Source organism: Prinia subflava, chromosome Z (assembly GCF_021018805.1).
Source record: "Prinia subflava isolate CZ2003 ecotype Zambia chromosome Z, Cam_Psub_1.2, whole genome shotgun sequence".
Classification (NCBI taxonomy): Eukaryota; Metazoa; Chordata; class Aves; order Passeriformes; family Cisticolidae; genus Prinia; species Prinia subflava.
In genome coordinates, this window is record NC_086283.1 from 62,761,398 (window position 1) to 62,976,985 (window position 215,588).

The window sequence follows — 215,588 nt, forward strand, 5'->3', positions numbered from 1 at the left end:
TAACAATTATACAAGGCTGTAAAACTGGTATTACAAATTCACTTTAGCTTTGGGGTTTGGTTTCTTAGCGTTTACCTTGTGGGACTTGGAAAGCGGAAGATGGGACTGAGAGCACGTGGCCATGGTGGCCATGCGGTCACAGCGCAGCACGTGGTGTTAGCTGTGCCGTGCCGGGTTTAGCAGGAAAGGGTTAACTCTCGGGGGTTTGTTAAGGGAAAGGGGGTTAGGGAGAAGGAGCAGCGAGGGGAGGAGGGGGTAAGGAAGGAGGTTACACAATTTACAAAACCGAGTTTTGGAAGGTGCGGGGCTTGGGCACAACTGAAGACTGCTTTTTCCTTCTCTGATGGCTGTCTGGCTGAGTTCCTTTCGCTGCTGTCCAGGGTTGCTTGTCCGCGCGGCTTCTCCCGCTGCTGGGGCCCGCGCGCGCTGCGGCGGGGCCGGGACCACGTGTCGGCTCCGCCGGGACTGCCCCGCGCCGCGGCCGCGCCGGGCCGGGGCCGCTCCTCCGCCGGGGCTGTGCCGGGCCGGGGCCGCTCCTCCGCCGGGGCCGTGCCGGGCCGGGGCCGCTCCACCGCCGGTTCGCCGCCCGCGCCGCGGCAGCCGCGGGCCAGAGGGTGCCGCGCCGCTGCCGCGCAGCCCGCGCCGCCGAGCCGAGGCGGGCCGGGGCCGCGCCGGTGCCGCGCAGCCCGCGCCGCCGAGCCGAGGCGGGCCGGGGCCGCGCCGCAGCTACGCGCCGCTGCAGCGGTCCCGCCGCGCCGGGGCTCACGCCGGAGCCTCGCCGTGGCGGAGCCGCGCCGCCCGGGCCGCGCCGCCCGGCGGGGCTGCGCAGCCCGCGCAGCGCCGAGGCGGGCCGGGGCCCCAAAGGACTGGGACCCGGGCCCGCGCCGGGCTGGTCGGCGGTGGTGGGACGGCCGCGTGGTGGCTCACGAGGTCTCTGCGCGGTGGGGGAGGGGCCGCCCCGGGCCGCGATGGCCCAGAACGGCCGCTCCACCGGAGACGGCACCGAAACGGAGTTACCATGGTCCATCTTTTCTCAGGGTCGCTGATGCTGTTGCCCGACGTTGGTGCGTCATCTGTTGTTGTTTAAATTTATGGGGGGTCCCCGGGGAGTGCTCCCCGGAGACCCCCGGGGTCTCTTGGGGTCGTGGTGTTCCCGTGCTGGCAGGCAAGGAGACTTCAGATGCCGGTGGGATGCTGATGAGGTGAGGGTTTATTCACTGAGGGAGAGGGGAAGGGGGGAGGGGGGGGGGAGAGGAGAGAGGAGCGTCCGGACGCCTCCAGGGGTAGAGGGGCAAGAGGGGCAGAGCCTTCTGCCTTAGCATTCTTATCACAGAGGTTCAAAGGGGCGCGGTAACATTCTCCAGCCAATGAGGTTACAGATACAGGATACTGCGGGGAGGGTACAGACTGGGGATAAATCATACATTTTCCAAGGGTGAGCCAGAGCAAACCATTTCCATAAAATGCAATCCCACATATATGGATATGAAAAAAATAGGCAGAATCTCAAGTTTCCTTTGTCTCTAGGCCCTGAGTCTCAAAGCCAGGGAAAAATAGCAAAGATGCAGAAGCAACTGTTCCTTGTGTTCCCTGACTTTCTGAACTGCTGTTTGCACATGGACAAGGACAGGCGAGGGTCTGCCAATGATCTTCTGGAGGCAAAATACAAAGCGGCTGCAACTAAAACAACTGTCTAATATAACAGGTTACTCATCCACTAAACTCGAAAGAATCAGATGGCCCCCACTCATATTAATCTCCAATTGCAGAGCTTTTCAAATGAAAATTAAGTAGACTATTACAATGGTATAGCTGGAAGCTACTTTAAAGGTCACAAACTCCAACCGTCCCTACAGTGATCAGGGAAATTTTCAAGTAGACCAGGTTGCTCAGAGCCCCATCCAACCTGACCTTGAATGTTGCCAGGGGTGGGGCACCTGCCAGCTCTCTGGGCAGCCTGTGCCCCTGTTTCAGCACTCCCCTGGAAAACAGTTTCCACCTTCAGAGCCAATCTGAATCCACTCTCTTTGAGTTAAAAGCAGTCCCCTTTCTCCTCTTCCAATTGGCCCTGCTAATAGATGTGTCCCTATCTTTCTTCTAAGCCCTTTCCGAGATTGAAAGGTCTCCTTGGGGCTTGCCCTTCTGCAGGCTAAACAAGCCCAAGTGTCTTAGGTAATCCTCAGAGGAGAGCTCGCAACTTGTGGTCATTTCTGAGGCCCCCTTTTGCTCTTGGCTGCTGTATTCAGGTTTAGCTGCTAGCCAAGGCAGTGAACTATTGCAGTGCTGGGGGTGGAGGCCTGCAGTGGGGCTTGAAGAACTCAAGGAAAGCAGTCCCTGCCAAGCGGTTCTACACTGGTCTGTGGCAAGGCAAGGGCTGTGTGGAGCTGCCTGTGAGCCTCAGAGCGCACCCAGCTTGTCCCTCCTGGCCCACTCTTAGAGGTTCCTGCCAGCCAAACAGGGACAGCTGAGCAGGATTTGTGCCAGCCCCATGTGCTGCCTGGCCCGGTCAAGTAGATGAGAACCTCTGCGGCGGCTTTGCTGCCAGGTTTTGTGGCAGACAAGGAGCTGGTGAGCGGGCCACTTCCTTGGCTGTCCCAGCTGTGAAGGAAGATGCCAGCCAGCACAGGAGGGAAAGGGCATGCCAAGGAAGACATTGCTCTGCCTGCAAGCCAGAGCTGAGTCCATCTGCGCTCTGCCGTTTGTGTCTGTCTGTGTTTCTGGGTGCTAGAGGAATCCAGCTTGACCCTGGTAGAAGCTCAGTTTGAAAAAGGACAGTTTCCTTTCCCCTTTGACTCTTTACCTTCAATTTCTTTTGTTTTTTCCCTTTGGACAGCATCCATTTCTCCAATTAGCGGAGCCTCTCTTCAGCCTCTTCTGGCAGCCTAATTGCTGTCATCCCTGCAGCAAAGTAGTGCAGGCAGCACAAGGACACTTCAGCAGTTGGAGAAAAGAGCCTCTGAGAACAGGTAGAAATCTTGAGGAGAGAGGGGCCAGGAAACAGGCAGCCATCAGAGCGGGAAAGGAAAGGTGGCATCTCCTTTTCTCCCACCTGCTCATCCTCCTTCTAAATTTCTGCTTAGGACAGCATTGCTGGGGGTCACAAAGTCACTACTAAGGTCACTACTTTGGTCTCACACAGACATTTTGGACTCCCTACAGAAGCCGTTGTTGTGCAGCCAGGGAGCTCCTGGAGCTATTCCTGTTGCCTCTGAGGGCAGCTGGGAGTGGGTGGGCTTTGCCTGAGCTTTCCTGTGCAGGAAAGGCAAAAGCAGGGCTTATTTCCCAAGCATCAGAAGGCTGTGAACTAGCAAATGACCCAGTGAACACAGTGTGTGTGCTAGTGTGGCCAAAGTGATCAGCACAGTTGGCTTCCTGGATCCCCTTTCAAATTCTCCAGCCATTGGAGACAAAATCCTTCAGAGAAATTGGCTGTGGGGCTGTTTTCGTACTGGTGTTGTTTTTATGACTGGTAGTACTTCTACTATTCCTTCTACAGATCACATGGGCCCCTGCCATGTAAGTCTCCACTCCAGGTGCTTTTCAAATTAAAACAAAGGAAACTTGCAGTGAAGCAATTGAGGAAGCGGAGGAGATGACCAGGAGCAGTTCGGGATTTCTTTCTCCAATGCCAGCTTGGAGCTGGACTCAGAATAAAAATCCTAGAAACCCCCAAGCCTGTTGGAAGATTCCCTTGCTTGTCACCCAGGGAATACGGCTCCACGTTCACTTCTGAATTGTCCATTCATTCTTAAAGATGGAAAGCCTCTCCTGTGGGCGTTCTGGTGTGGTTTGGCATCAGGAACGCTCTCCTTCCTTTATCAATTTCAACCTACACTGCCTCTGCAATACTGCCCACTGGACAGTTTTTTCCCAGCTGTGGACTTCTGGATGAGGAAGAAAGTGCAATTGCATTTCCAAGCAAAAGGGCAATGAAGAGCAGCGCAGCCAAATCATCCTGTGGAGATTCAGGCTTTCAGCTGTGCACAGAGAGGCTTTTGGTACCTGCCCGGTTGAGCCGGCATCTCCTCTGCGACTGCTCCCGCTTCCCAGGTGGCCATGGCTAATGGGTAGCAGGCTCTGCAAGTGGAACCAAAGAAGGTGGGCACATCTGCTGGCAGTACAGGAGAGGGGAGAGCAAAAAGCCTGCGAGGTCCCTGGCCAACGAGGCAAGGCACCTGCTGGACCTGCTCTTTGTCAACAGACACGGGCTGGTGGGTGATGCCACACCTGGGGGCTTCGTGGGGCTCAGGAATCACAAAAAGTCTCCGTGCTTGACTGGGTGTGACCCCCTTTCTGTGCCTTCTGTTGTCCCTGTGCTCTGCAGAGTCTAGCCAGGGCTGCGTAGCTGGCACATCTCAAGTGCAGGAGAGCCTCATTTGTCTGCCCTTGGAGGTGGCTGCTCATGGTAGCCTTTTCTGTCTGAAAGCTTCATCTGGAGACCGAGTTCCCCTCTGTGTTCTGTCCAGGAGGCCAGGGCCTGTCATCTGCAGTCCCAGGTGGCACTGAGGGCTGCCACAGGCACGTGTGACCCTACTGCAAGCAACAGGAGACAATGGCAGGTGGTTGTTTCCAAAGTCACGTCCTTCAGGAGCAGTGTGCCATGGGTGTCTTTTGTCCAGCCCAGCCCCAGACTTAGGGATCAGATGCAGGCACTGCTGCTGCTGCTGTAGTCAGCGAGGATTTGGTGGCTGGCTTCCATTGCAGCAGAACTGGTCACTTGCAAAGCCAAGTGCTGATGGTGCCCTGCACATCTCTGGGCTGCTGCATGGGTGTGATGGAGATGTCCCTTGCTGTTACTCTCCATCAAGGAAAGCTGTGCTGGCCAGGAGTACATCAACACAGCAAACAGGGACTGCAATGCGCAAGTCTCCTCCATCTGTGTGTGCTGAGCTTTGACCTTGGCAATTAGGTGGCACAAAGTAATTTTGTTCTAAGTGCCCCTCTATATCTCCATGTTAGGTAATGCTGCTAAATCTGCCTGTAGCATAGCAGTAGGCAAAAAGCCTCTCAGCTCTGCAGGTGTGATAAGCTGCCAGAAATGCACAGAGAAACTGCATTTTGTCTTTATGAGGGAGAGAAAAACTGGTTTAGCAGCGAGAAAATATGATGCTCGTGAACTTTGCTTCTTTGCTTCTGTCAGTTACAGGCAACTCTCTGTAGCTCCTAGGTGTGCCCATGACTGGCAGCAAAAAGGGCAATCTCTGGTGCCACCCCCAGCTTGGGCCATGAGAGGTTGGGCCGTGAGATGCCAGGACCGAGAGCATAGCGCTGGGTGAGCTCACCTGCAAATTGTGTGTAGACTTGGAGGTAGGTGCCACAGTCAAAGTCAATCAGTTTTGCCTGTCCAGTGGCCAGGTCAAGGAGGATGTTGCCAGGTTTGATGCCCTGGTGCAGGAGCCCGCAGTGGCTGCAGTGCCACCGCCGCTGCTGCCGCTGAAGCGCTGGGATTGTTTGTCTGCACGTCCGTTTGTCGGTGCCACGTTTGTCCGATCCCCTTTCGGCCCGCGCTCCCCACGGCCGAGCCCCGCGCCCCGGGGCAGCACTGGCCACTTTGCTCTGGGGCCGAGCTGGGCTGGGCAGGAGTCATGGAGCAGCTCTCGCTTCCTTCCGCGCTGGCACCCAAGCCGGCGTCTGGTTTAGCTGCTTCTTTGCTACCGTAGAACTTTCCTTGCCGGCAACCCTGCCACTTTCCCCTGGTGCTCGCATGGCCTGGGCCTCATGCTGCCCACTTGGCCCACACTGCCATCTCCTCCTCACAGGCAAAGCGCTGTCCGGACTTTCCCCGGGAGCACAAGGAAGTGCTGAATGAGGAGCCTGCTGCTGCCAGGCAGAGCCAGCTGCATAGGAGGGCAGAGCAGAGGCTGAGGAGGAGAAACCCAGCCCCTGCGGGGCAGCGCTGCTCCCCAGACCGCTTGGGTGGGGAGGCAGGGCCGCGCCCGGCGCCGTGCTCTCGTCATCAGGGCTGTTGGTGTTGTCTTGTCCGGTTGCAGGTGAAAATCAGAGACTGCGGATAGGATTAAAAGAAAAGCATTCAACTGCTACTTTTGCCGCACTTTGCATGCCAGAACAATATAGCGGCTCAGCTCTCAGCCCTGTTCCTCCTCCCTTGCCAATCCAGCACTGTCACACTGGAGCAAAGGTCCTCTCTGCAAAGAAACTGCTGGCTGGTTTCTTTCTGCTGCTCTTTATTGACACAGGTACAAAACCAAAACAGGTTGGATCCCGAGTCCGTTTAAACATGGCGACTTTGCCACCTTAATCCAAGACAAAACCTCTGCACAATGCCACACAAATCACGTTTGTTGCTGCTGTGTATTGTCCCTGCTGAGGGTCAAATGCTATCAGGCCCTATTCCCTATCTCTAGAACTCACACTCAACCAAAGCACTGCACTCTCTTCCATTTGCATGTTTCTGGTCTTTCCAGCATTGCTTTCAAAGAAAAACAAGGGAAGGCCAACTGTGTGTAGCTAATGATAGCAGAGTGTCTAAAACTTGCTTACTCAAGGGTCTTTGCGGTGAGATCAGTTTGGAATTAATGTGATGGAGAACTTGTGCAACACGGAAAAGGGGTTGCGTATAAATCAAGGAATTGCTACATGTCAACATCTTGGATTCTTTCTTTCCATTTTCACTTCCCATTGGCGAAGCGGTTTTAGTTTTCCAAGGATCTTTTCCACAGTCATGTTTGCTCTTTTTGAGCTCCTTTCTTCCTTGGAGAGCGAGGTTGAGCTTCTGTCACAAGATGTGCCACCAACTGCAGCTTCTCTTGGCTTGCAAGACTCTGTGAGCAGCAAGACCCTTGCAGCTAATCAGGACAAATGTTTTGAGAACTTTACAACTTGTCCTTTATCTTCCTTGTGGACTTGAGAGTTGTGCCATTGGCTAGGTTTTCATTTAGACTATTGTGCCCCAAGAGCACAGGAGGTTGTACCAGGAGCTGTTGGGGAATACAAGCCTGGGTGAACTCAGAGAAAGGAACTCCAGAGCCTGCAGCCAGAAAGGCAGAGTTGTGCAATAATCATTCAAACTCCTCAAGCTACCTCTTGAAAGTGATCTAGAACGTGCAGATGGTCTGACACAGGTACCTTGTTTCTGTGTTCAGTTTCCATGATTTCACCTGTTGTGCTTTGGTACAAATCAAGAGTACAAGCAGTTCAGTGGAAGCACCAGAAGAAGCATGACCTAGCAGAGTAGAGGAGTGAAAGAATTTGAGATGGAGAAAGGCAGGGAATGACTTGGTTATCGTTGTCTGTAAGAAGGGTGACTTTTTCTAAGAATTTCTATCACATTTCCTGTGCTTTTGACCTTCTTAACAAGGCCCTTTGCATCAGAGATTGATCAAGAAGTGAGAACCCTGAGCTTCTGTAACTGCACGAAAGATGACGTGTTTCTCTGCAGTGACACTCAGGTGGAAAGAGGAGCAGGGGGCCTGAGCGCTCTCTGCATGTGGAAGTTCAGATCCCATTTTCCACCTGTCAGTGGACGGGCTGAAGAGCCAGGTCATGGCAGCACTCCAGCCCTCAGCATCTTCAGCCACAAAGGGCAAGTGCTGCCTGATCACAGACTTGCAGCTCTGCGCTGCACCAAAGCTTGGCACTGTACCAACCAAAGCTGCCACTTACTGGTTCTGGATGCTCCAGCCCTGGACTGACAACACGTGCAGGTTTGTTGTTCTTTGCCTCCCCTTTAGCCTCTGGAGGAAGAGAGCGAGCCAGAGGAGGTTCTGCTGGTGCTGTGGTGCTCTGCAGACAGACAGCAGCGTGAGGGACAGGGAAGAACCTGGCGTTTAGAACCTTCTTTGTCCTGAGCTCTATCCCCAGCTGTGGTAAGGAGAAGGGATAAATTTTGAAAGAAATGGAAATCTAAGTCTTTAAAGGAAACTTCAGATGGGTAATGAGACCCCCCATTAGACAGTACTAGATATGTTTCTGAATGAGATGTTCCACCCTGACTGCAATAAGCAAGCAATCTTCTGTCTGAAGATGTCAGCTTTTCTTGGATCCAAGGAAATGGAAAATGTGAAAATGGACCACGATCCCTTTACTCCTACTGATGCGGACACTGAAATTGTACTGAGGCTTCTGGCTTCCCAGGTGAAGCCAAGGCAAGCTCTGCTGCTGCTGCTGTGCCAGAGAGCCCCGTCTGGGCAGGGATGGTACCACTGTGCCACGGGCTGGTTCTCCGTTCAGAGCTGGGCGGTGCCACCTTCAGGGCAGAGTTCTGGCCCGCACAAAGTAAAGCAGAGGCACACGGTTGGGAAACGCTTCCTTTCTTCGCCCGTGGAAAAGAAGGGAGCCAAGCGAGAGGACGAGCAGCAGGGCCCCACCCCTCCTCCGTGCCTGCAGCGAGCGGCGGCAGCCGCCGGGGGCGCCTGGGGCGGGGCGGGCCCCGCTGTGAGGGAGGAGAGCCTCGGGCAGCGGCGAAGCGGCGCCAAGGCCGCGCCGGGAGTGTCCGTGCGCAGGCACAGCGCCGGGCACTGCACAGCTTCAGCGCGGGCTGACGAGGAAGGCAATCTTCCCATGGAGTGCAGGATTTCGGGGTTCTGATTGCCGCTCCTGCGCTCGGCTGCCAGCGCATAAAGCCTCCTCGAGCACCGGTGCCTCCTCCCCAGGCTTCCTGCAGTGCCTTTGCTGACTGGGTGCAGTCAGCCAGGCTGGAGGCAGGCTCAGCTGATGTTACAAAGCAATGCTGTCCAAAAGAGAAAAGAAAGACAAAGGCCAAAGCAGAAAGGAAGTATTAGTTCCCAGGCTGAGTTCTTCACAGGTGGAGGCAGGATTCCTCTGGTTCTCAGAAGGATGCAGAAACAGGACACAGGGACACTATGTGCCCCTTCACCTGCATCTCCAGGACCTTGCTATTGCAGGCCAACGTGGCACACAATTGTATTCAACCCTTTATCCAGGTGTCTTCAGCTTGTTGTGATTTTTCCTGTGCAGCAGCCAGGGTATGCTACTTGCTGTCAAAGGGCTTTGTTCCTTCCAGGAAGCTCCAAAGACTCAGTTGGGTTCCTCCTTTCCAAAACATGGCCTGGTTAATTGCCAAAAAAATGAGCAGTGTAAGCCATTCCTCGGCACATGCCAATCCCTCCAAGACATTCTGATTCCAGTGGGATTCAGGCCCAAGGGTTGTTTTCAAGAGCACAAAAGTTCTGGGTTTCAGCAGCAAGACAAGAGCAGACAGCTTGGCAGGCCTCTGCCATCTCAAGCACTCACTTGCCTTCCAGATTCCTCTGCTTCCTCTAGCCATGGGCGTAAGTCCTGTTCTTGACCTGCTGCCTTCTCCTGTTCCCTGTGAGACTGGCACCTGTCTGCTCCTTCCTGTAGCACATTGTGGGGAGCTCTAGAATGGAATGATGGAGGAGAATTTCACAGAACCTGCACTTGGTATCGTTTGCCCCCTTTGGTGCTTGCAACTGTCCACAGCAGACGTGGAGTTTGCAGTTGTGTGAGCTATGTGCTCCAGAAAAGACAAGACTAAGTTAGCTCAGGAAAACCAGGATCAATTCACTCAGCTCCTGCAAGCCAGAAATGAGAGTGCAGCAAATGACTGAAAAATGCAGTGCTATGCAGCACGTCGTATCCACCATGGGCAGGATAGAGATTTCCAACCCACATGCATGGAGGAATCTGACTTTGCAGGTTTCCCCCAAGCCAAAGGCAGTGGGTTTTGGCAAAGGCACTGGGACCTTAGTGTTGGACAGAGAACATTTTCAAGAGAAGGGCTGACTTGGGAGCTGAGGGAAGCAGAGAGAATGGGCAAATGTGCCCATGGATGCATCCACACTGTGAAGGTCTCTCCAAGGGCAGTCCCTACCATGGACAGAACATGGGCACTGCTCCCTGCAGAGGACATGTCCCTGCCATATTGACCACACAAACGCTGTTCAGTGTCATACAAACACATATGGGTGGTTTGTTGCTCAGCTTTTTTTCCCCACTAAGGTATCCTTCTTCCTTCAGCACGCCTTACAGTGTGCTAGTTGGTGTTAGCCATGCAGTGAATGGATAGGAATGACAGGCATTCCAATTTAGGGAACTTTCCAGGATATTATTAAAGCACAGTTTCCCTTTGAGAATTTAAGCAAGTGTTCTTGAATTTAGTCAGAAGCAGTGGTGGCCAAAGGGCACGTTTTCTTGGGTTTCCTCACATCCCGGTTCTTTTTCAGTGTTCAGCTTGGTATACAGGGGGTATGGGCTCGGTGTCTGTTTTGTGTTACTTTTGATCCTCTGTCACCGCGAGCCTAGCTAGATAAGGACACTCAGGAGACAGAGGTCTGGGTTCAAACAGAGCAGCAGGCAGGAGAGCCCACCCTTAGTTCATTCTTCCTATTACATACCTCTCACAAGGTGACCATGGATTGGAGGGTGGTTATTCCACCTCTCACCCACATTGGTCAAGGAGGCTGTCATTCAACCTCCCCTTCTCTTGGAGAAGGAATCCATAACAAGGGCAGTATTTACAAAACACGATCTTGTGTTTACATTTACGAGTGTGAGAAGCTGCACACTTCCACTTTAATATGTACGCTCAGCAAATTAGGAAATCTCAGGGCAACAATCCTCTGAGCTATGGGTGACGGACTGCAAGGGGGTTTTGTGCTGCTTTGGGACAGAGGAGAACTTTCTGGGCTTTCTTTTGCATCAGCTGTAGAGGAGGTTTGGTTGCTATGCATAAATTCACAGAGCAACCCATAGAAGCTGCTATTGTGATGTCAGTGGAGGGCTGCCACATCACAGTGCTGTCAAGACGAGGTTGCCCTGGTGCACGCAAGGCGTCAGCGCCCAGAGCAGCTCTTGGCGTGCTCGTTGCAGGAGGATTGCCTTGACGGAGCTGTTCTCAGGCAACAGTTTGTGCCCTGACAAGGGAGTCTGTTTCTTTTGCCTGCTGTTGCACAAGTCTGTGGACTTGTGTAGGCATTGTTTTTTTTTTTTCCCCTGCGGTTGTAGGGTGTACGGACACGTGCCGGTGTCCTTTTTTATTTTCGTTGTTTTTTGAACAGTCTGGGGACTTGGGAAGGTGTCTTTTGTTTTCACCTGTTTCTTGGACAGTCCGTGGATTACAACGGGTGTCCTTTTGTGTCCCTTTTTCCTTGCACAGTCCGTGGACTCAAGCAAGTGTCTTTTTTCCCTCCTTTTTCCTTGCGCAGTCTGGGGACTTGTGCAAGTGGGTTTTTTTTTCCGTTTTTGTTTTCTGACCCACGGACTGGAGCAGCCCTGCTGAAACGATGGAGCGAGTCCGTAGAGCAGTCAGCAGGGCTTTTTCATCAGTGTCATCCCGCAAATTTTTGAATGGTCTGAGACGTAAGTCGAAGTTTATCCCTTGGGGCAGCACATTGAGAGCAAAGTGCCATAAAGGTGCCATTGTGTTGGTAGAGCTTCTGCCAACAGCTTCGGCTAAAAAGAGGGTGTCTCTTGCCCAGCAGGCTGTGGACAACTTCCAGAATTCAGGCTAGGAGAGCTTTGCAGGTGTCCTTCTAAAAACTGTGCGGTTCTCTCCAGAACTGAGGGAAAGCAGCTTTTTTCTGTGCTCCATCCTTAAAGGATGCGCCTGTTGAACTGGACCCTCTCTGTGTGCTACAAGAGCCATTGGCTTTGGGCTGAAGGGCCGAGTGCCAAGCCGTCTGTGTGTGCGCCTGAAGCCCACAGCTGGGCTTGTGCTGTGTCTGAACAGAACTGCAAGCACTAAGAGGCATTTGGAGAAAGCTTTTGTGGGGAATTGTTCACAGCAACCACAAGGGACATGCTGCATGCAATTTACAAAAAGAAAATTAAAGCCCAGGAAAGAGAGGAGAAACAAGCCACTTTAGCTGTAGCGTGGACAATGAGCTACAATGTAGGCCCTGAGTGCTGAGGAACAATTTGCATTTTCCCGGCCAAATTTCTTAACAGAAACTTGGCCGGCAAGAGGTTGACACAGCCTAGGGTATTGGCCTGCAGTCTTGCTTGCTGTGCTAAAGAAGTGTTGCTCTGGGAGGGATGCTGTGAAAGGAAAATGCCCTCTGCTTGGGTGATCTTATTCTGTGGGCTTCCTCAGCACAGACAGTTTTGTAACATCACCTGGTTCATTTTCCCTTCCACCTGCAGGTCGCCTCAGAGGTGGAAGGAGTCAAGGCCGTGGTTCGGTGAGTGGGATGGGCACCCTTGACATTCCTGGTGTCTGAGGATTGTGGAGCAAGCTGTGGGCTTGGTCTGTTGTAGGTGAGAGCCAGCCTGGCAGGTTGAAAGGAAGCACGCGTCAATGTCTGCATGAGCACTACCAAAAGCATTCCATCAGTTTCCTCCTTTTCCGCTGAAGAGCTTTTAACTAATGACAGTCAAGTTTTGCAGACAGGAGGCTGCACGTTGATTGTAGCCAGGCTGAAATATCTCCTTCGGAAGCATATGCAGTCCAATCCAAACATAAGTGTCATCAGCCCCCTTGAATTCAGTTTTAATGACTGAGGACCCCACTTGTATCCAAATCCATGACTTGTCCTTACCACAGCTGGGGATAGAGCTCAGGACAAAGAAGGTTCTAAACGCCAGGTTATTCTCTGTCCCTCACGCTGCTGTCTGTCTGCAGAGCACCACAGCACCAGCAGAACCTCCTCTGGCTCGCTCTCTTCCTCCAGAGGCTAAAGAGGAGGCAAAGGACAACTTACCTGCACGTGTTGTCAGTCCAGGGCTGGAGCATCTGGAACCAGTAAGTGGCAGCTTTGGTTGGTACAGTGCCAAGCTTTGGTGCAGCGCAGAGCTGCAGGTCTGTGATCAGGCAGCACTTGCCCTTTGTGGCTGAAGATGCTGAGGGCTGGAGTGCTGCCATGACCTGGCTCTTCAGCCCGTCCACTGACAGGTGGGAAACGGGATCTGAACTTCCACACGCAGGCATCATTTTCCTGGCATTGTGACAGGCACTGTGAACTTCCCTTGGTGTCAGATAAGCGGCAGCAGGATGTCCTTTAGTGCTACTGGTGTGAAAGTGAGCCCCTTTGTGCACAGTGTCTGTGCAGGCTCCTGTTGTCAGCGCACAGAGTGGTCCCAAGGCGCAGTTCACAGCCTTGTGGGGTAGGGAGGAGGCACCGTTGCCTGCAGGGACCTGCCCCTCTCCCTGCCCTAGCTAGGCAGCCACAGTCACTGCTTCCAGGACAGCCTTAACCTTGACATGACCCAAGTTTGCTGAGAAGAATCCTGAGCAGCTGTGCATGGCAGAGACAAGGTCTGTCTCTGAAGGTCTGCAATGCAGTTCCTCTTGGCTGCTCTGTAAGGCCTGAAATCCTGAGGGGAAGCCAGTTGACCACAGGCAAGCAGGGAAATGTTCCTTGCTTCTCTTCAGACGCTTACAGAGCAAGCCAAGGCTTAGTCGCTTACCCACATCAACACCCCCACACACCAGCTTTTGTCTTCACGTGAGCTGTGTCTCTGCTTCTCAAAGCTCTCAGGAGCCAACATCCCTACTCCCTACTGTTTGTTTGTGCTTTTTCCCTGCCCATTCCTTGCAGGCCCCAGCAGGAGAGATTCTTGCCAGTCAGGACTGCTGGGCCCAGGCAGGAGAGGCGGAGCAGCAGGAGAGCATGGATAGAGTGTGCGAAGCCCGGGATTTCAGGTGTGTGCTAAGCTTTCTCACTATCTCTGGGCAGGGGTGGGCATTGCTGGGCTTTAGGAGTCCCCGTGTCAAAGAACAAATTGGCTTCTCATCATTTGACTTGCTCAGCACAGTCGGGGTAGGGCAGCCCGTGGGCAGGTCCGGCTGCTGAGCCAGCTAGAGCATTGCTGCCTCCTGGGACTGGCTCCTGGAACCTTGACAAAAAGCATTGAGAACTGGACCAGAGTAAAAGCAGGGGAGGTCCAGGCTGGGCTTGAGGGCAGCAAAGGCAATTGAACTGCAAAGGCAATCGTGCAGCAGAAGAAGCACCTCAGAGAGCTTGTGCAGATCCCAGCCCTGGAAATTTGGAAGCCCCAGCTGGATAGAGCCTTGAGCAGCCTGTCCAGATGCCATAGCTGACACCAAGTGCTTGGAGCTGAAGACTGGGCTAGAGGCTTCCTGGGGTCCCTGCCGGCCTAAACCATCTTGGGATCTCTTCATTATTGGATTGCAAATGTGTACCCATCTCCTCCTCAAGCTGTAGCTTGCAGGCTCTTTCCTTGTTCCCCTAGTGAAAGCAAGAGTAGTTGTGAGAGCACTCATCTGGACTTGCCAAGCGTGTCTTAGCCAAAGACAACTTTTACAAGTCCAGTATCAGTCCACTGTATCAGAGAGCAGCATAAGACCTAGCAGGCAGGAAGCTGTTAAGCTTTCTGGGAGTACCTGAGCTTTCTGGAAATGGCTTTTGGCTTCTGGAAGCTGGTTTTACTTTCTCATTGCTACAGACTCTTTCACCTGCACAAATGACAAAGAGACATGCTGGTCTAGGGAGGGCATTGCAGCATTCTCTTGAGGTGGAACTAGAGGGCTGTTGGAAGCCCCTGAGCCTGCCCTATGTGGGACATGGTATGAAGCTGTGGTTTTTGCAAGGAGACTGTGTTGCTATTAAAGGCTTATTTGTCTGTCCCTTGGCGTAGATGGGAGCAGTTGTCTGCCCTTGAGAGAAAGCACCACTCCTCGCTAGCCCGGGCCTTTGAAACGTCAGCAGAGACAGCAGAGGAATTGCAGCCTCACAGGGATCTGCTGAAGGAAGAGGTTCCTCTGGCGGTGCCAAAGGTACGCTCACCTTATTCCTAGGCAGCACTTGTGGGAGAGGGGACTGCCGCCCTAGCAAAACCACCCCAAATGCTGCTGCTGGCAGCAAGCTAAGACCGAGACTGTGTTGTTGTTGTTGTTGTTCCTCTTGGAAAATGGTGCCCCCCTTGCTTCCAGGTTTGCCGCCCACAGGGGCCGTCCCCCAGGGTTCTGGAGAGGCTGCTCCAGGAGTCCTCTCGCCAAGGGGACACGCTGTCCCAGGTGTGCAGAGAGGAAACGGTGCTGGCACAAGAGAAGGCTGCCCTGGAAGCCCAGCTGCCAGGCACGGAGCGGAAGCTACGAGGCCTTTCCAAGCAGCTGGTAGAGACCAGGTAAAGGCAGGGAGGAGAATCTGGATGAGGCATTATTGAAGGTCTGTAATTACAAAGGTGGTAAGTGTTCTATCAGGATTGATTGCCTCCTGTGTGCTCTCCGGATGTTTCTCTGACAGAGACGTGGAGAGACATGAGAAAAATGAAATAATGAGAAAAATACCTGAATGTTATTTTTCTGACAGCTCAAGCTCTCAAAGCTCTTCTTGGGAGCCTTTGCACATTCCTATGGCAAATGCAACTTGGCACTGAATTGAATACCAGGGAAACCATGCAGATGTTTGCTGAAATGGAAGTTTCTATCTGGTTTTGGTTTCTCCTTCAGTGCACGTGAACATCAATCTTTCCTTGCCAAGTAGTTTACATGGTATTTTCAGAATTCAATGCTCTTACATGTGATTGCTGTGAGTAGGGTGCTGACCCTTTGGTGAAGCTGGAGGGTCATGCTGAAAATCTTGAGAGTCTTCTGAGCTAACTCTGGTGAAGTATGGTGCAGGACCTAGAGCTGCTTACTAGCAGCAGCAGCAGGGAAAGGTCTTGTGAATCTTGACAGTGTCTGGGGATTCTTGCTGAGCACTGATGCTTGCGCCCTTGTCCACCCATCGCTGTAACCCGTCAAGGTGCCTTTGTCTGGTCCCACTTCCTTTTTAAAAAGTGCGCAGACATTTGTGCACTGCTGGCTTAGTTAGCCCTAAATCAAGGTAGCAAGTGCTCTTGTTCATGAACTTCCAGTAACTGAAATGGCAAGATATCTGTCCCTCCTCCCAAGCAGTTCTTGTTCAGATGAAAGCCTTGTTCTGGTTTCCTACTCATGCTGCCAGAAGCCGGAGTTTTCATGCATAGTTCAGTGCATTCCTTTAGTCCCTTTTACTTAGACAGCGTCTGGAAAACAAAGAACCTCTAGGTAGACAATGAATAGCTTTAAACTTTGACAAGTCACCAAGGAACTCACTGTGTTCTGTTGCCCTGCTAAGTGACTTGGAAGTTCTTGATGAACTCAGGGCTGGGAGCAGAGGCTGGGCTTTTGCTCATTGGCCGAGACTTTGTGGGCACAGCCACCCATGTGGTGGATACGTCCCATGTGGGATACGTCACGCAACAGCAATTTGAGCTTTGGCTGCTGAGATCAAACTCAGCTGGGCTTTCTGTCCTGGGCAAGGTCATGAGGAAAGGCTACCCAATCACCTGGTGGCGCCTGCTTTGCTATTTTGAGTGGCAGAAATAGTCTTGCTGTATCTGAGTTTCCATGTAAGCCATTTTCCATCATCAGGTATAGGGATCTGAAGGTACATCTTACTGGAAAAAGTGCCCCTGGGCGTCAGGAACAATTTCTCTTCATCTTCACAACTTGTAGGTCAGTGAAGGAGAGCCTGCAAAGCAGCCTGCAGGCGGCTCAGCGGCGCATCTCGGAGCTGGAGATGGCCAGGAGCTGTCTGGAAGGCCAAGTTCGCACAGCCACGCAGGCCAAGGAGGTGATACTTGGTGAGAGCCTCGTGCGCTTTGTTTCTGGTGATTGCCCTGCCTAGAGCAATTGCTTTGTAGCCAGCTCTGTCTGCAGCGCTTCTGAGGAGTGAAGGAGCAGGGCGCAGGTCCCTCCTTGCCTGAAACTGAAAGGGCTTAAGGTCAGTAGAGTGCTCTGCTTGGGGAGTCTCTGACTTGCCCTTTGCCATCTTTGCAGAGGATGTGAGGGGCCTTGGTCGTGAGCTGCAAGCTGTAAGATCTCTCAGCAAGCAGCAATGTGAAGAAATGGCCCAACAGCTCCGCAGGATGGAAGAGCAGTACATCAAGGCTCTCAGACTCTGGCAATCTGCTCAGGAAGAGGAAAAAAGGAAGCTCCAGGAAAACTTGGTAAGAAACAATACGCACCTGAAGTTTTCAGGCTAGCTGGGTGGGCAGGCTTAGCAGAAGAGCAGCCTGAGGATGGGACATGGCTGCAAGCATGTGCTGTAGGCTACATGTTGCTGGGCCAGGCAGCAGAGGGCTTCAAGGAATCATACCTGAAGGCCTGTGAAGACGTAGAGGATGGTGCTGGGACAGTAAATGCAGCTACAGCTTCAGGATGGGCAAAAGTCAAGTTCCCCAGGAGGCTGGGTGGTCACCACCCAAGGCATGGCAGCAAAGGAGCAGGATCTTCCCCACAGCCTCGTGCCATGCAGCCAACTGCTGCTGACCTCGCTGCCAACTGCGGTCCCAGCAGCGGGGTTCCCTGCTTTCTGTCCTTCCACAGTGGACGCACATCTTCCCTTTGGGCTTGAAACATATGCCACAGGTCCCTGTTGCTGGCCTGTCTTGTGACTAGGGCGTTGGGGTGCTGGCCCCCTCCTTGTCCTGCAGTCCACCTGCAGCTTTTCCTTGATCAAAAGGCAGAGGAACTTTGAGAAGAGAGGCTCAGAAAATAGGCCGAAATGCTGAGGAGAGAGGGGCCAGGAAACAGGCAGCCATCAGAACAGGGAAGGAAGGTGGCATCTCCTTTCCTTTCACTTGCTGACCCTCCTGCTAAGTTTCTGGTTAAGACAGGAGTGCTGGAGGGCACAAAGACAGTACTGTGAACTCTTCAGGTCGGGGGTTGTGGAAGGGATGAGGCTTCCATTTTTTTCTTTGGAGAGCATAGCTGGGACTTCATCTGGATATGTCTCTTCCCCTCGGCAGGAGAGACAGCTGGAACAACAGCGTTTGGAGGCGCAGCAGCAGCTGGAGGAACAGGCAAACCTCGTGGCAGAGGTACAGGGGGAGCAGGAGAAAAGGCTGCTTGACATGAAGCAGGAAGCTGTCATCATAGAAGCAGAATAAGCAATCATACGAAACAGAGCCAGTCAAAAGGCAAAGAGTGTGAAAAGAGAGTTTGTGTGTTGTATTGGACTCCTGTGAGCTCCTTAATGGCTCTGCTTCTCTGCACAATGTCTGTCTGGGTGGGATTGTGTCTTAGCTAGGCCTTGGTAAACTCAAGAATGAGAACAGAATACTCTTGGAGAGCATGAGCACATCAATGTTGCTTGCCACACAAGTGGTGTGTGGGAAGTTTAACGCGGTCTTCTCTTCCTTTCTGTGCAGCTCCAGCATCAGAAGGCTGCTGTCTTAACCAGAATGCACCAGATGGAGAGAAAGCTAATCCGAAGCCAGCAGCAAGTCAAGCAGCTGAGGCTGGAGCTGAGTAAGGAGCGGGAGAATGGGCAGGTGAGCCTGACCAGCCAGGTAGCAGAGGGAAGGGCAGGAATGGCGCCATGGACTATAGATCTCAGGCGAGGGAAGGCAAGGACTACTGCAGGCACTGGATGCACAGAGGCAGGTGCTAGTAAGATTTTTCCTGACACAATATCAAGGACAAGCTACAGCAAGCTCAGAGGGAGATGAAGGCAATGGAGAAGAGACACAAAGAAGAAATGGAAAGGATGCGCAGGATCCAGCTGCAGTACAGGCTGTGTGAACAAAAGCAGGTGAGTGGAAGAGCAGTAGGCACTGCACTCATGCAACAAGGGGTCTCTCCTCTTCTCACCTTTCCCCTGCACAGCAGCAGGTAGATGGAGGCAATACTCTGTGTTCTCCACGGCAGCTGGTCACAAGGACTCTTACTGGGCCACTGAATCTCAGCGGCTGCCGTGGGCAGCAGGGCTAATGCTTTGGCCAGTGGGCCGGCAATGCTGTGAATGTATTTCTGCTGTCCACAAAGTGCTGGCTTTGTATTTTGAGAGGTCTGTTCAGGTGAACGTGGTGACCCACACAGATTCCGAACAAGTTGTCCCTGTCCATGGTGAATGCAGTGCTGAGAAGAGGGTGAAATTTCAAGTTGCTTTTTCCCTTTCACAGTCTCTACTATGGCTGGCTGTGCCAAGCTGTAGTCTCTGACTGCTTGTTTGGGTTGGATTTGAGGTGGAAGAGTTGACAGCTCAGCTTGCAGCCTTACACCAGTGTTGTTCCAAAGGGCTTCCCTTTGAAATGGGCTGTCTGGGGAATCTCTGCCAGCCACCTTTCTGACACAAATGAATTTCTTGTCCCAGATGGACACAGGCTCTGCAGCAGCGTCCTCCAAAGAAGGAGTCTCCCCTCTGCAGCCTGAAAACTCGAGCATGGACAGTTCATGCTGGTCAAGCCAGGAGAGAGAGAAGCAATGCCTGAAGATGCTGAGTACGTCCTGTGGATTTCCTGTGCAATGGAGCAGTGTGTTGTGTGTGTGCCTCAGCATCAGCTGTACCACATCTTCCTCCTCACCCCAGTGTCACATCGACATTCTGGACTCCCTACAGAAGCCATTGTTGTGCTTGGATGCAGCCGGGGAGCTCGTGGGGCATTCCTTTTGCCTCTGAGGGCAGCTGGGAATGGGTGGGCTTTGCCTGAGCTTCCCTGTGCGGGAAAGGCAAAAGCAGGGATTGTTTCCCAAACCACAGAAGGCTGTGACCTAGCAAATGACCCAGTGAACACAGTGTGTGTGCTAGTGTGGCCAAAGTGATCAGCACAGTTGGCTTCCTGGATTCCCTTTAGACTCCTGACTTGTCACTGGTCCTTGGAGACCAAATCCTTCTGAGAAGTTGATTGGCTGTGGGGCTGGTTTCATACTGGGGTTGTTTTTAGGACTGGTATTACTTCTACGATTCCTTCTTGGTTGTGATGAGAATTCTACAGTTTGGTTAACCCAACCTCCTTGAAAAGAACATCAGGTACATCTTGAAAAGTCACATCAATGTGGCACGGTCAGACAAAACTGCCCTGCAGGCAATTCTCAGGAGGAAGCCTGCAGCCCCTCTGCAGCACATTCCTCCAGTACGGGGCACTTTGTCACGGTTAATGCCCAGCCAGTGAATACTCTTGGAATACTAAGCATCGGCCTCAATACTCTAGGAAAGCACACCAAGGCCTTGGCGACTCTGCAGTAAAACTCAGCTGGTTCTTTTAACTGGCAAGGGCTGGCAGTGCAGGGCTGTCAGAGAATAACCGGTGAGGTAAAGAGAGCCTGCTTTACTCAGTGTCTGCCATCAACTCTTGGGACAGAGGGTGGATTGATCTACTCCTCCGTGGGTCTGAACTCTGAGACAACCATCTTCTGTCTCGAGTGGTGTCAACAAGCTTGTGATGGAGCTCGGTCTGGCTGTGGCTTCTTCACAGTGGTTGTCAGTGGCCATTCATGGGCTTTGCCAAGCTTTTAGTCATACCTGCCCTGCCGCTGACGGCTGATGTGTCTGCAGAGGCTGGAGCCTTCCTTAGCTGGGAGGTTTCAGCTGCCGCCACGGTGCTGCAGCTTTGCCTGGACTCGTGAAAGGATCAGCACCTCCTTTGGGCAGCTGTGTGTGTCACGGCAGCGCCTGAGGAGCGGCGCTGTCCTTGTGACCCGTCTCGGCCGTGCCCGTTTGGGAAGATGGGGCACGTGGGCCGTGTTCAGGAGGCCGAGCCCAGTGCTGGTGCCTGCTGCCTCCCAGGCTGAAGACAAGGAGTTGTAGTTCTTCACTAAATGGGAATGGGCAAAGTCATCTTTGGAACTTAGGCTGCTCATAAAGGAAGAGAGTCCTAATTCTTACAGCCATTGTTCTTGGTGATGGCATGAGCTGCTGTTCTCTAAAACTGGCAAGGCATTCTTTAGGCAAACTGCTGAGAGGTAGAGAAGTGCCCTCCTCTCCTGGAATTCACTTTGCAATATTCTTTCTGCTCTGCAAAAAGCAGCTGTTGATAAAAATTCACCCCAGATCCCAGGGGGCATTTAAACTCTGAAAGTATGAAACCTTTTGTGGAATCTCACAAGAGAGTGTTTCTCCCCAAGAAAAGGAAGGGTCATGATTTTTCAGCCCTCCTTCCCTTTGTAGATTGCAATCACTTGCCTTGGTGCCTGTTCCTTTCTGATCTCTGTGTGCTCTGAAGGTTTCTCCCTGGGCTTAGTTTGCTCTCAAGGTAAACCTGCAAAGGAGTATGGAGAATCAGACTGTGTGCAGGCCGTGTGTGTTTCAGAGCTGCCTGGCTTGCTGGGGCTGCTGCTGTTGTTGTTCTTGTTGATGTCACTGTAAGGCAACCGACCGTGAATTGCTCAGAGCCTCACAGAGTGGAGCTGAGTTTCAGAGCTCCTAGAAGTCAGTATCTCTCTTTTGAAGTTTGCTTCTTGCATTTTGTTTCTTTCAGGGAGCATTGTGAGCATGGCAGATCCAGCAGAGAAATACACTGGCTGGCAACATATTGGCAGTGGGTGAGTGCAGCCACACTTCCTTCTACACAACTATGGGCCAGGTATTTTGGTGGTGCAGTATCAAGTGGGAAGTCAGGCAAGCTGCAAGCATCTTCAGAGCCCGGCTTTAGATTGTCCCTGTCTCAGTACTGATCACATGGCATCATCAAAGATAACTGGATGCTGCCAAAGTCTTGCCTGCTTTAGGGAGCAGCACCTGGAAGCCCTCCTGTCCCTCAAGCGTGTGGCACCAGTTTGCTTGTTTTCCTAGGAAACTTGGTTTTGTATGAGTCAAAGTAAGACGGCCACACTAAGGAAGGAAGCAAAACCTGAGAGAGAGCTTCCCTCCTGATAGCTGTCAGATAACAGCTGTTTTCTTTCCAAAATCTTGCTGAAAACAATATTCAGTGGTCAGGACACTAAGAAGGGCTGTGTGGTGTTGCCTGAGTTTAACGGATAGAATCAAGAGAGAGGTGAGAAGGCCCAACAGGCCTACGTGTTTCATTGCCTGGAAAGGCACGCCACACGCACAGACACAGAAAGGAAAAGGCAAAGAAAACCCCCACATCCATATTCTAGTGTGTCCTTTGGAGATTTGTAGCAGCCCTTTTTTTTCCTGTTGGACGCCTCTTTTCTCTTGCACACGCTGCACGGCAGAGGGCTGCTGGGCTGCTGTGCCATTGGCTGAAGAGTAGATGACCTCTGGTGTTTTAGAGATGCTTCAGGCAGCAGAGAGCTCCCTCCTGGGCTGCCTTTTGCTTCTCAGCACTGAACAGCTTCTCTGTTCTCACCGCTGTCCTTTTTGTAGGGCTTTTGGCACCGTTTCTAAGGCCTTGGATGCTGCCAGGGGACAAGAGGTAAGTGCCAACAGCCCATGCAGATTTTGCATCTCATTTCCCCTGGGATGGGATCTGTGGCCAGAGCTTTGGGCCACCTGTCTATGCTACAAAGGCTGTCCCGCAGAAGCAGGCTGCAAAATGCATCTTGGACAGGCTTTGTCCTTCTTACCTAGCTGAATGGATGCAAGGACAGCAGTGGTGTTTTTCTGAGGACACACTGGCTTGGACTTACTGGCTAAATATGCATAGATTAGCTGATGGCAACAGCCCTCATTTTTGGACCAATTCCTCTTAAGCCCAGGTTCAGACACAGATAGGATTTCCCATTGTTTTCCATCACGTGGTGCAGTTTGAAAATATAATGCAAGACCTAAAGAAGGAAAGATCTCGTCTGGAGTGCAGTTTGGCATTTCAGTCCTAGGTAACCTGGTACACACACCCACACATATACATACACACACACACAGACAAAGACATCAGTGTGAAGAAGTTGATGAAGAGCTTTGAATAATACAACCTTGTGTTGGTCCTGTGTCAGTGACATGCCATTACAGAGCTGCTGCTTGTACTGAACAGACACGATGGTGTCTTGGAGAGTCCCACTGTTCTTTGGGGCTAAAAGTTCAGAGTCCTGAATTCTCATTGGTGGCTCTCAGCAAATACTACTCCATTGTCCTGGAGTAGTTCCTGATCCACCTGCAGTGCTGCGCTCAAGAACTGCACTTGGAGGCACTGCACTACAAGGCATTCTGTAAGCCCTAAAGCCCATTTCAACCTGGTGTGTATCCATAATGTACCACAGAAAGGATTCTTCATTTTTAAACCCACTACATAATTACAAGTCTAGAGCGTGGTGAAGAACGTTCTTCAGAGATGCAAAATCCAAACTGAAGAAGTTGGGATGTGCTAGAATTGCAACTTTGCTTTGAGTCGCCTTGGAGTTCTTTTCTGGACAGCATTTTCTCCCTCATGTCTGTCTGTATTTACTTTGGCGCACAATCAAGAATGGCAGCAGTTTCTGAAGTGCTGGTCAAAGCCCCTAGAAATGCTAACGTGTTATCTGCGGTTTCAATTTCTTTTCACAGCAGCAACATTGCTTTTGGCTAGCAAAAGGTGTGTAAGCGATAAACAAAGTCTATTTGAGAAGTCTGTGGGTGCAGAGAGTGTTGTTAGCATTTTGTGGTTGATGGTTTGGATTCCCTTTTTACCCAGGTGACAAGGCGTCCAGGCTCATGAGCGCACGGGAGAAAGAGGCTCATGTAATGTGTGCTCCTAACAGCTTTCAACATCATTGTAGGTGGCCATAAAAGAACTTAATCTCCAGCACCAGGGTGTCGAGGAAGTGTTAAAAGAAATCCTGGTCTTGAAAGAAAAAAGAAACCCCAATATTGTCACCTACCTACAAAGGTAAATAGTTCTGGTGTTGTTCTGGGAATGTTCGTTTGCATACATGCAAGGCACAGATTGCAAAGCTCTTTCCTCACTGGCTCAAAAGCGATCTTTCTATTGCAGCAATCCACTCCTGTAAGAGACGTGGGAGGAGATTGCATTTTGTCCCCAGGAATGGTTCCTGGCATAAAGAGCTTGGAGACTGTTCTTAGAAATCTGGCTCTCTTACTAAGCCAGCAGCCTGTATGTTCACTGGCTGCATGTTCTTTTGCTGTTTTGGGGCATGAATTTTTCCAAGTGTCAGAGGAGAAGTGCTGACAAAGCATCACAGCAATGATTTGCCTTGCCATGTTCCCACTCTTTTCCATTGCTATGCATGCCAAAAGACTAGACTAGGAGACACAGAATTTGCCAGGTTTGAAATTGGTTTTCCTGTTTTTGACTGTCCTTTATTCAAGAATTCCCAAAGGGTGTCCACAGTGCTGCACACCCACTTGCCCAAGGCAAAAGCTCTGAACACTTGTGTCTCCTTGTTGCTGGAATTAAGGGTGCAATTTGTGTATGAAGATGATGAAGCAGCTGCTGGGATGTGTCTGCTTCCAGATTTATCTTTGCCTCCCAAAACAGCCTTTTTTGCCTGCTTGCCACCTGAACCGTCTCCTTTTTTGTGGACGTGTCTTCCCCATTTAGACAGCACAGATTGCAAGCACTGGATAGCCTAGGTGGAGCGTGTCTTCATTTCATTCCATCTTCATTTAGCAGTGACCTGGAAGCAAAACTCAACTGTAGGCTTTTCTTCCGTACGGCAATTTAGCTTTGCACATTCAGCTCCACGCTGTTGTTTTCCTCTTCCAGCTACCTTGTCAATGGGGCTGTCCTGCTGGTGCTGGAGTACATGGACGGAGGCTCTTTAGCTGAGGTTGTCAGAAAGAAAAGGATGGATGTAGGACACATAGCAACAGTCTGTCGCGAGGTAAGGAATCCTGCTTGTGCTTGGGATGGCTTGGATGGGCTTGTCCTTTGAAAGCTCTGCTGAGTGATTCCATGTTCAGAGCTTTCTTTCTGTCTTGCTCTTATGCTTCAGAGAAGCAAGAGCATCTGGATGGAACTGTCTGCCAGTGTCCCTGCCCTTACTATAGTCTGTTCTTTACGCTTCTCTACCATTGTTGAACTCTCTGTCTCCTTTTCCTTTGTATTTTCTCTTCTGTGCTTTGCCTCTCCAAGCCTTTGCCCACAATCTTTCTGCACTGACTTCTTTGCCTGTAAATGCAAAGGTGTCCGAGTTTGAGACCAACGGCAAAGCCAAAGGGAGACTCATCTCTCACAGGTCTCAGCTTCAAGGGATGGCATGGCACCCCCATGGTGCTTGCTGCTGAAAACTGACTCATCAGCTACTTCCAAATCTGCTGTGGAGGCAGCCATCAAACGCTTGTCCTCCAGTCTCCCGCCCGACAGTGATCCCCTTGGTACCTAAGGCAGGGACTTTTCCTCTTTTGGAAAACCCTCCTTTGTCCTTGGGATGGGGAGAACATATCCACCGGAGCAGCGGTATTCTGACTGGCTTTGCAGGGGACAGACTCCTGCAACGACTGATGTTTGCCCCTCAGAAACAAAGATGCCTTCCCTTGGAAAGATCCTGCTCTCCTGGGGTTGCAGCAGCAAGCTCTTCCTCTTGCCAGCACTCAGTGTTCCTGTGGGATCTGTGAATCTTCATGAGCAGTTTCCTTTTGTGTGTGATGAATTCAGATCAGGCTAACTTTTGGCCTCCTCTTTCTTTTTTCTCTCTCAGTGCCTGCAAGGCCTGGCTTTCCTTCATGCCAACCAGGTGATCCACAGGGACATCAAAAGTGACAACATCCTTCTGAGCCGGGATGGCGCCGTCAAGTTGGGTGAGTGTTCTTGGTCAGGCGCAGCACTCCGGGGAGGAGCTGGGCTGGGGCTGCTTTTGTTTGGCTGCCAGGTGCCAGCAGTGGAGCTGCTGAGAGTGCACGGAGCACTGCTGCGAGCTCAGGGTGCGGCTGGAAGGTGCTGAGTGGGGCTGAGAGGAACAAGGTGTCCAGAGTAACTTTGGTTTGTGTGTGCTCCTTCCAAAGGGAGAGAGTTACAGTGTAAACCTTCATGTGAACGAGGAAAAGCCAAGGTGGGAATCGTGGCAGGTTTGTTAAGGGGACAACTCTCAATTTTCTTGGCTGCAGTCCTGAGGAAAGAGAGCACAGCTGCTTTTCCAGCAAGATTGAGCACTGCATTGTGAGACTTGGAGTGAGAAACCCTTTTCCTTGGTTTCCTCTTTGAAGCAGTGTTTGTTTTTCTCCTCAGCTGATTTTGGCCTCTGTACTTGGCTCACCCCTGAGCACAGTAAACGGAAGTCCGTGGTCGGCACCCCTCGCTGGATGGCACCCGAGGTGGTGAGAGGAGAGCCATACGGCCCCAAAGTGGACATCTGGTCCCTTGGCATCGTAGGAATACACATGGCCAAAAGAGAGACTCCTTACATTCGTCTAAACAGTGCCAGGGTAAGGTGCAAGTACGCTCAGGTACCGGTGTCCTTCTGGTCTGTCTCCATTAGACAAAATCCCATGCCCACAGCTTCAACTGGTTCCACCAAGGCCCACTTTGAAAAAAGGTCCCTGGGGCTCTCATGAGCTGTCAAGGCAAGGCCTCTTGCAGGTTGCAATAACTGGGGCTGCACCAGAGCCTTTTGTCTTTTGGGAGAGCAGGCTCATCTCTAATGGTCTGCTAGGCAAAAAATTGCCACTGCAGACTGGAGCTTGAAATACGGCGTCTAGGTGAGCACTTAAGGATATGGAAGAAACAGGAAGGCTCTCATGTTTCCTTTCCTTCAGGCTATGTATCTGATAAGCACGCAGGGGGCACCAGATGTGCACACGCTCAGGCTGCCCGCTGCCTTGCGTGACTTTCTGGGCTGCTGCCTGCAGATGGATGTGGACAGGCGAGGCTCTGCCGAGGAACTTCTGCAGGTACGATGCAAAGAGGCTGCAGGCCCACCAGCTCTTCCCTTGCACAAACTCCAGGACATCAGATGGGCCCCCTGTAGTGATCTCTGCTCTGGGTGCTTTTCAAATGGAAACCAAGTGGGATCCAAGACTGACTGAGGTTAGATGGGACCAGTGAAGGTCATCTAGTCCAAACTGCCTGCCACTGGCAAGGACATGCTCAAGGAGATCAGGTTGCTCAGAGCCCCATCCAACCTGACCTTGAATGTTGCCAGGGGTGGAGCACCTGCAAGCTCTCTGGGCAGCCTGTGCCCCTGTTTCAGCACTCCCCTGGAAAACAGTTTCCACCTTCAGAGCCAATCTGAATCCACTCTCTTTGAGCTTAAAAGCAGTCCCCTTTGTCCTCTTGCAATTGGCCCTGCTAATAGATGTGTCCCTATCTTTCTTCTAAGCCCCTTCCAAGACTGAAAGGTCTCCTTGGGGCTTGCCCTTCTGCAGGCTAAACAAGCCCAAGTGTCTTAGGTAATCCTCAGAGGAGAGCTCGCAACTTGTGGTCATTTCTGAGGCCCCCTTTTGCTCTTGGCTGCTGTATTCAGGTTTAGCTGCTAGCCAAGGCAGTGAACTATTGCAGTGCTGGGGGTGGAGGCCTGCAGTGGGGCTTGAAGAACTCAAGGAAAGCAGTCCCTGCCAAGCGGTTCTACTCTGGTCTGTGGCAAGGCAAGGGCTGTGTGGAGCTGCCTGTGAGCCTCAGAGTGCACCCAGCTTGTCCCTCCTGGCCCACTCTTAGAGGTTCCTGCCAGCCAAACAGGGACAGCTGAGCAGGATTTGTGCCAGCCCCATGTGCTGCCTGGCCCGGTCAAGTAGATGAGAACCTCTGCGGCGGCTTTGCTGCCAGGTTTTGTGGCAGACAAGGAGCTGGTGAGCGGGCCACTTCCTTGGCTGTCCCAGCTGTGAAGGAAGATGCCAGCCAGCACAGGAGGGGAAGGGCATGCCAAGGAAGACATTGCTCTGCCTGCAAGCCAGAGCTGAGTCCATCTGCGCTCTGCCGTTTGTGTCTGTCTGTGTTTCTGGGTGCTAGAGGAATCCAGCTTGACCCTGATAGAAGCTCAGTTTGGAAAAGGATGCTTTCCTTTCTCCTTTGGCTCTTTACTTTCAATTTCTTTTGTTTTTTCCCTTTGGACAGCATCCATTTCTCAAATTGGCGGAGCCTCTCTTCAGCCTCTTCTGGCAGCCTGATTGCTGTCATCCCTGCAGCAAAGTAGTGCAGGCAGCACAAGGACACCTCATGAGTTGGAGAAAAGAGCCTCTGAGGAGAGGAAGAAATCTTGAGGAGAGAGGGGCCAGGAAACAGGCAGCCATCAGAGCGGGAAAGGAAAGGTGGCATCTCCTTTTCTCCCACTTGCTCATCCTCCTTCTAAATTTCTGCTTAGGACAGCATTGCTGGGGGTCACAAAGTCACTATTAATGTCACTACTGTGGTCTCACACAGACATTCTGGACTCCCTACAGAAGCCGTTGTTGTGCAGCCGGGGAGCTCGTGGGGCATTCCTTTTGCCTCTGAGGGCAGCTGGGAGTGGGTGGGCTTTGCCTGAGCTTCCCTGTGCAGGAAAGGCAAAAGCAGGGATTATTTCCCAAACCACAGAAGGCTGTGACCTAGCAAATGACCCAGTGAACACAGTGTGTGTGCTAGTGTGGCCAAAGTGATCAGCACAGTTGGCTTCCTGGATCCCCTTTCAAATTCTCCAACCAGTGGAGACAAAATCTTTCATAGAAATTGGCTGTGGGGCTGCTTTCATACTGGTGTTGTTTTTATGATTGGTAGTACTTGTACTATTCCTTCTACAGATCACATGGACCCCTGCCATGTAAGTCTCCACTCCAGGTGCTTTTCAAATTAAAACAAAGGAAAGCTGCAGTGAAGCAACTGAGGAAGAGGAGATGACCAGGAGCAGTTCGGGATTTCCTTCTCCAATGCCAGCTTGGAGATGGACTCAGAATAAAAATCCTAGAAACCCCCAAGCTCTGTTGGAGGGGTTTGGATTGCCCCCTTGGTCACCTTATCTGTTGCGGTGTGCGTTTCCCAGGATGCGCTGCCAGCATTGGGGTGCGTCACATTCCCCCCGGGGAGACTCTTTCTCCCCGCTCAGGAACTCCGACGGTCTCAGCGGTTGCTTTTGGGGTGCAGAGATGAAGCAGAGGCGAGACGGGTCTTGGGGTAAACTGAGGAGATTTATTAAAGGTACAACTGAAGAATAAAAACTAAAAGCTGAACCCCAAGGACCGGGAGCACATGTCTTGCCGTGGATTTTATAGACAGGGCAATACAAAGCAAACAACCAATGAGAATGCACTCAGGGAGGAGTCCAAGGCAGGGATACAGAACTAAATCCAATGGGAATAGCAAAAGCAGTGTAACGATACAAAACAGCAAATGATATATTGAGCGAGGGAAGATTGGCAAGGAAAATACTAGCAACAGAGGCAGGGATACAGAGAATTGACACACAATGGCATGTATAATTTAAATCATAACACACAAATGAAATAGAAAGCTAGCCTGAAAACTCAAAGCAAAAACCCACACCACAACACATCATTGCAGCATGTTTTGCCTAACAAACTAGAACAAGCTAAACTGAGTCACTCCTTTTTCACCAAAATGCTGGGGCCTTGGTAAGACTTTTCAGATTAACTCCAGCACAAGCCTCTAATATCATTTCTATATGCCCTGACTGCCAGTATTGCTCCCTTCCTAATGTGAACACAGGGGTCATTCCAAGAGGTCTACAAAGCCTACAGATTTGGCAAACAGATGTGACACACATTCCTGAATCTGGCCGCTTGAAATTTGTGCATGCTTCTATTGATGCCTTTTCAGGTGCTCTGTTTGCCTCAGCTCCCACGGGAGAGACAGGGAGAGACACTTGATGTCATTTTGCTGCTGCCTTTGCCACCTTAGGAATTCCACAACAGATTAAGACAGATAATGGCCCACATACATTTCCTGTAGAACTGCAAACTTCTTCTCCTTATGGGCTATCACTCACCAAAGGGGCATACCTCACTCACCCACAGGACAATCAATTATAGAACGGACCCGGCGCCCATGGCGTTCTCAAACGTCTTCTGGTACAACAAAAGGGGGGAGCTGGGGACACTCCTGCTGAAAGATTATGCAAAGACCTGTATGTTTTTAATGTCTTGAATTGTTCAGTGGCAGACTTAAATCCCCTCAAGTTATTGAACTTGCTACTGTTGTCAGAGCTTTTCAAAATTTTTCTGTTCTTTTTAATCTAGTAAGAGATTCAGTTTATGTTGCAAAATTGTGAGGCCTCAGCCCTGAAAAAAAGTGTAAAAAACCTGGAAACAGATGATAGATTTGAATTGCTGAATAAACGCCTAAGAAGCTAAAGACTCCATAAATAGATTAGAAATTTAGTTAAAACAAGCTTATATGTATTAAGCATTATATTATGTATTGTTATAATTATTCCGTATATTTTACTGTGTATTTAAACTAAAAGTAAAATTTGGATCTTGGCTAGATAACCTGTTTAGTGGCTAAGGTCTGACATCTTGGCTAAAAGACTTTCTTAGGATAGGAATGCATGTAATGATTGTAATAATAATTGTATTAGTTATGATACCTTGCTTGCTTCAATGTGTGCAGAGATTAATTAATAAAGCCATCAAGGGGGTGTTCTTGGTTGATACAGAAGGGGGAGATCTAGGAATACACAAGACAGAGAGTCAAACAGACTTGATTAGCATAGCTGGTTTGATAACCAAGGTGCCATGGCAGGAACCAACAGAACTGTGAAAATTACAGGAGATGGGATTACACCTGCTTACGGGAAGAGAGAAGATTTAATCAACTTCTGCAAGCAAAGGATTGTTGTAAAATGCGTGAGTTTTCTGTGTGTGATTTTAAATCTGATTATTGTAGTAAAAATTATTAACCTGTTTGAAATAGTATATAAGCTTTTGGGAAACCTGAGTAAAATCGAACTCTGATCACCGAATCAGTCTTCCTGTCTCTCAGTCATCCCCAATAATTAGCAGAGTAAAGTAACATTTCACTGAGCACAACTAGAGAAGTGAACTGAGAGAAGGGAACTGAGACACTTTTATGTATCAGGATTTTTATTCTGTAATACTCTGCATCACTTACATGTGTAAGAGAGAAGCACGGTACCGACCAGTAAAACTGGTCCTAGAGAAAAAGGTCCCTTTTAACTTTTTCTTTCAGATGAACTGCTTGTCCTCAGTTTTCCCAGGGAACATCCTACAGACTTTCTGCAGTGCATGATGCTGGCTTACAGTTTGCTTCCAGGGAATAAGGAAAACCACTCTGGCAATTCTTGACAGCAGGGACATATCTTTTTGTTTGGTGGGACCTATAGATATGTCGTTTCCAACCTTTTTGATTTGCTATCCCTTCCTTATGTTGCTAAAAAAAGCCCGCAGAAGGGTTTACATTAGATCTTCCAGCAACTTTGGACAAAATAATATTATTTTGGATATGAGCAGTTATGAGAGCCCAGAGGACAGATTACATATTTCCTGCTGGTCTGGTGGGGCAAGAGCCTTCTGGTGTCTCAATCTATTTGTGTTAACCCCTTTCAACATGCTGACTGCCACCAGCAGCAAGCCCATTTGTGCTAAGGAACAGACAGAAAAGACTTGAAGGGGAACTGCCAATATTTTGTCAGCATGACCATCCATTTTGCCATCCTTTAAAGTCTTCAAAAGGCATATGCCAACTTTTCTCCTGTTGTGATTATTGCAATGCCAGAGACTATGACAGTGGCAACATCAGCTACCTGAAAGGCGGTTGTAGCCAGCTGGAGCTTGGCCTCTTCTCCGAGGCAGTGACAGGACAAGTGCACACAGCCTCAAGCTGCACCTGCAGACATTCAGGTTTGGATGGCAGGAAGAATTTCTTCCTCAGAAGGGTTGTCAAGCATTGCAATGGGCTTCCCAGGGCACTGGTGGAGTCACCATCCCTGGAAGTGTTCAAGAAACAACTGGATGTGGCTGTGGTTTAGTTGACAAGTTGGTGATCAGTCAAAGGTTGGACTCAACAATCTTGGAGATCTTTTCCAAACTTAATGCTTCTCTGGTTTTCTAATTCTTTGATTCCAGAAGTAGGTTTCTCTGTGTCTGGACTATCAAAACCTAATCCACCGCACCAAGTGCAGTTATTTTCAGCTTGTACAATATCCCTGTGCATGTGGGGTGTGTGCTTAAAAAGAAAACATTCCTCTCTCACTCACTTTGAGTAAGGAATTTGTTTCCATTCCTTGTGCATTCCTACAGAGGCATGAAATCCAAAGTGCACCTGACCCTTTTTTGATTCCAACAATCCATTTTATATTCTGAACTTGCTAATTCATTTAGTCAGTACACTTTCCCTATCACATCCTTTTTGCTCTTACTGCTATCAGTGCTGTTCTGTCAAGTGATGAATCTTTCTCTGCTGTCCAGGAAGTCAGAATGAATTCCAGAGACCCAAACAGGGTATTAGTTTGTCATGACTTCAGTAAGCCCTCTTAGCTGCCTGTGGCATTAGGTCTCTTCACCAGATCGAAGCTGTGGTGCTTCAGAATGCTTTCATGAAGGACTGAGGTGAAATGGTGAGAAATATTCTTTTTGCGATGCGCTGTGGCTGTGTCTTTCCACGTTTATGTTTGTATGTGTGCATGGGCAAAGGTGGCACAACAACCCTGGGAATTTTTTGGCATGTGGACATTCTGGTCCTGGACTATCAATTGCCTGCTCATTTTGTCCTGTCTGATTTGAGACTTGCACACAAAATGTCACTTTTTAATTTAAGTAGTAAGTTAGTGCAAGTATTTTCCTTTTGTTTCTTAAATTACCTTTTCAGTAGAATAAAAGTATTACAGACCAAGCAATACAGTCTGAGGAGCACAAAAATAATTTGCAAATGGAATCTCAGATGGGTTGAAGAAAGCTGTTAGAAAAGTAGCTGCCTAACTGAATAAACAAAATTAAATCAGAAAAGATTTTGGCTTGCATGTTGGGTTGGGCCTTAATGACAGATTCTCCACACAGAGAGTTAAGTTGAACTCTGGTTGTTTTCATTTTGGCAGATATTGGCCTATTTCCGTTCTTTCCCAGCCACTTTTAAGCCACTGAATTCCTCCCGCACCTTGGCTTCCCACTCCAGCTGCTGGTGATGGGAGCAGTAGGGAGGGATAGCACAGCTGCACGAGCTGCAGGGCCACATGTGCCAGGAAAAGGCCAGACAGCAGTGCTGGGGAACTGCAGCCCTGCTCCGGGCTGCTGCATGTTTGTACACACATGGCAGACATAGGAGTGAGGTTTAGCTGGAACAATGAACCAAGAAGCAAATATTACTGTATGCCATCTCTCAAACCATTGATTGCTATCTCAGCTGGGTGCTCATACCAAGCTTTCCTTTTACCTTATCTCATAAAAAGCACCAAGCTTGCTTGGCACGTGGGATTTTGACATGGAAAATTTTACGTCTGTGGGAATAGAAATTCAGCATGCAAAACCCCTCATAGATCTGCTCTGCAGCAAGGAGCTGACACTGTTAATCCCACTGGAACACATGTGGTGTACTAAATTTTTACGGTTGATGTTGGTGTTTGGTGTGACAACTAGCATTGATGAGTGAAAATAGAGCACTAGTGATGAAAAAAGTGGCTGGGGAAACCACGGTAACCTACTCCTCACACACAAAATCTGTCGTGACGGGACTGTCCGTGCGTGAGGCACAGCGCCGGGGCATGTAGAAGAATTTTTAGAAGAGCGAGGTCATGATTTATTGATAGGGGGTTTGAACAATCCCTGCTACCAGGGAACAGTATGAGAGTCTGTACTGTTCCTGTGCTGGTCTCGTAAACCTTGAATTAGTAAGAAAGTAGCAATTGTAATAATTTAGTGTGCCTTTGCACGGATGCTTCCTCACGGATGCTGAATACGTGTAACAACTTGCTAGGCCTTCTCATGGATGTAGAAAACAGAATGCTATTCATAAGGTAGAACAAAAGGTAAACTAGATGCCAAAAAACATGGACCAATGAACAATCATTTAATGTATATGTATATGTACTTTTAGCCAATCACCAACTGTTTAGCTGTGCTTGCTTTCCTCTCTGTAACCTGATAAAAGGAGTATACCAGGAATAAACAGCAGAGATCAAAGCTAATCATATTGATGCCTGTTTGAAAGGATGCTCTGCTCCTTTCTCGCAACAGGGGCACTGTTGCCATGAGGTTTTTTCCTGTATGTCAAGTGCTCATATTGAAAGAGCATGTGCAGCTTCTCTCACGCTTGTTAATGTAAACACTGGCTATGTTTAGCTAACTGTCTCCCATTGTTTACATATTACTAGATGGGAGGAGAAAGGTGATGGACAGTTTGACCAGTGGTGATTAGGAGGTGGGAAATGTCCTCCAATGGATGGACATTATAGAAGATGTATATAAGTTACTTTGTAAATAAACTGCAGGGGTTCCTGCCTCCTGCTCGGATCTGCTCACAACCCAGAAAATGTCTCCTGAGTCCCTCTCTTATCGTCAGGATCAGCTGCAGCAGGGGCACTGCACAGCTTCAGCGCGGGCTGACGAGGAAGGCAATCTTCCCATGGAGTGCAGGATTTCGGGGTTCTGATTGCCGCTCCTGCGCTGGGCTGCCAGCGCACAAAGCCTCCTCGAGCACCGGTGCCTCCTCCCCAGGCTTCCTGCAGTGCCTTTGCTGACTGGGTGCAGTCAGCCAGGCTGGAGGCAGGCTCAGCTGGTGTTACAAAGCAATCCTGTCCAAAAGAAAGAAAAAAGACAAAGGCCAAAGCAGAAAGGAAGTATTAGTTCCCAGGCTGAGTTCCTCACAGGTGGAGGCAGGATTCCTCTGGTTCCCAGAAGGATGCAGAAACAGGACACAGGGACACTATGTGCCCCTTCACCTGCATCTCCAGGACCTTGCTATTGCAGGCCAAAGTAGCACAAATTGTCTTCAGCCTTTTATCCAGGTGTCTTCGGCTTGTTGGGATTTTTCCTGTGACAATAGCCAGGGAATGCTGCTTGCTGTCAAAGGGCTTTGTTCCTTCCAGGAAGCTCCGAAGACTCACTTGGGTTCCTCCTTTCTAAAACATGGCCTGGTTAATTGCCAAAAAAATGAGCAGTGTAAGCCATTCCTCGGCACATGCCAATCCCTCCAAGACATTCTGATTCCAGTGGGGTTCAGGCCCAAGGGTTGTTCTCAAGAGCACAAAAGTTCTCGGTTTCAGCAGCAAGACAAGAGCAGGCAGCTTGGCAGGCCTCTGCCATCTCAAGCACTCACTTGCCTTCCAAATTCCTCTGCTTCCTCTAGCCATGGGCGTAAGTCCTGTTCTTGGCCTGCTGCCTTCTCCTGTTCCCCGTGAGACTGGCACCTGTCTGCTCCTTCCCGTGGCACGTTGTGGGGAGGTATGGAATGAAATGACAGAGGAGAATTTCACAGAACCTGCACTTGGTATCGTTTGCCCCGTTTGGTGCTTGCAACTATCCGCAGCAGACATGGAGTTTGCAGTTGTGTGAGCTATGTGCTCCAGAAAAGACAAGACTAAGTTAGCTCAGGAAAACCAGGATCAATTCACTCAGCTCCTGCAAGCCAGAAATGAGAGTGCAGCAAATGACTGAAAAATGCAGTGCTATGCAGCACGTCGTATCCACCATGGGCAGGATAGAGATTTCCAACCCACATGCATGGAGGAATCTGACTTTGCAGGTTTCCCCCAAGCCAAAGGCAGTGGGTTTTGGCAAAGGCACTGGGACCTTAGTGTTGGACAGAGAACATTTTCAAGAGAAGGGCTGACTTGGGAGCTGAGGGAAGCAGAGAGAATGGGCAAATGTGCCCATGGATGCATCCACACTGTGAAGGTCTCTCCAAGGGCAGTCCCTACCATGGACAGAACATGGGCACTGCTCCCTGCAGAGGACATGTCCCTGCCATATTGACCACACAAACGCTGTTCAGTGTCATACAAACACATATGGGTGGTTTGTTGCTCAGCTTTTTTTCCCCACTAAGGTATCCTTCTTCCTTCAGCACGCCTTACAGTGTGCTAGTTGGTGTTAGCCATGCAGTGAATGGATAGGAATGACAGGCATTCCGATTTAGGGAACTTTCCATTATTAAAGCACAGTTTCCCTTTGAGAATTTAAGCAAGTGTTCTTGAATTTAGTCAGAAGCAGTGGTGGCCAAAGGGCACGTTTTCTTGGGTTTCCTCACATCCCGGTTCTTTTTCAGTGTTCAGCTTGGTATACAGGGGGTGTGGGCTCGGTGTCTGTTTTGTGTTACTTTTGATCCTCTGTCACCGTGAGCCTAGCTAGATAAGGACACTCAGGAGACAGAGGTCTGGGTTCAAACAGAGCAGCAGGCAGGAGAGCCCACCCTTAGTTTATTCTTCCTATTATATACCTCTCACAAGGTGACCATGGATTGGAGGGTGGTTATTCCACCTCTCACCCACATTGGTCAAGGAGGCTGTCATTCAACCTCCCCTTCTCTTGGAGAAGGAATCCATAACAAGGGCAGTATTTACAAAACACGATCTTGCATTTACATTTACGAGTGTGAGAAGCTGCACACTTCTACTGTAATATGTACGCTCAGCAAATTAGGAAATCTCAGGGCAACAATCCTCTGAGCTATGGGTGACGGACTGCAAGGGGGTTTTGTGCTGCTTTGGGACAGAGGAGAACTTTCTGGGCTTTCTTTTGCATCAGCTGTAGAGGAGGTTTGGTTGCTATGCATAAATTCACAGAGCAACCCATAGAAGCTGCTATTGTGATGTCAGTGGAGGGCTGCCACATCACAGTTCTGTCAAGAGGACGTTGCCCTGGTGCACGCAAGGCATCAGCACCCAGAGCAGCTCTTGGTGTGCTCGTTGCAGGAGGATTGCCTTGACGGAGCTGTTCTCAGGCAACAGTTTGTGCCCTGACAAGGGAGTCTGTTTCTTTTGCCTGCTGTTGCACAAGTCTGTGGACTTGTGTAGGCATTGTTTTTTTTTTTTCCCCTGCCGTTGTAGGGTGTACGGACACGTGCCGGTGTCCTTTTTTATTTTTGGTTTTTTTTGAACAGTCTGGGGACTTGGGAAGGTGTCTTTTGTTTTCACCTCTTTCTTGGACAGTCCGTGGATTACAACGGGTGTCCTTTTGTGTCCCTTTTTCCTTGCACAGTCCGTGGACTCGAGCAAGTGTCTTTTTTCCCCCCGTTTCCCTTGCGCAGTCTGGGGACTTGTGCAAGTGGGTTTTTTTTTCCGTTTTTGTTTTCTGACCCACGGACTGGAGCAGCCCTGCTGAAACGATGGAGCGAGTCCGTAGAGCAGTCAGCAGGGCTTTTTCATCAGTGTCATCCCGCAAATTTTTGAATGGTCTGAGACGTAAGTCGAAGTTTTTTCCTTGGGGCAGCACATTGAGAGCAAAGTGCCATAAAGGTGCCATCGTGTTGGTAGAGCTTCTGCCAACAGCTTCGGCTAAAAAGAGGGTGTCTCTTGCCCAGCAGGCTGTGGACAACTTCCAAAATGCAAACTAGGAGGGCTTTGCAGGCGTCCTTCTAAAAACTGTGCGGTTCTCTCCACAACTGTCCCTGTGCTCTGCAGAGTCTAGCCAGGGCTGCGTAGCTGGCACATCTCAAGTGCAGGAGAGCCTCATTTGTCTGCCCTTGGAGGTGGCTGCTCATGGTAGCCTTTTCTGTCTGGAAGCTTCATTTGGAGACTGAGTTCCCCTCTGTGTTCTGTCCAGGAGGCCAGGGCCTGTCATCTGCAGTCCCAGGTGGCACTGAGGGCTGCCACAGGCACGTGTGACCCTACTGCAAGCAACAGGAGACAATGGCAGGTGGTTGTTTCCAAAGTCACGTCCTTCAGGAGCAGTGTGCCATGGGTGTCTTTTGTCCAGCCCAGCCCCAGACTTAGGGATCAGATGCAGGCACTGCTGCTGCTGCTGCTGCTGAAGTCAGCGAGGATTTGGTGGCTGGCTTCCATTGCAGCAGAACTGGTCACTTGCAAAGCCAAGTGCTGATGGTGCCCTGCACATCTCTGGGCTGCTGCATGGGTGCTGTTATTCTCCATCAGGGAAAGCTGTGCTGGCCAGGTGTGCTTTTACACAGTAAACAGGGCATACAATGTGTGAGTCTCTTCCGTCTGTGTCTGCTGAGATTGGTGACCTTGGAGATGAAGTGGCACAGATTCAATTGATTTTGGTCTCCTTTGTATGTCTGTGTTAAATAATACTGCTAGATCGGCCTGTAGCACAGCAGTAGGAGAAAAAGCATCTCAGCTCTGCAGGTGTGATATGTTGCCATTGATCTTGAGCATGTCTTTTTACAAAGAAGTAAAAATGTCTTTAAAAAGTGAAGCAACAGGGAATGATTGTCCAAATATTGGAACAGGTATGGTTTATCTGTTTTCCTAAGCCCAGTTTCCTGTAGCCTGTCCAGGTGGTCTCTGCATCATAGCTCCCTTCTCTGATGATCTTGTCCATTTTGAATGAATGGTTTCCTAGCACCACCATCCTCTAAGTTCTAAATTCCACATTCTCTTTAAACGGTTATTTTTGCTTTCTTTACATCCATTACAGCCATCTCTCTACGGCTCACAGATGTGTCCAGGGAAGAAATCTAGAAAATTCTTATGTGCTACATAACAAAAGAATATAAGAAGAATATTTTTAAGGAGATCTAATTGTTCTTCAGGTAAATTTACAATGAGACTTAAGCATTTAAAATGCAGACAGTATTAAGTGTTATTGAGTTGATGAAGACTTTCTGATGCTTTAGTTATTTGTCATAATGGTCCAGGTAAAAATTTGCCACAGAAGGGGAGGTTCACATCAAGCAGCAGAAGAGTCATTTGTGTCTGCTTGTTAAAAATGTATGAGAGTACAAAGAACCTCTTTGTACTTGTGAAAAATTCTGTGTAGAAAACGGAGCAATTCCAGCAGATGTTGTTAGCAAGTTTTCCTGGAAGTCTAGAAAACACCCTTGAAAGTATATTCTTATTCACCTCACTGACTGGTAAGAATGTAGTACAAATTGAACTGCAAATGGCAATGCTAATGCTTCAAAACCCATTAGCCAAGTAGACTCTTTTGAAAAATGTGGTGGAACTTGTTTCATTGTTTTGTTTCTTTGAGCTGTCCTTTGGTCCAGTGAATCTATGTGCTCTTTGTAACCATGAAAGAAGAGATCAGACCATGGGTTCTAAGGCAGAGTCGGTTTATTTCAGTTTGAGCTGGGTGCCACCTGAGAGGGACCCTGACCAAAGAAATCCCTGGGCCTTTATACCCTTACAGTCTGCACCTGACCCTCATGCACTCATCCTGTGTCCTGCATGAGCCTCTTAGTTCTATGGTGATTTATGGTCTGGCGTCTACTAAAACCTCATTGGATTCTCCATGTTTATGTGCCATTAACTGCTCTTATCTTCCAGCTTGGGGCAGTCTTGGGGCCCTCCAGGGTCTCAGCCCTTATCTGATGATAACCAATCTTTCTCTGTTTTCTCCCCTGCATAGCCACTGTGGTAATAGGGTTCATTTAAAGTTTATCTACGCTAAGTTTTGAGCAGGGCCCTCTCATGCTAAGGTGAAAGCAAGTTACAATTAAACTTAGACCTACACAGATAATTTCTAATATTCTATAAGTAAACATTTTAATCCCCAACAATAAACTCCTAGTTTACATCTAGCACCTGGTTTACAATGCAAGTTCTGCCTATCTCAAGGCCACACAATTCATCTCAGCACCCTTGTTTGTTGACTTATTCCTTTTTAATAGGGCTATTGGTGCTTTTATTTGAGTTAGTCTAGTGTATGTCATTAATGTTACTCTGTATTTTTGTGATACCCCCACCTTGTAACGAATCACATACCCATCCACAAAGTAAGAATCAGAAGGGGAAATCTTCAAGCGTCTTTCTCCAAGTCTTAGGGGATGACCTGTTGCACTCAACTGGGAAGTCACTGTGATCTGATAGACAGTTATGAGCTGGTAAGTCAAGGGCAAAAGGGGAACATATGTGCAAAACATGAAGTTGGCTAATATGTGAAATTTGGATAGGGTAAATCCACCAAATCCCTTGTACTTGGCTTGACACCAGAAGTTCAAGCCAATCATGTCTCTATTTGTCTTCTTTAAGTACTAGGGACCTTCCTGGCAGGTGAAATATCACTGTTTTGAAGCATTTGAGTATGATATTTTTAAGAGGCCATACCACACTACATACAGAATGAGAGGGTAAAATAAACAAAAGTAAGTAAGCCCTGCTTGAATATAATAGGTAGTAATTTATAATTATGCGGTGAAATTATTAAATGAAATACAAATTGAATAAGTCTCATGTATATCCAGGCAAGTTGTAAAAATGTGGTTTACAATATGTAGTATGCTCCTCAACACTACGCTTCATGAATATTGCTGTATGGCTGCCTCTGATAGCATTGAACACTTCAAAATATATGTATATTTTGCATATGGGCAAAAACTGACAGTCTCACTAGGCAATGAAAGAGCAATAGCATGCCTTATATCTTACTAGTGTCAACAGACCTTTTGACTACATTATTTCTACTAGCTGACTTTTGTATTCAAACAGGAATCTGTCTTAATTATCCTTGTTGAGCACACCATGCAACTTCCATTGTTGCACGGCAACTGCTCAGCATTTTTGTTTCAAACACAAAGAAATGTATATGGAATACTGCAATAAGTTACCACTTTGCTATGAGTAGCTCTTGGAAAATATAAAAGAAACCTCTAAGATGGCAACACCTAATGCATTACAATATGTATGTAGACATTGTATCTACATGACTAGGAAAAAAATAAAACCCTGCGTATGAAAAAACAGATTTCATGACTTCAGTCTATACCTGCTTTGGTCAGTATATACACTTTTACAGCTTGTGAAGGCAGAAGTTACTGTGTGATGTACACATACATAACTGTGGTAAAACAGTATTGCTGTATTCTATAGAGTTAGAGCTAGAAACGGTCCTACACAGCACATCACATTTTGGGCTCCAGCAGATTGAATTTTGGTTGTCTGTAATACATCATTGATGAATGAAGATTTTTCCTGTCTTAAGCAGCTTCTTCAGCGGAGCAATCAATGCCTGCATAAGTAAATTTCTCATATAGGGTAGTATTCACATAGGTCTGGAAAGGAAATAAACAGAGAAGGTGTGATGCAAGGTGCATTACCTCAAGAACCCTAAATAATATTGAAATTATGCATAGCCCAATTATTTATATAATTAAAATTATATATATATTTATATAGAACAGAGTTTTATTCTTACCTTCCTGTCTTCTAACATCCTGTTCAGTGACACCAGTATCTGAGCAAATGATGGTCTTTCATATGGTTTCTCTTTCCAGCACTGTCTCATTAAGTCATACCTTTAAAAATCCAACACCAGCATTTGATAGTTTAGATGCATAGGTTAAAGTTGCAAATTTTTGATAATTTAAAGATTGTGCACATTCCACTTTTCAGAGGGAAATGGATTTCTACATAGGTGAAGTTACATTTTCCATAGTTGGTTGCTGTCGGAAAAGACTTTCTTTTACTCTGGAATAGCCAAAAGAGTTTTGTTTGAGCTAAAACCTTGGCATGTTGTGTAAAGAACAGGATAACTGGCTGCAACAGAGAGCCTGGGAAAGTATTAATGACATGTTAATAGTGTATGCTGTGTACAAAAGGACTTTTAATTTTTTTTAATCTAGTTTTTATATTTTACACACCTTTTTAAATTTTGATGTAGTTTTTATATTTTCCAGTTTAAAAAAAGAATGGGGTTTAGTTTCTTGTAGAAATCATCTATTTTCTATAGCTGAGGTTGTGTTATTTTGTTTTTTGGTTTTTTTGGATTTTTTTTCTGAGCCAATACTCACACTTCATCGTCACAGTTGAGCGGCTTTTCCAGTCGGTACCCTTGAGGGAGTTTTTCATATAGTTCTGCACATGTCATTCCACAATATGGTGTTCCACCTAAAATTTAGCCGTTGTCATGAACAGAAGCAGGTTTTAATAAAAGAAAGTTTCATTTCATAGTAGAAATGGAAAGGTATGACTGACATAATAACAGCTAAATTAATCCAAAATTAGGGGATTTTTGCAGCTACATTTTTATTGTTAATGCTTCCTTACTGCTTGATGTGCAATATGGAAGAGAAAAAATAAAACTGAGTGTCAGTTTTCTCATCTGTGGGGCTGGCCTAATTTTCTCTACAAGTCTGAGGACCAGGATGGGATGATATTCGGAATGTTTTTTCTGTAGCAGTGATGTCATTCCTTCATTAGCATCATTATAATAATATCTGGTAAGGACTCATGGAGCTCTTACTGTCAGCTGGTTTTCCCCTTTCTGCAGGTATTTGTTGGCTTAGACTCTTGATTTTCCACACTGCATCCATATCTAGTGCAAACCCTTTTAGTAAGGAAAGCCAGGAACAAATCAAAAATCCAGAGTCTGTTTAGCAATGTGCACCTCAGTCAGTAGCATCTCCTGGCCAGCAGACCATGGGTACATCTCCAGGGCAAATCACAAGAGAGGTGTAACACAATGATTCTGAGTGGTGCAAGGTGGTATCACAGTCATAACGGGTGGTGTTGTTTGCAGAAATGAACTCTAAACTTTATTTGAAGGTTAATGTTCAAAAATTTTCTCCATGAATATTTAGAGTAGGAGGTGATTACTCCCTCACTCAGCAATATTATTAAAATACAAGTCTTGATTTAAAATGCAGGAAAGCTGAGGAAAAGCCACCCACCAAACTCAAAACATGTTGTATTAAGGCTATGTATCGTATGATACACTGGAATTTATATTTAGGTGTGGCCTGGGTTTTATAATATAATGAAAACATGGTCATCATGGTTTTTTCTCATTTAAAATGGTCCCTGAATTGAAAATTTGACAATTGCATTTCCAAGCATACTGAACCTAAATAAAATGTAGTAGAATGAAACAGAAAGAAAATGGAAATCTATTGTGAAACAATATTTTTTAGAAGACTTAATTAATAGAACTGCCTTGGTGCAGATTTTTTATTTGTGCAATAAAATTCAGATACTTACCTAAACTAACAATTTCCCATAAGAGGACGCCATATGACCATCTGCAACAGAGGGATATTATGAAGTACAACAAGAATGCAACAAGAATTAGTATTTTAAAATGGTAGGTAGTTTTGCTAGTATTCAGTGAACACAGAGAAATGCGATATGTTTATCTGTATTTTTAATAAAGTTTTGTAGAATGATGGGGCTTATAGAATCAGAAAGAAGGAAAATTTGCAAAATTCATTTTCTCTCAGTCAACCAAAGGCCTTTATCAGATTGTGAGCTTTCAGCAAATACTGTAATTAGAGAATTGCTTTTTGAAATACAGTTTCTAGTTTCCTAAATAAAATACAAATTTCCTCTAGGTTTCCCAAATATTCCTCAGGTCTCCAATTTTGCATGTGAAGTACAGCTAAAGTAGTGAGGCACATTCAAGTAGGTACACAGAATTTGATCAGACCCTGATAAAGAAATAAAAGTAACTTTTTTGTTATGGGTTTTATTTTTTTCTTCCATTGTTCATTCATGCTGACACTGACTACGTATTTTGAGTTGAGTGGATGTCTCATGCTAGCTGTCAAACTTTCCTTGATATGGAAAAATATTTATTTGTTTCAAATTGCCACTTGAACACATACTTACACATCACTATTTGTGGTGTAAACACTGTAATTCAAAGATTCAATTGCCATCCATCGAACCGGAAGACGTCCCTGGAAATTATTTAATGAAAGTTTATTTTTCAGTTCTTGATATAGCAATATTGCACTTTGTATGCCAACAGTCATTCTGTGTTACCTTGATGAAAACTGACTTTATGCATGTAAATAAATTGACTAAACTTGTACGCTTAAAAAAAATTTTGTTATTGTGAGAGTGGTGAGACACTGGAACAGGTTGCTCAGAGAAGTTGTGGATGTGGGAGTGTTCAAGGCCAAGTTGGATGGTGCTCTGAGCAACCTGGTGTAGTGAAAGGTAAGGTTGTAACTAGATGGTCTTTAAGGAACTTTTCCAAATAAATCATTCCATGATCCTATGATTATATGGTTTGCTTCCCAGAGGAACAGTTCACATGAAAGCTAATTAAAAAAATGCCCAATCAGCATCAAGGTGAAATGTAAATAAAACCTCAGATGATGCCTCTGACCATCCTGTTGCCTTGACAACACAGTGCTATTGACAAAACAGATCTATAGCTACATGACACTTACTGCATATCTGCCTCTTTTAGATCTTCCACAGCATTAGCTTTGGATGCATTGTGATGTGTATCTGGTTACCTTCTTGCTAACTGTGGCCTTGTTCAGTAGAATTAGATCAGCTTGACTCATCTACTTACTGTCATCCATATTCATATAAATAATTTTAAATTACATTTTCTATTATAGACATGGTATAGAATTTATTTACAAGTAGATATATTTATGTGTATATTAATAAACATGTGTATTTTACATGATAATTAATAAAATTTAAATAATTAGTTCTGTAATACCCCTAAGTTTGCATTTTTGTTCATATGAGAACACAGATTAAGAAATAAGAAAGCGAAAATAAGAAAACAGACTGCATCAATTTGTTTTGATCCTTACCATGGTCTTCTTAACGTAAACTTCTTGACCTCTTGATAAGCCAAAGTCAGCTATTTTTGCAACATAATTTTCTCCAACCAAGATATTTCTTGCTGCCAAATCTCGATGAATAAACTAAAATAATAATAATAATAATAATAATAATAATAATAATAATAATAATAATAATAATAATGTAAAAATAAGGAAATCAGTATAATTGCATTTTATGTGTATTACTTTACTGCTATATTGAAAATTGCAAATATTTGGAATAAGAACATAAAATAAAGAAATTGGCTTGGTACCAATGTCACTATCAAGAACATTTTAAACTTTATCTGATAATGAAAGCAGTTAACCACCATGTTGTTTTAAGTTTTAATGCCTCTTCCATAATTCTCCATGACAGTCTTTGATAGATTTAAGTGGAGACAACAAAATAAATCTCATTCAGTGTGTCCTACAGAAGCTAAAATTAAAAATTAATTTAATTAAAGGGTATATTCCCCAAAAAGTATTTGCCATGCTTTCAGTGGGTAGAGAGTTGAAGACTGACCTGTTTCTGGCTCAAGTAGTCCATCCCTCTGGCAACATCTGCTGCAAAATGCAGCAGTTGTTGAGACGAAAGTGTAGATGCAGTACTGTTGGCAATAGCAAATGCTGGGTCTGTCTCCAGTACTCTGCTTTTCCGAAGGAAGTCCAGTAAATTTCCATGGGGGGCATATTCAATAGCAAGGTAAAGATATCCTAACAAAATATCAGATAGTGAGCAGATCACAAACTAGGAGATGGTCAGTAATAGTCTTTGGAAATTTACACTGCCTTGAGTGAAAAAAGGAAATAAGCATGAAAAAGACTGGAGGGAAATGTTAGGCTAATTTCTAAGAGTAGAGGGGAGTTTAGAGCTAGTGTCGAACATCATTTCTGGAGCATTAATGTGGGCTTGTAGATCCAAACACAAGTTTATCTGACATTTTAACAGATCCTGTACACAGATCTACTAGTGTTTCTCTGGACTGTGTGGGCTATATTGTGAGAGGGGTTTTTTAAACTAATTTTTAAAGTACATGCATTCAGTAGTATCTTACCCCTATGTTCACATGCTCCCAAAAGATTTATGATGTTGGGATGATGACCAAGTTTACAAAGAACTTCAAGTTCTCCAGCAAAATCTCTGTGATCATCTTTTGAGGCATACTCTGAAAAATCAAAAAAGCACACATTCACGTTTTACTTTGAACTGAATTCATTTTTATTTTTTTTTTTAATTATGAGGACTCTTAAGTTGCTTGGGCCACTACTGTTTCAACCCCAGTAGAAAGAGAAAAACTGTACGGTACATTAGCATTTACAGAAAAAGGTAGGATTTTTTAATCAGAGGAAAAAATGTGAGAAATGAGTGCAGAGAAAGGAAGCATTTTAACACACCCTGTCACTCTCCTTCTTACCTGAGAGTGTAAAATGTTGTAACAGCTACTATGAAAAATAGCTGCTTAAAAATTCTTCCATGTGTGTGCTGTTGGTTATTTCTGCCTGTATGCAGACCTTGGCTATTTTTAAATTAATCACATTTAAAAGTGTTTTTAGTGTTTTTCAATTTGCCTAGATAATGATCTAATAAATTACAATAGAACGTGTAAATTCTTGCAGTATTGTACGTATTGTAGCTCTCTCTGGAACGTAGCTGTCATACTCAATGAATAAAAGGAAAATTAATGATCCCCATGGTATGTGTATATGTAGATGCATAGTTGCAGTTGTCTCTGAATAGCTAAAGTGAACAAGATGAGCAAATGCTGTGGCCCAAGACTAGCTCTCTGCTCCTACACATCCAGTGCATCTTGCCTTGCAGATGAACTCACATGAAGCTCATACTGATCTATGAATTGTAAAATACACAGTAGTTAATCATATCAACCACTAAGGAGAAATAGAAGCCAACTTTACCCAGCCGAAAGGCAGTCATTGACAAATATTGGCCTAGTGATACAATTTTATTAGCAATTTTGAATACTAATTTTAGCTTTAGAAGAGGGCTACTAAGCATTTTTTATGACAGAGAAACATTTGAAATACACAAGAAAGCTCTTTAGTCACAGAATCCCTGGTCTTTATTACCTTTCATCCTTTTTATTGCAGCATCCATGCGTAAGCCATCTTTCTTAATGCGTGCTTTCAGGACTTGCCCAAAGTTACCTTCCCCAATCACATCTTGAAATTTTATGTCATTCCATTCAAGAACTGGATAAATAGTAGGATCTTGACTGTTTTTGGCTTTCCTGCTCAGAGTGAGAGTACCTGAGTTAAACTGCAGAGCTGGCTCTTCCCTCTGCAACAGAGTTAAGCAAATGACATTAACTGATTTCTTCTGACTGACTTCACTGAACTTAACTGACTTCACTGAACCATGCCCTGATTACATTTCCCAAATACCTGTGCTCATTCATCTACACACACATGCACACATGCACACATACATACACACGGAGCTCAATCTATCTCTTACATACACAAGAGGGAGTACGTGTGTGGAGAGTCTTTCTGATGCGTGGCTGCGTAGCAAAGGCCATGATACTGTTGAGCTAGTCAAGATTTAACTGTGTGTACGTGCTAGACGTGAAGAAGCAGCAGGGTAGACGTGAGGAAGAAGCAGGGACATAAGCATAAATTTATGCAAGTATAGAGAAAATTGTAACCATATTGTAAACTGCTAGGCCTTCTGAACAAAGAATATGCGTCAAGATGTTGTAAACCAATCATGAGCTGTAATTTTGCAATATGCATAAGCTAATTAACAATACTATATAAGTGCAAATAGATCTAAATAAAGCGGAGACTTGCTGACCATGATAGCATGAGGCTTGTCTTCCTCTGTTTTCTAACATACGTGAGACAGTTATAGCTACTTGAATTGCAACAAGCAGTTCTGCCCAGATCCACAAAATTAATCAGGCTTCTAATTTGTGTGTGAGTACCTTTTAGACCTGGGTCTCCTGAACAATTTTATAAACATTTTGAAAATGAGGGACATGGGCAAAAATAATGTGATAAAACTGATCCCAAAACCAGTTATAAGTCTCAGGTTTGAGATTTCCCATATTACAGTTACTTAAATCTTGTGTTGGTCAGGCTCGGCAGGAAAGGTGAGACAAGAAGAAGCAAGGAATTAAAAGGAGAGAGGAAATTATCTTCCTCCACACTTAAAGAGACATCTCCTCTTCAGTTGCACATTCTCATATGGGAATAGTTTTACAATAATAGTTACAAATACTGATGTAGGAAAAGTTTTAGGACTAGGAGACAAAGCTATTCTGTGTGGTCTGCAGATCATATCATTGGGTGAGCCCCCCAACCCTGTTTATGGAACAACCTATTTAGATACATATGAAAGAGCTCTTTGGGCAAGCTTCACTATGCTCCACAGGTTCCCATCTGAAGGCTGAGAGAAACACCAGAAAGCAGGGTGATTAAGAGACTGCAGCAGGATACAAATACATACATGTGTATGGAGAGATATCTCCATGTGATAAATGATAAGGTTAAAACCTTCAGCAATTTCCTCACAGCTAAAACTATGATATTGCTGTTGATAGATCCCTGGTGTACTGTCCCCAGGTTGAAAATGGATGAGCATGTATCAGCACCATATGCTCAAAAGCAATGTTAAATATTCAGTAGTTTTCAAAATCAGGCAGAACTTCATAGAGGGAGAACAGGCTCTTCTATTCTGTCTGGCTTGGTACTTGTCATGCACAAGTGTTACAAGGCAGAAGAGGGAGCACAGCAAACGGTCTGCAAACTCTTTTTCAGGTCACGTTTTCTAGCTCCTAGGCTGTAACTGGGATGGCTTTAGCTTCAGGGTCACTAGTAGAGAAGCTTTACAACAGTACTAATTGCACACAGAAAGAGAAGACAGGGTTTGGGAAAGCCAGGAAAAACAAACTGGAAGAAAAAACAGGAAAAGATGAGCTGAAGTTAATAACCAAAGTGACACAGGAAAGGTGGAAACTCACCACCACATTTTGGAAAGCCTGAGCCATTCGGCGCTGGAAGTTGGCTCGCTTTAGCTGCAGCATGATGAGAAAGGCCAGGAGAATTGTTACACAGGTCATCCCTGCAGAGCCAAGGATAGCAATAAGCAGCATTTTGCCTCCTTTTGATTCATAGGGAGCTGTTGAGGAAGGACATAAGAATTCATCATAATTTTCAGCTTATTCTGAATTTAGCAATACATTAGCATTGTGTAACTGAATATTCCTTGTAAACTGTTTAAAGACCCACGGATACATCCCTTTATTTTCCAAAAATATCAGAAACACTGGGTGCTCTGAATTTCAGATGTATGAGAACCTGCATATTCTGTTGCAGCAGAGATGAGTTCACAATCGGTGATCTAATGGTCTTGCTATATGCAGCTCCTTTAATTTTTGAGTCACTGGGCACTTTTTAATGGATATGCACAAATGGTGCATGTTGTCACTTCATCAGTACCATGCACTGAATTAATAATTAAATTCTGGTGGTGCTGTGTTATGTGTCAAAATAAGGAGCAAAAGAAAACTCGGATTAAAAAATTAGTATTATGATGGTGTCTTAGCTAACTAGTTTATACAACCAGTCCTGGTTTGTAAAAATCCAGTGTGGAGGATTAACTAACCTTTAGTCTCTGGAAGGGTCTTCAGTTCAAACGATGTATTCGGGTTGCTCAAGCCAATGTTGTTCTGAGCATTAATCTGAATCTGGTACACAGTGTCTGGCTCGAGGCCCTTGAGGTGATATTGAGTAATGCTGGTGTTCTTTATGATAATATCAATGTGGTTGTACTCAGCCTTGCCATAGATTTTGTAGCTGATGATGATGGAGGAGATGGAATGGCCCTCAGCAGCTGTCCAAGAGATGACTGAGGATGTGTCTGTAGTGTTAGAAAACCTGATGTTGTTTGGTGCGGGAGGAATTCCTGAGAACAAACACAAACACACAAGGCATTGGCATCCACCTCTTTCTCCTTTCCACAGAGAACAAAACAATTTCCTCAATGCTTTTGCTGTGCTAAACAGAATTTGTTGATGAACTATGGTAACTGAATGCAATAATTTTATGATCTTGATGTGCTGTCATCCTCGTAGCAGTATTCCATACTTCCAGCAGAGGTTGGAGTGGCATTCATTATTCTGTCTTGGATGAAGATACACATCCTCTGAGCTGTATGCAAGCACACCATATTTGCTTTCAAATTCATGCAAAAAGGATTAATTTCCTTCTATACTGAATCATCATTCCCTTGTAATTCCCACGTCCTGTACTTTCACTGCTTCAGAGAGCAATTACCTGTCATGCTGTTAGAGAGAAAGGAAATTGATAACGGCACTTCCAAAAATCTAACCAGAAAACCACCAGCAGGGGTGAGTGCTACATGTGCAGATGAATACTAAGTACCATGAATACTAAGTACCTTCTCCAGCAAAACACTACTTTTATGTGTTTCTCAGTGCAGTTTGGTGTCAGAGCTCAGGAAAGTGGAGAGTCCCATGACAGCCATTCATACTTCCACTAACACATGTAGGATTGCAGTGAGGGCCTCCTTACATGACCTATAAGGAGGAAGAAGCCCACCTTTCCAGTGTGTGGTAAGGGCAGTGTCACCCATCAGCCATTCAGATGGACAGCTATTCAGATGGTGCTTCATTCAGACAGGGCATTTGTTGTGGTGTTGTGAAAGCACACTGCTCAAACTCAGTGAATTCAAGGGCGGTCTTCAGTAGCACACTTAACTACTCTTTGGGTAGTTTTACCCAGGGGTTTTACCTTGCATTGTATCTTCTCTTCTTTAAGTGCTGACTATTTCTGTATTGTCATAGCCGAATTGAGTAACAAAAGAGCTTGGAGTAGTGAACTCTGATGGCTCATCATTCTGAGGAGGAAAAAAACGCTACTTGTGTCAGAAGCACGAGTCGCACTGAAATGAAGATGTGGATTCGCAAGCTTGTTTTTCTCCATTAAAAAAAAAACCGCATTAATAACTCCTGACAATTTCCAGCAGAATTCCTTTGGATGCTGAGTTTTCCAAATAATAGCAATAACAACCACAAGCGATCATCAGGAACTAAGTGTTACTGAAATAAAGGATTACATTTAATGTAGTCATCAAGTGACAATTAGTCTGTTCACTGGGGGTAACATGAAGAATTAGACAGAAGGATGTGAATCAGCACTTACTGTCACTGAAAGTCCATGCATACAGATAGTTGCTCCATTCTCCTTGGGACCTGGTGTTCACCCGTACCCTGCACATGTATTGCTGTCTAGGCTCAAGATCTTTAATGATCAGGGTGGACATATTTCCTGGCACTTGAGTAATAACACTGCTCTTGTCACCGTTGTCATTCACGCTCTTCCTTTCCACTTCAACACGAATATCATCCTCTGTCCTCAGTGTTAAAGGATGCCATGACAAATTCAGTGATGTCATACTTTTTGGAAAGAGAGTGATACCTTCTGGTGGAGGAAGACCTTGGAAAAGCCACAGTGAAACAGGGAACAACATTTCATGTCTGGAATCTAAGCTAAAATAGGGGTACCTTATTCCCAACCACTTGCCCCAGTTTGGGGTGACATAAGGTAATTCTCTCAGCCATCCCACATAATTTGGCAGAGGTTACATCTAAGAGGTGTTGATAGTCCCACAGTATCTTATCAACAGATGATGTACCAGTGAAATGGTATCTTCAATGAGCTGGCGTTGCAGATGCACTTTTTAGATGTAAGAAGCCAACAGTTGTCTTGCTAGATAGGTCCTGGTACAATCCTCATTTAGTCTGTGTCTCTGTATTCAGTTTGGGATCTATCCTAAATGGACTAAAAACTTTCTGGCTTGTTAAATATCTTCATTTTTAAAGTAAATTGATCTAACACTAAGAGGAAGGACTGCAAAAAAGTGATTCTTATCTCCAACTCTGCTGTGTAGCCAGCCAAAATATATAAATTTTCCTTTCCCAGATCCCTCAGCTCTAAATCAAAGAAAATAATAGCTCTGCTTTTTTTCTGGTTTTCTTCACCTCTGTTTTTTGATTTGTTTTTTCCTTTCCCTTCCCTTTTTATTTTTTTTTTTAATATCCCTTTGCCTGAGATTCTTTTGAAAGAGTCTACAAAGTTTTCAAGTGCAAACTTCCTTGCTCAAGTGAAAGTGTTATGGCAGAGATCAGGGAACAGACTGCAAAGAAAAAGAGCTGAAATACCCCATTGGTGAAAAGCCATGGTGATGCCTTACCAAGTGCAGCCGTTGTGAAGCTGGCCTGTGGTCCAGGGTGGCCTTCCCCACCTTCCCCTTGCCGACTCAGCTGAACACAGAACTGATACTCAGTTTTGGGTTCCAGATTGTCCAGTCTTTTAGTTGTGCCTTTTACTGACAACAAAAGTCAAAAGAAAATAAAGCCATGGCCCATGTTGAAATATGTTATGGAAGAAAATGTTTGCAAAACACAAGGTAAGATACTCAGGCTCCTTTTTCTGTTGTTCTTGATTCAGTAGGATAAACTAATTATTTTTAAGTTGAGCACCAACCCAGTCCAAAGATTGCTTTATCTGCCCTTCTTTCAGGATGAAACAATACTGGTTGGTTAGTCAGTGTTCTTTCTGTACACACATCATAGATTATACTGATTTAGTAATAGCTGTTGTTAAAGTTTCTGTAATGTTTTCTGTAGTATTTTAGGCCATGCATAAAATTTGAAAGCATAGCTAGAGGAGGTCATCTAAGTCATAAGCAGGTTTCAGTTTGCTTATACCATTACTGATAAATATTTTGGTAAGTTATTTATCTCACTAGGGCCATAATGAACACAACACAAGATGGTAGATGCGCCAGCATGTCTCCATACTGCCCACTGCTTTTGAAAACCTTCTTAAACCATGTTTACATGGGAGTTTAAAACAGCTGGGCCCAACACTGAGTACATTTCATCCTAAGGAAGGAGGGGAAAACCTTTTGTTCCTGAAGTGAATAGACACTTTTGACAACTATTGGTGTAACACATCCACATGAACATTACGGGTAGTGATAAACAGTCACACATCCAGTCACAAAAGGTTTCATTTCTATGCATTGCAGAGTGTTTTGAGGCTAATCAAGAACAGGAATACATGATGTTTCAGCTGGTAGGTGAAGTTTATCTTTAAGGGATTTAAAGAACATCCTCTTACCTTCCACAGACATCCAGGACTGATAGCGTTTTGCTGGCTTGTACAGAAGTTTTGTTGACACAACAGGTCCATCTCCATTGTGTAACTCAGCATTGATATCAATTATGAGAAAATTATGTCCTCTGTCTGTCAGCCTCGGGGCATACTGTGGCACAGGAGGAACTGAACAAGAATGCAAGTATTAAACTAATCTTTTAGCTCCCTATATCAGTAAGACTCTTGTTATTCCTATGTCTGTAAGAAGATGAAAGATGCTCTTCAAAACTCTCATAAAATAGATGGGGCTGTAAAGCTGACAGTCAGGATATTTAAAAAAAAACCTTGGGCGTTCTTCTAAGCTTTATCATCACTATTATTCTTTCAACATACATAACTAGGTACTTATAATTGGTTTCTGTTCATATTCCAACTGTAAATATTTATTCAGGCATTTTCTAGCAGTGCAGAGAACAGAAATACTCAGCCATGCTAGAGTATAAAGCTGTGCTAAAAGTTAGAGAGACAAAGACACTTGAAGAAATTAATAATTTTACCTTTGACTGTAACTTGAAATGGTTTCTCTGCCATTCCTGCTACTGTCTGCACACTGCAAACCCAAGTCCCTGTATCACCGGGCAGGATTCGATTAATTCTAAACATGGCTTCAGAATGATTACTGGTAGAAATTTCATCAGGCTGAAATGACAAAAGATGTACGGGACCTGAAAAATTTGGTCATTTTGGAGTATTCCAATGATATTTTGAGTTTAGAGATATCTATAAAAAGCATCTGAAATGGTCAACTCCATATTTTCATGTGTGCTGAAAAGTTCATGGGGTATCCCAGAATACCAAAATTTCATATGATGCTTGAAAACCATAGTATGCATTAACTACGGATAAAATAAAACATTAGAAATAGCAGAAAGCAATTGATCAGCAACCTACCCTTAGGACAGTTCCATCTTGCTTCAAGAGTTTGAATTCTTCGGATTTAGGAAGTGGCATCCCAGTTGCTATACAAAATGGCTTGAACTCGACACCAGAATTGAGTTCCACAGGTTCTAGTAGGTTTACTATCTGAGGCGAAAGATCTGCTGAACCTACAGAGGATATATTGTACCATGTCACCCTTCCAACAGACATTTAAAAAGACAGGTTTAGGTGTGCAGGCAGTGTAGGTGTCTGGTTCTGCCTTCCCTCATGTGGGCATGTGCAACAATCATGCTTCACAAAGTCAACATTTTTATATAATTTTATATATAATGTGAGAAGAAACAAGGCGTGTTCGCTCTTCTTTCTTTTTCTGATCCCTCTCCTCTCTTTCTTGTTGACATTTTAAGCACAAACAGTCTAGCCATGGCAAAATCATGCACACATTTTGTCCTGAATGTACAATACCTACTTGTTGTCTATTTTGTCTCTTTGTAAGACCAGATAGATCACACTGGTATAATTTGGCTTGTCGGATCACAGTCCTATTTCTCTATTTGTTTTTGTTCTTTAAAGGTTTCACAAATCAGTCGTGGATTTGTCACTTTATTTATCCAGGTAAAATAATAAATGCTGAGTACATCTTGCAGAATACCTTGCCTGAATCCAATGAGACAAGGCATGTTGAGCTTTGTAAACTTAATTTTCTCCCAGAGAGACAGAGCAGTTTTAAACTCTAGTGTTGCCTTAATGTCTCAGTCATCACTTTCAGATCATGAAGCTCATGGTATAGGAATGTATGCAGCCAACTAAGAGGTAATGGTAAAATACCATGAGTTTATACAAAAAGCTGGATGTGCAGCTTCTCTCAGGGATTGATGTTAAGATCAGTCAAGTCGTAGGGAGTAAATCTTGAAAATCTAACGACATCATCCTGATAAATGCAATATAGGTCAGAGGCCTAAAAATACTGTGTTGCAATGAGGCTGTACAGAAGTGTCTGTGCCCCTAGAAAGTAGTGGTTGGAGAAGAATACCAGCCTAGAGTGGCAGTGCTGTACCAGCATTAAGATCTGCTTTGGTTACACTGGGAACAACCATTTACTACCTTAGTTTACCTTTTTTTTCACATTGCAGACCATGCCATCCGAAGGAGCAGATGCAGCCCTTAAATCTGTCACATGTTCCTCGATTGTGGCAGTTACATTTGAGTTTGCAATCTGACCCATAAAACCCAGGTTTGCATTCTGCAAGTACATATGTTGCAGTTAGTGCAAAGGTACTAGAAGATGTCTTCCATTATTTTTCAGCCTCATTAAAGAGAAAAAGCTTTTTACGTGACTAAAATATATAATCTATTACTCTCCTCTGTTGGTTCCCTTCTGTATTTCCTGTGTGCATAATATTAAGCATCCCCTCATTCTTTTTACTATACCTTTGTCACATTCCAATCCCATCCATCCAGTGGCACAAGAACAGCCATATGGATCTGGTAGACAGAACATAAAGTTTTTGCAGCCATAATTTTCTTTACAGGTCTCTTCACATGTTTTGCCAAACATGTTGGCTCCACAAGCTGTTGAAGGGAGAGAGGGAAAGAATAAGCCAACTGCAATGTCCATGAAAGAGCTAGTGCTTCTAATGATTCTGCATTAGACAAGAGAATGAAAGAATATAAATTAAAAAAAAAAACCCTCTGATCATTCAAATACTAGATATATTAACAACCACAGCAACTTAAGCCACAGCTATTCTAATAGTCCAGTACAGGCAGCAGAAACAATTATCTCTCTGTGAGGATCTGTTAGACAAGCACCCTTGCTTTAGATCTATGCAGACACAGATTCAGCAATAAACTGTGTTTATACACCTTTCTAATGTAAAATGGACAATCAGTGCTATGAAACCCAAACAGTCTTCTTAGCAGTGAATGCATGCAAAACTGCTGATGGCAAGGTTTTGTTTCTATGGTAAGAGCAGCGCTATGCTGGAGTGCTTCAGGTGTCAGCTATTCCAACAACTTAGATCTAGTATTTGCAGCACTGCACATCAGGCAAATAAAAGAATACATATTTAGTGATGAACCCCAAAGATGCCTGAAGAAGTCAAAGCAATGTGATGCCAGCTCTAATTTTTCCATAATCCAAACTGCTTGCCACAGACATGTATTTGTACAAGCAGACATACACTATTGATGTCCCTACAGACACAAAGCACCCTGTGAGCACATTAGCAGGTTCTTCAGAAGCAGCCAGAGAATCTCTAGCATATTTCCTAGTGCCAATGTATCCCTAAGATGTCCTGTACTACTAACTACTAAATAAATTTAAGTTAGTCAGTAGCATTGAGCATATTCATTTCAAGGGAATCATAGGATGGCCCAGACTGGAGGCGACCTCAAAAGATCATCTGGTCCAATCTTTTGTGAGAAAAGGAGCCTGGAAGATATTGGGTAGCGTACTGCCCAAGTGCATATTGATCAAGAAGTGCTGGAAACATTTTTCTTCCCCAGCAACATAATCTCTACTAGGAGAAGAGAGAAAGAGAGACATTCAATCACAAGTGCAAGAACAGCATTCAGGGTTCAGCTCACCCAATTCTGTCCTGTGTCTAGCACCAGCTGTAAATGCTGCAGCTTTCAAGTGTAAAACCAGGTACTCCATATGATGCTTCCCTCAATAATATGCCAATTTCTGTTACTGGGAACAAATTAATAAGCAATCACTAAAAATATTATTTACCTACCTTTCTCACATGTTTTTCCCATAAAACCTGGAGGACAGATGCATTCCCCAGTATCTTCATGACAAATGCCATTGTTTGTGCAGGAAGGGCAGTGGAAGCTACATGAAGGGCCCCATTTCTCAGCTTCACATCCTTATATGGAAAAATAAAATGACATATTTGTTGTCTTCATATTCAGTAACCCTTCAAGTTATAATATTCTTTTTAGAGCAAACAGTAAAATACATAAAAGTACAATCTATATGGACCCTCACACTCCAGCCAACTGGACCACTGTAGTTAGTAAGGTAGCAAGTAGCTTCAAAATCCAACTTTGGGGCATTACATTGATTCATTCACAACTCCTGGAAGTATCGTGTGGATATTCATGAATGAAATGTGTGTTACCATCATAAATTTTTTCTCTACAATAGGAGATATTTGAACAGCTATCTATTTTTTCACATCAATTTTATATTTCTGTCCAAGTTAACAGGATATAATTCTCTTTATATCTGATGGACACAGTAGCATGAGCAGCCAAGTATATAAAGTACCTGTTGGAAAATATCCCAACTCATTCTTTCATCCATTAGGAAGTGAACCTTAAGAGCTAACTAAACCTAAGGTACTTTGAGAAGTTACAATAATGTATGTTAAAGATGATGAACCTGAGGATAAATGATGTTTGGATATAACCCACCACAGAGAACAGGGAGACTCAGTGAAGAATTACCTCCTTCATTAATTCTTGGTGTTTGAAATGCTGAGATGCTTACAAAAGAGCTAACTGTCCTGGCAATAGCTAAGATAAGCTGAACTTAGATCTGATGGGGAGTTTTTTTCTCTCTCAGCTGTTGACATCAATATCAGCTTGTACCAAAGACCCTCGGGTAAAACTTTCGTCTGAAATAATCTGATGGCAGCATACGTCAAGCAAGACTGTGGCCCTTATTTGGGCACAATATATTTCATTTGAGATTCATTTTGACTTTTAACTATTAATCATTACCACACATTAATGGTACTTACGTCTTACAATAAGCCTCGTGTAAGCAGAAGTAAAAAGGTTTCCTCCTATATATCTGGCAGAGTAAACCCCTGCATCCTGTGGTTGAACTTGAGGATAGGAGACTTCCAGTTCTCCTGGCACTTCATGCCTGGGCACAGAGTGGATGAAGGAGCCTGAGGAAGGAGCACACAGATACCACAGACAGATGTCATTCACCCTCTAAATAAAGAAATGAGCTTGCATTGGTCACTGAAGGATAGTTGGGGCAAGCTAAGCAGCAGAATTAATGTATTAATTATGGATTTTCTGACGACTCTAGCTGTATTAGTTTTCCATAATTGGAGAGGTGCAAATAAAAAGGAATATAGATCTTGAGGAGATTTAGTAGATAAACAGGAAAAATGACTTCACACTCAGCTTTGCTAAGAGCTTAGTGGTTAAAAGTGTTCATTTTGTTTCTTGGTCTTTTCTGAACTAAGGGATAATAATCCATAAGGATTCTAGAGTGGCTGGGGTTGAAAAGCAAATGTCAGCCAGGTCCAATTCAGTCCGACTAGCACAAAGATTTACTTAGGACACCAAAGCAGGAAGAACTCAACATTATCTTTTCTTCCTAGATTTAACACATTTCTGTCTCCTCTAGGTTTTTTCACCTAAGAGGTTATTTATTTTATTCTAAGTTTGCTGTGCTTGGTCATTCATGTTTGCTAAATAAGGCAATAGTATTTGGTCTTCTTCCATCCCTCTAGATCACCAAGTAACAACATTTGAACACTGATTGCTGTAAAAGAGAAGCTGCAACCAGTGGACTTCAGGACCCCCAGGAGTCTTTCCACTACAGTCTGTTAGGGCAAGGGTGTTGCAGTAGGTTAATGCCAGATCCAGCTAGCTTGCACTAAAATATTTGTGCACGTGTTCATCCATACTGTACCAAGAAAGTCATCCACCAATATATCCACACAGCACAACTGTGATTTTGTGACCACTGCCTGTCTGTGTGGGACTTACTGAAATAGCTTGGATGGAACAAACCTGAAAGGTCATCCAGTTTTGAAACCCCTGCCATGGGCAGGGACACCTTGCACTGGATCAGGTTGTCTTGGGCCCCATCCAACCTGGCCTTGAACACTTCCAAGGATGGAAGGCTCAACCGTTATGGCATGTTTTCCAAGATGTTATGCCAATGTCTTAAAGCCGCCCTGGTTAGCAGAACGATTTCATTGTCTAGACAGCCATTCTGAGATTCTGTAAGGGGGAAGTAGTGCTTGAAACAACTGACTTGAAAGACCGCAACAGCTAAACACAGCAGGAGAAGCCTTTTCTCTTCTTTTCCAGCTGCTTCCAACTATAAAGACTTCTCAGAAATGTTATTTCAACACCAACCTCATCCATAAAACTTGACCTACTATCCAGAGGCAATCTGAGATTTTTTGCAGAACTTCCAGATGGTATTGCAGCTAAGGTACCATGATGTAAACAGTTCTGCTCCAGCATCTCATGCTGGTTCTTTTTTGAGAAACTGGTGACAGGAGATCACAAAATTTTCCTAAGGACCCTGAAATGACAAGTGACAGCAAACTTTCCTGCTGTGCCCCCACATAGCTGAATCTCTGAAATGCAAAGAAACAGGTATTTGTGAAAGTCTGCTTTGCCTATTGCTTCTTTAAAAGACATTTTTAATCTATTTAACTCTTCCAGCCTGTTGAAGTGCTCCAGGCAATCAGTAATTGGGATTGAGGCTGACTCACTGCAAGAGTTCTTTGGCAGTGTATTGACACTTCCTTACCTTGTCCTGCTCTATTTACTCCATTTTTTGGTGGCTCACTGTAAGCTAGACTGTCAAAGATGGAGCAGAACCTGTACTTCCCGCAATCATAATTTGTTACAGTTTAACAGTCTGATTATGAAGGCACTCTGAGTTTTAGTGACCTCTATTTTTGTATGTTTCTTTAGGAGGTTGATAACAACCTGCACATATTTCTAAGTGTCAAAGAGGAGCAACACACAGCTGAACAGTGATTACATGCAATTTAGGTGCCTTGCTAGATAGAAGAGTTGGTGGTACAAAATTTACAATCTGACTAATTATTGTAGTTGAATGAGAATGAGTTGAATGAGAATAGATTTTGTTTACATTTTTTTCTAATAGTAGAGTACTATTGATTAATTTCTTAGCTTGAAGGGCATCATAGAGGGTAAATGGCCTCAAAAAGCCTTTTAAAGAATGAAAAGTATGACTTGAAAACTGTAGAAATGCAATGAAAGATACACTGACTGGGCCTTCACAGTGGCCCAGAAAGAAAAACAAACAAATAAATGATCTACCTAAAAACAACCAGGCAAATATATGAAGAGATGTATAAGGAAATCAAAAATCAAAACCAAAAATGAAGCATATAAACAGAGAATTGGGCATTTTAGTGGGAGAGAAACAGGTCAGATCAACATATTGGATATGGCTACAACTGCACAGCATGGGCATCAGCAGCAGTATATTTAAAAGACATACTTGGCAGTCATCTAAGACAATGATGGTAGAAAGAGAAAAGACAAGAAAGATTTAATACCATTCTTGTAGATCACAGCATCTTCCTCTTTTGATGCCATTCTGATGAAGGAGATGTTCACATGCTCTCCCTTATTTGCTGTAACAGTTAATGCCACTGGGTGGAATGAAGCTGAAAACAGAAGTATGTGATAAATAGCAATTACTGTCTCTATCTGGCCTCTGGCCTGATAGCTGAGAATGGTTTATAGCATGAGCCTCACTCAGATTTTGACACCTCAATTTCTGTAGAGCATTAAGTGATTCTTTACCATCAGCAGCCTCACCCTATGTTTTGGCAAAGACAGAGGACTTGCCTATACCCTGAAACAACAGACTGCCACTAGAACCTGAGGCATGAAAAAAAATAATTGGCTTCTGGCTGAGTAACTGGAAACAGTTTCTAGCTAGGAACTCCAAATGGCTGTAAAACACTTCCCCGAGTTTCTTTATCCCTTAAGACATATTTAAAGCAGACTGGAAAAAGTACTGGAAATTTAATTTTAATGAACAAGCTGTCAGTGGCAAACAAATACCTACAGTGATTTCAGTTCTCTTCTACGTAAACTTTATAATGGCAGAACTGCTGAGGAGACCATAATCATGCAGGGCTGGGAGAAGAGGAGTAGGTCTGTGCTTGTGTTAGCTGGAAATACAGTGAGTGTTGGATTGCATTAAGTACCAAAGGAAAAAAAATCATATTCACAAGCTGTGGTACTTTTGCCAAAATATTCTCACCTGAAAATATGGCTTAGTGAAAACAAAAATTCTGTGTGAGGGACTGGTGTAGATCAGCTAGTTTTCCAGAAGGGAAATAGAAATTAATTTTCCCTCTTAAACAGAAAGGTACTTTTATACATTTGTTTGTAGATCTTGATTTAAACAACAAAGAAAGGAGTGGATAACAGGATTTTCCCAACATTTCTGCCTATTCCCTATCAGTACTAGTGGAAAAATGTCATCAGAAGATAACTAGGGAAGGGACAGAAAAACCTTAATAAATAGCTCTTTCTGAAACCAGTGAAACAGTAAATTTAATTACCACATTACTTTGAAACAAGTTACAAGTTAAGGATGCTTCCTTTCATTTACTTGGAAGATTGGAAGGGAAAGTTGTGAAGTGTTTTGAGGACAAATTCAGGTTTTCAAGCCATTTTTAGCTCTGAGGGTTTATGCCATACTGTCATTTACATGTTATATGGGGAAAAAAACCTCTTCTAACTATTCAAATTGACTTCCTAACTATTAAGCTCCTTGCCTGATGGAGAATTTGATTATGTCGTTATGATTTTGGGACGGCATGGAACCTCTGTACTTCCAGAGCACTCAGGGGAGCAGTGTATTGATTTAAACCAATCCCTTTGCTCTTTCTAAATTTGAAGTTTTTTAGCCTTAAGGATTCCTCCTATGCAAGTTCCTCCATATGAGTCCATCCATCTTTGTTTTTCCTTCTGCTGCCACCTGCCTTCCCAGCAGGGTGAGTGGGACAGTTCTGACATAAGACCCACCCGAGTTTCCGCTGAAAGGAATCCTTGAAGAGCTATTCATGCTCCTAGACAGATATGCATTTTCAGAGGTTCCATTTCTATTAAAGTTACATTTATTTCACAGCAAATATTTTTTAAGGAACATATATACAAGTTAATATAAGCTGTTTGACAATTTATTCATTAAAATTGCCTTTTATCTAGAATCATGACTCCTTTCTTAGTTCGTTTTTACAAAACTGTTGATAAAATATCCTTTGGTTCATACCAAGAGTTCGAGAAAAAGAATTTGGAGCTTGTGGCTGGCTAAAATTTGGTGGGAAAGAAATAAAAAGAAATAGGATCAGAAAGCAGAGAAAAAAAATCATTAGAAAAAAAATGACAGTAACTTTCTGTCATATTTTATATGTAACAAAGTTGTAAAGAAATGAGCTGACAGATACTATATCAAAGTTTGTATGAGGCTGATATTCTGTCTGTACCTCCACAACATTATTTTACGAAATCTGAGGGAGTAAAAAAGGATAATATTCTTGCAATAAAAGAATAAACATTTTGATATTTTCATTAAAAAGTAAATTTTTAAGTTAAAAATCAAAATGTTTGTATTACATGATGTAAAATTAAAGAAAAAAATCTGAGCAAGAATGAAGACATTTTTATCAATCCAAGCCAACATCTCTCCTAGGATATTATTTCCTTGAATATGTTGACATTTTAATGTTTTATTTATTCTTGTTGGAAACAAGATAACTATTGAAAATTCACTCTTCTTTGCAGGATGAAATTTCCATCCCCTGTGCAGTTCTAGTGGTTATGCTCTGAGACTCTGCCACATGTTTTCATTCCTTTGTAAGTTATATACAATTGGTTTCAGCAGGAGTCTTCCTGCTTCACATTAAGTACATGCATTTGTCATTTTACCTAAACACCAGTATCTACACTTACATCTTAGAGAAACAGAAAATTATGATATAAAATAATGAAACAAGTTTTCATTAGAAGCAGGCAACAAAAACTGAAAGCAATCCCATTTTACTGTCAGCTCCCAAATTAGAAGTTATTCATTAGTAACAAACTCATAGTCAAAATCTATATCTATTTAAGAAAAAAATAATTCAACAGCTTTTGCAAGAAATTATTAACTACAAATGATCCTAAGGGGTTTAGTGCTTATTGGACCAAATTTAGTGAGACAATACTAATTGTTTTACAAGACATTAAACTTTTGTATTCCCATCTACTTTACTTTGCATGTTAGGCTAAACCACAAGACTTTTCTACAGGGTATTGTTGCAATGGAAAGGAATGCACACTCCCTGTTGGGCTCAGGTCCAACATATTTTTAGATTGTGACTTGTATTACATGATTTCACATCTCAAGTGTGCCAATTCCTTATAGAGACATAATGAACTGAGCTGCAGGACAAGTGCCATAATGCTCTACTGCTAGCACATTTCCATTATTGTCCATTTGACAGCCCTGTGGTTGAGTTTCTGTGGAGAAAACCCGATCACATATGTGAAAATAAACATTTATTGTGTAGAGAAATTGAATAAAATGTATTTCACTAGAAAGAGAATACTCTGTGGTGTTTCATTCCAGAGATGTGTACTTAGACAGGATAAGGATCACTCTCCATAAGACGATAAAGCGCAAACTGTTCCCTTTCATTGCATGTAACTAAAATCTTTCAGTATAAAGAATTCAGGGGAATGGAGAACTTTAGGGAGATGGAGAATTGATTTATTATATTCTGAAAGGAATAGCAGATGGTAAAATAAATTAGGAAAATGAACCTGTTATCTTTCCATGCTACACAGCAAAATTCTTCACTCTTTGTTCATATTTGATAATAGGTATATAATCAGGGAGATGGCAGTTCCCACTAAGTCAGTGGGGCTACCCAAATGATTAATGCTTAATGAGTGTTTCACAAGATTCTTGCCAGAAAGATGAAAAACAGTGGCTAAGTTCCCAGAAGTGTTGTTTCTTCCCTTGACTTTGGTGTCTCTGATGGGGAAACTGCACATTTACATTCAGTTTTTGCTGTTGAAAAACATATTCTGCCTTTAAAAATTATGAAGACAACAACAGTAAAGTGGCTATGAGAATTTCTGATGCACCTCCCTCTCACCTGTTTTGTCTGATATGTTTTCACTGAGGACTTGCTCGTTTGAATTTTATTATTGAAAACTTTTCAGAGAAAATCTGAGAAAGAGATTCAAAACCAGAAATTAATCGAAGAAACCTACCAGCTGCTGGTATGAGTGCTACTTCTGTTTAGAACAACATCTGTCACATAAGAAGCCTTCAAAATTTGATTACTTAAAATCCTTTGCTCCTAGGCCCACAGGTACCAAATGGAAAGAACTGATCAATTCAGAAGACATTCTTCCACCCATGCATGGTGCTGTGCAACAGAACAGCTAGCTGGCAGATTGCCACAGGCAGGGTCACATTGACCTTCCATGGACTATTATCTTATCTCCTCCTCATTGCAGCCTCCTTTGAAACAATGGAGTTGTCAGTCTGCATCTGCAGAGCTTTCTTGTTCACCAGTCCAATCCTTCAAAGACCACATTTGGTCACAGAAAACCTAAGCCAAAGAAAAATGTACTTGTCCTACTCAGCTTGCTTTCAACCTACCCATGTTCAAAGAAATAATAATAGGCACTGGCTGCAGCTCTTACAAATGAAAATATATCCTTTTATAAATTTGTTACGTAATTTCAGGAGATAACAACAACAAAAAAATGTGCTCTTACTAAAATCTTATAAAAAAGATTAAAATTGTCAACTGTCCTTACAGACCAGTTGCCATGACACAAAATATTAGCAGTACAGTAAAATCTATTTAAAATCATCTTCAGTTTTGAGAATGTGATTTGCTGTAGCAAATGACTCAAAATTTCTTGTGCCTTTCTGTAGCTGATGATGATCTCTGCCTTGGAAATTGTCCCAGAAGTCTCATGGTGTCCAGAAACAAGGGAAATTTTGAACATATGGAAATACAATTTAATGGACCTTAGAAATCTCACCTTCTTTTCCCACTATATCCCTGCACATTTGCTTTTACTACTATGCATAGCCTAAAACCAAAATCAAATGAATAGTGAAATCTGCAGCGGATTTTTGTAAATAACCTCCTCAGATTTCAGAAAAATCTGGATTTTTCTGGATTTCCTTTCCAGTGCTGAGAGGGATCCCTTTTTTTTTTTTTTTTCCCACACTGGCACAGACTATGCAGGTCCAGTGTTGCTGATCTGCAGTTTCACTAAAACTTAGGCAAGGCAATTATTTCCTAGGCTCCGGTTGCCCATTTACTTAAGAAGGATAGAATAGTGATGTTTAGCTATCTACATCTCAGACCTGTCAAACTTTTAAAATGGAAACCTGTTTGAAATCAAGTGTCTGGAATGTGAGAAACCCAGGGCAGGGACTGCCATGTATGTTGTTCCATGGGGTCAGTGAGGCCATCTTAATTGCTGACTGACTTTGTGTTCCTGGCAGTAGCCAGATGCAGGCAGAATACTTACAGTTGTCTGACTAACTTCCACAAGGAAATGACTAGCATCTAGTACCAACCAGTTTCTCTGCAGTGCAGGAAAAAAAAAATTTTAAAAGGCCTTGAATCAAGTCTATTTTTATTGACTCAGAACTGCCTTGCCTCATCTGGGGCCAAGTTTGTGCCCACTCATGTCAGCCAGGGGTAGCTGCCAGTCTGCAAGCAGTGCCATGGCAAATTCAGATCTGATCACAGTACTGTACCTCCCAGTGGCATCTTCATGGTATGTATCCTTGTCACCTCATCCTTGAGCTTCCCTTCACAGTAATATGCTCCAATAGTTTCACTGGCTTGTTCCCTCTTCCACACCACTGTTTTGGCTGCTGCTCTCTTGGAATCTTCATTAACTTCCAGTGGTTCTCGGTGCTGGTTTGCTACATCGTCCTGATCCCGGCCTATCGTGATAGATTCGCGGGAACGCCATTTGGAAGTGACACATATAAGCGATGTCTCGGAGTTGCCCACCAGAGGGAAGGAATTGATCAGTATGAGGTCCAGTGCTGCTTCTACTTTACCTTAAAAAAAAAAAAAAATAGGCATCAAATGAAAAAATTTTACAGCAGAATTTGATGCGGCCAATCAAATCACCAGGCACGTGGCTGGTGTCATGCACAGCTTTCGTGCAAAATCGGATGAACACAGGTTAAGTATTCTGCAACAATGACTCGAGGATTTATTTTTATGGCACAAACAGATGGAATTTGGTTTTCTCAGAAAAAGTAGTAAGTCTTGAAAAAGTGTTGAGTTTCTTTCAAGAGCTATTGTAGAAGCCCAAGAAAAATCATAGGTTGCCAAAGCAGATAGATGCGTATATAGTTAGACATGCACATAAATGCCTCAAGTGTGGTGCTTTTCTGGTAACAGAGTTGGTGGATGGATAAGGTTGTCCATTTAATAGTCTTTCCTCAATCTCCTTTACATGGATTTAGTACATATGAACTGATGTAAAGCAATCATGGCTTTCAGTTACAGGAGATGGTAGAACTTTGAACACCTGGGGTATTTTTTTGCAGCTGTTTAATGAATTTGGACTAATGATTTCATAGTCAATCACATTAAATATTTGCAGCCCTAACAGATACTGGCCAGACCAATGGCACAAAGCAAACTTTGCAAAAATAATAAGCAAATTGGCACCACTAATTAAGTGAGGTCAGGTTTAAATCATTCAAAATTGTTTCTTTTGATCAATAAGACTCCCAGAAACACAGAGGTGAAAGTTTCTTTGAAAATGAGAGACACAAGCTTAATTAAAATATCCTCTAGCAGAGTGCCACAGTTTTAGTTGTTCAAATGTGCATAGCTGGAGGGAAATTCAGCTCTCCTATAATGAACAATTGGCAAATAACAGGCGTTTCCCTTTATTTTTTAAGTTCAGGGTAAGGAGAAGGGAAACACTAACATTTTTTCCAGCTGAAACAGGAAGAAAAATTGATTTCTTTTATTCATCACATCTATTTTCCTGATTTGGATACAAGTGTATTTTGTATTTACATAGAGAGACCTAATATTTTGTGCCAGTCAGCTTCCAAATGTTCTTGGATGGGAAGGAAGGGGTATAGTGTTAGATAAGGAAGGTCAAAAGGTCTTAGTGCTGAATGCAGTCTTTGCGTGTGTCTCTGCAGTGCTCGGGCCAAGGGAGGAGGTCCTCCTCTGCTTTCAATGCAAGCGACCACTCTGGGGACTGAAGTATCTTGACAGCACATTGATGCTCACCACACCCAACCAGTCTTCCACAGCCACCACCCTTTGATGTGCCAGCCCAGATAACTTGCAGTTACATAATGGAGAAATGAAACTTTCTGTAAATATTGCATAGTCGTGCAGGTCAGCAAAGTCAGTTCATCCTGCTGTACATTGCAAACGTTAATCCTTTGAACAAAGTTAAAGAGGTATGTGATAAAAATGAGGTCAACTCACACATTCATTTTATAGAGCATTCATCTCAAGGCTCTTAGTTTTATATGAGAAAGATTTGTGGTTTTACTATGGCTCTGATGCATCGGCCAAAGGCAGATACAGCTCAAGAATCACACCAGCACTGACAGCAGCTTCAGTCTAGATCAGCAAGGACCACATGGCAGATAGAGATAGATATTCTTTAATCACGAACTGCAAGATCCTGGTTTCTGCAAACTTCTGTGAAACTCAGAATCGAATCTGGATTCAAATTCTGTGACTTGACATGACTTTCTGCATAGCCCAGTGTTAGAGAGCAGAAGTGAAATATTTTGATATTGCTGCCTGGCATCCACAGGACACAGAGCTACAACTGCCTTTCCAATACAGAGGTGTGGGCCCGAGGGGCTGGTGTCCTTCAGAGGACAGCTGGTCATCCAGGGCTCCAGTTCCATTTTCGCTAGGATTTCTCTATTCCTCTGACTTCCACCAAAGATTGAAAGGTGAAAATAATATCTTTTTCCACCATCTCAAACTTTTAATACTCTGAAAAAAAGCCATTTAAGAAGTCTGAATTTTGAGGAGTAGCTTTCATGCTGTCTTTGATGCATATGCAAAGCAATATTCTAACCAATTTGGGGCATGTGCTGCATATTTTGTTCCTCATAGTAATAAAATTCATGCAATAAAAGTGTAGAAGATGTAGACATATTGCTTTTTTAAACTTGAGAATATTCTGGGTGAATGAAAATCTAGCCACCAATGAATGGATAGTGTTCTGATTCATTGTCTGTAGACAGGTGGCTTTTCATCATATTAAACACTGGAGCGTAGCCCAGACACTTCAGTAAGGCAGTTGAAACACAAAGTTTCTCCGCAGAGAAACACACAAAAAAATTCTGCCTCTAAAAGAAATTTACCTCTATGTGTGTCTCGGTTTGAGGGGGAGGTGAATTTTTCAGGGAGTTGTGGGTAAACCAATCAATGGTCAGGTTTGAATGTTGGCATTTTTTAGTGGCCACTGAGGGGTTGGACACGCCTCCGAGGACACAAGGGGTTAAAAGCAAGGACTCCCAGAGGGTCTGTCTCTTTGGATTCTGGCTTCAGGAGGGAAACATCTTCTCCCCTGCCTGGCTTTCAAGGCTGGGTGGGGGAGGGGAGCCACGTGGCCGGCGGAGGAGAACCACGCGGCTGAGCTGAGGTGAGCTGGAGCCCCAGGGGGAAGTTTTGAGCTGAGCTGGCCCCATCCAGGATGGAGGGGTGGAAAACTGTGGAGGTGCTTTCCTTCCTCCCCCCTCCCCCCGTGCCCCCCCCTCCCACCCCCGGAGAAGGTGCCCAGCTGCCTGTGAGAGCTGCCGAGCCTGGGAGTGCCTGAGCCTGCAGCCCTGCCGGGAGCCAGGAACTGTTAACCCTTGCTTGGCAGAAGGAAAATTTTCCCAGACATTAACTCTCATGGCTAGTGGCTTCAGAAGAGAGAGAGAAACAGCCTGGGACTGAGATGATAAAGTCAGAAGATTAAGAGAATCCTGGATGGGCAAAGAATGAGAGGAGTAGCTTTTTGGGCTGGACTTTTCTTGCATAATGTTAGCCATGGACTGAACTTGAGTCTCTTTTGAACATAAACTGCATTTTGGGGTGGATGTGGCCAGCTCGACTTGCTGCAGTGGAGCGAACAGAGAAGAGAGGAAAAGGGTGTGGTGGTGCCCTCTGCCCTCAGAGAAGAAACCCCAGGGGAAAAATGGGGAGAGCCCGGCATGCAAGCATCCTTGAAAAGAGCCTGATATGCAGCTTTGGCCCATGGACAGTGGTGAGAACACTGGACACGGAGAAGAGAGTGTCACCATGGCAGCCAGGTGGTGCCAGGAGTGACACAAACACACATAAAGGGTGGACCTGTGTTTTTCTGAGGAGGAGTCTGTGGTGTGAGAAAGACTCCTCTCTCCCTTGCTGAATTGAAGATTAGTTTTTTGAGTGGTGATTGTTTGATTTAAAACCCAAGGTTTTGGTCTATGGAGGGTAATGTGTAGGGGGTGGAAACTGGGGGAGGAGAAGAAATGTTCTGGGAAGGTTTCATTTCTGGTTTTGTGTGTGTTTAGAGTTTTCCTTTCTATTTCTGTTCCTATGTAATGTAATAAAGTTTTGTTCTCTGTTTTCAAGTTTTAAGCCTGCTCTGCTTTGCTCTTGACCACATCTCACAGTAGCTCATTAGGAAAAACATACACTCATGGGTGCATTAACATCTGGCCAGTGCTAACCCATGACAATGTGTAAGTATGGAATTATATGCCAAGCATGATTTTGCAGCTAAGGTTTCACAGCTGGAATATATTGCAAACAGAAATTAAAATAGTGAAAGTTTTGCACTTTAAAAAGGTATGCTTTAGATATAATTTGCGAAATAAAAAAAAAGGCATATTTGTAATCTAAGACCTTTGAGGTGATAGTAATGTTTTCTTTGACTCCACTGGATGGGGATTCCTACAACATCTCTTTATGGTAATGCAATTTCAAAAAAACTTTGCTAGAAAGGAACTTACTTAGTCTGGCAAAATTTGCGTAAATCATATTCTGCATGGTAATGAAGGCTTTGAATAAGAACTAAATAAGGACAAGAGAATTTAGCTCTTACAAAAACACAAAGAATAGAGACAGAAAGCAGCCTGTCTCAACAGCAGGGACAATCCTCTGTGCTGCCTTGAAAACATCCTTTCACTCCTGCCCTGGTCCTTGAAGAACAGACCTTATCAGGAAGGAAATTTGCTGTGTGTACAAATAGATTTTGAGAAGAGAAAGCACTTGCAGAAGGCTAATGCTGTAAGTGGGAAATGCTATGCAAGGAAGACCCATTGCCAAGTATTTATACATCACTCACAGTAATGCAGTGCTTTGAGTCTTTCCAGTACAGTGAAAATGGCATCCTCTAAAGAAGTTTAAATAACAGCACATTGACTATAGCCCAGACAGCAAAATGAATGGAGGGAAACACTTGCAGTTCCTCTTGGACCACTCCAAATTACAGGATTGTTCTCTCTCTTGCTGGGTGATACTCAGCTGTATCTTTCACAGCTTTTCTGTTACAGATTTTTGCAGCTCAGAGACTTAATAGTATCTTGTGTTGCAGCCAAAGCAGTGCAGCCAGCAGGGCAAGGGAGGGGATTGTGCCCCTCTGCTCTGGTGAGACCCCACCTGAAACCCTGCATCCAGCTCTGGGGTACTGGCATGGGAAGGACATGGACCTGTAGAAACAGGTCCAGAAGAGGCTACACAGATAATGGAGTGGTGGAGCACCTCTCCTATGAGAAAAGGCTGTAAGAGTTGGGACTGTTTAGCATGGAGATGACTCCAGGGAGACCTCATAGCACCTTCCAGTTCCTAAAGGGGTTGCAAGAAAGCTGGAGAGGGACTTTTGTCAAGGGCATGCAGTGATAGAATAAGGGGTAATGGCTTAAAACAACAGGAGGGTCAATTTAGATTAGATATAAGGGAGGAATTTTTTACAATGAGGGAGGTGAACCACTGGAACAGAGTTGTGGATACCTCCTGTGGAAGTTCAAGGCCAGGCTGGATGGAACAGTCTGGTCTAAACAAAGATGTCCCTGTCCATAGCAATGAGATTGGAAGTAGACGACCTTAAAAAGGTCCCTTCCAGCTCATATTATTTTATGATTCTATGATATTCATCTGGGGAAGTTGTGCTAAACAGAGAATAAATTTTTCATGCTGTGTCTATAGTTTCTGTTCTTATTCCTTACCAAAATGCTACTCATACTGGCACAGCCATCATGTTTTCTGTGCTACATTGCACTAGCAAAACTCAGCTAGGATCAGCTGAAAGAAACAGTTCTCAGAAATTCCCCGGAACACATCCCAGACATAGTTCTACTCAAAGAGCAAGCAAGTCTCTGATAAAGATTAAAATATCACTGTTCTAGATCATTACTGCTGCTAGACACTAGGGTTCATGAGTAAATGTGGCAATCTTGAGCTGAGATAGGTTAATGCCATAGTTGAAAACACATAGCAACTTTAGGAGTAAAGTGTTGATATGTCCTTTCCTCTGACAGTCCCTGCCCATATACATCCAGATTTCTTTTGTTAACCCTTGTCTTGTCTCCAGGAAAACATGGGAAAATTCTAGGCATTTTCTACCTAGTGTGAGGCCTTTGCAAAGTTGTCTGTTATTTGGAAAACATGTTCAGCACAATGGCTTATGCTCCTCTTCCACAGCAAGCAGTCAGAGTTGTCAGCTCCATCACAGGATAGCCACACCTCACTGTCCTTCAAAGTGCATATAATACGGACACAGGTCATATTTGCAAGGGGTATTGAATATTCAGAGTTCTGAGGAAAGCTTTAGTTGTTAATACTGATTGGTAGTGGAAGCAAAGAAATTGTTTAGATGTTACACGCACAAAGATATATTTATTTCCTTGTATTTGTAGAGCTTTATTACTGATTGCTTCAAGTGACTATAAGGAGGAAGTCCTCCTCCTGGCTTTTGAGTGTAACGGAAGAAGGTGATCTGTTGTAAGAGGCAAGCAGAAAGATTTATACTTTTAAAGTATTAATTATTTATGAGAAGATGAAAAGGCAGAAAATTCCAGTAAATTCCACTCCATTTTTCACCAGGTGAAGCAGAGAATAGATGTAATATGTGATGGTTATGTAATTCTTTTTCTTTTACTGTTATTGCTTGAAACACAAATTATTCCTGCTATTAAGCATCTGAGAGCAGGAACATAAAACATATAGATCTATATTGGCAGGGAAAAAGTAGAATCTGTGGTTAGTTTTGGTGCTATGCTGAAAGTGAAACAGTCAGTTGCATATGACATTCACTGCAGGATTTAAAAATAATTTAGAGACTGGTAAAAACATATGTCCCAAACTTTTAAGTCATCAATCCTCCTTCATGCAAGTTTCTTAAAGTATAACCATGAGCACTCCCTCTGCTTGAAATGGTAAGGTTTTGATTTAGAACAAACCCAACTTGCTAAACAGCTTAAACCTCAGTATTTCTCATTGTATCTTGTTTTGTAGTTATAACTTCAGCTGTACTGTTTTATTTTTTGGTATAAAACAGTGTACCAGATTAAAAGAATTAAACTAATCTATCTAGAAATACAAATGGCAACCATACAAGCAATTTTGCTGAGGAAGTATAGCATTTGATTAATTCTTGGGGAAGTGCTGAATAAACAATGATTTTTAAAAAATTAATTAATTAGCCAATGTGGAAGATAATCAGGCTGGAAATAATGCAAATTAAATATGAAGAAATAAATAAAATAGAGACCAAATCAACATTTCTCCTCTTTCAAAAAGAAAAAAAATAAAGTACTCCTTACTTAATATTAAAGCCAATCAGAAACTTGTGGGAATACACAAGACACAGAGTCAAACAGACTTGATTAGCATATCTGGTTTGATAACCAAGGTGCCATGGCAGGAACAAATAGAACTTTGAAGATTACAGAAGATGGGATTAAATCTTCTTATGGGAAGAGAGAAGATTCAATCAACTTCTGCAAGCAAAGAGTTGTAAATGCATGAGTTTTCTGTGTGATTTTTAACCTGATTATTGTAGTAGAAATTATTGACCTGTCTGAAATAGTATATAAGCTTTTGGGAAACCTGAGTAAAACTGAATTATGATCACCAAATCAGTCTTCCCATCTCTCAATCAATCGCCAATAGAAACTAACCCAAAACATTAACTTTTTAGGCATATTTTTCACAGGGAGAGTAGAACACACATCAAATCAGAATCTGGTGGTTTTTTTTTCTTTCCTGGACTCTCAAGACTCACATTATTTTTGAGTCATTCTCCAGAAAAAGAAATAATCTGGGGGGCTTTGAAACCATGTATTCACTTTATGGGCTCAGTGATTTTTAAGTGTCTTGGAAATTTTATCTGGAATACAAAGATAGCAGAAGCTCAGGTAATTTCTTCCAGTGAGTCAGATTCTCTTCTTACTGCTCACTCCTCCACAAGAAAACAAGACTGAAGTTTTTATTGTCCAAAGAGAGTAAGATTCTCTAACATGCAACTGGAAAAGCAGGATGAAAAAAAGACAGAAGAGCTCCTGGAAAACATCTGATAAATGAGCCAACAACCACCTTTCCCAATAAAACTTTTTTTGTTGTTTGTTTATGTAAAGAATCTTGCTGCTGTATTTTACATGATGCTACTGAGCAGCTGTGGGATGCTTCATCATTCCAGTACCAAGACCACTTGCCCTTAGAAGTAGGGCACTACTTGTGGGAATCGTAAAACTAATAAGAGATGAAAAATTACTGACAGGCTATCACTACACTACTTAGCAGTAGTGGGAAGACCAGAGTACATGTGTGAAAAACAATATAGGTTTTCAAAACTGTGAGGGCTGCCTATCTCAGTATCTGCTCATCTGCCTTTGGGTACCTCTGGTGCAGCTGAAGGAAACGCCACTGCCTTCTTGTTTTCTCTGCACGTCAGTTGTTTCACAACCCGTGAAAACAGTCTTTTAAGATGAAAAAGCTGGAAGAGAAACAGTGCTGCAGCTTGGTTGGGGTTTCTAAGGGGGAAGCCATGCCTAAATGTGTCTTTTGTATGTGCATGTGTATGTGTTGTGAGTAACCAAAACACAAAAAAGAAACCAAAACGGGGTTTGTTATGATTTCTCCTTAGGCCTGATTGACTACAAGTGAGTAAAATGGAAAACAATGTATCAGTAGCAATGGCTATTTGAATAGCTAGCTGACAATATGCCAGGAAATGCTGAAAATGCTGAAAGAGAGTAAAGAATGTGGGAAAGGTCCAGTAGGACAGGCTTGTGGTTCAGGTGCATCTGGTTGGATTTGCAGCCAGCAAAATACGGGTATCATACCATCAGGAGTGTATATGCACATCAAAATAAAGATAACAAGGCTGCTCCTTGTCAGTTGCACTATGAAGCTTGTATTTGTACTGCAAGTGTTTACTGTTTGTTGTATGTAGACGTGTGTCAAGCTGAAGTAGGTAAAATAACACAGGTAGACAATTATTCAATGCATACAATAAGAATAAGGTTGGCTGTTTGTGAGCACTGACTACTGAGAGAACACATTCTAATATGCTCTTGTACAGAAGGACACCCTTACTTTGCCACATACTGATTTTTCTGACTGAAGTAGCTGGGAGGTGTTTCTGGTGCTAAGCACACTTTGTGACTACAGAGGCCAAGGCCCCTGACCAGTGGCTTGTCTGTGATGAACAGCCAGGAAATAACATAAGGGAAAATCATCAGCGCAATCAGAAGTGCAGTTGGAACTGCATTGTCAAGGAAGGCTTGTTACACTCCAAAGGAGAAATTAACTAAGCCACTTCATTAGTCACACTGACGGTGAAAAAAAAAAAAACAAACAACCAAACAAAAAACGCCACAGAACAACAACAACAAAATCAACAAAAAACAACACAACAAACCACAAACAAAAAACACCCCAAAAAACCAGCCTTGAAGTAAAATGTTGGCATTTCTGAAAAGAGAAATGTCATTTGTTAATATATCTTTCAAAAATCCTTCAGAACTTAGAAAATGCCTAATATTTGTACACCCTAAAGGGGTTAATAGTTCCAAGTGATGAATTACAAAATGCATTTTGATAGCTTTTAAACTTCTTTAAGATATGACCCTTGTTTAACAGTTGAAGAACAGTTATCAAATCTGTAATATAAACAATCAGCATTTTAAAGTCCACATAAGAAATTCTCTATCTTACACATGGGTTGCTCTTTGCTGTGTGCCTCCACTGAAACCACAGTGGAACAGCTCCTAAATATGATCTACCAGCACAGGATAGAGACTGTCTTTGGAGGGCAGTTCTTTGCTGCAGATTTTCTAAGCTTTTCATCCCTCCACTCCGAGAAAGATCTTACAGAGGGACCTGCTCATGAAAATAAATCAGTTTCACACAAATAGTAGGTGCATCCGGTTTTGGTTCATTGCTCCTGTGCCTACCCAACACCCTTCATGGGTGCCTACCCACCACCAAGACTTCTTGGTCTTCCAAGACAGCTGAACAGGGCTCTTTGTTTAAGAGATGGGTCTAGGCCAGGCATGTGACTGTGTAGCTTGTGTATGTGACTGATGTAGAGCCAGTTTCCAGCCCAGGTAATTCTCACTGTGAGCACAGGAAGGACCAACTGCATCACCCCTGCCCTAGAGACAGCTGCTCAGTGACAGTCAGTATCTATGACTTCTATTCTCCCTCTTGCACAGTAAAGCCTTCCAGATAAAAATCTTGTGGGCATCAGAGAATCTGTGCAAAAAATGTATAACTTCAGTTTTCCCTTAAATGAAAATTCAGCAAAAAATAATCTACCCATCTTAATTATGACTAAGTATGAAAACCATATAATACAAGTGTGTTCATGTATCTATATATGAAAATTGCATTGAAAACAACAGCATATGTTAATATTTACAAATGTAGTGTGGTTTCATTTCACCCTTTCAGAGCTGATTCCTTTGGTCCTGATGTAATGCCTTTTCACTCCTGACTACTCACAGCTGTTGAAATGACCTTTGGGAACACAAGCTTCCTGAGAGCTAGTCCATCTCAGTAGGTGTGAATCTGGCACTGTTTGCAGGCAGATGCAATTTCAGGGTTTCACAAATCAAATATACTTCAGGAACAAAAGCTGAATTTGTTTTAGAGTTCTCTAATTCACATTAGTAGTTTGATAATTTAAGTGTCAGAAAGGTTGTGCATCAGTGTAATGTCTGTTCATGTGACAAATACCTGATATTAAAACCTCACAGTTGCAGTTATGAAATACCTGAGATTAAAAAGGTCAGAAATGGTTTTCCTCCATTTCCTTGTGGAAAGTTCAAAACAAGGTGCTCGGCCATACGACATACTGAAGTTCAGGTGCCACTTTGATTTGACAACAGCCTACTTGAAAATGGTCACAGAGGCCTAGCTCCTTTAATTATGGGAAGAATGACATCTCTATTCACTGTCACAGGCATGAGTTAGCCTCTGGTAAAGACAGGTTTTCTTTTGGTTAAGTTAAGCTTCAAAAGAGAAATAAAAGTCTTGAAACAGATTTGTTAGAACTTTCCAATTGAACTAAAAATTTTGACTCATCATTTTGAAAAGCCTACAGTATTATAAAGGTGCTTGTGTGTCTGGTAATGTATGTTAAAAGCTGTTCAACTTTCCAAATATAAAAATGAGTCACATAATAATGATAATTTAGATTTTTTTCATAACACCTACTGATCTCAAAGAAAATGCAGCCTCAACATAGATGATAGAGAGCTATTGAATGCTACTGCACTGGTTTACTCTGCTGTTACCTTTTTCTACAAAGGCTATTATAATATTCTGAGTCTTTTACTATATATGGATCCAACAGCTAAATCAGAAAAAAAAAAATCTAAAAAAAAAAAGATTTTTAGAAAGCCCCTGGATCTAAGATTATTAGCAGAGCAAAGCTGTAGAACAGAAAATTCTGTCTTGGAGAATGGAGACATTTGACGATGTCTGTTTCCTGACAGAAATAGTCAAAGAAATGTTCTTGAAGCTAATTGTAATTGTTGCTGGTTTTCACCACTCCTTTACTGATGGTGATCATCTTGCTAAAATAAGGTTCACACTTGATCATTTCTGAGAGTTAGCTCAGTGTGAGAAATGGCAAGCATATTTCTATACCATCTGAGGATAACTGAGGATGACAGAGGTGTTTCTGAGGAAAAATGTAAGCTGTGACACTGATTCCCTGCCTTTAGAGGAATAAGTAAATCTGAAGCTCTTCTTTGGTCAGAACTCAGCAGACTGAACCTAGCCACAAGCTAGGCATTTGAATCCATACTTCAGAATAGATGTCAGCATAATTTTGCTAGTCTGAAATGTCAGGGACATAAATAACCAAAAGAAAAAATATGTGGTGATACTCAGTCTAGTTTGAAGAATCCCAGAAGGATTAAATTCAACTCCTTATAAGTTTAATTGAACATTTGCTATGGAATGCATAGAGCGCAAAAGTGAGCATTTGTGTGTACCTTGAATGCCACCTTCCAAACTGGATCATTAGATCTAGCTGCTAATGGAGTACTGCTACTAAAAATAAAAATATATCAAAGCATAGGCCATTTCTCCTAATGGGAGCCAAGTCAGTGGTTTTCACCTTGGAGAAGGGTGGAGTGGATTTTGTGCCTACCCAGCCACACACCCAGAGAAGCACACAATCATCAGGGACAAGGTTAAGCCAGTTCAGTGTCTGTGCTGAGGGTAGACCCTCCCCTGCTCAGGGAATGTCATTCCTGCTTTCCTGAACTCCGCCTGCAGTATCTAGAGGAAGGCAGGCTAGCATTGTCTTCCACTGCTCGCCCCAGGAAACATGATATCATTCTCAAACAAAAGCGGGAAAGCTGACAGATCTATTGAGATGGGTGTGACTGGAGCACACACCTCGCTAGTCAGCCCCTGTGGAAAATGTAGTGACTGGCAGCTCATCGGTGCTGGGCCGCCTGTGCTCTCCACATTTTTATAGCTATAATCTCTGCAAACGACTTGTTTCTCCTGTACTTGTGACCTAATGAACATAATTGCTGTCTATGTCAAATAGCTATATGACACCATGCAGAGAAACAGGAGGCACAAGGAAAAAATGTTGGAATAAGTGGACTTTCTTTTCTTCTCCATAATGCTTACAGCACCAGATATTTCCAAAAAGTGTAAATCTGGAAATGATCTGAGGACTAAATAGGTTGAATCCATGTGCAGCTAACCAATCAAGAAAATGAAGGCACAGATGAGGAATTGATAATTACAATATGCAGCCTATTACAGCAATTGCTAGATAAGAATATTTCCAAACATGATTTCAACAGATTAAAAACTTTTTTTGTCTGCATTAACGTTTAGCCTTTTATAGATGCCAATAGTAAGGTCTCAAACTTGCAATTTTATTGTTAACAGCTGTTAGTATGCTGCTAATCAGGAAGATCTGTGCAAAGCAATTGTGAAGAAAGTTGCGTGGAAATAAGGACTTCTGCTTTTTCTTGCTACTTTCTGGTTTTCATTGCAGGACAATTTGCAGTTCTACAGCACATTATATTTTTACTGTGAGGTGGACTGGAATAACCTCTACATATATCTCAATACAATGATCAAGGGTGAGTTAAGAATCTAAGATTATCATGTGACTTGTATTTTTCTTTTACAGATTTTTACTGAAGAAACTGACTAGAAAATCAAAATGAGGATTTTAAAAGTGATACTCAAATGTGGAGCAAGTTTGAAGCTGATGGCAGGAGGACAGTCTTCCTCAGGACTCTGCATGTGATAGGTTCAGCAATGTGTCTCTAACATTAACGCTGAAATTACTGTAAACCAAATTTGAATTAGTATAATATTTCTGTATACCTTTCTACAGATATCTCTTATGATAACTTCTGACTTGCTGAACTAATGACATTTGCTGATAATACTATATAACAATATTTGAGGTGTTTTTAATTCATCTTGTATTTTTTCTCCTTTTTTTGTTCACTGACTTTCATCGAAATTCCACTTGTGGACGCTTGACTAAAATCAGATACAGGAATACTACACACATCAAGTGTACTGGTAGTTCATAAAGTCAGTCACAGAAGAAATTGACTTTTAATCTGTATTTAGAATAGATTTCTTAGGGAAAGACATCAATGGTTTCAAAATTATTAGCTGTATGAAAAAAGTAGTACCATTAGACAGAAAAAAAACCTGCTGCAACATGTGTCAACAAACAACTTCAACACTAAAAAGCTGCAGCAGTGGATCTTACATGTAGTTAAATCACTCCCAGTTGCCTGACCCCGGTCCTGCCCTCACTCGCTGTAACAACTCTGCACGGAGAAATAGACTCACTGAAACAAACATGAGTACTTAAATCAGTAAAGGTAAACTCTGAAGTGAAGGGTAAACAGCCAAAGGGGAGGTGAATACCCTGTAAAAAAACAAAGAAAGGCACGAGAGGTCCTTAATTACAGCTATTAAAGCTAAAGTTTACCTGAAATCAACAGGCTGAATCCATAGAGAACTAGGTGTGCTAGAGGGTCCATGCTTTCCAAAGTATATCCATCCAGTTCTTACAGTTGCTCATGGAGTATCCTTTCCCTGGGGTAGACCTTTAGCAGTTTCTCTTGTCCTGCATGGTACACTGTTTACAAGTCACAGGCAAGAAATCAGAGCACTGGTGCAGGCTGGAACAGTCTCATTGCTGTCTGAGTACAGGGAGTTTAAGTTCCTTTTTCCTGTTTCCTTTGTAGATTAGGATGGGAAAGGCAGGATCTTAAAGGCATTTTTGTATCAGCAGGACTGCAGGGCAGTACAAATCCCGTCCATCCAGCAATACATCAAAACAATTATCTGGAGCTGCTGGAGAAGCAGGGGACTGCTGTTGTTCACAGTCAGCAGAATAGGAACAATGATGGCATCCTCCAGTAGGCGGGAGAGTGCAAGTAAAACATCCTCCACCTAGGTACAGTAGGTGGAAAGTGTTGTTATCTCCTTCTTGGAGTCCAGGTCTGCTAACTTCTCAGGGTGCTATTGTGTTTGCCCTTATTTATTTAATCCACATGTAAGCTGCTGGCTGCAATGCATTTTTGCACACAATAATGAAAATATGAAGTAAACAGTAACAAAACAACTAGCTGAATCCAGTATAGAGCAAAGCCATCCACAATCCAGCAAACTACTCCCTTAGTTCATGTGTTTTACTGGAAACAATTTTTCTTTACATTTGACAATTGGAAACATACTGAAAACTTGCTGCAATAATAAATCTCACACAGAGTTATTATGACTTCAGTGGGATTAAAATGCCCGCATCACTCAGGGAGGTCTTGAAACTAGGAAGCCAAAACAAAACACAAAGAAAAATACAAAGAAAAAAGAGAGAGAAAAAATTAATTAAATAAAGGGAAAGGCAGCACTCAAATATTGAAAATAAAGAGCAATCTTATTTACCAGTTGACTAAACATGATCCATGGCAATATAACATTTGGAAGTTCTGTAGTCCTGCCAAGATCCAACAGCTAGAATTACGTTTATGAAAGTACAGAAAAAGGAATGTTCAGCATAATTTTGGAAATGGGGTATGGTTTTATATCCTACTTTGATTAATTTCCTCTTAGCCTTTGCTTGTAGTGTAGATTTCACAGATCATTCACACCTAAAATCTATTGCCAAGTGGATAGAAGGGTTACAGCTACAGCAAATGGGAAGGCAGCATCCCAGAGTTCCTTATGTGTGTCTCTCCTGTCCCTCCATATAACTGAAAGCCAAACCAAGTAGAAATTTATACTGAAAATACTCTTTGGGTGAAAAAACAGTATGAGGTACAAATTCTACTAAAATTCCTTTTTGAAGGAGGTAGAATATAAGATAAGTATGTGGTTTGGTTTCAGACTAAAAGAAACTCACATGTATTTTGTCCATTATAGATTTTGGAGAATATCTACTCTTTTTCTACTCCTAGATGTGAAGCAGCAGTGATTACCCCTTTGCAATTGCATCTTAGCTTTTATAAGCCTGCAAGTGGAGATGCCTCCAGTATCAGAATATTTACTGTATTAGTAGATGCTAAGTATTATCATATTTCCTACCTAGTGGATAATTCTGTTTTGTTGTTCATTTAACCTGTTTATAAGTTGTCCAATCCTTGATTATTTTTAATGTCTTTTTATTTGTTAAGGGATGGGAAGCAGGGAAGAAGGAGAGGGGAATTAAGCAAATGCAGTCAAGGCTGTGGTTCTTCAGATTGCTATTGTAAGCTTAGAGGGGTTTTTAAAGTTTTCACTTAAATCTCACTTTCCTGCTGTAAAAAGGTCACTGAGGAGAAATCCATCATGTCTCCATTTTAAATACACCTAAATACAAAGCAGTGTTCCTGATACTAATTTTGCAATATGAAAAATAGGCCAAGTGAGCTGTTTACTCTTTTTTGAAGAACCAACTTTTGCTTACTGATCATTTCATCTGCCATGATGACAAGGTAGTTATTTATCTCCAGGACAGAGTGGACAGCCTGAACATGCAGCATTCCACAAATACAAGAAGTTTGCAAAGGCCTGCTGTTAAGCCAGAAGAAAGGAGATACACACTAACCCAAGTCAGAATTTGTTTCGGGTACGAGCATCAGCAGGACTGTATGTTTGATTTCTGTTTCATTACAAAATTTCATTTTCGAAGAAATAAAGGATAGCATCTATAATTCAGCAAACAATAAAGTACTCCACCTAGATCTGTTTGTATTTGGAAAGCTTTTAAGTGCCACAGTTTAAATACTGCTCCCACTGAATTAAAAATTTAATTACATGATAAACTTTTTCTACAGCAGAATTTAAAGGATTTCAATATTCTGGCTTACTGTCACTGAACATTAAGTGTCTGCTAGGTCTACCTTTCATATTTTCATCCTTATATTTGATGAGACTAGAACGTAAGTATTTTTTAAGGTAGGTCATATCAATTTTGTGCCCTGTGAACTAAGAACTGTATGATCTGATTACCCTCTGATTAGTGAATGACACAGAAGTGCAGTAGAATTGTCTGTCCCCACCACCAAACTAGTCCTTAGCTAACAGGGATACTTAGTCTCAGCCTGCATTCACTATTAATGACCTGAAGAATCCCAAACAGCGTTTGGCAAAACCAGACTGCCAGTAAAAGAAACTGGCCTAAAGTAAGGGTGGCATAAAAAATAAAATATGGTACTGGGTTACTCTAACTTTTGTTGCATGTGGGGCTGTTGACTATCAGCTTGTCCAATGAACATCCTTGCCACATCCTCAGGTAGGTATGTGGCTATATTTTGGCTCCATAGGCCACACTCTTCTTTTCTAAAGGTACTTGGAAAGACTCCAAAAGTTTCAAAGATCTCCCCTCAGAAACATCAGCTTTATTGGTTGTAAACTTCTGATTCAAACATATTCACATCCTAACACCCAACACAATGGCATGCATGAATTCAAATTAGTTGCAGCAGGGAAAAATTGTCTTCCAAGGTGTAAATATAACCCTAGCATTAAACATGGCTTTTCTTAACTCTCTTTGCTGAAGGCTAATTTTATGATATGTCAAGTGCCCTGAACTCCTGACACCAGGCTTTCCTCCTTAGATAAGCAGCATACTTGTCTCAAGGACAACCCATTCATACATGCTCTACCACATGGAAATATGTGAAGAGGAAAAAGAACAATGCCACTGCACTTCTTTAGTCAGGTAGATGTGTTAGCAGAAATCATATATCCTCTTGCAGTATCTGGTTGTATTATATATTTTGGAACCAAGCCATTACTTTGGCCTTGACATGATGGTAATACGTGTTAGTAGGAGGCAGTAAAGGAACTTTAGGAATTAGTACTCATCACAGTCAGCTAATGTGAAACAAAGCTTCACAAATGATGGGGTTCTTTCCTCAAACAGATCCTGCTCCTCTACAAGGCCTATACCACTGAGGCCAGCTGTAGCCCCTATGTCATCTATCTGGGACCACCTGGGAGTGAGAGATAGCAGCCAGGAGGCCAGAGAGAGGACATGTGCAGCTGTGGGTGTAAGCACTCAGGATGAGCACTGTCCCTACCCCTTCAGTAGCAGTGGTAAATGGAGGGAGGTAAAGGTTTCTGGGGTACAGATGATGCAAATGTGGATAGGACAGTATGGAGGAGTGGTGCTATTGAAATGGGTGGTTCATTGGAGAAATGGTGGAGAAACTTCAAGGTGAGGTAGAAAAGGTAACTGTTTTTTGCTGCACCTCATTCTGAGGAGGTGCAGTTTATTTATGCTTTTTCTAGTACTTCTCCCATATGTGCATACTTAGAAGGCAGTTGAGGGTTGCAAACACAGCTATGATCCATTTCTTTTGCTCAGCAGTTTTGTTTTCTTTTCTAAAAGGAGTTTCTCTTGGAGAACATAGCCTTGAAAATGGCTGACTATTGAGTAATCTACAGAACAGCCTTAGCCAAAGGGAGCCTGTCTTCCTTGATGCTGAAATAAAAGGGAATTTACTGAATGGAATTAAACTTATTAAAACTGTATAGAGCTGTATCAGTAAAGTCATTGTGAAGGACATTAGACCATTTGTCTAACATGTATGCTCTGAAAACTTCTACTTTGCAAGTCACTTGTACTCCTCTGAAAAATGCTCCATGTATGTTTTAGAATGGCCTGCCTGTTGTCAGCAGGACACAAAATATTGTTTCTCTGTTCTGCTACTTCCATTGTAATTTTTTACAATATATTTTGAAGGACAAATGAGTCTGTGTATTTATGTTTAATGGCAACAATTGTATATCCAAATATCTTTAAGATATTGATATTAAATCTTCCCAAATGATGCACAGAAATAATACTATCACTGCTTAAGTAAAAGGGCATGAACAAGGCCAATTTCATATTTTTAAAGCCTTCAGAGATAAAGGTTAATTTCATAAGCCTCTTAATGAATGTGATCTTTGTCGATCTGACTATTCTTTCCAAGGGCCAGGAAATGGGTCATGTCAACTAGATCTCAGGAGTAGTCTCCTAGCCATTAGGGTTACAAAATTTCATTCTTAATATCCTCTTTGCAGGACCTACTATCTTCCACAGACTTATTATCACACTGCCAATATGATTTAATGGCACTTTTAAAGGGTGATTTTAAACAAGTACAAGTTAGTGATAAATTTGCTGTTCACCTGCCTCTTCTTCCAAATTTGGGATTGGCAGTCTTGCAGAAGTCTTGGAAATCTGAAGGCTTTATTTACAATTTTGTCTCTCATGCATAACTGCTAAAGTCGCCGATACAACTGGCCATTTCTGCTATAGTCACTATTTTCTTTTTCTTCCTAATTTTAAGAGGTGCTGAGCCTGCCTTATATTACAACTATTCATGGGCAAATGAGTTATATGTTGGAGACAGAGGTCTTGCAACTTACTCGTTCTTTGCTCACAGCAGAAATCTTGGGGGTGATAGAAAAATACTAGAGCTCAGTGAATCAAGCTCAGTCACTTTAAACGAATACAGCTTTCAAGGAATTAGCTCTACAAGAGGAAACAAGAGTGGATAATTTTACATTTCTGGCTTGCCTTTTTTTTTTCTTTCAATGTGGAGCATTTCCTCCCATTTCACACATTTTGCATATGGTCCAGTGAGTCCTCCCTCCTGAAAAGAGGACATCTAAGTGTTGAGCAAGAGAAGAGTCCGGGCAAGAACAGTTCTTCTTCTGTTCCAAGATTCTGTCAATCCCAACAAATGATTGATCAAAGCTGGGATTTGAATTCAGATCATCTCTGTAGCAGTGAATGCTTAAAGGCTTCCTTCCTTTTGACTCAAAAAGACAAAGATGACAACTATTTTGTTTGGGAGTAATCCAGTTTCCTTCTGAGTGACTGAGCTGCACTTCAAAGCCTTGCTCTGCACATACAAGACAAGTATCATTTGTTGTTCAGCTGCCATTCATACTATATAGGTATTCAAGCAAGCTCCAAGTTTAGGACCATTTTCAGAATCTCAAGGTTTTCTCTCCAATTGCTACATCCACCACACCCATTATCACCATGATACATACATGTTTCCAAGGAGCTCACTCAAAGCAGAAACTTTAAGAACAGTTACAAAACAAGCTTTTAATTTCTTTCTCCTCAAACTAAGACATTGTAAAGGCTAGCACCTCTTCATAAGGCCTGTATTATGCCTTCTATTTTTGTTTTATGCTTGCAGCAGGAAAATAGAAGTGTTCTTACAAAGAACTTACAAACACTTCACCTTGGAAACATGTCCCTAAAATTGTGAAACAGCACATACAAGCACTAAAAGCCATTAACTAATATTGTCAGGCAGAAAGAACTCTCAGTGTTCTGCCTGTCTGGAATTGCTCACCAGGAATATTGCATTGTTGTCTTCTAAGCTCACTAAGAGAAATTAAAAAATAAATTTATTTTGAAGAAAAGCAAGCTTTTGAAAATCACCATGAAAAGTAATGAAGGCAAGATGAAGCAGGAAGGCCAACAAGATGATTAACCTTTGCTTGCAGCAAAAATACAGTTTGCCTGGAGATACAATGATATCTCTGAATATTTGGGAACAAGTTTGGTGTACTGTCATGCCATCATGAGCTGGGAACAACAGCAGTCATTCCTGCACTTGTCCTCAAGCAAAAATGATGTGGCAGCAACAGACTGTTTGATGAAAAGCTTTGAAATTGAAATGCTTCTTTTCGTACAGTGTGCCATTGAAGTCGGGTGTCAAAGTGACAGTAATTGTCAAACTTGGTATCCTAATGCCTCAGTGTTATGTTACTGCAGGGTGACTAGGTAAAGGAGCTTGTAACAAACCGCATACATGTAATTCCACAGAGCTTGTTGAGATGCACACAAACCCAAAAAGGTTGCTGACTTAAGACATTGCAAGGTCATTTGAGTCTACTTTTTTTTATGGTGGTAAGGGAGAAGCTTCTGAGTACTGAAAACTAGAATATGCCACTCCTACTTTCAGGAGAGCAAGAAGAGTGATCTATCCAATGACAGACTGGTCAGCCTCATTTCAATCCCTGAAAAAGTTGTGGAGAAACTAAAACTGGATATGATTTCCAGACACATGAAGGATGGGAAGTTGATCATGAGCAGGGAGCACAGATTTATGAAGCAGAAATTATACTTAACCAACTTGATAGCCATCCACAATGAGGCAACTAACACAACAAGGAGAGAAGTGTGGATGTTGTTCACCTCAACATAAGCACGGTGTTTGCCGGAGTTTTCCGTTAAATCCACACAGATAAGCTGACAAAATATGGTTAGATAAGCAGGCTTGGGCTGTGTGGTCTGTGGCCTGTAGTCCAGCTGGAGGCCAGACAGTAGTGGAATACCACAGCCATGGGTATGAGGGAAATACCATTTAACATTTTCACTGATGACCTGGACAATGGGTCAGAAGCCTCAGGAAGCTTGCAGATGACACAAAGTTGGGAGGAGTGGCTGATACACTGTATGGGTGTAGTGCTGTTCAGAGGGATCTGAACAGGTGAAGTGGGCAGCCAAGAATGTAATGAAGTTCCACACAAATACATGCACAGTCCTGCCCCTGTGGAGGAACAATTCAGGCACCATGCATACTGAGGGCTGAACCTGCTCATTTACTGGCTGTAAACCTGCCTTATTGAGAAGGACCTTGGGGCCCTTCCTGGTGTACACCAAGCTGAACAAGAGCCAACAATGTACAGCAAACCAGGCCAGGAGTATTCTGTGGCAAGTTAAGAAGAGCATTGCCAGGCAGGTTGAGGGAGGTGATACGTAGCCCTGCTGGGAGGTGAGCAGAAGAGACTTCAAATATCTCCACTCTGCAGATGCTGCCTGTTAATTCATGTCCTCTCAGTCTGAAGTCATAGCATAAAATAGAAAAAAAGATTGCCTGGGTAGAGAGAGACTTGTGTTACTGAATTAGTCTCCTGATGTACACACAAGAGCTTCAGTGAAAAGATATTGTCTGGTACTTAAACCGTATTGAATAAAAAAAAAAAAGAGTTAAAGTAAAGGTGATTTTCACTGACACTTGAGGAACTACATAAAGGGTAGTGAGTCCACTCACTACTAGGACTCAGTTAATAATCTTCCAGAAGGAAATGAAACACTTGCTGCATAGCTTGTCACTCAGAATCCATACAGTTCTTTTCAGCCATGGGTACTACCTGTTACCGAGGACCATAAGGGTGAATTGTTAAGAGAAAGAATGACAATCTGACACTAATCAGAGGGTAATCAGATTCTTACACAGAAACAGGTTATCTGAAGATCCTTCAGTATAACCATGAAAAGAACAGCATGCTGGAGAAAGGGGTTTCATGACAGGCATCTCCTGGGAACACAGCAAACACCTGTAAACTTTACCATGCTATCTTGCAGGAACACTACCAAGGAATAAAAGCTTCCCCTGACCTGAGAGAAAGCAAAGTCTGTTTATTCAGTCTGCAGCTTTTTTCCATTGTTCATTACAATATGTTATTCCAGCACAAGTAGAATTCAGAGGCGATCTCTCTGGCTGATGATTTGGTTGGTGAGAATAGTAAGCTTCATCTCTGCAAATAATGGGCTTTCTCTGGAATAGCTGAAACTCTGACAGGAAGGAAGAGACTTTAGTGGGAATTTCCCCTAGATAACAGTCCTTAGTTTATACAAATCCTGTTCCAGTATCTCTAAATATTCTAAATATATAGAGCAACACCATTCAGTGTGCTGAATTAGCAAACACAGTGCTTTCTGCACAAATCTTCAATATTTTTAGCTTACAGATTTATTTATACTCAAAATGACAATCACAGATTTGAGGAAATTTAGTGACAGAAATACAGGACTATTTTAATGGACTCAGAACATTTCCTAATAATTTCTCTACTCCAGTTTCATGAAGCAAGATGCATAGTCTACCTATTTTCTGGAAAACTTTTCTCAGAGAGCAGAACAACTATAAATCCAGATCCCACTGCTTTTTAGTAGTTTCTTTCTACAAGGCTGGATTACTGTTCAGCTAAAATGTCTATCTGTAGTCAACTGTGCTTTTTCTATTTGATTAGGACTAGCATACAATATACCAGGTGAAAGAAACTATCAATAAGCAGTTTATAACTACACTACATGTAGAATGTGAGACAAATGGAAATTCTTTTTTATCTAAACATTTTCTGAAATTTCTGTACCATAAAGCACATTGTTACTTTCTATATTCCTTTTTTTTTTTCTATCTTGAAACTCCTTCTTGTGGATTTTTGTCAGAGGTTACATATGAAACTGCTGCTTGAAACTGAAGGGAAAAAACCATTGCAGAAAATACAAATAATTTTCTCTGCTATTCCTTTACTAGTGAGTACTACAGCAGTAAAATGCTCCACACAAAATCAGTAAAAGTAGTGTTAGCTATGTTTCACTACTTTTTATCAGAGTTTGCTCTTCATAATTACATCTTAAAAAATAAGGAAGTTAACTGTCCATTAGGAAATGCAAATTTGCTGGCATTTGCTTTTATTGTAAGATTTTACACTATGAAGCAATTTTGACTTTAAAAGATGCTTGTCATCCTTAGACGCTTTCCCTACTTGGCATAAATTGCTATCTGTATAGGTATGGTATGCTGATATTACCATTTATCTTATTATTAATTTAAGATCATGCATATGACAGACTGTCAAGCAGTCCTGTTCTGTTTGGCAGGAGTGGGATTACAATGCAATTAGAAATTCAGAGTGTAAAGCAGACTAAAATTTCACATTTGAGATGCAATTCAGCAATGCGTCTCAGTAACTCATTGGACTATTTTCCCTTTTGTTTCTAAAATTCAGATGTTTATTTCCAAAAAATTTGAACAGTGTAAAAGGAGGGATCGTATTAAAAACTGTAACTTGTAAAAACCTGGAAAAACAATTTTAAGAATATCTGTCACCCTAGTGGTGAATGAATGATCTCGGCCTTCCACGGGGCCTTTGCACATCTCTCATTGTTGGTCCACTTGGGCAGGAAGGAAATGCCTAGGCTCAGTTCTTGGTGTTCTGTAAAGCTTCTATGAGAGCTTTGTTGTATTCTTTGACCAGCTTTCTTGAATTCTTCATTATTGGCTGGTAGTCACTCTCTTGAATTTTTGCTGCTATGACTGATTAAAACAATTAAGGAAACAAACTGCTAGTATAAATATGCATAATCACAGATCACAAGGGAACCACAACATCATACATTTCCGTCTGTGAAAACTATCAAGGGATGAAAATAGTGGAAAAAACTCAGACCAGGGATAAAAGATTTATACTTATTTACTAGCTGCCATCTCATCACAAGCACTATAGAAAAAGGAAGTGATTACATGCCTGAATCACAGGCACTCAGTTATGTACAGCCATAGTCTGGCTACAAAAGTCCCAGTCCAAGAAAGCAGCCCCTCTCCAGTAGCCCAAGCAGACATAAATACTCGGCATAAGGGTCTGCACTTGGATAGGCAATATATCACACTAAGTTAGGAGATACTTTAATATCCTGATCAACTTTTCTCTTGGTTTGTCTTGAAGTATTTTCTGTTAGGAAAAATTGTGTTCAAGAGTATTGCCTTAATAAAATATTTCTGTAGAGCCTTCTTCAAAGAGGAGGTAGCTCCAACTATATTACAAGTCTTATTTCAACTTATTCCAAAACCTTTTTCAGCTATTTTTCTAAGAATTAGAGCACTAACCAGGTTTGAGAAATGAGATATTTGGTATTTGCAGAGTAAACCATTATATGTATACATAAACATATAGCTATATGTATATGCATTAATTACTAAATAATTATCATCATCAGAATTATTTCTGTGATGGCTGGGTATCACAGAATCACCTAAAATATATCCCTGTGCCATTTTCTGAGACATGAAGGAATGTTCATTGTCCAACACACTACAGTAGATGGTGGGGCCTAGTTTTGATGTTACCTTTACTGATTACATTTCTACTCTAATGATTTTGTGCATCTTACAGATTTTTTTAAAAATAAAAATTTATTTCTTAAATAAGTTTTAAAAAAATAATTTTATTGCAGTGAATTCACTGTCCCTAGAATATAATATAAAATAAAAGCACAGCCCGGTCCAATTCAGATCTTTATCATAAGTAAGGAGAAGAATACAAAAATAGTAACAGAAGAGAAGAACCATCAATTCCAATTAAAACAAACTTCAGTGCTTTTCCTGATTTCAAAAACTATCTTAGGAAATCCATTTGCTAATCAGCAACTAACCATTTTGCTGACATGATTATTGGAATACAACTTGTTAATTTGAATCCCATAAAGAGAGAGCTACAAGACAGTTCCCCTACTCCAGTATGTTTCCAAATAAGCCTACACTGACAGATTAATCTCAGGTAAGACCAGAGAGATGTGAAGATGAACTTTGTATGAAATCTAGTAGCAAACCTGAGAAGGAAGGAAAAATTCCAGACCGCAAGGCAAAGCTTATGCTTTAGGGCCCTGTAAGCCTGGTTCAGGCAACACATAAAAGTTTTGCTATATATATCTATCATCTCACCAGATATTTGCCAAGGATTGCCTTTCCCCTCCTCCCCTGTCTTCTGCAATCCATTCCATCCTGTCTTATTCTACTGGAGGAAACAGACTTCTTCCTCAATTAATACAGTGTGTGAATTAGACTCTTACTTCTTAAAGAAAAGGATACACTCCTTCATCATAAAGTTATTTTGCTCAAGGTGCTGCCACTTCCTCTCCAAATTTGTAAGCTGAAAACAAAAAACACAAAAAGAGCCAAAAATGAAAACGGTAATAATTACACGCATATTTTACACAAATAATTTTGTATCAGTACCTTGTACTCTTATCAACTGATAAAATCAAAGTTATTTCACATAAAACCCACAGAAATTAGAAACAATGGCAAAACGTTTTTAAAGCTGCTGATGATTAACCTGCATATATACTTTAGCACTTCATAATCCATCTGTATAAAATGCATCTGTCATTGCAGTGACAGATGAAAAAATCAGATGAGAATTCAAGACTTGTCATATAAGAAAGTTAACAGGCATGTCAGAAGAAAAAAGGTGAACAATTCAGGGACATACTAATTCTCATTATGTTTCATATCATTTAGATAGATCTCTTCTTAGAATCAGTAAGATCTAAACTCACCAAAGATACAATATTTCCTGACACTGTCTTGGACTTTGCACTACACAGAAGAAACTTCCTTACTTCCATAGTTAGGTTTCCTGTCTGATGCCAGAAGTTCTGATAAGAACAGAGCTGCAGCAAGAAGATTGTAGGAGTGTGGGTTCAGCGCTGGCACCTCTTCAATACTTTCAGCATCAACAGGAAACTAATGTGGACATTATATTGATGGCTGCTTCCTTACAATACAATTTTATATTTGTTTTTTTGATGCTACTGTTCAAGGTTCTGCATTTCAAGATATGAAGATGTTATTTTTAAAAGTAAAACCGAAAATCATTCTGAGGCTAAACTTTAAGTGGAAACTAAGGTAATAAATCAGGAAAATATCGCAGTCTTTTACTTTAAAGCTTAATCTTAAACTGGAAGAGATGAAAATAGTTTCTGTATAACTCAAGCCTTAACAGTAAAGAATAAGTTATCTAGTGTACTAGTTTGCAGCAAACAAGGCAATAATTTGTTTTCAAGACCAGGTAGTTCTGACCAATTAGAATTTTTATTGTCTTGGTAGACATTGCTGAACACAACACAGCCAGTAAAGGAGCCTGGAACTGAAATACTTACTATCTTGCACACAGAAAAGAAAAGATTCAATGTAGTTTTGTAGTAACTGCTTGAAGACCAGTTGACCTCTTGCAAAACTGCCCCCGTTGTCCACATTTATGAACACTATTTGTACTTCAAAATGCTTGATGAATGTCAAATAATCCGTTATTATAAGACATACCTTAATTCACTCTCATTTTTTGCACTCAAGACATAAAAAGTAAAGAAACAAATCATTTTCACACACATAAAAATAGAACTGCCCCAGTTTAATAAACTGAAAAAATGTCGTGCACCTACTATTTTATACAAAATGTTAAGCCTCATTATACAAGTATCTTAACACTGTTTGGATATGCATTTCTAATTTACCTAAACTCTAGAATTTGATCTTGGAAGAAAAGATTCACAGTATCTGAAGTCTTGCATACTTTGGGATGTAGCTTTGAGGATTTTTATTATCACCTTAGAATGATTATAATAATCCTATGCTACAAATGGACACATATGCCTCAGTCAGAGCGATGCCTTCTTATCTGCTCCACTACAATCATTTCAGAAGAAAGTCAGCTTACACATGTAAAATATGACCTCCAGCTTTTAATTGTATTAGAAAAAAATAATGGTTCTAAAGGAGAAACATCTCAACAACCTCAACCAATAAAAAACAGTGCAATGTATTAAAAAAATCAGTCTCCCTTTCCAGCTTATTTCACGGTTATCTATTTTTCTTCTGTGCATTCAAACGTATATGCCAGTAAGGTTCTGCTGCCAAATGAGAGCAATTTATGTGTGTTTATAATGAAAGAATAGAAGCTGCTCAAGAGGTTATAAACATCTTCTTTCCTGATTCACTTTCGATATGTAAACGTTTTGATATGCCAAAATTGTTTAAATGTGAACAGACCCTAAAACTTCAGTGGCCTGCAAAGAGCAGAAGAAATTGGAAAAGGGAAAATGGAATTAATAGCACAGATTTAAAGAAAAGAATTATCACCATGGCTTTAAAAGCAAGAGGGATCTTAGCTCATTAGTAGTGACTTTTTTCCCTCTGCAGTTTCTTTCTAAGTTTGTCCTCAAACTACTTAACCAGAGGAAGGGCAAAAGGTAGAGAGTTCTGAGCAAGATTAACACAAACATTTAAACAAAGGATTCATATAACTTTTAGCTCAGAAAGACCTCTGCTAGTAATCCAAAACTTACAAGCCATTTGTTGGCACAGTATTAACTTTTGTTTGAAAACAGCAAACACAGCTACACACTTACCACACAACTTAGAAAACTCACTGAGAAGCAACAAACAGATTCTGTCTGTACAATGCATCATGTATGAGAAAACCAAAATCAAGAAACAACTGAAGGGATAATATGTAACTTGACCTATACCTGAGAATGGGTCTCATTTTCTTGCAGCTCTTTCTTTAGTGTTTCATACTCTGTATTCAAATGCTCCATTATTTTCTTAAAAGCATGGCAGTGTTTTGTTAGTTTTTCTTTGTCATTCTGGAGTTTCTAGTTAGAAAAAAACAACCAACACTGATTAATGGAGGAGTTGCTGTAGGCTTCAGGCACATTACTTCAATTTACCTTTCAAGATGCTACTATTTTTCCTTTTAGAACAAGACCACATTCATAAAGAACTCATAGGCTTATCTCTAGCATCGCATGCTCTATCCCAAAAATAATAATCAATGATTATGACCAAGTTGTATGCTTAGATAATACTGTATGAACACCAGTGAGAATGCTGTTATTAAGAATTTGTAGAAAATTTTCTTTTGCTTGTGTTCTGTGTTAGACTGCTAAATTCAAAACTATGGGTAGTCATAAATTATGTAAAAATTTAGCTGAATCGCTAAAACAGAATGGGGAGATTCTCTGGAAGGAGGCTTTCAAAAGATATCCAGCTGAATACTTGCTACATGTACCCAGTTAATAAGTCACACATATAAGCAAAATAGTATTTGGATTCATTTGCACTGATGTGCAACCCTGTTTTTCAGCTGTCATGAATGACTGTCCACCAGAAAACTGGATTCCCTTCCACTAGCTGTTCAAAAGCACACACTTTGTTTCATCCCTTTGATTACCTTTTTCTTTTCTTCTCCTGATGCTTTCAGAGCTGGCAAATTATTGTAGATCTCCAACTCTGCTTTTGTCTGTTCAATTTTGTCTTTAAGAGAAGCCAGTTCACCAACCATCTTGCCCTCCAATAGTTCCATCTTCTGTAGATCCATCTGCAGTTTTTGACTCTCTAGATCACCAGACACACAATCTCTAGTTACCGGTGCATTTTGTTTCAAAATACATGGCCCATTACATAAAAATTTATGCCATTTTTAACCAACATAAACAGCTCCTAAATATACTTCTGAGTTTTTATGTTTATGGGATCTATTAATGTGAAGAAAATAAAAAAACTGATCTTTACAACCATGCCACAAGTCTGGCTCATACACTACAATTACTGTATTATAATCCATAAGTGAAGAGTAATGAAAATGTGATGATCTTCTGTATCACAGTGTTTCTATTTTTAATGTTTATAGCACCACAAATTAATTATAGCATCACAATCTTAAAGCAGTGGTGATAACTTACAAAACGTTTATTGCAATGATGCAGATAAATTGAAGAATTATTTTTATTAGTTTTTTAGCATCATGTTATTTTTATTTGTGCTGCTTGAATATGGATAAGGTTTAGTTTTAGGACAACAAATAACCAAACTTGCTTTAAACAAGTTTGTATTTAAACAATGTGCTTTGTACAGGAAAACACTTCCATACATCCACAGAAAAGAAGTATCACAAATGCCAATCATCAACATAGGCTACAATATCTACCATTTACTTCTGAGACTCCATTAAAAGCATAATAGAGTTACAGGTAATTAAAGGAATTATAACTGTGGGTGGATTCTGACCTAAAGAAGACTGTAGAGACTGAAACTGTTCAGACACGAGACATGCGAGGGAAGAAAGAATACAGATACAAAAAGTAATAAAAATACTTTGACCCAGTCTTGGGATAAGTTACCTACCCAAAGTGGGGAAGGACTAGATGTTGGCTAGACTTAGTTTGGATAGTTTTGCAGCTTGATCTGTCATTGTATTTAATTCATGTTCTTCAACATTAAACGCATGACTACATCTCCTTATGTTTCACATCTGTGCCTAACTCAGAAGAGTGATATAGATAATGCAGTTTTCTTACTACATTCCAAAGTATCAGGCAACATGGGCTGTTGGAAGGGATTGGACTACACAAAACCCCCCTTTTTTGGCCTAAGTTTGCATTTTGAGATTTGTGCTAATCTGCTGAAAAACGGACAGAAAATTTCTTCCTCAACCAAGGTAGTATAAATCTTAAGAGGCATAAAAAACCAGATCTGTCCATGTGACAGAAGGAGAGTTCACCTTTCCAAAAACTGTGGGTATAGTTTTGTCAGTGGACTTACATGGGAAATTCTCACCTGCTCAAAACACTTGGAGCCAGATTTTGCTACTCATGTCTCTGCTTGTGTATTTATGCCACATATTTCTATTTTAGAGTGAAACACTTGCTTTTATCAACATTTCTGGCTTATTACAGAGCACTTTTATGATTTGTTTAGAAACCTCAAAATAAAAAAAAGACAAACCAACATTTTTGTGTACTATTTGCAGTTATCCTGAGGAAAGCTTATCCACAAGGTAAGATCAAAGATGTCCTCTATGTGCAAGGAGCACTTTAATATAAATATGAAAAATTCCCATTCAAATTAAAAGAAGGATTTAACAATAAAATATTTTTTCATTGTTTTGCATGTAAGTGATTCAAAGTCTGCCTTCCATTGCAAAGGACTTAACACTTGCACTGTGTCGACAATATTTCATAACTGCTCAGAGTTTCACAATGAAGTTTCTGGTACTGGTCAATGACAGATTGTAAACCACAACTGAACAGATCACAGCTTTACTTCTCTTGTTCCTAGAGCACTGTGATTTAAAGACAAATGCTTAAGGACATCAATAAGTGAGAGTTTTAGATCAGAAACAGTAAAAAATGAAATTATAAAATAATTCAGATTGGAGAGAAATAGCAGAAAACAACTACAGATGTTCCTGAGGATTTACTTAGGTCTTATCATAGCATTTTCAGTTTTTTTAGTTGTTCTAATTTGTTATTTTGAAATTATACAGTTGACCAATTTGGATTTATTTTATCTGTAAAGAGTAGTACCAACCTAAATGACAAAAAAAATTCTTGGACTGTTTTGTCTAATACAACTACAATGAGATTGCAATGTATATTCCTACCCATTCACACTCTCTGGAGAAAAGAGAAAAAACTGGAACAGGCAAATTTTATCCTTATCCAGCAGCAGACTCAATGAAAAAACCTCAAAACTGAAAAAACCCTCAAAATTCCTCTATGGGAAGAGACAGGAAGAGGATGCAGCCCAGTTCCTTCTGATAGCCCATGAAGTTGCAGCATCTAGCATGCAGTGTGTACACAGTGACAAATTCTCAGAACAAATTACAGTGACCCAGGGAAATGTTTTGGGGAAACTATGCCATCAGCACTTGTGTTTACCCTTCGTGGTTTCCTTTTCTTTTTTATTTTTTTAACGGTTCTTCTGGTGGACTTTTTATATCTTTGTTATGGCAAGAAAATATGGAAATCCAGATTTTAATCATAACAAAAGAATCCTGAGGATGACTGTGCTATAACTCAAAGGTTAGAAGGAACTTTAACTGTGCAAACTGAGCATTCACTATATTTCTGTAAGAATCTTAAGTTGTTGTTATACTATCTGTGAATCCCAGCTGACACTCATTTACTTAGGAATCATTTAAATTGTCTGCTGAAAATTATGTATTTAACCTCCTCCTCTTCCCTTGCAGAGAAAGAAATTTTTCTTTCAATAATGCCTCTGTAGCACTACACACTTCCATATGTTGTAAAACAGTCAGAAATGATGTGTATATGGAAGAACAAAAAATCATATTTGAACTTTTAATATAAGGCCCAGAAATTTAAACTACACTACAACTGCAAAACGAGTATTTGCAAACAAGCAAACACTAAGTGTTCAAATACACAACAGAAAATCGATTTCTCTAACATTTTGTGCCAAACAACTTCTTATTTGCTTACAACTACTTCAAAGTCATAATAATGGCTCCTATTTTGAAGATTACTATGAAGGACAACATGAAACAGCCTTCTAACAAAATGATTTACCATCCTTAATTCCTGCCCCCTCCTTTCAGCCATACAAACAAGGAAAGGTTTGCTGAACCAATAATGATATTGGCAAAGACACAGAATTGTGAGGACAATTCTACCATAAACAGTGCAAATAAAGCACTAAAGAGATATTTGTTATGGGAATGAAAGAAAACCACTGTTTGCTTTTTGAAAATACAGAGAACATTCTCAAGACGTTAATAAATATTGAGCATTTTGAAAATAAGATCAAAATAAGTACTCTGCAGAACTGAAGCTTGGGATTTGAGAGCTATTCACTGTTGTTGTCAATTAATTGCCTGTGTTACAAATCCCTTTGGAAAAGCATAAGTAAGTGACACTAAGAACTACATTTACAAATAATACATGGTTAGATAACTGTGGAAGAGTCTGTTACAGTTCATTAAACACTCTATCAAGATCATGAAAGATCTTGAGGTACGTATCAGTAAAATCAAATTCTAGCTCAATTCAACCCCTCTATTGAAATACACTTGTTTAACATATATCTGTGCAAGGAAGATGATCATTTAGTGATAATAGCAAGGTAAAAATAGATAAGTAGACATACTTATTATAAATACATATTAGACAATATCTAATTGATATAAACAAATATAACAAATAGAAATAAAGTGAGGAAAAGAAATAACTTTTATTTATTTATAGTTATTTATAATAACTTTCATGTATAAACAAGCATTTCAATTTGTGAACTTACCACTGTATTTTAATATTTGGAGATCACTTGATATCTAATATTTGGAAATCTACATGATATCAGTGTAACAAGGCAGGTAGTCTTTATTATTTTAAGGAATTAATTAGAAAATCTGCTGCTGATCTCACCTGTAATCAAATTCTTGGCAGTGCTCTGTGATTTCTGCATTTCATTTGATTTGAAAGTGAGGTCTTCCTGCATAATCTTCAGCTCTTGATTGGTAACAGATGAAATTTGTTTCATATGATTCAGATTCTGTGTTACCAACAACAATGATAAGAACGTGCTGTATTTCTGAAACCACAAGTGGTAACTGGACAAGTAAGAAACTCTCCTGACCACGACTTTCTTTCTGCCAACCTCTGATGTACTGACAAAATGACAAAATTGTCAAAATATGTTTTGACAGGCCAGCACAGATGAAATAAAAATGCAGCAAATATAAGCTGTGCTGTCTTATAGGTCTGCTGTAAACCAAGTGACAGTGCCTAAAATATCCCTTATGGTATACTATATTGAAAGAGGTAGGAGACAATTAAAATAATCATAGAATCAAAATATTACTCAGATGAAAGTTTTCTATAACATAAAAAAAAATCCATGGGAATCAAAAACATTAAAAGAATACAAGTTTTGAAAATGAAAAAAATTGGCAGACTGCAAATGGGAACAGTTTGTGAACTGTTACATTATTAATTTATAATATTTACATTAAATATGACGCATCATGGTATTTCAGACATACCTTTAGTAGATCAGAGGGACAACTGAAAAATTTTTTGTTCAGCAACATTAGTGACAGAATACCCATAAACTGAGATTTGCAAACTTTGAATTAAAATCAATATTGCAGTAGTTTTATTTGCAGTATTTGGAAATATTTGTCATTATTAATGTTGGTTGTAGCAGAGATGAAGAGTTATAGAAATTATGAAAATATTTACTTTTTCTGGTCACAATATTACATACTGTTCAAAATTCTTCCCCCAGAAAAAGAGAGAAATTAAACAAATCCTTTTTTTAACTACAGCTGTACATGTTTTATTGTTTAATCATTTTAAGAAATTATTATGTAGATAAATATAATTATATAAAATCTATCATCCTTCTTTATCCAGCTACTCCTGTTCTTTGTGCCTAAAGTCCTAGCTTGCCAAAGAGGAGGATGCTACATGCTTACCCTGCTCAGATGCTCCAGGAGTGCAACAATGTTGGCTTCTATTTGGGCCTTTCGTTCCAATTCCTGATTCTTTACATCTTCAAAAGTCTCTAGGAAATCTAGAGATTAACAAACATGAAAAATAAGGCTCTTACTTATATGGTTGCAATGTTGCTTCCAGTCAAAAGTCGGTATTACATAGCTAAGCAGTACAGTTTCAGATAGGTTACTTTAATTGTTTATTTAAAAGCCAGGTGGTAGAGACCTTGAAATTTGTCAGCTTATGGGTTGGAATGAAAATGAGAAGAATTCTTCCAGTGACACATACCAGACATGAGGCCACCATCTTTTTGTGCAGTGTTTAGGTGAGGGTCACCACACAGTGGGAAAGAAATTTCATCCCTGCTATTTCTGATGCTTTTCTAAATGCTTCTTCCAGCAGTTTTTGGTCTTTATATTTCTGAAAGCTATCAAAACAGGCTACTAAACAAACGAAACAGGTAACTTTATTATCTCTAGTGGCCTGGACTAAATGCCAAACACTGTGAAAGACTTTAGAGCTGGTATCACCTCTTTCCTTCTGTGTGACGTCCCTTAGCTACATGTCTAATTTATGTTCACTTTAGTAGTTGTCCAACTGAATCTGACAACACAGTTGTAATGGTGGTAGGTACTCTGTATCTGTGTTCTAGGAATACAACACCGTATTTCTGGTGACAGAGATATTCTAAAATATCTTGGACATCTTGGACACATCACATGGAAGTTAGAAACTCAGCAAGATGCCACCCAGAGCTCTAAGTTCCAATCATTTCTTTCCTGCTGGGTCTCTCCTCCTGAAACATGGTTTATACACACAGGAGCACTCAAGAACGGTAAGAGTTGGCACACTTTCTGGATAGAAACTGGAGAAGTCCTTGTTTGGGCAAAAAGGATTCAACAATGATAGAAAAGCATTTCCACACATTTACAACAATGAAAGCAACACACATAACATCCACAGATATGTATGTAATTCTATAAAACTGAGCCTGCAATGGTAAAACTAGGACCTCAGAAAAGCAGCTGTATGATTTGACTAGTGTTTTTCTCCTTTGGCATTCAAGACTTTTTTTTTTTTTCAAAACATTAGAATTTATTTAGAAACACTAAGCAAGGTCTGTATTTACATCTCATTGCACTGCTTTTTTGCAAGCAACTTTCTTTTTACCACACTGGTTTGATTGACCTTGTTTCATTTGAATGCTGTGTATTTCACAGATAGATAAAAAAATTCTTGACTGCAAGAGAGTGCAAGAGCTCATCTAATTAATTCACTTCCTCCGCAAAAAACCAGTTCTATGTCAGTAATTCAGATGTTTGTCTATATTCTTCACACACACAGCTCCTGAGAGATACTCTACAATTCTCCTGGACAATCTTTTTCAATGCTTCCTAAGTTTAACTGTTAGGAAGTTTTTACTAATATCCAAACTGAAATCCTTCTGCAGCTAGTGGTATGTTACACCTTTTCTATCTTCCATATATATGCAGAAATAAATTATTTTGTTATAATTTGAAACAGCCTTTTTACACATCTGACAACTGTCATAAATTTTCTAAAATAAAAGACTCATTCCTTTGTATCTCCTTGCAGGTCATGCATTCTGCATATCCCCATTAATTTTCTTCAGGACTGATGGCCCCCTTCTTTATGGGCCGAAGTAGAGACAATACTCCTATCTGAAGGATTTGATGCACGGTGAAAAAGATGACTTCAGATGTTTAAAAAATCACACTCCAATGTATACTTACTGCTGTGGTATTTTCCTTGTTAGTCTGATATTGCTCAGCCACGTTCACTTTGTTTTTCACTCTCTGAGCCACACCACAGAGCTGCACCTAATGAACCACTGCCTACTCTGTATTTTTATTGTTGATTAGTCAAGTGTAGAAACTTACACTTGGCCATTCCAAAATTTTTTGTAATTGATTTTTAACATAACAGAAGTATACTAAATTCTAACCACATCCTCCAACGTGATTTCAGCTTTTCTGATTGACCATTTTTTGTAACTGTTTTGTCAGATGCTCTCTCTCATCATCCAACTGATTAAGAAAATACTGACTAACCCAAACATCTGACACACTGCAAAATTCCACGCAGTATATCCTTTCATTTTGGCATTGAATCTTCAGAAAAAGTTGCTTGTATTTGACAAATCTATACTAGTGTTATTCATATTCCCATTCCTGTAACATTTACATATTGTTTGCATATAGTTTTCCCAAGTTATGTCTGGAAACTGATACTAATCTGACTGGCCTGTATTTCCCTGTCCTCTCCTCTTCTACATAGGCACCATATTTGCTCTTTCCCCATCCTTACGACTCCTGGCATGTTCCCCCTACTCTCTCAGCTCTCAGGTCCCACAGATCACTAACTGGTCTGGAACTGTATCAATAACCTTTAATGAAGGGTAGAAGCAGCAGCAAAACCCAAAAACTGCAGACACCACCTGTACTAATATGGAAAATCCGGAACAAGTGAGCTTCTATCTTTTTGCTTCTCTGGAAACCCGGTAATTTGAAAACACAGAAACTCACTGTGTTCTGTTTTACTCATCTTCTTCTATTTTCAGTTGAGACTTCTTTTTCAGTATCATGCTAGCCGTAAGTTATATAGAACGTTTTTAGAGAACATTTAAAAAAGGTATTATATCCCTTGAACCTCCATGGCATGTTTACTGACCGTTTTCCCTTTGCTGAGTAACAGACCAACTTTTTTGTAAGCTATCTCCTGCAGTACACAAGGAATAAGGTATACTTAAAGCCAGTTATTTTTATTCTCTATTAGTTGCTACTAAAATCTCTATAACATTAAAACTTTTTGACGTATAACAAAGCTTTAGGAAAATTCATCTTGAGTAAATAGATACGAGAAGCCCTAATTTTAAGGAATTTCATTATATCTACAGTATTCTATTTTGAAGTTCTGCTTTTAATCATTCAATCCATTAATTACAGCTTTGCTTTCATAAAGTGAAGTTGTGCTCCTAAGACATTTAATGGTTGATGAGAAGCCTTGAAAGATGCTCTGAATATTTGTGACTGTCCTGTAAGATACCAATTATCTTGTCCACAGAAGAAGACCACAGAACTTTATGCAAAGATCAGCACATGAATTCTTTGCAGCTGTAAATTAACTCTTTTAACAATAAGACAAAACCTGTAATTTAGTGAAATTCGGCCTAATAATACTGATATAGTTATATAAAGTATTAGGCTAAATAACATTAGAAAACTTACTGTCCATGTTTTCTTCCTTCTTCTTCAACTCCTTGTATTTCCAATTTTCTTCTCCTACAAGAGATGTAACATTGATTTAACTTTAGATTGTTTCAGGCCTGGATTCCTTCAAGAAGGCAAAATGTCTGTTTCAAAAATAAAATTTCAACATGACTAGGAACTACAGGATTCATCCCATTTCATTTAATGTAGACAGTTCAACTAACTATGTCATATACATCTTTATATTAAAAAGAAGGTAGTTTAATAAATCAGCCTCAATGCAGTTTTGACAACCTTTAAGGGGTTACAACTTCTGAGAGACAGGAGTGGGATAAACACTCAGTTTGGACAAAGGAAGTTCACAGAGTTTTTCTGAAGTCAAGTGAACTTCAAAAATAGAGAACAATTGCTTCTGTATATTTGGGCATCATGATTAGTTAAAACTTTCTGCAGCCCTGTTTAATATAAGAGCCACTTCAACTGCGCTTTCACCTATTACAATGGACTTTCATAAGGATATGCAGCTTGCAAGTGATATCTCAGGGAAATAAACAGGAAAACTCTACAAGCAATGGTCTAGGAAAATAAAATGCACAGAAAGCTTTCTACCATTGAGTTTGAAACAACATTTCCATACACCTTCAATATACTGGTATTAGAAGTAAGGAATAACACACGTATTCACCCTATTTTTAAATTCAATTATTGATTCTACATAACTCATAATTTATATGTATTAGTAAGGTGAGACATCTGATATATATGTCACAAGAACATGAGACAATTCACTCCTAGAAATAATTTTAGTTTTCAAACATTTATATTTTTAATCGAGTTTTTATTTTAAATATTTTTTTTAATTTTAAAGGATACAAAGCAAAAGAATCAAACAGGTACAGATAGAACTGAGCAAGCAAATTTCTCTAGGACTTTTTATTTGTGCACGCGCATGCTTTCCTTTTTATCTAATGTATACAAACAATAAGAACACCTGAGGGGCCCTAATGGACTTTGATTCTGTTTCAGCTTCCTTGCAGTTGTGGCTTTGTTCCTTGCTGGACTCGCTTTCATTTTGCAAGGCAAGGCTCCAACAGTTAATAACTTAGCCTGCTCAGCTCTTAAAAATTCTAGTAATAGTGAGCCATGAAACAGAGTTACATGATCTATCAAGCATTTATAGAAAAAATTTTAATATTACAACTTTGAGATGTCTTTTCATTAAGTTTTCCTTAAAATATGCCATTATATACACAAATATCTTAACATCTCCTTCAATGTATCAAGGGTTAAGTCTGTTACATTATGAGCTGATGCTGACTTTGACTAATCATTAAAGTTTACTGCTGGTATATAGAACATGTAATGAGTGAGTGAATTATTTACTTATTTAGATTTTTTCTGGCAAAACCTAAAAGTAGCTATTTCAACATGGTCTGTTTAGTCTTTTTCCTGCTCAGAAATATTTTTAACACTGAAATATTTATCCTAAAATATTAAAAAAAATCCTTAGTTAAATCTTTTGGTTTTTTCCTGGCTGTTTCACCTGATATTTATATAAAAAACTTCAGAGCTGAATTTTGGGAATGCTATGTAATAATGTTTAAATACTGATCCAGAAGTAAAGTCACTGGGAAGGGAGAGAGCACAAGAACTTCAAGGACACACCAAGATGCTGATTTAGAGCAGAAATATGAATGGTTCTCTGTGATTTTTGCTCCATTCACTAGAGAAGGCAGCATTAGGGGCTTCCATTTCCGTGGTTTCAACGTACTCTTTATGAGTATTTTTATTCCCCCAGTGTTACACAAAGAGGTGTAATTCCCTCTGCATTATACCACAAAGTAACTTGACTCTGACTGGTTCTGATATGCTGACAGAGCATGTGCTTTCTCCTACATATGATTCAAACTCTCTTCTTCAACAGACTTCTTTTTCTAAAACAGTGAAAGACACAGTCCAGCAATGAATAATTGTGTGTGTACACTGAGCTACAAAATGTGAAAAGCATCTCACTTCTTACCTTCTGTATTTCTCCAAAGTTAAAATAAAAAATGGTTGCAAGCCAAACAAAAAGGAAAAATTAAAGAACAATAAAGTTTGCAATGATATTATCTGGAAACACAAAAGCTAATATAGCAGTCTTGATAAATTAATTGCAAAAAAACCTGTAGAAATATGAAATATTTTGCCATGCAAAAGATGATAAATAGATGCATGTACAAATCTGAAAGATTTTGTCATGCAAAAGATGACAAACAGATATCTGAAAAATTTGTTTAGAGGCCGATTTTTAGCTATTTATTCACCTGGAAGGCACTTACAGCTAGATTGTACCCAGATTGCACTAGAAAAGGCTAAAAGTAAGAAGGATAACAACGCCTTAATCCTAGAGTTAAATAACTGTTATGAAGACGTTCAGAACGCAAGCAAGTTCCAATCTGAATAAGATTTCTTATAATCAAAACAAGGTTTTCCATTGCATGAATCTTCATTTTGTGGAGAACCATTTACAGCTTTTTAAGGGCCCATGCTCAAACTGAAGTTACTTCCTCCAGAACAATACTTCCAGTGCTAGGACAAATTCCAAACTAACCCAGCCTAAGCACTAGCAGCATGTGTTTGCTGGAGGTAAGTATAAGCCAAGCATTATTGGGCAGCTTCAAAGTCTTCTTGAAAAGATCAACACAAGAAGTTTGAAAGACAGATAAAAATAATACTGAATTCAGCCTGCTTTACACATAGCTATTATATATTCTCAATTCCACATTCTCTGACAGTGTAACAGATCATGTAAAAGGTAAAAATAATGAAAGCATTTCTAAGTATGGCCTTATTTTGCAGTGCTTCCATTAAGATAAACTTCTATTCCTCAAGCAATATTAAATTTGGACAGAAAACTAGACAGCTGACCTATTATTTTACATGGTAATGTTCAATATGAAGTTGCTGAATGTATCACTAAAGGTGGGTACTCCCCACTTATTATGTCTGAAAAGAAAAGGCTGTACCTGTAGGCAGAGAATTTCTCATGCTCATGAGCACTGGATGTTTGCATAAACCTAAAAGTTTTAAGCAACTCCTAGGTATAACAGTTTTTTATAGAACAGATGCAGCTCTGTGTAGTCTGCTACAATGCAAATCATATTACCTTGATGGTTCTCCAGATCCGTATCAAGTCGTTGAATGACCTTCCTTAAATAATCTGTTTTTTCTTTTACTTCTGCCAACCTAACAAATAAATAATGAAAGTCAAGGTTAAAACTGTGTTGTAAAATAGTTAACTTTATTTTAGGCAAAACTGAAGAGAGAAGTCAAGAATAAAAATAGAAAATATGGATTTATCAAACCAAAAGAATATCAAGATGACCTTGTTATTATAAAAGGTATATGTAAATCATCTGTCACTTTAATCCTCTGTTTATTGAATAGAAGTTCTGTAGCTCCTTCTCACTAAAAAACAATTTTTGTTGAGTCATCAGTAATCCTCAACTTACTCAACTAGTCCCTCTGCTGGTTGCTCTTCAGCTTTAGAGAGGTACAACATAACTGTTAAACTGCAATAAGTGTATTCCTTAAACTGTATTTAGTAAAATTCACTAAGAAATTTCCACATAAAATGCTCTACTACATAATCAATGAAAGCGTGAAATGAAACTACCTTTAACACATTTCTACATAAAATCTCAAATATAATTCTTTGTTATTGTTATCTATTAAAAAAAATCTGTTAAGCAACCTATTATTCAATTAAAATGCATTACTAATTAACCAATAATTATAGTTGGGAATATCACTTAGAATAATTTAAAATTGTTTCTAGGAGATTTTATGAATTTTCTCGATTTTTCTTTCAAGAAAGAGAAATCAAAAGGCTCAAAACCAGGAAATATTGTACGGTTTTATTTACCCCTCAGTACATTGTTCCATACATTACTTGACTTTCTGAGCAGTCTTTGGAAAAGCCTAGCACCTAAGAATCAAGAAGCAATGCCCTTCAACTCTTTCGAATGGAACTTTTGTAACTCTTAGGTTTTAAGAACACATAAACAAACTTAAAAATGTGACTGCAGTGTAATGAAGGTTCAATTTCATAGCTGTCCTAGAGGAGCAATCAATGTTTTTTTCAGCCTTAAACAAGTTTAAGTCAGTGCTACTACCCGTTTACATTCTCAAGGTGTGTTCCTAAGGGATGGAAGTATATTATTATGCACATCTAAATGTCTTATCACTACAAAATTTGTTTACCCGAAACAGAAGAACATATTCTACTCTCTGTGGAAGGTTAAGACTAGTACAGGTATGAAGACATGGTGATGTTCTAAAAGTCTCTAGAAATAGACTTTGGAAGGAACACAACTATGCATCTTTAGGGTATATGCATAATTTATAGCAACAGTATGATGGGGTTACTCACTGTCTTTCCATGCTTGCAATTTTTTGACTATCGTCTTTAACCTATAAAAAAGTTCAACAACTTTAACAAATGAAATTAAATCTACAAATTAAAAAAGGAAAATATAAAAAAAAAGTCTGAATTCAAAATACAGGGAATAGAAACTTAGCATTTGAAATCACAAATTTGTGACATAGTCCAACAAGAAGTGATATGATTTAAGAGTTATATCTTCCAAATGTTTAAAAATCATACTTCAAAAAATCAAATACACTTTCCGTTGGTCATTCAGACTAATAATCTATAAAGTATAAATGGCTGGTTACAGCATAGGCTCTTGTAAACTGATCCAATTACTCCTAAACTAGTATACCTGTTCCATACCCCACAAGGATACTCTCTGGAGTTAGGTTAAAAGAGCTGTTCAACTGGATCAATCTTCCCAACCAACATGTCTCATGAATAGGAGGAGCAAGTGAACCAGCTGAAAACCTCACTGTGCCAATTTTGTTTTCTTAAAATAATAGAATTATTTGGGTTAGAAGGGAATTTAAAGATCATCTGTTTCCAAGTCACCCTTTCCTCTACTCCCCAGCCCCATGACAGGCAGGAATGCCATCCACTTGATCAGGTTGCTCAGGTCCCCCGTCCAGCCTGACCTTGAACACTTCCAGGGATGGGGCATCCACATTTTCCACTGCCTCATCACCCTTACAGTAAAGAATTTCTTCCTAACATCTAGTCTAAATCTTCCATCTTTTAGTTTAAAACAGTTTTCCCCATCTTACCATTTTCTGCCTGTGTAAAAAAGTCACTCGCCCTTTTTTTAGCCTCTTTAAGTACTTTGCTATAGGGTCTTCCAGAGTTTCTCTTCTCCGGGATGAACAGTTCCAACTCTCTCATCCTGACATCACAGAAGAAGTGCTCCAGCCCTGGGATTATCCTCACAGCCCTCCTCTGAACCCACTACAACAGGTCTCCAGGTTTTGGCTGAACCTGAAATATCCCAGCCTTCCAATTCATTAACTATTTTGAATATCAGACTATTTGCACTGCCTAGAACACAAAGGCAAAGTACAAACTTAAGCATTTTCAAGTATTATCACCCCTAATAATACTGACTTGGAGAATCTTTTACGTAACAACATTTTCTATTCTTGCCTGCTTTAGCAATCTCTCTCTTTCCTCCTGTGGAGACTCCATGTTCTTATCCTCAGCAATCATCCGATCTCGACGTTCCTTGAGCTCATGGAGCCTTTCATACAACTCCACAGCTTTCTGTTTCACCCCAGAGTGTGCTATTTCCTGTGGGGAAAAGCAAACACGTACTAGCTATTCTCAGATGGGAGGAGAGCATTGTGGCAATCACACTTTAGCTAACCAACACTTACCTATACATTGCAAATGAAGCTTATTTTTTACAAAAAGCACAGAGACAGTAAAAAGCACTTCATAAAGTACCTGATAAAAACTAAAATTTATAATCCATATTGTCAATATTGCATTTTCTGGAATAGACTATCCCAATCAGTTACTTCTTGATTGACAAGTTCTTCCTTGGGCTGATTTTCTGAGGAGATTTATTACTTTACAGTTTCTAGGGGATTTCAAACTATATACAACATTCAAAAGGACTGAAAAATATTTAGCAGTATTTTAAAATTATACTTTCTGACTGTATGCTTCAGCTTATAGATCCTTTTATTCATGAAAGATCCAATATGAAAAAATTCTCCTCAATAGGATATTTTTACCCAAAACTGATTAGAAATTATTAGTGGAAACTAGAGAGGCAGATTTGCCTTCATATACTAGAGAATGATCCTGCAGTATCTAAAAATTTAGGGAAAAGAAATTATAATTATTTTTTATACTGTATTACTCTCCACACTAGCGTTCAGGGAAGAGGAGTATAGAGATCACTTATTATCATACATACAGCTCTGAGACTCTCTTCCTTTACATTTAGTGCATCCAATTCCTGCTGTTGAACAGCCAATTCCTAAAGAAGCAAAATGCAAAATTCAGATAAAAATTACTACTTAACTCCTTTTTACTCCAAACCTTAGTATGTACCAAATGCTATAAACCATCCCAATGCTGCTCTTAAAAGTTTGAAAGACAAGAATCTGTCCAGCTCCTTCTCATAACTCAGATATAGTAAACAGTTGCTTTCAGCATTCAACTTTTCTATTACTCTTATAATTTTCTGCAGTCCAGCTACTAGCAAAAAAATGTTTGCCCTTTTTCTATTATGTTTTTCTTAAAATCAATACCATGGGCAGAACGTACTGTATGTACTTCAGAAGTTTAGAGTCAAATTTTAAAACCTGAACCAGTCATGACAGTTTCTTCATAGTCCAGAAAGAGGCAGATAAGCCCTGACTACTGATTCAGCTCATTCTAAGACAGACGGGAAATACTGAACTTAGCTCTGTACAGACTATACAGAGAAACTTTTAAGACCATACGGCTTAAACTAGATCATCCCAGAGAGCCCAGAAATGTTACTTGTGTTGTTAACATAAGGATTAGTGAAGTAACAAATATTTTATAAAGCCCAGTTCATTTTTTATGATACATTCAGACATACAATAATAAAAATAATAATAATAATAATAATAGAAAAAAGCTAGTCAGATTCACTTTTGTACACAAGAAGAAAACTTTCTATTTAAGTCAACTACAAAAATTTCTGGAGTTATTTTTCCTTTTTGCTTGCTTTTTACACATGATGAAACATCTAAGTATTGCAGTGGCTTTTTAAAAATGCATGTCAAACCCTAAATTCAAACAGAAAATTGCGAACATTATTTCTTCTTAAAGTATAAAATATAAGAAGGCAAAGAATTTGGTCTTAGTCAATTGCTGTATAGTCAGGTACTTCTACAATTGATTAGGACACCAGCAAGTTTTTTTATTGTATTACTCTGTTGTCAAGCTTCTTAGTACTTAAATTTTATCTAAATCCCATGAAGCCAGTTTAAAAAAATCTCTTAGTGAGCATAATGAAACAAGCTAACCTGGGAGAGTTTCTCATTAGCAGCTTTCATCTCCATATATTTAGCTTGATTTTCCTGTGTCATGTATTTTATCATGTCATCTGCCACAACCTTTTGATGCTGAATATCTTCTACTGTAGCTTGAATTAGCTTTTCTGTGCTGTAAAAACATAATGTTTTTGAAACTTTTACTGGTTAATAAATATTGTAGCCACTCATTTCAAACTCCAGTATTCATTCATCCTCACTGCAGTGTTCAGTGTAACACAAAAAGCCTAGACTCTATAAAAAGGAGTTACCAACTTGTATCTAATCTTCTTGGAGCTGAATTAGCTATATAAACATTCACAAAATGTAAAGAAAATGAAGAATTCTCTGTCTTTATAATATCCACGTGGTGTTTTTCAACCCTCCCACACTGTCTATCTGTATTGGTTTCAACACTGGCAAAAGCATAGTATTCCCTCTCAATCGGTGAATTTCTGAAGTAACGGGCAGTTTGAAATATCGAAGCTGGTATGCAATTTGTGAATGTACATTAAGAAAATATAATACAGATATCTAGACTTGACAGAACCAGATGATGAGGAACAGATTACTTTTCACAAAGAATTGTTAATTACTTTAGAATAGAGAGCGGTTTCAAAGGTCTGAGCAGTGTAGCTTTTTAACTATGCAATAACTAAGAAATTAGGTATTTCTTACGTTCTTGATTCAGCACTTTAATCTTTTTAAGAAATGGATAGTTCGCGAATATAAAAACTTTGCCATTCCAGTTATAGTGAGCTATAAGCAACTGTCTTGCCAGACTTAAAGAATGCATAAAGAACTGTTCTCACTCTTTTATTATAAGTCTAGTAATTTCTATGTAATTCCTAAAACCTAGAGAGTCAACTTTAGAACATACTTAAAGGAAATAAAAAAAAACCAACAAACATTCCTGAAATCCTGAGGAGTATAGCTTAATTCCCTTCATTGTTCGTGAAAGGTTGCTTAAATGGTTTGCTTGTTTCCAGAGTGATTTCTCACTCTGGAAACAAGCAAAGAATGACAAAACCAGCCAAATACCTTCCTTCAGGATTTTTTTTTCTTCTCTTTTTCATTAACTTTTCCTGAGCTGCAAGATGATAAATTGTAAATTGTGTAACTGACACTGCGGGATCAAAGATTGCAGACAAGAATGCCCTCAAGTTTAAGAGGAGATCCAAATAGTGGAACTGCACAATGATGATTTCAGGTTAAGGAAATAATGAAAATATTGTAGAAGCAGAGTACTGTTAACATTGGAATGGACTCTGAAGGTTGTCCAGTCCAACCTGTGCACTACTTGAAGCACGGTCACCTAGAGCAGGACGTGTCTTATTTAAATGGACCTTCCAGTTCTCCAATACGTGGTCATTGTCTTTTGTCCTGTCCTTAGGCATCACTGAGAGCAGCTCCATTTTCTTAACCCCTGCTCATGAGGTATTCACTTTGATAAAATACCCACTAAGCCTTCTCATCTGGATATTAAACAATGCCAGTTCCCTCAGCATTTTCCCACAGTTTTCATTACTTAGGAATTCTCAAAAGAGTTTCAAAAGCGTAACCACTTCCAACTAGCTTCCAAGAAATATCTATAATATCCAGGAAACTGAGAATAATATGTAGAACTTCTGTCAGGTTAACAGGCCATGCTGCAAAAATGCTTTGGACCTCCCACTTAGTATGGCACTTAGTATGGCAAATTTGGAGTGCACTGGGTCTGCATAAAAATACTGGATGGTTGTAACATGACATTAAACTTAATGGGCTCTTGAGACTAAAACTGATTTATTCAGACCCAGTCCAAATATGAGGCTCCCATTGCATGTGCACCAGTTTATAAATGATTAATTGTGTTACATGTGGTAGTGGAAAGGAGCTATTTTTTAAGCTACAAGAGTAGTTTGATTCAAGACTTTTTGGAAGGCATGGAACTAGGAGCTGTCAGGAAATTTTCATGTTACTTCTTTATTAAGTACTCCTCATGCCTCAATGTGGACCTATGAAAGCTGTTGCAAATGTCTCAGCATTTACAGTTTCTCTCAAATCATGTGATCTTTCTTCACATGGAAGAAAGAAAATAGAGAAAATGCAGTAAAATTTCAAAAAAATGCTCAGGGTGCTGATTTTCAGAAGAAATCTCCACTCGAGATGTAATTCTCCTGGATGCACCGCAGTACAGCTTAGAGGGAGCTTGTATTTAAATATAAACACAATGCCCTTCCTGGAGATCACTGAAATCTTCAAAAGACTGAGAATACAGCTTGTTACATGTACAGCAATACCACTCTTGAGGGCAGTGGTGTCTCCAAGCTCTGTGGGATTTCTCTCATCTTTGCCTGAGATTTGAAGCGTGTAAGGCAGGACAAGGAAAGAAACCTACTTTTCCAGCCCCCTCTATTTAAAATGCATGTGGACTCATTACAGAGTAGCCTCTTTACATGAGCCGATTCTCCTTTTCTTATATGATATGGACTCCTGGCTAAATACTTCAAGATGATCTCAGATGTCCTTGAGACTAGAAATGTATGACTTACTGTGATGCATCTTCTCTGGCAGAAACCTTCTGAGGGGAGGCTGCAACTTAGTGATTTTTCAAGAGGCAATAAAAAAAAATCAGCAATGGCTGTCACAGAAACACAATTCATTACCACAAGTAATTTGAACACTATTCATGAAGCTGAATCAGAAATGAGGCTTGGAAAAATTGTAGAATGTTTTGAGATATCATGCAAAACAAAAGTGCCAGTAACAACAAAGACATAGTGAAATAAAACAATTCATACAGCCACATATTGGAGAGGAAAGAAGATGGAAAGGAGATGAACTGTTCTGTAGTTTGGTGGTATGCACTGGACAGAATGAGCACTAATGCAAGTAAAAATTTATAGGACATAGCATTTGTGTATCAATATAAACCCTTTTTTCCAGCCTGTACATAGACATTTACTCCACAGCAAGTATGATTTGTTTTTAGAACTTCTTCCTGAAATACAGCCCTTATTACAGACATCATTGCAGTGCATGTAATTCTTCGTAAATAATGACCTTATATATCACCCTGCAGATCCTTTGATGATGATGTTTCCAAAACACAAGCACTAACACCGAGTTAACTAGCTCTTAGGAAGCTTTACTTCGGTATGCAAATATGCTGACATTTTCTTCATTTGATGAATGATCAATTTAGAAATGCAAGGTTTTTTCTGTCTCCAGTATTTCTTTAACTGGATATAACTCAACTTGCTTGTAAATCACCCATGGCATTTAAACTCACTGCTTCCTCTAGGATCTGGAACTTGACACTTCAACATACTACAATTAGACTTTCCTATTGGCTGCTAATCCAATTAAATCCAAGATGATTATAAGTTGTTGCTCAACTTAGTCAATCTTTTGCTAAGGATTTTCTAGGTTTATTATTTTTTTACACTGCCTGGTTATTCATCAGGTACAAAGGTTGAAGAAAAACAAAGTGCTGTTTCACCATGTTATTTCTTGTCAGTGCACTGAAAAATCTACACATGTGTACATATGATACCTCTAAGAAGCAACCAAAAGGTAAGACACTTGGCATGTCTAATTCAAATGCAGGCAAAGATTTAGTACTGTAACTTTGTTGCTAGACTGGAAACAAACACATCTCAAGATACATTAAAATTTCAGAAATTAGTATGAACCTTGGACATGCTGAGTCGTTAAGTAAATTCTATTTCATTAGAAAGCTGGGGAACAGACTCTGAAAACCAGACTGATTCTATAAACTCAATGACCTCCCCAGAAAAAGAAAAATCATTACCTTATTTTTAAATTATATAATTTTCAAAGTTCTAGGGTGGAAATTTTTAAGAAAGCACTTCTAATTACAAAGAAATATCAAAGTACTACCAGCTTATTGCTAGTGTATTGCCAGGCTAAGTCTCTTTTCAAAGCAGTTAGTTTAAATAGCAGCTCATAAAACCTGGTTCTAGTAAAATGCTAAACTGCAACTAAAATTACAGATGCTTTCCTGTTCTTTTACTAATTATACAGGTTCATATACACAAAATGCAGGTAGTCACATTTGTAAGAAATCCCTACGTTTTCAGCAGAAACTAAAGTAAGAGCTAGGAGTTATGTTTTGGGCTTAGACACATGTACGACTTGAACTTTCAACTTGGTTGTTATTAACTTACAGATTAACATAGAAAACAGTATTTAATACATTTTCCCATTCTATTTAAAACAGCTCATCTTGTAATCTGAAACATACAATAATACTACTAATCCTTACTTTTTAATTACCAGGTAAAGATCTGATCTGTTTCTGAACATCTAGGAAGCTGTATTTTTAAAGTCCAAATAGACTGCAAGATCCAGATGCTAAAATGGTCATTTTGGGAGTTCTCAAAGTGCATTACGTCTTCTACTAACAATACACAAACTGGCTAAAAAATATGCATGCCACCAGTACCACCACTGACAAGTGCAAAACCTAATACAGAACACAATTCCACAGGACCTGCTGCTGCTAGCACTCAGTGTCCTTGCCACTGATAATGGCTAAATGGCAAAAGGTTTATGAACTCTTTTATTCAATGTAAGTTTCCGACAGAGGTAGAAATACACAATGGATCAGAGCATTGTAAGTGGTATTTATCTTCCTCTTCTTTCCAAGAAGTTATGAAATTTCCAGGTGGATTCAGTTAGGTGAATGAGGTCAGTCCTCCGATGTACAAATATAGAGGAGTTATCAAACAGACTTGATCAGTTTGTTCTATGACCTCATTTATTTCACTACAATCAGCAAAGGCCTCCCAGCATTCATTTTAAGGACTGGTGGAAGTTTTGTAAATCTGTCAGGCTGCCTATATTTAGCAATGTTTGTGCAATTAAGCTTCCTCTTTTAATTTCCCTCACTCTTTCCTGTTAATTTCAGTGAATGCTCTGTACAGATCACTTTAAACAAATATCTCACACTTTACCTTCTGGGTTTCTATTAGTTTGGAAGACGGAAATCTGGCAAGGACATACCAAGATTAACTTGACACTCTATCTTTTCAGATGCTTAAGAAAAACTGGGAAAAATAAAGGTTCATTACCTTTTACATAACATTTTCATTCAAGTGTACATAAACAAGGAGTAACTTAACATCTCACAGACATGGTGTAACATTTCTGCTCAAAATTAATAGATACTGCAAATAGTGTCTGATTCAAAAGCAATGACTGAGACACCCTTTTTTTTGAGAGATGTTAATTTCACAGTAAATACCATTCATAGGACCTTTCTGAACTTTCAAAAAATAAGGCTTGAATCTGTACAAAAACTCCACACTAGAGACTGAATCATGTTTACTTAGTTCCAAAGATCAGAGCAACAACTATACCTTCATAATAGACAAGTCCAGATGTTTGTCATATTATAGGTTATATTATGGACAAGATTATAAAGTATTGATCTTCTAATTAAAAATTCACAAAAATGCTCAGTAACTTGCATAAGAACATAAAAGAAATGTGACTGAACAAACTAACAATTGTCTAGTAGAGTACTCTGCCTCTCTTGTCAGAGCAACAAGAGAAATTGTATAGGGAGAGCATTTAAGCATCAATACTTTCTGCAGTTTTCTCCGATAGTCTTTCGATACTCATAATTGCTTTAACAGGGATATTAATGAGTACAGCCCTATCTATTTGTTTTATACATTTATGATACATTTCTCTATTAACTTGTCTAACCAATCCCTTTCCTATTTGCTGATACAGTCTGCACACTGGGTTTTAGGTTTGGCTCAATAAAATGAAAGCTGAATTCATTAATTCTGATAACCTCTGTGTTTTCATTTAATTTTACACTACAAAGTATTTATGTAGAACAACATTTATTAAACTATCACTGAAATAACTGCTGTATCGAGTAATTTGTTAAATTACCATTACAGAAGACACCAGTAATTCTGGTCTTGATATGCAAAAGTGTTGTTTTTTTCTAGCCTCCAAACATGAAACTGTGTTGGCTTGTGATCTGGACTGGAACACTGTTTTTGAATCCAGTCACTGCTGACTGCAACATTACTTCCCAGACTGTAAGTTTTACACTGATCTGAACTATCCTTATTTTTGAAAGATACACTTGAAGCAGAAGGCATTTTAAAAACTGTTTCATAAACATAAAAGAAATACAAAAACACAAGTAAGAAGTAGTTTTTAGTGTAACAAACAATTAGCTGATAGTAGACATTGTAAGTGGGTGAATAACGCTGAAACATATTTGAGATGATTTTGTATCTCAAATTCTTCCAGACAATAGGAATGCCTTTTTACCTATATAAATAAATGTACTCTTTTCATAAATCAAAAATATTTCAAGGTATTGAGAGTAAACACTCAAATCAGAAAAGACTCTAGCTATGCTAACCTTTAACACAGAAAACCTAAATGAAGTGCTATAGCAAATACATATATAATAAATGTTTTGTTGAAGGTCTGCTCTAAAGATGTTATTTTAAATTAAGAATAAACATATATATTTTTAAAAAAATACATTTTAGGAAGCATATTTAATTTGCGGTTTGAATGAACTTCCTGTATGACACTTTCTTTCCAGATTATGTAGGAAAGTAATTCTTTTTTTACCCAACAAATAATTCATTTCAAATGTTAATTCCAAAATGGTATGCCAAACTGGTTACATTTTGGATGACCATCACATAAAGACCTACGCATCGAAGCACAGAGCTCAGCACAAAGTGCTCTGAACATCAGGTCTCTAGACACTAGGAGGATTCATTTCACTGTATCACCAGACCATGAGGTAATTAAGAAATATGTAAATAAAACTTCATGAAAAGAAATACAACTTTTCCTTTAAAGTGACAGCATTAAAAAAATAGAAGATAGTTTTCTCTTGCCTTTAACAGTCCTCACAGAGACACCTTCATTAGTAGACTCTTCTATAGTATTTAATTATTGTCACTCTCTTTTTTTCAACAGGTTGCTTGTGAGGAGTCTGGAAAGAACCTCTTTAATATCTCCCTCAACCTTTTCCAAAACATTACTAAATTAAGCCTCAAAAACAATAAAATCACTTTAGAAGATCATGACAAAGAGATTCTTGGACATTTTATTAACCTCGCCGAACTTCATCTGAATGAAAACAACATTACTGTACTGAACAGTAACAGCTTCTACAATCTGAAAAATCTCATAATTCTGGATATTAGCAACAACTGTATTAGCACAGTTCATAAAGCAGCATTTGCAGGATTAAATCAACTCTCAGTGTTGAATCTATCCTATAACATGATTACTCAACTGGATTCAGATACATTTACTTCTCTACAAAATCTGACCGTTTTAAATCTACAGTATAATTTTCTAAAATATTTTCATATAAAATCATCTTTCAGACTTATTAAAATTGTTTTAGCTGGAAACCCATGGATCTGCTCCTGTGACCTCCTTGACCTACAGATATGGCTAACTGCCTCCAATGTGACATTGGGTAAGTTTTGGTAAGAGCAGCATTTAATTTTTTTTTACATCAAATAACTTCACAGTGCATCTTTTTCTGATGTGGATAAAATCCACCAACAATTTACCCATATTATGCAGTAATACAATAGTTATCCATGAGGTTTTTTTTTAGAGTGCCAAAAAATTACCACCATCTCATAGCCCTTTCACTGCTCACATTCACAGAAAATGAAAGCAACACTACGTGTACATTACCAAACATGGAAAAAATCTCCATCAAGATGGCAGCTATCCAACCAGCAGACTGCAAAATTGAAAAAACTCCTTTAGAAAACACTGTAATTTCCACTCCTGCTGCTAATCTTAGAAGCAGTACCTTAACAGCTCCAACTCCAAGCAACATCACTGGAAACAACAGAACTCGTGCAGGTAATTCACAGATATTTTACTTTACTGCTTATGAGCTGTTTGATTTGCTGTTCCATGACTTCACACCGTTTTGCATTCCCAGTACACTCTGACTCTTCCATAAAGGCCAGGGCTACAGAACAAGCATATTTCTATGTTCTGGTAGACAGTCACACATATACAGTGACTGTTAAGGTCTACTGAGTAAGTGTTCAAAACATATAAACCCCACAATTCTCAAATGATACTAAAAATGATGATGAAATTTCAAAGCCCTAAAATTCAAATAATTGTCTAGATCTCTGCCTAACAGCAATAGGGAAGCAACTTTAAAAAAAAATTGTTTTTTCCAAACCAATTGCTTTCTAATGTAGTTGTCTTCCTAAAATATGATAGCATGAACTTACAGATTTTACTCCCATCCTAACTGTGTTCAGTATTAAGAATGTGAATGTGCCCATTGCACATTCTTTGGAAATTTCAGTGATAGTCTCCTCACCTTTCCTCACCTTTCCACGTTAATCTTACATGCCAGTTATCTCTTCCATTCTTAAATACTTTACTTCTTTCTTCTAGTTAAAGCAGAAAAATTATCTACAGATATATACACAAATTATAAGATACCACTGTGACATGTCCCTGTAGATGTACCAGTTTCTAATTTATTTTAGGATAGTGGCCAGCACGCAAAACCAGCTTGTAGATAGACTACTGGTAACTACAGTTTACTGAAATTTTTATTATAAAAGAAGCACAACTGAAGGATACGCCAAACAAAAGACATCATATTTTAGGGTTCAGACATTATCATCATATAAAAAGTAAAGCCTAGGAAATAGAATTTGAAGCCAGCTACTGATTATTTTTTTCCAAAGGCTAATCTTGGAATTTAACTTTTGAAAAAAAAATTATATGTATTTATTATTTTTATCTTTTATATGCCCCCAGAGCTTTGTCTTTGAAATAGACTTTGAAACAATTATTTTTTATAAATATGCAAAGCAGATTTATACTCCTAGGAAATATGAGATGCACATACATTATTAGTCTCTGTGATGTTACTGACTCTCTAACAACACAGCAATATTCTAATAAAGCTCTGAAGACACTCCGTAATTCTGTCATCAATGTTTACTTTGTGAGTTCTCAATTTAACTATTAAAAAAAAATCATACTTGAGTTCTTGCTAGTATTCCTCATGAAGATTACTCTTCTTTTTTTTACCTTTTTTTAAAAAAACCCTCTTTTTTTAAAGAGTTACCACTTGTTGGCAAAAGCTGGACCTTCCTAGCGGGTGTCCTAGGGTTTGTCCTAGGCACTACACTCCTGATTCTTACTGCTGTAAAATGCCCAGCATGGTATCACTACTTGATCAGCTACCGTCATCATCGTCTGGAAGAAAATAACTCAGAGATGTTTGAACAGGAGTTCTCAGCTGACATGAGTCCTTCTCCTTCAGTATCGGACACAAGCAGTGAAGAACCCATTGTAATATTTAAGAAAGTTCATGCACGTGGAGATGAAGAAGATGGATTTATTGAGGATAAATACATAGATATTTATGTAAACGAGGAGCGTTAAAGTCTTAAACAATGGATGCTGAACTGACATTTCAAAAATGTAGTATATTTGTACTTCCACTTTATGCTTTATTACATACAAGACAGAATGAAGTTATGCAGTCTATCTCCTTCCATCTTGCCAAATCCGTAACAAGATTTTGCTACACCAATCATGAAGTTAAAAAATGGAGTCATATGCATGCATTACTGGCACAACAAATGCTGCAAAACATGCAAAAAATACTCATAATCCACTTTTTATAAAAATGTGTTTGGCTACATATACTGGGGCCTTATTGTATATTGTTTAACATCAACAAAGTAGCAGGTAAAGTTGGCATAATCATTAACGCTTTTATTGTGAAGAGATCTAGAAAGGAAAAATAATTACTGTAAAATGTTGAAGCAGACAACAGCCAGACAGAGGGCTGGCTCCAAATCAATGGTAACAATACTAATCAATAACAATCAATAACAGCTCTGCAGTCTATTAAGCAAAACTAACACAATCAGAAAATGGAGCATTTGGGTATTTTTTTACTCAAATTGCAGAGCAAGAAAGATCAACTGTTGTATTCGCAAAAATGTGTTTGTACAGTGCAATGATAATTTACCCTTACTGCATTGCTACTGAACCAAGTATTTTCTCTTCATATTTTCTTAACACTTAAAAAATGCATTCAGGGTGGAACAGACACATTTGCCAACTGTTGAAAACTACAGTATTAATAAAACGTGACATTATTAATTGGTAAATTTGTTGCTTTGGAGTGCTTATTGATACACAGAATCTCATTGCTGAGATTGCTTTCACTGGCAAAAAGCAGGATCATTGAGCTTTCTCCCACACCTCTATCGTGCCTAAATTAACTATCTCAAAAAGTCACCCTCTCAGCCTATCACTACAGAGAATCACAGAATCACCAGTTTGGAAGAGACCTCCAGGATTATCAAGTCCAACTCAACCATAATCTCACCTAAACCATGGCACTGAGTGCCACATCCAGTCTTTTCTTGAACACATCCAGAGATGGTGAATCCACCACCTCCCCAGGTAAACCATTTCAATACTTAATTACCCTTTTTGTAAAAAACTTTTTCCTAATATCCAGCCTATATTTCCCTTGGCACAGCTTAAGACAATATCTTCTCATTCTGTTAGTTGCTGCCTGAAGAAAAAGACCAACCCCCACCTCACTACAGCCACCTTTCAGGGAATTACAGAGAGTGATATGGTCATCTCAGAGTCTCCTTTCCTCCAGGCTAAACACCCCCAGCTCCCTCAGCCATTCCTCACAGGGTTTGTGTTCCCAGCCCCTCACCAGCCTCGCTGCCTCTTCTGGATGTGCTCAAGTGTCCCAATGTCCTTCCTGAACTGAGGGGCCAGAACTGGACACAGCACTCGAGGTGTGGCCTCACCAGTGCCCAGGACAGGGGAGGAATGACCTCACTGCTCCTGCTGGACACACCATTCCTGATCCAGGCCAGGATGCCTTGGCCTTCTTGGCCACCAGGGCACTCTGCTGGCTCATGTTCAGTCAATTATCAACCAGAACCCCCAGGTCCCTTTTTGCCTGGCCACTGTCCAGCCACACCATCCCCAGCCTATAACATTGCAGGGGTTATTGTGGCCAAAATGCAGGATTCAGCACTTGGACTTATTAAACTTCATCCCATTGGACTCTGCCCATCCATCTAATTTTTTCAGATCTCTCTACAGAGCCTTCCTACCTTCCAACAGTGTGACACATGCTCCCAGCTTAGTGTTGTCTGCAAATTTACTAGTGAAAGCCTCAATACCCTCATCCATGTCATCAATAAAAATATTGAACAGAGCTGGCCCCAGCACAGACCCCTGGGGGACACCACTGGTCAGTGGCTGCCAGCTGGATGCAGCACTGTTCACCAGCACTCTCTGGGCCCGGCCATCCAGCCAGTTCCTGACCCAGCAAAGAGCAAAGAGTGCTCCTGTCCAAGGGTGGGCTACCAGCTTTTCCAGGAGTGTGCTGTGGGAGACAGTGTCAAAGGCCTTGCTGAAGTCCAGGTACACAACATCCACAGCCTTTCCCACATCCACCAGGCAGGTCACTTGGTCATAAAAGGAGCCCAGGTTGATAAAACACGACCTTCCCCTCCTAAACCCATGGGTCTGGGATGGCTGGGTCTGATACCCTGGCCATCCTGTAAGTGCTCCGTGATGACACTCAGAATAAACTGCTCCATAACCTTACTGGGTACTGAGGTCAGGCTGATTGGTGTATAATTACCAGGATCCTCCTTCCCACCCTTTTTGTGAATGGGAGTCACATTGGCCAGCTTCCATTCATCTGGAACCTCACCAGTGAGCCAGGACTGTTGGTCTCCATCATTTGATGGAGAGCGGCTTCACAAGCTCATCTGCCAGCTCCCTCATCACCCTGGGATGGATCCCATCTGGTCCCAAAGATTTACAGACATTCAAGCAGCTCAACACTTCTATGTTTGCCTCCTCCTGGATAACAGCAGAACCATTCTGCTCCCTGACACCATTCACCAACCCAGTATGACACAAGCCATTCTCATAGCTTACAAATTCCTTTTGCAAGCATCTCACCATGCTCATCTTTTGCTCCACACAACCGCACCTTACCATCCAGGTGAAGGTCTACTTTCGAATCCTGCTTGCTTTCTTCACTCTGCTACACCGCAACGAAACTCCCAAAACCTGACAGCAGATTGCCAAAAGACAGGAGTCTCCACTGCCACCTGACTCTTCCTGGATGGCATGGTAATTATTTTCAGAAGAGTAACTAGAGCTTAACACTAGGAACCCCAGCTGCCATCTGGTACTAACGTATCATCTTGAAATTGTTCAGGTATCACTTGGGATATGCATTGCACTATTCGGGTAACACGTAACACCTCAATTTTCCCAAGCTGAGTTATGAGAAGCTGAGTTATTCGAAGATGAAAAACATACACTTAATGTACTTACGCTTGTCTTTTTGTGAAAATTTGATCTATACACTGAGCATCTCGGTCATTCTGAACCTTTAACTTAAAAGAAAAAAAATTGAAATACAATCAAGTTTGTAATAAATCACGGAATCATACAAAACAGGAAAGGAAAACAACTCTTACGATCATCAAGTCCAACCCCTAACTCAGCACTGAGAAGTCCACCATTAAATCGCATCCCTAAATAAAACATGAACACATCTTGTGAATAATTCCAGAGAAATTGATTCACTTACTATTTCTGTGGGATCTATTCCTGAAACACTTAGTAATATACTGTTTAAAACTAGACAGATGGGATGAAAAGCATCCTTCTCTTTATGACACAGACATTGTATCTTTCTTATTTAATCAAATGCAAGCAAAAAAAAGTTATTTTGACCAAGAAATATTCAGGTCATTTTTCATGTTACCAAAACAACCTTTACTGAAACTGGTTTCTTTTGTTTATGGACAAATTGATCATAAGAAATAAAATATGCATTATGCCATTCATGCCTTAATACTTACAGTATACGCTACAAAATGATTAAGGAAAGCAAAGGAAGAACAAAACTCTTCAATTTTGTGTTGGCTATGTCAGAGACCTATTTAATATTTTTTACACTGGAGACATTTAAAAGGCTGAAGACAAAAGACAACTTAATGTCCAGAAGACCAGGCAGCTTTACAAGGCAGTGCAGTCTGCTTAAATCTGCCTCCCTAAGACTAGTGTTCTGTGCTCCCAAAAATAATAATAATGATTAAAAAAATATATTAACACTCATATTTTGGGTTGGGATAACATCCTTCTCAAATGTACATCACAGAAAACTATCATAGGGCTGTTAACACAAGACTTCAGACAATTATCTTACTGCTAACATGTTGCCAACATTATGAATAATTTAACTGAAAAAAGGCTAAGTTTTAAGTCAGCACTATACTATCTTAGATACGTCACACATTCAAAGCACCAAGAAAGAAAGATAACATTTCACTGTTAAAGCATAGCAAATATCCTAATTCTTACCATATTGTAATTATGGATCACTTCTGCCATATCTGTACTGGTGTTAAGTATATCCACAACCTGAAACAAGACAGAATTCCAACCTGTTACTGCTCTCCTTTTCTTTAAAAAAAAAAAAAAATCAGATAAAGCGTTCATGAAAACACAGCAAATTTTGGTTATTGCAATTGGAAAATGCACGATTTGGGAATCTGAATAGATTACATGCCATTTTCAGAAACAATCATCATTATATGTAGCTATTCTAAGCACTGAAATATTACCCAGCACCAATTTCTTAAATCCATATGCAGACACTTCTCCTAATGTATAGTACACGTTTTGTTTTCCTCTGTTTCCATCTCTTTCCTTTCCAACAACTGAATAAAGACAGCATAAATCAATACGTTTTTACACAGAAATGTTAAAAAATGAATCTGAATAAAGCAAAAGTAGTATAAAGTAAGCAAATACATGGGAGCATTTAGTATCAAAATTTGACAGCAGCATACCATGTTGTAGTCTGCTAGTTGACCTTGAAAATCTTTGATTTCACCAGCTAAAGCCTCTGCCCTAAATACGAAACAAAAAGTCAAACTTCAAATGGTAAGATTTGCATACGTAAAAATAAAATAATGAAAACAATAATTATTCTTTGATTCCTTGAAGCCTGCCCAACACTTGAAAATAGTCTTATGACTTAGCAAGTTAGGACTGCATTAGCTGCAATACATCTCACCGTTTTTCATAGGACAAATAGACAGATTTGTCTTGCTTGTACATATCTACTTCTTCCTGCAGCTTGTTAATTTCTGCTGTAAGTTCGTTTGTTTTATTTCTGAAAAAATAAAGAAAAAAGAATTATTAACATTTAGATGTACAACTAAAGCATAGCTAGAACAGTAAACATATTTTATGAGAGGTGATTTGCAATTAGTACTTCTCACACTGCACTTTGTTTCAACTGAGCATTTCTGAGAAGAGGTACGTGCAGGAAAAAGCAAAATGGTTGTATCAGATAAAGTCCTAAGTAGTTGCTGGAAAACCTTGGAATTGCTGGAAGTAGTTGCTGGAATACCTTTTTATCTCTGCTGGTAAAATAGATGTGGAAAGTAAAAAAAGCCACAGTGTAATTTCACAGAATGCGGGTATCACCCATATTTAAAATGACATCTTTTAGGACTAATTATTCAAAAGTGTAATATGAGCAAGTGATATAAAGTCCTGCATGCAATAGTTTGCACAAGGTCTTAGCTTTGTCATTGCTAGCTAAACGCATAATCCAAGCAAACCATCTGAAACGCACAATAAAAAAAAGTTAAGTTTGCAATGCTACTTCTTACAAATGGAGCCATTGGACCTAATAAACATTGGAGCTGGAAGCTCAGAATCACTGACCCTCTCCTTACTAATGCTGTGAGAGAGCATTTAACAACAAAACCTCAAGGTTTTGTTGTTAGGCTTGCTAGGTGTAAAGTGTACTACTTCCTTTCTTCCTACAGATTATCTATATGCAAAATAACCTTCACTCTTACAGCAGCAGTCTTATAAAAGTTCATTTTAAGTTAACACCACTTATTGCACGCTATTGTCAAGCTTCCACTTTGAGTCTGAAAGGGAAGAGATGATTAAATGTATGTTGTTAAGACATACCTCAGCATGCCAAGGTAGTACGTTTTATCCATTATCTGTCTCTGAGGACCTGATAAAAGAAAGCAATATGATATTTTGTTTAAAATCCCCCTAATTTAGATGAACTTTAAATTAGGAAAACAATCTGCAAAATTAGCATTAAAAATTACAACTAATATATTTTAGTGTTCTTATATAGTTATTATCTAATTAAAAAAGAAGACATTTTTAGCCTTCACTGCTGTGAAGATAAATATTGCTAATAAAAATACATGAATAGTTACTCCATAATAGAGTATTCTAAGTATTCTGTAGTGATGGAAGAAGACAAAATAACTTTGTTCTATTCTTTTCAATTATTTTTAAAGACAACTGAGTTATACAAAAATGCTTATCTTCTTTTGCTGCCAATGACAGATAAAAAGATGCTTTAATTTTCTCTTTCCACTCTTTTTAATCACAGCTCTTCATTCTGCAGTTTATACAATGATGAAAGGCTTTCCTTTAAAAACCTAAATATTCTTTCAAAATGTTTACAGATGTCTTGAGGGCTATTTTCAGTATAAAATACCTTTCATTGCAGTTTTTATTCCACTTAATCCCTGCTGAGTCACTGGACGGTCTGCAACTTTAATCTGAGATGACAAGACTCCCCCAGGAGTCAAAGACCCACCACGAGAACCAGGCCTTGCTGTACTAGGAGGCATCTATTAAAAAAAAAATCAAATGAAAAATCTACCACATCTGAATTCTTACTCTATTACCCTTAAGCAATTGCCAAAGCAGTTAAAAACTTCTGATAGTCTCTGTACTCTTACAAAGATTCAGCTGAACATCTTAGGTATCCCAGGTGAAGTCTGGATGCTGGACGTCCCTGACCCCCTCCAGACAAGGTCAGAAAAACTTTATACAAAACTGAAATATTAAATTGCTAATGAAAAAGAACTTCTCCTCACTCCAGTCTTGGTACTTAAAAAAATTAGGAAAAAAAAAAAGAGAGACAAAAATCGAAATACATCAAAATTAATGACATATTAATTATTAATATTTTCTAACATACCGCTGTTCCTATTCTGCCTCCTGACGGAGTCCTTGATGAAGAGGCAGGCCTTGATGAAGAGGTCAGTCCTATTCCTGCTCTTGAAGCAGAACGAGCTGTGGGAGGTCTGTTACTGCTGGCCATACTTGTTTCCTTTTCAACTTCTCTCTGGTAAGAAAAGAAATCATCCTTTGATTTGCGTAAAATCCTTAAAAGTATGAGAAACCGACTCTTTAAAGCATAACTCTTATTAGAATGTTGAGGGGCATTTGTTTTGGTTTTGCTTTTTTGTTTTTTAGTAATCTGCAAAGTACTTCCTTACGGTACCGGACAGCGGCACGGCTCAGGAAGGACCACGTAAAGTCCAGGAGTAGATTGAGGCAGCATTCTCTTTCCACTGCTTAGTGAGCCCTCAGCTTATTCTTGTGGCATTTATTGTTTCAGTATCTGAATGCAAATCTTTAATGAAACAAACTGGAAGAGAGCAACTGCTGGAAATACTCTTTCGGGTTTTACAAAGTGCCCGTAATCAATCACCCGCCACTACGGCGGTCCCAAACTGCGCCACCCCTGACAAACCCTGGCACCTTTCGCCACCCCCGAAGTAGCCCATCCCAGCCGCACAGCAGCGCAGAGCCAGCGCCCCGATCGCCCCGACCGCCCGGGGGGCCCCGTCCCCCTCACCGGGCCCCTCAGCCGCCATCACCCGCGGGCAGCGCCGCCGTATCGCGGCAACCACCGGCACGGATATCGCGATGGCCACAGATCTCGCTCCAGCCCGCCGTGGCTCCCGAAGACTACGATTCCCAGAGGGCCTGGCGAGAGGACAGCGGCGGCACCACCGTCAGCGGGAGCGCGGTGCTTGCCGGGATAGGAAGCCTCGCTTTGGCCCGGTGGCGCGTCCTGTGACGATACTTCCGGGACGACTTCCGGCGCGGCGCGGCCCGTGCTGTGTCAGGCCGGCGGTGCCGCCATGGCGGGTGAGGGCAGCACGTTCCGGCTGCGCTGCTCCCTGCTGGGGCACGGGCAGGACGTGCGGGGCCTCACCCGCGGCCTTTTTCCGGAAGGCGGCTTCGTGTCCGTCTCGCGGGACAGAACCGCCCGTCTCTGGGCCCCTGACGGGTGAGTGCTGGGCCGCGGCGCTGGGCGGGCCGTGCCGGGCGGGCCGTGCCGGGCGGGCCGTGCCGGGCGGGCCGTGCCGGGCGGGCCGTGCCGGGCGGGCCGTGCCGGGCGGGCCGTGCCGGGCGGGCCGTGCCGGGCGGGCCGTGCCGGGCGGGCCGTGCCGGGCGGGCCGTGCCGGGCGGGCCGTGCCGGGCGCTCCAGCCGGTGCTCCGCAGGAGGGAGAGCGTGGAGGTGCTGCTGCAGGGGCTCGGCCCGTGCCCCGCCGAGTTCATCTCTGCAGTCGAGTCCTCCTTAGGGGCTGCTGGCAGAGCCGGCGGGGTCGAGGGAGGTGGCGGTGGGAGGGTGTTCGCAGGAGGCGTTCGTGACTGGCATTCCATAGGATCACATTACGGGTTTAGAAGGTGCCCAAGTTGTACCCTAAAGACCTTCTCATAAATATCTACTTTTTTCTCTAGCTCTGTCTAGTCTGTGTTTCAGGTCAGCCTTCCCGAGGCATCATGACAGTAAGGTGGAATGCTTTAAGTGTTTAAAAAAGCCCCATCCTTTCGCACCCTTGCTAGGCAAACTTCTTGAAACGTAAAATGGAATATGAATAAAAAGCTGTACAAAAAAAAATACACAAAGACATTGAAAAAGAAAAAAATACCCCAAAATTATTTTTTCAGCATATTACCCTGACCAGAAGCAGTACTGGTAAGCAGTGTGTATAGGAGATGTGGGGTATTGCTGGAAGCTACAGGGTGTACCTCCTCCCTGGACTACAGTTTATATTGTGATCTGTATTCTGAAGTTACTAGGCGTGAATATTCTTCCCATTGCCTTCCTGTGAAATAGAAATAATTGGCATATTTGCTGAATGCTTACATGTCTTTATATTGATTTCTGGAGCTTTGCAACTGAGGTGAAGAAAAACTACTCTTATTAAGTGGATCTTATTAAGTCTTCGCAAGGGAAAGAACTTGCTAAATTGCACAGAAATTTGCAGCAGGGGAGGAATTCTGGTTCTAACCCACAGTTTTTGAGAACTCGGTGAGGAAGAAGGCATAACTGACTTGTATAAACTTATAATGCTGATATTGATTATCCTTCTCTGCTTTGAAGGCTCACGGATTACAGTAGTCAGGGTTCAGTGGGTGAGCACGCTGCTGTGTGCTGTACAGGTTTAGCTTTTCCAAGATGTTGCCTTCATTTGTTCTGTGCTTTAAGGGGAGATGTTCTAGAACTTAGAAGAGTATTGTGATATCCTTACATATTTCAAGCTTACCAAGCATTGGTGTTTGAGGGATAATACTATGATATCATCTGCTAGGTTGTGGTTTTGAGGGTGGAGGAACAAACACAGGAAAACAAAACAAGCACACAGCACCCCAACCTTCATATTTATTCTATGGGAATAAGTAGCTTTTTCCAGTGCTGCAACATTGAGGTTGTCTCAGGGTGAAGAAATGAGAGTACTGGTCGAGTCAGTTATGATCTATTTAACTTTTATTGCTCTGTAGTGCTCCTAATGAAGAGCCAGTGAATACATTGGACAGGCAGTAAACTTCATTTGTGTACTCTTACTTTAGCATGAACTCAAACATATATTTGAGTTTTCAAACAGAAAAAGATGCCATAAAGACGAACTGTAGCTGTTTCTGATCAAATTTGGCATAATGTTTGCCAATGAGCAAGAAAAAACAAAAGTCCTTCCAGGCCTATCATTGCATTGCATCCACATAAGTAGAAACCTTTAGTATTGTGTACTGAGGAGGAATACTGGGAATGTAATTTTTGTCTTAAATTTCATTCTTTCTAGGCCATCCGTAGTACTTAACTCAGCACAAGACAAGCAGAGTTATTAATTCAAGAACTGTAATTTACTCAAATAAAGTACTGTTTCTGTCATGATTCTAAACTATCACCTATGTTTAAGTCTTAACAGGGGTTTTACTGAGATGCACTGTATGAGTGGCCACTCAAATTTTGTGTCTTGTGTGTGCATCATACCTCCAAGTGACCTCTATCCTCGTGGGCTGATTGCAACTGGTGGCAATGATCATAATATTTGCATTTTCACAGTTGACAACCCAGCTCCTCTTTACATCCTTAAGGGTCATAAAAACACAGGTATGTGGGAATTGTATTTTGGAGTTTTTTACATAAAAGTTAATGTGATTTATTAGAGAGGAAATTGAATTTATAAAATTTAATTTTGATTTATTTGGTATATAATATAACAAACTGTTTAATTATAGCTTCTGCAAATAGGATTTTATACTCTTAATTCATGGGGTGACCATTCATTGCAAGGACTTCCAAGTTTATCGTGATCAGTATTTGAACTTTCACTGTCTCTCTGAATTCCTGGCAATTCACAGAGTGATTACCCTTTTGTCAAGAGTCGCACTTTTAGGAAGCAGTTAGTTCTTCATGTATTTTTTTTTTTTTTTGTCAAAGCTGATACAAGTAGAAAAAATCAGCTTCCTAGATAAACTTCCTCTGTCCATTTTGTTACTTAGCTGGGTATTTAATATTGGTGCTCTAAATACAGTGCTTTATACTGGAGCATTTGCAGATTATCTTTCTACAAAATCTTTGAATGTCACCACAGTTTCTTGGTGGTAGTAGTTTGCCTTCCAAGAAGGTGAGCTCTTTTTCATACTCATATGAGTATTTTTCATATGAAATAACTTGAAGACATAAATTAATACCTGTAGACAAAACTTTTCTTTCTCTTAAAAGCTACACATTTACATTAATTGTGGGTCATAACTACTTATCTAACAGGCTTGTCATCATATTCTAGTCCGAGAAGCTCTAAAATACGAGTGGCAAAAATATTTCAATTTTTTCAGTCTAAAATTAAGAGAATTGTTAGCAGCTTCTTTCTAGCTTGCAATACAACTACAGTTCACCTCATTCTTCTCTAGACTCCTCAACACTAAATATGCTACTAATACCAAATAAATCCTCTTAAATGAATCTCTTGAAATTGCTGGCTTAAGATGTGTGGCAGGGCAGGGTACATGTCAGTTCTGACTTGACTGTTCATTCCAGTTTGCAGCCTTTCATCTGGGAAATTTGGCACATTATTAAGTGGATCATGGGATACAACAGCAAAAGTCTGGTTGAATGACAGATGTATGATGACATTACAGGTACGAAGTTCTACATGAATGTGAAATAAATGCTCCGTATTTGATTCTGACCAGTCCTAACAATGTCGAGTTTTTTGCAGGGTCACACCGCTGCAATATGGGCAGTGAAGATACTTCCTGAACAGGGATTAATGTTGACCGGTTCAGCTGACAAAACTATAAAACTGTGGAAGGCAGGCAGATGTGAAAGAACATTCACTGGTAAATGTTGCTGCAGTTGATAATTTCATTGGTGTGATCTCTTCTTGTCAAAGCAGAACAAACATTAAAATCTTACAAAAGTATGGATAAACTGAACAATATTTAGGCAGGATTTTTAAAGTCTTGAAGTAGCTGTATGCCCAGAAGCCACATGACTTCTATAAAAAATGGTATTTTTCAGAGACTTGTGAGCAATTAATTTTTTTTCCAACTGCTCCCACAAAGATTCGTTGCCTGGATTTAGATGTGAGCTATACAGAAGCGCTATACAGCTGCTAATGGAAACAATAACTGCATTAAAATTTTCTCTTCCTTTTGTAAAGGACATGAAGATTGCGTGAGAGGTTTAGCTATTCTCAGTGAAATGGAGTTCCTTTCTTGTGCTAATGATGCTAGTGTTCGAAGATGGCAGATCTCTGGCGAGTGTCTGCAGGTGTATTATGGACATACAAATTACATATATAGCATCTCTGTCTTCCCTCGATGTAAAGGTAGGATTCCTTTCTGACTGTTACACAACATTCTTCAAAATGAAATGGCAAGGTGTGTATTCTGATGTTCTGCAGCACTGACACAACTAAAGAACACTAGTAGCATTTTAATTTTTTTTCTTACACCTAGTGTAAATAGATAAAAAAACCCATTGAAATTGACTCCAAGTTGCATTGCTGTCAAAATAGCTGTGGCAGTATGTGGGATAAAAGGTCCTGGGTAGGGCTAATTGAAGGCTTAAGTGAAACTTAGGTGAAGCAGTAGGCAAAACCATTGTCTTAGCTCCCACCTGTATTTCAGTACTGTTGCAGAGTAGTAAAATAGTAATGTGTGGTGTGCCAGTTTGAGTTAATGTAAGTTTAGGTACTTCCACAAGTATTATGTGTAGTTTAGGTTAAGAATTTTATATATGAGGCTTAATTACATTTGTTTTCAGAGTTAGAGATCTAGAGGTTCAGAACTAAGTGTTGAGCCAGTTGCAGAAGAAATTCCAAGTCAGTGACCTTTGTGTGGTGTATGGGACACTTGCACATTTGCTCAACAAGTAAAGTTCACGTATATGGATTGAGGCATATATTGTAGACCTCGTCTGCCTTAAAATTTCTCATTGAGAAGTTTGTAGACTTTTGCAAATGCTTTATGTGTGTTTTCTGATAAAGCAGGCCTGCCTTTCAAAACTCAATTTGAAACAAATGCAAACCTATGTGTGCAAGTGCAAGATGAAACTGTGATGATTGCAAAATTGTTCAAGCCTTTAAAGGATGAAGGGATCTTTCTTTGTAGTGAGCACCGTTTCATTCACTGTTTCATTTGCTGCTTAATCTGCAATTTGTGCACTTTGGATTTTTTGAGAAGACAAGTGAACAGTGGTTAACTTTGTGCTCTCTGCTTGTAATTGAGAGAAGTACTAAATGGTGGAACGGTTCTTCTACTGTTGTGATTTTTAGATAGCCTGTTTCAGAATGGCTTCTCGTATCACAGTATGCTAAAAATCTACTTAAAAAGTTATTTATATCTTTTTATTTTCAGATTTTGTAACTACTGGAGAGGATAGATCTCTTAGAATCTGGAAACAAGGGGAGTGTGCTCAAACAATCAGACTCCCAGCTCAGTCTGTATGGTGCTGCTGTGTGTTAGATAATGGTGACATCGTAGTTGGTGCAAGGTATCCAAGTTTAAATTTAATATATTTGTAGATCCAAATCTGACAATCCTTGAAGAAATAGCCAGCATCACTTTGAATGTCAATTTCATTTATATTTAAAAATACAGCCATCAAAGTTTGTGTGTGTGTTAAATTTAAACATGTATACTTCGTCTATATATATCTATATATATAAACATCTGTACTTCATCTAAGAAATATTTTTTATGTCATTCACAGAGGGAGAGTGAGTTCTTTGGAAATGTGATAAATCATGAATAGACTTCAGAATAAATTTCGTAAACACAGTATAAAGAACCCTTTTGATAGGCACATTGTATCTCTATTTTAAAATTATACTAAAGACAGGGTTACCTACTTGATTTCTTCTCTGTATGGTTTTAGTATGAGAGTGAATTCCTTTCATAATAATTGGGAAGGGTAGTTAGAAATAGTGATGGTTTCTTGACATAGAAGTCATCATTAGAATTTATGCAGTCATTTTGGTATTTAAATAGTATTTCTATTTCAATGTTTTCTCTCCATTCAGTGATGGAATTATAAGGGTGTTTACAGAGTCCTTGGAACGTACAGCAAGTGCTGAGGAGATTCAGGCTTTTGAAAATGAGCTTGCCCAAGCATCCATTGACCCTAAAACTGGTGATTTAGGAGATATCAATGCTGATGACCTTCCTGGAAGAGAACACCTTAGGGATCCTGGTAAGTTATTGTACTTCTGTCACGTTAGAGGTGCCTCCAAATCTTGGTTTGAGATGTTGAAACTTCTGATGGTTTCCAAACTTAAGGCTTTAATCCCTTTGAGTAAGGTTACTGAAGGAAATGGCTTAATTTTACTCTACTATTATTTCATTGATTCTTTTGGAAACAGGACTTAAGGTTTTTTGGTTTTGGAGGTTTTTTTATTCTCCTATGAGATAATTCAGAAAAAGGTGGATTTGATGCTTGTGATGTTTTCTGTCTATTCTGCCAACTGTACCAAGAGTATGTCAAACAGATAATTTATAAAAGGAGTACTGAATGTGTAGGTTTTTTTCCTAATAAAAGTAGTAAATGCAAATTTTCTGCTTTAGCTTTTGACTTGAAGGATAGTCTTGATGGCCTTGGTTCACACCTTGTAAGTACTTGAGAGGGTCTTGAGAATGCAGTTGAAGCAGTAGTAAACATTATTCTTAAACAGAGAAATAGTTTTTCCAAAGGTGAAGTAGCCAGTGACTTCAGCCCTTGGCTATGCTCAGGAAGTGGCATAGATCTTACATCCATATGAAACTTCGCATCTTATTAGACTATGGGAGAATGTCACCTTTCTTAATTGTCAACTCACTGAGAGGATAAACTTCTGACATACTTGACATAAGTATTGTTTTGGCCACTTAGTCTGCTGGTAGATACCATTACCATAATTGTAAAATGCTCACTAAGATCGCTGCTATTCTTGTGAGATGTAGTATTTTGTCTGGTTTTTACTGGGATAGAGGTGATTTTCTCCATAGTAGCTATTATAGGGCTGTGTTTTGTATTATTGCTGAAAATGGGGTGGATAACACAGGGATGTTTTGTTTTTCTGAGCAGGGCTTACACAGAGCCAGGGCCTTTGCTGCTCCTCACCCACCTCACCAGTGAGGAGGCTGGGGGTGTGCAGGGAGCTGGGAGGCGACACGGCTGGGACAGCTGACGCCAGCTGACCCAAGGGATATCCCATACCATTCAGCATTATGCTCAGCATATAGACTAGGGGGAAGAAGAGGAAGGAAGGAGGGGATGTTTGGAGTGTTGGCGTTTGTGTTTCCAAGGAACTGTTTAGCCCAATGAAGCCTTGCTTCCCTGGAGACAACTGAACACCTGTCTGCCCATGGGAAGTGGTGTGTGAATTCCTTGTTTTGCTTTGCTTGTGCATGTGGTTTTTGGTTTACCTTTTTAACTGTATCTCAATCCCCAAATTTTTCACTTCTATTTATCTGATTCTTTCCTGCATTCCTACCATGAGGCCAGTGAGTGTACCTGTGGGGTGCTTAGTTGCCATCTGGGGTTAAGCCAAGACATGTATCTACTTAATTCCTGTGCTGTTTCTTGAAGTGTTGTTGAACTATTTTTAAATTTTTAATGCTGAGCGCCATTTGAATATTTTTCTCTTCTAAAGTAAATCATATCCTTAAAATCGTTTGAATTCCTGCCTACAGGAACAAGAGATGGACAGACACGGCTTATTAAAGATAACGGGAAAGTAGAAGCATATCAATGGAGCGTTAGTGAAGGAAGATGGATAAAGATTGGCGATGTGGTTGGTTCTTCTGGAGCCACACAACAAACGTCTGGAAAAGTCTTATTTGAAGGAAAGGTATATGCAAACTTTGTTTCATTCTTTGCTAAGTAACTGGTCTTTGTTCGGATAAAATATTATTAGAAAACAGATACTTTCTTGTTACCTTTGATCTCAGAGGTAGAAGTAGAAGTACAGTTTATTACTTACAAAACACATTTTGTAAAATGAGCAAGCCAGTGGACACAAATTATTTCAGAGAAAGGTAAACCATTAGTAGAGATATTGTCAAGTTCTATTGTGTTTATTGTTAATACCTTGAGAAGTTAGTTTTAGTATCCTTCCTAAAGGAAATGAACTTTAAAATTTATAATGCAAGGCTTACTTGAAATAGTAGGTACCAGGCCTTCTGTACTGCTTCTTTATAGTAACTATTGAATCTAAAGACATGTAAGCTGATCTAAAGACATATAAACTGAAAAATGTTTCCTTTACTGGAATATACACAGAAAAGCTTGTCAGAGTCCACCATAGAAGAAATGCCTTCAAGATACTGATTTTCACTCTCAGAGATTTTAAAGAAATACTAGGAAATAATTTGCTAGCATTAGAAGTGTGCTTTTAATACTGAAATTTCTTGAGGCATCTGATTGCTTTATAGCTCTGGAGGGAAACAGAGGTGTCCATGAGAGTGACCTGATGCATCTTTATTTTGTAGTGTATCTGTACACACATTATGATGATACATGGTTTTGGCTGAGACAGAGTTTGTATTCTTCTTAGCAGCTGGTACAGTGCTGGTTTTGGATATAGTATATATATAACACTGTTATAACACACTGATGTTTTGGCTGTTGCTAAGTAGTATTTAGTGTTTACCCTAAATCAGAAAATGCTTACTTGCAGTCTCTCAGGAGAGTATTATTGATATGTTCTGTAAGTAGCAGTGTTCTAAGTTTTTAGGCTTAGGTCTGGGCCAGTGTTAGACTGCGTTTAATACATCGTTATGTAAAAAGTGCTGGAAGACTTCTAATGTGTTTTTATTTTTACTCCGCTTAAAGGAATATGACTATGTTTTCACCATTGATGTTAATGAAAATGGGCCTTCCTACAAACTGCCGTATAACATCACTGATGATCCTTGGCTGACTGCATACAACTTCCTGCAAAAGAATGATCTAAATCCTATGTTTCTGGATCAGGTGGCCAAATTTATTATGGACAACACTAAGGGGCAAACACTGTTGAGTACAAGTAATCAATTTTCAGATCCGTTTACAGGTAAATATTTTAAACGTAAGTGATGACATTAGATACTCCTCTGAGTTTTGTGTCTTCAGCACACTTGCTGAGGATGCACTCTGACTGATCTTCTACACCATCATTAGTGAAGATGTGGAGCAGGACTGGATGCAGTACTGACCCCTGGGGTATAGCACCAGTAGATGTTGTTGCACTGAATAACCATCCTCTGATCATGGTTGTTCAGTCAGTTTTCAATCCATCTTATTATCATAGAATCATTAAGATTGGAAAAGACCTCTAAGAATATTGAGTTAGTTAACTGACCACCTCCTAGTTCACCCCTGAATCATATCCCCAGGTGCCATATCCACATAGTTTTTTGGATACTTCAGGGATGATGATTCAGACAGTTCCCTGGGCAGCCTATTCCAATGCCTGACCACCCTTCTGGTACAGAACTTTTTCCTAATATCTAATATAAATCTCTCCTAGTGCAGCTTGAGACCATTTCTTCACATCCTGTCACTTGTTACTGGGAGAAGAGACTGACCCGCACCTTGATACCTTTCAAATAGTTACAGAGAGCAGTAATGTCTACCTGCAGCTTCCTCCAGGAGCTTAAACACTCCCAGTTCTTTCAGCTGCTTCTCATAAGACCTGTACTCCAGATGCTTCATCAGCTCCATTGCCCTTCTCTGGACTTGCTCCAGCACCTCAATGTGTTCCTTGTCATGAGGGGCCCAGAACTGATCACAGGATTTGAGGTGTGGCCTCACCAGGGCCAAGCACAGAAGGGTAGTCACTGCCCTGATCCTGCTAGGATAAAAGCCAAGATACCATTGTCGTTCTTGGCCACATAGGTACAGTCCTGGCTCATGGTTAGATGATTAGCACTGCCAGGTCCTCTTCTGCTGGGCATCTTTCCAGCCACTCTGCCTCCAGCCCATATCTCTGCAAGGGGTTGTTGTGACCCAAGGGCAGGACCCAATACTTGGCTTTGTTGAACCTCATAGAATTGTCTGCCCAGGCAGGCTTCAGTATTGTAGCTCTTCTATAGGTGCTTTCATATCCTTAAATGATTTAGGGCAAATGATTCCGGGGGAAAGAAAAAAAGAAAAATCTTTAGCAAAATTCTAATCAAGGCAGTTGTATTTTTCAGTCTAGTCTTTTTTTTTCCAGTGAAAGAAAGGTCCAGTTTTCATACAAGAAGTGCCAGATGCTGTTAAGGCAATTACTAAAATAAAATAAAAAAATAGCCAGAGAATTAATCAAAACTTAGAGAAATACATAAATGACCTTTTTTTTGGCAGGAAATGGAACTAGAACAAGTTGATTACTGATAAGCTAAACCATGTTAATCAATTACATCCTGCTTATCACATTTACAAAAAAACCAAATTCAATTAATTTCACAAAGATGAATGTAAGAAGAAAATAGCATTAAAATAATTGAGCTAAATCTTTTTCTTGCAAGGGACTGGAAATGAGAATACATGCTTGTCAGGTTATATGTAACTCTGAGAGCTGCAATTATCACAGAGGTAATTAGGTTGGAAAAGACCTCTGAGATTGAGTGTAACATATGACTGAATACCACCATGTCAGCTAGACCATGGTACTAAGTGCCACACATCCGTCTTCCCTTAAACACCTCCACCACCTCCCTGGTCAGCTCATTACAATATCTAATCATGCCTTCTGTGAAGTAATTCTTCTTCATGGCCAGCCTAAACCTCCCTGGTGCAATTTAAGGCTGTGCTGTTTCCTCTTGTCACTGGCTGCGTGGGAGAGGAGACCAATCCCCAGCTGGCTGCAGCCGCCTTGCAGGGATTGGTAGAGTGATGTAAGGTGTTCCCTGAGCCTTCTCTCCTCCAGACTAAACAACCCCAGCTGCCTCAGCTGCTGCTTATGGATAGGCACTCCAGGACTTTCACCAGCTTTGTTACCTCTCTCTGGATTTTAATAGCATCAAGGTGTGTTTAATAGTCATTGCTTTTCTTGCTGTTTGTCTAGGTGCTGGACGTTACGTTCCAGGCTCTTCATCTGGATCAAGTACAATACCTGGAGCAGACCCATTTACAGGTAATGTAAAATTCAGATCTGTCTGGCTAGTACTTTTGAGTCATTTTCTGTTACATTCCGTTTTTAGCCCCAGTCAGCAGTTTCTTATAGTTCCCTGTTTGGGGCAGTAGTGTGGAAGAGCCTGGTACGGTGGTTCTGCCACTGCAGAGCACACCGAGATCTGTTCAGTAGAGGGAGCCCTCTGCTGTCGGGTCTGCCTCATGTCACTGTGTCCACTACAGCAAGGCTGAGGTAAGGACCTCAACCTTTTGTGTTGCCAGACTGGGTGTAGTCATAGGGTGTCTATTTTAATTTTTTTTTTTACATGATCTTTATTAGTACCATTCACCCTGTGTTTTAGATTCCGATCGTCACTGGTATAGCTATTGTAAAATTCTCCTCACTGATTTAGCAACCTTCTTTGCAAAGACATTCCCAGGCCCAGCCGTGCACTGGCAGACTCACCCCATCCTTGATTAATAGCTGTTACCCCTCAAAGAGGTTCCTGTAATCACTCAATGCCAAAGTCTCGTCTGCAAAACCAGCCATGCAGTGAGTTGCTGACCTACTTGATGAGTCCATTTTTATTCAAGCATTTTTGCTTTGCTCAGAGTATCGAATGCCTTGCACTGTTCATCCTTGTTCTCAGAGCTCTGTAATCCCTCTTGATATCCTCCAGGATGTCCTTGGCAAAACCATTGATGGCCATGTGGAAGAATAGCAGGGTAATAGTCTGAAGGCCAGGCAAGGCTTGGCAGTGTTTTGGTGGCATCCTGAATCCTTGCCTCCAGCAGACACACACTTCCCAAGTTACCAGGCCATATGCATAAGCAGGTACCTCCCTACCATGCAGGAGGTTACTCTTGCTTCCCATCACTGCTGCTTGCCTTTCCTGTTATTGCAGGCATGAGGTGCAATCTCAGCCAGCTCTTAACACATCACTGCTGGGTGTTTGTCCTCACCAGTACCAGGGCGCACACTGCCTGTTCTGCAGTTGCAGATCTACAGGTGGAGCAGAAGCCTTTGTGCTGTTACAAAAACTCACAACCTTCAGTCTTCCCCATCTTGACAGTGTTCCTGTGTCCAGCTGTCTTTCCTCCGTGGCTTTTGCAGCTCTTTGGTCTCTGCAGACGGAGGCCTCACTGAGGCCTCAGTGGAAGAGTGTCCACCTCCCACAGGAGAGACCACTTGAGCATCAGGCACAGAGTCAGTCAATGTCAGGGCAGTGTGCCCTCCTGCTGGAGCTTGTCATGGATACGGTGCTGAGGCCCTCAGCGCCTGTTGCAGCCAGAGATCATGACACAGTGTCCCAGCTGTGGGCTCACTTAGCTTGTGAATGCCGTCATCACCAACACCCTCACACAGGCATAGATTTAATCCTTAAAGAAGTGTTGAGCACTACTTTGTAATTCCTTTAGTGGAGACTAATCCCTTTTAATAGTCTTGTTTGAAAAGTAGTAACTAAATACAGGTGATACCTCTTTACTGGTGGTGGTGTTTAAAAAGTTAACATCTTTGTTAGGTGCTGGTCGCTATGTTCCTGGTTCAGCATCAAATGCAGTTCCTCCAGTGGGCGGGGTTGATCCATTTACGGGTAAGAGACAATGTCTGCCAGTGAAAAACTTTCCTGATCTTTTGATTTGTTTTTTTCTCTGACATGAATTCTGCATTGATGCAAGTTCATACATTATTAAAAATAGCAGATTGAAGCTGCTTATACTCTGAAATTATTCATTAAATAGGGATAACAGAGCCTTCCTGTGCATGCAGGAATCATGCACACAAGCTTTAAAATGTATAATAATAGTCTGAGAGGATTATTGATCTCCTAGTAGTTATGTTGTTCATCAGAGAAACTGATACATAATTAATGGACATTACACAATATCAGCCACTAAATGATCTGTGAGTTTAAGAAATCATTGTAGGTGATGATAAAAGCTTTTTATTGCTCTTTAGAAGAAGACATTTCAGGCTACTATTGTGTGTGTCATAACTTTGTCATATCTGCAGATTTTCTAATATGTAAACACTTTCATTGTGAAAATAATAAAAATCCAAGATTTCAGGGGCAGAAGGAATCTTTTTTCTAAAAAGACCCTTGCCGTTTTCATGTGTTAATTACAATGGCCATTGCTCTAAGTGACTGTGTATTTAGTTCACATAATTAAGAAATGATTGTTAATAATTTCAGCTTGTAAATTTTTACATGAAGGGGGAAGAGTTTGTGAAGGTATTGCTTTCAGTTTTAACCCATGAATGTAAAAATAATGAAAGGAATGATAGCTATTTGCATAGACATTCAGTTTTTTTCAAAATACATTCTTCTGGGTAACATTCTCCTGTAGAGAGTTACTGTTAGGAAGTCGTTCTGTGTCGTACACCTTGGTACACTGTTGAATGCTCTTTATTGCCTTTCTGTAGGAATGGGTGCCTACCAGTCAACTGCAGCTAAAGTTGAAAATATTTATTTTCCAAAGAAAGATGCTGTCACCTTTGACCAGGCCAATCCTACACAGATACTGGGTCAGTGTTCTAATATCAAGGATTTTTTTAAAATGTTTTTTGAAATAACTTGTTTAACTGAGCTTTTAAATAAAACCTATCCTTAATGCTAGATCCATTACATGAATCTAATATTGGACTTTTAAATGACACTGCAGTTTGAATATAGCACATGTCATAAGCATAACGTGATCATGTGATTTAAGTAAAAATAAAAAAAGTGATCACACAAAAAACATATAGTTTCTTTATTGTTTTTACTGCCTAATAAGAGAAAAGAGCAAAAAGGAATTGTATTTCAATTATGAAAGCTCTGCTGTTTCATTTGTGCATTTTTATCTTTATGTAGGCATTTTCTATTTTTTTTCTGCAAATTCTGAATCTTTGTGTTGCACTGTTGAAGTGGAATTAAAAGTAGCAATCATTGTGATAATTAAAAACTTCCAATTTTCTTCAAATTATTTTTAATAATAAAATAATTTTTTCAAATTATCAAACTGGAAAAAATGTTTATGAATCTCACCCCCCCCCAAAAAAAGGCTCAATTGCAATAGTTGCTCTTTGTTTATAAAGTGCTTTTGTAACATTTCAGTTGAGATCTTGATTTGTGAAGTTCTGTTTTTGGATGGGTGTGCCTCTTCTATTGCTATTACAGGCAAATTAAAGGAACTTAATGTCAGTGCAGCTGAAGAACATAAGCTGACAGAAGATGACTTGATCATCCTAGAAAAGTTACTGTCTGCAACATGCAACACCTCTGCAGAAACACCTACAGCACAGCAAATTCAGACTTTATGGAGAGCAGTTAACTGGCCAGAAGGTAAACTCTTGCAATGGTTTTATGCATCATCTCATCAGTACTTCACCACGAATGAAAAGTCTCATCATGCTGTATGTTACACTGAGTCTGTCCCAAACACTTGATAGCCCAAGTAGAAAACAGAAGATGACTAAAAGGTGCTACCAGCAGTGATCAGCTTTGGGGGCAAATATGGTAATTGTTTTCCAGGTTTTGTTGGCACAATAATAAACATAAAGGAGAAACTGGATATAAAAATCAGTTATGATTATTTCATTAGCAGGGCCATCCTCAAAAAGGTGGGAGACTTGTCAGGAAATAGAGTAAGGAAGCGTGAACTTGGCATGATGTTACCAAATGTGGGATGAAATTATGGAGATAAATTATGGGGAAAAAAAATCAAAAGTAGCTTCTGTTTAATATGATAGAGAAGAAGATACTGATGCTAGGCTATATGATCGAAGCTGCATTAGTGAAATGACATGCTGCAAGAATGTAAGTGGAGGTGATATAATTACTTTTAATAATGTATTGTCAGCACTGATGGATTGGAAAAGCTATTTTGTTTGTTACAGTACATTCTGGTAAAAAATATTTTTTGCATATACAAATACCTAAGAATGGTTAAAATTAACTGCTTTCTTAAAATTGCAGTTAAAGATTTACTAAGAGGAAGAACATTTTAGTATTAAAAATTCATGCTTATTTTATAATATCGCTTAATCAAACTGTGTTTTGCATAACAAGGAGCTGGTGATGGCAAATGTCATACCTTCCAGACTCTGTATTGTACAAAGCATTAATTCTGAAGATTCTGCATATCTGCAGGAAAAATGTCTATAAGTAATTGGGCAGGTTCAGCTTTGATTTGGTTGTAAGCATTTGATACCATTAGTAGATCCAAGGAGCCAGATATATAGAGAATTTGGGAAAGGGGGGACACTACAAGCTTTCAGTTCAGTTTTCTTACAATTTCCAGCTCATCAGTTGAGAGCATATTTTTTATTTTCCTTTCCTGTAAGTAGTTTTGTAGCTACACCACTGTAAGTTATGGAATGAGGACAAAGGGAGATGCTGTCTTGTGTAGGGGTGTTAAGTCACTGAACTTTCAGCTTTCAGTGACCTTTTTAGATTAGTTACCATATCTTGTGCTTGCCTTCAGTGTTATCAATTAGAGGTTTTAGAAAAGATTTTAAGATTTTCTGCAAAGCGCTATGTTAATCCTAAATTAAGGATTATGGATATTTTATGATAAATTGAAATGTTACTAGAATGGTTTTGTCAATATTTGGTTTTATGAATTTAAAACAATATATGCTTTACTTAGGCATGAAACTGTTACTGTCTGTTACTAAACCTGCGGAGCTTACAAGGTCTGCATCTGACAAATTTACACCTAGTACAGTATTAATACTAAAATTTTGTTTTGTTTTGTTTCTTAGATATTGTCTTTCCAGCTCTAGACATTCTTAGATTGTCTGTCAGGCATCCCACAGTGAATGAAAACTTCTGCAGTGAAAAGGAACACGTACAATTTATCATCCTTCTCCTTAAATTTCTGAATCCTAAAGGCAAACAAGCAAACCAGCTGTTGGCACTTAGAGCTCTTTGCAATTGTTTTGTTAGTCATGCAGGCCAGAAGCTCATGATGGAACAGAGGGATGAAATAATGACACAAGCAATAGAAACAAAATCCGGCAATAACAAGAACATCCACATTGCACTGGCCACACTGACATTGAACTATGCTGTATGTTTACATAAAGTCAACAACATTGAGGGCAAAGCTCAATGTTTATCTGTAATCAGCACAGTTATGGAAGTTGTTCAAGATCTTGAAGCCGTTTTTAGACTGCTTGTGGCTCTTGGGACACTAATCAGTGATGATACAAATGCTGTGCAATTAGCTAAGTCTCTAGGAGTTGATTCTCAAATAAAAAAGTATGCCTCTGTATCGGAACCAGCTAAAGTGAAAGAATGCTGTAGGTTTGTTCTTAATCTGTTATAACAATTTTTTCTTAGCACTTGAAAACAGTGTATGCAGAAAAAAGATGCTTTGGTTCATGTTTTATGACAAACTATACTTGGGGAAAATACTGTGGATTAATTACATTTGACTTGTTGCAAGATACAGATCAAATAAACTTTTTTCACTGTTTGTCATTGGACTGCTTTCCTGAACTGATCAGTGCACAGGAACTTTGCAGGGAGTCCTGACATTGCTCAGATAAAAATAGATCACCAAGAAGTCAAACCATATCAGTACTTACAGGTCATCCAGACAGAAAGGTAGGAAATGGCTGTTATTTAGTGACTGTCAACTCTGACACCCACCCCAACCACATTCTGTGTTACAGCATGATTAGTCTGTTTCTTTACTGTGGGGTTTTTTTTTCAGCAGATGAGGGGCCCTGAGATCTCTTAACTTCAGCAGTGAATTTCACAAGCTTGTTAGTTAACATTAGTTAATATTAACCCTTGTCAAATAGCCTGGTAAGGAAATTTTTCACCAGCTTTCTCCATTTCCTTTTGAAACTTAACTTTTATGGCTCTTACCTCTTTTAACCCTAGGGCTAGATGGCTTTTTGAGGGGTAGAACCTCCACCTGCTATATGGATGTTGTGCTTCACTCATTAATTTTTATTTTGCAGCTTGTAAAATGGCATGAACTTCTAGAGAGGCATTTAACTTCCTAATTTTTAAGGACAGGAATACCCCACTAGTTAATAGCAGTCTTACTCTACATGGCAAAATCTAGTTGAATATAAAAGGTCATCTTGAAGAGTGTGAGAGCAATCTACGTCCAGAGATGAGATTCAGCAGCAGAAGCTTGAAGAAGTTTCCTGTGGGTGGTCAGTGTACCCTGCCCAGTGTTTGAGGCATTTAGACAGTGTCCTTGACAAGAGGCTCTAACTTCTGGTCAGGTACTTTACAACTGAAATACTCTGTTATAAACTGCACAAATTTGAAGTCAAGTTTTATGAAGTACCTTTAACTTCATAACTGTGGTGACTGTTAAAAGGGAAAATAATACTTAGCAGCTTATTCCAGCAGATCTAAGATGTTCAGCTCAAAAGGGAAATGTTATTTTCTACTACTGCAAGTGTTACAGTTGGGTTTAGAATTAAGATTAACTGAAGGGGGTCAATGTTTAAGTTACATTTTTCATTAGACTAATAGAATGGAAAACAGGAAAAAGAAAAGGGCAAACTTCTGGCACGTAAGCTCCTCATCACGATACCTGCCTATGTTGTCTATGCCACATGTGAAGGATTTTGTGACCAAGAGCTCTTTTGTTTTCCTCCAGCTACTTTGAACTGAGTTACTACACTGCTTTCAGCAAACTTTGTCTCTCAGATCCCTAGTTGCACACTTGTACAATTGCACTTCGGATGGATTTCCAGATAAATACCCTCACAGTCCTGATCATGGTCTGAGTCACACATTTTCTGATTTGATCCATTGGAGGTTCATATAGGAGACAGTTCAAGAAATTATTTGTGACTACAGTGCTTAATAGATGAATCCCTTCCTGGGAAAGCATCTAAGAAGCTACCTTTAGGAAACATGTCTGTGAAATAATGTGCCTGTCTGTTGAATTTTGGTTGCCTACTATACAATAGTTCTTCAAGCTTCAGCTTTCTGATGTTGTGCTCTTCAACTGTGTTTGTACCTGTGCTATTTTAAGAAATTATACTTGTCTTAATATTTTTGTTTCATTATTGTGAGACTTCTCTGTTACAGATTATCTCTTTACATGAAAATTGTTATGAATTTCCCAGACCAAAAATTAATGTTTATATTAATAAAAATACTTTGGCAACTCCCAAGAAATGGTATATTAAAAGATATTACAAAATTCACTTGAATTTGCAGAGAAATGATGAGGCACAGCAAAAAATCCATCTGGGGACTGCAGCACTTCATGTTAGGTGAGGTAAACAAAGCAGGCCAGGTCTGTTTGGAGAGAAAGTTACCTCTTGCCACTGGGTACTGTGATGCCAACCCTTCCATGATTAGCATCATCTGAGGAAAAAGGGAGTGGGGAATGGCTTTTGCATTTGTTTTAAATGGCGCTGTTTATGTGGTTCATGTCAGCATGCACATATATAAACACAAAAATGCATGTAAGGGTACTGCACAATCTGCTGCTGGGATCACCAATGAGAAGAATGCCTTAGGACTGTCAGCAGGATGAAGTTCTTGTTGCTGTGAAAGAATGTTGTATCTATAGTGAGGAAATGTGCCAGACGTGAAGTCCACAGTGTACAAGCTTTTGAGACCAGAGGCCTTTGAAAACAACTATGTGCCTGGCACACAACTGGGGGCTGGCTTGCTGTCTACAGCAGTAAATTTTGAATAAGTTGATCTGTCTGCTAAGGGTTCCAGATTTCATTAATCAGGGGAATAGTTGAAGTATGTTTGGGAGATTTTAAGAGCCCCTTGAAGAGAAGCTGTGTCTTTTGCTAAGAATTCAAAGTTTCTCAGTAGATGGCACATTTCTTTCGGCATCTTTTTCTGAGATAGAAAGGAAGCTTTTAGAAAGAGTAGCCAACAGCACCCAGTAGGATCTCACGTTAAAGCATGGTTGTTCAGCATGGCTTGCGTTTTATGAATTGGATAAACGTGGGATCTACTTAGACCAAAACTCAGGACAAGTATAAAATGCCTTCCCTAAGGAACTAAATAAGGAGTCAAAGCTGACTTATGTCAGCATCAACTGCTGTACTTTCCAAAATAAAAGAAGACTACAGTAACATAAACTGGGCTAATCTGTCATAAGGTTTCTATAATGTCTGTTATTATGATGCACCTTGCTCATATCAGAACCTAATTACGCAGTGTTAATTACTCAGTCGTGTTCAGGCCACAGCTAGAAATACCTAACTTCAGTCTGCAAATCTGTTTCATTACTAGCACCATACAGTGAACTGTACATTAATGAATCCTTGGATGCAGTGACTTTTTAATAATGTAATATGCTATAATAATCTACAGGAGGAATCTTACCATAGATCAGTACTACAGAGGCAACTCCAAATGCTTTAGGAAATGTTACAACCTGCTGGTTTCAATTGTGAAGTTTTTTTGCTTAAAAAAACTTAAGCTTCTTAGCTAAATGTGATCCATTACTGTAAACTGTGATCACTTTCATCTTTTTCTCTCTTTCTCCTTAAACTATCAACAAATCCAAATCTAGGAGCAGTAGATGTGTCCCATCTTTTCAAAATGTGTACTGAATAGACTGTGAAATTAAATGTTTGGCAGCAAGATGCCATATGCAGCTGCTGGCAGCCTGAAGAGTATCTGGATGTTTTCAGACGCCATATTCTTCTAGTGGTTTTTTGATGCTTATTTACTGTAGAGGTTGAGGTTTCAGATTTGGTGGGAAATTTTGTTTCTAGACTTTCCAGTTGCAAAGATAAATTTGCAATGCTCATGACACCACTGTTAGTCTGTACAAAACACATTAAAAATAGTTTAAAGTATGAATTACCCCTTTGAAACCGGTAATTGAAAGAATTTGAAGCCTGTAAGCACATAAATTCAAAGTCCAGTTAGCCTCTGTATTCTGTATTCTGCATTCATTTAAAACACAGTTTGCATGCCTAAGCATACACTGCTAAACTTTTTATTTTCCTTATAAGTAGCCCAGGGGATCCCATTTTTATCCCAAACTTAGATCCCTTCCTCAGTAATTACATTACCTCTGCCACCTTCAGAGTATGCAGAGGCTGTTATTTGCTGGTGATAAATATGAAATATATCTATTTCCACCTATCCAGGTAATCTTAACCACATAGACTAAGCAGGATTAACTCTTATATTACCCACCTCTGCAGGGACTTACACTTGCTGAAAAAAGAACTGATGGTACTTAGTAAATCTGAAAACAGTGGCAAACCCATGCAATATTGTCTCATCTGCCCACAGCACTTTTGATACCGCTAGCTTTGTACAAGTTGCGTTCAGTGGATCTCTGCCTAAATGTGCCAGTACATCCCATTTGAAGATCCAACACAATATGGACAACATGTTTGAATCTGGGAAAGAAAGCAGACACAAAAGAACAGACATTCCATTGTGTTAAATAAGGAAGGAAATTATTGCATATCTTCGCACAGAAAAAGGTATTTTTAGCACAAATTCTCTCTGCATAATTATTAGACATTTTTCTACTCTAGTCTTTCATTTTGACTAACCTCTTTAGAATAATAGACTGAGTTCTCTCTGTAATTAATCTTGTTGGTGCTAGAAAGCTGATTAGTGTCATACTGAATTGCACAGAGCAAGTCACCGGCCTTTAACAGACTTCTTTGCTGCAATTCCTAATTGTTTACATCCCGTGAAAAAACTCCTCCAGTACTCATTAAGTATCATGGAAAATTTAAAGTTGTTGTTCCAAAGTTATTGGCAATGCCAAACAGCTGCCAAGGGAGGAGTATACAGGTCCTTGCACCACTGAAACAGGTTGAAAGTCAGGAAAAAGGTCAGAAGTAAACAGTAGTGACAGAGGATAGAACCATGGAACCATCACAGAATCATCAGTGTTGGAAGAGAACTTTAAGTAATCATCAAGTCCACCATCTACCCAGTGTGAAAAACGTGAGATGATTAATTCATGTTCTTATGGTAAATTGGAAAATTATAAAGCTGTATATATTTATATCAGGTAAAAGTCTATGTTTTAGGAGGTTTCTCCATTCAGAAGGGAACAAAAGACTTTGCAGCCTTCTCAATTATTGGGAGGGGACCTGTTGAGATGAGCCGGTATCAGCAACTCACACCTCGGGAGCCACCTTCACAGACCATCAAGCAATATCACCCATATCTCGAACATTCATCAACTATAAGGATCCATAAAAACTGAATATTAACATATGGACTTGGGAGGGGAGCTCTTTTTCAATCCGACCGGAGACGAATTTGGGTTTGAATAGCTAACCAAGAAACAAAGGGAAATATGGAGAAATATTGCCAGAGGCAGAATAAAGAGTAAAAAAACCAAGCCTCGAACATGGCAAATTCGTGTACCCAGCTAGAGACACAGACGGCCAGGGTCTGTGTCTATGGGTCACCCTTGGCTTTCTTTTTCCCGGGAGAAACTCTGTCAAGTAAGTGTCGCTGTCTGTGGGGTTTTTTTATTGCTTAAAATTCTGTAATTTGATTCCAAATTTTGTGATTTGAATTTTTAATAAACGAAATTATGGAATTTGGTAATAAATTGTCCTGGCATTTATAACACCAGCATTTTCACGGTAACCACTGAACCATTTAACCGCACCACCAGCATCAGAGCCAGACACGTTTTGAACACCTCCAGGAATGGTAACTCCACCATCAGGGCAACCTATTCTTAATGCCTGACCACCCTGACAGTGATTTTTTTTTTTTTCCCCCTAATATCTAATCTGAATCTCCCGTGTCTCAGATTAAGGCCGTTTCCTCTTGTCCTGTCACTTGCAGGCACGGCAGGAGAGACGGACTCCCACCTCACTACGCCCTTCTTTGAGGGAATTTTAGAGGGCCATGGAGTCATGCCTCTCTTCTGGAGACTAAGCAACCCCGGCTCCCTCAGCCGCTCCTCACAAGACGTGTTTTCTAGGCCCTACATCACCGACACCTGTGTAAACAGAAGGCGTGCCCCCGCGTGGCTCAGTTTTACCCCGCCTCGCTAACCCCAAGCCATTCCCCCGCACGCTGACAGGGAATCCCTCTCAGGCCTCGGGCCCGCCCCGCCGGAGGCCGCCGCGCGTGGCCGGCAGGGGGCGCTGCCCGCGAGCCCCGCCGGAAGCGGCGCGCGCGTGGCGGCGCGCGGCGTGCGCGCGGCGCGGCCATGCCGGGCAGGAAGTCTTCCAAGGAGAAGAAGCGGCGCCGCTCGCGTTCCTGCTGCCCGGAGGGAGCCCCGGGCCCGGATGGCAGCGACAGGAAGCGGCGGAGCACCGAGTCCGGCCACGGTGCCCTGGAGGTAGTGCGGGCGGAGTCGCCGGGTCTGGCCGGTGCCGCGCCGCCTCTGCCTTCCCGGGCGAGTCCCGATCCCTGGCGTCCGGGCGGCAGAGGCCTGGCTGCGGTCCCTGCCGTGGGCCGGGTGCGGGGAGGGCCGCGTTCAGTCGCGCTGCTCGGTGTGCGGCTGCGGGCAGCGGCGGGGAGAGGGGCAGCACAGGCACAGGCAGCGGCGGGGGCGGGCCGAGCCCTGGCGCGCATCCCGAGAACGCCGGTCTGTGTTTTCCAGGTGTAAGAGATGCGGAGCACAAGCTCAGGTGGCCCCGGTCGCGGTTCTCATTCTCGTGGCACTGTGAGTCGTCTCAAGGATGTCTTGGTGTGCAAAAAATGGTTGTGGTATGCACGCCTAAGTGAATTCTGAGGCTGACAAAATATATTTAATATATTTCTGGCTTTTTGTTGTTGTTGTTGTTGTTGTTAATTAGTTTTTTATTCTAGAGGTCCTCCACTGATGTATGGAGGATGTATTTTCTAACACAAAGCCCATTTTAATTCTGTGAAGACTCTGCCACACAGGGAATCGTATACCAGTTTCTGTCTTAGCAGAGTAGCTGTATATTATGAACTTTATAATTTAATTTCCCAGTGAATCAGGTGGATTTCTTCTGTGCTAACGCGTGCTTTCATGTGTAAGCACCAGCTAAGTATTTGCAGATAGTATATCCTAGTTAATATTTATGAGTACTTTTCTATTCTTGAAGCTTTAAAAAATTTTCCCAGGACAAGAATGTTTTCAGTGATAAAAAATGTAAAGTCTGTAATGCAATTACCTTGCAATATGAAACACTGGAACTTGAGAAGTCCACATTAAGATGTACCTTGCATTTATGAAGAGGAAGTGATTGAAAGTACAGGTGAAGTTGTAAGTTTCTGTCTTCTATAATTCACTAGAAAATGTGCCTTCCTCGATCTTAGGAAACAAAGTGCAATGTACTCTGTGGAGAAAAAGTGGAAGAAGCTGAACAAACCAGTGATATAGAAGAAGGAGGATTAGATCTCACTGTGTCACTCAAACCTGTCAGTTTCTACATTGGGGACAAAAAGGAAATGCTTCAACAGTGTTTCTGTGTCATAGGAGAGAAGAAACTACAGAAGATGCTGCCTGATACTTTAAAGGTACTGAAATACTCTTACAATTTATATACTTATCATGATCTTGAATGCTTGAGTAACAAAGAGTACCTACCTCTCTAGCCTAGTGTATTTACATTCTAAAAGCTGTCTGTATATTTCTCAACTGAAGAAGTTTCTAAGAAGTCAGGTACCTTTCTTGAGTAGTCTCCCAGTCATTTGTCTGGAAGTGAGACTTCTTAAAGATTTGCTGTAGTTATTCCAGGTTACTCCTTTTGAAACTGCTCAGCCATTTCTGAACTTGAGGTTTAGCTTTAGACTGTCCCCCTGTACTGTTAGCTAAGTGCAAAAGGATTTTCTTGATAATGAGGAGTAAATTCAGTAGTGTTGTTCACTAATTAATATGCTGATTTGTAAATAAAATACTGATTTCTGTTCGTGGCAACTTATTTTCTTAGTATGGAATTAAGGCAATGGCTGAGATAAAAAAATAAAGCCCATTCTTCATAAACAGCTTCTGAAGCTGTAATTCCTATGGATTAAAGCTGGAGTTTTATTGGCTTAGAACATAAGCCTTTTGAGTCTTGTGAACAATAGGACTTAGTAAAAATAAATTAGCTAGTCTGTACAGAAGAGGCTGCAGGTGTCATCTGTGTAATGCTTGTTAGTAGTTGTAAATTTTTTGTCTAAAAGTTTTATCATAATGAGTTGTAGTATTAATATAAGTGAGACATGACTTCTTCATTTTAAACACATGGCAAATTGCACACAGAGTCGTCCATTTCTCATCTCTGGCAGAAGAAAAAGAGGTTGAGAAGCTGGAAGGAAAGACATTACTGAGTGTGTAGGGAAATTGCCTCATAGTGTAGAACCAAACTTACTGTAGGACTATGAGTGTTACAACCTGTTTAGCACCTCCTAATTTTGGTACTTGTACATGGTATCAGAGCTCATTTCAAAATGTGAAATTACCAAATGTCACCGAGAGGTATGAGATGTGAAAGTAGCTGGAATACCAATAAAATCTGTGGCAATGTATGGTATGTACCGAGCATGAAAAGTGGATCACAGTTTACATATTTTCTTTATTTTCTGTGTTGTGATACGCAACTATTGTTGTGTTGTCAATAGCATTATTTTCTCCAGTTTGTGGACTTGGATTCTGCAGTTGCCTGTGGTCTTTGCAAGCTTAATTACATAACCTAGCTTCCCCCAAGTGATGGAAAATTAGGAATAAGCAGGTCTGCAGTTGTTTCCTGTTCCATGCTTCACACATACTGTCCAGTGTTTCTGGTGCTCAGTGTCACAGCTGCAGTAAACACTCCAAGCCTTAGGTCAAGTAACTGATAGTGCACATTGCTTAATTTTTCAGACAACGCATTTCTTGTAATTGTTGTAACTGAAACACCTGGTGTTCTACAGCGGTTGCATCAATGTAGATCAGAATATGGGAGAGGCTTTAATCCAAGTTAATTCTTCATTACAGTTGGGCATTACATTTTTAATTACTCTCTTCTCAGAAATTTTAGTAGCTTGTGGTCTGTCTTATCTGTCTTCTTAGAACTGTTCCATGGATGAAATCAAAAGACTTTGTATGGAGCAGTTGGAGCTGTTATCTGAAAAAAAACTGTTGAAGATACTTGAAGGTATGAATGAAACTTTAAGACTTCACTGCACACCAGAGAATAGTGTGCCTCAATCAGATTTGCACTCTTTCTATCTACTTAAATATATGTGTATATACAGACAGACACTAGTAAGTATATATTAGTGTGTACATGATCCCTCAGTTCCACCAAGGCACACAGTTCATGTATTTCAGTTAAGGATATGATATTCCAGCTTTTCACAGCTTTGTTGAACTTGCACTTGATATTTAAGGTATGTAGAACTTGTAAACATACTGTTGTCATGTCAATGAAGAGAAACTTTTCAAGTCTGAGTGCTTCAGAGTATCTTGTTGTTAATTCTGCACTTTATTTTTAGCACCGACAGTATTGTACTAAGAGTAGCTAATCAGATTTTTTGTAATCCAGTATAAATGTATGTGTAGCTAACAGAAGACTCACAAATAAGGATTTGGTTTTGACTAAGTCTAATTTTAGAATTTCTGCTTTAACTGGGAAAAATCCTCTTCTGCTGATTGCAATAGAGTTAATAATTAAGAGTAAATCTAATTATGTAATATTAATTATATCACTTTCCTAAATTTTCATGTTTGAAACTGTGTATATCTAGGCAAGATTGGAGCTGATTCTGATACTGACGAGGAGGCAGATGGAGGAGACAAGACTGGAGGTGATTCAGTCAGTCAGTGAGTAAAAGACAAAACACTTTAATTGAAGGAGACTGAACAATTCAAAGATTTTTCATGAGAAATGATCAAATATTTCATTGAAAGACCCAATTGTTATATCCTTAATTAATTTCTCCAGTTGAATGACAATGAACTGCGACTACTAGCAAGTGCTAAACTTACAGATGTGACTTTGTCACTTTGTGACATTAAGTGTGTCTTGAGCACAGAACTGGGTTCATGGTGGCATACCACACATCAGCTGAGTTGTGGTAATTAAACATTCATACTTACGTCCTGGCAGCAGAAGTGGTGTGATTTATGTTAACTGTCTTTGTGTGAGCTAAAGCAATAAACCCCTCCCACTTAGGTCAGTGTGTTATTTAAGTGTACTGTCAGTTCAGCTGACATTTATCCCGTCTCTTCAACTTTCATTCTAGTCCTTCATTCCTCCCCCAGCTGAAGCAGCATTGACAACTCACCTGTTCAGTGTACTCTGTATAAGGGGTGCTAAAGAATGTAGAGTTTCAAGAATAGAGGTTTCTGGTTTCTTGCTCTTATCTTGGCATCTGTCAGTTTTGTAAAAGACAGTACTTCTAAACTTTTCTTAAAATGCTTCTCTGTTTTTTAAAGATCATTTCTGTATCAGGAGTTCACCGATTTGATATGGACATAGTGTGGAGAAAAAGAAAGTTACTTTTATCACGCACAATGCATCAAACTTAGTGAGGCTACCTTGTTTCTAGAAGACTAATGAACTTTTATATTTTCAATACTGACCTGATTACAGCTGGTCCACAGATTCAGGATGCACTTAATAAACCTCTAAGACAAGATAATGCACCAGCAATGGGCAGAATAAAGTAACCTCCTAGTTATTGGTTTTGTTAGTTTATCTACACCTCCTCATATAAGAACAAATGGATGGGTAAGGTAGTAACACTAATTCAACTTTCACATTCCGGTCAGTATTTTTCTTTAGCAGAGACCTAGTTTCAGATCCTGTCTGAAGTTGTGAAGTTATTGCATAAAGTAATTTTCTTTGATGATGTTTCATCATACATATGTACTAGAAAATGAAGTGAATACAAAATATCAGTTACAAAATTTCAATTACAAAATTGTTTCATTCTTTTCCTTGTGATACAGTTTTAATACCCCTTGACACTGTTTCTTCTAAGGGTCCATTTGGAACCCAGTGTTAATGTATCCCTCAGTGCTATGTGTCATCTGTTAGTGGGGTCAGCATTAGTCCGCTTTAAAAACTAGCTTTCTTATTTTGAACATTGGCCTCTGTTGGCTGTTAAGACAAGCAGATAGAAAAATTGAAAAGCTACAAAATACACTAAAGATTGCATCTCTGTGTAGTGTAGTGGTCTCTTTATGTGGAGTAGTCTCTGTTAAGTGATTAATAATTTGCCAGTGAACTTCTAAATAGAAAGAGAAGACAGACTTGCTGGCTAAATAAGCCATAAAAAATACCCTAGGATTTTGATTCCCAGAAAAATGATATGTTGTGGGGTTTTGTTTTGGGTTTTTGTTTAAGGCCTGATTCACAAGCTTTTATTACTGCAAAATATGTGAAATGTGCTTTATCTCCAAGATGTATGGCAGCAGTAGTGCTGCTGAATTTCAGTAAGGTTGTTCTGTGTCTGCAAGATGTTTCAAAGCTACTGTTGAGACATGTATTTAGGATCCTTTGATACAGCAGATTTGGTAGATTCTTTCTTATATGGAAATTATTTCAGCTGGTGAAAATCTAAAAAGAGGAAATTAATGAATAAATTACAAAATAAGAAAAATGAAATTTATCAGTTTTTGGCTAGTGGATATCTGAAAACAACCGACTTTCTCGTGTCAATTAGGAAGGTTTCAGTAACTCACAGTAAATCAAGAAGAAATTGTGTTTAAAAAAGGTAAAAGAAACTGAGAGATGTTGGTCATAGTTGTAGAGCAAATTGCTTCCTTTTACAAACAGTGGTTGAGATGTCCCTTGCTCTTGTATCTGTATGGTGATAGTTTAGGGTTTCAGACCCCTCCAAACTGGGCAGGCAAGATAGGATGTTTCAGGAATTGGGGATTTTCATCTCCCTTTCAGAAATAGCATTCTGCATAGGTGGGTGCTATCTGAGAACCTTGGCTCTAGAGTTCAGCTGTGTGCTAGAATTAACAAAAAGAAAACAAAACAGAAAAGCTCTTTGGATGATAGAACAATAAAGGGGTAGGAGAAAATGAGGAGAATTAAGGGTTTATGTTAATCCTGAAGTCCAGTGCTCAGTAAGTAGACCAGTATGATGCTTTTACAACTGTAAACAGTCACAAGCTCTTTTTACTAAGTAGTCTAATCTTTGGGCCTTAGGTCTGCTTCTGTATAACCTGTGTGTAAATAATTATAAGTGCAAGTTTTCGAAACTTCAGAAAAGTTTTGCAGCAAATCAGCCATCAGAGAGGGTCAAGATGCGAAAAAACAGTGAAAACTGCATTGTTAAGACAAACAAGCATTGTTTGTAATCATTAATTAAAATTCCAATCTGGATATAAATAGGTGAATTTGTTTGCCCTAGGAATAGAAAAATCTTCGTAACAAAAAAGGCAATTTCTCTGTTTATATTATCACTGTTAGTTCTTGCTAGGTTATCTTCATTACTTGCAGCTTTCATGTAAAGGACTTTTTTTCCTGCATTGTGTTATAGCTTATTTGTTTTAAATCTGACTTGTACTAGTTGTTTTCATGGAAATGTAAATGTGGAAAGGGAAAAAGTGAGTAGCAAGTTGTGCTTTAATCAAAAGTGTTTTAACTGATTGGAATCATCCCATTGTTTCTTTCATTATTACACTTTGAAAAAAAATAAATGCAACAAACATAGTTTAAGCAATCTTCATATATCAACTGAAATCCAGGAAGCTTGAATCAATATGTCCAAAGAAATTTCAGATGAAATAAGCAAATGACTCTCTGTCTCTAAAGACCAGTTCCTTATCTGTATCAGCTAAAAGTAGCAGCAATTTAGAGAAGTTTCTCCAGGTACAGAAAAGTAGCAAAATCCAGATCTTTTTGTGAAGCTTTTAGATGGTATTACATCTAATTGTAGATTGAATCTTCCTTTTTTTGGTTTTTGCGTGTATCATTATTCTGTTACCAGAAGTGGACGTCCTGAGGCTTTTTCTAAATTTCAACAATGTAAAGTTGTGCTTACATTAGCATGTAGAATATTTGCTCTTTTATTTTATCACCAGCTTGTTCTGTGTCAAGTGCTAGAAATCCTGCAATAACCGTGCAGAAGAACTTAAGAAGCAGGACCTGTGTTTGCCAATAACTGGAAAATGTTGTTGCAGTAGCTATCTTTTGTTTTTTGTGAGCTCTGTATAGGTTTTGGCATATGCAGTTCTCAGATTTTTGTCACTGTTTCTGTCTTACTCTCTACGATGAAATACTGTTAAACCAAGAGAATTATGTATATGAAGCTTCCAATTAAACATCAGATATTGAATTGACAGGAGCCAGATAATGTCTTGCAAAAGCAAGCATTTTTCATCTCATTCAAAAGGTGTTAGCATGTTTTTGAGCTATTTCTTTTATTTTACTTGAATTGACTCTCCAAATATCCTCCAGCAAAACAAGTGAAATTAAGTTATATGCTGTAGTAGTAAAATATTATTAAAAATACAAGCATTCTAATATCATTATAATGATCAATATTCACATAGGTCTGAGTAAATGATCGTTTGCCTTCAAAATCATAATGGGCTTGTTTTTTTCACTGACTGAAAATTTGCAGTTTAATGTTTGCTCTTTCAAGAATTTATAGACATTTTACTACTTTGCAGTTGAAAATCCAGGTTTTGCATGTTTCTTTTGGAAAGATTAGCAGTTTAAAGTACTGTCTTGTTATAAGATGTTTTGCTCCTGGCTACTGGGCCATTCACAAGCATGCAGTTGCCATCTGATATTTAGCCCTGTAGGACAATTTGGTTATTATCAGCATTTGGAATCACTGTAACAACCAGCTACATGAGTCACTGAACAGATACATTAGCATTTGGCTAATTTGCTTCACTGCCTTCTGTTCTTGTGGTGTCTTCAAACTTCGCCTGTAACAGGACTAATGGACTTTTCATAGCTCATTAAATTATTTGATTAACACCTGTTTTTTGAGATACCTTTCTTAAGAAGCACTATTTTGTAAGGACTTTTTTCCCTTTTTTTTTTAACTTGCTACATAATTCTTGTTAATTATTTTAGTTATCTTTTATCATTGAAAACTGTCCTTGGAACAAAAATTTGCAGGAATCTTTGAAGGACTTGGGACTTGAGGAAATGGGTTTTAGGCCTGGAACTAAGTGCAAAGACAAATTTTAATTCAGGAGTGTACATCATGTCCAAAATAAGAGGTCCCGATCTCAAGTCTCACTGCAGTTTAGGTGAATGATACTTTTCCTTCTGGTCTCCAACTCCAATTACCCCTGAAACGTGGTTCTCTACCACCAGTATTGGAGAGCCACTGTCTTAATCCTTAGCCATCTGCTCCTCTGCCAGTATTCAGTTTCCTGATCTTTGCTGCGTTTTTATCCTGCTTTGTGTAATGTACTGGAGGTGGTACCAAATCACCTTCAAACCCAGAGGTCTTTGAGAGGTGTACAAATTCCTGTAGCAAATTGTGTACAGAAACCGTTTGTGTGAGCCCAGTTAGGCATTACACTACGATGCCAACATGAAATGCATATTCTATGTAAAATAAAGTGAATTTAAATTTCCAATATTTGTTGTCAACAAATTGTTACTGTGGTTAGCTTCTTTCTGCTGGAAAGATCATACTGTAAAAATGTTATTTTGTTGAAAACAAATAAATTTGAAATGCTGAGTGTATTGCTTGGAAGATGGACTTTGAACTTACTTAGCTTAACTTTGAATTAATTGTACTTAATCTTGAGGGCGAAATATAAAGGCTGACAAAAGAGAGAAACTCCAAATTACTATTGTCACTTACCAGCATAGCATGAAAGAAGAGAGTGTTAAATGTATATAAGGTCTCTTAATTTTAGAATAACATGTCTTCTGCTCCCGTTGTTTGAAGACATGATATTGTGCTACCTTTTCTTAAATGTATACCACAGTACAGATAATTAGGGAAAAAATGTTTTTCACATTCACATAGCAAATGAATAAAGCAAGTTAAAAACCAAACTGAACAGTGAACTTAAAATGATCTGTTAGGCCAGTAGATGGTGCAAAATGCCTGCCTATGAGACAAAGTCATGAAGGTTCACCAGCAATGCAGTCCAATTCAGTCAATTCTGAGAGAGTAAAACATGCTATAAAAAAATTCCTAAAAATTCTTCTGCTGTCCTGAAAAATTATTTTGCTGACAGTAGGTAGTCTCTGAAGAGGAGAGGAAGCAATGTGGATTTGCTTTAATTGTTGTTAAAGCCAAGGTATCAGGAGGAAACTTTACAAGTTTCAGTGTGTGGGGTTTTTTTAAGTTACTAATTTCTTTTTACATAGCTGTTAAAATGGCTGTTAAAATGATTGTGGATAATTTCACAGCCAATGTTTGAACTATAGAAGTCACTAAGTTTTCTCTCAAAGAGATGATTACAGTTCCTTATCAGACATCAAGGTGATACCAGAGTTGTAAAATCTGTTGTCTGCATACTACTAGTGCAAGATCAGGCTTTTTCGAGTGACACTTTGCTGTCCAGTGCAGACATGACTACTGAGTTCAAAATGGTGAGGTGCGTGGTTCAAAGAGGATGGGATAGGGACGGAGCAGCCTAAACTGCTTCTGCTCTTAATAATGATCATGGTATATCACAACCTAATTTTGTTGAAGAGTTAAGCAACTGAATATAACAAGTTTGTAGGAGTTACTTAAAATAAAAAAAACCAAACCAAACCAAACAAAAAAAAACCCCACCAAAACAAAACAACAACAAAAAACACCCAAAACAAGCAAACAAACCAACCAAAAACAACAACAAAAAAACCACAGGTGGTTCCATCCACACTTGCTGACCAGTAGCTGGTCCAAAATCCACATCTCTCCCTGGCTGTTGGCAAAGAAGCCCACAGCGTTTGTATCTTTGCTGCAGTTGTTGCTCAGACCTCCTTGTGCGTGCAGGCCTCTTTGACTGCAGGTGGAGGCCTGTGATTGTCCCCAGTAGCTGATGCTGTTCATCTTTAGGGTGTCTAGTGTTGTATTATGGTCCTTCAATTTGCCTACTTGCAGAACCTCATCTATTTTTGGAATTTAGCCTCTGATTTTACAGTCTATTTGATACCTTAGTCCCAGACACCTCACGTTCTGCTTTGTTGTCTAGACTAGCTTGAGGTTTGCTGGTGAATTACAAGCTGCATGACACTGAAAATACTGGAGAAAGTGTACGTTTTTCATTCTGATTTTTGGCAGCACAGTCCTGTAGGCCCTTCTGACCTGTGGTCCCCTTTGCAGTTGGTGGCACACACGTGTGGGTGTATTTAGACTATTCTCATCTTGTTTGGAAAAGGAGTTAGTGTAGCCATGTGGTTCAATAAATTGGCAGAACAGACTGGTGTCCACGTCCAGGGCTTTGCTAGGCAAGTGTATTGACCTGTTTATTCTCCTTAAAGACTTACTTCATGATACTTTATACATTTATGTTCCAATGGCTAAAGAGAAGTGGGAGAAAAAAGAGACTGTTGATGTAGCCTTTGCCACTTGAGAAAGAGAAATAGAAATGAGAATAGCTGCCTCTCAGACCACAATGGCTAGAAATATTATGGTGTTCCTCCTCCTGATAAAATCATTGGACACATGTAAAAAACCCAACTTGTAGAGCATGAGGAAAATAGATACGTGTTCATTTTCAGGAAAACCCTAAAGGCCTTTGCTGAAAAACAAGTTGTTAATCTTTATATTTATCTGTGATACCACAATACTGCTTCCTTTTTAGAGTGTTGTTAAGCTCCCATGGGCAGGAGGCCTGCATTGATTCCATATTAATGCAGATGAAGCCAATGCCACACTAACATTCAGTTTAGGAATTTGGCAATTTTATTGTCAAAATGCTCACCGTGTGCAGCAGCTGAACTTTTCCTGTGCTTCTGGATCCTTCCATGTATGACCTTCATGTATGTTTTACCTTATTTTCACAGTTTATGTAACTAGTATGTGTCAAGTACATGAAGGATGTCAACATTTCACTGAGGTGTCTCTTCCTTACCCTTGCGTAGAGAGTTGAAATCCTACACGTCAAGGGTAAAAATCTTTAAATGGGAGAAATAGAGAAATGCAGGTACTGAATACACTGTAACAGCTCAGTTGTAAACTGAGCTATTACAATGTATACTCAGTTTCATTTTAAAAACTGTCCCTTTGTGAAACAACAATGTTCTGGTTTAGGAGGGGTTGGTGATGGGCTGATGATAATTGCATGAAAATATCTTCTTACTTTCAAAATAAGACAGTAAATATTACTATTTGAGTGCAGCAGAAACTATTGTTTTCCCAAACCATTTAATGATGTGACAATTTATTTTTCATTTTATGGAAAAACTCCTAATATGAGGAGCTTTTCCTTTATAACTGCTCAGCTGTGGTTCCTCACTTGTAGCCATTAAGGATTTTTACTCTAAAAGGCAAAGATTAAGTGGAAATAATTGCTTTCTCCTTGTGTATCACAAGGCAAACCAATAAAGGTTCATTTTCGAGTGCTCAGATTAGCTCTGTGTACATTCCTTCTGCCCTTATTCCTACTGTAACTGGCTTATTGTCCTATCACCTCATATTTTTTTAGTATCTAAAAAATGTACTGCTAAATTTTAAATTATGGTGATTAAAATGTGTTCTTAATTGTTTCCAGACAGGACAACAGTATAGATTCAACTTCTTCTCTGAGAGAAGACAGCAAGCTGGAAGGTCAGGAATCAAAACAAGGTATGTAGAAGAGAAAGTTGAAATTTTGTGTCCTCAGTGTTGGCCAGTGACTAATTACAGGTAGGTGACAGCTCTCTTGTGAACAGAGAATGAACATTCATTGAGAAAGAATATTTTGTCTTCTGTACTTTGTCTTCTTAAATGCAAAAATGCAGCTTGTGAGATGCTTAAGTACTACAATGATTGGGAAGACAGAAAATGCAAAGGCAAGTAAGTTATTGTACTTTTGTACTTTCCACACAAGAAAACAATATTTTTAGCCTGCAGTAGTATTTGTTTTATTCCAGTCATTAAATCAGCAATTATAACAATTGCCAATGTTAGTTTGTGCATTAAGCACTAGAACTATAGGTGTTTCTGTCTCAGTCTGTTTGTTTTCTTTTTGATCGGCTCTAACCAGAAAGATCAGAAATAGCTTTTCCAGTCAAAGAATGTTGCAAATTCTTTTAAGCTACATTTCTCTTTTGCAAATATCTACCTTTATTTGCATCTTGGAACTGAAATTTCACAATTCAGAATGTTGTCTAAAAGATGTCTCTTGGAATCACTTTGTGAAACATGTTTCTTTTCTGAATTAGTGAGAAGAGTTAAATGGGAGAAGAAACAGTCATACCTAATAAGAGCATCAAAACTCTTAGGAGTGAATTGCTGTGACTGTGAATAATCCTTTAAATGTTGCTTATTGTGCTGTATCGAGGAACCTTAGAACTGACAGATTTCCTGCACATTTTTCCTGCTTCTGTGTTCTCAAAGGGAATTGATGGTTGTTGCAAATGATATAATTGTTTTTATGACTTAATCAACCAGAGAATCATGATGTCTTTAGGCTATAACAGTGGCTCCACTCAAAATGTTTAAAGCTTTAAAGAACTTTTGAGAATATTGTGTAGATTAGAAAGTATAACTCCAGTCATTCTCCTTCACTGCAGTCTGAGAAGCTGTGGGAAGAAGAATGAGAGAATAAGCAAAAGTGGATAAAGTAAAGTTTAAAAATGGAATAAAGTGTGCTAAAGTGAATTTTGTAACTGTAGATGAATAAAAAGTTACCAAAATGAAAAAGATAATGAGAAATGCCAGCCATGATCCTTATTACTGTAGAAACACAGGTGCAAAAGAAGGAAATAAAGCCTGTTAGCTCGTTAAACATCTGTAGGCCAAAAAACCCATATGAACACTGAATTATACAGTATTAGAGGTTCCAATTTCTCAATAGAACCCAAGATTTTTCTGCCCAGCTTCTCATCCTTACTAAGTCTGGGACAGACATGAATGACTTAAGTTTTTGTTCCTTCTTAATGTGACCAATTGATTCCAAATGGAATCCCATGGTGGGCTGACCCCAGCCAGCAGTAGGCACATGCCAATCCCTCAATTACTTGTCCCCCAGTCAGCAAAACAAAATGAGAACAACTTATGAATCAACATAAAGACTCTTCAATAAGTGAAGCAAGAGCTGTACATTGAAATAACGCAAAATTAGAAACTTAATCACAAACTCCCATTGACAGTCAGATTTTTAGCCACTTTCTGGAGAGCAGAGACTCAGCATGCATGATAGTTACTTGGGAAGGCAGATGTCAATGTTGTATGGCAGAGCATATCCCTTAGGTCAGTTTGGTTCAGCTGTCCTGACCCTGTGTCCCTCCCAGCCTCCCAGTTTATTCTCTCTGGGGTTAGAGTGAGAAACAGAGAAGGCCCTAAAGCTGTGCAAGCACTCTTCAGCAGTAGCCAAACTGCTGTGTTATCAACACTATTTCAGAAACAAATCCAAAAGCAACATCATGCACTCTGTTGTGAAGAAAATTAATTCCATTCCAGCCAGACTCAGTACAGGTCAGTTTAACTTTGGCAGTAAATTAGGATGAGCAGATGTTAAGTTTCAGGCTTTGAAATGTGATCCAGTGATGCAGCTGATCAATGGAAATGCTGCTTGGTTGACCAGCATGTTAGGGAAATACTGACTGACACTGTGAAGCAAGACAGAAAAAATTACCGTTTCTTAATTCTGTTGTTTCCCATTCTGATCTTTCACATACATTGTGGCTTGCAGGTTAAAAAGATACTGTTCAAAGATGACTACTAAATGGTATAGGAAATAGGGGAAATTGCATATGAAACTGAAATATTAACCTTGATGTTTCTGTCATAGTAGGAAGAGTCCAAGACTACTTAGGATTAAAGAAGACCCTTGTATGTTCATCTCATCAATTTTTTTATACATACTGCTGTGAGGAGAACTTTTCTGTAGCTTTGTTTATTTTTTGGGATTTCAGATTTTATTACTCCAAAACTGTGATTTATCTTGATTAAAAAAAGGCAAAAAGTGATCTGTAAACATCTTTTATATATCTTAACATACATTTTCATGACCTGAATTTGCTTGCTTGTTAGCTTTGTATGGAATTTTTGATGTACCACATATTTTAGCTATGTATGTGAGCTCATTCTCAGGGTGAGTGTGCAGAATTCTTAAATCTGAACTTGAATGCTGTGACAATCATAGCTTAATACAGAGTGATCAGGACTCGGTAGCTGAATTAAGTGTGTGTAGTACAAAAAATGTTCAATATTAAATCAGCAAAACCCCAATGTTTTAAAATATTACTATTGTTTATAAAACAATTTTAAGATGTTTTGATCTTCCTTTCCTCCCTCCTTTTGTTTTTTAAGCAGAGAAATTGCATTTATAGCTTTCAAAGCAGTCAGTATTGATTTTTTTTATTCACACCTTCAGGATGAGAGGAATGTTGTAAACTTCAAGAAAAACAGATCATCCTAAGATTTTTGAGCACTTTTTATGTATTAATACCAAGTGCATACAGGTACTATAAAGCATATTAAAATATTTTTTAAAAAGGGTAACATTTTTCTAAAGCTTTGTTTTTCCTGTGCAAGTGGTAAAAGTGGTATTACCAGAAGTAATATAATTACAAAGTCTGTATAATCAGTAACTTTACCATCATCTGAATGCATATTATTCATTTTAAGCTGGAACCAATCCCGCTATAAATTTCCACATTTACAGAAGCTGTTGAAAGAGTATGAACTTCTGAGGCCAGTGTCTCAAAAGGAAGTTTCACTGTAGCCAAATTGAGAGAACAGTTAGTCAGGTTCTGTTAGAGTTTGCTTTTATTTTATTCTAATTTATGTTTTTGAAATAAACTCCCAACTTCCAGCCACAATTAAAAACCGCAGTCTTAAATTACTCCATGTTTTCACATCTGAGCTGAATACATCTGGAAGACAAATGATAGATTCTGAGTAGTTGACGTATAAGTAGAGTTTCTATTAATTTTTGGACTTGGGTCTCACTATAGTCCCACTCCTCTTAAAATACATGACATACTTAAATGTAATTTTTGAAGTTGCATTCTGAAACTTAGGTTTACTTAAGAGTTAAATAAAAATCAGTTTTGTACTGGAAAAGCTTTCTTTAATATGAAATATAAATATAAATTAATATAAAATTAATATAAAATTTTATGAAAATTTGATTAGGGAAATAGGTCATGTAGCATCTAGGAGTGAATAAATTTTTCTTGTACTGCTGCTTTGCTATACTGCATGTTCTTTTACATAGGCATCAAAATGTGTTAACACTTGTATAAACTACTTTTAAAAGTTGGAGAAGAAAAGGAAAAGGAATTGGTTATCTTACAGATTTTTTTTCACTCTTAATTTGCAGACTAACATTTTAGGCAGAAGTGATTTTGTAAGTTGAGGTTAAAACAATTCTGTTAGGCAACTCTGTGACAGTTATGTTTGTGTTACAGGCAAGGGAGAAGATAGTGATGTCCTCAGCATAAATGCAGATGCATATGATAGTGACATAGAAGGCCCGTGCAATGAAGAGGATGGCCCAGATGTGCAGGAGAGCTCCGTCAGAAGTGGAGCTGGTCAGATAGATGACCTTCAGAAGGACATTGAAAAGAGTGTGAATGAGATACTGGGGTTGGCAGAGTCCAGCCCAAAGGAGCCCAAAGCAGCAACCTTAGCTGTTTCTCCATCAGAAGATGTTCAGCCGTCAGCACAACAGCTGGAGCTTCTGGAACTTGAGATGAGGGCCAGAGCTATTAAGGCTCTGATGAAAGCTGGTGATGTAAAAAAACATCTCTGAGACTCTTCAGATTTCATTTTTACTATTTGTTTTGAAGAATGTGATGTCTGTTCTCTTCAGTGCTACAGTATGTTTGGGTTGGGTATGACATTCCTCATTCAGACTGTGTTGTGTATCCTGACCTGTGGTTCAGTGGTTTTGTTGCCTTTAGTGTGCTGCTTCCATGACATGCACAAACAGAGGTTGTTGCTTCCCTGAGATGAGGTGTCCTTGTACTGGGTACCTCCTCAGGGAGTCACACCACATGTAGAGTTGTGCCAGGAACCTGGTGCCTTCCAGAAAGGTTGTTGTAAAAACTTAGAATCATAGAATGGTTAGGGTTGGAAGGGATGTGAGACTGCTTAATTCTTGGGGCCCATCTCATCGTAATGTAGGTATTCTAATAAAAATGTGATGCTTTGTCTAAAAGCATACTCATTTTTTTAAAATTTGAATTCATAAAGGGGAGGATTTTCACCTTTCAGATAAACAGTTGAACATGTTCTTTTCGGAGTTATGAAAGTGCCTGAAAGAGACACAGCAGAGTTTATTGCACTGCCATGTAGTTTTGTCAGTTTTCTCCACTCTTATCTTTTGTATTATAAGTGAAGAAGGCAGAGTTTCTTCCTAACTGTAAAGCTTTTATTTTGAATATTTGCCATAATATTTAGCAATTCAAACAGCTTAGAAGACCTTGAGTTTTTAACATTCAATTGATGTAGTCATTTCATGTCCCCTGAAAGTAGGAAAATCCACCAAATTTCAGTGTGCTTTTTTAGAAAATTCATTTAATTTAATTTAAGAAGTTTTAAAATATAAATTCTTTTTTTATCCACTTCAGGGTATTTCTTTATAAATAAATTGAATTTTAGAATGAATTTTCATGCTATAATATCTTACAGCAATTAAAATTATTTAATTTTTAGAATTAGCTGATTTTATATCTGGCTGCTAGTCAAAGCATAATAAAATATTTGTGTGTTTGTTTACACGTGGAGACATCAATTTTTTTCTTTAAAAATATGAAGTTTACAACTGTCCTCTTTATTAAGTAAAATAATGTATTATGTATTTTTATTCATGAATTTTCTTTGGTTGTTACTTAGAAAGGCAGTTGCATACTCTGCAACACTAGCAGAATTAATTTCCCATACTATTGTGTAATATTACTGTGAACCTCAGATATTATATCTCGAATTCTTTTAAGGTTTATAATTTTCTTTTTATTCTTCCATTTTACCCCTTTTCTTCCTTCTCTTTATTCCCTTTTTTCCTGTTTCCTTTAAACCCTTTTCTGTAGTAAGCTTCTTGTATATTTATTAAGTATGATTGATTTCCTGTAGAATCAACATTATTGTAAAATGTTAGCGCTGTGTAAATTTGATAATAAACTAAAACCTTCATTAAATACAGCTGAGAAAGTTACAGTGTGTTTCCACTAAGTGATGTCAGTGACCTGGGTAAACTGTACCTAACTCTATAAACAGTTGTTATAAACAGCAACAATATTTTTTTCTATTATTTTGTAGCAAATGGAGGGTGTAAGTGAAAATATATACACACAATCCAGAAGGTTAATCTTACTGTCTCAAAATCTGTGGGTGTTGTCTTTGGTCAATTTCATTTAGCTGTTTGGTGTGTCCAGAGAAAAGAATCAGAGAAGGACAACTGGCAAAACTTAGATGCGCTGTCTTCTCTTTTACAAAGTCGTAGGCTGGTGGAGCTGTTAGATTTCAAAGACACCTTTTAGTGCTGTTCTACTTAGGTCATTAAGGCACTGAATACCCGACCTTGCCTGCTGAGGAAGTGCCAAAGCTTGCTTGCAAGGGCATTTCCTGTGTCACCAGAAGAAGCCACATGTATAAAGATTATTCTTGTTCTTTATTTGTGACTTCACAAAACAACACCTTTCAGTTGTTTAGCAACACCAAAATACTGCTGGAAGTAATGATAAACTACTGACTACTTTCTGGAATGGTATTTATTATTTTCTCACTGGTTTCCCAGGTCACCCTTAAAAGTTTGTTTTATAGCATGTTAAACTGTTAAAGGTTATTATTTCAAGCTCTGTAGCAAGAAGTTGCAAATGTTAACTTTAGCATGTAGTGTGACAAAGATGAAACAAGTTTACTATGCATATGACAGAGAAGATTTGTAATTACAGCCTAATTAAATTCGAAATTAAAAGATGAGAAGTATTCCAAGAACATTCAATTAAGCTGTTTACAAAAATAAGATTTAAAAAAGATACTTAATGTGATTGGTTACACAAGTGCTAATTCATTTTTAGGATATTGTACTGTTGTTGCTTAAGTTAAAAACAGATCAGCTAAATTACATGTGTTCTTGCGTTGATTTGTATCACTGAAGAGATGAAAAAATCCAGTGTATTTAAAATATTTATTATACAGCTGTTTTGTTTTTCACTTTTAAATATATCTGTGATTTTTCCTTGAAAAATAAATTTATTACTTCATTTGGAAGAAGAGACAATTTCTGTGTAAAATATATTATTTATGAAATGTAAAAATAGTGTTATTGGGCTTTGCCCATTGCCAGGGCATATTGCCAGGAAACAAATATTAAACACATGGTGTTGGTCAGCATGAAAAAGATCTTTATTATATTTTGGACTGCAACAAAATTTTTTTCTAATGAATTTTGAATCTCTCCTCACAGATAGTGCACAGTAATTTTTTGAGGAGGTGGAGGGTTGATTGTGTGCATACTAGATAAATAAAAAGGTATGACTACAGAGAGCCAAAAATATTTATCTCTGGAGACTTTGCTGTTATGGTGATTTCATAGAGAATAATGAATAGATTTCAAGATGCCAGTTTTGAGAGGCAAATCACAAATGTTTCCACAGAAAAGAGTTAGTTTCCCTTGTAACACTCTTTTCAGTGTAGTATTTGCTCTCAGAAATATTTTGCCTAAGAGACTGATGCTGTAACTTTTTTTAAAGCTGTGTTATAAAATATGTTCTTTGCTGTTTGAAATTACTGTAATTGTTAATTGTAGAAAACAAAATTTTGATCACTGCTAACTACAGGTTGTTCCTAATTGTATTTGAAAAAATAGGGAGTCGGATAATCTGTGTAGGTGATATAAGATGCTGCAGATCTAACCAGATACTGTTGAAATGACATGTGAAATGAGCAGTTGAGCACTGCATTGAGAGTCTTGCTGAAGGAGGCAGCAAGTCATAGCACTGTACTGTGGCCTTGTCTGTATTTAAGGGAGCACAGTTTCAAAAACAGCAGCCACCTCGGGGGAACCTTGTAGTGGGACAAAATACCTTTCCACCAGCTGATCCCATACAGTGTCAGAGCTTTAAAGTTTTTAAATGGTTGCTTGGTTATTGCTATTATTTTTTAATAATAGCTTACAAAAGCAGTTACGCTAACTGAAGTTACTCTTCTGTGGCTAAAGCATTCTCTAAAAACAACAACTGAAGAAAAGCTTTATGCACATGAGTGTATAGTAAATTATTATATGGCATTTTCTGTGCCTGCCTTAAAATTATTGGCACTGATTTAGCTTTATGAGATCACTGATGCTGGTAAATATGCCGTTTTCATGGAAGATAATTGAAGATTAGTTGTGAAATAAGCCCTTTAGTTAGGAAGGAAGATGAGGTGGTTAATTGATCCAGAAACATAAGAACAGCATAACTTTGGAAGCATAGGCATCAAATTAAAGGCTATAAGGTCCTGCAGTTTAGTCCCAGTAGTATAAACCTTCATATTCATTGCTAAGTCAATCTGCAACATAGCTAGGGAAGAAAAAAAGGGGTTTTATCTTCTTTGTGGCCAAATACAGGTGTTAGAATACTTGATTTTGTGTGGGAGAAGATGAAATCCCATGTTTCATGGGCTTTTTTAGTATTAATATTGAAATATGTAAACAGAATACATAAAAGGTGGAGAAAAATCTACTACTTGTAGGAAGGGTTATCCACATACTACCTAATCAACCTGACTCTAGTTAGGTAAGGAAAGATCCCAAAAATTTAAATCTAAATATTGCGAGTTTATTGCATTATCCAGCACAATAATTAACATTAAACCCCAAACCAAAAATAACCAGAGAATGAAACATGTTCATTTGTTCATTCATTGCATCATCATTTTTTTAAACAGTGTGTAAAGGTAACTTCTTATTAATGGGATCGTTGATTATTATCAATCTCAAAGCGGAGGCTTTGTCTTTTGTATCTAATGGTTCTGCAAAGCCATGAATTGTCTAATCTAAATTCCATCTTATGTTTCCAGACTGCAGTCAATCTTACTTTACATATGAATTCTCAGCTTCACTTCTCTTGAATACTGTGTACAGTTCTGCACAACTGTGTTGAAGGCCTATCCGCTGGAAGCAGAGCAGATGCAGATGAAGTCTTCTAAGGTTGCCAGAGGAGCACAGGACAAGAGACACAACTAGAAAAGTGTGTTTAGTCTAAGCGTGTTGACACTAGCCTTAAGAGTACTGGGAAAGACATTTAAGCCAAACATGAATGCTGATGAGGAACTATGCATACATTTTGGTTAGGTTGCTTATTCCCAGGCTGTCTCCTGGTTCCCTCCCTGCTGTTGTGTATCTAGTGTTCATCTGGATATGTACAGAACCACATCAGGAAACTCATTCACACAGGGAATGCTGCCCATCTGCTTCTAACCTGGGGTGCCATTCTGAATTTGTTGTGTTGGCACAACAGAATGAGTAGTAAACACCCAACTGCTGAATGGTGCTGGGATTGTACTGCATAAGTGATTCCCCATGTTCTTCCAGTCCTTAAGGTACGAGGCATCAGAAATAAGGTCCATGACTTAATTTGTCTTTTTGAAAGCATGTAGATCTTCATTCAAAAATGTTAGCTGAACTGCTCTAAATATAAACTATATAAGCTACTAAATTTTTATTAAATCTACGTTCTTGATTGTTGACTGGTGCAGATTTTGTATGTGTAGGGTTTTGGGTTTTTCATTGGTGGTGTTGTTTGGTTAGAGGTTTTTTGTTGAAGTCTGTGTAATTGTTACTACATGTATGCAGTCTGGTGAAAGTTAGTGCCTCATAATTGTATGTGAATTAAATGTCTGGATTACATCCACACTAGGGGGCTGTGTTGCTTTAACAATGTCTCTTTCAAAAAGTAATGTACGAAGAGCATAGCCCAAACTGTATAAACAACTTGTAAGCAGTACTTTTCCCTACATAATAAAGTGAACGGAAGCAGAATAGTAAAGGGGAATGACTTGCAGTTTAGACAAATATAGTGTAGGAGCAAAGAAACTTTATTATCTGTGTACTTTGATAAAAAGTTTAAAAGTTGAAGGATGGAGTAATGCTCTTATTGTCATGAGATCAGTGGAAAGACTGAGAGCTGGTTACTTCAGTTGTAGCATGGCTCCTCAGACCTAGGATGCAAAACCCCAGTTTTCTGGAACTAGGGACAGGTTGCTCTTCATCAAGATTTAGCAACCTGTAGCATTTTTTTCTTTATAAAAGGGAATTTTCTATACAGAGCATACTCAGTTACACTGAGTATCCCAGGGCTTCTGCTTTAGTCTCGTGATTCTTTGCATCACTACAGAATGTAAGATTGCTTTGCTACAAATGCAGCACTCCTTAAACTATAATTTTAGGAAGCCATTTGCTCTATATCCCAAACAAAGTGGAGATGCATTGTTTGGTATCTTCTCCAAGTTGTTTTCCAGGCCTCATCAGGGCACTGACATAGAGGTATACTGGAACTCAAGTGGATGTGGTATTGGAAAATTACCTGAAGTCACCTCCTGCCACTGTAAAGGCCAGTAATATCTTTTCTATCCTCAATTTCTACTAAAACTTTTAAATACTTAGATCTAAACAATTCTATTAATATATTACCTTCTTTTAAATGTGTAAAAGGTATTTTAAAGAAACAGGTCCCTTTTGGAATATATCTTTGTACTGAAATGCTGAAGAGCTGTTGATACTGTTCCAAGGAAGTTAAAATAGGCAGCATTTACTGTAGTAGGACCTTATTTAGGCAACATAAATGTCCTTTAAATTACTGAGCCTTACTTTTTTACATTGTTTGGATACCTCTGAAGAGCTAGAATCCCTGTTAGAAAGAGTTAGATATCAAGATTAGGTAGAATTTAGACCACTGAAATATGTCTCTTTCTACCAGATATTAGCATTACATCACATAATAGTGGAGTTTCCTCTGTCGTTTCACTAACTAATCTGCATATTCTTCTCAAAAATTCAGAAGTAGTATCTTCTTTGCAGGAGAACACATTGAGAAAATTTCTGTGTTTTCATTGTTCATGAACAGTGCCTCCATACATGTCTTATCATAGTAATATTTGTGATAAATAAATTACTCTCCTGTTGTGAAATAAACTGGTACAGGGATTGGTACATGATGGTTTTACTAAATTTCTAGTTGCTGAATCTTGTGTCCTTAGCATGAATAATGAGGCTCTGCAGGCATCTCTGTGTGTTTTGCTGGGTAGGGTCCAGCCTGGTGAACCCTTTTCCTTCTACTTTTTCCAATTTGGATTGTTTTAATAAAAACATTGGCTGTCTAAGAACTGAGAATGAAGTTAACTGAAATTTTTAATTGTCTTATGAAAAGAATTGATGTCAAAAATGTGAATGCCTGAAACCCTTCTCAGTGGACCATTTTTTAAAAAAATATATTACTTCATTGCCACCTAATTCAACACTAAAATTTATATTGCTGAAGCCAAACCAAAAAAGAAGAGGTAAGAACAGGGAGCCCTTGGGCCCCTAGCTATACCTCTACTTGCTGCTGAAGAAAGGTAGTGTTGCCAGTATTTTTCACTAAATATCAACTGTCCAAAAGAAATGAATTTACCCAAAGTGATGGCCAGTGGTGAATGGCAGCCCCTAAAACTGTTGGGATATAATACAGGCTTATCATTGCAAACTGGAATTGGTATCAGGAATGAGGAGGCAGTGTTTGAACTAGCTGATATTTAACCTGAGTTGGAATTGTGATTCAGACTATCCCTTTAATATTCTAAATTGTTTTTGGATACAGTAACTTTAATTTATTGTTACTTCAGCAATGGTACTTACTAAGCAGATCTACAAATGCCAATTTATCCTCAGACCAGAAGGTTTCATATTTATATTATTTATTTTACCTTTTATATTTATATTTTTATTAAGAAAGGCTTCCCATTTTAATTGTAACATTAAGCGAAGAATAGAGAGTCCTCTCATGAGGAATAAAAATCCTGTTTTCTGCTCTCATCATGTCTTAGACAAAGAACATGTAGGAAACAGAGCAGGAGGAAAGGTGTCACTGAACTGATTATGGTTGGCTTTATATATCTGTGATCATACTGTGAAATGGCAGATTCATTTACTACTAATGTTCTAAATGACATACATGCACATATACAAAAATTAGGAATTTCAATTTCTTACTTCTTTGCAAGCAGATGGGAGAAAATATTTGCTCTTTGCAGCTCCCTATATTTTTAGTAGTAAAATGTTGCAATGAACACTTAGTCTTACTATTAATTTCTTCTTGTGTCCTCTCTCTACTAATATCTTTAGCTACTGAATAAGATTAATAATCCCCATACTTTAGCTGCAGAAGTTTAATAAACAAAGTTTAATTAAAACAAGAGAAGCACAACAAACCTAAAGGGTTCAGCTGTAGCACTGCGGATTCTAGTAATTTTTTTCTGGTTTGTTGTGTGTTTTTAAAAATTGAGAAGAGGACGAGGCTGGAAGAGAACTTCAGTTTTTTTGTATTTAATTGAACTAACAGCATGTGCTGATAAGTAATAAATAACCATGACACAGTGACTAAATAAATTGGTTTCCTCAAGCAGTAATTCATTCACTGTCTTTCATTGCCATCAGGTTAAGTGACAGATTATTTTTGTCAGCCTAAAGGAGAAATGTTTAATAGTGTAACAACCTCCTTTTAATTCCAACCACAGCAGCCTTTAATATGCATTGAATTAATATAAATAAAAATGCAGCAATTAAACAAAACTTGGGCTCCTCATTGACTTACAAATAAAGTCTGCAGAATCAGTTATCAAGAAAGCATATTGCAGTGATCCGGAGCACTTTTCTGGAAGAAACATTGCTGATGATAGACAATGTTCTTGTACTTTTCCAGAAAAAAGATTTTTGGTATTGAATCTGGTCATCAGAAGGAATTCTGGACACCAGGAGGAATTTCCTCACAGAAAGAGTTGTTAAACATTGGAATGGGCAGCTCAGGGAGGCGGTGGAATCACTATCTCTGGAGGTGGTTGCAAAATGGTTGGGCCATGGTGTCTGGGTGACAAGATGGTGATCAGTCAAAAGTTGAACTACATGATCTCAGAGGTCTTTTGCAACCAAAAGGTTTTCTGACCTTTCCATCACATATGGAATGCTGCCAAAGGGAAATTATGGGCTATTATAACTTGCACTTATAATTCAGACTGCATTTGTCCGTCATTGACAAATTATGCTTATACTCAGCAAGTTTGAGTCCTTTCAGGTTTTTTATGTTGAAGAACCCAGCTGAAACCAGACCCATTTCATCAAAATGATTGGGGTGGTTGGGAGCATATACTTATAGAGGAGATGGCAGATCAGAACTTGTCTTGTTCTTATAGCAGGATCTATGTTGCATGGCTCTTTCTTAGAAACCTTACCCTGACCTGCCTGCATGGCAAGGCACATGACTTCAAATGTAGTAGAGTTTTTAGATAAAATAATCTTGCCACTTGGCTGCTTAAGTGTTACAAAAAGCAGTTTCAAATCCCAGAAGAAATCATCTTCAAACTTCTCTGCACAAGAAACCACGCCTACTCTAATCTTTATAATCAGTTCTACATTTTCCTTTGTCAGAGCTCTTCATTTGCCACACCAACACCCCTAATTAAAGCAACAGCCAACACTGGCTGTAATACAAAGAGAAAGGTTTGCTATTTATTTTTTATGTCTTTTAAAGAAGAATGAATTTGATCACATTGAAAACTCTTTATAATATATTCTTAATGTCACTACAGTGTTAGGACAGGTTCTGACTGTAGCTTCTGCTCTTAGCTCAGCACCAGACCTGTAAACAATATTGAAATTACTCATTACTTATGACATTTCTGTCAAACACCTGTGTTTTATGCCTACAAGTATTCTTGCTGCATTTTCAGCTAATTATTGCTCTTTTCTGTTGTGTTTGTATGTAGAAATAAATATTAACCATGTACAGGCTGTTATTTGTCTCTGACATTTATCTAACCTTCTGATTTCTCTTTCCATCCAGTTATTATGTGTAGGCACAGTTCTGCCCTACACGGCATTGATTCAAGTTCAGAAGACAATAAAGGACTGGTCTGCCTGTGCATCAGCACTGGTCATGCTGTTACTATGCCTTGCAACCTGACAACTCCTAATGGTGTTGCCCAGTAACAATACTAGTGGCACACCACCTTCTCTACACAGAAAGATGGTTCCTGCTCACCATAATCTTCCTTCTCTATGTGTGCTGCTAATTTATGGACATAATGCCTGATTTGCTGGTCATGTGAGTTTTTGATAACTTGTCTCGGTTTGAGGGGGAGGTGAATTTTTCAGGTCGTTGTGAGCAAACCAATCAGCGGTCAGGTTTGAATGTTGGCACTTTCAGTGGCCACTGAGGTGTTGGACACGTCTCCAAGGACACAAGGAACCCCTTGTGTCAGGGGACTCCCAGGGGGACCTCCTATTTTTGGGTTCCAGTTGCAGCAGAGAAACATCCTCTCCCCTGCTCAGCTTTAGGCTGAGTGGGGGAGGGAACCATGCGGCCTAGCTGAAGTAAGCTGGGGCCCCGGGGGGGAAAAGAGTGAACAGGACTGGAGCTGAGCTGGCCCCATCCAGGATGGAGGGGTGGAAAACTGTGGAAGTGCCTTCCCCCCCTGCCCCCACCCCCGGAGAAGGTGCCCAGCTGCCTGTGAGAGCTGCCGAGCCTGGGAGTGCCTGAGCCTGCAGCCCTGCCGGGAGCCAGGAACTATTAACCCTTTCTGAGGCAGAAAGAAACTGCAGAAAGAACTTTTCCCAGACATTGATTCACATGGCTAGTGGCTTCAGAAGAGAGAGAGAAACAGCTTGGGACTGAGATGATAAAAGAAGATGAAAAGAATCCCAGATGGGCAGGGATGAAGAAGAGTAGCTTTTTGGGCTGGATTTCTCTTGCATGTTAGCCATGGACTGAACTTGAGTCTCTTTTGAACATAAACTGCATTTTGGGGTGGATGTGGCCAGCTCGACTTGCTGCAGTGGAGCGAACAGAGAAGAGAGGAAAAGGGTGTGGTGGTGCCCTCTGCCCTCAGAGAAGAAACCCCAGGGGAAAAATGGGGAGAGCCTGGCATGCAAGCATCCTTGAAAAGAGCCTGATATGCAGCTTTGGCCCATGGACAGTGGTGAGAACACTGGACACGGAGAAGAGAGTGTCACCATGGCAGCCAGGTGGTGCCAGGAGTGACACAAACACACATAAAGGGTGGACCTGTGTTTTTCTGAGGAGCAGTCTGTGGTGTGAGAAAGACTCCTCTCTCCCTTGCTGAATTGAAGATTAGTTTTTTGAGTGGTGATTGTTTGATTTTAAAACCCAAGGTTTTGGTGCCATGAAGGGTAACGTGTGAGGGGTGGAAATTGGGAGGAGGAGAAGAAATGCTCTGGGAAGTTTTCATTTCTGTTTTGTTTGTTTGTTTGTTTGTTGGGGGGGTTTTGTGTGTGTGTGTGTTTAAGGTGTTTTTTTGTTTGTTGGTTGGTTTTTGTTTGTTGTTTGTTTTTTCTTTCCTATTTCTGTTCTTATGTAATGTAATAAAGTTTTGTCTTCTGTTTTCAAGTTTTGAGCCTGCTCTGCTCTGTTCCTGATCACATCCCACAGTAGTTGCTAGGAAAAACATACACTCATGGGTGCATCAAGATCTGGCCAGTGGCAACCCATGACATAACTCTACAGAGCAGTCACAACAACACCAGAATGAACTGAGTTAGTACAAGTATCTCTTCTTTCAATCTTCTGTATAATGCCAGCTTATTGCTGTCATCTATGCAATTCCATATCTTTGTTTCCTTTGGACTTAGGTTTCTTTCCCTCCATAAGCTCTCTTCCTAGACTTTATTTTTGCCTCTTCTTACTCAATGGCTGATATATGTATTTTCTAATTTCTTTGGTTAGAATAAAACCTCTGACCCATGCTGACTATTTAAAAATGTTGTCAGTACTCAAGGTTCTCAGAGTAAAAGGCTCAAATAGCAACTGTAACTGAGCTTACTTACATTCTGCTGAGACCAGAGGATTTTCAGAATCCTGACTTAATTATGTTATTTTTTATAAATGTCCATGCTTTTTCTTTCTGTAACTTTTCTTCTGTCTCAGTCACTGGATCCTGTTGTGACTTCTGGCAGACTGAGGAGCCCTCTGTTACCAGGTTTATGCTTCCTAAGTCACACTTAAGAACAGTGATCAATGCATCCACTAACATGCTTATAATAAGTTTAAAATATTGAGATCCTTAAAATCTTCCTCTTCCTTCCTTTTCCAATGACTTAATTCACCATTAGTCAGGTCTTCCAGGAATCCTCTACAGCATTCTGATGTTCTCCTTGAACTGAGAACATTGAATTAGTATAAGATACTTAAGGCCAGCGGGGACCTCAGGAGGTCTCCGCTCCAACCCCCTCCACCTTGCTCAGCCACACCAGGTCTTTGGGCATTATACCGTGGGGGCTGGAAGCCCTCCAAGGAGGGAGACAGCACCACCTCCCAAACCACACAGACCAGCTGTGGCTTCTCCTATGGAGAAAGTTTTTCCCTTATCTCCAGGTTCTCTGTCCTTGCTCAGCTTTGTGCCCAGCAGGACACAGGACCTTATCCTCAGGCCTGTCCTGAGCCCCACTGGTATTGCTGCTGGGGCACTGCCTGACCGCAACACAGCTGAACAGTCCTTCTGCCCCAAGTGCATGGGAGGCCTGGTGGACCTTTCCTCTGCATATCCTGGTCTCTGTGATGGACATGAGAACTAGAAAGAATATTTTATTTGCATTAGCACACATGCCAGATAGAAAGTACATCTCTGTTTTCCATTCCTTGATAATTTCTTGTTAATTTTCTCCACTCAGGCATGTCCTCCTGAAGTAGTTTCCCACCTTATGAATTGCCACTGTCCTGGATTTGGGATCCACAGCATTTTTTGTCATCTCTTTGGTTTTAGTTTTGTATACCCAGGGAAAACTCCTCACTCTTCTACATTCAGAATGAATGAGGATTTGAATTAACTGCACTGTGGAGCAGGGCAACCCTAGCTGTTCAGCTAAGGCATAGAAATTTGAAGTCCAGTCCACAAAACTGCTCAAATGTCATGCGAACTACTGGAGTGAATATCCTTTTTAGCTGCTGTTCTGTGTTAGGCGTGAGGTTCCCACCTTATTCTTTACGTTCTCAATAAAATGAGCATCAGGCATCCTTTTCACTGTCTTCATGAAAAATTTCTCTGCTCTCAGTCTAGTGTTTGGTGGTAACAGAACTACCTCTTTCATACCTATGAGAGAAAATTGACATTCTTTTATGGGTAAACTGAAGATTTATAAAAACTTCTTGTTTTGGCATATTAATTTTGGTCTTGAAGACTTGCCTTGGAGACTAGAGGTGTTGTGCAGTTACAGCAAATACAAATAGGGTTTCTTAGTAAAAGAACTCATGCACCTCCACAGGGCAGTTGACTCTGAAGTAGTTTCAAACCAGTTATTATCTTTTTACTTTTCCTGCTCCTTCTCATGCCTCCTTGCTGCTGTCTCTCTGGTTTTAGGTTATGGTTCAATCTCCCCATGAAGGTTTTTGCTAGCAGTGTTTTGATCTCTTGGACCACCCTACATGCCTTCTCAGGCGTGAACTAAACATAACTAAACACAACATAACTAGAAATTTTTCTTATATCTTTAAAATGCCACCAGTTTTTGAGGTAATCCTAAGGTGTATATGGAGGAAACAATTAGAAATATCATCCTTACCTGCCAGACATTCTTCCTGACCCTGTCCCTTTTATATCTTTTTTTCTCTTCTTTCTCTGTTTGAGAAGAAGTTTAAATGAGTCCTATCTCTCCCTCAGTTAATGAGAAAAGAAAGGATTTTTGTTGTTCATAGCCAACAACACTTTTATTGGCAGCACCTAGAGGTTGTTAACATACTATATGGTCTATGGGGAAAAAGATATTGAACAGAGGTTTTCTATATATGAAAGAAAGAAAGAAAGAAGGATATATTGTTTTTTACAGAGAACTGGTTTGATTTGTGGCCAAAGTTATAAATTCCAAAGAAGTTGGTAATAGGATTTTATGGTGTTTTTAATATAATATAGTCCTTCATACAGAACTGAACAATTCCAATATACATTTACCTTTAGAAAAATATACCTTCATAAATTCTTAGGTCTGGTAGAGTATAATAGAATTTTTCTAAAAATTTGGTATAGAAAGTTTTTCTACTGTACATATTTTACTTTACAGTGTTCAAAACATGTTTTGGTACCTAGATGGTGCAAAGTTTCAAGCAGAAAGAAAGCTGATCATGAAATGCCTAAGTAGTGAATAACATTAAAAAATATTAAATGATCTATATTTCTACTAGTCAAGAATTAAAAATTGAGTGAGAGTGTTTACAGTAGCCTGGCATTCTTTTTTTCCAAGAACTGCATGCTCCTCATTAGATCCTTTGTTGTATGTCCCCTTCTGTAGCATGTCCTCTTTTTCCACATAAGATCAATTATTTCCAAATGAGTGGCCTATCATCCTCCATACTGTATGTATTAGTTGGATTTCTATATTATCATATAAAAATAAAAAAATTTCCTGAACAGTGTTGTGCTTATTTATACAGTATGCAGTAGGATGCTCTGACTTTCAGTCACTAAAAGTTTCATGCTCTGATTTTCAGTTACTGAAAATATTTGTTTTGCTGACACTGCTAATGAATGCACTGCTGTCACATTTAGAGAGAAGTTTCATGGGCTATCTGCAAGAGATCAGGAACAGATTTATAAGTACCTTATTAGACTGCCTGAATTTGTTTGCTAGTCATATTGCAAAATTCAATAGAGGGGTGATTTCTTCTGTCAAATTTTGGGCAGGCTGTTATTTCAGGTCTCCAAATTTTTTTGTGGCTCAGAAATGCAGCAGAAATGTTGGCTTGTGAAGGTTTTAACAGCTAAAAAAGCCTGTTTCCATGTGGCTCAAGAGGAATAAAAGTACATTACTACTGGTTCCCATGTCTTCATATATGCTTAGCATATATGTTCACATGTACGTAAACAAGAAGCTTCTGCTTTTATCAGCAAATGGAGGTAACAAAGGTTCCCCTTGGGAAAGGAATATCTGGAAAACAATATGGGACATTGGATAGATGAGTTCGCTTCACAAAAATTCTTGAAAGAAATATCAGAAACAACTCATGGCCAATACTGATGAATTTAGTGGCTGCCAATGTCTTCCTCAAATAAGTGTTTTCATTCCATGAAAACCCACTGCCATTGTTTGTGAAAACTAAGTGGACTCCTTTGGTGAATATACCTGAACAAAAACTCTTTAGGAAATAGGACTCTCTTATGAATCCACACCTTTTGCCAAGAGAGTCAGGGAGAATCATAGATTCCACAATGAATTGTTTGTTTTAGTGGCTGCTTAATATGAGTGTCTCTATAGCTGTTGTAGAGGGATTGGAGAGGATAATAGACTAGACATTGCAAGAGATTTGGTGGACATTTTAAATTTCCATCTGTAAAAGCAAGGACAGAAATAAGATTGGCTTATGTATTTTGAGGGTAAGATATGAGCAAAGCAGGATGTATTTCTTTAGTAATAAAATAATTTTCTGTCACACCAATTCATTCGTAATTTTTTAAGAGCTAATGAAACATTAAAACCTCAGTAAAACCCCTCTCCTGTGAAGACAGGTTGAGGAAGTTGACACTATTCAGCCTGGATAAGGTTCCATGGAGACCTCATAGCAACCTTCCAGTATCTTAGGGTGGCCTACAAGGAAGCCAGAGAATTGTAGAAATAGGACCAGAGGCAGTGACTTCAAACTGAGAGTAGGTTTGAATTAGATAGATTGATTACATATTACAGGGAAATTCTTTACTGAACAGTTGTGTCACTGCAACTGTGGGACAGCATGGGGAATAATGCATCTGGTACTCCTTAAACTGACATTTCCTCTGGAACAAAAGTCTGTGACATGGTGTCTTAACATCTCAAAGCTCTGAAATTTAACAAGGGCAAGTGCCAGATTCCACACCTGGGATGGGACAACTCTGGTTGTGTGTATAGACTGGGGAACAAGAAGCTGAAGAGCAGCTCTATGGACAGGGACCTGGTTGATGACAAGTTGGACATGAGCCAGCAGTGCCCTGGCAGCCAGGAGGGCTCCTGTGTCCTGGGGTGCATCAGGCACAGCATCACAGCTGGGCAAGGGAGGGGATTGTCCTGCTCTGCTCTGGGGCAGCCTCACCCTGAGTGCCGGGGCAAGAAAGATATTAAATTCAGAGAGTGTCCAAGGGAGGGCCATAGGGACGGTGAAGGGCCTTGAGGTGAAGCCATGTGAGGAGTGGCTGAGGTCACTTGGTCTGTTCAGCCTGGAGGACACTGAGCGGAGACCTCACTGCAGGTACAACTTCCTTGTAAGGGGCAGAGGAGGGGCAGGCACTGATCTCTCCTCTGTGGTGACCAGCAGCAGGACCCAGGGGAATGGTCTGAACCTGTGTCATGGGAAGATTGGGTTGGATATCAGAGGATAGTTGGACCCTGGAACAGGGTCCCCAGGGAATTGGTCACAGCACAAAGCCTCATAGAGCTTGAGTAGCATTTAGATAATGCTCTCAAGCACATGGTGTGACTCTTGGGGATGGTGCTGTGCAGGAACAGGAACTGGACTTGATGATCCTGATGGGTCCCACCCAACTCTGCATATTCTATGATTCTGTGATTCTAACACATGTGTGCATCATGGAACTGTGCATTCATCTGTTTTTCCCAATGACAGTTTTTAGCAGACAAATTGTTAGTCCATTTCCTGCATATACCTATATTCCTGCATTTCTATAACATATAAAGTTGCTAAATTATGGATAAAGTTCCATAAGTAATTTCTTGCTAGGCTGACCTGAGTGATAAAAGCTACAAAGTCGCTTTTGTCCCTAACTCAGAGGTCATTGAGGCCTTTGGAAAATGACACTCCTGGACATGCATTAACCAGGTTAAGTCTTTGTAAAATTCACACAGTAGTCTGAACAGATCTCTTGAAGGAGCTAACTAAGCTTTCTTATCAAGCAAAAATGGATACTATACACCCTAGAGTCACTCCTAGCCACAGCAGTGGAAAGTAGTACTTAGGGAATTCACAATGTATAGCTGGAAAACCTGTGTATAATTTGATGGAGGCCATTCAGGCCTTGCAACACTGTGCCAGATGGGCTTTTCTGTAAGGTGAAGGATGAACTGAACAGCTTTGCAGGCTCTGTTTGTAGTGATGCTCCTTGCACTCTAACAATCAAAACAAATTTGTATTTTTAGCAAAGATATTACAGGAATTAGCATATAAACAAATGCAGGAGAAAGACAAGAAACTGTTCAAGCTGTTTTGCTTCTGATATAATTTTCTCAAATGAGTTGACTTTTCTCTAGGGGAAGGAAAATTATTGCATATGAATTTGAATAGGAATTGACAAATTCTTCTGTGCCTGTCACAGTCATTTGAGAAATGTCCAGCTTACTCTTTCCATCTTCTTTTATACCAAGGGGAAAAACTGTTGAGAGTGGGATCTGAAACCCAGAGGCTTCAAATGTCTCCTTCTGACCAATAAGTCTAATGTCAGTCCTCCCAGGATTACATTAACTCTTACGGTTTCTTTGGCCTTTGTGGTGGCACATTTGCACCTCAGGAAAGCCTCTAACCTTGAGTGCACCACCTGGCAGAAATACATATAAGGAGCTTTGAAAATTTTATCATTCTGTCTCTCTGATCTCCTGAAAGAGATTTGACCTTATTCTGGCTTAACTGGTGTCCTCTAAATTTAGTATCATTTACAGCTTTCACAAATGTAATATTTATTCACTCTGAAATGCTGTACAAGAAAGACTTTAAATAGAACAAAGACTGATGGAATTCCTTTTCCATGAGCATGTGGGTACCTTTGAAAATTCACACTGTCTTTCACTCCTTTATTGATTCTGCCATTCAGATTCTGTAAAAGATTGTCTTTTGTCCAAACAAATTTGAGTGTGAGTTTTGACATAAGTTTCCTTAAAAATGCTGAAACCTGAAAACACGAAAATGCTGTATCAACATCCTAATACAGTTAATCTAGTTCCATGTTCCCTTTATTTCCCAATCTTGGAAGTTAAATAATAGGAAGAAAACTGTTCAGTTTGGTCATATTTTATCTTTAAATCTTTAAATCCTTGGTTGCATCCGGTGTTACAATCAAGCAGATATGAGAATGGACCTCTGTGCCAGCTCAAGCAGCTGCTTTCTAAAGGCTGAGTAAAACCAGTGCTCCTCCTCTGAAGGACTGCTAACAGAAGGAAATAAAATGTTTTAAAAATGCCCTAGTTCAGTTCAGCAAGTGTTTTGCCTACAGAAACCTCTATACTGGAACTGACACTGCATTTCAACCATTTGTTCTTGAAGTTTTGGAACTTTATATTTTTGTCCTCCGTTTTTTCCCCCCTATTTGTCAGATTTGTATGTATAGGATGGTAATTAGCAAGTCAGCTTTTTATCAGGGAAAAGCAGTATGCCATTTGTTAGCTTTTCTATGCAAGAAATTTGAGAAAGAAGTGAAACTGAGCTCAAGGATGATGAATCAAGATTTCAAAATCTTGAAAATTACATTCTGTAAAATTTTTAAAAATATAGTTGCTTAAACATGGAGAACATTTTATTTGTTTTCTGCATTTTTAACCTTGGGCTGATGCCTTTAATCTTTTTTTTCACATATGGGACTAAAAGCTTACTTGGAAATTCAAACTCAAAACAAGGATTTTCCTGTCCCACATGACTGCTGTAGCAGGGGATTTATCAACATAACATTCTGTGATATTCATGATAAAATCACACATTTTTCTTCAAGCTTGGCAGTTAGCTCCTTTGGTGCCCAGACTTGTACATCAATGTCAATAGGCTGTTACCGAAAATTTTCCAGGCAGATAAAATTAGTAAACTTTCATAAGAGTGGTATTTAAGTCAGTGGTTTGCCCGTCTGACTCTTGCCACTATTTGGAGGACTATATCTGTCTATTTTTTTTTTTTTTTTTTTTTTTTTTTTTTTTTTTTTTTTCTTTTCTTTTCTTTTCAAAATTTTCTTGTTTTCTGCTTTCTGAAAGTGCATTTTACAGAGTGGAGAGCATTTCTGCTTTCCTCAGTTTCAATTTAGAGCCACCTTTACTTTAAATTCTGTCACCTTGCATTAGCGTTTGCTTTTCTTTAGATGTAGTTATGCTTTACCCTGCAAGCTTTAACCAACCTTTAATGGTTATGGCTCTCTGTCCTATGTTTGTTTTTCTTTATTCACTAGTTTTTCTTCTTGAGCTTCTGTGTCTCTGAACTGTTCATCCGTGGCTTTTACATTGGCTCCCCCTTCTCTTTATTATACTTTTTTTTTCCATTCTTATTTTTCAGAGAAGTTGGTGTCTGATGTGTGCTAATTGTAGAGCCTTCCCCTGCCTGCCCTCTGTACACTCTGCCCCACCGGCATCTATATAAAGTTACTCTGCTTTACTTAGAGTCACTGTTCACTTGGCCAACTCCATGTCTCTCTGGACTCCTAGCCACACTCTCTGAAATCATTCCTATAAGCATGGGGGCGGTGGGGTTCTTTTCTGCAGTAACCTTTCTGGGGCACTTGACAGCCCTAGTGTCATCCTGAAGGCTGCAAGCAGAGCTGATGGGGGCAGGAATGGGGAGGCATTAGCAATTTTATTTTTTTACTTGTTTGCTGTGCGTTTAGCTTGATCCATCTGTCACAGCTGTTGGAGGTTGAGCAAGGTGACAAGAGGTTATGCTACAACAGCCAAAGAGGAACAACATCTAGAGATGACCACACCTGGAGTGCCTGGCCCTGGGTTTCCCCTGTCAGAGTGGCATGGATACACTGGAACAAATCCAGAGAAGCACCACAAAGATTATGAGTAGGCTGGAGCACCTCTTCTAATAAGACAGGCTGAGAGAGCTGCGACTATTCAGTCTGAAGGAAAGGCTGGGGCTGATCTTATCAAGACGCATGAGTACCTCATGGGGAAGTAAAGAAGATGTAGGCAGACTCTCCTCAGATGTGCCTAGTGACAAGACGTAATGGCACAAACTGAAAGACAGGAATATTCATTTAAACATAAGAAACCCCTTTTTTCGTGTGTGGGATTCTGAGAAATGGGACAGGTTTCTCAGAGTGGTTGTGGAGTCTTCATCCCTGCAGATATCCAAAATGCAGCTGCACACTGTCTTCAGCAACATACTCCAGCTCAGAAAGAGAGCTAGCCTAGCTCTTCTTCTGAGGTGTCTCTAGTCTTAGCCTTTCTGTGATCCAGTAACTTTTCTAAGCATCCTCACAGTGGGATTTATCATGCTTTCAATTTATCATAGTGAAATTTCCAAGGGAATTTTCTTACTCGTAGGAAAAAGTGATTCCCGGACTGCCCTGTTGCCCTAGTCCGCTTTTCAGATATGCTGTGATTCCTGAATATTTTTCCAATGTATCCCAAAACTCTGTGCCCACGGTAAGACATGTTTTTAGAGGAAGAATCCACCAAGCATTTGCAGAAATGTGTGGGCCTGATATGCATTTTTTGAAAGCAGCTAAGATGCCTGGTTGGTTGGTGATCTTGTTTTTATTAAGTGTCATTATTGATAATGTTCCATGTGACAATAACTTCACCAAGAGATACTCAGTGAACTTAAAAAAAGTTTTGAATATAAAGGTTATATTTTCAAATGGTGGTTTGAAAGAACTAAATAGGATTATGAATATTATCCTTCTTTAACAATGCCCTAAATTTTTATCTCCTTATCCCTTTCTCTTTGCTTTCTCTCTCAAGACATTATGGTTTATTGTGTCTCCACTAGGTGCCTTGCATATGATTTACGCACTGAATGACTCTGCTTTCAGAGCAAGGTAATGATATAATATCCCCATTTATATTCAGAGCAGTCAACACTTTCCAGCTCTCTGAATAATAAAACCACCTGCATTTAATATACATGGAAAAATGGGAAGGCAAATAGCAGATATAGCACAATCACATAAGTGTAATCAGATAAAATATCACAATATTAGAGCAGATCAGCATCTGGTAATGACTTGAATTTTAAAAGGCTGACAAACAGCATGGTCTAAAGCAATCAGGCATACCTTATTCAGAGCTACTTATCCCAGATTTGATTGCTCTTCTCATATGTTTCTGGCAGATTAAACATTCAGGCTTTCTTACTTTAACTCTTGCTATGCTGTGCCTCTTTCAGTGGAAAACTACTAGGTTTTTACCTCTTTTATTCTAAAGTGAGAAAGCAGCAACAAATTGAAGGAGTGGAGGAAGGAGCCCTGCTGCCCTGGCTGTTTGCAGTAAAAAGAGCCAAACCCTTCTGCAGTGTGCACGCAGTCACACATCAATCTGTGTCCTCTGACTCTGCAGCTGCTGCCAGGGCTTTGGGATCCATTATATGTAGTGCAGAACTACTGGAAACTTAAAGGAGGGTTTTTTTTGTGTGTGTCTGAAAATCTCTGAGTGGCTTGTGGAAGACTTTATTTGCGCATTCCACTGCACTCAGTGGCACCCTGATGCCATCTAGGACATCCTGCAGATAGAGACACAAACAAGAAAAATCAAGCAACATCAGAGTAAAGGTGGGGCTCTACACAACTGGGGTGTTTCCTGTCCTCTGATTATTTCTACGCATCTATCAATTTCAAGTCTTAGCTGTTATTGCAGGTGCTGGAGCAGCATCCAAAAGCCATGTTAAGAGCAAGTTCTCCTGTCCCTGTCCCTGTCCCTGTCCCTGTCCCTGTCCCTGTCCCTGTCCCTGTCCCTGTCCCTGTCCCTGTCCCTCTCCCTCTCCCTCTCCCTCTCCCTCTCTTTCACAGCCTGCTTTAATGCAAGCATCAGCGATTAGGAGCTGCTTGAATTTCTTCTTTCTGATTTTGCATTCCAGGCGATGTTACTTCCAGGAATCGCATCACTTGCCACACTTCTTGGGTATGGGGCTCTCATTTGCCTCTGATTAATGAGCTTGTGATAGGACTTTGCGTGGTACAAATTGAATGACTGTGTCCCCAGACAATATTGTGGGCCTCATGCTTGCCCCTGAACAAAATGCCATGCAAACCTTTCCCTGCCCCTCCTTTTTCTTTCAGATCACAGAACTCTGTTCTTATTGTGACAGCAGAAATTTTACTAGGGCTAAAACCATGCAACAATACAGCATCTGAGGAAAAAAGGGAATATTCCATAGCTATGGTTTTTCCCCATTTGACCACACCTGAGGTTACGTAATATCTCAGATGTTTTGCATGTAAGATTCTACAGAGATCAGCATTCTTCATAAATGTAAAACCTGAAAACAAATGGTGCCATTCCCCATGTACACGGTTAGAGGTAGGTTGCACCAACTCTAGAATAAAAGATAGAGATGTGCACCTTGCAGAGCACCATATGGAAGGTGTTATCCTATTAATGACAAGGCACTTTTTTATATTATCACAGTTTAAGTGGTCATTTTAACTCACTGTTCTCCAAAAACATTGAGCCTTCTTTTCATGAGAAGCAGTCTGAAGACCATTTTGTCTCCCATAAACTGGCACATGTGAAAAAGGAACACATGATCCTCACCAGTAACTGCAGATCTACAAAAGGACTGTTTCTTGTCCTTTCCTGCTTTCTGGGTTAAGGATGGAAAAAAGATTTTAGAATCTCATTTACAGCTTAGACCCAACATAGCTCTTCCTGTAAAATTCTTCCCCTATGATTCCCTCACCTTTTTGGATGCAGCATTTTGTTACCTCCTGCCTCCTGAAGGGTGAACAGATGGGGAGTGGGGATGAGGCACTACCATCTTCCTTGGCTGCTGGTGCACGCTTACAGCATCAGATAGAGAGGAAGAGATAACAGAACTGAACCAGTGATCAGAAAGTTCAAAGAACTAGTACTCATAAAACTCCATTTAACTTATACAAACACATTTCAACTATGGGCAAAAAAAAAAGATAAAAATGCATAGAAGGTATGACCAAAGTGCCACTGCAAAAAAGTAGCAGAGCAAAGAAAAGAAGTTAAAATTTATATATTGCTTCCTGACATATGTCTGAACTTTGTGAAATACAAATATAGACCTTTTTAAAAAATATTTTTGAAATAACACAGATCTCTTAAGTTTGGAGAAAGATGATCAATATAGTCCTGCCAGTGAATTTGCTGCCAGGACTGTATATTCTTGTACTACTTCCTTACTGCAGTGAATCAGTGACCAAATGTATTAGGCATCCTTTGTGTACAAACAAAATAGATGAGAGATGATTTGTCATAAGTTCTTTCTTTGTATTAATAAGACCTGTGGAACAGAGATGAGATATAATCTGTGTTTTTGTCTGCCTTCCATCCCTTAATGCTTCTGATTCAAGCTTTATTGTACTCATATCTTTACCATGTTCCTTTGGTGTGCAGTGTTCTGTTTTAAGGACTTTATCTTTCACAGGTCAGGGTTGTTGACTGCATAACACGGTCCTGGACTGCAGATGAATCAGTTTTGGGAGACCCAATATAAAGTTACTGCTGCTATTGCCCACAGTTTGTTCTTTGGTACAAGAATATGTTACTGCTTCTTAAAAAACGATTAATATCAACCAGAACACTAAGTGTTTTTAGGCAGGGCCTACCAAAATCAAGAGTATGAAGCCCAGGCTGCAATGAAATAAGACACAAATCTTTCACTTTTTTGCTGGAAAAAAGTTCTATCTAGTGAAACATCCTGAATTCAGAACATTCACTCTATCTTTTGCTTTAAAGGATGGAAGGGGAATCGAATACAGTCAAACTCTAGTAACAATTTTTCTGTTTCTAAGGCATGTGGGGGTAATTTGTGGCATTTCACAAGACTTTTTTCCCCTGTAATCAACACTAGTTAGACTGCACGTTGAGTGCTGTGTCCAGTTCTGTGCCCCTCAGTTCAGGAAGGACATTGAGATGCTCAGATGCATCCAGAGGAGGACAACAGGGCTGGTGAAGGGTCTGGAACAAAAGCCCTATGAAGAACAGCTGAGGGATTTGAGCTTGTTTAGCCTGGAGAAAAGAAGGCTCAGGGGAGATCTTATGATTCTCTACAGCCACCTGAAAGGAGTTTGGAGTTTTTAGCCAGGTGGAAGTCAGTCTCTCCTCTCAGGCAACCGGTAAAAAGACAAGAGAACACAGCCTTAAACAGCACCAGAGGATTAGAAAATAATTCTTTACAGAAACAGTCATTTAGCATAGGAATAGGCTGCCCAGGGAAGTAGTGGAGTCACCACCCCTGGAGGTGTTTAAGAAAAGGCTGGATGGGGCACTCAGTGCCATGGTCTGGTTGATAAGGCGGTGTTTAACCATAGGTTGGACTTGATGACCTCCAAGGTCTTTTCCAACCAAGTGAATTCTGTGATTCTGTAATTCTGTGACTTTCTCTTTTGCTTGTCTTTTATAGGCTGAAAACATTAAGTATATATTTAGTTTGACATATAACTTGGGGCTAGCTTTATGTCTGTATTTAAGGTTGATTTAGGGGTCCAGTAGGACCCCTTATGGACAAAAGTCCCCAGTGGTGAAGGAATCTAGGCACAGGTTTCCAAAGTGATGGAACATGAGAGACCTTGCACCATCTGATACAAGCCTCATCCTTCAGCCAGTGTTGGATGCTCACTGTCACAACACAGACAAAAATCCTGTTTGAATTCCACATGAACTATGAATCGTTCAACTCTTGTCAGCAGGAGTCAACATGCAACTTACACTCAATTACAGTTCATCTGTATAAGAAACTCAATCACATTTTCTTTTTCAAGCTAAGGCATAAAAATTATCGATCAATAAAAAGATGCTGTAAACTTTTGAAATACGAGTTACCAGCACTGTCTGGTTGGGCTTGGGCATGCCCCTGAATGCTTTGCTGCCCAGCAGCTGTAAATTCATCACCTCTGTCATGGCCTCAAATTAAACTGTCTCCCCAGATGGCTGCTAATCTAAGATCACAGGTATAATGGTAAATTCTGCTTTTAGGGTTTTTTTCTGTGAAGATGCATACCTTTGCATGGAATGTAGTATTTATACAGATGCATTTCTTCCCTCTGTTTTCTGCTACATATAATGTAGAACTCTAAGCTTATTTTAGCAGATGTGCAGAGAATCAAATATCTTATGTGCAGCTTGGGAGGATTTGAGTGCAAGATCATGCAAAGGTATCTTTGAATATCTGAGACTAAATGCTTAACCTACAAAGAATTTTTAGGTCTGGGATATTGTTTTCCTTTGAGAACAACTTAAACACAATTCCACCCCTCTTGACATTTTGAACCCATATCCTTCTCTTCCCTCAATATCTTGGTTGATTCATCCTTTTTCCTTCTTTTTTCTTCTTCTTCAGCTTGTGATCTTGAGTCTTATGTACATAAATACATTCAAAATGAGTGCAGTTTGATGTGCTAAGGAGTGATTTTTTTCTGCACCCCTTGGATAAGCAATTTCTTCCAGTGTCAGAGAAGAGTGAGGTACAGTAACATGACAAGGAATAGAGACAAAAGAGTTGTACCCTGTAAGATGGTTGTCACTTATTTTAAAGAGCATACCAGTGGGGAAAATTACCAGCTTTTACACATGCACATACTCTCCCCAGTTCTTGCTCCCACACTCTTCTTTGCCTCTCTCTTGCTCACACTCACGGTCAGGGAGACATTTCCCTCTCAGGGTTGTAGTTTTCCTGAGATTCTCCCTGGGGTTGCTGGCCCCAAGGTAATAAGGGTCTCCCAAGGTTGCTGTTCCCTGGGAGTTTCCCCTGGGTTGCTGTTCCCAGGGGTAATAAGGTTTTCAGTCTTCTCTTTGCCCTAAGTGTTACACACCAGAGGTAGAGACGACAAACTGAGTCCGCTGGTGCACATTTCCAAGGCCGTTTATTCCTCATTATCTCAGTCCTTTTTCAGCTCTGCCAAACACTTCCCTGGCAGGGTACCTCATCTTAGTTCTTTCTCAGCTCTGCAAGGTGTCTCCGCAGAGCAGGACACGCCGCAGACTGGGTGGATCAGAGAGCCCCGCACCTTATGTACAGTCCCCTTGACCCAACCACTGTCCGAGACGTATTTTTTATTTACAAAATTTTACCAATACCTATTACCTATACTAACATGTCAGTTCTACTCTAAACCAATCTCTAAAACCCAACTCAGCACAAGATGGGGGATGAGAACAAGAACAAGGAGGACAGGGGCCACTCCCCAATTCCTCCATCTTGTCTCTTCAGCCCCATATGCTAAGAATCCTAATTTCTATATTTATATTCTATAACAAACCATCCACTACTTATTTTAAATTCTTAGGATTTGTGATTCTTCCTGCATGTGAGTGTTCACTCCCATGGACAGGGATCAGAGTCAGTGTCCTCCTGGGACCTGTGTGGGTCTAACTGACCCCCCTGTACAGATCCCAGACCCCCCTGTCCGGTCTCCAAACCCTCCAGGATGGCCAGAGGGATGTTCTAGACTCCGACATTTCCCGATTTGTTGCTTGAAAGGCTGCCATCTCGCTACATCTCTTGAAAGGGAAGGGTTGTTTTCATTTAAATTTGTGTAGATAAGATCTCAGTTAGCACATAAGATATTGCAGCCTTTAATGAAACACGAGAACGGGAAACTTGACATCTAAACGGTAAAGGAGTTATTACTCCCTACACATCTGAAAAACCCACATCCGATGTCCTTCCAAAAGCTAAAATGGAGTAGGACCCTCCAGGACTACAGGTTTCCATATGGAAAGTGGGAAATTATGCATTGTAACCACTAATCTTTGTTAAGCTTCCTTATATATACACTGATACAGAGTAAACCCATCTTTTCACAGTCTAAGGGCAATATGAGTCATCATTGAACAGGCATATCTATGTCAGCATTAGCAGGGGTCACCCAGAGGTGCTGGGCAGAAAAATATACTCCCTTGCTTACATCCCATTTTACAACTATCACAGATATTTTACCACAAAAGTGTGATTGAACTGTTGGCGGCTGTTGTACAGAGAGGCTCAGAACTGCTGGTACTGAAAGCCAGTTATCACTCTGCTGAGTTCAGATACCTAACTTTCTTTAGTATTTGAGGTTGAAAAGCAGTTAGTAGTGTGGACCAATTGTACATTAACTTTTATCTCTGATTGGCCATCTCCCTAGAGGAATCTTCATGAAAACTATTTTTCAATTAGTAGAAAATGTCTGGCATTTCAAAGGAATTCAGATATCATTTTTAAAATATTGAAGTAATCTCTCATGACTTGCATTGGCAAGTAGTTAAGTAGGCTAAATAATGAGAAAGACACAATTAACATATTTTCAAATGCATCAATTTTATGGCTTGGCATGTCCTTCTTCCTGCTTAAAATTAGCAATGACAGATACAGATACTCTATTAATTTCTTAATAGGCTGATAGGCACTGCCAAGCATGGAACAAAGAATAAGATAAATTAGCACTTGGGTTTACAAACCTGCAAACCCTGGGAATGATGTAGCATAGAGTAAGGTGCAGAAAGAGGAAACACATAGGTTGAAGTCAAAGCCCTCTGTCCCAAATTTCTGTTCTCTTTCTTCTTGTGAAATTAGAATCAAATTCTAAAACAATTCCTTAATTTTTCCTTAAAAAAGAAAGACTTGCTGAGCCAAGTCCAAACTCCATGTTCCAGAACTATAAACCTAAATTTCTTTAATTTTCTGTTGTGAATTGAGCATAAGGAAATGTTCAAATTTAGAAGTTCCTGAGTATTTCTATATGCCCAATTGAAGATGTGTACTGTGATGTCACAGTAGGAAAGTACATGCAAGCGGGGGAAAAAACCCTTTCACATAATTTATAGAAATTGTGAAGCTATCTATTTTGGCTTTCTTATTGCCTGTGTGTATCTGCCTATTTCAAGCTGTTCCTCTCAATACTAAGCAAGAATGTTAATAGGGGTGTAGATAGTTTAGTTAAACTTGGAGACCTGTAGTAATAGTTGAAGAAAATGAAGTTCAAAGTTTTATAATGTCTGAATGGAAAAAAAAAGTCTAGAAAGAGATATTTATAATGTGTATATATATATATATATATATATATATGTTTCTGAAATTTCCATGATAAATAGAGATTAAACACGTATGCAGATAATTAGCTTTAATGAACATGTTCAAAACAACATCTATTTTTAACTAGATGCAAGAAGCCTGTATTTATTTCACCTGGAGACTTCAGGGAGAGTCTGAAGTTAAAGCTGATTTTAGCTTTCACTCCAAGTGGTTTAAGCAAACATGAATGACGTGATCTATCTGTCCAATTATTTAGTTATTTAAGAAGAAAGCTTAAGTGTTCACTTTTTAGCACTTCTGTTCTGGTTTTTATTGCAGGAATGGTGGATATATTTCATTCTTTTGAGCACCAATTCAACCCTAAGGTTTGTTTTCAACACATATTGGTTTCAGGGACAGAATGGGCACCTCTGTAATTTTCTTTTGTTTTTAATTTATTTCAATATTCAGTACTACTGAATTTAAAATCAGGTATGATAGACAGAAGGTGTACTTGAAAACAAATTTTTGATTTATCTTCTTTCTTCTGAATTTGTCAGAAGGCACTTCTAGCAGGCACAAAATACCTCTGTGTTCATCCCTATTCAAACAAACAATACGACACCTTTTTCTCTGCTGTAAGACCTTCTTTTTGTTGTTGTTGGGGTTTTTTGGTAGCTTTTTGTTTGTTTGTGTTCTTGTTGTTGTTGCTTGTAAATTTTTACAGCATGAATCACAAAGGTCACCAGGATCACTATGCAAAATGTGAAATACAGATACAGAATAAGCAATAACCTTTCTACCACTGTGAATTAGCTGGATTACAAGGTAATTCTGCTTGTTTCTGGTGTAACTCTGTAAAAGGCTTCTACCGTCTTTCCCTTCTTTCAGTGCTTCAGTATCATGCTTTGCCATGGGAAAAGCTGAATGAACATCCTATATATTCAACCACATACTGATTTTTCATTCACTTTTTTTTTCCTTTGGCAATGTAACAGCCAAATAAGCTGGAGGCTGCATTCTTATTCCTCATATTGCCAAGTGACTGATTCCAAGGAGACTGTTACTGATCTAAACTGAGTGCCATGGAAGAATATGACCCTAAGAATAAACTCCATCATAGACTTGTGATATGGAAAACAGCATGAAACCATTTGTGCTTCTCCTCTTCTCATCCCTTTGAGAGACTTGGGTTCACTGTGATTTCTCTCAAGAGCCATGCCCTGTAATTCAGCAAGGTGCAGCACCCTTGTTTTATGCAGTTTTTCTGATTTAAAGCTGTTTCTAAGGAAGGTGAGGGTCAGCAGTCCCATATGTCAGTGCTTTGTTTCAGCTGCGGTGAAACAGGGCAGCGCTGGTGATGCCTGCCATAAAGCTTCTTGGGACCTGAATCATGAAACACAGTCACTCTCATTCTTCTCTGTCCATTGTTTGAATCTCTCTTTCCAGGTGACAGAAACATTTTTTAAAGTATAGGCCATGGAAACTGGCTGAGAGAACAACTGTGAAAGACTTCAGTAAATTAAAGGTGGATTTATTATCCTGCTCAGGGTCATGCTAACAGTAGTGAATTAAATTGAGGTTGAATTTGTGCTTTTAGATGCGAGAGAACTATTAGGGAAGGAAAGGGAAAGGGAAAGGAAAGGCCAAAGAATGCAAAAATCAGATCAATTTCAAGAAAACTTCGTTTTCTTGTCCAGTGAACATCTATATTTACCCTCCCTCTCAGTAGTGGAAGCTTTTCTGGCAAACTAAAACAGATGAGAAAGGAAAAATGTAGTGGGCCTGACCAAATGATAATAGAAAATTATGTCTTGAACATTACAAATTAAGAAAGCGGTTTCTTAAAACATTTGCTTCTGAAACCCTTTAAGATAATAGTGTTTTACTGAAACAGTATTTGGAGGACAGAGTTTGTGAGGGAGCAAACTAGAAAGCTCATATCCCCTCATCAAAATGACAGTCAGATTTGAACATTAAAGTTGCACTCTGCTTGGAGTAGTGACTTAGATGAGATATACAAGCTGACCTACTTTTTCTTCTGGGTATAATGATCTATTCATTTTCATTTACATTTTCTCTATGTGAGTAAGTACAAAATGCATTAAACTGTTAAATGCAGAAAATTCACAGCTGATTTGTTGAAAAATAGAAGTGCTGGAAGAATCTGTATATTTATTTATCCATTCATCTTTCAGTGTATCTGTATTCCTACCTACCTACTTGCTTTCCTATGTATGTGCATATATACAAAATATTCCACTTAACATGGATGATATTGATATCTCAAAGCAGTGAAATTATGTCAATGGGCCCTGCCACTGGATTTTTTGCATCAGTCTGCAAATATTGGAAGGTTTTTTACAACTGAAGAGTGATAGAATGACTGAAGTATTAGGAACTTCAGTCCTGCTCTAGGGTAATCCCATTACAAGAATGGGAAGGCAATCAGAGAAGTCTCTTACATTTGGTTCTGAAATATATTTTACCAAAGCCGGAAAAATGTAACACTCCATTTAATGTAGGTACCTCATTGCATTATCTGGTATATCTGTTTATACTTAAACTGACTATTACTAGAGAAGGCAGGTAGGGAGCAATGTGCTGTTATAAAATAAAGAAAGCAGGTAGTAAGCAGGTTTAGTAATGAACTAATTTTTCCGTGGAAAAAAGAGGCTTTAAAAAAGTTGTATTTAAAAGTATAGATAAGTTTAAGCTACAGAGATTATACCAAAAGTAAAAAACTTCTCTATGATTCAGGGTACAGAATTTGTGGAGGTGGACTTTTCTCACTTAAGCCACACAGCTAATTTATTTGGGTTGGAAGATACAGCCAATAATATCTTTGTTCTGGTTTTATTTTTCTACATTTGCTTAAAATGTATCAATAAAACTCTTTGAGCCACACATTGATTCCATAAATGTGCAAAGTTGTGAATTTGTCCCTTTATCAGAAATAGTGTGGAGAAGGTCTTTTCCAATACCACAGGTTGAAAATTAGTTATGTTTTCCATAGAAAAAGTACTGCTTGACATTTTTAATACAGCAAAACACTGTGATTATGTTTTAGTGCATAGAATTCTTAGTTATAAATAGTTGCACTTTAGTAGATCCTAGTGAAACTGTTCTGATCTATGCTTATGTAACAATATGGCATGTACTTTTTTCTTTTACTTGAAGAGGCATGGAATACCTTTTCCTTATTAAAGAAGTTCCATGGGTTGTTCAACTCACACTAGAAGTGAATAAAACCAGACTTCAGCTTTAATTAATGAGTTCTACTGTTGCAGCCATGAGGCCTGGTAGGCCTCTCTGGCGGTCAGTCGCCTAAGGGCAAAGAAATGCCTAGTCATGGTGACTGAGCCAAATAACCCCTCTCCTGCTCTGGGACCCTCCCTTATCTCCCTGTAAGACAACAGGTCATTTTCTACCCCTACTCATACCATTGGACCATTGCTCAAAACCTCGGTACCCTATATAAACCCCTCTTTTCCCCAACTGAGGGGAAGAGCTGTCCCTGAAACCCTTTGCAGAGGATGCCAATAAAGATTCATCTGTGGAACTTCATACAGCGCTTCTCCTCTCTCTCCCTGCGTCTGCCAAGGCACTTAGCAAGCTTATGAGCTGAAAATCACTAGAGCTAACACAGCAAAAAGCTGTCACTGCAGAGCTGAAATCACTGATAGCTAAGCTTGCTAAGTATTGCCTAAGCCTGGGAGCTTCACCTGAGGTACTTGGACAGGAGATACTTAACAGTACTCCCTATCCAGAACCACCTAAGGCAGCCAGGAAGCACTGAAGTACCAGGAAAGATAAATTCTACCTTAATGTGGTTATTACAGTGTGGGCCATTCACCTAGAAGTTCTCATCTCCTAAACTAATACCACCAGGAAGAATAAATTGGCATGACATTCTTCTTTGTAGTCTAGAATGTAACATTTGGGAAAAAGAAAAACAGATACTAACAAAATTATTACCCTCAATTACATAGGAAGTGTTAGTTTCTGAAGCAACACATAAGGATCAAAAATTTTTGTTCATACTTCTTGTTACACCCACTCAAATACTACCAACAGTTTATCTCTAAACAGAAAACATTTTGTTGAAATATTTTGGGTAGTTTGGAGACAAGCTGTTTTGTAAGCTATTTGGCTTATGTTTTGACCTATTTTATCCCCATGTGCTGCAGGTGTTACAGTGCTATACTTTAAACTCGCTATATGTACAGTCCTTTTCACTGGGTTCCAGAGTTTATTTTTTAAAGTTGCTTACATTTTGAAGTGGAGATGTGAAAGAAATGATATCCTGTTCTCAATGATGTCAGGTTGTTTGAAGTTTGATTCGTGTCCCACTGCACTTGACGCCTTAGGTTTGGGTTTTTCTGTTTTTGCTTTGGTGGATAGCTTTCACTTTCATATTAAGTGGTGCTGGGATCTTTTCACAGGATGATGGGAGCAGGGCAGTTTTGTCCCAGCAGGGGACTCAAGGACACTCTATTCAAACTCCAGACCCAGAGCATAAACAACGTGAAGAAAGGAGGCATGCAAGGAGGATGAAGCCTCGTGATTTAGAATTATTGATTGGACAGTTGACTGCTGTATGCAAATGGACTGGAACTTATAAAAGTAGGAGACCTTGTGATGAGGCCCTCCTTTGCTTCCATCTTGGAGCTATCTGGGCAAAGTCACTACTCTAGCTCTGCTGTTGCCAGGGTGTGGCCTTGAAGGCACTTAAATAAATACTCACTTTATTCCTTTAACTCTGCCTAGCCTCTGTTTCAGCTTCTTCAGGCATCACACTTACTGACATACACTCTCCTTGAGTCCTGCAAAAAAGTGAAACCTGTAGGGACCAATCCTTTCGCCCATCAGATGCCTCAAACTAGGGCTATGTGGTCTTTCCCTTCATTATGGTCAATCAGAGTTAAAGATGAGTATTTTCTCAAGGTCATAGTGATGTATGAGGAACTGTTGTGATGATTTACAACATCCATAGATCTTTTCCTGCTCCCCACCATCACAGGGAACATCCTCTCAGCTGTATTGTAACATGAAAGTTAGAGCTGACAGATGTGTGTAGCAGAGAAAAAAATGTTTCAGATGCAACCACAACAGAGATATGGGAGTAAAAATCTTACACAACATGCTGAACTGCCAAGACAGACAGCACTGGGAAAAGTGTAAAACATTGTCTTAAGCCTTATTTCCTGAGGTGATATAAATGGGCCTAGTATTTGCGAGCTGACTCTGCTGCCATAAATCAATGAAGAGCTGGAGTAACACATAGGGATGCACCTTGTTTTGAGGCTCAGCATGTACTAAACCTAGCAGCCAGTTGTCACTTAGTTTTAAATAATGTCTTGCCAGCTTAGTGAACATCTATTCATTGTGTTAGGTGTTATGATGACTCAGAAGAAAAAGTGAAAATTCCTTGGTGAAGGGCTTGCAAGCCAAGCAAAGATAAGCATCAGAAGGACATAGCACAATAAATAGTACAAAATTCTCAACGGATTATAAAATGGGGTGCAGCAGAACTTGCAAGTATTATACTCTCAAGCAGCTATACTTGCAAGCAGTCCTCCCAAGAAGTCCTTTTTCCTGTTGTGACAGATTTTGTAGACTATTGGTATCTCTTATGTTTTTAGATTCTGAGTACATCACAGTTTTTGACACACAGTATAAAGACCAGTCCAGCTGTACAATATGGAAGCAACAGGCTTTGTATAATCCCACCACCAGACCTACTAAATGTGCATATATATATGACTTACTGGTATCAGTGCCCATGTGTGAATCCTTTTGAGACTGCAATCTGCTCAGATGAATCCAGAGAATCCAGGGCCTTTACAGGATGTATCATAATGCATAAGCTAGGGCTCTATATCACATGTATAGGACAGATCTTACATGTGGAGTGACCACTTCTGGGCACTCTGACTGACATACAGAAACCTGGAAGTGTTTATCCCCTACACCACATTGGTAGCATAGAAATGAACCAAGAGTCAAAAATTATATTTTGTTGCCAATGCTGTTGAGAGAATGACGATGTTTGGAGAACTACCTCTTTCAGAAAAAAAAGATAAACAAAAACTTAACAGAGAGGTGAGCAGAGAGGCGCCGTTCCTTTCTTTTTGAATGGAATGTGACCCATTTAAAGCAAAATCTCCTGCTCCACAGGGACATGATGCCACTGAAATGGCTGAAATTCAGTGTACATTGTAAGACTAGAATGCAGGACCTGATGATATTGCAGTAGAGGTGTGCAGAGAGAGGATGCACATTCTCCTCTTCCATGATTGATATATTTGAGCGCCCACATGTATGTAGCATGACTGCATGTGAATTTTGAATCTTTGAGCTCTACATGCAGTTCTCCTGAGGCTGTGAAGTATTTCTAAATACTGTAAGTAATTTACTTACACGTAAATGGAGTAGAGAGAATTGCAGCCAAAAGTGTTCCTGTGCCAAGGCCAGAAATTTTAACTTCCCTTGTCCTTAAGGCACTGCCTAAGCCACAACTTTATTATATAGGAAACAATAAAAAAAAGCAGCATAAAATAGTACAGAGTATAGATAGCTTGCCACCAATCTCAACGTCTTTCTGAATCATCTTTTCTGAAATTTTAAAATTTATTTTGTCTCTTCTTGACCTTATAATTGTTTTAAGAGAAGTGTGCGGAGTGCATATAGTGTTTGTCACTATCTCCTTGATTCACTTTAGGGGTAGAGGAATTTCAGGCTGTAAAAGATGATGTTTAGCCTAATTTCCAGGTTGTCTCTTCTAATATTCCAGAAACGTAAAAGCTTTTGGATGTAAAAGAGGCATCTGAATGGAATGAGAAGATTCTCGCTGATAATCACAGGAATGTACATGGTGCAGAAGATTGATGTCTGGTCTAAAGTCAGTTTCAAACCTGAAGGTCAAGGTGTGTTTCCTATAAGAGGGCTTGAAAGTTGCAGTTTCTCTTTTGCTCTCTCTGCAGTTACTTTCAAAGTCAAGTAATGGAAGTAAACATCAGTTTGAGAACCATGCTACCTCATTATACTGACATGGTGTTCTCGGCAGTGTTCTCTTCATTACCTTAAACATAGTATTTTCAAAATCTAACAATATTGGAGCATAATGAGTGCAAATGTCTCAAAAAATGTTACTGCAGGTTAGTCTGCAAGGATTGTGCAAATATATTAGATGTACAACATTAACATGGAAGCCTGACTGCTCAATATGAGCTGATACTTTCAACATTTTTTTGCTGCATGTGGGTGGAAAAATCAGGGTTGTAACCCTCATGTGAAGGCAGCTCTAGTTGGATCAAATGCAATCTTTACAGATTTCTGTGTTATTACTTGTTTTACACTACCAGTTGTCAACCTGATCGGAGTGACCTTCTGTTGAAGGCTGGCACTGAAAAAACCTGTCTCATTAACCAGGGAAGAAAAGGTCATTCTCTTAAAAGTGATGTCTACTCTGCTTAGCTGCAGCTGAATGGCTGTGAATATGGGAAATTCCAGAATCAAATATAATCCAAAAATATTTGAACTCAACAGAGAATTCAGGTCTCACTGGAATGTTCACATGTTCATGCTGTTTTAGTAGGGCCAGGATTCAATGTGTGTGGCTGTGGTATTTTTTTGTAGAGACTTGCAGCTGTCTAGTTCAGGAGATCCAAGATTCTTGGCTAGCAGGACTGGAAAAGTCCTTTGTTATGTCTTAATTGATGCTTCCTCTAGTTTAATTCTAACAACAAGCAGCAGAGAGTGTTCTCTAAACAAATCTTGATAATTTTTTCTCTACTCTGTGCCAGAAAATCTAGTTAGATGTTCTGGAGATTACTCAGTGTCATGGGTTGGCGCTGGCCAGATGCCAGTGCACCCATGAGTGTTTGTTTTTCCTAACAACTACTGTGAGATGTGGTCAGGAACAGAGCAGAGCAGGCTTGAAACTTGGAAAGAGAAAATAAACTTTATTAAACTACATAAGAACAAAAATAGAAAGGAAAAAACCTAAACACACAAAAAACCAGAAATGAAAACCTCCCAGGACACTTCTTCTCCCCCAATTTCTGCCCCTTACACGCTCAAACTTTCAACACTTACACGTTACCTTCCATCTTACTTGCTTAAACCAAAACCCTGGGTTCCCAGTCAAAGTCATCATCACTCAAAAAAGAACTAATCTTCAATTCAGCAAGGGAGAGAGGAGTCTCTCTCGTACCACAGACCCCCCACAGGAAACACAGGTCCACCCTCCCGTGTTCCCATGTCACCCATGGCACCACCCGGAGAAGTCTGCCAGGGTGACACCCTCCTTTCCATGTCCAGTGCTCTCACTGCCCTCCATGGACCAAAACCACATAAAGGGCTCTTTTAAGGATGCTTAGCCAAGTACCAAAACCAGCCATCTTCTCATATTGGGACAGCAGTCCCCCCATTTTCCCCTGGGGCTGAGGGTTCCAAGAACAGAGATCTTCATCTCTCAAGACAGAGGGCATCACCACACCCTCTTCCTCTCTTCTCTGTTCACTCCACTCCTACAGTGGCAGTCACTGCCACAAAGTCTTTGGCTTGAGCCAACCGCATCCACCCAAATACAGTTCTTATGTCCAGGAGGATTCAGGTTCAGTCTATGGCTAACATTATGCAAGAAAAGTCCAGCCCAAAAAGCCACTCCTCTTCACCTCTGCCCACCTGGGATTCCTCTCATCTTCCTTTGACATTTCAGTCCCAGACTGTCTCTCTCTCTCTTCTCTCAAGCCACCAGCCAAGAGAATCAATGCCCAGAAAAAGTCTTCTTCTGCAAGAAAGAGTTAAAAGTCTCTGGCTCTCGGCAGGGCCGCAGGCTTGGCACTCCCCCACACAGCCGGGCACTTTTCCCCCCACCTCGCTCCTTCTCCGCTGCCGGCTGCTGCAAACATCAATTCCAAAGCTCCAAAGCCTCAATCTCTCCCTAGGGGGGGCAGGGAGAGGAGAACAGGAATGGAGGGCACCTCCACAGTTCTCCACCCTTCCATCTTGAACGGGCTCCGCATGGCTCTTCCCCTCCCCTCACCCAGCCCCATGAGCTGGGGGGAATGTGTGCTCACCCTGGGACCAGAACCAAAGACAAAATCCCTCTGGGAGTCCTTGCTTTTAACTCCTTGTGTTCTCAGAAATGTGTCCAACCTCTCAGTGGCTACTCCAGGTGCCAGCATAAAACCTGACCACTGATTGGTTTGACCACAACTTCCTGGAAAACTCACTTCCCCCTCAAACCAGGACACTCAGCTAAACTGAAAAGAAGGCACAATATTTTCATTTGGTTAATATGCAGAGGAATGCAGGGAAAAGAGACTGTTTGCAGCTTGTTACTCCTGACTGGAGCTGGATAAATTTTTCCACAAATAAGCAAGAAGGTAGTTTACTGGTTTTAAAATTGCAACTCAAGTTAACTACGTGTGAGGAGGCCCCCTTTTAATTAGGGACCAAAAAGTTTAAGATGTTCAAATGCTGAAATATCACTGGATGCAAATTTTACTTTAAAATTCTTACACTGTAAATACTTACTCATGACCTCTTGGCTATCCTTGCAGGTGTCTGCTTCACAAGTTTCCCTTTCTCAAGTAGGCCAAGGTCATGCCAAGATTCTGCCTTAGCACAATCACTAAGGAAACACGGCTTTCGTGTGCAGTTTGGAAAATGCTGCTGGAAACCCATCTGTGCAAATAACCTTTGTGGTGGTGCCACTAGCAGTTCCAACATGCCCTCTTATACTAGAGCTCATCTCTTGGCTCTTGAAGTAATACCTCTATGGACAAAATTATCTCTTACACAAGTTGTGCCAAAGGGTCTTGCTATAATTTCCAAGTGGGGAATCCCACTTAGAAAATTATATGGACCTCTGGCAGTACTAATGGATATGTTAGAAGTTGGGTCTGCCTGTAGGCAGCTAACAGTACATGCAAAGTTTTCTCCCCAGCAGAGCTGCTTCCAGAGGGTGTTGACTGCTCTTCACTTTAAAAGATGTACATTAATTCAGTAAAAAAACACTTGAGAAGGACATTGAAAATGCCAAGCAGAAAGAAGTAAAAAAGAAACTAAGAGAACCTGAAGACCAAGTTCTTGTAGAGCACATCTGCATTAAAGAAAAACAAGGCTTATTTGTGGAAAAACAAGACAAAAAACAAGATTCATTAGCTCTCCTTGTTGTAGTTGTACTGGAAAATGTTGAACGGAGAAGGGAAAGACTTAATTTCCCACCTTACCAAGAGGCATGCTGGTATTGACACTTCTTTGGCACAGCTAGTGCCAAATTAAATCCTGATTTTACTAGAATAAAAGTAGTCTATCTATTAGTTCTGATGACGGTATGAGAGAGACTCAGCTTTAAAAAATTAAGTTAATCAACCAAATATGTCCCAGGCATTTTTACCTCTCCTCTGCTGTTTCCTGCACTTGCACTAGTCTGACCATAATACTTAAAAACCCTTCAAGTACATGGAGTTTTACCAAAGTGTCTGCTTTTCAGCACTCCAAATTCTCAGTTGCATGCTAAGACACCGATTTGAAGATGTTGTTCAAATCTCTTTCTACCTGATTTGGGGGTGTGCATAGGTCTGGGAGTGGGACATCTCCCAGCTCCATGCTCTCCATCGTAATTCTAAGCTTTGGTTTTTCCCTGCTGTAAGTCAAGAGAGTTTCAAGGAGTTTCTGCAGAAATCATAAGTCATATGTAACATTTTCATTGCAAGGAGCAGGTCATGAGTTAAGTGATTATGTTCTAGAACACAGCAGCTATATGATTTGTTGTTATTTTCCTATGTATCAGAGTTTTAAGCAGCCAAGAAGTCCATCCGTACAAGTGTGTGACAAAGTACCAGCTGTCATTCCAGAGGCCACGCAAAGAGTGTAATCATTTAGTGAAATGACTTCACTCATTAATGGAAAGTAATCCATGTCAGGGAAACGATCACATATAATTTGGTGCAATTGAACTTTGTCTTTAACCTTTTACTATGATTTATGTGATTAGGTCACCAGAGGAAGTGGTTTTGAAAAGCATGATTAAACACTTTAAAGAAACAATTTCTATCTTCAAGCACCTTGTGCAACTTCATTTTTCAAGTATTTGTCCTTCCTCATCAGCCTGGCTGCATTGAAATATAGAAAAATGACCTTTGAAATACTATTTTATTTCTTTAATATAAAAACAGGTGACAGCAACTGAAGCTGCAAATGAATATCTAGTATTCTGATACAGAGTTTCTTTAGTTTTTATTCCATACAGTTGCAACATCTGTTTAACAACTGTCTAATGATTCTAAGTATAGCACAATAAATATAATTTTTGTTTTGTTGATCTGCTGCAACTTACCTTTTTAAAACTAGTATATAAAATTATAGCCAGTAGATATTGCCTGGATAAATACACACCAAGGCAAAATTCAGAAAGAAAAAAGTTTAGAATCAGTTCAAATTCTTTGCTTAATACCTTTAGCTTTGTGATGAGCTTACACTTCTGAAGAGGATGCTTTGCTGTCCAAACACATCCTACCCTATTTGTCTTCAGACATCAATGCCAACGAACTATGAGAACCACATTCTATTCCAGTGGCGAGCAGGCTATGACCCATAAAAGTTCATCAGTTCATCGATAAGTAACAAAAATTTAAAAGTATACAAACTAGTCTCCTAAGTTCAATAATGTAAGGCTTTTTACCTCTTCACTGCATTTGGAACCAATCAAAGAAGAGAAATATGATGCTTATCAGCAGAACTTATTATCATAAAAGGCCAAATTCAACACATGGTCCTTCCAAAACTTCACCATGTTGTCAGGTCATGAAAGGCCGACATAGTCATCAAATATGGGTGTGAACAGGAAATATACAGATTCCCATGGCCACTGAGGCTTGTTTCCATGTGGTAATTGGAATTTGTTCCTTGCAACTGAGGGATCTGGTTGCAGCTGTGTTGTTAAGGTTGAGGTTTAAATATCAAAACAAAGCTTATTTTCCACTACAATTATCATAGCCTGTCCCTGCCAAACTTCAGAGAGTTTAGCTATAAATTTGCATGCATTAGCTCTATAAAGAGGCTTCACAACTCAAGTCCAATCCCTGAGACCTCAGCTCTTACCAGGGATATGTTGCCTACGTCTCAGTACTGCTTTATATGACTCCTATGCTCTCCTCTTTCAATATGTCTGTATTTGCAGCCAACACCACATAGGCTTTCCCCCACTGCCAACATCAGGGAAGAAATCTTAGTCTGGTGGAGGGAAACTAGGGAGGGTGAGAGTAGTGCCTGTTCAGTAGCACAGGATTTATATCATAATTGTCCCTAACTTTCTTTATCTCTGGGACGTTGCCAAGAACATTTCTTTTGTGCTTGAGCATGTATACAAAGATAAAGATTAGGCCAAATATCACAAACTGATGTTGAATTCTTCACATTACCAACAAGCCCTCAAACCTCACATGAAAATTCAGTCCAGCATAAGGAGTAGCATATGATACTCTTCATGAAGATAAAATGAGAGAGGAGAGAAAAAGAAGGCATAAAAGAGAGAAAGAGAAAGAGAAAAAAAAGATCAACAGTCCTTAGATTCTGTGTTGGTCCATATCTAGGGACAAAGAGAATGAGACAGAGAGAGAGACAGAGAGAGAGAGGAAAATGAGAGGAAGGGGGACAATTCGCTTCCTTTCATAGAAAACCTGGGGCATACCTCTAATGTAAACTGCACCTTCTATGCCATATTATTTGTGCATGTACAGCCAGCCCTTCTGAGTCCTCCAGTGTGGCGGTGTGGAATTAAGTTCATAATAAGTTTGTTAGGTTTGTGCAGGTTGATTGTACAATGGTATGTTCCTTGTGCCCCATTTTTCCCCTGTTAGTATTACCCTGCAATTCCCCAAAGTCATGTAGCTATTCAGTTATTTGTCAATCTTTTCTCATAGTCTGTGTAAACCCCTCCCTGTTGTCCCTGATTGGTTTCTGTAATATCACCCCATGTTCGTACCACCTCTTTGGTTGAAGCCCATTGGTTGTAACCTCCTTACCACGCCCCATTTCACTGCTGTATAAAATGGCAGGGCAGAAGATCCTCAGGGGCAGTCTGAGCATCAGGCAGGTGGTGAGGAGGTCACATGGGACCCCCAAATAAATCTGTCATTTTTACCGGACTGGCTCCTCCCTTCTTCTTCTCCGTCGTTGTCAGCATTCTCCACCGCCTCACACAGCCTCTCAGGACAAGAACTCAGAGGGATCAGCAGGCTTGTGTGACCTGCCTGGCTGTGCCCTTTTGCCTGCTGCGGTGTCTGAGCCAGCGGGGCAGGCAGAGAGACTGAGCTCTCTTAAAGGCACCGCGACACTCCAGGAACTGATTCAGAGTGGGAGGAATTGATGCAGGTGCATTGAGCACGAGGCTGAAAGTATTAAAATAAGTCAGCTGAGAACAGTGCTGCCCCACCTCCATGGGACCCTCTCTTCCAGTCACGCCTTTCCTGTCCCAAAAGTCAATATGTTCAAGACAAATCATGCTTATGTATGGTTCTTCACAAGGCCATGACATTATATCTGTCTGATGATCAATGACTGCATGTCAGAGAAAAATTCAAGTGTTGGAGTCCATGTTTCCATGGATCCCCCGCAGAGAGTGAGAAGTGCAAGAATTGAATTAAAACCTTTAGAAAAATTAGAATATATAAAGCCACATACACATAAAGTAGAAATCTAAGCCTCAGTTTTAAGCTTCACATGCCCTTCACACTAGCCTGATTGCTAGTGTAGAAGTACAGAGCTTCAGGCCTAGTGATAGAGTTTAGACATAACAAAAATAGAGTACTGTTTATAATTTTTGGTATGAATTTTGTGCAAATAAGATAAAGATTTTTACGTGTGTTAAGTAAAGTTTTACTTTTTACGTGTGTTAAGTTTTTCACATAACAAGACAGAATTTTTACGCACAATAAGATAGAACTTTTATGCTAGTAAGATAGAGTTTTTGCACTGATAGATATGCTATATGCATAGGTTTTTGATACTGCTTTTCATAGTTTTTCGTAGTTTTACGAACTTAGAAAATGGCACCTAGATTGGGTAGTGTGTAAATAAAGATATGAATATGCATTTGTAACTTACGGATAAAAAGCCTCTGGGTTGGGAGTGAAGGTATCGATTGATCAACCCGATCTACCGATCCAACCTCCACCTCCTGCAGCCTGGGGAAGGAGCCCTGCCAGGGAGCCGAATGGGATTCTAAAGGTACCATCTGTTATTGTCTTTGTCACTTGGATCAGTGCCCTGGGGTCCCGTCCCTTCCCTTTCCCCCTGCGTTGGGAAGATCTCTGTTCGGGGCTGCCCCAGATCTCTGTTCGGGGCTGCCAGGGGCTCTGCGAGGGTTCAGGACCCCGGGACCCCTTTCTGTCCTTGCAATCCCTGCAGCCAGGACCCTGTCTGGGATTCGGGACCTCGGGACCCCTTTTCTGTCACTGCAATCCCCGCAGCCAGGAACCCTGTTTGGGGTCAGGAGCTGAAGGTTGTTTTATCCTAAGGCTGGAATGTTATGTTTAATTCCATGCTAAGACTACTGTTTATTCTGGAATTTTATTTCTAAGACCTTATACTTATAACTGTTTGTAAGACTGTAAGACCGCTCATTTAGGACTCTCGCACCTTCAGATACATGCTTTCATGTAATAAACAACTCTGTATAAGACCTTAAAATGTTCTTAGACCTTTAAGACCATTAACCCGTAGAAACAGCCTCGGCAATAATGCAATATTTTTGCTATTTAAACCAAATTTAATGGGAGAAAAAAAACATTTCTTCAAATATTTTCAATTGTTTGCTGGCCTAGAGTGGAAAAAAATTATGCATTTTTGTGAAGTTTTCACAGGTATCACAGTTATTAGATACTCAGTGGAGGCAAATCTGTAAAAAACAGTGTAATATTATTATTTAATTTGAAGGATATTTTTAGCACAGCATAAGAAACAAACACAGACTCCACTGCTGTTCAAAGTTACCTAAAGAGGGTTATTTTCTTTTGTTTTGTTTTGTTTGCAGGCTTTTATTTTGTTTGTTTTTTTCCTTCCTTTCACAACTGCATGTGAATCACCGAGTCATAAAATGCCTAAATTCCTACTACACAATGCTTCCCACTCCCTGCTACCAACTATTTACTGAAAACCAAAGCATGATACATTGCTTTTCACTTATTCATACATTTATACAATGCCTCACAGAGTTGGCTTAGTACCAGCTTCTTCCCTTGTACTTGAGCCCTCAAATTTTGGAACATCTGTGCCAAGAGAAAACAGTTAATGTCTGCTCCTACAGTGGATCTTGCCGACTCTTGTGTTTTCAAAGAGGGAAATAAAATACAGGAGAAAGGACAAAGAAAGCTCTTGAAAAGACATTTACTTTCTAGCTGTAAAAAACAGAGAAAATAATGGAGACAGATCTAGTGACAAAACCCATCACCATTAAAAACTAATTAAACATTTGCATTTCAGAGGTAAGTTTTTGTGCAAAAATTTGGGAAACAGCTGCTTGACAGGGAAGATTATTGACTGTAATTTGCTGCGTATTTCTAAATAAGTTATATGAATTATACTGACGATTTAGTCAGCTTTGCATAGCTGCTTTATTATTCTTTAAAGTGAGTGATTTATAACTGTTCTCAGAGATATTTTATCAACCACTTATCTCCTTCATCTAGACCTGTGATATGGAGGGATATAATGAATTTCTATTTAATGTTATAAGAACTAATCAGATGACAACAGCAGGATAAAAATGACTGCCTTCATGGTTAAATATTTTATATTTAGTAACAAAACTGCAATTGAAAATAAAACTAATTTAATCTTTAGACCTTATCTGAACACTAAAAAATGTTGGTGACACAATGAACTACAGTATATTTGCTGCATATTTTAATTGTTTGTAACTAAAGAGAACCATTTATTTTGGTGGGAAAAGTTCCTTAATGTGTACTCACTTCTCCCACCTAGATATCCTGTGGTACTGCGAAAACTTTTATCCACCAGTTGGCTATATTCTTCACAGCTTTGGTCCACTATTACAACCTTTAGACAAATTTAAGGGTCCTTTTATGGATTTTGCCTGCTAAAAGATAAGTGTTTGAGATTACTATTTTAATTATAGCAGCAACAGAACAATTGTGAAAATACTACTTGTGTGCTGTTGGAATGAATTCATTCCAACATTCAATTCTCTCTCATCTTCTGTTCCTCCTCTTAATGTTAAAAAATTATTTATTTATTTTTCAGTTTCAGGGGTACTTCTGCCTTTAGCTGGACTCTCCAAAACCAGAATGTGTTTACAGGTTCTCCCATTTCCATTTTATGAAACGTTAAACAAAACCATGTATGAGGCCACTTCCATGTTGTAGATCATCTATAAATAAGACTTTAGGTTCTGCAGCATAAGTCTCCCTGTAACCAGTGCAGGTGTGTGATAGTTCACATATCAGAAAGAAAATTCACATAATATTATAAGTGTCAAGCCCCTTTTTTTCTGGAGATGGATTTGAAGTTGGAAGGTGTATTTTAAAAATTTGTTTTGGCTTTGCTGAGAAGGAGGCAACAGAAATATTTTCACTCTGTCATGATGATATCTGTGATGGAGGATCAGAGCAGCTAAGACTGCATTCCCACAGTCTGCAGGACCAGGATAGAACACGGCTATTCAGTCAGGATGAAGACTGCATTTTCTTCTCTGGTGTTTATGTCACTTCTCGTTAATTCTGAGACACCTGCTACTGTACAAATCAGGGTAAACAGAGTCATGTATTGGATTAGACCTTTGTCATGAATTAATTTGTTTCCCAGCAAGTTGTAAAAATGAGCAAGGCCAAAATCCCTCAGAGCAGAAAATGTCACAGTGATTGCTAATATATTATTGTGCAGAGAAATGCCTAATGCAACCCCTGTTATAATATCATACCTGCTTACTACTGAATTCTCCAGAAATTTTATTTGACATGTCTAAGCTAATTAGCAAAGTCTTGTTGATAAGAAGCAGCTAACTGGGCCTGAATGTGTCAGAACATAATGACTAAATTGTGAGAATTCATGGGCCTCTGCTTTGAATAATTAACTTGACTCTTTGTAGAAAGCACACAATTTGGAAACTAATTTTCTTTTTGCATGATGCAATTTGTCCTTGTGTTGCCTTTGCAAAGTAAACTGTTCAAATGTGAGGCTATTATCAGCATTCTCTGAGCTTTCTTCCTCTCAATACTTAGCTCATTGCTGTTCTTGCATTACTGCATGCTAAAAACTGAAATGTGAAATGTTTCCCTTCAAATAGAACAGGTGTATCCTTTCTACACTGGCTTTGTGGTACAGAACCTTTTTTCTCTCCATGATGTTTAATATACTCAAAGACAACAGCTTTTCACTGGACTGTTAACAGAAATGAATGATAGTTGGTATGCACAGGGAGTACAGCTGACTTGGCAGGAGGGAGCGTCCCCTGGATGAAACCTGGACAATGCTAAAGTTAGCACCAAACCCCTGCCAATTGCTTTGAGACTGGGCTTGCACTGTTTGGATCACAGGTATGGTTCTGTCCCTGCTGTGTCATGTTGCCAAGAACATTACTCTGTCTGTTGTGTCATTGTTTGGCTGAAAGGAATGGTTCCCAGTCCACTTCCCAGTGAACTCTTTATGTCTAGATTCCAGAAGTCACCAATGCATTTGGAACTTTCAGCATAAGCATTAAAGTATGGAGCCAAACACTTTTTTCATTTTCTGTCTTCCCTTCCTAGAACTGAAGAATAATAAGCCTGCCAATGATAATGACAGTGGTACCTACCTTCTGCATTAACAGGTCACTCAGATGATTCTTTGGGTAAATGGGGAGGACCACACAATATCTTGTTCTGTTGCAATCTCATTATCAAGGTCCAAGTGAAATGACCTGTAGCTCCATCCAGAGAGCACTGGATATGGCCTGTGGGCTCTTTGACTTGTTGCTGACCCTAGACAAGGAAAAATCTGTGTTTTAAATAGTGCTGACTGGTTCAAGTGGAGCAAAACAATAATAATATGTGAAGGTGAGAGTTTACTTCCAAGTCAAACAATCATCCACCCCTCCGGAAAGAATTGCTGCAGTGTTACAGCCTTTTTTGTGAAATGGTAGGGTACTTCAGTATATTTTGAGCTATTTTTAGAGGCAAATTTCCACAGTTGTATTACTCTGCTGTATTATATTGGAAAACACAGTTTCCCCGAAGTTCTGATGGAATACATTATGAATAGGAGCTTATCAGTCTCTGATGCCTCTGGGAAATGCTTGATATACTTGTCATTCCAAATATTTCTTCATATCCCTGATTCCATTCTATTCTGTGAAATTTAGCAGGCATCCATCCTTGTCATCCTAGTAATGTTACTTTCATGATAAGGAACATGGATCTCCAATGCCTTTCTTAAATCAAACAATACCTATTTTATGCTTTAGCCTTGACTTTTAAATAAGTATCTTTTTAGAGACGAGATGCATAAAGTGACATTTATGCTAAATTTGCATGGTCTGTTCTGGTCCTCACCTGTAATTATCATGGTTTAAAATTTCCTCAGTTTACATTAACCGATATGAAAAGCCTTGATTTAATATACTGAAGGATAAAATTGTGTGTGTACCACCTGGAACAGAACTCCTACAACAGATAAAACTGTTTCCCTCAAATTTGGAAGCAGCCAAGGTGTACAACAAAGCCTGCTTTGCAAGAAGAGACATGCACCTAATAAACTACAGCTAAAGGAGCCTGCCAATGCAACACAAGCATCAATTATCACCCTCAGTGTGAGCAGAGAATTTTCCACTGTTCAAAATGTACTCCCCTCAACTATTATTTCCCTATTCCTACATGTTGTAAGGACTGAAGCCCTCTCCTTCCCATATGCTGGATTTAGAAGTGCTGTTAATAATGGAACCATGTACTGTGGTTAATGAAACTTAAAATCTTGTTCCTTCCAATCTTGAGGTTGCCTCTCTAAAATCTCTGCACAGTTGGACTATGTCTGGCAATTTATCAGCTTGATTCTGGCTTACTATCTAGTAGCCAAAGGTTTACAAAAAATTTAAAAACATATTTCTTTCTAGAGGGAGAATGGTGAAATTTGCAAAGTATTCAGTGATTGTGGCTGCAAGTTATCCAAGAAAAATGTTGCATGACTTTCAGAGACCATTACTAAAATAAAAAGAACCAGTGTCTCTTGACATTTTTGTGCTGCTTTGTATGTGAAATGAAGATTACTGATTCACCACATATGATGTTTATCCATGTATCTGACCCTTGTTATGGGAATCTCTTTTCTCACCTGTAGCTGTTGACAATTAGTGTGTTCAGGGAAGTTTTGTCTTGAAGAGCACCGATCCTCTTCTTCCTCTCCTTAATCATAGATCAGTAATGCTGGGAGGGTATACTAGTAGGGCACCCCTGTTCTGTTTATCCTGCTATAAGCTTCATACTTTGTCTTCAGCTGTGGATCAAAGTCACAGCAGAAATACTATTCCAAGCTGGCATGATATGCTACAGGGTAATGCTGTGCCATATGTCTGCTGTGCAAAACACAGACTTTGGAAAGCAGTCTTCTGGATCAGACCAGAGTGATCACATGCAGACATTTCATACCACTGAATGTGCTAAGCTTTTTTTGTGTGGTGGGTGGTGGGTTTTTTTGTTTGTTTGTTTGGTTTGGTTTTTTTTTTTTTTTTTTTTTTTGTGGTGATGGTAATTTCATTAGTTTCAATCAATCAAAGGCTTCCATTCTTGCTGATAGAACACATTCTTCATTTATGCATCATATCCTGAGTATGAAATAATCGTGAAGACTGGCTTCAAAAATGAACTGAAATTTTCAATTCAACTATGCAAAAAAACCTTATTCTAGAATTTTTCTCAGTTATGTGTTCTCTACATTGAATAAGCTTTGTTGATTTTTTTTTAACCCAGTTTAAGAAATACTTCAGGAAGAACAGGAAAAAATTTATCCTATATGAATGATGAATATATGATACATTACTTTATAGCAGTAGTAGTTAAGTTCAAAAAACAAAACAAAAAAGTTGAAATAAATTTTGGTTCTGACATTAGATTTTATTGTGGCTAACTCATTGAGGGGCCATGATTTTTTTGGCATACTGGAGTTCAAACAGAGTAAAATTGCCGTGCATGGATTTCCTTTAGTCAGGAATAAGTTATACTAAAGTAGTTTTGTTGTTATTTGAGATACTTTTGTGCTTTCTAAAATCTCACATCATTAGGGTTTTTTAGGGGTTTGAATTTTGGGTAACTTGCTTAATTGATTCTTTATTTCCATTATTTTTTTAAAATTAACTTTTTAACATAGCGTTGTGAGTGGGGACACTTTCAGCACTATATGGCTTTTTCTCATTTTAGGGAGAGAAATTTTTTTTTGCTTTTTTGTAATTGACAGTCTTCATGTTACTTACCCCTTTTTCACGTGTTTGGTTTGAGCTGATATGCAGGTAACTAACTCCCAGTTCCTGTGGAGCTGCATGTCTGAAAAGGTATGTTTAAAGATCAGTGGTTCTTGTCTCCATAATAAGCAGTGCCTGTAACTTCATGTGTTCTAGTCAGGTTTATTTCTAATTTTATTTTAAATGGACAATTCTCTTGGCCCCATTGTTATTGAAACAAGATAATAAATTTTAATATTTAGTAAAAGGATCAATAATTTCAGTAGTCAAGAAAGAAGCAAAATTAAAAAAGGGAAAAAGATCAAACTCTAGAGTAGCACAGTTGTGACATTTTAAAAGTTTTTATAAGAGAAATAAACTTTAATAAATAAACTGAGGACCTTAGGGTTAGTATCAGATTATACTGCAAAGAACACTGCTCAGAGCATTTTTTTTTTATTTCTGGGTATAAATACTTTCAAAGAAGGCTATATTTGGATGTCAAAGAATATTGGCCTGAACCACAAATTAGATAGAATAGAATCATAGAATCATAAAATCGTTTAAGTTGGAGAAGACATTTAAATCATTTAGTCCACCTCTAAATGCAGCATTCCTCAGTCTACCACTGAACCAAATCCCTTAGTGTTGCATCTGTACATCTTTTAAATACTTCCAGAGGTGGTGACTCAAATTCTTTCCTGGGAAGTTTGTTTTCAGTGATAATTTTTTTCCAATATCTAACCTAAGTCTCTCATGGTGAAACTTGAGTCCATTTCCTTTTCTATAATTTGTTACCTTGGAAAAGAGTCTGATCCCCACCTCTCTGCAGTCTTCTTTCAGGTAATTAATGAGTGATAATATTTTTGTCTTTCTTTGGACTAAAAAAAATGTATTTGTGTATCTTGTAGATTTCAACTGGCTCATGACCACAACTAATAAGACACTTTAAAAATAATATCAAATGTCCATTTAGAGATGGTGTTCTCTATTGAAACCTTAATACAGATTCTGTTTTTGGCACTAAACTCCTTGAGGGAATTTTGGGAAAATCTTTTTGTCAGGACCGATACTTTTTTCCTTAAAATGAATCCAGGTTTCAAAGAAGTATAGAATTTTCCATGAATATGGAATGTCTGATATGGTTTTATTTTGTTTACATAAATATAAGAGTCTAATTTTTAAAATTATCTTTTGTCTCTGAACATGTTATGTTTGTCTCTGAACACAATAGGTATTATATCATCCCATCTGCTATACTGTTTTTTAAAAAAATTTGTCTCTCTAACTACAGTAAATTCTCATCTCCTTCCCTGACCTTTTTAAACTGAAATCTATTGAACCAGTTGAAGGCTAGTGACACAAGATACTATAAATTTCAGGATTGCACCTGGCCTAAATACACATCCTTCTCTCCTGCTCTCTTTCTTTTTCATAGGAAATTCTATCTTCAGGGATGTGATTAAATTTCTCCTTCAGAAGCAATGTTAATTTTATATTCTGTAGATAACCCTCCTGTGTGCATGCCAGTGTTTGTGTATGCACATGCATGCTGAATTCTAGTCACCTCTCCTTTGCTTATGATTATTTTCCAATCATGTTGCAAAGGGTATATAAAAGATTTCTAGATTAAAACCCAGTTACTACTTTTTGATGTAATAGCACAGATTAAAAGCACTTGAATATAGCTGAGTTGCAGTAGACACAATTGGAAAAACTTAATCACCCTTGTGCTGTCTTTAAGGATAATGATTAATGTACCATTGCAGGATGATATATATGCACATAGATTACTGTTTGAATTACTGTGCCTTCTTTGTGACTTATTGTTTCCAGAGATGTCTGAACATTTCATTTAAAGATATGAGAAGAATGAAAGCCTTTTTTTTTTCTTCCCAGAAAGGTTTAAAAAAAAAAAAAAAAAAAAAAAAAAAAAAAAAAAAAAAAAAAAAAAGTAGAAAGAAGTTCTTTCTCATGTTGGAAGGAACTGTCTGAGCATTGGTTCCTGCCCAAGAAGGGAAACAAAAAGGAATTTCAGCCATTCAAGCAGTGAGTCAGTTTCATTGAGGGACCAACTTAAAAGTCTCTATGCAAACCCACACGGCGCAGGGAATAAACAGGAGGAGTTAAAGATGTGTGGATGCCTGCAGGCTTATGATCTTATTGTCATCACAGAGATGTAGCGTGATGGCTCTTATGACTAGAGGTGAAGTGAAAGAATATAGCTTCCTTAGGAAGGACTGACAAGGGAGATGAAGAAGCAGCGTTGTCTTCTATGTCAGTAACCATCTGGAGTGCATGGAACTGCACTTGTGGATGGACCAAGAGCTTATGGGTTGTAAGGCCCCAAAGGACTTGCTTGATGAGACTTTTAAAAGGGCTTATGTTTGTTCATGTACTCTGAGTTAGACTCAGAGGAGAAATACCAACAAGAAATTTTCAAGAGGTCAAAACAACAAAACCGACTTTACTGGCAGCTTTACAATATCTGAGCACTTTGGCACAATGCTTAGTGCAACATTCAATCAACATAAAACCCTTCCTTCTCAAAGCACAACAGCCTGTTCAACTCAGCAAACTCTAAGCCTATTTGGTTTTAAGTTACTTAAGCTTTCTGAGAAGAGGAAATTAAGAAGAAAAGGAAAATTCTGTGGTGCAGTTGATACACTGAGGAAAGGGATACGATCCAGAGGAACTTTGACAGGCTTGAGAGGAGGGCTTGTGAGAGCTTTATGAATTTTAACAAGGCAGAGCAATCCCAAACACAAATAGAGATAAGGGGGAGAATAAATTAAGGTCAGCCCTGGGAAGAAAGGCTTGGGGGTGCTGGTGGACAAGAAGCTCAACACATCTTGACAAGGTGCCTTGTAGCCAAGAAAGTCACTTGTGTCCTGGGTTGCATCAAAATAAGGGTAGCCAGGAGATCTAGTGAGTGGATTCTACTGCTCTACTCTGCTCTTGTGGAACCCCACTTGGAGTATTCAGTCTTTCAGTGAGTCCGGAGGAGAGCCACCAAAATGCTCTGACATTTGCAGCACCTCTGCTGTTAAGACAGGCTGAGACAATTGGTGCTCAGTCTGTAGCAGAAAAGGCTCCAGGAAGACCTCACAGCAGCTTTCCAGTACTCAAAAGGGGCCTTCAAGAGAGCGTGAGAGGGATCTGCTGCATCATCGAGCGGTGGCAGTCCAGAGAAATATGGCCTTGGGCTGAAAGAGGGAAGACTTAAATTGGCTATTGGGAAGAAATTCTTTGCCGCGGGGGTGGTGAGGCACTGGACAAGCTTGCCTGGAGAGGTTGTTGATGCCCCATGCTGGGAAGTGTTCCAGGCCAGGCTGGATGGGGGTCTGAGAAACCTGGTCCAGTGGACAGCCCTGCTGCCCATGGCAGGGGGACTGGAACAAGATGTCCTTTATGGTCAGTTCAGTTCGAACCATTGTACGATTCCATGATAAGTCACTGTGGTTGGACTACAAATGGCCTATGAGAGCTGGCACAAGTGGCTTCCATTCATAAGGGAACGTAGAGCTAACATAAATACCACCATGACCTCCCTCGAGGATAATTTAAAAGTTGTTTTGGAGTAGAAGAGAAGAAAGTATTTTTTATATTTTTAACACTTATTGTCATCACAGAATGACACTTAGTTTTAAGAAATTATTTCTCATGAAGCATGGTACTTTTTTTTTTTCTAATTAATAGCTTTTTATAAAATAGCTGAAAAGATATTTATAATAAACATTACATTGACACAAATAAGAGAAAGCGTGTGAAAGAGATCAGGAATATTTCACAAAAAATTTTCATGTTTTTATTGAAGTAATATTAAAACTCATAGATATTTATTCAAGAAATAAACAGTAAGAATTACAATTAAATTAATGATGAAATTTTAGGAAAGAGTTCATGGGATGTAATTATTTATCTGTGGACATAATTTTAAGATATGTATTCATTATAGACAGGAAGCAAAAATTCCATTAAGTAACATCTCTGACCAATTAAAATGAAGTCATCTTGACTTTGAGCTCTGAACAGTTAGAGACCCTTGTGGACAATATTAATTATTAAAAACAATTATAGAGGTATTGAGTGAAAAATTTTCAAACCCCTTTTTTCACAAGAACTAGTAAGGAAATGAAGTTGTACTCCTGCAGTAAATTCAAGAATATAAAAGATCATTGCTGTTATCTATTGGATCTAAAAGCCAGTGAAGAGAACAGAGTTTACAAAAAATGTAGAATAACTGTGATTTCAATGAAACATCTAATTTTATATTTTTTTGTTTTCCTTATTTTGTCATTGTAGTATAAATATTGATGATGCTGTTTAATAAGTGACAAATTAGAAGACTGTAATAAAACATAAAATGTAAAATCCAAAAGACATAAGCCACAATATGCTCTATGTTGAATTCTTTTGAACATTTTTCTTTCAGCTTAGATTCAATCAAAATGTTTCAATGACAACATAATCGCTATATAGAATACAGTTTTCTATTAAGAAAATGTTGTTTGCAAAAATCTCCAGTGGATTTAACACTTTTTGCTGACAAAGTAGGCAATCGGCTAACAGATTCTGTATTTTGTCTTGTTGACAGATGCTTAAACATTCCATGTAACTCCAACTGCAGTATCTCTTACATGTGGTTTCTTTAGTCAATTTTATTCAGATCCAGCCATTCATGGAAATGCTGTGTGATTTGATTTAATTTGTTCTGTGATGTAAAAGCAACAACCATGTCAAAAGAAATTCCTCAATTGCCAAAACCTCCTCAAGGCTGTTATAGTGAAAAAGAAAATTGTCTAGATAAACTCCTCTGCTTCTCTTCTGGTTGCATCATTGCTACCAATATTACTCTGCAAGTTTCAGTGTGAGTTATACAGGAAAAAAAGAAGTGAATATACTGCTAGCTGTTTCCTTCCTTTCCTTTCTTTCCTTTCCTTTCCTTTCCTTTCCTTTCCTTTCCTTTCCTTT

The 215,588-nt window shown here is 40.1% G+C and overlaps 5 protein-coding genes across 11 annotated transcripts; 3 read left to right on the plus strand and 2 right to left on the minus strand.

Moving 5' to 3' along the window:
• The first annotated feature begins 18,234 nt into the window (after positions 1–18,234).
• LOC134564082 (serine/threonine-protein kinase PAK 3-like) lies at positions 18,235–27,549 on the plus strand. Its single transcript, XM_063422702.1, has 9 exons — positions 18,235–18,461; positions 19,023–19,149; positions 21,127–21,190; positions 21,978–22,026; positions 23,306–23,415; positions 24,253–24,370; positions 25,187–25,286; positions 25,714–25,910; positions 26,241–27,549. Exons 1-9 carry the CDS (start codon positions 18,375–18,377, stop codon positions 26,508–26,510), a joined length of 1,122 nt encoding a protein of 373 aa, XP_063278772.1. The 5' UTR covers positions 18,235–18,374; the 3' UTR covers positions 26,511–27,549.
• An 11,022-nt stretch (positions 27,550–38,571) lies between these two features.
• TEK (TEK receptor tyrosine kinase) lies at positions 38,572–80,138 on the minus strand. 2 transcript variants are annotated; one of them, XM_063423528.1, is made up of 23 exons: positions 78,385–80,138; positions 64,667–64,978; positions 59,430–59,540; positions 56,883–57,035; positions 55,872–56,003; positions 54,562–54,702; positions 54,245–54,373; positions 53,143–53,297; positions 52,749–52,890; positions 52,216–52,377; positions 51,284–51,418; positions 50,233–50,526; positions 48,674–48,973; positions 48,030–48,187; positions 46,135–46,345; positions 45,105–45,215; positions 44,573–44,763; positions 44,035–44,148; positions 43,085–43,155; positions 42,458–42,498; positions 41,272–41,368; positions 40,677–40,776; positions 38,572–40,533 (listed from the first exon to the last, which is right to left on the minus strand). In XM_063423528.1, the coding sequence occupies exons 1-23, from the start codon at positions 78,434–78,436 to the stop codon at positions 40,459–40,461; spliced, it is 3,387 nt and encodes a 1,128-aa protein (XP_063279598.1). In that variant the 5' UTR covers positions 78,437–80,138; the 3' UTR covers positions 38,572–40,458. The 2 variants fall into 2 exon arrangements, with proteins under 2 accessions (XP_063279598.1, XP_063279599.1); XM_063423529.1 differs by lacking the exon at positions 50,233–50,526.
• Positions 80,139–86,131: 5,993 nt separating this feature from the next.
• Positions 86,132–125,332, minus strand: IFT74 (intraflagellar transport 74). 3 transcript variants are annotated; one of them, XM_063423533.1, is made up of 21 exons: positions 125,182–125,332; positions 124,519–124,665; positions 124,030–124,165; positions 123,480–123,528; positions 122,566–122,664; positions 122,339–122,399; positions 121,848–121,907; positions 120,813–120,874; positions 108,408–108,546; positions 107,324–107,386; positions 106,546–106,689; positions 105,406–105,446; positions 104,140–104,219; positions 101,010–101,063; positions 97,743–97,840; positions 96,691–96,817; positions 92,697–92,860; positions 91,993–92,118; positions 90,625–90,748; positions 89,552–89,612; positions 86,132–88,000 (listed from the first exon to the last, which is right to left on the minus strand). In XM_063423533.1, exons 2-20 carry the CDS (start codon positions 124,639–124,641, stop codon positions 89,578–89,580), a joined length of 1,785 nt encoding a protein of 594 aa, XP_063279603.1. In that variant the 5' UTR covers positions 124,642–124,665; positions 125,182–125,332; the 3' UTR covers positions 86,132–88,000; positions 89,552–89,577. The 3 variants fall into 3 exon arrangements, with proteins under 3 accessions (XP_063279603.1, XP_063279602.1, XP_063279601.1); XM_063423532.1 differs by lacking the exon at positions 90,625–90,748 and having other exon boundaries at positions 86,158–88,000; positions 125,085–125,230; XM_063423531.1 differs by lacking the exon at positions 90,625–90,748 and having other exon boundaries at positions 86,164–88,000; positions 125,182–125,331.
• A 68-nt stretch (positions 125,333–125,400) lies between these two features.
• On the plus strand, positions 125,401–141,642 carry PLAA (phospholipase A2 activating protein). The gene is made up of 14 exons (XM_063423530.1): positions 125,401–125,619; positions 127,535–127,728; positions 128,659–128,759; positions 128,840–128,960; positions 129,284–129,451; positions 130,482–130,617; positions 131,147–131,316; positions 132,795–132,952; positions 133,936–134,155; positions 136,133–136,201; positions 137,703–137,774; positions 138,605–138,706; positions 139,341–139,505; positions 140,927–141,642. The coding sequence occupies exons 1-14, from the start codon at positions 125,471–125,473 to the stop codon at positions 141,490–141,492; spliced, it is 2,391 nt and encodes a 796-aa protein (XP_063279600.1). The 5' UTR covers positions 125,401–125,470; the 3' UTR covers positions 141,493–141,642.
• Positions 141,643–147,254: 5,612 nt separating this feature from the next.
• Positions 147,255–165,624, plus strand: CAAP1 (caspase activity and apoptosis inhibitor 1). Of its 4 annotated transcripts, XM_063422775.1 has the most exons (7): positions 147,315–147,453; positions 147,718–147,780; positions 148,404–148,604; positions 150,121–150,205; positions 150,798–150,873; positions 158,695–158,768; positions 162,542–165,624. In XM_063422775.1, exons 2-7 carry the CDS (start codon positions 147,727–147,729, stop codon positions 162,883–162,885), a joined length of 834 nt encoding a protein of 277 aa, XP_063278845.1. In that variant the 5' UTR covers positions 147,315–147,453; positions 147,718–147,726; the 3' UTR covers positions 162,886–165,624. The 4 variants fall into 4 exon arrangements, with proteins under 4 accessions (XP_063278844.1, XP_063278845.1, XP_063278847.1 ...); XM_063422774.1 differs by lacking the exon at positions 147,718–147,780 and having other exon boundaries at positions 147,255–147,453; XM_063422777.1 differs by lacking the exon at positions 147,718–147,780 and having other exon boundaries at positions 147,317–147,453; positions 148,380–148,604.
• Positions 165,625–215,588: the final 49,964 nt, after the last annotated feature.

What these genes read in the sequence shown, in the direction of transcription:
- LOC134564082 (XM_063422702.1), top strand. Translation starts at nt 18,375, where the DNA reads ATGAAGGCAATGGAGAAGAGACACAAAGAAGAAATGGAAAGGATGCGC. An exon ending in GGCTGTGTGAACAAAAGCAG is followed by an intron (nt 18,462 to 19,022) that starts GTGAGTGGAAGA and finishes TTCTTGTCCCAG; the next exon opens with ATGGACACAGGCTCTGCAGC. An exon ending in ATTGTCACCTACCTACAAAG is followed by an intron (nt 23,416 to 24,252) that starts GTAAATAGTTCT and finishes TTCCTCTTCCAG; the next exon opens with CTACCTTGTCAATGGGGCTG.
- TEK (XM_063423528.1), bottom strand. Translation starts at nt 78,436, where the DNA reads ATGGACCCTCTAGCACACCTAGTTCTCTATGGATTCAGCCTGTTGATT. An exon ending in ATTCAGCCTGTTGATTTCAG is followed by an intron (nt 64,979 to 78,384) that starts GTAAACTTTAGC and finishes TTTTTTTTTAAG; the next exon opens with GTAAAGTAGAAGCAGCACTG. An exon ending in GGGAGCATGTGAACATAGGG is followed by an intron (nt 44,764 to 45,104) that starts GTAAGATACTAC and finishes ATATTTTGTTAG; the next exon opens with GATATCTTTACCTTGCTATT.
- IFT74 (XM_063423532.1), bottom strand. Translation starts at nt 124,641, where the DNA reads ATGGCCAGCAGTAACAGACCTCCCACAGCTCGTTCTGCTTCAAGAGCA. An exon ending in AACTAGCAGACTACAACATG is followed by an intron (nt 121,908 to 122,338) that starts GTATGCTGCTGT and finishes GTCTTGTTTCAG; the next exon opens with GTTGTGGATATACTTAACAC. An exon ending in TGATCCATAATTACAATATG is followed by an intron (nt 120,875 to 121,847) that starts GTAAGAATTAGG and finishes TTTTCTTTTAAG; the next exon opens with TTAAAGGTTCAGAATGACCG.
- PLAA (XM_063423530.1), top strand. Translation starts at nt 125,471, where the DNA reads ATGGCGGGTGAGGGCAGCACGTTCCGGCTGCGCTGCTCCCTGCTGGGG. An exon ending in TGGAGCAGACCCATTTACAG is followed by an intron (nt 136,202 to 137,702) that starts GTAATGTAAAAT and finishes CATCTTTGTTAG; the next exon opens with GTGCTGGTCGCTATGTTCCT. An exon ending in CAATCCTACACAGATACTGG is followed by an intron (nt 138,707 to 139,340) that starts GTCAGTGTTCTA and finishes TTGCTATTACAG; the next exon opens with GCAAATTAAAGGAACTTAAT.
- CAAP1 (XM_063422774.1), top strand. Translation starts at nt 147,322, where the DNA reads ATGCCGGGCAGGAAGTCTTCCAAGGAGAAGAAGCGGCGCCGCTCGCGT. An exon ending in TGCTGCCTGATACTTTAAAG is followed by an intron (nt 148,605 to 150,120) that starts GTACTGAAATAC and finishes CTGTCTTCTTAG; the next exon opens with AACTGTTCCATGGATGAAAT. An exon ending in AGGTCAGGAATCAAAACAAG is followed by an intron (nt 158,769 to 162,541) that starts GTATGTAGAAGA and finishes TTTGTGTTACAG; the next exon opens with GCAAGGGAGAAGATAGTGAT.